The 262,947-nt window shown below is 42.7% G+C and overlaps 4 protein-coding genes, 1 long non-coding RNA gene and 1 pseudogene across 15 annotated transcripts; 4 read left to right on the forward strand and 2 right to left on the reverse strand.

The window, feature by feature from the left end:
• Positions 1-32,223: 32,223 nt before the first annotated feature.
• Positions 32,224-52,514, forward strand: EPCIP (exosomal polycystin 1 interacting protein). 3 transcript variants are annotated; one of them, XM_069577921.2, is made up of 2 exons: positions 32,224-32,790; positions 51,604-52,514. In XM_069577921.2, exon 2 carries the CDS (start codon positions 51,663-51,665, stop codon positions 52,317-52,319), a length of 657 nt encoding a protein of 218 aa, XP_069434022.1. In that variant the 5' UTR covers positions 32,224-32,790; positions 51,604-51,662; the 3' UTR covers positions 52,320-52,514. The 3 variants fall into 3 exon arrangements, with proteins under 3 accessions (XP_069434022.1, XP_069434015.1, XP_069434029.1); XM_069577914.2 differs by lacking the exon at positions 32,224-32,790 and adding an exon at positions 51,201-51,509; XM_069577928.2 differs by lacking the exon at positions 32,224-32,790 and adding an exon at positions 51,208-51,250.
• Positions 52,515-68,672: 16,158 nt separating this feature from the next.
• Positions 68,673-100,399, forward strand: PAXBP1 (PAX3 and PAX7 binding protein 1). The gene is made up of 18 exons (XM_069548996.1): positions 68,673-69,440; positions 70,970-71,098; positions 75,472-75,648; positions 77,289-77,510; positions 78,378-78,481; positions 79,037-79,254; positions 79,768-79,957; positions 83,532-83,655; positions 87,018-87,117; positions 87,204-87,319; positions 89,475-89,674; positions 90,766-90,910; positions 91,559-91,680; positions 92,431-92,507; positions 92,880-92,946; positions 96,950-97,096; positions 98,730-98,884; positions 100,152-100,399. Exons 1-18 carry the CDS (start codon positions 69,077-69,079, stop codon positions 100,267-100,269), a joined length of 2,775 nt encoding a protein of 924 aa, XP_069405097.1. The 5' UTR covers positions 68,673-69,076; the 3' UTR covers positions 100,270-100,399.
• Positions 76,759-110,491, reverse strand: LOC138418226 (uncharacterized). Its single transcript, XR_011248457.1, has 4 exons — positions 110,063-110,491; positions 106,573-106,693; positions 79,417-79,510; positions 76,759-78,509 (listed from the first exon to the last, which is right to left on the reverse strand). It is a non-coding gene; the product is annotated as an uncharacterized lncRNA (long non-coding RNA).
• A 16-nt stretch (positions 110,492-110,507) lies between these two features.
• SYNJ1 (synaptojanin 1) lies at positions 110,508-205,023 on the forward strand. Of its 8 annotated transcripts, none has more exons than XM_069548921.1 (30): positions 110,508-110,590; positions 111,647-111,792; positions 138,164-138,250; positions 140,110-140,377; positions 143,831-144,056; positions 144,773-144,856; positions 150,099-150,160; positions 151,745-151,841; positions 153,349-153,518; positions 154,259-154,340; positions 157,098-157,250; positions 159,625-159,790; positions 165,831-166,022; positions 168,346-168,430; positions 171,469-171,609; positions 172,660-172,852; positions 173,086-173,244; positions 174,401-174,557; positions 175,138-175,255; positions 175,355-175,570; positions 179,043-179,121; positions 181,317-181,479; positions 185,225-185,434; positions 186,596-186,739; positions 187,304-187,342; positions 190,449-190,487; positions 190,622-190,692; positions 193,509-193,617; positions 193,898-194,115; positions 202,086-205,023. In XM_069548921.1, the coding sequence occupies exons 1-30, from the start codon at positions 110,508-110,510 to the stop codon at positions 202,884-202,886; spliced, it is 4,758 nt and encodes a 1,585-aa protein (XP_069405022.1). In that variant the 3' UTR covers positions 202,887-205,023. The 8 variants fall into 8 exon arrangements, with proteins under 8 accessions (XP_069405022.1, XP_069405024.1, XP_069405025.1 ...); XM_070289307.1 differs by having other exon boundaries at positions 110,569-110,705; XM_069548923.1 differs by lacking the exon at positions 190,449-190,487.
• On the reverse strand, positions 126,101-126,445 carry LOC138429213 (large ribosomal subunit protein eL34-like; annotated as a pseudogene).
• A 7,258-nt stretch (positions 205,024-212,281) lies between the features above and the next one.
• CFAP298 (cilia and flagella associated protein 298) lies at positions 212,282-225,382 on the forward strand. Of its 2 annotated transcripts, none has more exons than XM_069549319.1 (8): positions 212,282-212,396; positions 212,479-213,392; positions 216,514-216,681; positions 218,388-218,455; positions 221,595-221,753; positions 223,037-223,168; positions 224,683-224,778; positions 225,074-225,382. In XM_069549319.1, exons 2-8 carry the CDS (start codon positions 213,254-213,256, stop codon positions 225,182-225,184), a joined length of 873 nt encoding a protein of 290 aa, XP_069405420.1. In that variant the 5' UTR covers positions 212,282-212,396; positions 212,479-213,253; the 3' UTR covers positions 225,185-225,382. The 2 variants fall into 2 exon arrangements, with proteins under 2 accessions (XP_069405420.1, XP_069405429.1); XM_069549328.1 differs by having other exon boundaries at positions 212,292-212,396; positions 212,500-213,392.
• Positions 225,383-262,947: the final 37,565 nt, after the last annotated feature.

Here is a 262,947-nt window from a genome sequence, read left to right on the forward strand (position 1 = left end):
TCCATCAGCACAAGAAAATCACCAAGTACCAGCCACAGGCAGAAGGCGAGACTGGAGCCATGTCAGGAGGTGACTTTCATACCATGTGTCTTTCCCCTGCCCCAGAGTCCCTGTGGCATTTTTAAAATGCTGGTCCTTGATACCTTCTATTCAGTTCGGTTCAGTTCAGTTGCTCAGTTGTGTCTGACTCTTTGCGACCCCATGGACTGCAGCACACCAGGCCTCCCTGTCCATCACCAACTCCCAGAGCTTGCTCAAACTCATGTCCATCGAGTCAATGATGCCATCGAACCATCTCATCCTCTGTCATCCCCTTCTCCTCCCACTTTCAATCTTTTCCAGCATCAGGGTCTTTTCCAGTGAGTCAGTTCTTCACATCAGGTGGCCAAAGCATTGGAGTTTCAGCTTCAGCATCATTCCTTCCAATGAATATTCATGACTGATTTCCTTTAGGATTAACTGATTGGATCTCTTTGCAGTACACGGGACTCTCAAGAGTCTTCTCCAATACCACAGTTCAAAAGCATCAATTTTTTGCTGCTCAACTTTCTTTCCAGTCCAGCTGTCACATGGATATATATATAAAGGGATGTACCCAGTTGGTGCTAGTGGTGAGGAACCGACCTGCTAATACAGGAGAAATAAGAGACAAGGCTCGATTCCTGGATCAGGAAGGCATGGCAACCCACTCAACTATTCTTGCCTGGAGAATCCCATGGACAGAGGAGCTTGGAGGGCTGCGTTTATAGGGTCACAAAAAGTTGGACATGACTGAAGCAACTTAGCATGTATGCACACAAAGGGATATAAAACTATAGGTGAGATGGATCCAGCCCTGGCCTACCTTTTTCCAGCAGTGTGATCTCTATACCTTAACGACTCTGGAAGTGAGTTTCTTCATCTATGACTTGAGGATAACAGCATTCTATCTCCCAGTGCCACTGAAAAATCAAAAGAGACGATGTGTATAAAAGTTGCTTCTATGCTGCAGAGCCCATACAAGTGGTAGTTATTATTAGCTTGTTTCCAAATGTTGAATCTTGACAATAAAGACTACAGCAAACATTTTTAAACACATAATGTTCAACTTCTTTTGAATTCCTTGCCTAAGAGGGATTCTAAGAAGTCTGATTACTGGATCAAAAAGTATGAACAGTTTGATTCACATTGTTAGATCTTAGATCTGAATGGCTGCCTGATTTTCAAAAGCTTTGAACCAATTTCCATTGTAACTGGCTGCACGTGGAAGTAGCGTTTTTGCCAAGGCCTCATGGACACAGCAAATTTTTATTTTAAAACACATTGGTTAATTGTATAAGTTGTTATTTCCAATTTGGACTACTGGTGAAATCTGAACATTTTTCATGCCTTCCTTTATGAAAGATAATTCCTCGTGTGTGTGACTACTTATCTATTTATACATGACCAAATTTCCCCTGGTATTGAGAGAGAGATGATAGCATGTAGAGAAACCAACTTGAGCTTTAAAATATCACTTACGTATAGGCATATTTGCAGGATTCTGTGGTCAGTGAACTCTCAAAAGCCAAGGACCCAAGTTGCAAAGCTTTTCTTGAAATGCAGCCCTGCACGATGGTTTACCCACATCTGACGCCTGACGCTGAATCTTTGGTCTTTTCTGTAGCGTGTTGCCTACAGAATCTGACGGTGTTGCCTCCATGAATCCCAGGAGATCAGGAAATGGAGAGACCGTGTAGCCTGGAGTAGGCTTTCGGGGAAGTCTTGAGAGAGAAGGCAAAATTGCCCCGCCGCGGATCAGTGAGAGCAGAACACGGACATGAGGAGCTGGTCCATTGAAAGCACTTGGTGCCTGGCCTCGGTGCTCAGCTGTCCTGTCCACGGGGAACTTTCGCTCCATCCAGGAGATGCGTGTTCACAGAGTCAGGACTTGGAAGGAAACAGCGAACCACAAAACACAGAGGTAACTATAAGAGAGCTCAAATGCTAGGACTGTAATTATAATATGTGTGCGAATATAATGGCATGATTTGAGTAAGGTGTTATAATACTTGAGTATTACTATGTTAGAATAATATTTGAGTATGGCTTTATAATATGTGAATATTGGCCCTATAGAATATTCTTTGAGTATGTATTAATCTTATAGCATGTGAGCATTAGTGCATGTGTGCATACTAAGTCGCTTCAGTCGTGTTTGACTCTGTGACCCTTTGGCCCGCCAGGCTCCTCCATCTGTGGGATTCTCCAGGCAAGAATATTGGAGTGGGTAGCCATGCCCTCTTCCAGGGGATCCTGACTCAGGCCTGACTCAAACCCAGGTCTCTTCCTCTCCTGCAGTGGTAGATTCTTTACCACTAGCCACATCCAGAGAGCCCAACTGAACCCTATGGACTCATTTTACAGATGAAAACACTGAGGTTCAGAGAAGTCATGTGAATTGCCCGAGGTCACAGGAGCCAAGTTAAACCCACCTGAAGCCCGGAAGTGTACATCCGATGGTATTTATATTGTGTCTCCTGAGTATGTGGCAAGCTTCTGTTTACTTACATTATCTCATGCAATTCCTCCAACCTCTCCAGATGAGCAGTCAGTCCTCCTTAGCCCTGGCTCGTAGGATGGCACTTACGCTCAGGGAGATAAAATCGCCCAGGCTGTTGATGGCAGAGCGGGATGAGCTAAAGTCGGTCTGACTCCAAAGGCTGTGCTCATTCTATGACACAGCCAGTCTCCCCAGGAGATGATGGATCTACATTGTGGCTGTGGGGGAAAGTCAGAAAGCTGCTGGACCTATCTGAGGCAGGGGTGCTATGACTCTGCAGAAAAGCTGAGTGGGCCGGGAGCCACAGAGACCCACAGCATTTACCTAGGGCTCAACCAAGCAGCAGTTTGGTTCTGAAATGTGTGCTCCCATCTTCACGGCATATCAATGAGAAAGAGACCAAAACCCCAGGACTTATCACGTCATTTGGGGCAGGCCATGAACACGAACCATAACCAAAAAAATTCTTTGCCATTAGAGGTAATCAGTAAAAACACATTGTTTGCTTGCTCAAGGTAGCAAATCTCTTTCTTTTCCTAAACCTTGAGACACACACAAACAATGCACTATAATTATCAGTTTGTTGATAAACAGGTTTATTAATGCAAGTTTCTCTTTCTTTGGTTTTTGCCTTGTACCTTGTGAAATCCTGGTGAAGATAAGTAACCATTAGCCAAGTAAGGTTTTCAAGTAAGAATGAAAATGCTTTACTCACTTTATTTAAATAGAGAACGTTTATCTTCCAGGTAAACAGTTTCCAAAAAGTGAAAATGTTTCTCTTACTTTCTTTAAATAGAGAAAATCTATTCTTCAGGTTTAGGGTTCTCCCTTTTTAAATGTATGGTTTATCGGACTCACAGACGTAAAGAAGGAATTTATCGTTACTGGGGGGGAGACGGTGGAGTGTTGGGGGAAGGATAGGTAGGGAGTTTGGGATGAACTGTACACACTGCTCTATTTAAAATGGACAACCAGCAAGGACCTACTGTATAGCACAGGGAACTCTGCTCACTATTCTGTAACAACCTAAAAGAAAAAAGAATAGATACGTGTATATGCATAACTGAATCACTTTGCTGTACACCTGAAACTATTACAATGTTTTCGATCAACTCTACCCCAATATAAAATAGAAAATTAAAAAATAAGATAAAATAAAATATGTGCTTTATTAAGAAGGATTTAGTGCTATTCTCACACAGTTTCATATTAATTTGCATCCCATCTTTTTCAGGAAATATAACAACGTTGTGTGCACATGTGCTCAGTGGCTCAGCCATACCCAGCTCTTTTCAACCCCATGGACTGTAGCTCGTCAGGGTCTTTCTGTCATGAGGTTTTTCAGACAAGAATACTGAGTGGGTTGCCATGTCCTCCTCAAGGGGATCTTCCTAACCTCCTCAATAAAGTTTGAAGGGCAGGCTTTTCAATTTTCAACATGTAATAATGGCCCCCAACCTATTTCTGGCTAAGAAAGAGTCAGTGGGAAAATAACTGGATCGAACACATGTCTCCTGCATTGCAGGCAGATTCTTTACCTGCTGAGCCATCAGTATGATTGTATTAATCATCTGAATTAAATATAATATACTTTGTTATAAACTTTCATTTCATTCCTTAACATCCAGTATAAACATTAGGCCATGTTTGAGTAATGATCATTGCAAATTATTCTAGGTAAACATTTAATATTTTAAAAACTCAGAATCTTTTCATAAAGTTTCTCTGTTAAAAAATTACAATTAAATTGATAGTCCTCCCATATTGAAACAGATGATAATAAAATGTAATTTATAGTGACTAAAGGAAATCAAAGTCATAGTAAATTAGCATCATATTATAGCAAATTAATTTGAAATCTATTTACATTGTGTTTTCATTTTATTTACAGTTTGATGGCTTAAAAATTTGTGCTATTTCTGTACACATGAAATTAACACAATATGGTAAATAAACTATACTTCAATAAAAATTATTTTTTTTAATTATGCCATTTCTCCATGTCTATTATTACTTGAATCTTATGCAAAAAAAATATATATATATGTATAAATATTGATCTTCCCTATAGCTCAAAGGGTAAAGAATCTGCTTGCAATTCAGGAGACCCAGGTTCAATCCCTGGGTTGGGAAGATCCCATAGGGAAGGCAATGGCAACCCTCTCCAGTATTCTTGCCTATAGAGTCCCACAAACAGAGGAAACTGGCAGGCTACTGTCCGTGGGGTCGCAAAGGGTCTGACACGATGGAGTGACTATACCATAACCATATGCAAAAAATATGTCTGTTAAAACCAGAGATGATTTCGAAATCAACTGAAACACAAATTTGTTGCATTAATAGACCAGTTACAAAATGCAATCTGACCTTGGACTGTGGATGATTAGTGTGTGTTGACTGTGGTAAAAAACAGTTGACAGAATTAAGCTTGCCCTGGGAAAGCATGTCATGGCACGATGTCGAAACAGATTTCTTGCGTTTTCAACTGGAAGAGGGAGAGAATTTGCATGAATAGCACAGGATAGGACTGTGGTCTCTAGAGCTGCAAAATGCAGGTCTTTGTAACCTTCATTTAGCACCCTTGCAAATCCTTTGAATGAGCATGGAAATATTTTAAATTTTTTAAACAACTGATTTCTGGAGTTCCAAAATATTTTTCCCATATTTCAACAGCCATAAAATTACAAACAGAATAATAACATATTCTGCAAGGATGTGTGGTTTTGTATGAACACATTTAAAAAAAATTTACAGTTGTATTTAACTGGCTGGGCTCAGTTTATGGTGTGAGTGTGTGGCTGACGGCTACAGTTCCTAAGGAAAAATGGATGTGAGTGTTTATTTGTGATTGTTTGCTGCCTGTAACGACATTGACAGCATTAGCACATAAGGCTGGTGACAAAAATAAAATACTAGAGAGCTACACAACTCTCCTGGGGGAAATCAGAGCCCAAGAAAGGGCAGTCTCCCTATACCACGCCCCAGCACTGCCAGGCTCGTTAGGACACCGAGGTCTGAAGCCTAGCACCATCTGCCAAGGGGCACTTGGCTTTGCCCACTTTCCTACTTCAGCTTCAGAGCTGGGAACAGAAGGGCTGAAAGATCATGTGCAACAGGCAAGCATCGGTGAGTGCCCCATTTATGCACGTAGCCTCCTCTTTTCTCTTTCTTTGTGCCCTTTCTTAGGCTCAGCTCTTGGTTAAAGATCTGATAACCACGTTGACATCCTCCTGTCAATTTAAGTAGTCTGGTAGCTTCTTCTATTTAAATCTGAGGGACTTCCCTGGTGATCCAGCGATTAAGACTCCAAGCTCCCCATGCGGGGGGCTCTAGTCCGATCCCTGGTCAGGGAACTAGATCCTGCATGCCACAACTGAAGATCCCCATGCTCCAGTGAAGATTCTGCCTGCTGCAACTAAGACCCGGCATGGCCAAATACGTAAATAAAAATAAATACCTATATTAAATCTGAAACCTTACCTCTGAGATGTATGGAGAGAGTTAGAAGTTATAGTTCTCTCACAAAAGCAGAACACTGATGGGCCACAGGCCCAGGTAACCAGGCCTGCTGAGTCCCAGGTCTCAAAGCTGCAGGGGCCTCCAGGGGCCACCTGGTTGGGCCTTTGCCTTTCAGCCTCAAGGCAGCAAGGTCAGGGGCCTGGTGGCTGTCTGTCAGCTCAGTGAGGACACAGCACTAGGGCGGCCCCAGGCCCTTGGCCCCACCCGGCCACCTGGTGGAGTCAGTGCCTCCCTGTACTGAGCTAAACAAAGACCGCTTGGCGAGGGCTCCATGACGTTTAGAACTGCAGCCCGAGAGGAGACGGTGAAACAGCAGGCCGTCATCACACAGGCCTGGCCCCCGTGGACGAAAGGAAGAGCATGCATTAAATGGCCTTTTGAGCTCCTTCTGAGCTCTCCAATTCTGAGAATCATAACAGCTAGGGCAAAGACTGCTTTTTAAATAAATTTTTATTGGACTGTAGTCAATTTGGAGTGTTGTGCCCATCTCTGCTATATAGCAAAGTGATTCAGTTACACACATACAGACATTCTTCTTAATATTCGTTTCCATTACAGTTTATCACAGGATATTGAGTGCCGTTCCCTGTGCTATGCAGTAGGACTTTGTTGTTTATCCATTCTAAACGTAATAGTCTCCATCTTGCTGTTGTTCAGTCGCGCTGTTCCCCATGCACTGCAGTATTCCAGGCCTCCCTGTCCTTCACCATCTCCCAGAGTTTGCTCAAACTGACATCCATTGAGTTGGTGATGCCATCCAGCTGCTGATGTTAGCAGTTTAGCTGATTGCTGTTTAGCTCTGTCGTCCCCTTCTCCTCCTGCCTTCAAAGTTTCCTAGCATCAGAGTCTTTTCCAATGAGTCGGCTCTTTGTATCAGGTGGCCAAAGTGTTAGAGCTAAACAATAGAAGATTATGAGAGCACAGGGATTAATTTATACCCCAGTGATAGACACCAGGAATGCAGCAGGGAAGAAGCAAACCAATGCCATCAACGAGCTTACCTACTAACAGGGGCTGGAAATGCCCCAGGGGCCACAGGTGACAGCACGTCTATTCTCACACCTTCCCAATCCAGCTCATGAGAGTCTATTTTGAAGTTAGAAATTGGTCACATAAACTATTATTGTTGTTGAGGCGCTCAATCGTCTCCAATTCTTTGCAACCCCATTGTAGTCTCCTCCTCTGTCCATGGAATTTCCCAGGCAAGAATACTAGAGAGGGTTGCCATTTCCTTCTAGAGAGGATCTTCCCAACCCAAGGATCAAAGCCAAGTCTCTTGCACTGGCAGACAGATTTATCACTAAGCCACCAGGAAGCCCCAAATAAACCATACGTCTTTCAAATATAACTCTCTTGCAGTAATTTAGAAAAAGACTGAGGTAGCCCTTTGTGTACTCGCTCCAACCGGTCCATTCTGAAGGAGATCAGCCCTGGGATTTCTTTGGAAGGAACGATGCGAAAGCTGAAACTCCAGTACTTTGGCCACCTCATGTGAAGAGTTGACTCATTGGAAAAGACTTTGATCCTGGGAGAGATTGGAGGCAGGAGAAGAAGGGGATGACCGAGGATGAGATGGCTGGATGGCATCACTGACTCAATGGACGCGAGTCTGAGTGAACTCTGGGAGTTGGTGATGGACAGGGAGGCCTGGTGTGCTGCGATTCATGGGGTCACAAAGAGTCGGACACGACTGAGTGACTGAAATGAACTGAACTGAACTGAACTGAAGAAATGGACTTAAGAAATGCTAAGAATCCAAGACACAGTAAAGCAGTTATTGTTGTTCAGTCACTCAGTCATGTCTGACTCTTTGTGACCTCATGGACAGCAGCGCACCAGGCCTCCCTGTCCTTCACCATCTCCCAGAGTTCGTTCAAATTCGTGCATGGAGTCAGTGAGGCCATCCAACCCCTGTCGTCCCCTTCTCCTCCTGTCCTTAATCTTTCACAGTATCAGGGTCCTTTCTAATGAGTCAGCTCTTCTCACCAGGTGGCCAAAGTATTGGAGCTTCAGCATCAGTCCTTCTAATGAATATTCAGCCTTGATTTTCTTTAGGATGGACTGGTTGGATCTCCTTGCAGTCCAAGGGACTCTCAAGAGTCTTCTCCAACACCACAGTTCAAAAGCATCAATTCTTCGGCGCTCAGCTTTCTTTATGGTTCAACTCTCACATTCATACATGACCACTGGAAAAACCATAGCTTTGACTAGATGGAACTTTGTAAAGCAATTACCCTCCAATTAAAAAAGAAAAGAAAATCCTTGGACACAACAGCTAGTGTGCTTCCATTATGCACTGTGGCATACACACAAAGATGCACACAGGCCCACATGAATTTGGGTGTTAGAATAACTCTGGAGATTATACAAGAAACAGGAAACACGGATTGACTCTGAAGACAGGAACTGAAAAGCCCAGAGTAAGAAGAGGAGAAAACTTTTCTTTTAATTGGAGTATATCTGACTTACAATGTTGTGTTAGCTTCAGATGTACAGCAAAATGATTCAGTTAAACGTATAGATTTATTCTTTTCCATTATAGATTGAGATACTGGATATAGTTCAGTAGGACCTTTGCGTTTATCTATTTTATACTTGTATCTGCCATTCCCAAACCACTAATTCACCCCTTCCCTCCCTTCCCCTTTGGTAACCCATGGACAGAGGAGCCTGGTGGGCGACAGTCCATGGGGTTGCAAAAGAGTCACATGACCTAGTAACGATGTAAGCCTTATCTTCTTTACCCGGTCCTCTACTGATGGACATTTGACTTCCGTGTCCAGGCTATTGTGGATAGTGCTGCCGTGAACACTGGAGGCTGTGTATCTCTCTGAATTATGGTTTTCTCCAGATACGCGCCCAGGAGTGGGGCTGGTGGGTCATAACTTTATTTTAAGCTTTTTAAGGAACCTTCATACTGTTCTCCATAAAGTGGCTGTTCCAATTTGCATTCCCACCAAGACTGTAGAAGGAGTACTTAGTTTCATTGTGTTTCCTTTCTTTACTGTTTGCATTTTTATCTCACATGTTACTTTTTCAGTGAAAAAAGCTAATAAAAAGTAAATACCCACACTTGGAAGGAATAAACTCAGTTTCCTATTTCCTCTCATCCTGTATTCGAACCAAAGTCAGCACAGGTTTAGTCACTCAGTAGTGTTCGACTCTGTGCGACCTCATGGACTGTAGGCACCAGGACTCTCTGTCCATGGGATTTTTTCAAGGCAAGAATGCTGGAGTGGGTTGCCATTTCCTTCTCCAGGGGATCTTTCCTGACCCAGGGACCAAGCCCATACTCCCTGCATTGCAGGCAGATTCTTTACTGGACCACTGGGGAAGCCCAGGTGGATTAAAATTGTTAATTTTTAAAGAATTAACTGTATGCTGCAATCATCAGTGAAATAATTGACTCAGGCAAGAATTATCAATGTATTAAAAAAGCCAGTGTGCCAGAGTTTGTTGGGGGGAACAAGAGAGTCACACAGACTCAAAGCTTCATCCCACAGATTACTTTTTAATTGTGGAAGAAAATTTAACTTGATCTGTGGGTAAGGAACGATATTTTCCAGCATAAAATCAAAAGAAGAAATCCACCCCCTGAAATACACACAAATTAAACAGGTCCAATTGCACACAAATTGAAATTTTCTTTCCCTCAAGAAAATTTCACTGTAAGCCTGGTTAAGAAGTAAATTGCAAATTTCGGAAGATGAGTATGGAAATGAGTTAGTCTATGTATTACACGGGCTTTCCTGGTGGTGTTAGTGGTTTAAAAAATTAAAGAAAACCCTGCCTGCCAGTGCAGGAGATATAAGAGACCTGGGTTCAGTCCCTGGGCTGGGAAGATACCCCGGAGGACGAAATGGCAACTCACTCCAGCATTCTTGCCTGGAGAATCCCAGGGACGGGGGAGCCTGGTGGGCTGCCATCTATGGGGCCGCACAGAGTCGGACACGACTGAAGCGACTCAGCAGCAGCAGCAGCAGCCAGTGCAGGAGATGTAAGAGACCCGGGTTCAGTCCCCGGGTCGGGAAGATCCCCCGGAGGAGGAAATGGCAACCCCCTCCAGTATTCTTGCCTGGAGAATCCTGTGGACAGAGGAGCCTGGAGAGCTACAGTCCATGGGGTTGCACAGAGTCAGACACGACTGAGGCGACTTAGCATGCATGCAATTGTCATATAAAAAGCTGACATAAAGTGATTTTTAAAAAGTAAAACCACAATAAGAAAATGGACAAAGGAAAAAGATATTTCACAGAATGGATGATAATATGAAAAATAGTCTTACCCCATCATCCACCAAAGTAATGCCAAGTAAGACAAAATTGTACTTTTTAAATTAGCCAAAATTCAAAATACGAGAGTACTTAAAGTAACAGGCACTGAAACTGGAGGAAATATAAATTAGTTGAAATGTTCTAAAAAGAATTTAGCCAGTGTACATCAAGAATTAAAAAACAACTCAATAATTCTACTTCTATGACACTAATCTAGATAAATAAGCCAAATGCAAGCAAGGCTTTATATCTAGAATATTCATCACATCATTGTTTATAATAGCAAACAGTCAGAAGGCCCTCAAACATCGGGAAATAGTTAATTACAATACTTCTGAGACTTCCATACAATAGACTATTTTCCAGCCAATAAAATCAGGGTTCTTTTGGTGAAATAGTAAGTCAGATAGGATCCCTATTTGGATTTTTTTAAGAAAACTATTAAAAAAGAATGAGATTAACAGTGACCATCTCTGTGCTGTGAGACTATACATGATTTTTATGTTCTTATTTATATTCCCTTTGAGTTTGCTAAACATTTTACCGTGATTTTATAATAGGAGAAAACTGTATGTAATAGGTCAGAGCAGCATCTAAGCTAATGTTTACTGGACATTTCTTTTTTGGTGTTTATTTACTTGGTTGCTCCGGGTCTTAGATCCAGCACGTGGGAACTTTGATCCTCCCTGTGGCATGTGGGATCTAGTTCCCTGACCAGAGGTTGAACCCAGGCCCCCTGCACTGGGAGCTCCGAGTCTTAGCCACTGGACCACCAGGGAGTCCTTACTGCGTGTCTCTTACGTGCCAGACACATTACCTGCACTATCTCATTTATAGATAATTCTGTGTTGGAAGGACGCGCATTACTCCCACTTTGCAGATGAAAAGACCAAGTTCAATGTTAGCTCCAGAAACCACATCAGGCAGTCTCTCCCCAAAGTCCACATGTTTGAGGAATTTTAGCTGATGAAGGGAAATAAGCCTGATAATTAATAATTATGACAATTTTTTGTAATTACCAGAGAAAAATATTGACATCAAAATGTTAACAGTTGCTGTGTCTGTGGATGGAATTTAGGATGATTACAATATTTTAATTTTTTATATTTTTTAAAATAATCATAAAGTGAAGCGAAAGTTGCTCAGTCGTGTCTGGTTCTTTGTGACCCCATGGACTATACAGCCCATGGAATTCTCCAGGCCAGAATACTGCAGTGGGTAGCCTTTCCCTTCTCCAGGGGATCTTCCCAACCCAGGGATCAAACCCAGGGCTCCCGCATGGCAGACAGATTCTTCACCAGCTAGGCCACAAGGGGAGCCCCAAAATAATCATAGATTACTCTAATAATAAAGGAAAATGATAAAAAATATATGTATAATGGAGTAATATTATGGGTTAATTTGGAAAACTCAGTTCAGTTCAGTTGCTCAGTTGTGTCCGACTCTTTGCGACCCCATGGACTGCAGCATGCCCGCTTCCCTGTCCATCACCATCTCCCAGAGTTTACTCAGACTCATGTCCATTGAGTCTGTGATGCCATCCAAACATCGCATCCTCTGCCACCCCCCCTTCTGTTTGCCTTCAATCTTTCCCAGCATCAAGGTCTTTTCAAATGAGTCAGCTCTTCGCATCAGGTGACAAAAGTATTGGAGTTTCAGCTTCAGCATCAGTCCTTCCAGTGAATATTCAGGACTGATTTCCTTTCAGATGGACTGGCTGGATTTCCTTGCAGTCCAAGGGACTCTCAAGAGTCAACTAATAGCCATGTAATAAGACACCTTAAGTAGAAAATACATTTTAAGTTCCAAAAATGTGAAAACACAGCCCTCTACAGAGAGGTGGCCGGTTGCTCCATTTTTGATGATTCAGTATGCTTATACAGCATTGGCGGTTCAATGGTAGAATTCTCACCTCCCAGTAAACTTACCCTGGGTTTCCCTGGTGGCTCAGATAGTAAAGAATCTGCCTGTAATGCAGGAGACCTAGGTAATAGTACTTCCTCAGGGCCTATCGAGTACTTCTTTGTATCTACCAAAGTGCTAGCACAATTTTTAAAATATAGAATTATCTTCATAAATGTCTATTGATGGAAAGTGGCAGTGCTAAGAGAAATGTTATGGGGATTTTTTTTTTTTTAATTAGGAGGCACAAGGACATACAATAAGCATCTTGTAAGGTGAGTTATCCCTACCTGAGTCATATTAAAACCTAAAGCTGCACTGTCTATTATTCAGGTTCTTTCCAAGACAACTGGAGGAGGAAAGCCTATGGATATAGAATATCAGAAAGAAGGCAAGCAAGATTCATTCTCAAATCCAAAGTTAGCTCCAAAGATACTTCCTCAGAAAGGCATTTGCTTTCTGCTGTCTTCACTGAAGTGTTTGCTATAATTAACTATACCCTGTCTTCTCTTTCACCCACTCTCTTCCCTCCCCTAATTCTAACTCAGCCACAAGTCTCAGGGGACCATCAGTATCGTTCCTTCCTCATTAAATGGAAGACGCTTTTGAGCTGTGGGGTTGGAGAAGACTCTTGAGAGTCCCTTGGTCTGCAAGGAGATCCAACCAGTCAATCCTAAAGGAGATCAGTCCTGGGTGTTCATTGGAAGGACTGATGTTGAAGCTGAAACTCCAATACTTTGGCCACCTCATGCGAAGAGCTGCCTCATTGGAAAAGACCCTGATGCTGGGAAAGATTGGGGGCAGGAGGAGAAGGGGACGACAGAGGATGAGATGGTTGGATGGCACCACTGATTCAACGGACATGGGTTTGGGTGAACTCCGGGAGTTGGTGATGGACAGGGAGGCCTGGCATGCTGTAGTCCACAGAGTCGCAAAGAGTCAGACACGACTGAGCAATTGAACTGAACTGAACCACTTCTAATTTGGCTTCTTCAGTCAGGAAAGCTGCTAAGAGAGCTTGGGCACCTCCTAGGGGAAGTCAGCCAGCTTGTCAGAAAGCCTGTCCATCCGGTTTGGTTTGCAAAGAAAGACTGCCATCTAACGACAGAAAAAGCAATGTTCCCATTCATTTTCTTGAGCTCACAGTGGATAAAATATTGATAGCACCATCTCACTTCTACGTTGAACCACATTTAAATTTTCTCAGGAAAGCATTTGATCGTCTTTCTACCCTAAAACGTGTACTTCAGTGAATTGAAAAAAACACATAATTGGGCACTTCTTTCCTATGCAAATCACCAGAAGCCTGAGCTAGAAAGGAAAGGGGATGAGGAGAAAATAAAGGCAACTTCAGTTCGTGACCAGTGTGCTGACTTCCTCTTCGTTGCTGATGCTTTCCCCTGTTTGTGTCCATATTATGACTCCTTTGTCAAAAGCTTCACCTAATCCAGTCCCGCGGACCCAGATTATGTTCATATAGCAACACTTTCTGATGCCGCTAAGAAATGACTTTCAAAATAGAGACACACTGGAATTCACGGTCAGTCCAGTGCTTAGGACTCCACATGTCCACTACAGAGGGCATGGGTTCCATCCCTGGGGACGGAACTAAGGTTCCACATGTGACATGGCTCGGCCGAAAAAAAAAGAGAGAGACAAACTTGTTTTGGTCTGTGCGCAGGTTGGAAAAGAATTTTCAGACACAAGGCAGAATGAGAGAATAGAGTTTATTAGAGAGGAGACACTGTTAGAACAAGGGGCCAACTCAAGGCAGAGCCGACGCCTCCGTGGGCTAGTGGTCAATTTTTATAGCCTCTAGACAGTAAAAATCCCTGCTGGAAAAGTGGCATCAGCTGATTGGTTAGTATGCTATAGGGTGGGTATTTTTTACCTGATATGAGGTCAGGGAGCTAGCTGGTTTAGGTCAGGGGGCTTATGGCAACAGTTGCTAGGGACTCGGTCTGTTCTAAAGATGACATCGGGATAGGGCTCCTCGGCCTGTGTACAAGGCTTTACACCTGTGACCTTGGTATGCGTGCATGCAAGTCGCTTTAGCCGTGTCCAACTCTTGGTGACCCCAAGCACTGGCCCGCCAGGCCCCCCTGTCCATGGGATTCTCCAAGCAAGAATACTGGAGTGGGTTGCCATGCCCTCATCCAGGGGATCTTCCCCACCCAGGAATCAAACCCACACCTCCAACCTGCTTCTCTTACATCTACCTGCATTGACAGTGGGTTCTTCACAATTAATGCCCCCAGGGAAGCCCTTGGTGTTGGGCTCCACAAAACTTATGATCTAAAACTCAGAGTAAAAGCTTACAATTTATGTCATCCAAACTGGGGATGATGAGCATTATCAGGTGTGCCCTGCAGACCTCAGCAAAGCAGACTCTAGAATACGTATAGTAAAAATAGATGATATGGTTGGGATAAAAATAAATAAAGCCATTATGGAGTACAATGATAAAAACAAATTAAATATACCAATAATAATATTAGTGGTTCAAATCATCACACACAAACAGTTTAGGTTAAGATTTTAGCTATATTCTATGAACAAAAGATAAATCCAAAATGTATAAATATGAGAAGAGTTCTGATGAAAAAGGAATGAGGGATAAAGGTATACTAGACCAAAAAAATCTAACGGCAGATTAGGGAAGGGCTCCCTGGTGGCTCGGTCAATAAAGAATCCATCTGCTTGCTTCCTGGGTCAGGAAGATGCCCTGGAGGAGGGCGTGGCAACCCACTGCAGTGTTCTTGCCTGGAGAATCCCAGGGACAGAGGAGCCCGGCGGGCGGGCTACAGTCCATGGGGTCGTAAGACTCAGACACAGCTGAGTGACTAATCTACTGCCACTGGGGCCGGCCCCCTCACTTCCAATCTCAGCTTTCTCGCGGTGAGAACCTGGGCAAGTTACTCTCTCTTCTTTAGTTTCCACATCTGAAAAATAAGGATACTAGTAGCCTCCACCGTATAGACATGTTGAAAGGATTCCATGAGTAATATGCTTACAAGTGTTGAAAACTGCTTGACACTTAAGTGCTATATAGGTTTCTGTTCTTGTTGTTCGTTGTTGTTGTAGAAGTAGCTACACAGAGTTACAAGGGACAATGCATGCTCAGATTGACAAAGTTCAGCAATTATAGTAACTAAGGGAAAACGTGTGTGTGTGTGTGTGCACACACACAAGCTTGATAGTCAATAGTGGAGGGTAGCAAAGAAGAAGAAAAAGCAATTAAAAAAATGGAGAAGGACAAATTAAGAGTTCATGATCCACTCCTATCGAAAGCCAACACCAGCATATATAAATGAGTCGAACTACTCTACTAACCATTTTACGTCATCATTTTGTCTGTGCGTACCCGAGCAACTTACCCTCCAACAGCCCCCACCAAGAATAAGCTCCAGGGGGTATGTTTTTTACTTCTCTCTGCTTATACATTCCAAAATGTGAGGCGCATCAGAAAGACCAAGTGAATGTGAGCACCCCCTTTAACATGCAGTTTGTTAAGGTAAGGGGGGCGTGTGTGTGCTCAGTACGTCCAACTCTTTGCAGCCCCATGGGCTGTAGCCCACCAGGCCCTTCTGGCCATGGGATTTGCCAGGCAAGAACACTGAAGTGGGTTGCCACTGCCTTCTCCGGGGGATTTCCCCAACCCAAGTTTCGAACACACATCTCCTGCACTGCAGGCGGATTCTTTACCATTGAGCCATCAGAGAAGCCCAGTAATTTCACTACATGCCGTAAACCATAGAAAAACTGCCGTGTACAGAATAATGACTCACCCACCCAAACAAATGTCATTATGCAGATATAATGCTTTGTGGTTTTGCCACGATAAAGGTGCGTTTTTTCAGCAGTAATTTTACTACTTTACCATGCACTTTATCAGAATTTATAGTCATCCTAATTTTGTCAGCCGATTGAACACAGTTGTACTATTTCTCGCTTTTGCAAGTGGTATTTAAAATACTGAAAAATTGATTTTTAGAAAAATTCTGTGAACCATAACCCTACATTGCATTTCTAACTGACCAAATAGCAGCACTGATTTGCAACCTAAATCTAGAGGCTTCCATGAGTTTATTAAAAAAAACATTATTTTGGGGCAAGTCACACAGATGATAGTTCTATGATCTGAAATATCCAGGGTTTGGAAATACTCCCCAGTACACCTTGTGGGTTTATGATAGACACCCAGATCACCATCTGAGGGCTACACGTGAGGAGAAACATGAGAATTAGCACAGAGTTGAATACTGCAGCAGGCCTTTTGATCCATCGTCTTGAGTAGCTGGCATCCTTTCCCCTCCCATCAACGCAAGAAGCTGGGGACTTCCCTGGTAGTCCAGTGCTGAGGACTCCACTTTACCTCTGTAGCAGGCACAGGTTTGATCTCTGATTGGGAAGCTAAGATCCCACAAGTCATGTGGTGTGACAGAAAAAGACAAGAAACTCATTTTCCTGTCCAGTTTCATCATATCAGTGTCTGGTTTATAACAAAATTAATCTTTTATTGCTTAATAACATCTCTGTACCGTGTGCTAAATCACTTCAGTCGTGTCTCACTCTTTGCGACCCCATGGACAGTAGCCTGCCAGGCTCCTCTGTCCATGGGGATTCTCCAGGCAAGAATACTGGAGTGGGTTGCCATGCCCTCCTCCAGGGGATCTTCCTAACGCAGGGATCTAACCCATATCTCTTAATGTCTCCTGGTTTGACATGCAGGTTTTTTACCACTAGAGCCACCTGGGAGGCCAATAGCATCTCTAACAGACATTAACTTTTTGCCCATAGTTTGAAACTTCTAAAAGGCACGAGGTCAAATGAGTGTGAGAACTCTCTAAAAGAGGGTTCCTTAAGGTGTTGCTGATAAACCTTTGACTGCAGAGTTTAAGGTCTGATTCCGCCAGACTCCAGTCTCACCACTAGGTGGCGTACTTGGTTGGAAATCCATTGCGGGATGTATGGAGAAGGTTACAAACTGAGCTACAAACGCTGGAAGCAGAAACAAGAGGTGATGCTCGTGGTCCCAACTGTTCAAAAAAGAGCAGGAAGTGGGTAGTTAATGACCGAGGCACCAGACTATGTGGGATGTGGGATGTGAGTGAAGATGGCACCGCCAAGCTGGCACAGCCCTCCACTTTGAGCGCACAAGCACTCTCTCTTGGGTTGTTGTTCAGTCGCTCAGTCGAGCCTGACCCTGCGACCCCGTGGACTGCAGCACAGCAGCCTTCCCTGCCCTTCACCATCTCCTGGAGCTTGTTCAAACTCATGTCCATTGAGTTGGTGATGCCATCCAGCCATCTCCTCCTCTGCCATCCCCTTCTCCTCCTGCCCTCAATCTTTCCCAGCATCAGGGTCTTTTCCAATGAGTCAGTTCTTCACATCAGGTGGCCAGAGTATTGGAGTTTCAGCCTCACCATCAGTCGTTTCAATGAATATTCAGGACTGATCTCCTTTAGGACTGACTGGTTGGATCTCCTTGCAGTCCAAGGGACTCTCAAGAGTCTTCATCAACACCATGGTTCAAAAGCATCAATTCTTCAGTGCTTGGCTTTTTTATAGTCCAACTCTCACTTCCATACATGACTTCTGGAAAAAGCATAGCTTTGACTAGACGGATCTTCGTTGGCAAAGTATTGTCTCTGCTTTTGAATATGCTGCCTAGGTTTGTCATAGTTTTTCTTCTAAGAAAAAGGAGCCCAGTCTCTGATCCATCTAGCTATTCCTGGATTCCAGCCACTTGCCTTTCAGCAGGCAGCCAGCAAATCCCCAGCATAATTGAAGGCACAGGCCTAGTGGGGATTCAGGAAGTAGGCCCAGCAAGTTCCCTCATCTGAGACATACGAACCTCCCCATTACATCATACTGGTTGGTTTAAACACCTGGGCCAACTGGTCTTCTAGGTTTTCTGAGAGTCCCCTCCCTCATAGACATAGATTTCACTCCCTGGGCTTTCTGTACATTAATAAACAGACTAATGCTATGCAGCCCTTTCTCCTTTTTTACCCTGCCCCTTATTAGCTGTATCCTACTCCGGGCAATCAAATGCCCACCAGGTTCATACTTCAGTCTTCTGAGGCTATAGGAACATCACCAGTCCCCCCCAGAATGGAATTTCTGGTGCCTCAGAATTAGACAAGATCCTGAACCCTGATGCCCTTATGAATGCCCAGCCATCCATTCCTGTGGCATCTCTAAAGTATCTCTATATTCACAGCACAAACACACCGTAAAGGGTGTCCTTCCACTATCACATTCCAGTTTTGAATCTGCTTCCAGTAAGAGGTGACTCTGGCTTGAATGAATGAGTCTGTTATTGGTCCCAACAAAGATGGAACCATTGTGCGTGGAGGCTGCCGACTGTTAGTGAAGGGAATGCTGTTCCCTGGCTATATTGCCTTGAAGAAAGGGAAATCCCACACTAAGCCAAATCATGAGTACAACCAGAATTTAAAATATTACAATACAAGCAGGTCTTAAGAGAATGGATGTTGACAAATAATTCTTGTGGACAATTCACTGAAAGACAGTTCCATGTCTTTTTAAAATTTGTTCAGTAGTTCAAGAAGAATTTTATGCAAGTATGATGGGAAAGACTATTACCTTACTGTAGCTGCTAGACAAGGTCAAGATATATCAAGAGCATGTTCCCTTGCTGTTACAGTTTGAATAAACATCAGTGCAGCTGCTTGGGGGTTTCCCAGGTGGCACAGTGGTAACGAGTCCACCTGCAAATGCAGGGGACACAGGAGACTCAGGTTCAGTCTCTAGGTGGGGAAGATCCCCTGGAAGAGGAAATGGTAACCTCTATTAATGGTGATATATATACTGGTTACTGGAAATGGTAAGCAGTATTAATGGTGATACTCCAGTATTCTTGCCTGGGAAAACTCACATACAGAGGAGCTTGGCAGGCTACAGTCCATAGGGTCACAAAGAGTCAGACACGGCTTAGTGACTACACAGCAGCAGCAGCTCCTTGGAGACCCATTTAGACACAATTATTAATAGGGGTTCTCTGTGGGAGAAAAGCATCTTGGTTTAGGCAATGGGTATTATAAAGCAGTGAAATTAACGCAGCAGGTCAGTGCTCCGCAACAGCAAACAAGTTGGAGAAGCAAAGGATTTCTGCTTTGGAAAGCTAAGGAATATTGAATTGATTTGCCGGGAGAACAAGGAGTATTAGGAGTGTAGCATCTTTGTGCCAAGGATAAAGCTTTATGATTCCTAGTGAAGGAAGGGGCCTCCACGAGGAAGACCAGCAGAGTATTAACAGCCGGATCAGCAAAACAGCAACATCTGAATTCTTCTTTCCAAATCATGTGCTTAACTATAAAGTACTCTCCTTTCTTATTCTTAGAGGACTTGCTTGTTTCTTTCCATGAGCAGAAAGCACCTCTTAGAGTACCCTTTGCGGAAGTATTATTTCTTTTCTAGTTAGTTTGAGTTGGGATCATTTTTCCTAATATCAATTTGCTGCTGCTGCTGCTAAGTCTCTTCAGTTGTGCCCGACTCTGTGCGACCCCATAGACAGCAGCCCACCAGGCTCCCCCGTCCCTGGGATTCTCCAGGCAAGAACACTGGAGTGGGTTGCCATTTCCTTCTCCAATGCATGAAAGTGAAAAGTGCAAGTGAAGTTGCTCAGTTGTATCTGACTCAGTGACCCCATGGACTGTAGCCCACCAGGCTCCTCCATCCATGGGATTTTCCAGGCAAGAGTACTGGAGTGGGGTGCCATCGCCTTCTCCGAATATCAACTTACTACCCTCCAAAACATGTAATCTTATCCCATGTATTAGCATCTAGTGGGTTCACTCAGAAATGAAGAGGTTGATCTTGGGAGATCTCCTTTGGGTTCCTGGTAAAGGGTGATTTCTGGGGAGGATGTTTAATGAGGTGGAGACTTCATGGAGAAATGTGAAGACTGAATTGAGGTAAGCTATTGTGAAATCTGGCTACAGAACATTTTAATGACTTTCACCACAATTAATGAATGAAAAAAAAGAAATCCATTAGAAAAAAATCAGTTCTGACTTCATTTGATCTCTCTGCCCTTTTGAACACCGTATAATACCCCTATCTCATTTCAGAAAGGACTGAGGGGGTTCTCTGGTGGCTCAGCGGTAAAGAACTCACCTGCCAGTGCAGGAGACACGGCTTTGATCCCTGATCTGGGAAGATCCCACAGGCTGCGGAGCAACTATTTAATAGGCCCGTGCACCACAAGTATTGAGCCGATACTCTGGAGCCCAGGAGCCATGGCTGCTGAGCTCACATGCCGCAATTACTGACGCCTCGGTGCCCTAGAACCTGTGCTCTGCAACAAGGGAAGCCACTGCCACGAGGAGCGCATGCACCGCAATGAAAAGCAGCCCTGCTCACTGTGATTAGGGGAAAGCACACTCCGCACCAGGACGTAGCACGGCCCAAAATAAATAAATACATTTTTTAAAAAAAGAAAGGACTGAGGATAAGATTACATGTTTTGGAGGGTAGTGAGTTGATATTAGTATTTTCTGACTTTTTCAATTGCTTTTTCAAGCAGTTTTATAGACATATAGTTCATATACTATACAATCTGCCCTCTGTTCCCTTGTGTCTAACTGTTTGAGATTCCATGAACTGTAGCCCGCCAGCCTTCTCTGTCCATGGAATTTTCCAGGCAAGAATACTGGAGTGGGTTGCCATTTCCCACTCCAGAAGACTTCCCGACCCAGGGATCAAACTTGTGTCTCCTGTGGCTCCTGCATTGGCAGGTGGAAATACACTCGTTTAAAGGGCAAAATTTGGTGGTTTAGTATTAATATATTCACTGAATTGTGATTCCATCACCATTGTCAACTTTAGAAACTTTTCATCACCTCACAAAGAGACCCACATCCATTAGCAATCACTCCCTATTTAACCCCAAGCCTCTGCTCAGTCAGTAAAGAATCTTGCCTGCAATGCAAGAGACCTGGATTCAATTCCTGGGTTGGGAAGATTCCCTGGAGAAGGGAATGGCAGCCCACTCCAGTACTCTTGCCTGAAGAATCCCATGGACAGAGGAACCTGCCGGGCTACAGTCCATGGGGTCACAAGAGTTGGGCATGACTTAGAGACTAAATCACCACCCACTAGGTGTAGGCAGTGACAAATCCTTCTGTCTCCAAAGATTTGTTTACTCTAGACATTTTATATAAATAGAATTATAGCATATATAATTCTTTCAGACTAGCTTATTTCACTTAGGTAATGTTTTTAAGGTTTATCCATGTTGCAGCATATATCAGTACTTCATTCCTTTTTTATTGCCAAATAATATTCTGGTATAAATATACCACACTTTATTTATCTATTAATATAATGGCACCCTACTCCAGTACTCTTGCCTGGGAAATCCCATGGATGGAGGAGCCTGGTAGGCTACAGTCCTTGGGGTCGCTAGGAGTCGGACCCGACTGAGTGATGTCGCTTTCACTTTTCACTTTCATGCGTTGGAGAAGGAAATGGCAACCCTCCCCAGTGTTCTTACCTGGAGAGTCCCAGGGGCGGGGGAGCCTGGTGGGCTGCCGTCTATGGGGTCACACAGAGTCGGACACGACTGAAGTGACTTAGCAGCATTTGTTAGTTGAAGTGCAAAGAAAATGTAAGTTGTCTTCAGTTTTAGGGTATTATGCATAATGCTGTTATGAATCTTTGTGTATAGGATTTTGTGTGAATGTATGTTTTAATTTTTCTTGGATATATACCTAACAGTGAAATTGTTGGGTCATATGGCAACTCTGTATTTAATCCTTCAGGGAATTTTTAGACTGTTTTCCAATGCGGCTGCACCATCAATGACTTCACATCTGAAAGCTTTCTCAGTGTTCCAGAGAGTTAACCAAACTTCAATTACTTTTAGTCTTATTTTTCTATGATTTTACATTTCACTTTCACTAATCTCATAGGAGCTTCACTCAATACATTTGACATTTTCCTCCAGATTCCTTGCCAGTGATTCCAGAAACATTGCTGAGTAATCTTTAATATCCTCCTTGATATGTATTCCCATCTTTTATATATCATATTTTTATATTTAATAAACAATCATTCTACCTTGTTTATCCTCTTATACATTTCCTGAGGTTCTCACGGTAAGTATCCTGGGGTGCTTTGCCGTTCCCTCCTCCAGGGGATCGTGTTTTGTCAGAACTCTCCACTGTAACCCATGCTAGGGGCTTCCCAGGTGGTGCTGGTGGTAAAGAATTTGCCTGCCAGTGGAGGAGACACAAGAGATCCAGGTTCAGTTCCTGGGTCAGCAAGATCCCCTGGGGAAGGAAATGACTACCCACTCCAGTAGTCTTGCCTGGAAAATTCCATATAACTAATGCTAGGCTTCAGCATTATATGAACCAAGAAATTCCAGATGTCCCAGCTAGGTTTAGAAAAAGCAGAGGAACCAGAGATCAAATTGCTAACATTTGCAGGGTCATAGAGAAAACCAGGGAATTCCAGACAAACATCTACCTCTGTTTTACTGACTACGCCAAAGCCTTTGACTGTGTGGATCATCATAAACTGTGGAAAGCTCTTAAAGAGGTTGGACTATCAGACCATTCTACCTGTCTCCTGAGAAACCTGTATGCAGATCAAGAAGCAACAGTTAGAACCCTGAAGGCAGTGGCACCCCACCCCAGTCCTCTTGCCTGGGAAACCCCATGGGCAGAGGAGCCTGGTGGGCTGCAGTCCATGGGGTCGCACAGAGTCGGACACGACTGAAGTGATTCAGCAGCAGCAGCAGCAGCATAGAACAACTGGTGGATTCAAGATCGAGAAAGGAGTACGACAGGGCTATCTGCTGGCACCCTGTTTGTTTAATTTATATGCTGAGCACATCATGAGAAATGCTGGGCTGGATAAGTTATAAGCTGGGACCAAGATAGGCAGGGAAACATCAACAACCTCAGACAGAAGGATGATACCATTTTAATGGCAGAAAGTGAAGAGGAACTAAAGAGTTTCTTCATGAGTGTGAAGGAGGAGAGTGAAAGAGCCAGCTTAAAACTGGCTGAGATCTTGACATCCAGCCCCATTACTTCAAGGAAAATAGAGGGGGGAAAAGTGGAAGCAGTGACTGATTTCCTCTTGTTGGACTCTGAAATCACTGCGGATGGAAACTGAAGCCATGAAATCAGATGTTTGCTTCTTGGCAGGAAAGCTATGACAGACCTAGACAGTGTGTTGAAAAGCAGAGACATTATTCTGCCAACAAAGGTCCGTCTAGTCAAGGCTATGGTCTTCCCAGTGGCCATGTACGGTTGTGAGAGTCGGACCTTCAAGAAGGCTGAGCGCTGAAGAACTGATGCCTTCAAACTGTGGTGCTGGAGAAGACTCTTGAGAGTCCCTTGGATAGCAAGGAGAGCCAACCGTCAATCTTAAGAAAAATCAACCCTGAATACTCATAGGAAGGACTCATGCTGAAGCTGAAACTCCGGTATTTTGGTCATCTGATGCGAACAGCTGACTCACTGGAAAAGTCCCTGATGCCGAAGAGACGGAAAAAAGGGCAGGAGGAGAAGAGGGCGCATGCGTTTCCCAGGAGACAGGCAAGGCGGCATTCCCTGCTCTTCAAGAGAAGGGCTTCCAATGTCCTTAGGAACTTTCCACAGTTTATTGTGATCCACACAGTCAAAGGCTTTAGTGTAGTCAATGAAGCAGAAGTAGATGTTTTTCTGGAAAGCCTTTGCTTTCTCTATGATCCAGCAGATGTTGGCAATTTGATCTCTGGCTCCTTTGCCTTTTCTAAACCCAGCTTGTACATCTGGAAGTTCTCAGTTCAAATACTGCTGAAGCCTAGCTTGAAGGATTTTGAGCATAACCTTAAAGACTGTAAACTTTGTTTTAATGGCTCATATAACTAATCTCTCCTTATCATTCTTCATTTTTGAAATATTCTTTATTATCTCAGTTAACTTCAGAAAACTTTTATTTATTCCTTTGGAAAAAAGCCCAGTGGTGTTTTATCACTATTGCGTTAGCTCTATAAGTTAATTGAAATTATCATTTTTAGAATACTTAATTCTTCTACCTGGAAGAATGGAATGAACCATGGAATTTCTGCTGGAGAAATTTCAAAACAAGACTTGAGTAATGCGCAACTGTTTCTTCCATGAATTAAAGGAGAAGGAAGGATCAAAATTATTTCTGAGATTCTGGGTCTGGTGACTGCTGCTCCTGCTGCTAAGTCGCTTCAGTTGTGTCCAACTCTGTGCGACCCCATAGACGGCAGCCCACCATGCTCCCCCTTCCCTGGGATTCTCCAGGCAAGAACATTGGAGTGGGTTGCCATTTCCTTCTCCAATGCATGAAAGTGAAAAGTGAAAGTGAAGTCGCTCAGTCGTGTCCGACCCTCAGTGACCCCATGGACTGCAGCCCACCAGGCTCTTTCATCCGTGGGATTTTCCAGGTAGAAGTACTGGAGAGGGGTGCCATTGCCTTCTCTGGTCAAGAGGGGCTTAATATAAGCTGACAGAGTATTGGTAAAGGCTATGAAAAAGAAGGGGCAATGTTTTTCAATGTTATTTTGGAGGACAGAAAAACAGTCAATGCCTCAAAATTACGAGGAGATAGATTCAGCCATTCATACTAAACTATTTTACAGAGTAGAGCTCTCAGAAATGGAAGCAACAACAACAACAACTGCTGTGTAAGGAGGTAAACCCTTCATTTCTGGAGGCATTCAAGTGAGGGTGGATTATCAAGAGGACAGCCCTCCTATTTCTAATAGTCTATGCTGATGATTTGTTCTCCAAATGACCTTAGTATAGTTGAAACAAGGGACCGGGCTTCATGAAGAAGAAATGTAAAAGAAGATCAAGGATGGACTTTGGGTGGTACTCAAAGGAAGGAGAAAGAGAAGCTGAAAGAAGAGAAAGATATAATTCGAATGATGGACTAAACACCAGAGAAAAATCACAGACCCATGACGATCGTGGAGGCCCAAAGACAGGTTGGTTTGTAGTCAGGTGCAGCAGGGAGGGTAAGTAAGAGTGAAGCTTAGAAAGAGTCACTAGATCCGAAAATAAAGCCCCAGGAGGACCTGGAGGGTGACAGTCCAGTAGGTCTATTTGACGATGGAGTCATAGTTGAGTGATGCCATGAGTGAGTGAGTCAGGCGAAGGTTTCTTCATTTCAAGTCGAAGACAGTTGTGTTGAATGTGTTGAATGTGTTGTGCACATTCAAATTTCCAAGTCCAGCCAGTAGAGATTTAGAGAGAGAAAGTACAATAGATCCTGGCATTTGTAGTTTTGGTAGTCGTGGTTCATACCATTTGTCAGCTACCCCATGATGGAAGGCAGGTAGTAATTTTTCAGTGTTGCCAGGGCACGCACGGGAATCATATCTGCTGTGAAACTTCTGGGCAGGCATGAGTCACTTATTTGGAGAGCAAGCCTGGCCAGCTGTCCAACATCTGTATCACATCATGGCTTTGTTATTCTCTGCTAATCTCTGAACAGTATGACTGTCATCAAGTGGTAGGAACTCTCCTTCATAGCTCCAGGCAAGCCTCACGGGTAATGTTGCTATTAAGTTGAAGTACGATGACAAATTACTTTAGTCCAGTTGACCCTTGAACAGTGGGGTTTAGAGGCACCAACACTCCTTGAAGCAGAAAACCTTAATATAATTTAAGTGGACCCTTGGTATCTGCAGCTCCCCCATATCTGCGATTCCATAGACTGCATCAGCCATGGGTCATGTAGGGCTATATTATTTACTAACGTAAAAAAAATCCATGTGTGGTGGGCCCATGCTGTTCAAACCATGTTGTTTAAGGGCCAACTGTACTTTATGAGACCAAAGTGTCTGAAAACATCACTGTAAGGTTTTGGATATTCTTTCCATTTTTTGAAGGTAATCATAAGTGTGATTTTTGAAGCTCTCAGGGCACATTTCTTAAAATTATTAAGATTCTGATTATTGGAAGAGGGGAGACATCATTATAGAAGAAAGTTCTCTTGAGAAATGAGATGGCTAAAGAAACAAGAATTTGAGCGTAGAGAAAGAAGAATTTGGAAAGAATAATAAAGGATGTGTCTCAGACTGATTTCCCCAGAGAGCAGATATCAGAAAAATAGTGTCTCGATGTACTTTATTGGGGATTATAATCTGAAGAAGGAGGGGTAAAAGAGTGAAGCCGTGAAAAGCTGCACACGGTGCCTTACTGGGTTGCTCGATCCCATGGACCTCTTGAGAATCTGTATAATGTGCATCTTGGGATGGCCAGTCTAGAGTGAGAAGGGAGGAAGCATTTATTCATCAGCTGGCATCTGCCACTAATCAAAAACCACTCCAGGAGGCCTGAACACCCCAGCACTCTGGGGTGTACTTGTGAGGATCCTGAGGGGTGCCTGCAGGGCCCCAAGCCGTAGTGAAAAGAGGTAAGTTCTAGGATGGGAGGCAGGGGGGGCTGGCAGATTGTCTCCACGTGCTACCAGGTGGACCCCTGGGAGAAGTGGGCGCCACAGTGGTGGCTGGAACAAAAGGCAAGTGGAGGCTGGAAGAAAAGTCTGACGTGGTGCGTGGGAGGTGCCTGATTCAAGATGTTCATGGTGTAAGAAGAGGTGTGCTGGTATGAGCAGAATGATAAGAAAACTCAGACCAGGTCCTGGCTCCTCGCAAGGGAAAAATCCACCGGGTGCCCTTATAGGAATGAGGATGCTGTGTTAGGAATGAGTGTTCAATATAAGCAGAGAGGAGCTGTCAAAATGACTGGGAAGAGCAGACTGAAAGAACGGTGGGGTAGAAGGTTCCTCTGATGCCAAGTATTACGGACTTGTGATTCTTTGCATTTTCTCAAGAGTTCCGTCACTCTAGAAGCAGGATCTGCTGGTGATCCAGGGGTGGGCCGGTATGGGGCGTCCTGCAGAGTTTGGGTGGGAGGGTCATCAGAGTGGTGGGGAAGGCAGCACAGAAGCAGCTGATCAGAGAACGAAGGGTGAATATGACAAAGTAAATCCGAGGTACCCCACGTAGAGGGGTGTCTGTGAGGGCCATGAGCAGAGCAGGAGCAAGGGAGGAAAGAATAACGGGGAAGCATCTTGGGACTTCCCTGGTGGTCCAGAGGTTAAGACTCTGCACTTTCTGGGCTGAGGGCCCTGGTTCTATTCCTGGTCTGGGAACTAAGATCCCACAAGCCGTGTGACAGCACCAAAACAAAAAATGAATTCAGGGAAAGGAAGCACCTTGAAGGTGAAACAGAGCCCTATCCTGATGACAAAGTCTAGAGGACGCTCAGTGCTACGAGGTGAGGACATGAGGGTCTGTGTCCTGCAGGAACCTGAGGAATATGGTTGCTGACGTCGCCATAGAAGGAGCTGAGAAGGAAAGCAGGAGACTGCCATGGTTCCTGAAGTTGCCTGGGACAGAGTAAAGGGTATTAGATGATACTGATAATGATTTGGAGGTGGTTAAGACGGTGGATACTGAAGCTGGAGCTCCAGTCCTTTGCTGCCTGAAGTGAACCGTCAACTCGTTGGAAAAGACCTGGTGCTGGGGAAGACTGAAGGCAGAAGAAAAGAGCAACAGAGGATGAGGTGGTTGGATGGCATCACCGAGTCAATAGACATGAACTTGGGCAAACTCTGAGAGATGGCAAGGGACAGGGAGGCCTGGCATGCTGCAGTCCATGGGGTCGCAGAGAGTCGGACACGACTGGGCAACTGGACAGCGGCAATAAGACAGTGGCACTAGAGACTTCAGATGGGAGTGCACAGAGAAAGCCTGTTGGAGACAGTGCGTTTTGAGATTTCATCATAAGAGTTTAAGGAGCCAGTGTATTAATGAGCAATCAAGGCAGTTGCTGAAGTTTGAAAACAAAGCAAGATTTGCTTCACTGCAGACTTATATGAGCTCTGTTCTTCAGGATGTGCTGGAGAGATCAGTGGAGATTTCCACTTTTACTTAACACACTGGGTATTATTTGAATGTGCCAGCAGAAGCCTGCATAGCTCTTGCAATGAAAAAGAATGAAAGGGACAAAATTAGTCAAGGCCAAAAATAGAATTCAAACCCACAGAAAACAAACACTTGTCCACCACCCTTGACTCCAAAGCTGAGCAGAACAGGCAGTGGAATGGTTTCATTATGCTTCCCAACATTCATCTTCGTGAAATCAACTTAAACCATGTGACCCCATTAACACAAAGAGCAAAGGGAAGTATTTCAGAAAGATGGAGAGATATATAACCTAAGGTAAATGTTTAACATGCCACACACAGAGATCCAGCCACAGGTTATTGGCAGTCGGGGTTTTTTGGGGGTTTTTTTGCCCTTCAGGTTTCCAGGGAGGAGTACACCCCACCCCATCTGTGCCTTCATCCCAATTGCCCACTCAACAAGAGGTCCCAGAAGGCATCTGTGTCATACACAGAGAAGGTGACGACAAGTAATGGTCATAATAGCTACCATGATTGAATGCCTCCTTTGTGCATGGTTTAGGTCAATACTCTATGCAGTTTATCCTAGTTAGTCATTAAAATAACTGTGAGTGGGTGATGTTAACTCTGTTTTGAAGACTGGGAGGTACAGGGCTGCTGAGGGATTCAGCAGTGTCCTTGGGACATGAGGTTCCTTCATGCTTCTGCTCTGCCCTCTTTAGTGATAGGATTCACACACACACACACACACGCACACACACACACCGCCCCCCCCCCAGTCTGTGTCTGTGTTGAAGTAGGAAGAAGCAGCAGAAGAGGCAGTAACAGCAAACTTCCATTTATTTTGTATTGCCCAGAACTAGTGAACCATTCCAGGGATCATGCCGATCCCAGACAACAGAGTCCACTTTAGCTGGTTTAAACAGCAAGGAGTTCCTTACGTTATACAGAAAGTCTTAAACCTTTGGGGAGGGCTGAAAAGACTTCAGCCGGAATCGGGAAGCCATCACAGAGCTGGGCCATCAAGCGAGTTGCTGCCTCTTCCGTGGCTGAATTAAACAGACAGTGGCTGAATTAAGAGGCCGCCGCCTCCGACAGGAAGCCAGTGCCAGTCATGAGCTCAAGGCATCCATGACAACCAGGAAGCAAGTCGATCAGAAAACACCCTCCCAGCACTCGCTCCCAGACTGGGCCAGTTCTGCCGTGACCCAGGCCAGCACCAGAGATGCCCAGAACTCTTCTCTTGCTCCCCGCTGAATTCAAATCCCAAACAAATGCTCATGGGCCTCTCTTCATGTGACTCAGTTCTGGATCAAGAAAAAATAATCAATAAAACTGAATTCATGCATGGAATTCTAGGTGCTATGGTAGTTGAGGACTCTGCAAGTTGAGTGTTTTGGTTTTCCAATCTCTGTAGCTGAGGCAAGCAAGAGAGAAAAGTGTAGGAACGGAGGCTGAATGGGACAGGCCATTGTATTGTAAGCTGTTACAGAAAAACTCAAATGAACTTTTTGGCCAACCCAGTATTAGCCACAATTGTTCTGAAAGTTGGGAAAGCTGGTATAGGGACAGTCATCCTTCGTTTATTCCATTCGAGGCATCCTTGCCACATCTATCATCTCATTTAATCCTATCCCAAGCTTTCACTTGATAGGCAAGGAAGCTGAGGCTCATAAAGTTTAAATAATAATGTTCAATATCTTTCATAACCTATAATGGAATATAATCAGCAAACAATAACTGAATCACCATGTTATACACCTGAAACTAACACAATGTTGCAAATCAACATACTGCAATAGATAAAAGCATTTAAAGTGATAATGTTCCAGAAGGCAGCAGAATCGAGATTTTGAACTAAAGTTCACGTTCCACTGTCCTCATGTGGTAGAGTTTACATGGCTGCTTTATTGAAACTAAACACCAACCATAATGGATTTTCGTTATTCTTAATTCCTTTGTTCTAATTACGAATCCCTGGCTTTCAAAGAGCTGTAGAGACGGGTTGCTCTCTGGTCCCCAAATCTTGCTTCAGCAATTTTCTTCTTTGGTTTTGTTATGTTTTTTGTTTTTATTTTTAACAGGTAAGAAGTGGATTTACTTAGAGAGAAACACACGCCACAGAGTGTGGGCCATCTCAGGAGAGAGCAGCCTCAAAAGATAACATTGCTAGTTAATTTCATTGAGGATTGTTCCAGCTGTTTCAGAGAAGGGGCGAGGATTTCCGGGAACTGGGCCACAGCCCGCCTTTTGGTCTTCCGATACTCGGCCTCGGAACTGTCATGGTATCCAGCAGTTCTCTTAATTCCTGGAGTAGCTTGATCCTGTGGACCGCCTGAGAAGCTCAATGGCATGCGTATCCAGACCGTAGGAGGTGAGAAAGGAGGAAACATTATCCATCGGAATCCAAGAATCATCCCATGAGACACTGTCCTTTCCAGAACATTGCTCTACTCGTATCCAGCCACCCTTTCAGCCCCACGTCAAGCACTTCTCCACAGACATTTCTCCAGTCTTCCTGCCAAAATGTAGTCCTATTTTTTCCAACTCTCCCACGTATTTTCTTTGTGCCCACCCCTCAAACATTTCCCACAATCAACATATGTAACTACCCTTTTCGTATTGCAACTTCTTTGAAGACAAGAATGATGACAGTTATCTCTATTGTTCTTTTAAGCTTCTGGCACAGTGCAGGAGTGTGGAACAAGCTCACTGGATAAATGATAAAGAAATGAATAAACTTCCCCAGGGAGGTGCTCTCTTCTTTAGCATATTGGCTAATCTGTATACGGGGAATGATAGATTCAATTGCTCCAGTCTTCTAATGTTTTTAAGTAGCAAAACTTTTCTCCATCACCACCATCCATCTGGTTTCTCCCATAATGAGCCCTCATTAGTTAATGAAACAGAATATTTTACATGTTTATTTGTTTTTAACATTTTTTTAATGAACTTAAGACAGAGCTTGCTCCTTGGAAGAAAAATTATGACCAACCTAGACAGCTTATTAAAAAGCAGAGACATTACTTTGCCAACAAAGGTCTGTCTAGCCAAAGCTATGGTTTTTCCAGTAGTCATGTATAGATGTGAGAGTTGGACTATAAAGAAAGCTGAGCGCCAAAGAATGAGTGCTTTTGAACCGTGGAGTCAGAGAAGACTCTTGAGAGTCCCTTGGACTGCAAGGAGATCCAACCAGTCCATCCTAAAGGAGATCAGTCCTGAATATTCATTAGAACTGATGCTAAAGCTGAAGCTCCAATACTTTGGCCACCTGATGCAAAGAACTGACTCATTGGAAAAGACCCTGATGCTGGGAAAGATTGAAGGCGGGAAGAGAAGGGGACAACAGAGGATGAGATGGCTGGATGGCATCACCAACTCAATGGACATGAATTTGAGTAAACTCCAGGAGTTGGTGATGGACAGGGAGGCTGGTGTGCTGCAGTCCATGGGGTCACAAAGAGTCGGACATGACTGAGCAACCGAACTGAAGATAGAGCGGGACTATATCTTTGTTTTGGTTTTTTTTGTTGTTGAAGTTGGGTTGATTTACAATGTTGTGTTAGTTTCTGGTGTATAGCAAAATGATATACACAGATACGTGTATATATATTCTTTCTCATATTCTTTTCCATTAAAGGTTATTATAAGATATAGAGTATAGCTCCCTGTGTTACACAGCAGGACCTTGTTGTTCATCTGTTTTACATACAATAGTTTATACCTGCTAATTACAAACTTCTAATTTATTCCTCCCCCTCCCCTTCCCCATGTAGTGACCATAAGTTTATATGATGCTATTTTGGGGAGGGGGCATGCAGCACGAAGTGTGGAATCTTAGTTCCCCCACCAGGGATCGAACCCACACCCCCATGCGTGGGAAGCTCAGAGTCTTAACCAGTGGACCACCAGGGAAGTCCCTGGTAACCATAAGTTTGTTTTCTATGTGTGTGAGTCTGGTCCTGTTCTGTAAATAAGTTCATTTGTATCATATTTTAGCGCTAGCTTTGGCAGCATATATACTAAAATTGCATCATATTTAGATTCCACAGATAAGTGATTTCATATGATCTTTGTCTCTGTCTGACTTACTTCACACAGTGTAATAATCTCTCGTCAGGACTACGTCTTTGGAGCGAAAATGAGTTCATTTTCTCTTTGGAACAACTACACTGGGGCAATTCTTATACGAGTTCGGGTATTCGCCGTAAGTAACAATTCACTGGGCCAAAAAGAGTGGAACAAAGCATGATCATGATAGTGAAAGCATCAAGGAGTCTTCCACGCTCTACGTTTAATCCACTCAATTTCCTGCTAAAGTAGAATTCCTCACATCACCGTCAGCCCTTCAAGTCAGCATAGAGCAGCAGTCTCCTTTGACTCTTCTGGAAACTTCCCACTTTGGAACTCCCGAAGAGTGGCCAGCAGCGAACAAGACGGGGTCTCTTCTGCTGTGTGGGTCATGAAACTGGAAAGCCGGCAGCGTGCTTCTGGTCGCCATGGAGATGACCAGGGCCACTGGCCTTCTGAAAACGGAAAAAAACAGCAAGTGCAAGAACAGGCATTCCGTCCTTCCTGCCGGCAGATTAAACCAGCTGTCAAGCCTGAGTGAAGGATCAGCCCGGGAGTGAAGGAGACAACCTCTTAGTGGAACTCTGAGATGTAAGTCATTTTCCTGTTCTTTTTTGCAAAGCCTATCAGGCTTAACAGTTTTTAACAGCTTCAGATTTCTGCTGCATGGCAGGAAAGTTCTGTAATGTTTGAAGAGCCACCATCAGCACCACCTTCTTCTGCAGCGTTTGCGTTTCCTGAATAAAACACACACTTATGAGTCACTTTCACCGTGAAACTCTCCTTTAAGCTTCCGGGCATGTGAATTGCTTTCTACTGAGATTCTCTTTCCTTTCAAAGGAAATGTTTTCAGAACATCAAACAAAGAATGAAGTGGTCTTCTCATTATTCCCTAAATAGATAGACTCACTTAGGTTAATATTATGTAACAGATATCTCCGTGGAATCTGGGCTTCTTGCTTCTATTTTTAAGATCTGGCGAAAAGTGAAAAAAAAAAAAAGAACAAGAAAAATTCCAGCTATATTTCCTGTTGGTCTTTAACGCTAAATAAGAACTCAGTGAAAGAGTTATGTGTTATATCGCTTTTCCTTATTGTGATCACAAGCAAAACTGGGAACTCTCAAAACATTGGTTTTTATAATTTCTTTGCTCTGTTTTTAGCTAATAATGTTATATTTATCTAATGGTGTTATATTTACTGTTTATTTACACACTATTCATTAAAAAACATAGGAAGACAAGAAGAAATCAAATTTAGATGAGCATTAACATTTAGATCAGTTAACTTTTTAAAAAATTGGCCCCTGTATTCAAAAGTGAAACAAACAAGATAAATATTATAGCAAAAGGCAACAAGCTTACAGGGATGTCTTAGTCAAAACCAGTAATCCTTACGCAGTTCTACAGATATTTCGTTGTTTCATAAATATGTTTTAGGGGAGTTTCTTAGCAGTACGTGTGCTGGTGCATATTGAGGAAAGGAAATGTTTCAAAAGAACTGGGCATAATATTCATAAAAACCTGTCCTTAAAAACTACCAAAACTATCGGACCTCTTTTGCTTGAAATTTTTTTTTATGAAAGAGTGATCTCTGGGAAGTTTTTTTACTTTTATTTTTATACCAAGTAATTCAATGTAATACATTATTTAAAATAATGTTTGAAAAGGAAAAAAGACTTCACATCATATTTTTGACAGAAATTGGGCATTTTCTGAAAAGAACAGATCCGACAAAGCCTCTATGGAAATGAATACTTCTCAAACAGCTGGTTTGGATCTCTCAATTTTCTTTTTCACCTCAGTATTTCAATTACTTAAACCTAGTATACTATCTCAGAGAAGGCAATGGCACCCCACTCCAGTACTCTTGCCTGGAAAATCCCATGGATGGAGGAGCCTGGTAGGCTGCAGTCCATGGGGTCGCTAAGAATCGGGCACGACTGAGCGACTTCACTTTCACTTTTCACTTCCATGCATTGGGGAAGGAAATGGCAACCCACTCCAGTGTTCTTGCCTGGAGAATCCCAGGGACGGGGGAGCCTGGTGGGCTGCCGTCTCTGGGGTCGCACAGAGTTGGACACGACTGAAGCTACTTAACAGCAGCAGCAGTATACTATCTACCTTTAAAATTCAGGGTCCGTGGAATTTCCTGGTGGTTCAGTGGCCCTCTCACTGCCAGGGGCCTGGGTTGAACCCCTGGTTGGGGAACTAAGATCCCACAAGCTGTGTGGTGTGGACAGAAGAAGCAAGTCAGGTGCAGTGGGTCATGTCTCTGTGTCCGTGGTCAGAAGAGACCATCACCATTTCCCGTGGCTGTGTGATCAGGGGCCAGATGTGCTGAGCTGGAGCACCAGTGGTCAGACTAGCTAAGGGTATACCCAGTCATTTGGGCTTCCCAGGTGGCACTATTGGTAAAGGACCCACCTGTCAGATGTAAGAGACATGGGTTTGATCCCTGGGTCAGGGAAGATCTCCTGGAGGAGGACATGGCCACCCATTCGAGTATTCCTCCCTGGAGGATCCCAGGGACAAAGGACCCTGGCGGGCCATGGTCCATAGCATCGCAGAGAGTCAGACACGACAGAAGCAACTTACCACGCATACAGGCACATCAAGCCAATTACAGGAAAGGCTTGAGGGGTTTGCAACCATTGGCTAATTAACTCTCACAGGAATCTGTGTCAAGTAGAAAGCTGTATATTTTAGTGAAGACTGCCTATTGGCTCATTCTCGAGAAGCCTTTGTCCCATGTTCCGTGACCATGTTAAAAGAAGTAGCATTCAACCAATGTTGTCCTTAAAGATCTAATTTACAAGTGTCTTCTTAAAAAACAAAAACAAAAACAAGTGTTCTGATGCTTGTGCAAAATGGAACTCCCTTCTTTCCTTTTGTTTCCCATTCATTTAGCTTGAGGTTTCTACACATACTTGAGCTTAAAGGCCACAGAATCTAGTAATGGAATCCGAGGTACAGGATATCATGTGAGTAGGAACTCAACCCTAGGATGGGAAATAGGACTGTCATTTCCATCATGACTCCCTAGAGTATATGTGGCTGTCTGGGTTTAAATCTTAGCTGTTTCCTTCTGGCTCTGTGACTGTGACCATGCTGTGAAACCTCTCTGTGTTTCTGATAATGAAAATAGGGTCATAATATCTACTTTTAAGATTATTGCAAGGATTAAATGATATAAGACATGCAATAATACTTCAAACAGTACCTGGCACCAAAAGACACACTTATTAAATATTATTATTAATATTAAGGAAGCATGTAGTTCCTAATTTCAGTCATTTTCAACAGACATGTAACTCCCACATTTCTTATTTGAAAGTACATTGCCTCTTATCAATGACTGTTTTCTATATTTAGCTAGTTTAACCCCGGGAACACAGGGCTGAGGGGCAGTAAAGGTCTGTGTGTGCATGTCAGTCACTCAGTCAAGTCCAACTCTTTGTGACCGCATGGACTGTAGCCCACCAGGCTCCTCTGTCCATGGGATTTTCCAAGCAAGATACTGGGGTGGGTTGCTATTTCCTTCTCCAGGGGATCTTCCTAACCCAGGGATCAGACCCGTGTCTCCTGCATCCCCTGCACTGGCAGGGAGATTCTTTACCACTGCACCACCCAGGAAGCCCAACATTTTGTGTAGTAAAATTTTAATGCAATAACGTCTCTTCTTCATCTAGCAGTCTGAACTTTCTTAGGAGTCAAGTAGTGTACATTTGACAAGTTAAGTTTGAGGTGTCTGTTAGATATTCAGGTAGAGCTGTTAGATATTCAGGTAGAGCTATCAAGTGAGATGCTGGATACATGAGCGTGAAGTTCAAGGGAGGATTTGGGAGCTGGGTAATTATCAGCATATAGATAATACTGAAATGCAGGGGTCAGCATGCAATCTCCAAGGGAGTGGATATACACAGAGAAGAGAGCCAGTTGCTGAGCAAGGGGTATGCAACAGCATCATGGAAGGAGAGAAGATGCTAGCCCGACACTGAGAAGGAATGACCACTGAGGTGGCAAGGAAACAGGGGCATGCAATGGAAAGGGAGAACAGAAGGGTCTTTGCTCAGGAAGGAGGGAGTGGGCAACCATATCAAATGCTAGTGAGCAGTCAGGCACAATGGGACAAGGAAATTAACCATTGGCTTTGACACATTGGACTTCCCTGGTGGCTCAGATGGTAAAGTGTCTGTCTACAATGCAAGAGACCCGGGTTCAATCCCTGGCTTGGGAAGATCCCCTGGAGAAGGAAATGACAATCCACTCCAGTATATTGCCTGGAAAATCCCATGGACAGAGGAGCCTGGAAGGCTACAGTCCATGGGGTCGCAAAGAGTCGGACACGACTGAGTGACTTCACTTCACTTCACTCCACTTTGACACATTGGGGAATGGGAGTCACTGGGAACCTGATGACAATCGTTCCAGTGGGGCCACCCTAAGGACAGCCTGATTAGAGTGGCTTAAAAATCTGACATAAGCAAGCACTGACTTTCTGTGTGACTATAGATTTGCTTATACAAGCTTGGTTTTTCCTTTATGGTTAACTGAGGTAGACCAATAAGAGGTTGGAGGCAGGCAAGAACTGTCATCCATGAATCTAGTCTACCAAAGATTCATGAAAGATGTGAAGACAGTTTAAGAGATGAGGGTGGTTTCGTGTGTGTGTGTGTATGTGTGTGCACCTGCACTCAGCTGTGTCCAACTCTTTGCCACCCCGTGTACTGTGCCCCGTCAGGCTCTTCTGTCCATGGGATTTCCCAGACAGGAATCCTGGAGTGGGCAGCCATTTCCTTCTCCAGGGGATCTTTCCAACCCAGGGACAGAACCCGTATCTCCTGCACCTCCTGCATTGGCAGGCAGATACTTTACCACTGGGCCCCCTGGGAATCCTGATGGTTTCTTAGCAGATGAGAAATAGAAAACACCTCTGACACGGGGCAATATAAGCAGTATGAGGTAGCGTCTCTCACACACACACACACACACACACACACACACACACACCCCTATGCACACATGTCAGGACTTGTTCTAACAGTTTTCCCTGATGCCTCTTCTTTCCAGTTGTGACTTATTTCCCATTAAAGGACCACTTCTCATTTGCGTCTCTGAAATGCCTGGTCTCCCAGGTCAGTAAGGAAGCCAGGATCTTCTCCAAGGCCAGGAGCTCTATAGGAGTCCTTTGTAGTGATGCTTAGTCACCACTTAATGGATGTTCTATTTGACCCAAATTTTGTTGTCCAGTTTATCCACTGGAGCCCTGCTCTTGTCACAAAAACAATCTTCTGTGAGTCATCAATGAGATCAGGAGGCATTCTTTTCACATAAAAGTCTCATTTTAGAATTGTTTTAGACGTACAGGGAAATTGTGATGCTAGCACAGAGAGTTCCCATGTACCCAACAACCAGTCTCCCCTTTTATTAGCATCTTACATTGCTACAGTATACATTTGTCACCATTAATGAACCAATATTGATGCATTATTATTATTAACTAATATCCATACTTTATTCAGATTTTTTTAGATACCCAATGTCCTTTTTCTGTTCCAGGATCTCACATTACCTTTAGTTGTAGACATATAAAAACTCTTAAAAATCTTCCAAGAAAGCAACAAATTTCAAATTGCCTTTGGTTCCAATATTTGTAACTAAAACCACTAAAGGAAAAATTTAACCCTTAACTTTTCTGAAATCTAATCATTGAATGCAGATGAAAGGAAAAAGCTTAAGGCTTACATTTTAAGGAAATAGTTTAAGATACTTTATGGGACTGTAATAATGTACAGCTGTTAACTGGAAGACCTGAATCCCTTTTTATTGTTCGGGAAGCAGGTAATTAAAGTATGAAAGGTCTACTAGCATTTTTTGTTTCTCATCTCCTAGCAAAGGGATTACTCTGGCTTATTTTCCTTGGCAACCTCCCGCTCATATAATACAGGCCCAGTAATTTGAGCAAAGCTCTTCCCATATTAGTTTTATAAGACTGGATGCTTAAATGTTAGATTTTTGGGAAGTTTGCAGCAGGGTTTTATAATCCTTCAACCAAAAGCAATTCAGGCGATAGTTTCTGATGCCCACAAATATCTATGAGATCAATATGTACTCAACGCTGATTCTACTCATGTTTCCCTTTAGTCTGTGGAGTGAGGTGGAAGGATAGCCATCTGGGGCTCTGATTTGGGGCTCATGGTCCCCATCTTGAGTGACTGTGTTTCGTCCTGTGTCTCCATCAGATTCACAGATTCAACTGCAAACTTAGAGGATGCTCACTGGTAAAGTCACAAGAGGTTGGGGTTGCCTGTTGGGACTTACGCCAGATGTCATTCGATGGCCTTCAAGGAGATTCAGAGGCAAGACATGGGATATTGAGCTCAAATACACCCACTCTTTGACTAACACACAAAAGTCCATCATGCTTCCTCTCTCATGGCTGGGCTGTGCGCTGAAATTCACGCTGAAATGGATTTTGCTCGCTGATTTGATCACGTGCTACACTCCACAATTCTAGGAGGCAAAAGTAAGAGAGGAAGCAAAGGAGGGATACATGCACTCTGACTTAGCTAACGCAGGGATGCGCCTGAATAACACAAGTGTTTATGGAGGGCCTCCACATGTCAGGCACCAGGGACTGGGAAACCCAGGTCAGCCAGAAGACCAGGGCTTTGTCACAGCAGAGATCCAACTTACACAACATACCAACAGCCGTGGGTCCAGCATCCAATGGGCAAACTGTGCGTGATATCAACATTCAGTTAAGCTCAGTGCTTTCAAACCATAAAATGCCTGTTAGCTCTTAATTATCTCAGACTAGAAGCTTTTGAGACCATTAGTTCATTTCTATCATTAAACACATTTATCTGAAAGCAGCAATCCAAGTGATACTTGAAGAGGTCCTGGCTTCCCCAACCGTTGGGCACATATAAAGCTAAATTAACACTAACTGCTTATAATTGATTGTGTTTGTGTTCCCACCCTCCTGATACAGGTCCTTGCCTCCTTCCATACCACTATGTCTACACAACAAAGTCTCCTCTAATCATTTCTTGGGGTCCCCAGGATTGCCTTACCTGTGTTCCCAAGGGGTCCTTTCATGTGCCTCTGTCACCGTTGGATGTTAACTGTCCCATGCTGCTGCTCAGGGGCTTCCTGTTGATTCACTTCCCAGAGAGCAGAGTTCAGGAGCATCCCAGTGTGTCCTCCAGGAGGGGCCAAATGATGCTGCCTGCCCCTCACTGTGCCAGACCTGGGCTACCCTCAGTGCAGAAGTGGGGAGAATGCCTCTGTCCCCCACCTCTAAGCCCCACATCTCAGAGCTCTTGAGAGCTGTTTAGGCAACCTCTGCCTACAGCTCCTCTGAACTCAGCCCACAGCTTTAATTAGTCTGGGTTGAGAAGACTGAGCGCTGAAAAATTGATACTTTTAAACTGTGGTGCTGGAGAAGACTCTTGAAAGTCCCTTGGACTGAAAGAAGATCAAACCAGTCAATCCTAAAGGAAATCAACCTTGAATATACATTAGAAGGACTGATACTGAAGCTGAAGCTCCAATACTTTGGCCACCTGATGCGAAGAGCCGACTCATTCAAAAAGATCTTGATGCTGGGAAATATTAAAGGCAAAAGGAGAAGAGGGCAGTAGAAGATGAGATGGTTAGATAGTATCACTGACTCAATGGACACAAATGTGAGCCAACTCAGGGAGACAGTGAAAGACAGAGGACCCTGGCATGCTGCAGTCCATGGGGTCTCGAAGAGTCAGACACAACTTAGCGAATGAACAACAACACAATGAAAAAGGAGACAAGTGCTGACGCTTCCCTCCACCCATCCCTCCTCCAGACCCCACACATCATCATTATTCTGAGCCTGTTCTCCATTCAGATTTTCAATGCAAGCAGTGTGTTAAATGAACCATTACTTTAGAGGTTTGCAGAGGTGGCTTTTGGAATGCTCTAATATCCCAAATATATATATTCCTATTATTACTATTAATTTAATTCTGACATTACAAAAGTCATAGTTTATGAATAGTACTAAAGTACTCTGTTGGAGTGGAGAAGGCGATGGCACCCCACTCCAGTACTCTTGCCTGGAAAATCCCATGGATGGAGGAGCCTGGTAGGCTGCAGTCCATGGGGTCGCGAAGAGTCAGACACGACTGAGCGACTTCCCTTTCACTTTTCACTTTCATGCATTGGAGAAGGAAATGGCAACCCACTCCAGCGTTCTTGCCTGGAGAATCCCAGGGACAGGGGAGCCTGGCGGGCTGCCGTCTATGGGGTCACACAGAGTCGGATATGACTGAAGTGACTTAGCAGCACTCTGTTGGAGAAGACTCCTGAGAGTCCGTTGGACTGCAAGGAGATCCAACCAGTCCATTCTAAAGGAGATCAGCCCTGGGTGCTTTGGAAGGAATGATGCTAAAGCTGAAACTCCAGTACTTTGGCCACCTCATGCGAAGAGTTGACTCATTGAAAAAGACTCTGATGCTGGGCGGGATTGGGACAGGAGGAAAAGGGGACAACAGAGGATTAGATGGCTGGATGGCATCACGGACTCGATGGACACGAGTCTGAGGGAACTCTGGGAGTTGGTGATGGACAGGGAGGCTTGGCGTGCTGCAATTCATGGGGTCGCAAAGAGTCAGACACGACTGAGCGACTGAACTGAACTGAACTGAAAGTACTCTGTGTATTAATATTACAGTTCTTATGATTAGTTGTGATAGTGAATAGCACTAATAGATATATATTAATATTACAACATGCATCTTGCATTACTCTTATTTTAACCCTGTGTGGTTAAACCCTGTGTGGTTTCATTCCCATGCTATTTTAAGAGAAATGATTAAGAAAAGACTCTTTAGATCCGAAATATTCAGTGAGTTTAATAATCACGAAAATAGTTTAAATTGCATCTCCTGAAAACCTGAATTGCACGCTTGAAGCTGATTCTGCCTGAATTCCAACTTGGGGAAACACAAACTTGTTCTTTTTCTTTCTCTGGATGAGGAAAGCCATCAGATGACAGCAAATAGTTGAGGTCCTACTGTATAACTCTAAAGAGAAACCGGTCGCCTCAGAGTCATAGTGAGCCCACTTTCCTGGCCCTCATGATGAGCTTTGTAAACCTCCATAGAAGGGAAGTGATTTTCGTCAACAGGCACAGGGTGGTGACTTCAGGATCACCTAGGAGGGCGTGTGAAAACCGAGCGGCTCGTCCCACGGACAGGGTGTATGCCACGGTGGAATGTGAAGAAGAAAGAAACGGCAACACTCATCCCAGTAAGAAAACACTGGGGAGAAACCCAGATTACCTTCAACATCGTAAGCGTTGAGATATTAAACACTAAGCATATCATTCCTCTTTCCGACAGCAGCTACATAGTGTTTATATAGTGTTTATCTCTAACCTGCTTCCTGCAGTGCACTTGTGGACCAGAGTCAAAGAAAAGGAAAATGCTGAAAATCCTTTCTTTCTTTCTTTCTTTTTTTTTTTTTTCCAAAAAAATCCTTCTCAAGGTTCTTCACCTAAAGCTTTCATCCAGCATCTCGGTGAGAATCTCATCCATATAACAGAGAGTAGCCAATATTTCCCCTCTGGCCTCCATGGGCAGAGTGATATCACAGCCACGAACAAGCAGGAAGTGGGCCTGAGATCAGATGGCCACTGGGTTCTAGACAAGAGTCTCACCCCACACTTCTCCCATGCTTCTATCTATCCTTTGCTCTCCCTCTAACAAGGAGCAAGGTAGGGATAAGGCTTAAAGTGCAATCGCCTTGGGCAAGAATGTGTTTATTTAAATCTATATTAAGGCTTACCTGGAGTGCTGCAGTCCATGGGGTTGCAAAGAGTCAGACACAGCTTAGGGACTGAACAACAACAAAAATCATTTTTGACCCTTATATGAGAGTCAGGTTTTAGCACCGGGCACCTGAGTTTGAGTAAACTCCGGGAGTTGGTGATAGATAGGGAGGCCTGGCGTACTGCAGTCCATGGGATCGCAAAGAGTCCGATACGACTGAATGACTGAACTGAACCTGGAAAGAGTGGATGGAAAGGAATTAAGATGAAGGTACAGCAAGGGAACATCAGGGCGGGAGCCTCGACCTCCTCCCCGCCTCCTCAGTTCCACCCTCTTGGTTCTCTCTACCCCCTCAAAGACTCCAGATATTGAAATAAATTTATCTGGAGAGCCTGGAGTTAGAAGGAGTCAGCAAATGGAGAAAGATAAACCATCAGAGAAAATGCAAGTGAAAAGTGTTTTTTCACTTAGAACTCTTTGTCACCTGGTCTCTGCTCTTGTAATTTAGACTCCACCTGGCACCTCCATGAGCTTCCATAAGCACAGATCTACCCAGGTCGCCCCTGATTACAAACCCTCAACTCCTCACTTTTGTCGCTTGCAAGGACCTCCAAAGAGGGTGTGTATATACACAAGCCAGTGAGGTGGAAGTGTTAATCACTCAATCATATCCGACTCTTTGTGACCCGGTGGACTATAGCCCACTAGTGGGCTCTATCTGTGGAATTCTCCAGGCAAGAATACCCACTCCAAGGAGTGGGTAGTAATGTCGTTCTCCAGGGGATCTTCCTGACTCAGGGATCAAACTCAGGTCTCCTGCATTTCAGGCAGATTCTTTACTGGCTGGGCCACCAGGGAAGCCATTTTCATGATTCATCTCAAACATTTTAAAGTCCATTCTTTTTGTGTATTGTTTACAATGTAAATAATGTAAGTGTGGTATTTCTAAAACCTTTATAAATTAAAAATTATATCTGTTGGAAAGGGTTCTTATTTAAGGAGTGAAGATCAGAAGAGTTTGGAGACCAGACCCCTTAGCTTGGTTGGCACAGTCCCAGCCTTGTTCCTAGCCTTGTGACCCAAAGACACACTAAGTATTCTAGACTGAGATTTTGCTGAAATTGCTTTTCTGTCTTCAGCATATCAGCTTTCCTTATTCCAGCCTCTCTCTTCTCAGTCCAGACAGCACGTTCTTTGGGAGTCTTTCGCATTCCTGCCCAACACTCCAGCTGTGTCTTTAATTAGCACCTACCAGTCACTTCACTTTACAGTTAGTTCCGCAGCTGTTTGTTCCCATAGAGCATGCAATGTCCCTTGGGCAACCTGTCAGGCCGCTGTGGTAAGTGAGGCCATCTTTCCACTGTCTGTGCCAGCAAGCAGTGGGCACCCTTTTGATAAAATAATCCAGAGTGTGGGTACATCTCTCCCTTTATGGGACACACCCAAGATTCCAAATTGTCTCCTTTTCTGGAACTTTTATCATTTTCACCACCTCCAAATATTAGAGGAGTTTTGCAGGGACACCCTCTAGGGATGGCATTTAGGGGAGACATCCTTGCCTAGCTCCTCAAGTCCTGCATCCAAGTGGTTTTTTTTTTTTTTTTTTTTTGGACATCCAGACACTGGATTTCTTCTGCCTTTCTACCCCGTGCTGCCATTCAGATTTGTATTTCAGACCGTCTGCTTCTTACTGGGGCATCTCATCAGTGTCTGGTTCTCTTACTTCTCTAGTTTCTTCCATTGAGTCTTTTCCTTAAATTGCCTTTCTGCTAAACAAAAAAAATCACTCCTAATTTCAAATTAAACTTACTTCTGAATTAAAATTTGAGATCTCTCTTCAGTTTTAATTGCTGCAGGGATTTGGAGAACGTTACTCTGTATTCCCACAGTCGTTTTTCTTGTCTTCTGTGTTAAGACTATAGAATTCAAAACATCGTTATTCATGACATTTCAAATCTGTTTTCAGGAAAATGGTCCAAATGCTATCCTCCCACTGACACACTATCTCCTTACTAGTAATATCTTCTTATAAACAAAACTAGTCCAGTTTGAAACATTCCCTTTGGAGCCAAGTATAAACATTATCTAAATTTTGGGTGTAATCCTAGATTGGGAAGGAATCTGTGTGGAATTTGTTTTGATGTCTGTATCTGCTCAATTCAGGAGTCTTTGCTTTTGTGCAGCTAGCTGTTCACATTAATTGCACTCAGGATTTCTCCAACTGCAATATAAAAATGATATTTGCACTAAGTCTGAATAGGACCTCTGATTTCTGGACATGTTCAGTGATTCCATGATCAAAGAGTCAATGATCATACATGGTTTTCAGCCTCTTGCCTGAAAGGTTTAGGAGGATTGACACTACTTGAGCTTCTGTTGTGGTTGCATAAAGTCATTCTTTGTGTCTTACAACCTAGGTCTGGTCAGTAACTTTTAGTGCCCACCAATATCCATGCTCTCCTCTTCCTTCCTGGCACACTGCTGGGCATCATTTCCAAGCTGCTTGCAGTCAGGTGGCTCAGTTCTGGCCCATGAAATGAGGGCAGAAAATGCTGTGGAGGACCTGATGTCTCTAGAAGTTAGCATTAAAAAAAATAAAGCCTGAGTCCCTGAATGACTGTGTGGAGCCGAGTAAATCCACCATATGCCTTTAACAGCACTAGACTGTAGTGTAAGGAAGCAATTAAACCTTATCCTGGTTTCACTATGCATTTGTTCATTTGTGGGCAGATTCTAGCATGGCATAAAAAGACGGGCACAGATAGATCCCATGCCCTCTGCCCCTTCCTATGTCCCTGCCCCTAGGGTTGTGGAGGGGGTTCATATTAGGTCGCAGCAGGCAAATCTCAGTGATGGAGTGAGCACAAGAAAAGCTGGGACACTGAGAAAATGATATGTCAGAGCAAGCCAGAGGATTCCAGCCCCACAGGACCCTCACTGGCCTTGTTTCCTTCTGCTGTCTAGTCACAGCTATGGTTTTTCCAGTAGTCGTATATGGATGTGAGGGTGGACCATAAAGAAAGCTGAACACCCAGGAATTGATGCTTTTGAACTATGGTGTGGAGAAGACTCTTGAGAGTCCGTTGGACTGCAAGGAGATCCAACCAGTCCATCCTAAAGGAAATCAGTCCTGAATATTCTTTAGAAGGACTGATGCTGAAGTTCCAATACTTTGGCCACCTGATGCAAAGAACTGACTCATTGGAAAAGACCCTGATGTTGGGAAAGATTGAAGGTGGGAGGAGAAGGGGACGACAGAGGATGAGATGGTTGGATGGCATCACCGACTAGATGGACATGAGTTTGAGCAAGCTCTGGGAGATGGTGAAGGACAGGGAAGCCTGGTGTGCTGCAGTCCATGGGGTCACAAAGAGTCGGACATGACTGAGCAGCTGAACTGAACTGAACTGACTGCTACTCTTGCCGTCTTCATAAACTGTCCATCTCTCTATCCTGCTTTTTGATTATAAAAATTCTGATCACCCTATGATAATTACATAGATAATGTTCCTTTTATCTTTCCCATTCAAGAAATATTCCTCTAATTGCATATCACCTCCCCTGTGAACTTAGCCACTCCCAGGGAGTCCTGGTGCAGACTGAATATCCCGTACAAGTGGTGGTCATGATTATTATCGCGTGACACTGCGACTACTGGTTCAGTGTGTCCTTGGCTAGAGTGTAACTCCTTGGCAGAGCTCCTATTGGCTTTATTTTCTCCACTTCTAGCACAGTCCAGGCACAAAGCAAGTGCTCAACAAATGTTTACTGAGTGAATGAAAAAAGCCTAGTTTATCAAATGTCAGTGCACCAAGACTCCTTCAACTGCTCAGTATAGAATCCCAATTCAGACTGGCTTGAATAGGGGGAAAGTGTGGTTCACATCTTTTTAAAAAATCAGGAAAGAATGTCACTACGCCGTGTGCCACAACTGCTGCGTCACTGCCCTGGAGCCCTTGAGCTGCAACTACTGAGTCCACGCACCTGGAGCCTGCGCTCCTCAACGAGAGAAGCCTTTGGAACGAGAAGCCCGTGTGCCACAGCTAGAGAGCAGACCCCACCCTCTGCAACCAGAGAAAGCCGCTGTGCAGCAATGAAGACCTAGCGCAACCAAAAATAAAATAAATCATTTTTTTTTTTAAAGAAAGAATGTCGGGCATAGCTTGATCTGGGTGCTGAAAAACAAAAAAGATTGTTAGGAATATCTTTCCACTTCTTATCTCTGTTTTTCTCTGGGCTGGCTTCACTCTGAAGCTCACCCCTTCTGGACACTTGGCACTTACTTGCCAACAGATCCATGGTTCCCTTCTACAAGTTCAGCAGCCTCCAGAGAAAACCATCCTTCCCACAGCGCCACCCCAACAATGGGTAGAGGCAGACCAAGCGGCTGGGGTAGGGACCTGTCTGCAGGTCCAGTGGCTGAGACTCTGCACTTCCGATGCAGGGGGACCAGGTTTGATTCCTGGTCAGGGAACTAGATCCCACAGGCAGCAACTAAGACCTGGCGCAGCCAAATAAATAAATATTAAAGGGGGGTGGGGTGGGGTGGGGCAATGTGACACACTTGCACCCATTCTGCTTACGCCAGTCTGGAATTTACCTCCAAATGAACAGTGGGAAAGAGTCTGCCTGCAATGCCAGAGACAAGGGTTCAATCCCTGGGTTGGGAAGATCCCCTGGAGAAGGAAATGGCAACCCACCCCAGTATTCTTGCCGGGAGAATCCCAAAGACAGAGGAGCCTGGCGGGCCACAGTCCATGGGGGTCACAAACAGTCGGACAAGACTGAGCAACTGAGCACGCACAAATAGATATTAATAAGTCATGAAAGTCAGGTGCTCACAATCCAGTCAAGAAACCTAAAGAAAGAAACTCACGGTAAGACTGAAGGAGAACAATGTCCACATAGCATCTTTGAGAAAACCACGTAAACCCGTTACCAGGGACACTTGGCCCACTCTGTGCCCCTTCATGAGGCCCCATGCATCTGGCCTCCTTGGTCTGGCCTTCAGTCTCCCTGACATCCAGAAGGCAGGGCTCCCGCTGAGGTCCGGCCAGGTCTTTGACTGCTGGGAAGTTGCTCACAAATCCCTTTGGGGATCTCCAGCCCAACTTGTTCCGGGAAATTCATGTTCTTTTCCTGTCTTCAGTTCAGTTCAGTCACTCAGTCGTGTCTGACTCTGCGACCCCATGGACTGCAGCACGCCAGGCCTCCCTATCCATCACCAACTCTTGGAGTTCACCCAAACCATGTCCATTGAGTCAGTGATGCCATCCAGCCATCTCATCCTCTGTTGTCCCCTTCTCCTCCTGCCCTCAATCCCTCCCAGCATCAGGGACTTTTCAAATGAGTCAGTTCTTCACATCAGGTGGCCAAAGTGTCTTACCCCTGTCTTTTTCCACCTGTGCCTCTGATCAGTATCAACACTTAAGAGAATGATATCAATACTTTGTTGCCAGGTTTCAGCTGATGGATAGATGCCCCTCCCTTCCTTTCCCTCCAAGGCTGGGAGCAAAGCAGGCCAGTGGTACTGGCGTCAGCATTCCTAGTCCAGGGATGACGAGGTTTCTGGGACATGAAGTCCTAGAAACCTTCAGTGGAATCTGGGACAAATAATCATCTAAAATTGTCTTGTAATTAATAAATTATGCACTGTTCCTTACTAAATGGGGTACTTACCATCACATTGCAACACAATTTAAAACCGTTAAACCTCTCGTTCAGGGAGAATCATGGCTCTACACATTTCTCAAACTCTTTCTTTTGCTACAAAATCAACTAATGAATAAATCCTTTAAGAAAACCCTGTGAAATATAGATACTACTAGACGATGTAAACAGGCAGAAAGCAGGTCTAAGAACTTGCAGTAAAACACACTCCGATATGCATGCTGGGTACGGTGCATGCAAACAAGAAGAGCCTGAATATCCACCAAGCTAAAGTGGCAGAAGGGACACAGTTAACAAGAATATGTTGAATCTATGTGTTAAACGTATTACTCAGCCATAAGAAAGAATGAAATAATGCCATTTGCAGCAACATGGATGGACCTAGAGACTGGTGTGGGGCTTCCCTGGTAGCTCAGCTGGTAAAGAATCCCCCTGCAATTCAGGAGACCCTGGTTTGATTCCTGGGTTAGGAAGATCTGCAGGAGAAGGGATAGGCTACCCACTCCAGTATTCTTGGGCGTCCCTGGTGGCTCAGCAGTAAAGAATCCACCTGCCATGTGGGAGACCTGGGTTGGGACGATTCCCTGGAGAAGGGAAGGACTACCCATTCCAGTATTCTGGCCTGGAGAATTCCATGGACTATAGTCCACGGGGTAGCAAAGAGTCGGACATGACTGAGTGACTTTCACTTTCAGAGACTGGTGTACTGAGTGAAGTGAATTAGAGAAAGACAAATATATGATATCACTTATATGTGGAATCTAAAAAAAAAGGTATAAATGAACTCATTTACAAAGCAGAAATAGAGTCACAGATGTACAAAACAACCTTATGAGTACTAAGGGGTAAGGGAGGGAGGGATAATTTGGGATATTGGGATTGACATTTATACAGTATTATATATAAAACATATAGTTAATAAGGACCTACTGTACAGTACAGAGAACTCTTCTCAATACTCTGTAACGACCTATATGGGAACAGAATCTAAAAAAAGAGTGGATATACTTATGTGCATAACTGAATTACTTTTCTGTACAGCAGAAACTAACCCAACATTGTAAATCAACTAAACTCCAGTAAAAATTAATTTAAAAAAATTTTTTTTGAAAAATCCATTGTGAGAAAGGAGAAAACCACTACTTATACTTTTAAAAAAGGTAAAACTCAAACTCTGTGGCAACTTCAAAATAAACATAAAGCACTATCAAACGTCTTATCCAGTTTCTTGAATGGACTCTTAGCTTGCCTCTCTGCTATGATCCTATGTGTGTATCTTCAGGAGTTCAGTTCAGTTCATTTGCTCAGTAGTGTCCGACTCTTTGCGACCCCATGAACTGCAGCACGCCAGGCCTCCCTGTCCATCACCAACTCCCGGAGTTCACCCAAACCCACATCTATTGAGTCGGTGATGCCATCCAACCATCTCATCCTCTGCCATCCCCTTCTCCTCTTGCCCTCAATCTTTCCCAGCATCAGGGTCTTTTCAAATGAGTCAGCTCTTCGCATCAGGTAGCCAAAGTATTGAAGTTTCAGCTTCAACATCAGTCCTTCCAATGAACACCCAGGACTGATCTCCTTTAGGATGGACTGGTTGGATCTCCTGCTGTCCAAGGGACTCTCAAGAGTCTTCTCCAACTCCACAGTTCAAAAGCATTCATTCTTTTGCACTCAGCTTTCTTTATAGTCCAACTCTCACATCCATACATGACCACTGGAAAAACCATAGCCTTGACTAGACGGACCTTTGTTGGCAAAGTAATGTCTCTGCTTTTTAATATGCTGTCTACTATCTTCCCTGGTAGCTCAGTCGATCCCCAGGTAGGGAAGATCCTGTGGAGAAGGGAATGGCAACCCACTCCAATACTCTTGCCTGGAAAACTCCATGGATGGAGAAGCCTGGTAGGCTACAGTCCACTGGATTGCCAAGAGTTGGACACGACTGAGCAACTTCACTGACTGACTGACTAGGTTGGTCATAACTTTCCTTCCAAGGACTGACATCCTCAGTTCAGCCTTCTTTATCTTCCTCTTTTGCATAGGCGCCCTCAGGGCAGGATCCAGGTTTTGTTTCTTTCTGTATCTTCACTCTCCTAGCCTCTGGTCCTCACACGCAGGCCTGGCCCACCTGGGGCACTGGAAGCAGAATCAAGTCCCATGGAGCTCTTTGCTCATTTTCTCATTCTGCGCTGCATCCCCAGGGCTAGCAAAGTGCCTGCCACCTAGGAAACTCCCCATGAGCAGTTGGATGAATGGACGGATGACATTGTGACTGCTGTGAACCAATGTCTCACCTCCTGTTCAGGTGTACTTGGCTGAGACGATTCGTTATCTCCTTACCCTCACTCCAGCTCCTGCTGATGGCCTTGCGCTGCCCGTGTACCCACCCTAGCATTCTTAGCTCTGTCCCCTCTGGGTTTCGCGCTGACCTGCGCTGCCCTCTTGTAGCCTCATCTCGCTCCCTAAAGGGTGCAGGTCAGCCTAGCTCCTTTCCCGCCGTCACCATCTTCTCTGGACACATGTTTATCCCCCCGGTCACTGACTTTCCATCGGTGTCTGCTTAGCACTCCTCCTGTGGGAGCTGTCACCAGATCCTGTTCAGAGGTCTCATTCCCAGCATCTTGCCGTGCCCACCACCAGATGGATATACCCTGGATTATATTGTTTTCTCTCTTCGGTCATCAGCTAAGTCAGCGGAAATTTACTTATTTTTGAAAAACTGAAATCTGGTGTCCTATTTCACAAGGTGTGTCATTTCAATCACACCATAAAAGAACACCACACACACATCAGTTAAATGCCAGACACCCATAGGGCATTTTCACCCAAATTGGACATCAGGGCTGCTCTTTCAGTTCAGCATGCATTCCTACCTAATTTGATCACTTATCAGTGTTTACATACTGTTTCACATTTTGGAGAAATCAGTTCATAGGACTTCCCTAGGGGTACAGTGGTTAGGAATCACCTGAGAATGCAGGGGGCGCGGGTTCGATCCCTGATCTGGGAAGATCCCACATGCCACTGAGCAACCAAACTCACATGCCACAACTACTGAGCCTGAGAACTCGAGCCTGTGCTTGGCAACAAGTGAAGCCACGGCAACGAGAAGCCTGAGTGCTGGAAGGAGGAGTGTCTGCTGCTAGCCACAAGTGGAGAGAGCCCATGAGGCAGCAAAGACCCCGTGCAACCAACTGAAAAATTAAAAAAAATTAAATCAATTGATACGGTTTGTTTGGGGGAAAGGAGTTGGTAAATCAAGATCCCTGCGGTGAATTGCTGTGCAATGGGTCTTTTCCTTGTCTAGTGACACAGTTAATGTGGACTACAATCCTGGTCTCGGAGACCAGGAAAATATGAACGGTAGTATAAACAGAGTGATAAGAGGGAGGGGAGCGTGTTTGTCTGGTTAGACATTGAGGTTTACCATTAACTGTTTCATCATCGGTATGCATGCTGCGTTAACAGATAGCACGTGGGTAGCTGATTCCAACAAAAAACCGCTTGTCTCCTGAATTCCAGGAAGTCAGATATTGAGGGGGAGGAGGGAATGTGCGTGCTTAAGTGGGTAAGACAGACAGTACCCTCCAATCACTCCAATTCTCCATCCGCAGGCAGTAGGTCTCCTCCCCCGGCATCTACTCTTTGCTTGCTTGTTGGAGTGTTCGTCTCACCACCAGCAGACACCACTGGGAGTTTTCCAGCTCACTTTTTCAGATTTTAGGGGCCTGGTTGCTCCCCTCCCCCAACCTCCACCCCAGGCACTTAGAAAAGAGCATGCCCTACGCTTGGGCTCCTAGCATCGCCTGCCTTTGCTGAAACTGCAAGTGAGAAAGTTTACATGTTATTTCAGGGGTTCCTTTTTTCCCAGAAGTTGCTCGTTTCTAAGTAGAAATGATAACAAAACTTATTTTCTTTCAGGTGATTTTCAGTGAATCGGCTCATGAAGGGGAACCTGGCTGGCCTGCGCTGAGACGAGAATGGCAACTCCTTCTGGGCACAGCTTCTTTCTGATCGGTGCGCTGGGCGTCTTTGCACTCAACTGCTTCACCAGGGCTCAGAGGAACGGCACGCTCATTTTCACCAAGGAAAACACCATTCGGAAGTGCAGCTGCTCAGCAGACATCCGAGACTGTGACTACAGTTTGGCCAACCTGATGTGCAGCTGTAAAACCGTGCTGCCTCTTGCGGTTGAGCAAAGGAGCTATAGTGACCGTCTGACCATCTGGTTCACAGACACGTCTGCGCTGGGGCTCCTGCTGAACTTCACGCTTGTCCGGGACCTGAAGCTTTCCCTGTGCAGTACCAACACTCTCCCCACTGAATACCTGGCTATTTGCGGTCTGAGGAGGCTTCGGGTCAGCACGGAGGCCAAGCATCCCTCCCCTGAACAGAGTTTACTCATCCACGATGGTGGGGAGAGTGAATCCAGAGAGAAGCCCACATTCCAGCGAGGCTGGCAAACCTGTATGTATCTCTCCTTCTTAGATATGGCACTCTTCAACAGGGAGTCCGCCTTAAAATCATACAGTGTTGCGAACTCTGCCAGCATGGCCAACAACTTCCCCTGCTTTTCCCACCTTAAAACCTTCCCAGTTCTAAACAACAAAAGCTACGTTGTCACCTTCATTTACTAACATCGTAGCTGTGCCCGGTCCTCCGGGGACTTCGGCATCTGCTGGATGATCTCAACAAGGGATCTGTGAACAAGGTCATGGGTATTCCTAGCCTCAACTTCACTTCTCCTCCAGCCTCCTTTCACACAGAGCCAGCCCTCTGCTCCACCCATGCCTGGCCCTGGGAAAACAAAATAAAAATAATCAAAAAACCTACTTGATTCAGTCTAGAAGCATATGTTGGGGGCCAGCTAGAGGCTAGGTTTTTGCTACTAAGGGAGGGTAGGGAAATGTCAGATCAGTGCACCCCAAGGACTGCTTAGTGGAGCTCAGCAGAGGGGATGAACCCTAAAGAAAGGCGTCTTCCAGGATTTCCCTGGATACTATAGATAGTATCCATTTTTAAAAATTAAACCAATTTTTAAAAGTGGCAATTATGGTGATGCAGGGGTTGACACTTGCCTTTCAATGCAGGGGATGCCAGTTTGATCCCTGGTCAGGGAACTAAGATCCCACATGCCTCATGGCCAAAAAAACAAAATATGAAACCGAAGCAATGTGTAACAAATTCAATAAAGACTTTCAAAAAATGAAAGAGAACTGAAAGTGTTAGTCACTCATTCTTGTCTCACTTTCCACAACCAGTGGACTGTAGCCCACCAGGCTTCTCTAGCCATGGACTTCTCTAGGCAAGAACATGGGAATATGTAGCCATTTCTTTCTCCAGGGGATCTTCTAGACCCAGGGATCACACTTGGGTCTCCTGGCAGATTCTTTACCATCTGCCATTTGAGCCACCAAGGAAGCCCTTAAAAAAAAAAAAAGTCCACATCAAAAAAAAAAATCTTAAAAAAATAAAAGCATCTTCCTTCAAAACATTGCCTTTTTTCTCCCCCTCTTCATGTTCTTACATAGGCTGGAATTCCCCTACATAGAGAATGACAGACTTCAGTGGTTTTGGGACAAGGAGCCCCTCAAAATGATTAAATCCTCTTAGACTGGTATTTTCCAAACATCTTGTAAAGCACACCTGTGAGTGTGTTCAGTGGCGGGGAGTGGGGGGCGGTGGGGGTGGGGAGGGTTGAAGCCTGGCGGATATGGTGGAACCTTAGGGCTGAATGAGAACATCAGGGTCCGAGAGGGAAGTCACAAAAGCCAAGTGCATTGGGGTTTCTGTTGCTTAGAACGAGGCCTAAATCCGGGGAAAGCTCTCTCCCTCTAGCCCTTCTCTCCCTCTAGCCCTTCTCTCCCTCTCTTGCCTTGCCACCTCCTGCCTTTGGCCCGGCTACGACGCTTCCCCACTATTCCTCCCCTCCTCCTCCTCCTGCTCCAGAAATCAGAGCTTAGATTAATACCACTGGAACTGTGTTTGACTACATTAGGGGCTAGCCTGGGAATGTAATAACCCCTTTATAACACTACTCGCATGGGTAAATACATCCAGATTACTGATGGATGATTAACAGAAGAACTTTTAGGGCTTGGTCCATTTGGAAGTTTAAGACTGGAAAGTGAAGACACTCTGTATGATGGGGTTAACATAAAATGCTTTATATGTGTTCATACAAAGAACTAAGGCAATATTTTTCATCAATTTTCACTGGAGGATAGTTGCTTTACAAAGTTGTATCAGCTTCTGCTCTCAGCAAAGTGAATTACCCCACGCATAAATGTGCCCTCTCTCTTTTGGAGTTCCTCCCTTTTAGGTTACCAGCCAGCACGGAGGAGAGTTCGCTGTGCTGTACTGTGGGTTCTCCTCAGTTATCTATTCTATAGGTAGTATCCATTTTTAAAAATTAAACCAACTCATCATTGGACAAAGAAAATCTTCCCTCACAGCAACCCAACTCAACATTAAAGTGGAATATAAAGAATCTGTGGCAATTATGGTACAAACATCTAAACCCAGAATGCAAAAAGTTGGAATGTATTGAATGCATGATACCATAATGATAAGAAATAGTTCTACCATGAAATAACACACATTTTTCTCTTAGCCTTAACACCAGGTAGCTGAAATAACCTGAAATGTTTCCATTTGCTTAACTGGTGAGAGATCTGGCCATTCAGACTAATTAGCATGCATCTATAATGTCAGTGCTTAAATTAGGCCAGAGCTAAGACCACGATACCAATTTTAATAGAAAGATGTAATGGCCTTATTACTGACATTGTATGTGAGAGGTAAGATTAAAGTGGTAGAAAAAGATAAATAAGGAAACAAAAGAGAAGGAAAGAATGGCAAGAAGGATATAGATGAAAAGATTAATATTAAATATATTTACTGTCATTAGTTACTGAAAATGTAACAAATGGAATTTTAATAATTTTTATTAATAAATTATAAAATGTACTGATACTACAAATTATGAGTATTTTAATGTGCATATCTTCCATTTGGTGACTTGTAATAGCTTCAGAGCTCTTTCACATATGTTTTAAGTAATTCTTACAAGAAATACTTTTTGGGTCCTTCTCTGGTGGCTCAGTGGTAAAGAATCTGCCTGTCAATGTGGGGGACACAGGTTTGATCCCTGATCCAGGAAGATCCCACATGCTGCAGAGCAACTAAGCCTGCATGCCGCAGCTACTGAACCGGAGCTCTAGAGCCCAGGAGTCACAGCTACTGGGCCCACGCGCTGCAACTACTGAAGCCTCTGCTCCCCAACAAGAGAAGCCACCGCAACGAGAAGCCCAAGCACCACATGCAAGAGAGCTCCCCACTTACCACAACTGCACAAAGCAACAAAGACCCAGTGCAACCCAAAACAACATTTTAACAAGTGAACAAGAAAGAAGTAAGTAGTATATAGTGGAGCTACATGTAACCTTGCTCTGCATTTTCCAAGTCTCCTGTAAATGTGTTATGTTTTCATAATTAAAAAAAAACACAAACTCATGTTCCAAATACAAAAAAGAAATGAAAAAATTCTGAACACAATAATAAGTTCATCTTTGATAGGAAGAAGTTCACTTTTTTCAGTTTCCTGAGAGGAGCCAAGAGAAGTACAGATGCAAGTAGGTGTGTAGATGTGGTTCCCTCTGATGATTCTCTACTGTCAGTAAAGAATTAGCTAGTTATTAGCTGGGAATAGAATGAAGGATTTGAGAAGAGGTATATAACATTCCAGTACTCTTGCCTGGAAAACCCCATGGACGGAGGAGCCTGGTAAGCTGCAGTCCATGGGGTCGCTAAGATTTGGGCACGACTGAGCGACTTCACTTTCGCTTTTCACTTTCATGCATTGGAGAAGGAAATGGCAACCCACTCTAGTATTCTTGCCTGGAGAATCCCAGAGACAGAGGAGCCTGGTGGGCTGCCATCTATGGGGTCGGACAAAGTTGGACACAACTGAAGCGACTTAGTAGCAGTAGCATATAATAATCTCATGGTATGGGAAAGCTGGTGGCTCAGACAATAAAGCATCTGCCTGCAATGCAGGAGACCCAGGTTCAATCCTTGGGTCGGGAAGATCTCCTGGAGAAGGAAATGGCAACCCACTCCAATATTCTTGCCTGGAAAATCCCATGGACAGAGGAACCTGGCAGGCTACAGTCTGCTCAAACTCATGTCCATTGAGTTGGTGATGCCATCCAGCCATCTCATCCTTCGTCATCCCCTTCTCCTCCTGCCTTCAATCTTTCCCAGCATCAGGGTCTTTTCCAATGAGTCAGCTCTTCACATCAGGTGGCCAAAGTATTAGAGCTTTAGTGTCCAATATTCCGGTGAATATTCAGGGTTGACTTCCTTTGGGATTGACTGGTTTGATCGCCTTGCTGTCCAAGGGACTTTCAGGAGTCTTTTCCATCACCACAATTTGAAAGTATTATATTCTTCTTAAATCAGTTGTGAAATTTGTATTTTTCTAAAATATACATTTTCTGTAGAATTTCCAATGTATTGTCACTGGGTACCATACAACATTTTCTCACAATTAATTTGGCTCTTCTTCATGTCTAGTTATAGTTAAAATTTGGGGGGATATGTATGTTCCTTAATTAAGTTTGGGGTTTTTTTTGGTAATCCCTATGTTTGGGGTTTTATTTTATTATTTTCTAATTTATTTTTTATTAGTAATCATTTTATCTTTGACTATTTCTACTCTTCACATTCTTTGAATTGTTTCGCTGTTTTTTTTTTCCTTTGTTTTTCTGAGGCTGAATATTTCTCTTTTCACTGGCTTACTTCACCCTGTTAGGCTCCAGTTTCACCCACCTCATTAGAATTGACTCGAGTGCATTCTTTTTTAATAGCTGCGTAATATTCCACTGTGTATATGTACCACAACTTCCTTATTCATTTGTCTGCTGATGGACATCTAGGATGCTTCCATGTCCTGGCTATTATAAACAGTGCTGCGATGAACATTGGGGAACATGTGTCTCTTTCAATTCTGGTTTCCTCAGTGTGTATGCCCAGCAGTGGGATTGCTGGGTCATATGGCAGTTCTATTTCCAGTTTTTTAAGGACTCTCCACACTGTTCTCCATAGTGGCTGTACTAGTTTGCATTCTCACCAACAGTGTAAGAGGGTTCCCTTTTCTCCACACCTTCTCCAGCATTTACTGCTTGTAGACTTTTGGATCACAGCCATTCTGACTGATGTGAAATGGTACCTCATTGTGGTTTTGATTTGCATTTCTCTGATAATGAGAGAGGTTGAGCATCTCTTCATGTGTTTGTTAGCCATCTGTATGTCTTCTTTGGAGAAATGTCTGGTTTAGTTCTTTGGCCCATTTTTTGATTGGGTTGTTTATTTTTCTGGAATTGAGCTGCAGGAGTTGCTTGTATATTTTTGAGATTAATTCTTTGTCAGTTGCTTCGTTTGCTATTATTTTCTCCCATTCTGAAGGCTGTCTTTTCACCTTACTTATAGTTTCCTTTGTTGTGCAAAAGCTTTTAAGTTTAATTAGGTCCCATTTGTTTATTTTTGTTTTTATTTCCAATACTCTGGGAGGTGGGTCATAGAGGATCCTGCTGTGATCTATGTTGGAGAGTGTTTTGGCTATGTTTTCCTCTAGGAGTTTTATAGTTTTTGGTCTTACATTTAGATCTTAATCCATTTTGAGTTTATTTTTGTGTATGGTGTTAGAAAGTGTTCTGGTTTCATTCTTTTACAAGTGGTTGACCAGTTTTCCCAGCACCACTTGTTAAAGAGATTGTCTTTTCTCCATTGTATATTCTTGCCTCCTTTGTCAAAGATAAGGTGTCCATAGGTGCGTGGGTTTATCTCTGGGCTAAAGTTATACATTATTCCATGAGTACTCCTTTAGCTATGCACCATATATTTTTATGAGGAAATGACACTTTTATTAATTTCTAGAGATCTTAGATAATGTATGTCTTATTTCCCCCTTGATTTAGAGATTTAGATGACTGCTCATTAATTCCCAAATAGTTAAAACTTTTTTTTTTTGTATTGGAGGGGTCATTCAGCTTCCTGGATCTGGCTCTTCATTTAACTTTTTTCTCTGGTTGGAGAATGTTCCCTGTAAAAATCTCTGTTTTGAAGAATTTGTTCAGTTGTTTGTTTACCCAGGTTAATGATTGATATTTATAGCTGTTTCACAGATGCCATGGGTAATTAAATAGTCTCTGTTTGGAGAGAACATAATTTTATTAATCTATATATTTGAGCTCACTGATTATATTATTAAAATCCTATATAAACTTAAACGCATTATTTGACTACTTCATCTGCCTGATCCAGATGGAGACCCACATACAAATAATAATAAAAAAATAATGTATTTAGTGTCCATTTAATGTCTGCAGTTAATTTAAGAGGAAATCTGGAAAGTTAACTAACCAGGGACAGATACAGAGAAGGCCACAGTCTGGCTCAGCTATGGCTAGGGTTTTTCTGAATGAGTACAACAAACCATTCAATCCTAAAGGAAATCAACTCTGAATATTCATTGGGAGTACTGATGCTAAAGCTAAAACTCCAATACTTTGGCCACCTGATGGAAAGAGTCAACTCATAGGAAAAGACCCTGATGCTGGGAAAGATTGAAGGCAGGAAGAGAAGGGGACGACAGAGGATGAGATGGTTGGATTGCATCACCAGCTCAATGAGTTTGAGCAGACTCCAGGAGATGATGAAGGACAAGGAATCCTGGCCTGCTGCAGTCCATGGGGTGGCAAAGAGTTGGACAGGACTAAACAACAACAACAAAGCAGGAGTGGGGAAGGAAGCTGAGCTGTTGGAAGGGCGTGACTATAATCTTATCCCCATGAAATCCAGTCTGGATGAGGCAGGAAACAGGCAGGGGGAAGAGAATGGGCAATGAAAAGTGATGGCTTCTGGACTGGAGGTAGAATAGACAGACTAGAAGATGGAATGAAGTTTTACTGAGGAAGATGCCAAGTAACTCCCTAGTAACTTGGAGAAGATGCAAGTTGCAAACTCCAAGATGCAATCATTATGAAAGGATTAGAGGGAGGAGGTTAGAGAACTAACTCCAAGTAGAAGCTGCACTGGAATGTTGAAAACATGAAGAATGAAAGAGTGAATGTTCATCAAATAATTCTGGAAAGAAATGCTCTAAAAATTAAGTGTTAAGATGAATGACAATTATTATTTCCTTCTTTGTATTGTTCTGCATTTTCTAAATTTCTAAAATATAGTAATGCAGGTAGCGCTTTTATAATTAGATAAGGGACTTCCCTGGTGGCTCAGATGGTAAAGAATTCACCTGCAATGCAGGATACCTGGGTTCATTCTGTGGGTTGAGAAGATCCCCTGGAGAAGGGAATGGCTATCCACTCCAGTATTCTTGCCTGGAGAATCCCATGGACAGATGAGCCTGGTGGGCTACAGTCCACGGGGAAGCAAAGCGTCGGACAAGACTAAGCAACTAATACTTTCAAAGGTTGTTTTTTAAAGTCCACTTCATTTTTTCAAAAATTTGGAGCTTGGGGACTTCTCTGGTGGTCTAGTGATTGAGAATCTGCCTGCCAGTGCAGGAGAGACAGGTCTGAACCCTAGTCTAGGAAGATCCTGCATGCCTGAACACTTCAGAGCCTGTGATCCACAATATGAGAAGCCACCACAATGAGACGCCCATGAACTGCAGCTAGAGTGTAGACCCCACTCACTGCAACTAGAGAAAGTCCACAAGCAGCAATGAAGACCCAGCACAACCAAAAATTAACAAGCAAATAGAATATTTTAAAAGATCTGAAAAATTCGAAGCTTGATTTGATGCCTCCCTCTGTACTCATATTATAATGTTACTGTGTGTTTGCTGCCCTGGAGTAAAATTAAATAGTACAGAAAAAAGACGCATTCCTTCATCTTTATTCCCAAAAGAGATACTTGTAACTCTGTTGCCTTTGATAAGGTATCTGCTTTTGCCTTTTTCCCCAAGAAGGAAAGACAGCAATGTCTGAACGATTTTGAACTAATAGAGGTGAATTCTCTTAGAAAGGATGCATAGCTATTTTTGCTTCTGTATTGGTTGTATAGTCCTTAGATGTATTTATAAAGTGTTTATTGTGAATGTAATATAAATATCACATGGTATTATGATTATGAATTGTACTTGTTGACATAGTAACACCAGAAGATATGAAACACGAAATCATACAAAATGGTGTTATTATTCAGTCACTAAGTTGTGGCCGACTCTCTGTGAGCCCGTGGACTGCAGCACGCCAGGGTTCCCTGTCCTTCACTATCTCCCAGAGTTTGCTCAAACTCATGTCCATTGTGTCGATGATGTGATCCAACCACCTCCTTTGTTCTCCCTTCTCTGTCTGCCCTCAAGTTTTCCCAGCAGCAGGGTCTTTTCCAATGAGTCGGCTTTTTGCATCAGGTGGCCAAAGTATTGGAGAAGGGCAATTGGAGAAAGGCAAACCACTTCAGTATTCTTGCCTTGAGAACCCCATGAACAGTATGAAACGGCAAGAATACCACTGGAGTGGGTTGCCATTTCCTTCTGCAAAGTGTCTTCCCAACCCAGAGACAGAACCTGCCTCTCCTGCATTGCCAGTGGATTCTTCACCCCTGGGCCACCTGGGAAGGACTGTGAAGCTAGCAGCGAAAACAACAACAACAACAACAACAACAACAACAACAACCCAAATCTCCTCTCCCAGGAAGCTTACATTTTACTTTATGTTAATGCAAAACAGTCTTCGATAAATCAAGGACAAGAAATTTAGTGAAATAATTAAATGTTTTCTCCAGCTTTTTGCCCCCCAGAATAGAATTCTTGAGTTATTTAGGAAGAAAGGAAAAATTTGTAGACCAGGAATTCCTAGACTATTAGATTTTGCATGCCACGTAAAATTTTTAGATATAATAAACAATTTGGGGGGACTTATAGCTTTCACTACTTTTCAGTTTGTCAAATAAGGGTATGAAAACAAACAAAATATACTATCATCATTATTTCATTTAAGGAAAGAGATTTTAGTATCTTAATATGGAGGAGGAAGATCACCTCAGAACAAAGCACCATTTTCTTCCCCCTGATAAGAGACATCTGGCTACTATACATGCGCAGACTATTCGTGTGCTTCTCATTTGGCAACTGACTAGAGAAAACTTCACGGGCTCACAGAGCTACCTTTGGTAATCATCGTCTCAGACTACAGAGTCTAATACTGAGTTGGTAAACAAAACAAACAAAAGTGGTTTGCCTATTTTGTCTGAAATCATGGGTCAGTTATTCCATGCAAACTCACAATTTAGTAGAAAAAAAACTAATTGGAATTATTGCTTGGCAAGGTAACTTTAAAAAGCACTGGGTATGGCACATATACACAGTGGAATATTACTCAGCTATAAAAAGGAATGCATTTGAGTCCAAATGAGGTGGATGAACCTAGAGCCTACTACACAGAGGGAAGTAAGTCAGAAAGAGAAAGACAGATATCATGTATTAATGCATATACATGGAATCTAGAAAGATAGTACTGATGATCCTACTGGCAGGGTAGCAAAGGAGATGCAGACATTTTGTGACACAGAAGGGGAAGGAGAGGGTTGGACGATATGAGAAAATAGCATGGAAACATGCATTACCACATATAAAAAAGATAGCCAGTGGGCATTCGAGGCATGACACAAGGAACCCAAAGCCAGTGCTGCGTGACAACCTGGAGGAGAGGGATGGGAAGGGTGGGGGGTTTCAAGAGGGAGGGGACATAGGTATATCTAATGTTGACTCATGTTGATGAATGGCAAAAACCGTCACAGTAGTGTAATTACCCTCTAATTAAGAAAAAAAAAATCTCGGGGGACCTCCCTGGCAGTCCAATGAAGATTTTGCCTTCTGATGAGGGGGTGTGGGTTCGATCCCTGGTCTAGGAGCTAAGATCACACAGGGCTCACAGCTAAAAAAAATGAAAGGTAAAACAGAAGCAATATTATTAAAAAAAATTCAAGAAAGACTCTAAAAATGGTCCATGTGATCAAAAAATACAACAAAATTTATTTTCTTAAAAAAACACTTAACTGATTCAAACAAAATGATGGATGGAAGCATTCTATGAAAGCAGTCTTTGTCTAAAAACACTCCAACATTAAATAGTGATGATATGCTGTAAACAGTTTAATACTCAGTGCACAGAGCAGTTTATAAAATAATTAGTTTCAAAAAAAATAAAATAATTAGTTTCAGATCGTATACTGGCTGACAGACGATGAAAGCAGCTCTTCTGTTTCAGGAATTTAATTTCCACAAGGCTTGTAACCTCTAGAAGGGCCTTTGGCTTGTGTTAGCAGCAAGATAACTTCTGAATCTTTAACTTTGCCCTTCAATTATCTGAATAGGTAGATTATAAAAGTTATAAATACATCCTGGCTTTTCATTTGTTAGCTTGCTTTAAAACACCCAGTGTTCTCCTCTCTATCCATATTTAATCATCACTTTCATACTGGAAGACCTTTTTGAAGTTTCGGGCCAAGATATTAACACAGTCTGCTCTGAACCTTATCTTTCTTACCTCTGTCCTAATCATGTTACTGCAAATCCGTCTCTTGGCGCTGGCACTGGTGTCTACAGGCTGACCAGGCACAATTTGAAGCTTTTGTGATGAGAACTGGAGTTCAGTTTCACCAACGAAACACTCTGCTGGAATCAGAACTTAATGCTGAACAGCCAGAATATAAGAACTTAGAGTAATGCGAGTAGAATGGAAGCCAGATGTTATTAACTTTCTCTACTAACTGGAAGAAAATGTTACAGAGGACACTCTCAGCCTAGATCATCTTTCTAGCTTTCAAAAGTGAGTCATGGGTGGGCAGATTTCAAATGCAGTCAGAGAAAACCAGTGAAAAGAGCCAGTTGTGTATGAAATCTTGAGCTTGGGATCTTTTGCTTCAACCTGCAACTTAAATCTCAAGTGAAATTTTGACAGAATGGTGTAGGCAAACAGACACTGTGGTAGGAGTACAAACTGGCATGGTTGGGAGTGGGCGGAATGAATGAATGGGGTTAAAAAGTATATAAGTCATGGGAATGCAGTGATAAAATATAACTTGACTTGGTAAATAACACTATATTACAAAAAATATTATATTACATATTTGAAAGTTGCTAAGAGAATGGATCTTAAAAGTTCTCATGGCAAGACAAAAACTTTGTAGCTATGCATGGTGATGAAAGCTAACTACACTCTTGTGATCATTTTGCAATGTAAGTAAATATTGTATAATTCTGTTGTGCATGTGAAACCAATATAATATTATATGTCAGGTGACTTCATTTGTATTTCCCTGGTGGCTCAGTGGTAAAGAATCTGCCTGTAATTAGGAGATGTGGATTTGATATTTGGATCAGGAAGGTCCTCTGGAGAAGGAAATGGCAACCCACTCCAGTATTCTTGCCTGAAATCCCATGGACAGAGGAGTTTGGCAGGCTCTATAGCCCATGGGGTCACAAAAGAGTTGGACATGACTTAGCAGCTGAACAATAATTCCATCAAAAAAATTTTTTTTAACTGGTATGCTGCTATAGAGAGCAGCTTAGAATTGGCAAAATTACAAGTGCACACCTGTGGATCTAGTAATTTCAATACCAATTCATCCTACTTGTGACCATTTTTCAAAGCTTTTCATCACAGTATTGATTATCATAGCAAGACCGGAAAAAACATTAATACCAATTCTTATGAAACTACTTAAATATTAATAAATTATGGTACATTTGGGGCTTCCCTGGTAGCTCAGAGGTTAAAGAGTCTGCCTGCAATGTGGGAGACCCGGGTTCAATCCCTGGGTTGGGAAGATCCCCTGGAGAAGGAAATAGCAACCCACTCCAGTATTCTTGCCTGGAGAATCCCATGGACGGAGGAGCCTGGTGGGCTACAGTCCACGGGGGTCACAAAGAGTCGGACACGACTGAGTGACTTCACTTTCACTTTCATGGTACATTTGAACAATGGGTCACTATGCAGATTGGTAGAAGGGACAACACTTTATGAACAGATATGAACTGATGTTCAATGCATGTTAAACTAAAAAAGTAATTTACACATTGTATTAGAAAAAGGTAATTCATAAAACACACATCTTCATTTTTATGTGCAAACAATATCTCTTGTTGTTCCGTCACTAAGACGTGTCCGACTGTTTGTGACTCCATGAACTGAAGCATGTCAAGCTTCCCTGTCCTTCACTTTCTCCGATAGTTTCCTCAAACTCATGGCCATTGAGTCAGTAATGCCATCCAACCATCTCACCCTCTGCCACCCCCTTCTCCTGTCCTTAATCTTTCCCAGCATCAGGGTCTTTTCCAATGAGTAGGCTCTTCAAAGCAGGTGGACAAAGTATTAGAGCTTCAGCTTCAGCATCAGTCCTTCCAATGAATATTCAGGGTTGATTCCCTTTAGGAGTGACTGGTTTGTTCTCCTTGCAGACCAAGGGACTCTCAAGAAGACGAGTCTTCTCCAGCACAATTCAAAAGCATCAATTCTTCAACACTCAACCTTCTTTATGGTCCAACTCTCACATCTGTACACGACTGTTGGAAAAACCATAGGTTTGACTATCCAGACCTTTGTTGACAAAGTGATGCCTCTGTTTGTAATACGCTGTCTAGATTGGTCATAGCTTTTCTTCCAACGAGCAAGTGTCTTAACTTCATGGCTGCAGTCACCATCTGCAGTGATTTTAGAGCCCAAGAAAATAAAGTCTGTCAGTGTTTCCACTTTCCCCCCATCTATTTGCCATGAAGTGATGGGACTAGATGCCATGGTCTTCATTTTTTGAATATTGAGTTTTAAGCCAGCCTTTTCACTCTCCTCTTTCACTTTCATCAAGAGGCTCTTTAGATCCTCTTTGCTTTCTGCCATAAGGGTGGTGTCATCTGCGTATCTGAGGTTATTTATATATCTCCTGGCCATCTTGATTCCAACTTGCAAGTCATCCAGCCCAGCATTTTGTATGATGTACTCTGCATATAAGTTAAATAAGCAGGATGACAATATACAGCCTTGATGTACTCCTTTCCTAATTTTGAACCAGTTCATTGTTCTATGTCTAGTTCCAACTGTTGCTTCTTGTCCTACATATAGGTTTCTCAGGAGACAAATGAAATTGTCTGTTATTCCCATCTCTTTAAGAATTTTCCACAGTTTGTTGTGATACACATAGTCAAAGGTTTTAGTGTAGTCAATGAAATGGAAGTAGATGGGTTTTTTTTGGGCGGGGGAGGGGGGGAACTCTCTTACTTTTTCTTTGACCCAACAGATACTGGCAATTTGATCTCTGCCTTGTCTAAATTCAGCTTTTACATCTGGAAGTTCTTGGTTCATATACTGCTGGATTTTGAGCACTGCTTTGCTAGCATGTGAAATGAGTGCAACTGCACAGTAATCTGAGCATTCTCTGGCATTGCCTTTCTTTGGGATTGAATAAAAACTGACTTTTTCAGTCCTGTGGCCACTGCTGAATTTTCCAAATTTCCTGGCGTATTGAGTGCAGCACTTTCACAGCATATTTTAGGATTTGAAATAGCTCAGCTGGAATTCCATCACCTCCACTACCTTTGTTCTAAGTGATGCTTCCTAAGGCCCCCTTGACTTCACACTCCAGGATGTCTGGCTCTAGGCATGTGACAACACCATCGTGGTTATCTGGGTCATTAAGACATTTTTGTACAGTTCTGTGTATTCTCTCCACCTCTTCTTAATCTCTTCTGTTTCTGCTAGATCCTTGCCGTTTCTGTCCTTTATTGAGCCATTTTTGGTCCATTTTTGCAGGAAATGTTCCCTTGGAATCTCCAGTTTTCTTGAAGAGATCTCTAGTCTTTCCCATTCTATTATTTTCCTCTGTTTCTTTGCATTGTTCACTTAAGGCTATCTTATCTCTCCTTGCTATTCTCCGGAACTCTGCATTTAGTTGGGTATACTTTTCCTTTCTCCTTTGCCTTTCACTTCTTCTTTTCTCCTGCTATTTGTAAGGCTTCTTTAGACAACCACTTGCCTTATGGCATTTTTCTTTGGGATGGTTTTGGTCACCACCTCCTGTATAATGTTACGAACCTCCATCCATAATTCTTTAGGCACTCTATAAGATTTAATCCTCTGAATCTATTCATTACCTTTACTGTATAATCATAAGGGTTTTGATTTAGGTCATACCTGAATGGTCTAGTGGCTTTCCCTACTTTCCTCAGTTTAAGTCTGAATTTGCAATAAGGAGCTCATGATCTGAGCCATAGTCAGCTCCCAGTCTTGTTTTTGCAGACAGTATAGAGCTTCTCCATCTTTGGCTACAAAGAATATAATTAATCTGCTTTTGGTATTGACCATCTGATGATGCCCATGTGCAGAGTTGTTGCTTGTGTTGGAAAAGGGTGTTTGCTATGATCAGTGTGTTCTCTTGGCCTTTGCCCTGCTCCATTTTGTACTCCAAGGCCAAGCTTGCCTGTTACTCCAGGTATCTCTTGACTTCCTACTTTTGCATTCCAACCCGCTATGATGAAAAGGATCTCTTTTTGGTGTTAGTTATAGAAGGTCTTATAGGTCTTCACAGAAAGAATCAACTTCAGCTTCTTCAGCCTCAGTGGTTGGGGTACAGGCTTGGATTACTGTGATACTGAATGGTTTGCCTTGCAAACGAACTGAGATCATTCTGTTGTTTCTGAAATTGCATTCAAGTACTACATTTTGGACTCTTTTATTGACTATGAGGGCTATTCCATTTCTTCTAAGGGATTTTTGCCCACAGTAATAAATATAATGGTGTGAATTAAATTCCTGTGATCCCACCAGAGACTGAGATAGATCTCCCTATCAGTGTTGAAGATCTCCTTCAGAGGCATGGGTTGGCAGTAGCCTGCCTCAGGGACAGGGTCACCGGCAGCAGCAATTCTGGGAGGTATGTGTTGGCATAAGTCCTTTTTGAAGGTTGCCAGCAGTTCTACCATAGAGCCTGTAGACTCCAGTATTGAGTTGCATCAGTGCATAACTAACACAGCATAGATCCAAATACCAGCAGACAATTGGATTAGCGCTTTACTGAGCATGGCCCTGCCCACCAGAGCAATACCCACATTTTCCCACAACCAGTCCCTCCCACCAGGAAGCAAGAACTATAATCCCACAGCCTCCAGAAAACCAGGATCACACAAAGCTAACCAAAATCATCATATAGATAACAGTCTTGTGGTTCTCAAGGATGCTATCAGCCATACCATGCTGTTAGCCACTTGAGGGCCACCCAAGACTTGACAGCTCATGGTAGAGAGTTCTGAGAAAACGTAGTCCACTGGAGAAGGGCATGGCAAACCACTTCAGTATTCCTGCCTCGAAAACCCCATGAACAGTATGAAAAAACAAAAAAAATACGACACTGAAGGATGAGCTCCCCAGGTCAGTAGGTGTCCAATAGGCTACTGTGGAAGAGGGGAGAAATAACTCCAAAAAGAATGAAGAGGCTGGGCCAAAGTGGAAATATAGCCAAGTTGTGGATGTGTCTGGTGGTGAAAGTAAGGTCTGATACTGTAAAGAACAATATTGCATCAGTTCAGTTCAGTTCAGTCACTCAGTCATGTCCGACCCTTTACGACCCCATGAATCGCAGCACACCAGGCCTCCATGTCCATCACCAACTCCCAGAGTTCACTCAGACACACGTCCATCGAGTCAGTGATGCCATCCAGCCATCTCATCCTCCGGCGTCCCCTTCTCCTCCTGCCCCCAATCCCTCCCAGCATCAGAGTCTTTTCCAATGAGTCAACTCTTCGCATGAGGTGGCCAAAGTACAGGAGTTTCAGCTTCAGCATCATTCGTTCCAAAGAAATCCCAGGGCTGGTCTCCTTCAGAATGGACTGGTTGGATCAAGGGACTCTCAGGAGTCTTCTCCAACACCACAGTTCAAAAGCATCAATTCCTTGGTGCTCAGCCTTCTTCACAGTCCAATTCTCACATCCATACATGACTACTGGAAAAACCATAGACTTAACTAGACGACCTTAGTCAGCAAAGTAACGTCTCTGCTGTTGAATGTGCTAGGAAGCTATAATGTTAGGTTCGTGAATCAAGGTAAATTGGATTTAGTCAAGCAGGAGAGGGTAAGAGTAAACACCAACATTTTAGGAATTAGTGAACTAAAATGGATGGGAATGGGTGCATTTAACTGAGAAGTTCTCTGGAGGATCAGAAAACTTTTAACATTGCCAGCGAACTGGAAGGTGCCTAGAAATGGATGGGAATACCTCTTGTAACCTTTTGAATTTTGAAACAAGGAAATTCACATATAGGCACATAGGCGAAGAAGGCCTTACATTCGGTGACACAATGAGAAAGTCTGTGAGCTCAACTTCAGAGTCAAATGTGCCCTTGCCAGTTTAAAGGGTTACGTCTGTGACATACGTCTCAAATGTGTCTCGCTACGTCGATTTTTTTCCTACACTTGTTTCTGAAATCAGCCAAGTTGAGGAACCGCTAACAAACTTGGCCTTCTTCTGAAAAGACCAAGGACACTTTTGCTTTCATTGTAATAAAGGGAAAGGTGCTATTAAAAAAAAAAAAAAAGGCCAAATAACATTTTACCCTATATGACATTCCGTCTTTTTCAAAGTACTCTTAAATCATGAAAGGTGTAGAAATACGGAGTACCAACAAGGTTAGGCATACTAATGTATCACGGCTCAGTAATCTGGCCTAGAGAATTCCATGCACTGTATAGTCCAAGGTGTCGCAGAGTCGGACACGACTGAGCGATCTTCATTTCACTTCATTCAGTTCAGTCTCAAGAAAAAATATCGCATCCTTGGGATTCCACTTCCAGCTCCTCCCTACTTCCTCCCGCTCCACCTTGGGTCTCCTCCTTCCTTCGCCACTACTTCTCCGCCCTTTCCCCGTCTCCTCCTTCACTATCCGCTCCTCCCAGGGCCTGTCGGGAGGTTTCCTCGCGTGACTACGTCAGTGAGGGAGACGCACTGCAGCACCCGGGGCTGACTCTGTCCTCTCGTCTCTATGATCCTCTTTGTGACCGGCCGGACGGCGCCGGACTCCCAGAGTTCCGTGCCAATAGTCCTCCGGGCCGACAGGGGGACGCCGCGGGTGGGTCGGCGGGAACAAAACAAAACAAAACTGACGTTCTCGCGAGAGGCGCTGAGTTCTCTCCAATCAGTGATCGCGTGAGCGCCTGCGCGCTCCCCGCGGTGCGCGGTAGCTGGGAAAGGGAAGCGAGGAGCCGGGCTGGACTCCCGGGGAGATCGCGCGTGCGCTGTCTCGAGCTCGGCGCTGCCGGGGCGGCGGAGTTGGGAGCCGGCTGGTGTGTGTGTGTGTGAGAGCGCTGTACGGGACGTGGGGCAATGTTCCGAAAGGCCCGGCGGGTGAACGTGCGCAAGCGGAATGACTCGGAGGAGGAGGAGCGAGAGCGCGATGAGGAGCAGGAGCCCCCGCCGTTGCTGCCGCCGCCGCCTGGCACCGGCGAGGAGCCTGGCCCCGGCCCGGGCCCCGGCGGCGGCGGAGGCGACAGGGCCCCTGCGGGCGAGTCCCTGCTAGGCCCGGGGCCGCCGCCGCCGCCGCCGGCCGCGCTGACCTCGGGGACGGAGGCCGGGGGCTGCCTCCCCGGCGGCGCGGAGCCCGGCAACGGGCTGAAGCCGCGCAAGAGGCCGCGCGAGAACAAAGAGGTGCCCCGGGCCAGCCTGCTCAGCTTCCAGGACGAGGACGAAGGTAAACCGCCGCGCCTTGGGGGGCCTCCCGGACCCCAGGATCTCTACCCTAGCTAGACCTCCACCGCGGGTTCCTGCGTTCCCTGGACGCTCCCAGCCTCAGCATCCCCGCCCCGGGAACCGAGTCGCTTCTTCCCGCCGCGACCGGCTGCACGTTTCCCCCCGCCTCCGGCCTTCTGCGCAGGCGGGGGGTGGGGGTGGGGGCTGGGGACGTGTTCCCGCGCCGCCGCGGGCCTTCTCTTAACTACCGCCTCCTCCTCGCCGGCCTCCCGAGCATCCCCTGTTCCGAGGGGCTGGGGACCTAAGACCAGTCATTATGAGTTTTTTTCACCTGGAAATTCATTGCCTCCTGTCCTGCCTCGTTCCTAGCCGCTGTGTTTTAGGGAGAACCAGACTGCTCTAGTTTCTAGACGGCTCCCTGGACTGCTCTGGGCACGTTCTCCGGGCCTTCGTAGGTCACTGTGCCCACGCCTCTTGGCATGCTCGTCCTGGTCAGATATCCTTGAGTAGGAAGGGGCCAGACATCCTTGACCAGGAAGGCTGAGTGTGTCAAGAGGAGTGCTAGGTCTGGAAAGAGAAGCCCGGAGTTGAAGCTCTGGTTCTGAGTCACTTTGGGTCAGCCCTTGGCGATCGCCGATCCTGTTTCCGATCCTGTTTCCCTGTAAAAGCAAATAGGGGTACAAATGTACGACCTTAACTCGCATTAACATTTGGACCGTGAAAAGAGACGGTGTAATGGCAATTCAAAGCGGTTTATCCAATCTGGTGTGAGGGGCCAGGCTACAGTGGATTTAGATGTCTGATCGTAGAAGAGCCTTCTATCATTTTACTTCCCCAGTTGTTGAGTGTATGTTTGTATAATCCAGTTAAGTCTATGTTATGAAAAAAGAAGTTTAGGCTTTTGGAAGTCTGACTTGCATCTTGATGCGCAGTGCTTTCTTGTTTCCAGTAATAGGCCGTTTCTGAAGTTTGCCAGGAGTACAGTCACATTTTTGTTTTCGCTGATGTAGGGACAGCTTGGTAAAGTGTTTGCATTCGACTTTTACAGTTTTCAAATCAAAGATGATGTTTACGCCATCGAAATTTATTTTTGACAAGTTGATTAGCTCTCAGCTTGGTCTTGAAATAACTGTGTCCATGTGTGATGGGTATAGAGTTAACTCAGTCTTGACAGCTCTGTAAACTAGCACCTTTTGATTTTGGATATTTTATTTAATATACCTTAAGAATTTGATAATTAAGTGCTTTTTTGAAGATCTCTTTTCCTCTCCTGAAATAAATTATTTAAGAAAGACAGTAGAACACAGAACTTTGTGTAGTTACATGTGTTATGCCTTTAAAAAGTCTCAGATTGGCATTTTATTCCATATTATGAGGTTGATTCAATTTTTGGAAGCCTATTACGGATTTTAAGTAATTTCAAATTATGTAATGATTTGGAATGTTTGAGTATATTTAGAAGAATTCAAAAGTTAAAATGGAAAATATTCTCTGAAAATAGTTGCTACAGATTTTGTTTATTTTTTAAAGAAACTGAAGAAGTTTTCAAAGTGAAGAAATCCAGTTACAGCAAAAAGATAGTAAAATTGCTTAAGAAAGAATATAAAGAAGATCTTGAAAAATCTAAGATTAAGACAGAACTCAACTCATCTGCCGACAGTAAGTACTAATTTGATTCTTTTGAAGTGACAAAATGAAACTCTGACAGGGATTGAATAGATTTGATGTATATATAGTGAACTTGTTTGCTTGATTCTGTCAGTGTCAAGGGCTCAAGTTCAGAATGATGCAGTTTTATTTAATTCCAACATGACTGCATTGTGAATGCGTTATTTAAAAAGACAGAACCATTGCCACTGGCGTGTTTCTGCTGCAGTGACTAAATTCTTCCAGTTTTCTGACTAGTGCTGCGAGTGCTGTTGAGCAGAGAGGTTTCCCACTTAAACCTGAAACACAGTTTGTTTCTTTTTGAAGGAGTACTGTGCAAATTCCTGTACTTGTATTCTGTACTGGTATTTTGTAGAGACAAGTTTTGGGTTCCTTTGGTTTTATTTACACAGTCATTTTAATTCGTCGAGAGCTTTTAGGAACCCCCTAAGTCTAAGGTTGATAATGTTCCCATTTAGCAGCCTTATCAGATACATGAATGCACACTCCTGGGTGTGTGGCACCTGTCTACATTGTACAAAACATCTCTTATGTCCTCTCACAACCTAAGTTAAACTTTTAAGCATTTATTTGTCCTTAGGAAAGTGATTTCATGATAATACGCTGTGGTCTAGTTATTCTCATGCAAATGTTTTAGGGAGATCTTTTTATTTTGTGAAATTAAAGATAGAATTATTATTGCCCAGTTCTCCACTATAGGCTTGATGTGGGAACGTATGTCATTGTATCTCAAGTTTGCAGTCTAATTTTGGAGACATCACTTCAGTGTATAACTGGATCCCGAATTTGGCAAAATGTCTAGTGAGTGACTTGAAGCTTAACTACACTTTTCTTTTTAGAGATGGGTGAAGGAATGCTTCATAGATAAAGTGGAATTTGAAGCTGGTTTTTGATCTTTTAAATTGCAAAGAAAATAGGGGAGGTGTGGGGCTATTATCAGAGACTTGCTGTTTTGGAAAAGAGCAAGTACATGTGACAGGCTGAATAGATGATTTGTGGGGGATGCAGAGGTTTAAGGTGAAAGGTACGTTGCTGACAGATTGTGAAGGATGTTTAGTATCTAGTATGGGGTTTAGAGTTGCCATTTCAGGGGCCTGCCAGGATGGTGACATGATAAATGACTTTTGAAATCTTAACCTGGTGTTAGCATGCAGCATGGATTGGCACAAGGAAATATTAGAGGCCTAAAGAAGTTTAAATGCAAGGGCCAGCTTTAATCCAATAATAGTGGGTTTAAAAAGGTCTTAGTTGAGCAAGACTGAGGCTTTTCCTGACTCAGTGGGAAATTCTAGGTGAATTTAAAATGTTTGCTGTGGTTGTGGGGGAAGAAATAGAAAAAGATTATTTGAGAAGTATTCCAAGGGAAGAATTGATAGACATAATGTATGTTTCAGCTATTAGATCTAAAAGAAATAGATTTGAGCTTTTGTGCCAGGTGACTGAGAGGATAATTGTGTGTGATATACAGAAATAGGGAATGCAGGTGGGAGGAGGAGTATTTTTAGGGGAACGGATTAGTTTGGAGTCTAGGAAGCTGCTTCAGTTTTTCCAAATCTCTTAAGAACCAACTGTGTATGATGAAGTTGAAGAAAGCTCAGGAAAAGTGAGAACTGAGAAAAGGCCATTTACTGCTGGGTTTAAAAATTGAAGCAGGTGCAAAGTTTATGTGGCCAACTTGTTTTCATATTAACTGATTTCCTACTTAGCAGATAACTCAATTAATGTCCTCCCCAAAGGTAGAGCCTCTGTGTTATAGGTCGCTGTTCCTGTTTCACTAATCAGCTCACAGTCCCAAACTTTTCCTACCCCAGCCCTCCTTAGATAGGCAGAGGTGCATTAACTGGAAAACAAGGGTAGAAACAACTTAGAAAACCTACCTTTGGGATATTCCAAATTGATGAGTTCACCTTTGAACTTGAATTTAGTAGAAATAGCCAGTGAATAGTTGGAGATGAAGATTTTGTTTTGGTGTTGATTGAGGTGATAATTGAAGCCAGGGGTAAATGGAATCGAGGCTGCAGCATAAAGGGAATATTCCTGAGGACCAAAGACCTCACCTGTAATAAGCATACACATGGAGAGGACAGTTTACTCAGGAGATACAAAGAGTCATAAAGTCCAAAGGAGAACAGATAGGAAAGTTTCAAGATGATGAGTGTCAGTTGTATGAAATAGTATCAGGAAGGGCAGGAAAAGGAAGGGCTGTTGGTGTGGTGGCTGGGTTTTGGGGGGCGGGCGGAGGGGGGCATCTGGCAAAAGAGACTAATTTAACTTGCCAAGCTCTGCCTGTTTAGAGGAAGGAACATGTTTTGCTCAATTGCTCAGTGATACTGTATCAGTTAGCTGTGGCTACAGCCTCTGGTTTAGTTGGTAAGCTTGGAATGGGAGATATCAAAGGCTGTTTGCCAAGGTCGAGTCTGGCAAACTGGTGAGGAAGTGGAAGGTAGCAGGTCCACACGGCTGCTTTGGAACATTTGGCAGAGAGAGCAGATGACAATAGCTAGAGAAATAGTTGGGATCATGTCGAAGTTCTTTTGCTAAAGAGAAGCCTGTGTCTCTTTGTAGACAGAATAGAGGAGATGGAGAACGTGCCCACAGTCAGAGTAGAATATGTGTGGCGTCAGGTTTCCTAAAGTAGCGAAGACACTGAGGCTCAAGAGGAGCCTCTTTTTATAAAGCTGTCTGGAAGGATAATACAAGACTAACAAAAATTCATCTGTCACCATGTTCTGGACTTTGTATTTGCTCTGTCACAAGCAAATAACTTGTGAACTTATTGCAACACTGAGTCTTTTAAAGTCTGCAGAAATCATCTGGGCATATTGGATCAAGTAAACCTTTTCGCAGTTCTGTTTTGTCTGTTAAAAGCCATTGATTTAATGTTAATTGAGAGCAAAAGCAAACGGGTAGTTCTTGACTCCCAGTATCTTTATGCATCTGATAAAGTGAGTTTTAAAATCTCAGCCTCAGAATGCACTTCAGAGGGAGTCTGTGGCAATGAGGTAGAGTGGTGAATTAAAAAAATTTAAGAGATCTGAAGCAGAGTGACCTAAGTCTTCTAAGTAAACTTGTGCGGTAGGGGGTGAGGGGGGTAGGATCTTATCCCCAGGATTCTTCTTTAGGGGAGTAGGAGATGTAGGAGATGGTTTGAGAACTTTTGAAGCAGTTTTGGGGAGGGGCACATGCTAGGGAAACAACAGAAGGGTATCTTTCATATTTAGAATGAACTTTTTGTTTCACTCTTTCATTATATTCTTGGTGCCTCGTGTGTACGTTGCCAGGTTCAGTGATTGAGGGTGGAAAATGCCTGTTTTTCTGCGTTTTGCCTGGGATGGAAGGTGTAATAGGACTATTTAGTTATAAGTGAAATAAACCATTTGGTATAAACCAATGTGACAGTGGTGCCACCTGGAAGCCTGTGGCAGGAAAGGAGTCTTGAAGCTGGCCTCCGGAATGGCCTGCAGAAGAGAGAGCTCTCTTCCCTGCCCTTGTGATGGAGTGTAGCGACGCCACAGCTCCCTTCCTGGTTTGCATGCGGTGGTTTTTAGTGCTAACTAGTTTCTAACTTGTCTCTGTCCCAGTTTCAGGTTGCCAGAAAAATCAGGTTTAGTCACAAACCCACTGTTCCAAACATTCAGTCATGGCAACAGCATCAGGGGTTTACACAGTGTAACTGTGACTTTTGGGTCTCCACCCTTCAGATGATGGTTATAACCTAAGATGATATCCCATAAAGTGTTCATTACAGAGAAGTTTCTATCTTGTTCTTGATAGAAAGCTGCCTCAAATGGGCTTCCCTGGTGATTCAGACGTTAAAGAATCTGCAATGCAGGAGACCCAGGTTTGATCCCTGGATCCGGAAGATCCCCTGGAGAAGGAAATGGCAACCCACTCCAGTATTCTTGCCTGGAGAATCTCATGGACAGAGGAGCCTCGGGAGCTGTAGTCCATGGGGGTCTCACAGAGTTGGACATGACTGAGAGACTAACACAAATGGATTTAGAGTTTAATGAAATACTGACGTGTAAAGTGAAATAATGCTTCCAAGAGGTGAGAACAGTTACCTATGAGAGTTTAGAGGGAGAAGTTAGTTTTGGTGAAGTGGTAAAATGTCAATAAAATTAACTAAAGGTAGGGATTGGGCAGGGCCCCATGCATCCCGCTGTCTCCTGTATTGTTTCTGCCTTCTGCTTGTCTGCTGTGATCATTTCACATGTCAGTAGTTTGAGTATCTTTATAAACAATTAGAATAGTTGATGCTTTAATGAATTGAACCCATAATTGCATTAAAAGTGCCTCCTTAATTTATGGATTTTGTTTTAGATATGTTGTATTATTTATTTATTTATTTTTCAAAAATGTAGACGAACCACCTTTGGACAAAGCAGGTCATGTTAAGGACGCCAGTCTAGAAGATGGAGTTATCATCAGTGAACACGGGGAAGATGAAATGGATATGGAAAGTGAAAAGGAGGAAGAAAAGCCAAAGGCTGGTGGAGCCTTTTCAAATGCTTTATCTTCTTTAAATGTTCTCCGTCCAGGTACGTACTTGCAGATGTTCCTCAGGACTGAAGTGACCCCTCAGGAATGAGCCCTCTGTAATGATGGTCGTTAAGGAAGGAGTTAGCTAAGTGGTGTTTCTTACGACATCTGTTCCTTTTGCAAATACAGAATGAGGGAGAATTAGAAACTTCCCAAGTTCATTCTCAAAACAAACGAGGGGTTCAGGTAAATGGATAAATAGTACAAAAGTCCTTTTTTTTAAAAAATGTATTTCAGACTAAGATTTTAATTTTTTCAAGAACTGCTACCAAAAGCAAAATTGCTGCTAGCTTTATAGTCAGGGTTTTTTTTTTTTTTAACATTTTAATGGAAATAGTTCTCAGATCTATTCACTGGTTAATCAGCTTTTGAATAAATACTTAGTCACCAGATTTATTTATAAAGAGTAACCATTTAACTCATTATAAAATTTAAAAATGCTTACTCTGTGGGAACTCCTTAGAGCTTTCACTGCTATGGTTTGATCACTGGTCTGGAAACTTCCACAAGCCATGTAAAACAGCCAAGAAAATGATAATAATTTTTTTTTTAAGTCAAAATGTTTGCTCTGGGTTTGTAAAGTTGTGAAAAATTACATGCATAGATCTAATAGCATTCTGATTGGTACAGTCTTTATGGGAAGCTGTTTGACATTATCAATCAGGAGATTTCAGATGTTCTTACTCTTTGACCTGTAATTCCATAGCTATAAATATATCCCACAGAAATAATGTTTTTATTGTAGCATTAACTGCAATGAAAAACATTTAGAAAAAATGTCTAGTAAGAGAGGAATAGCTTAGTAAGTTAAGTTACGGTGCGTTTACATGATGAGATATTCTGTGAGTGAGTGAAGTCGCCCAGTTGTGTCTGACTCATTGCGACCCCATGGACTGTAGCCTGCAAGGCTCCTCTGTCCTTTTCCAGGCAAGAATACTGGAGTGGGTTGCCATTTTCCTATCCCATAGCTACTTATATAACAAATTCAAAAAATAGCAAGGCATTAATTTTTACTGTAGGTGAAAGTGTTAATTAATTTGATTATGTAGTAGATTATGCTTTATCTATTGAATGTTGTAAACCACTAAAAATTGTTTATGCAAAACAACAACAGGGAAAAGCTTACATTTTAATATGAAGAAAAATCAGATACAGGATTATATATTCAATGTGTTTTCACGTGAACTGAAAACTATTTGCAGGTGAAATACACTCTAAATCTAATAGTGTGTTTTAGGGTTGTAAGGTGTAGATCCCTTTTTTGTTTTGTTCTCCAGTTCAGTAATAAATATGACTTTATTACTTTTGTTTATTTCTTAAAAGTGAAATATAAAAACCATTAAAATAAAACTGTTTTCATGAATTTTCCCCTCCCTGCCTTCTTGTGTATATTGCCATTGTATATATTGTCTTGTTTCCTTAGCTTCTTTCAGTTTCTGTTTAAACTAAGTTAAAAAAATGAACCAGTCATACAGCAGGCAGAGTTTGGAGAGAGGGGCGGGGATGCCAGCAAGGGATGTTAGAACATCATTTATGCATGGCTGTCTTGGAGAGATTCTTTTATCTTTCATAGTTTCAAGAAAATAGAACCTTTCTTCCTAATGTGGCATGGGTTCTAATCCTTACTGTTTGTTTCCAGGAGAAATTCCAGATGCAGCTTTTATACATGCGGCAAGGAAAAAACGTCAGATGGCCCGGGAATTGGGAGATTTCACTCCTCATGATAGTGAGCCTGGGAAAGGCCGTCTTGTTAGAGAAGATGAGAACGATGCCAGCGATGATGAAGATGATGATGAGAAACGCCGAATAGTTTTTTCTGTGAAAGAAAAGTCACAGAGACAGAAAATTGCAGAGGAAATAGGTAACTTTATTTAGTGCAGTAGTAAGCCTGTTGTTATTAAATTTTATTTGATACTACAATCAAGTAAAATGTATCTATATTTATTTAAACTATGTTTAATGTTGAAGATTCCCTCATAGCTCAGTTGGTAAAGAACTCGCCTGCAATGCAGGAGACCCTGGTTTGATTCCTGGGTCAGGAAGATCCCCTGGAGAAGGGATAGGCTGGCTACCCACTCCAGTATTCTTGGGCTTCCCTGGTGGCTCAGCTGGTAAAGGATCCGTCTGCAATGCAGGAGACCTGGGTTCAGTCCCTGGGTTGGGACGATCCCTTGAAGAAGGGAAAGGCCACCCACTCCAGTATTCTGGCCTGGAGAATTCCATGGTTCATGGGGTTGCAAAGTGTTGGAGACGACTGAGTGACTTTCACTTCACTTTCAATGCTGGAGAACTGTTCTTGCTTGGATATTAGGTGTCTTACTGGAATTTTGGGGGAAATGTAGCATGATTTTGATAGCTAATGTTTATTGAGGACTGTGTGACAGGTATTGTGCTAAGCACCCAACATGTTATAAATACATTTAATTGGTTCTTCGTTCTGAGGAGGCATTAGGTTTCATTCTTCTCTTTGTTGAATTGATGTCAAACTAACAGAGTTTAGGAAGCCTATCTAAGGTTTTAACTGTTGATACTGCCTCTTGCTTAAGGGATAACTGTGCATTAAGACAAGTAAAGCAGAAGGGTCAAATACGAGAGATCATAACAGACACTTTAATTTTAGTAAGTTTGAGTTCACGCCAATATTCTTGCTTGATTTTGTGAAATATCAGGGTAGCATCTCTTCCCTTGCTGTTTTTTGGACTTATTTTCTCCCTGCTTACGGCCATAGGTATCGAGGGGAGTGACGATGACGCTCTAGTAACTGGGGAGCAGGATGAAGAGCTCAGCCGATGGGAGCAGGAGCAGATAAGGAAAGGAATCAATATCCCGCAGGTGAGAGCTAAACAGCTAAGCTTCAAACCTGAAAAAGTGAATAAAGATTTCTAGCTTATTTTGTTGAAGTCAAAAACACATTGCCAAAAAAGGAAAAACTGTCTACTGTATAGATTAAATGTTTCTTTCTTGTACAACTTTTTTTTTCTGACTTTAAAAATTATTTTGTAGAAGATGGATTTCTCAGTAGTGCAAAAATCTTACTGTAGATGAAAAACATCTTCCAAAGTATTTAAAACAACTTGTTCTATAGAAGTAAGTAGTTCAGTGGAAATGTCACACAAAGTTTCTTTTTGTTAGTGTTTTGACACAATTTAATGTCCCTCCTAACTCAAAACCTGCTCATTATTGTTTTCCTGAAAGTTATTGGAAATGAATCCAGTAATCCCATAAGAGAAATTTCATCTAGCCCTACTTTTGATTTTGAGAAGCTCTGCAGTTACTTACTTTAATTACATACTGTTTAAAAAAATGGATTTATTATTTCCTGTTAGTTTTTTATTCTTTTTGTAGTTTCAGCTACTGGTTTTAATATATATCCCATTTCTCATCTAGGTTCAAGCAAGTCAGCCCACGGAAGTGAACATGTACTACCAGAACACCTACCAGACAATGCCTTATGGTTCATCCTATGGCATTCCATATAGTTATTCAGCCTATGGATCATCTGATGCCAAATCTCAAAAAACAGATAATACAGTCCCTTTCAAAACTCCCAGTAATGAGATGACTCCCGTTACTATTGATTTGGTAAAGAAACAGCTTAAAGACAGGTAGGGCAGATCAACTTCTTAAAGACCTGTCTTCTAGCTTTCCGTTCCCTCAGGCAACATGTAGTCTGGGGTAGCAGATACAGAATATCAGCAAAGAAGATTGACTGGCCTATCTTCAGAATCTAACCAGAAGATGACTTCATACTTTGTTCTGCTACCTACTTGGATTCCTTCTGTGGAAGCCTCGAAGTTTCTTTTTTTAAATACCACTCCATGATCTGGTTGAAGACAGTTCTTAGTTTTCTCCTCTTGGACTCTGAAAAAAATGTAGTCAAGATATGGGGGGAAGGCAAAACAGTGAGATTTTGGTTAGCCCACCGAATAACTTTATATAAGAAGTCTGTAGACTGCCATTTTCTTGAGCAAAGCAGGAGTACAGATGAAAAGATCTACTCCAAGCATTTTTATATTCTAATAGTGGAACGAAATGCATTATTAGAAATATTGCAAGTGTCCCGACAGCATAGACTTGCAGATGTAAATGTGTTATGTTTATCCTCTTCTGTTCTTAAGGTTGGACTCCATGAAAGAACTGCACAAAGCAAACCGACAGCAGCACGAGAAACACCTGCAGAGCCGAGCGGACTCCACCAGGGCCATTGAGAGACTAGAAGGGTCTTCTGGGGGTATTGGTGAACGGTATAGATTTTTGCAAGAAATGCGAGGGTATGTCCAAGACTTGCTTGAGTGTTTCAGTGAAAAGGTAAGAATGCAAAAATATTAATCTCTTTGAATAAGGCAAAACTTAGGGAGGTCTAGATTTTTATATTTCTCAGAGAATATCCACTGACTTTAGCTTTAGAAGTGATGAAAAGTCATGCTTCATTTTCTCTACTTCATTAGCAGCATTCTGTCTTAGGGGCAGTTTAGTGCCTTTGTTGAAAACAAAAAAGATAATTCAAAGCACATTTAAAGACTTTGGCAGATCCTGTCCTCGGTTATTAGAATATGAGACTCATGATGAAATTTTCTTTCTTACGGTTCAGATCTAAACTTACCTTTAAACTGTTTCTATAAGTAATTCCAAATACATATAGCATAAAGTTGCAAAATTTTATTAGTTTTTCTTTTTTATTCTAGATAAAGTTTATTGCCACTGCTAGTAATAGTTTTCATCTGAATAAGCCTGCGCTTTATCCATTTCAGAAACCATTCATTGACCATAATTTGTTTTAAGGTCTCATTTCCAAGTTTTTTTCTTTTTGGTATGATAGTCAGTTGGCAGTTATTTGCATTCTGTTGTACCATTTGTTTGCATTTTTGTTAGCTGCACACAGAATTCTCTTTCAAGCAACTTTTAATTGATTTTTCTTTAAGACAAATCTGTTGTTTGATGCACTGGTTAAAAAAGGCATTTGTGGACTTCACAGCCTTGCCTTTCAAAAGAATTAAAATTATACTACTTTTGAGTATCCTGTCTCTAAACTTTCATGGGATACAGGATTAGAAGGCACCTTCTCTCTTATCCTTGGTCATATGAATTAGCATAGGATTTGTAGGCATATAGTATATTTAAATGAGTATTTTAACTTTTTATTACCTCTTGATCAGTATCTTAAGGCCAAAGACTGGCTAAAGAACAGTGCCAAACTCTGTCTTCCTAATGAGCTTTAGTGATTCCAGCCAGTCTGGTCAGATCCATGAAGTCTTCTCTGGAGGATTTGTGTTCTTGTCCTGATCATCTGATATCTGGAGAAGCAGCTACATTCTGAGCTGTAATTGCTCTTATGGCAGGTCTGTGGCTTAGGGTGATAAGTACCAGGGTGAGAAGGAAATATAAGTTCGATTCTGTGCCGAGGAGCTTGAGTTAAGAGGGGAAGTGGACAGAAATGTCAGAGCTGGTGGTGTGTCCTACTAACAAAGCCCTTGTGAACCCAGGGGGCATGGTGGTGGGAGCTGGCCCAGGAAGCTTTTGTGACTAGAGAAGGGATCTTTGTCTTAAACCATACTTCGTAAGTGAAATTTGTCCCTGTGGAGTTTTTCTTGGAAATATCTCGGTCTTTGCTTTGCAACTTACTTGAGTAAACTTACACACTGTGATTGCAGACTGAGCCCTACGATCACCTAGATTGTACCACTCTTGAGTTAGAGACTAGTAGAATATCTAGTTCATATTGTTTTCAGTTGCTTATTATCTTGAAAACATGTAGCAGTATGCTTTCTCTCTCCTGGTTACTCTTTTTCTAGGGAAGTATACCTCAGACTGTGCTGAGGGTTTTACAGAGTCACTTAGGTAAATGTTTTTGAAACAGATCGTAAACCATATCTGTTATATAGTGGCTACATTTTAATTAAAAGAGAAGTAGGTAATTCCCTTTTGAAGATAACTTTTATTTTGTTTTGACATTTCCATATCCATTTGATTTTATGGAGCCTGCTGCTAAGTTAATAATGTCATAAATTGTCATTCTGGAAATACTGAGGAATAATTGGATAGATTTGAATGCTCATTTCAGTTATAAAAATACTGTGTCAGGGTAAGACCATAAAAAGATAAGCTTTCTTTTGTTTTTTTCTCTTTCATTATAAAGGTTTAAGTGATTTCGAGCTTAGATTTCTATTTTTGCAGATTATTTTAACTTTCCATTGTTTTGTTTTCCTGGAGTCATCTTCCTTCTTGTGTTCTTTGCCTTAAATTTGGTCTTGAAATAATGGTAGTCAGTAGCAGTTTTGAGTTTGGAGAGGGTAAAGAAATTGTCATGGTGCACTCTTGTAATAAATCATAAATCAGTATTGTTAAGAAACATGAAAGAGAGGTGAAAATGTGCTTTAGGACTTTTATTCTCAGAATTTTCTCAGGGCTTTGTTAAAAGGCATTGTAATTACCTGAACAAAAATTACATTATCAGAATTTTAACTGTAAATTGAATAATTAAGTTTCTGTCTGATGCAGCCTCAGGCAGTAAGAAGAGTGTTAATAACCTCCAGGACTAAAGGAGTGCATTGTAGGCCCATAGGTTCATTTGTCCTTAGTCCTGTACGGTTTGCAAAAAATGAGGGGGTGGGTGAGTGAGTCACAATAATATGACAATAATTGCTTGAAAAATGGATTATGGTTAATCTTCGAGTTAGAGTCTGTGGGCTCAGCTGATATCAAAGTCTGGGGATGCTGTTTCCTGTGGTGTAGCATATGAAAGAATGAAATAACTGCATCAGTTTGACATTTCTGTGAACATTTGTTGCTTTTGCAATGGAATCATTCAAGTGTATGAAATTGCTTTTATTCCACCTGCTTCTTTTTATTTTCCATTTGCAGTCTGTTCAGTTCAGGAAGCTGCTATAACACTTGGTGCCAGTGTTGCCCAACTCTAAATAGTGTGTTTTTTTATTCGCACTAACCATCAGGAAACTAGAATTTCTGGTTTCCTCAGGTATGTCTAGTGGTTGTTAGTGTTTTGTGAAAGTTTCATAGCATTTGATTATATAGCATAAGGTATTTATAAAAAGAGGATGTTTTCTGGTTTTTCCTTTTAAGTTAGGTCTCATTCCATAAGCTTTTTGTATTCTGTATGAACCAGTTGAATGCTTAGCTGTGGCTGTTAACCTGGAAAAACCTGTTGATTTTGTAAAGCAACAATTCATGCAAGCAATTTTATTTATTTAAAAATATGGAAAAAATTAAATATTTGATGGGAAGAGAAGAACTTTCTCAGTTGCAAATAGATTGATTTTTAAGACAGGTTAATGATAGCTAGAAATTTTATTCACTTTATTAATATAAATGAATGCAGTTCACATTTTAAATGTGTAGTAAAGCCAAAAAGTAGTATCACATTACTGTAAAGTACTTGGTCTTTGTGAATGATAGAGCAATTTAAATGTCAAAAATTGGGCAATTAGCAAACTCTTTACCTACTCAGAGCCATTTTTTTGGTCTTACACAGCAATATTAGTTTATTTTAAGCTGCAAAAATTGCAAGGTAGATCATGCTGCTAGAACACTAAAAATGGACTTTCACGTACTTTAAAAGAAAAGCACTAAAATTTCTGACATTTCTTTACTCACTCTCTTTACTGTTGTTAAAGTGTTTAAGTTCCCTAACTAAACTTTTGCTCCAACAACTAGGCACTGGACATTATAGTTCCATATACGGAATAAAAGAAGAAGTGTTACTTCCCAGACGTCGTGAAACTGAATTACTGTTTGTATTTCATTGGGAATTCATGATTATTCTGTCCAGAGGGTACTCCATCAGAAATCCGGAAATAATATGGAACCCGCAAGTAAATAAGCATCTGAGGAGTTTGGTGTTACGGAGTGTGTTGTATTTTTACAGGTGCCACTGATTAATGAACTTGAATCAGCAATACATCAGCTGTACAAACAGCGAGCTTCCCGCCTTGTCCAAAGACGACAAGATGATATTAAAGATGAATCTTCGGAGTTTTCAAGCCATTCAAGTCAGTCCATCTTGAAGGTTTTTATTATTCATTAAACAACCTTGTTTACTTAGTGCATCCTAATTGAAACGTAGACATCTCAGGGCATTTTTTTTTTGTTTTTTTTTGTTTTTTAAAGAAACGCGTTTCCTTGCTCTTGTGTCAGGTAGATCTAAAATTATTAATAGCATGTGCTTGGATTGTGTTTAAGAAAATACAGCTTCACAAAGGAGTGTAAATCATGTACTAATATTCTGTCTTCTTTGGGCATATTTTTTCATTCTTCAAAGTATAGTAAGGACATCATCAGTATTTTATCTTAAAACCAGTATCCACTTGTCCTTAAGTGATTTTTTCCCCCCATTTTAACATCTATACAAATGCTAACACAAATGCTGTTGTTGATCATAACCAAGGTTTTGAGTTAGGGGCTGGAAAATTTTGGATGGTAAGAGGGTTTTGTTACTTAACAAATGATACGATTCCAAGATTAGGGGAGTTTTGAGCTTCATCCCTTGCATAAAGCAAAATTTTTTGTATTAGAATTTTTTTTTTTTCTAGTTTGCCTTATATAACTAGGTTTTTTGTTTTTTGGGTTTTTAAGTAAGTCAACTGATGCCAACAACTTCTTGAAATTTTAGTGTAAAAATCTGGAAATTTAAAATTTATATTCCTTTCATTATGATGTGGGTTATGGAAGAGCAAAATGAATTAGAAACCTCTTAATAAGAGTTTAGCTGAAACTCTTTAGCCAGACAAATTAAAAAACATTTTAATTCCACTTTTTCATTGCCCTCTATATTCTTGAGTACTGTAATAGGAATTTTCCTATGTTGGATTTCTCCTGGCTTTTTTTGTCATCTCTTTGGTCCCTGTGTCAGCAGTTCTTAAATGGATATATACATCAGAATTACCCACGATGTTAATTTAAAATGCAGATTTCTTGGTCCTGTCTCCAGAAATTCTTGCCAGGTCTTGGATGGTGTCCAGTAATCTGCATGTTAAACAGCCCCTCCAGGTGTTCCAAGTGCAAAGTGCCCTGTCCTTATTCTTTCTGAAAACAATGCTTTGTCATACAGTGTGTCCTCTAAATTAGAGAGACATTGAATCCCTGGAAAGCATTCTCCTGTGTGCCGAATGGGTTCTGGAGCATCATAAAGAGATGGTGACATGGCCCTCAGATGAGTCAGACTCAGAGTGAGCCATGTGAATGGCTTTGACCTTCTGTTTTTGCCATATACATTTAAATTTGGATTAGTGCCATTTGGGGCACCTAAATAACTAATGCATGCCTCTCAAATCACTTTTGATCCAGACAGAACCAGATTTCTGGGGCAGATTGCAGGTAATCATTATATCTATGATGGGAAGTAATTTCCTTTTAAGTTAAATGGTTGTGTGAGCTTTGCATTTCATCAAATACCTTTTCCTAGCTATAATCTGTTCTTTATAATTTGGAGGTATTTACTTACATGGAATTCAGAGTAAGGGTTGAATGATGGGTGTTAATTATCAATGGATTGACAGGTGGAAAGAAATGAAAGGTAATGAGAAAGTGAAAAGTATTGTCCTAAAGGGAGTATTCATTATTGCCAAAGATTTGAGGAAGATTGCATGGGATACTGAAGTATCGATTTCTTTTTCTGATATCTTTTTTTTTAGAGAAACAAAAATACAGCCTGAAATTCTTCTGTTTAGATTTGCAAGTGCTTTACCACAGTTACTGCATATAGTTCTTACAGAAAGAAGGAAGCTATCAGTTGAGTTGACTGCTCTCTCTCCTTCAATATATATTTTAAAAAGTCTCTAAATATAAACATTTTAAGTATTATGCTAAGTTAACATTATAATTTTCTTTAGAATACTTCTTTAATGATGGCTGCCTCCTAAAGAGACAGGAATCATTTCTATAGTTTGGGACTTTTAAGCTAACTTATCTGTGATATGTAGTGAAGTCCCAGTTGAGGCAGAGCTGGGGCATCTTGTTTACCAAGCGGTGAAAGAGTCAGCTTCTAAAAGCAGCAGGATCCGGGGTAGGCAGCATGCACTGAAGTAGCCACCAGCACTTTTCTGGGTTTATTTTCCCTGTTGCTGTGCCAGATCTTTGATAGCAGGAAAAACCTTCAGTTGATGCCTTTCATTTTGCACATGATTCCGCCCCCCACGCCCCCACACACCTCCTGGGGTTTTTGCTTCCCATTACTATCCTGCGTATTACAGGATGTCTCCATAGTGTCAAACTTGAATGTAGAAATAAAGCATCACAGAGAGATGTTTCCTCCATTTCTGCTTCTACCCTAGGCAAGAGAGTCTCCAGGATTCTTCTCTGGACAAAGAGAGTGGGTCCAGAGAAAAGACCATGAGACACTATTATCTGGGGGCCCCAACAAAAGGTTGACTTTTACCCAGTGATCTGATGGAGACGCCTCTTAGACAGCTCCCACCTGCATCCACGAAATTTCCAGTCTCATTCCTGCGTAGTTAATGATCATCGGAGAGCAACACAAGCAGTAGGACCAAAGAGACTGAGGACACAAATGCAGGTGGCAGGAGAAACTTTAACACATAATTGCTGTCCTCGGGAGATGGCAGAAGAGGTCCTACATGTAGCACAAGTAGAAGATGCTATAAAAAAGAAAGATTCTAAGAAAAATAGCCATACCTTGGAAACTAGAAAATGGTAATTGATGTATAAATAGGAATGTTGAAAGCTAAGTTAGAAAATTTGTCCTAGAAATTAAAGAGAGAGAGAGATGGAAAATGGAAAAAAAAGAAATGAGGGAATTGTGCTTTGAAAGCAGTGGTTGAGAAGGCACAACTTGGTCCTATTCAGATAAGATTTTTAGTCTATATTGTTGATTCTGCCCTTGTTCTTAAAATAGTAATAAAGAATAAATTTCTACAAAGAAAAATTAGAACAACATAGAATAAATCATTAAATTCCTACAACAAAGGTGTTTTTTCATACTTCCTGCTTAGACCTCTTTGCTGTCATTTCATACCATTCAACAATATGATGTTTAAGTTCATTCCTAAAAAAGAAACGTATTGTTTTTCTCTTTACACAAATAACTTAGGTTTTTAACCTTGTCATCATGACAGCATAAACTAGTTTTGTTACTTAGACATAAGAACAGGGAATCAGCCAGTTTGTGTTGGGGTAGTGTTGTCAGACTCTCTATTTCTCTGCTCCTTTTTGTGGAAACATGGATTAATGTTGAGATTTGCTCTAAGTTAGCACACTACTATCTGGTTTATCAGTTATTGCAGAATCCCACTGTTGAGATTAGAAAGCAGTCTGTCATTATGGCTTATTCTGTGCAAACTCTTTCCTCAAGATTGTTGGAGGAAGGCTTTTAATTTTAACCGTTGTTGTTTTCCAGATAAAGCTCTGATGGCACCAAATCTTGACTCCTTTGGACGAGATCGGGCACTGTATCAAGAGCATGCCAAACGTCGGATTGCAGAACGGGAGGCCAGGAGGTAATCTCCAGATGCTTGCTATTGGTCGGTTTGTGAAGGGAGGAGTCTCCTTTATCTGGTTTGGGAACTCACTGCTTGTTATTTAGGACTCGTCGTAGACAAGCCAGAGAGCAGACTGGTAAGATGGCAGATCACCTTGAAGGCCTTTCCAGTGATGATGAAGAAACTTCTACAGATATCACAAATTTCAATCTGGAAAAAGGTTAGACTTTTATTTGGAAATGAGATTCATTGTCATGGTGCTTTCTGCTTGGCTGTAGTTGTTACCATGAAATAATTTGAGGTTTTGTGCCCTCTGCTTTAGAACCTGGCACTTGTTGCTTGCTTGCACCTCTTTTTATTACTGAATAGCATGATGAGTTCTCACAATTAGTGGTAACACTTTGTTATGGGGTTTACTTAGTTACCTGCATTATAAATAATATTACTCTTCAGAATCGTAGAATTTTAAAAGTGACAGGAGAATGTTTAAGATCCCAAGGGCCGCCCTATTGCAGCCTGTCTGGTCTGGAAAGGTAAAGGTTGGCAGTAGGGAGCCCTTCTCAGCCCTAAAGGGAGTTCCTGTTTGCAGAGTCCTGAATCAGTCAACCACAGGGAATAGTTAGCACTGTTACATGAAGGCATTTCCAGAGGGAACCCCAAGTAGAAGTCTTTATTTCCCACCATTGGCTGCAGTTCTCTGTCATTTATTAACTTTGGAACATAGTTGGAGAAGCTTATTTTGTTTCTCCTGCTTTTTTATAGTGAACATTTCTAAACATGTAGGAAATTAGAAAGAATAGCATAGTGATCACCATCTACCTGTCACCCAAATCCAGCAGTTCTTAACCATCAGTTGGCCAAGTTTGCTTCGGATATGTGTGTGTTTCGCTGAACTATTTGAAATTAACTTACAGACATCATGGCACTTGCCTCGAAAAACTTTAACACATTTAATGTCTTCCCCCTGAAAAAGGATGCTTTTCTACCTTATTATGTAACACTATTACCACCCTTGAGAAAAATTAACTGAAATTTCTTAGTATCATATCTGTATTCAGTACTTCCCAAATTCTCGGGACTGTTTTTGTGCGTTACTCTGTGTTTTCCAAACCTGGATCCACACAGGACTCCTGCATAGCACTTGGTCATTGTACCTTTTTAATCTAGAATGAATCAGTATCACAAGTACCTTATAATACACACACCCCTATACTATCTGTTCAAGGCATTTGCTTTCTGAAGGCCATTTGTCTTATAAAATATCCTACATTCTAAATTTGTCTGTTTCCTCGTGGTATTAACTTGTTACTCCAGTCACTGTATTTCTTGTTAACTGGAATTTAAGTCTGGAGTCTTAATTAGATTCAGGTTAAACCTTTTTGGCGAGAATACTTCATACAAGATGCTCTTTTTTATTATATAATAGTAGATGGCAAATGTTAGGTTGCCTTCTATCAGTGGTGTTTAGGTGGATCTTAAGAAGTAGATTGTTGTGACTAGATCTCTTCATTATAAAGAGTCCACTGTTCAGAGTCATATAGAGCATCAAATAACTTCACTCAAAGAGCCTAGCATCCGTTGTGGATTCTTGTCTGTGTTAGTTATTGCAGTCACCAAGCAACTTTGGAAGAACAGATATGATTGGTCATTGATGATCATGCACATCTGTTATTTAAATGGTGATTTGTGGGCTGAAGAGCTGGATACAGAGTTTGTACTTTATGCAGTTACTCACACTTACTGTTCCATGGTAACTGAAATTTGAACTGAGTTTTGGGGAACGCGTGTTATTTAGACTATGGTAGCAGATAATGGCAGTGGCACCCCACTCCAGTACTCTTGCCTGGAAAATCCCATGGCTGGAGGAGCCTGGTAGGCTGCAGTCCATGGGGTCGCTAACGACTGAGCGACTTCACTTTCACTTTTCACTTGCATGCATTGGAGAAGGAAATGGCAGCCCACTCCAGTATTCTTGCCTGGAGAATCCCAGGGACGGCGGAGCCTGGTGGGCTGCCATCTATGGGGTCGCACAGAGTCGGGCACGACTGAAGCAACTTAGCAGCAGCAGCAGATAATGGTACATATTAGAAATATGCAGAATGGCGACTGCCTGCACTGTAGTTTGTGTGGTAGATATTTGGAGGCTAAATTTATCTGTTTCCTTTTCTTTAAGTTGCAGTTGATAATTCATTTCAGTTGCCCAGTCTTGTCCAACTCTTTGCGACCCCAGGGACTATTCCTTTATTAATGAGCCTATCTTATTACTTACTCAGGCTACAGAGAAAATGCTGAAAATAATTGAACTGCATTTTTCCTACCGCATACTAAGTTAACATTCTCTGTGCGGGTTTCTTTGTTGTTTTTGTTGGTTTTAGATCGCATTTCAAAAGAGTCCAGCAAAGTTTTTGAAGATGTCCTTGAAAGTTTCTATTCAATCGATTGTATTAAATCCCAGTTTGAAGCCTGGCGTTCAAAATACTACACATCCTATAAGCATGCCTACATCGGCCTTTGTTTGCCAAAGCTGCTCAACCCCCTTATAAGGCTGCAGCTTCTCACTTGGACTCCGCTTGAGGTGAGTGGCTTCTCCCCCACTGTTGGAAAGCAGGATACCATGATGCTTGGGGAAGAGATGAAGCTTGAATAAAGTATTTTTCCCAGGAGTTAGGTCATGCTCAGGGCTGTAAGTGATACAGAGTATCACTGGGTGTAATCTTACCAATCTTTCCTTTTATGTTCTGTCCCTTTTTAAGAGAACCATATATTGCTTCTCAATTTGTATACAGTATCTTTCTCAACTAAAATTACAAGTATTGACAGGGAGATAGGAACATGAATGAATAAGAACTTGATCCTTTTATCCCAGAAAACTAGAATGTCATGGGAAAGCTCAGTGAGGAAGATGGAAGTGGGGCCCTGAAGTAAGTTAATGGTGATGGAAATCAGGAGGATGAGGTAAACTGGTAGATTTAAGAGGTGCAATCAATAGAAACTGTTTGCATGTTACCTGAGGGAGGTAACTGTTTAGGCAATTGTCGAATTGTCTATGTACATCTAGTGGTCCTGTTTTAGATAACAGTTTTGTAAGTTACCGACGTACGGGTGGAGCCGTGGGCAGGAATGAGATGGGCTGGGTTGAGTATGTAAACTGTACCAAAAAGAAGGCTGAGATGGAAGCCCTGGAAACAACAGGAGAAAAATGTGAGCTCTGGCGACTTTTCAGCTCCCAGCTCCTGCTTGCCCAGCCCCCGTGGCGTTGCGTGCTGTGCTGTGTGTCCCGTGAGCAGAGGCTCACGGGCGCGGTGGTGCGGCCCTGCCAGCTCTCGTCCTCACAGCTCCTCCCTCTGTCCCACAGCCGCCAGCTGTCTCAGCCTCCCTGAGCTCCCTTTCTGGCTCCTGGCGCAGCAGGACTGCTCTGCTTGGTACTTCCCTACCCTGCTCTGCTCTCCTGACCAGGAGTCACCTCCTTTGACTCCCTTCTTTCAGGAGCCATAGTCCTATGCTGCCTCTGGTGGTCCGTTGTCTAAGAATAGATGTTTCCTATATTTTGTCGCATATTTAGTTTATGGCTGAAGGCTGAATCCAGTTCCGGTTACTCTCTTCATGGCTAGAAGCAGAACTAGCCACTGTTTTAAATGCTTGGGTAACCTTTTAAATATTTTCTAGGCAAAATGTCGTGACTTTGAGAACATGCTGTGGTTTGAATCTTTGCTGTTTTACGGTTGTGAAGAGCGAGAGCAAGAAAAGGACGATGTTGATGTTGCACTGTTGCCTACCATTGTGGAAAAGGTGATTCTTCCTAAACTAACAGGTAGAGATTACGGAATTGAACATTCAGACACATTGGGTTTTTCATATCTATTGTTAGGAGTTTTTAATCAGAGCATATGTTCTCATAGAAATTACATTATTAATAATGAAGTTACAGTCAGACCCAGAGATGGCTAAAGGGTACCTGTCTCTTACCTTGGGACTTTGAAGACCACCTTGGGGAGGGCCTGGAATTGGGGGCAGTAGGGAGATTTTAGACTCTTGAGGACTGCCTGAAGCAAAACTGAATACATAGTTTTGGGAACGATATGCATTTTTCCAGGGAGCAGTTTCATTTCTTTCATCAGTTTCTCACAAAAGTTTAGAAATCATTGACCTAGGGAACTATTTAAAATATGAACAAAGTTTAGGTTCAGTTTGAGATTCTTGACACTGGGACAGAATCTCCTGGGATATAAACATCTTATTTTCACCAAGAAGCAGAAAATAATAGGAATCTGTGTCTCCTCTTCACCTTTGCCTAATCTTCAACATTTCCTGTGGTTAATTGGACAAAGACAACTGAAGCTTATGCTCTAGAAGAGTCACGATTGGCATGTCTAAACTGAGGACTGTTTGACATCAGATTTAAGTCAGCTGCAGTTTACGTCTATATCTCAGTACTTTCTACCTGTTTTTTTCTTAATAGTGATTGCTGAAAATATGTGGGACCCCTTTTCTACAACACAGACTTCAAGAATGGTTGGAATTACTCTAAAATTAATAAATGGATATCCTTCAGTGGTGAATGCAGAAAATAAAAATACACAGGTAATTTAGTTATTACTTATGAAAAGTTTTAAAATTTTTATATATATTCTCTCCCTTTGAAAACGAACAAGTTGAGAAAACGAGTGGGTTATAGTCAGAAAATCTGATTCTCCCACTTGAGGTATCTGGTCCTTTATATAGAAAACCTGAGATAGTGGTTTTTAGTTTTAAAATAAAAGAGTCTAGATAGCTTCTTATCTATACTGTTTTCATCCTTCTCACCACCCCATCCCCATTCACAATCAGACATCCCTTGAAGAACTTTTTTTTTTGTGGGGGAAAGAAAAGCAGAAAAGTACTGTGATGTGTACCAATTGATAATTTAAATCCCAAAACATGTAATAGCATGTAAAACAATCAGGTGTTGTTATTATATAATTAGTTTCCAAAATTTAAATTGCTGCTGCCCCCACTGAACTTTCTTACAAGCAATATAGACATAGGAAAGTACTCTTGATCATTGTTTTACTTTCACTGACCTCATTTTGAGAAGAACCAGAGTTACAGGTCTGATTTTAAACCTTTCTATAGTAGATTAAGGGGCTGGAAGATTTCTAAATGACTTTATTACTTGGTAATTGATGAGGTGTGAACCAAGAAGAAAGACCTTCGGTGAGAAAGTAAATTTGAGCTTTTCACTCAAAATTGAATACTCAGTTAATTAGGTGCTTTGGAATGTGGCTTATTTTTATTTCCTAAACTTTTATCATAACCCTTATTACAATGCATGATCTATTTTTAACTCTTCAGATATACCTAAAAGCACTTCTATTGAGAATGAGGAGAACTTTAGATGATGATGTATTCATGCCCTTGTATCCCAAAAAGTAAGTCATTCCTAAAAATGTTAAAGATTATAATATTCTCTATTGTTTTTCAGAGAAAGCTTCTTAAATTTTGGGAAAACTAAGGATAGCTTGTAATATAAACTTTACCTATGTAGTCTAAACCTGTAGCCCAAATTGAGGAGCTCATTGTGGAAACCACTTCCCTTAAGCAGAATAAAACAAATAGTGCTCCATTATCTCAGAATACATTGCCATTACCTTTTAAAATTACTGTCTTCTGGAATACAATTGAAAATCAGAAAAATTCATTGCTTCCTTTGTTCACCTCTTACTTAACAAAAATCTTCTAGAAATAAGATGGAACTTAACACACAGCTTTTGATCATGATGTGTTTCTGTTTTTTTCCTTAGTGTCTTGGAAAATAAAAATTCTGGGCCTTACTTGTTTTTTCAACGACAGTTTTGGTCTTCAGTTAAGGTAAGTGTCTCCAGGCTATCTGAAAGCTTTGGATTATGTTTGACTTTCATACAGTATATTTTGAAAAGTATTTTAATATTTGGTTAAATAACTTCATAGGTTTGATGTTTCCAGAGGAGGAAATGAATTCTGAGTCCCAGTAAGGTCCAGACTACCCAAAAAAATGCCTTACTAAACCACAGTTGATTTATTCAGCAAATAGAGTACCAGGTACTCTTCTAAGTTGGGGGAATATAGCACTGAATAAGATAGAAGTAGAGCCATCATGTTGTTCATAACCCAGCACAATTGACGATAGCAAATAAGTAACCTCAGGTAGGAGGAATTTTGAAAAAAGAAATTCAGAGTTGTATTGGAGCATATGACAAGGGGCATAGAAGATTCCCTTCCATCCTGAGGTGAGGGAGAGAAAGATATACTAGAATTGAGAGAAGTCCAAGATGGCTAGAGTTAGGGAAGAGATAAGCAATCCAGATGATACAGAAGCTATAATTTACGTGGAAACATTATAGGAGACTCCTCAACAAGATTATAACCCAAATCCCCCAGTTCCTAAGCCCTTTTTATTGTCTTACAGTTTTCTTTGTAAGAATGTCTTAGGAATGGAATTATATGCTAGTTAGCCTTTTGAATCTGGCTGCATTCATGTAACACAATGCATTCGTAATTTAGTGTTATTTTATGTTCATTCTTGTTTTCAGATGGTGAATATAGCATTTAAAAATTTTTTATTGAAATATAGTTGACTTGATAGCGTTGTGCTGTATAGTAGAGTGATTCAGTTATACATATACATATCTTTTCTCAGATTCTTCTGGATATACCATTTTTGGTGTGGTTTTTTATCCATCAGATAGTTTACAGTTTGGAGTAATTATGAATAAACTTGTTAGCATACAGGTTTTTCCAGGTATATACGTTTATTTCTGTTCGATAAATATCTAGATTATTAGGTAAATATCTGAAAGCTGTTTTCTAAACCAGCAGTATTAGTGTTCTAGTTTTTTCTCACACACCTCGGTATCTTTCGAGTTTTTATTTTTTTTAAGCCATTCTCCAAGTGTATGTTCAGGTCTTGTAATGGTTTGCGTTTCCCTAATGACTGAAGATGCTGAGCATGTTTTCATGTGCTTGCTTATTTGGGTTATACTTCATGTGGCTCAGATGGTAAAGAAACTGCCTGCAGTGCAGATCTGGGTTTGATCCCTGGGTCAGGAAGATCCTCTAGGAGAAGGGCATGGCAACTCATTCTAGTATTCTTGCCTGGAGAACCCCAAGGACAGAGGAACCTGGTGGGCGACAGTCCATGGGGTTGTAAAGAGTTGGACACAACTGAGCAACTAACACTCATATGTTCTTTAGTGAAGTATTTCTGCAAATCTTTGGCCCATTTTTTTAAATTGGGTTTTCTTATTATTGAGCTTTGAGTTTTGTATTCTTGATACAAATACTTCACATACATGATTTGCAAACTTTTTCCCCTGAGTCTGTAGCTTGTCTTCATTCTCTCAGAAGTCCTTCATTCTGATGAAATCCAATTACTACTTTACCCTGTTATGGATTCTTCTTTACGTGTCACATCTGAAAAATCTTTGTGTAACACAAGGCCACTAAGTTTTTTCTCTAGCCTTTCTTCTAGATATTTCATGGCTAAGTTCTACATTTAAGTTTGTGATCGATTTTGAGTTAATTTTTATATAGGGCATGAGGCCTGGTTGTTTAGGTTCATTTGCCCCAGCACACTTTGTTGAAAAGACTATCTTTTATTAAATTCATTTGCTTTTGTACCTTTGTTGAAAATATATGGGTCGTGGAAGGGTTTTTAAGTAGGGAGGTGACTTGCAAAATACTGTCATTTTTTAGGTATTGCAGTTGCTGTGTGGAGATAATGGTTTGAAGTAGGTAAAGATGGTAATAATGAAAGTGGGAATTAGTACTTACCACATATTTACTGTGTTCCAAGCACTGTACCATACCCTTTATACAGATTATATTCTCTTGAATCCTCACAATAGCCCTGTGAGCTTAACTCCACTGATGGGACAGTAGAACTCAGAATCACCTACCCAGGCTTACTCCTTTGTTAACTGGTAGAGATGGGAGTCTCCTTCAGGCCAGTCTGACTCTTCACCAGTTCTTCTCAACTGCAGTCCTGGGAACAGACTAATTCCTAAGTGCCCTAAGGCCTCTATCGTGTATATACCTGGAATGGTACTAGTTCGTCCCATCCTTGGGAAAATTAAAGAGTTATGCAGATCGTTTTTTGTAGGATTGAGTTCTGTCACAGACCCTGCTTGAGAAGAACTGTCCCAGAGCCATAAAGAGATGACGGCAGCCTTCGTTAAGGGCATGGCAGCGGGGACCGAGAGAAGGGATAGCAGGGGTGGGGGCGGGGCTTGAGGGAGAGGCTGGGAGTGACATCGCCTGTGGCCTGCTTGATTGGGTGGATAATGTTGTATTTCCTAGAATGAGAGATACTGAGAACATCTAAGTATTTATGGTAGAATGGGCGGGGACTTCCATTTTTGTATGGGTATTGAGCTTAAGTAGCTTCCAGTGTCCTGGTTCATGAGGTCTGGTAAACATGCAAGTCTTACAAGTTAGTCTCTCAGTGGCGTCTGACTCTGTGACCCTATGGACTGTAGCCTGCCAGGCTCCTCTGTCCATGGGATTTTTCAGGCAAGAATACATTTCCTTCTCCAGGGGATTTTCTTAATCCAGGGATTGAACCCAAGTCTCCCGCATTACAGGTGGATTCTTTGGCAGTGAGCCACCAGGGAAGCATACAATGTGGTAGTCAGAAAGAAAATTTTCATCTTTTGGCATGTTCATAGGATTATGACATTTTTCGTGATTTTCAAGGGAGGACATTTATCTAAGAGTAATCACTTCTCTGCCAGTACTTTGTTATGATGGAAACTGTTCTTACCTGCATTGTCTACTACAGTAACTACTAACTCTGTGTGGCTATTTAAAATTTAGTAAATCTCAGTCATTCTAGGAAATATTCAGGCCCTTCAAAACTGCTGCTTAGTGCTTGGGCAAGACATGGTCCACAGTATTTCATAAAGTGTTTTAGTGTGTAAGTAATTTACTTTGTATGGACTTAATTTAATCGCTTTACATTGCCTCTCAGTACTTTTTTTCCCTTCTCAAAAAAACAAACTTCTAGTAACAGAGATCTGATTTGTGGTTGCCACAGATGGGGTTCAGTTCAGTTCATTCAGACGAGTCCGACTCTTTGCGACCCCATGGACTGCAGCACACCAGGCCTCCCTGTCCATCACCAACTCCTGGAGTTTAACTCAAACTCATGTCCATTGAGTCGGTGATGCCATCCAACCATCTCATCTCTGTTGTCCCCTTCTCCTTCTGCCGTCAGTCTTTCCCAGTATCAGGGTCTTTTCCAATGAGTCAGCTCTTCGGATCAGGTGGTCTAAGTATTAGAGCTTCAGTATCAGTTTCTCCACTGAATATTCAGGACTGATCTCCTTTAGGATGGACTGGTTGGATCTCCTTGCAGTCCAAGGGACTCTCAAGAGTCTTCTCCAACATCACAGTTCAAAAGCATCAATTCTTCGGTGCTCAGCTTTCTTTATAGTCCAACTCTCACATCCATACATGACTACTGGAAGAACAATAGCCTTGACTACATAGACATTTGTTGGCAAAGTAATGTCTCTGCTTTTTAATATGCTGTCTGAATGGGGAGATGGGGTAAAGTAATCAAAAGGTACAAACATCCAGTTGTAAGGTAGGTTCTGAGGATGTAAAGTACAACATGATGACTGTAATTAACTGTAGTATACTGTATATTTGAAAATTGCTAAGAGAATAGAAAAAAGATGTGTAACTGAAGGGAGTGATGTTAACTAAACTCGTGGTAATCATCTCACAATATATATTTTAATTATTATATGTTTAAATCGTTAAACTTAGGCAATGTTACATGTCAATTATATCTCACTGGAACTGGGAAAAATAATTTTTCTCTTCTTTCTAGCTCTTAGGGAATTTTCTTCAATGGTACGGCATTTTCTCAAACAAAACTCTTCAGGAATTATCAATAGACGGTTTATTAAATAGATACATTCTCATGGCTTTTCAGAATTCAGAATATGGAGATGACAGCATCAAAAAAGCCCAAAATGTGAGTTAAATGACACATATTGTAGTTTTTAAAGCATATACGTTAAGATGAATTGTTTGAAGAGATTTGAGAAACTTATGAAAACCCCTTTGATTATTGAATTTGGTGTAATGTTGATAGTCAGCTTGCCTCCCAGGTAGTCCCAAATCCCCTTAGCATTTTTTATATAAAAATTTGTGCTGTTAAATGTGTATATTTATCCTTCTATCCATCTATCTATATCAATATTTTTTTTTGTAGGTACTATAAAAGTTTAACTTGGAGATAGTTTTTTAACAGTTGAAAGAATGCTATTCTAAGTGTTACTAAAGAAATGATTTCTTTTCTCATTTAAGAAGTAATTCTAGTTAATTTTTTTTTACTTTATATACACGAGTTTACTTCATATGCATGTGTTATATACACAATTTTGATAGTTTTTTTTTAAATTTTTAAACAATAATACAATTAAATTCTGCAAGTACAGTATAGCTTTTTGACCTGTACCATGTCAGAGTAATTCTCTGACATAACTCCCTCACCGTCAAATATTTTTGTGTCTTGTTTCCTGTAAACATAGATTTTGTTGTACATTATAGTATAAACATCAACATTAGGAAATTACATTTATATATTGTCACCTAATTCTTAGGGCTCTTTTCAAGTTTTATCAGCTGTCTCAATAATATCCAAAGAAATTGGCAAAAGAAATTTCCAGATCATCCTTTGCATTCAATTGTCATTTGAAGGTTTCCTTGACCTTCATACCTTGATACCCCTGAGAAAGATAGGCCAGTTTTTTATAGAATGTCCTTCAGTTTGGGTTTTTCTGATATTCTCTCATGGCTATATTCACATTTTACATCTTTGGCAAGAATTGTCCTAGACTTAATTAGTATGGACTCCTTCAGGTTGACCTCTGTGACCTTGTTTCTAATTTGGAGGAGCATTTCCTTGTTTCCTGGCACGATGTTCCAGGCTCACCTGGTACTTGCTTGGCCCAGTTCAAATCCGTCGTTTCTGCAAGCATCCCCAGGTTTTTCGGTGGGGCGCCTTGTCTGCCCACTGGCTGCTTTCTCGCAAGTAGGAACGGGCTTCCCCTTGCTCAGGTTTCGGTTCCCCATGCCGAGTTGCCGCCATGCTGTGCCGGCCCTGCTTAGGTGCCTGCCCTAGGCTGCCCCTCTGGCATGATGCTCTCTCTACCATGTTCTGGGCCGGCGTGGCTCCCGCTGTTGGCATAGGTGCCTGCTGACTGAACCATTCTGCGGGGGAGGGGCTGTAATTTGGTATTTATGCTATACATATCATTACATCAGAAACTGCTGACAAAAGGTCAGTTCAATTCATGTAGGGCTTGGAAGACTGGAAAGTGAGGCAGTTGGTTATCAACTTTATGTCCCCAATGTACTTATATTTTGGAGAAATTATCTTTTACTTTGGGTGTCTGTCAAAGTTTAATATTAGAGTATATCCAAGTATATTTGTATAGCTTATGTAGAAAATCTGTTTTAAAAGAATATCCCTTCTAAGTAATTAAGTTAATAATACATAGCTCAATAGCATATCTTCTAGTTAAATACATTATACCTGTCTAGACTCAGCTTTTAGGCACTTTATTTTTGTTTTAACTGTTCTACATCTTTCTTCTCCATAGGTAATTAATTGTTTCCCCAAGCAGTGGTTCGTGAATCTGAAAGGAGAAAGAACTATTTCTCAGTTAGAAAACTTCTGTCGATACCTTGTACACTTAGCAGATACAATTTACAGAAACAGTATTGGGTGCTCTGATGTGGAAAAAAGAAATGCAAGGTAATTATTTATAATTACTGAATGAAACAGTGATCTAGAGTCTTAGTTGTTGGGTCTAGTATTATTAAAATGCTTTTGGTAGCGACATGTTTATATTTTACTTTAAATTGTACTTTAACTTCATATTGATAAACCTACCAAAAATGTGCATTGTATTTTTTTACTTTTGCAACTCTTACCTAATCTTTTTCCAGTATGTTATTTATTCATGAAAATATTAAGGGATGACTTCTACTTCTAGTAAGCACCAGCTGTAAGGGGAATGAATGAATCATTATTTTCTCTGCCTTCTCCCTTGAAAAATTGAGGAGACTGTAGACTCTTAGAATGTCATGCATCTTGGTCTTTCAAGGTTCATTTTACAGATATAAACCCAGGGAAAAAATAGCCACTGAAACCCCAAGTATATTAAAGGTTATATCCCAATTTGGGGATGTTTGTGTTCTATGTTAAGTTTTATATCATTTTGGTGTTGGTTGTAGTGTTTTGGGGAGTTTAAATATAAACAAACAGTATTCACTTTTCTACAGAAAAGAATTTAGCAGCTATTTAAACACCTGCTGTGTGTAGTGCACATAAAGTAGGCTCCACGTGGGTCACAACATCTTACAAATTATAATTCTTCCCAGGAAGGTGCTTACTACAGTTCTGTAGAGAAGAGACAACTGACAGTGTCACACTGATTCAAACTAATGTTAAACGTACTTCCTGGACCAGCAGCAGCAGCATCACCTGGGAGCTTTGTTAGAGACGCAGATTCTCAGGCCTCACCCCAGACTTGCTAAACAGAATTCCAAGGGAGGGACCTGGTGGTCTCTGTTTCAGCACTCCTCTAGCTAATTCTGATATATGCTAAAATTTGAGGATTGCTGAGAATGACTTGTAGCTGGGTGATAAAGGAAGCCAGATTATACTTTATTATTGGATTTTAGAGGAATGGAAGTTATGCTGGATCTTGATGGACTGGTGATGAATACTCACAAATGCAATTTGTGTTCCTGGTGTATTCTGGAAGAGCTAGGACTTGGGTTTGGGAAGGACTGGGTGGCTGGGCTCTGAAGTAGTTAGGCAATAGATTTCTTCCTTTCCTTTCTAGATATTAATGAAAATCGTGGATCTGAACGAGATGTGGGTTTTTTGTTTTGTTTTTTTTTAATGAGTCCTTTTTCTGGCTAGTCATCTAAACAGGAAAATTTTTTTTTTAATATGGATAATTTTTTTCACATGCTATAACTTGCTTATTTCAGTTTCCTTTTTTCTTTTTTAGAGAAAACATAAAACAGATAGTAAAACTCCTTGCAAGTGTTCGAGCTCTGGATCATGCTATGTCTGTTGCAAGTGACCACAATGTGAAAGAATTTAAGTCTTTGATCGAAGGAAAATAGATCTATGAGACTAAAAAAAGCCTATTTGCTCTAATACCATTCCCAGTGTAAAAATTTTGTATATATGTAAAGTTTCTTAAACTGTAAAATATTGACTCATTTTAATACAAAGAATGTTATTAATATTCAATACTGTGTCCTTAAATGCAATTTCTTCAGAATGAAAGGAATTCAGATTATTTCTAGGAAGTCTATGAATGGTTTCCTTACTGCCTGCCATACTTTGTTTACAGAAGTATTTTATATGGTCAATTAAATTAACCCTCTCAGTTAACTGTTCTCTGTAAAGGATGTGTGCAGTGTATACTGTATAGTTATGCATATATATATTTATACCACCATGGAGTTACTTTCACACTGGAAATCTGTGGTGTTTTTCTACAGAGTAAGCCTTTTAACAGCAGAAAAATTATTCAGTAGCAAATTGTCTTAGGGAAATTACTACACTGTTGCAACAAAAGGGCTGGCAAGTGACTAAATATTCATCACTTTTGGTTAGCAGTTGCTGTCACTGAAGCTGTGCTGCCTTAAAATTGAGAGTTGAGTGTGGACTTAGTCATTGGTGAATGGTGAACTTTTCTTCCTTGAGTTAGCATTATAGTCAACTGTTCGTTTAATGTGAGCTCTAAATAATATATGCAACATAGGTTTCTGAAAAGAACACAGACATTTCATTTTTGGAAATAATAGACCCACAACCTAACTGCATGGTTTGGGCTGACTGTCCTGTTTCATTATGATTTTACTCCTTGACCAGGTTAAATACATGCATTTGTATTTTAGTAGTCTAGCATTATATTTAAAATCCCACATATGTGAGTTATATATGCAATAAAGAACACATTTTGCTGATTCGCCACACCCAGGCAGTTTAATACCCATGGTCTTCTATAATATTTATGTACTGTGCTTAGTTGCTCAGTCGTGTCTGACTCTTTGAGACCCTGTGGACTGTAGCCTACCAGGCTCCTATGTCCTTGGGGATTCTCTAGGCAAAAATACTGGAGTGAATTGCCGTGCCCTCCTCCAGGGGATCTTCCCAACCCAGGGATCGAACCCAGGTGTCCCACACTGCAGGGGGATTCTTTACCGACTGAACCATCAGGGAAGCCCTATAATATTTATACCATGTTGTAAATGATTCTGTGATTTTCAGAAGAACTTTATGGAAATTAACTACTGTTTGATAGTTACATATGTAATTAGCCTTTAGCCAAGCATTAAATTAATTTTTAAATAGAACCATTGTTGTATTTGGCTGGCAACTAATTTTACTTAGAGCATTTCAAATGACTGATATAGTGAGATAATTATCATGAGTATCCTTGGTCAAGTCAAATACTATTTAGAACAGTGTCATGCACTCTTTATTGCTCTTGTCAGTTTTATCTTTATTGTAGGAACACTGCTTATCCCTACAGATTCATTCTTGATGAATTTTGTTACAACTCAGTGGCCTACTAAATAGAATTAAAATAGAAGGCTTATTCTCAACTTCAGCGTACTAAAATATATAGACGTGTGTGTGTATATATATATATATATATATATATATATATATATATGACATGCACATCATTTGTGCCTTAAATTTGTTTTTTGAAACCTACTGGACTGATTACTTTTCCTATATCTGCTTTTAAGGACTGGAAGTTAAACTCAGATTCTTCATCCTATAAAATCCATCAGGCTCTTATACTTTCAGGAGTGAGTTTGGTGTAAGGTGAATTTAGCATAGAACTGTGTGTTGAACAAGTAGTTCTTATATCTCAACCTGAAGTTTTTTATTCCTGAAATAGGTGAAGGACATTCTTTCTTAGGAAGGAAATTGTCAAATGTTTAAATTCAGAGGGTGACATTTTAATAAAGCTTGAGGTTTTTGTCTTTTCAGTTTTTCTTTTGGCACAGTCTTTAAAAATACTTGCAAAATAGATGAGGAGGGTTTTTGAAAAGGGAAGTTATTGAGACGCTATAAGCCACAGCCATAAATACCGATAACTACTGTTGTGTACCAGATGATGCTGGTGAGCCACATCCTTATTGATGTCATGGTGCAAACACCTGCAGCTGTGCCGGAGGGCTTTCTCAGCCTGTGCTACAGGCTAGAGGGTCCAACACCTCTGGGAGCAACCCTTGGCCAAAGAAAGGAGGGGGAGGGTAAGTCCCCCAGTGTGTTAGTTCAGGTCCTCTGGGGAGCAGTCCCTGAGATGGCATTGGATATACAAGAGATTTGGGGGGTGGAAATGATGATGGGAGTGAAGGAGAGGGAGTGGGAGGAGGCTGAGAGAGCTTTAGAGCCAAGAGATTGTGAGTAAGTGTGACCTCTGAGGGTGATCAGGAAGGAATTACGGAAGGTGTCAGACATCAGTGGAATTCTAAGGAAGTTTCAGCAAGGCTGACAGAGTCCTCAGTACAAAGTCATGGTCCTGAGGAGTTCTGTGTTTCCAGGAGCTGGCCTGCCTTTGTATCCCCACCAGCTCAGTAATGGGTAGAGGACAGTTCTTGAGCATGGCCACTCTTTGGAGATCTAAAGGAGCACGGTTTCACGTTGACCACACCAGCTTCCTAGTTTCAGGAAAACAGGTATGTTCCGTGTCTTCTGTCACAGGCTGCAGTTGACTTGAACCAGAGTTGTCTGCAGTGAAGACCTCATCACCCAGAACTGGCCCAGAATTTTCAGGAATCTTAAGTGACTTCCTCATGAGACTATACTAAAATACAGAGTTTCCTGGTTGTTTTAAAGATAGGTTTGTGGGGTATGATTTATTATTAATGTTTTACCCTTTATAAACACGTATAGTTCAGGGCATTTGAACAAATACCTAATTTTGTTTTAAATGAGAATTTCCCTTGAAATTATGACATCCTCCTAAAAATAGTCACATGTTTTAGAGCTGCAAGATACAATATGAAAATGTCAGTTGCTACATTGTATCTTTTTATGGTTACAATGACTCTTCTCATTTCTAACTGTAATACCCATGTAGTAGAGGGAGTGTTGCCATTCCTTGATTATGACAAAGAACACTTTGTTGTTTCAGGTAAACAACTGTCTATGGGCATTGGGTTCATAGTTTCTAAGAGACTCCAGATTGCTCAGCAAAGGCAGACAGGCTAAAAATTGTTACATGAAATCAGTATTGATAGGCAATGTTGATTGGTCACTGGCCTGCTTCTGGACCTCTGAGCCCGTTATTTGTACTGGCTTCCTCCCAACCCCATCACCCCTAACTCTCACAGAGGCTCAGAGGTTAGACTCATCCAGTACGAGGAAAATGCCTAGCACAGCATTTCTCAGAATGTATACTGCGGTGCAACAGTTCAGGGGCTGTTACTTTAAATGATCTTTAGGAAAATGAGACTGAAATATATGACACCATAAAACTCCTAGAAGGGAATGTAGACATTCTCTACCACAATTCATACCAGTGATTTCTTAGGTCAGTCTCCCAAGGTAATAGAAATAAAAGCAAAGGAGTATGTCAAGGCTGTATACTGTCACCCTGCTTATTTAACTGATATGCAGAGTACATCATGAGAAACGCTGGGCTGGAAGCAGCACAAGCTGGAATCAAGATTGCCGGGAGAAATATCAATAACCTCAGATATGCAGATGACACCACCCTTATGGCAGAAAGTGAAGAGGAACTAAAAAGCCTCTTGATGAAAGTGAAAGAGGAGAGTGAAAAAGTTGGCTTAAAGCTCAACATTCAGAAAACGAAGATCATGGCATCTGGTCCCATCACTTCATGGGAAATAGATGGGGAAACAGTGTCAGACTTTATTTTTCTGGGTTACAAAATCACTGCAGATGGTGACTGCAGCCATGAAATTAAAAGACGCTTACTCCTTGGAAGAAAAGTTATGGCCAACCTAGATAGCATATTGAAAAGCAGAGACATTACTTTGCCAACAAAGGTCCGTCTAGTCAAGGCTATGGTTTTTCCAGTGGTCATGTATGGATGTAAGAGTTGGACTGTGAAGAAGGCTGAGCGTCGAAGAATTGATGCTTTTGAACTGTGGTGTTGGAGAAGACTCTTGAGAGTCCCTTGGACTGCAAGGAGATCCAACCAGTCCATTCTGAAGGAAATCAGCCCTGGGATTTCTTTGGAAGGAATGGTGCTAAAGCTGAAACTCCAGTACTTTGGCCACCTCATGCGAAGAGTTGACTCATTGGAAAAGACTCTGATGCTGGGAGGGATTGGGGGCAGGAGGAGAAGGGGACCACAGAGGATGAGATGGCTGGATGGCATCACTGACTCAATGGACGTGAGTCTGAGTGAACTCCGGGATTTGGTGATGGACGGGGAGGCCTGGTGTGCTGCGATTCATGGAGTCACAAAGTCGGACACGACTGAGTGAGTGAACTGAACTGAATCAAATTTACAAGTTTTTATACAGCAAAGGAAACCATAAAAAGACACCTACAAATTGGGATATTTGCAAATGACATGACTGACAAGGGCTTAATTTCCAAAATATGTAAACAAAAACCCAATCAAAAAATGGGCAGGAGGCCTAAATAGACATTCCTCCAAAAAAGACAGATGGCCAACAGGCACATGAATAAGATGCTTAATGTCACTATTAGAGAAAGGCAAATAAAAACTACAGTGAGGTACCAATTCACACTGGTCAGAATGGCCATCATTTTAAAAATCTACACATAACATGCTGGAGAAGGTGTGGAGGAAAGGGAACCCTTGTACACTGTTGGTGGGAATGAAAATTGGTCTAGCACTATGGAGAACAGTATGGAGTTTCCTTAAAAAACTAAAAAAGAGTTGCCATTTGATCCAGCAATCCCATTCCTGGGCATATAGGGACAAAACTGAAATTCAAAAAGATATGCATCCCAATATTCATAGCAATGAAGTAAGTCAAAGTCCCTTGGACTGCAAGGAGATCAAACTAGTCAATCCTAAAGGAAATCAACCCTGAATATTCATTGGAAGAACTGATGCTGAAGCTGAAGTTCGAATACTTTCGTCACCTGATGTGAAGAGCAGACTCATTGGAAAAGACCCTGATGCTGGGAAAAATTGGAGGCAAATGGAGAAGGGGGCAACAGAGGATGAGATGGATGGCATTACTGACTGAGTGGACATAAGTTTGAGCATACTGGCCATGTGATATCACTTATATGTGGAATCTGAAATATGGCACAAATGAACTTAGCTATGAAACAGAAACAGACTCAGAGAGAACAGACTTGCGGTCCCATGGTTTGGTGGGGTTGGGTTGAGAGTTTAGGATTAACAGTTGTAAAAATCCATTCTTTAGAATGGATAAAGAACAAGGTCCTGCTATATATACTGGCTTCCCAGGTGGCACTAGTGGTAAAGATCCTGCCTGCCAATGTAGGAGACTTAAAGAGATGCGGATTCAATCCCTGGGTCAGGAAGATCCCCTGCAGTAGGGGATGGCAATCCACTCCAGTACTCTTGCCTGGAGAATCCATCCCATGGACTAGCTCAGCCTGGTGAGCTATATAAGTCCATGGGGTTGCCAAGAGTTGGACATGACTGAAGCAACAACACACAGAATGGATAAAGAAAAGGTCCTATTATATAGCACAGGAAACTATTAATATATTCAATATGATATGTAAACCATATTGGAAAAAATATGAAAATATTGGGGAAAATATGAAAAAATGTACATATAACTTTGCTGTACAGCAGAAATTAACACAACATTGTAAACTGACTTAATAAATTTTAAAAAGATATTTAGGAAAATGTACCTTTTACCCCATGCTTGACAATTCAAAATACATGATAAAGGATAAAAGATTTGACAAATCCTGTAGAAACCATTTTAAGCTACTTCACAAAAGCAGTTTGACCATGAAAGCTTACCTTTTACATGTACCTTTAGATGCTGAAATTCCACAGTGCCTGCTGTGTAGCCAGCAAGAGCCAGACTGAACAATGAACATCCTACCACTCTGATCTTGGGAAGGCCAAGTCCTGTTATGGCTCTGGTCCTTTGATTTCCACAAGAATCCTTGTATATCATTAACACAAACCACTGAGCTCCCTTGACTGGGTCTCTTTTTTCCAAATGAAAACAAGTGTCACATACAAGTTCCCTGTATGCTCCAGTGGCAATTTCCTTAACTCTGGTATGTGTGAACAGTTTTTCAGTCTTTGATGTTTTTGATTTTATTCTCAATGATTCTGCTCTCAAACTTACATGTTTTCAACTGACAAAATTTCTGTCTATTTAAAATCTTATCCTTCACTGATTACTATGAACTTGTTCAAAGCAAATAGCTAACTAATGCTATTTATAACTTACCATTGTGTTGCTCTTCAAGACCATTGTTTTCTCTTTAACAAGGAGTCATCCATGCCTTTATAATGGATCTTTGCAGATCTTGATATGAAGATCTGTATCTGTCTCCATAACCTGAAAGGAGCTATTAAAGATAACAGAATCAGGCTGTTAACATTCCCCAAATTTACCAAATGCTTTCTAGCACTTTTGGTAAGGAAATCCAGGAAAAGTAGGCTACTATTAATATACGTGAATATGTCAAAACTCATAGCCTTGTAACATATGGTATATTTTTTATGTTATTGAGATAATCAATGATTTCTAAAGAAACAACAAATGTATGTTTCAACCTGATACAGGGAATTGTCCATAGGAGACTAATTTGGTCAAAACCCAACATTTAAAAATCATGTTGGGTTTTTTTTTTTTTTTTTGGCGTGTGGGATCTTAGTTTCCTGACCAGGGATGGGACCCATGCCCCCTGCACTGGAAATGCAGATTCTTAACCACTGGACCACCAGGGAAATCCCTAAAAATCATAGTGTTTGCCTTCAATTAATTGAAGCTATGGGAGCTGTTATCTTAAAACATCTATCAGGTTGTTTTACTGAGCTCAGTTTCTCTCCTGATGGAAAGTTACATTGTCTTTTATTAGTTGTCTGTGGCTGCTGTAACAAATTACCACAAACTGTGTAGATTAAAACAGCAGAAATTCATTTCCTCACAGTTCAGGAGTCCAGAGATTTGAAATGAAGATATTTGCAGAACCGTGCTCCCTTCTAAGACTCCAGGGAAGAACCCTCCCTGCCTTCTAGTGGCCACTGACATCCCTTGGCTAGTGACCACACTGCTGCAGTCGCTACCTCTGTCTTCATGCTGTCTGTGTGTGTAAGCGTGTGCGTGTATGTGTGTGAAGTCTCCCTCTGCTGTCTTATGAGAGCATTTGTGATTGCACTTAGGGAATACCCAGATGATCCAAAGTAACTTCAAAATCCTTGACACAAACATCTCTACAGAGACTTGTTTTCCCCAGAAATTAATATTCACATGTTCTAGGGGTTCAGTTCAGTTCAGTCGCTCAGTTGTGTCCAACTCTTTGCGACCCCATGAATCGCAGCACGACAGGCCTCCCTCCATCACCAACTCCAGGAGTTCACTCAGACTCACGTTCATCCAGTCAGTGATGCCATCCAGCCATCTCATCCTTGGTCATCCCCTTCTGCCCCCAATCCCTCCCAGCATCAAAGTCTTTTCCAATGAGTCAACTCTTCGCATGAAGTGGCCAAAGTACTGGAGTTTCAGCTTTAGCACCATTCCTTCCAAAGAAATCCCAGGACTGATTTCCTTCAGAATGGACTGGTTGGATCTCCTTGCAGTCCAAGGGACTCTCAAGAGTCTTCTCCAACACCACTGTTCAAAAGCATCAATTCTTTGGTGCTCAGCCTTCTTCACAGTCCAACTCTCACATCCATACATGACCACTGGAAAAACCATAGCCATAACTAGATGGACCTTAGTCGGCAAAGTAATGTCTCTGATGTGGATATCTTTAGGAGGTAGTATTTTTCATCCAACCACAGGCCTCGCTGTTCATTTTCAAGGGTCAAGATTGTGTCAGCCCATCTCCATAGGCCCTTAGGACTTCACTGAGAAATTTGTGTATGCCATTTAACCTGTATTTTAAAGTCAGCCCATTCCAAACTTCAAATTTGGTGACAATTTGGCCAGCTATTTTCAAGTGTCGTAATATAGAAGTACAAATAAAAGAGACAAGATAAACAAGGAGTGACAGTTTTTAAAAATCACTAATAAAATGGCGCTTATGTTTTTAAAGAATCTGCCTGCAATGTAGGCAGACCTGGGTTCAATCCCTGGGTTGGGAAGATCTCTTGGAGAATGGCTACCCACTTCAGTATTCTTGTCTGGAGAATTCAATGGACAGACCATGGAGTTGCAAAGAGTCAGACAGGACCGAGTGACTAACACAAGTATGTTTTTAAACCCTGAGCATGTGCTTATTTCATGACTACAATGATCTGTTTTGAAAAGATTTGGTAAAGCTGTGGCCTTCTGACAACTCTTGAAAAAGAGTCCAGTCTAATTCAAAGAAAAAAGCAGCAATTCAGACCCAGAACCAAGAAATGTTGACCTAAATTTCCTTAGTTGAAATCCAAAGGAACCAGGAATAAGCAGATCATTGAAAAGAGCCTAGCACTGATATGGAGTGGGCAAGTTTGGTGGTCCCAACCCTACTTCAAAGTAATTTTTTTGTTTGTTCTTTTAATTATTTTTTTAAAATTTATCATCACACTGAGTAACTTTTAACAAGTTAACTTTTCTGGGTCTCAGCTGTCATAAAAAAAAAAGAACAACTTGCCAGCATCATACTCAATTACATCAACACATCTCCTGAAGCCATAACCTTCCATAAGTTTTTCTGGTGCCTATCTATCTGCTATTCCTTTGGGGCTATACAAGTAATATACCTAGAAAGGCAAAAAAGAAAAAAGTCCATTCTCACTCCCATTTCATTTTTCTCTGTCCAGTGCAACCTCCAATCCAAATGGATTCTTCTGGTTACTTCCCTGGTGGTTCAATGGTTAAAACTGGCTGTGGTTTTAACAGCCACATTCAGTTCACTCCCTGATCTCAGGGAACTAAGATCCTGCATGCCACAGGGTGTGGTCATAAAAGAAATAGATTCTTCTGGAGAGGAAAAAGAAAATAAAGCAACCATAGACCAGTAGAGTGTCTTAATGAGTTTAGCTCTGAGGCTACTGTTAGAAAGCACTACAAAGAGCAAAAAGAGTTTTTCTAAGGAGATGGTACTAAACGAGAGAAATCCCCTCCCGTCCTCAGACTAAACCTGTGTCTTTGCATATTTCCTTCCATAAAAGAAGTGGTTTCTTTGCTAATGAATTGTAGCTACTTTGGTATACTGAAATACGGATGGTTTCAGATTCTCTAAAATGGATGAAAAACTGTTAAGTCACATGACAGGGCCTGGAGGGGAAAATGATCTCGTACAATACACTAAATTTAAATTCTGCTTTTGTTGTTAATAAAAGCAAGAAGGGAAAGAGGCAAAGCAAGAGGAAATGATTTCCTGAGGTGGAGTTCTTTTGAGTTTATTCCAATTCCTTTTCACCTTGTGGGTTTTGACTTCATTCCCAAGTTCAGGTCTATTAAGTGGAAATGGACTGAGAAGTCCATGGGACAAACTGATATTATCCAGGAAGCATGCTTTGTTGGAAAATGAGGATAGGGTGAAATGATAAGATGCCCTGAGCTGTGAAATTACACGGTTGGCGAGAGCTATTCGCCATCCGGTGACGACCCAGAGCTACTGCCTGGGCCTCAGTACGGCCGTGTGGAAGTCTCGAGATCCTGGCCTGTGATTTCAGACAGCACACAACTCTTTTACGGTGCTCCTGAGAGCTCCAGAACACACAAGAAAACTGCAGCGAACAGAGATGTTCCAAAGCGGGCAACCAGCGCTTCTGCTACCTACCCAGACGCCGTGAGACACCATGGACAGCTCTTCAGGCGCTGCCCGCTTGTCTGGCGTGCTGCCGTCCCCAGGCCTAACCCCGAGCCTGTTAGGCCGGTGCGGGTGGCGGGGGGTAGTCCTGACGCCTTCTGGGGCAAGCCCCCGAAGTTTTCCTCAGAGTCCCTCCCTGGCACCCTAGGGGAGGGTCGGTAAGCTCTGAGGAGACCACGCGAGGGGAGGCGGGGGAGGCCGCATCTTCGCTCTCCCGGCATCCTCAGCGGTGGGACCTGCAGCCGCCGCCTGGGGAAACACGCCGCCCGCAGCGAAGGTCGCCGCGCGCGGAGGCGGCGGGCAGCTCATGGATAACCGACCCACGGCGCAGTCAGGGAGTGGGGCGGGACCTCCCACGACGCCCCGCCCCTTCCCCGCTAAGGGGGCGGGCCTTCCGCCCCTCGGCCGCGGCGCAATGCGGAAGAGATGGACGCGCCAGAGCGGAAGTGACGGTTGCGGCGGCGGCGACCGCGGAAGGAGGAGGAGCCGGAGAAAGAGGTGAGACAGCCGGCCTGTCGGGGGGCGGGGAGCGGCCGCGGCCAGACCCACCGGCTGCGAGGCTCGCGGGCCCGCTTCCTGGAGCAGTCTCCTCCTCCGCAGCCCGGCGGCAGCGGTGAGCGGCCACCGCCGGCAGCCCGGGTATGGGAGGGCAGGCGGGGTGGGTGGGGGATCGCCGGTTTTATGCGGGGCGCCGCGCCGGGCGGAGGGGGTACTGAGGTGACAGCGGCTGTCAGCGTGCCTGCCCGCGGGAAAGGCAGCGAGTCCGTCTGGGAGCCGGGTCGTCTCTTCTGGCGTATAATGGAGGAATGGGGCTTCTCAGGCGCCTGCGTCCCCTCCTGAGAAGGAGCCGCTTTCCGGGCTGTCGACGGCCCGAGGAGCCCTGGTCCAGTCCCGAGTCTTGACTCTTCTCCCCACCCCGGTGGCCATTGATATTTACCTGCCCCCGAACCCGTCAGCCGGCGGTGCCCAGGGCTTGGGCGGCTTGTTTTCACTGCCGCTCCCCGCCCCGGGAGCTCCTGTGGTGTCGGATAATCCTTTCTCTTCTCTCACCCCTAAGGAGGTTTGAATCAACCCTGTTCACCTTTCTTCCCACCTTCGTCTCCTCCCCCGCGCCCCCCAGCCCAGGGGGTCGGTTTGAAGTTTCCGAGTCGTTTTCCCTTTCAAACGGCAGTGACAAATCCCGAAGCAGAAAGCGGATAAACCACTCCCGAGCGAAAATAGACTCAATTTTTTTTCCTTTTTGGTAAACAGAAAGGGGAAACTCATCTTAACCAAACCGTTCTTGGAACTTGGAGTGATAAGAGAACCCTGTCTTGCCTTGCTATGAGACCGCTTTCCCTCTTGCTTTTCGGTAAAAAATTAAGTGACGACTTATCTTTTGGAATAAACCATTCTGTCCCCTAGCTCTCTCCGCACTCCCTCCGCTTTTTTTTTTTTCACCCCCCCCCCCCCCGCCTCCCCATCAAAACCTGGCAGGGAGGGACTTCGTGATGGCTTGCAGTCCTTGCTGCAGAAGGAAACGTTAGCTTCATTTGCTTTGCTTGGTTTTCACAGGGCTGCCTCCGAAGAAAGGAGAATGGCGTTCAGCAAAGGATTTCGAATCTATCACAAATTGGATCCCCCACCTTTCAGCCTCATAGTGGAAACCAGGCATAAGGAAGAATGTCTCATGTTCGAGTCTGGGGCTGTAGCGGTGCTCTGTAAGTCTTCTCTCGCAACCCAGCTCATCAGGATCTGTTTGCTTGCAGTAATTCAGATTCAACCTTTTTTTTTTCTTTTTTTCAAAAGAAGATTCTGATAACCCCCTCATTGTATTTCACCTCACAGGTCATGCTTTTATTTCCTTTTAAGCAGACCATATTGTTTTTCAAAGTTTTCCTTGCGTGCTGAAGGTTTTTGATGAGAGTGGGGAGAGATGCCAGTTTGGGTACAAATTTTTGCTTTCTTGGGTTCTGCTGCTGCTTCTAAAAGTAAATCTTCCTTTCCAAAAAAATACGGTTGCAATGTAGAGCATATCATGTAAACCTGTAAAACAGCTTGCCTGACATTTTTGCGTAATGAACAGAATTTCTTATAGCTCAGGTATAGTCATGGACTATAAGAATATTTGTTTATTATTTTTGGAATATCTTATGATGAGGCTTTTATATTTTCATTAAGAAAATTTTAAACCTTTAAAATTTCATGTAAGGTAGGTAGGTGCTTGATTTCATATTGGTTTAGAAATTATTTTGATAGTTTATTTTAAAGGACTACTGCAGCACAGGAAAAATAGTAGATTAGTAAGGTTTGGGTTATTTTGTGGGCAGATGGATGAGATTAAAAATATTAATTTGAATATTACATTTCTTAGTGTAAGATTTTGACAGGTAACTTCAGTTTGGGATTATTTCAGATGTGATTATTGTTACAGGCTTTCTTGTGATAACTACTTGTCCTATATTATGTTTTTGCTATGTAGGATCAGTTTGAGTACTGGTCATATTTTTAAAAGTTAAAAATAACATTTGAAAGGCATACTTACAACTATAAACCCATGAGCATTAGAGTTTCTCCAGATTTGGTAGGGAAAGGCTGAAGACCGTAATATCTACATACAGAATATTAACATACAGAATATTATGATCAGTTAAACCTGATCTTAATACTCAAAAATAGTAAAATTTTACCCTGATTGTGGAAATAGTGACATAATGGAAAATCTTAAGCAAAGAACAATGTATAAGAAATACGTATTTTTTGGTAAATACAATAACATGGTTTGAGTGAACAGGAAGAGGTTATATGTTTTCTAAGAAACAATTAGTAGCATGTGTTATAAGCAGTCAGGACTTAGTTCGTTTACATTGTTATTTATACTTAAATCAACCAAACTGTCCCTTGCTACAGTGTTAATTTGCAAAGTATGTTTCTTTGTACTACAGATCTCATACTGATGAATTCTATCTAGATCAAAGACTGTATATGGGGAAAAGGTTTGTCTTAGCATATGAAACACTGTTCAGCTGCTTGTGTTTTGGTGGTTTCCTAGTTTGTCTAAATTCTAAATGTTTCTTTAATGGTGATTGTTAGTAATACTAGGAAGTCAAATTTCTGGCTGCAAAGTATTTATTACCTATAGATCAGGAAGCCTAAGGATAATCTTAATTCCAAACCTCCAGAGGTCCTCTTTTATGCCAAATAATGGTTAAAAAAAAAAAAAAGTAACTCCCCAGCTATCCATTTTGGCATTGCTGCCACTGTGCTCAGTTGTGAATGACTCTTTGTGACCCCTTGGACTAGAGCCCCCCAGGCTCTTCAGTCCTTGTAATTCTCCAGGCAGAAATACTGGAGTGGGTTGCTGTTTCCTACTCCAGGGGATCTTCCCCACCCAGGAATCAAACCTGCATGTTTTGTGTCTCCTGCATTGGCAGGCTTATTCTTTACCACTGTGTCATCCAGGAAGCCCATTTTTGAAGTTAGTGTTCATGTTAAGAAATTATTAAGAACATTGTCTCTACTACTTATTAACTCTCTTTATTTTCATTAGCTTTAGACTGTATAAGTAATTGTTTTCAGGAGAAGAAAACTTTGAATGTTGCCTCTCTCTATAGAGCTCACATAAATGGATATTTAATCTTCTGAGTATGTCATTAGCTTTTCTATTGTAAAAGTTAATATTTAAAATATTAATATTTAAGAGCTAATAGACCTTTTTATAAATCATTTGACTTGTAAAATTAATTTGACATTCTAGTCTGAATGCTACCAAGATGTGTACTGTGCTGTAGAATGTTCATTTTTAAAAGCCTTCACTTTTTTTTTGAATACAAAAAAAATGTACTCAGGGAATTGTGCTGGGAAAATACTGAGATGTTCTATTTATCTTCATCTATCTCAGTCCTTTGATTCAGTGCATCTTGCATGTTAATCTACCAGAAGAATCTTCTAAAATCGTTTTTTATATTTAACCAAAGTGTTACCCCATTTTTCAGTAAAAGTTCAAACTCCTCAGCCTGTCAGTTGAGGCCTTCCATCATTTGGGCCCACCCCATGATTCACTGTTGACCTCCTTTAAGGGAGACTGATGTTACCTTAGCACCCTCCCAAAGTATTTTTCTTTTTCCAACCCTCATCCTTTCTTCCTGGAATGCTGGAATGCTTTTTTCTATCTTTCCAGTCAAAGCCAGTCAGTTCCAGCTTCAGGAATCTTCTTCCTTCCAGAAGAATCTGGCCCACCCACCCCCTCCTCCTTATTCTTGTCTCTTCCTTCCATGAATTTTGTGGACTTTATCACAAGGTGAATGCTTTTTTTGTGCTGCCTTCATTGTTCTCTGTATGCTTGTATCCAGTGGTGGAAGTGATCCTAGCAGGACTCAGCCTTCTAGTACCCAAAGTTTGTGACTTCTATAGGCTCCAGTTGTCCAGCTCTAAAGTTTAAACAATTAGACATCTTAGGCCATACATGTCATTAAAGATTGGCAGTCACTTACTTTTCTTGGCATAGGCCAGAAGTGCCATGAGACACTCACCATGAAATGTTGTCTTTCCAATTACTGGCATATGTTAAAAAATAGGGTGCAAGTGAAAATCAGTTCCTGGATCCTTTTAGGGCCTGGGTATCCACTAATCAGTCCAGTCCTGTCTTAATGTTGATAAAGATGTTAAATCAGTCCTGATACTATGATTTAGTCAGTGAACCAGTGTCTTTCAGCTCTGGATGCACATTATAATTTCCAAATAGTGATGCCTGGGCTCCAGCCCCCCAGAGATTCTGATATAGTTAGATTGCGATGACTGTTTCTGAGCATGGTTTATGTAGGCTTTCTTATGATAGATTACGGCATAACTTTTCTGGCTTGCAGATTTTATCCAAAAATAACCATGTTTCCAGAATTTTAGTGCTGTTGTTGTCTACTGTGGGGTCAATATGGCAACTCCCTCCAGTATTCTTGCCTGGAAAATCCCATGGACAGAGGAGCCTGGTGGGCTACAGCCCATAGGGTCGCAAAGAGTTGGACACGACTGAGCACACACGTACATGGCGTCAGTAATGAATTTTCTGAAACCCTTAGCCTGAACCAAGTGCTGGTGTTTCCGTAGCACTTTGGGCCTGCGGGAGCATCACAGAATGGGAAGCTGTTTCTGTGTCTCAGGGCTGCTCTCCTCGAGGGAAAGGCCCGTATCTCATTAGAATGTTGTATCCCTAGTGTTTAGTTCAGTGTCTTACCTGTAATGCAGAAAAAATGATTATGAAATAAATGGCATGGGGGAAGACTTGCCTAAACTAAATTATAGTATTCTATGTTGAAAGTGTTGTACCTTTTCGTATAAAATTGATTCTGTATATTTTAAAGAACTGCTGGTTGACCAGTTGCTGATTTAAAACACATATATTAACACGTTATTTGGATTTGTTACTGAAAAATTCTGTTGGAAGTTTTAAATATTAGCATTAACTATTAACCACATCACTAAGGTTTTTATGAAATGCCAGTTAAAATCTGTGATGAATGTTGTTTATAACTTCATAAGTATGATTAACAGTTTGTTTTAAAATTACTTTTCTTTAGGTAGAAAAAAATTTGGTTCTTTCTTTCTTTGCATGTATTTAACAACCTTCTGAAACATTCTTAGATAATAGTTAATATGCTTTTTAGTAGCATGCTCATTTTTAGTGTTAGTCATTTTTGAAAATTACTAGTTCAGAAAAATGTTCAGTTGAACTGAAAATTTGGTGTCTGTGGAGCAGTGACCCAGGGTAGTGACTGTGACTAGTATACTGTACTGAAACAGCATAAGCAGCAAGTGTGATGGTCAACAAGTTATAACACTACATATTTCTTCCTGGAACTGATGTCGTAAGAGATAAAAGAAGACACTATCAGTTTTGTGTAGAGTTCAGTTTTTCTCCTCTCTATACAGTTGGGCACATGAAAAGACCATCACGAGGGAAGGACAAGTAGCCAGTCAGACAGACAGATGCATAAAACGCACAGGCTATCTCATTGTTTTTCAGCCCATCTCATGTTTCTGTAAAGGGAAATAATTTGCTTTATAATTGTATCCTAAATAGAAGATGGAGTAAAGAGAAGGTCAGCCCAGGGGAAATGGAGGATGATGCTCAAAATAGAATTTATGAATCACCTGTTTAAAAGATGGGGATGTAAACTGTTGATATAAATTCCTAACTCTTAAAAGGAGAGCTTCTGTTCTTTTTGGTATCACATGCTGGTGTTGTAGGAAGGATTAATTGCTTTTATCTGCCTAGTGGCAAGATTATTTTCAGGCCGTAACTCTGGACCTAGTTTTACTCCAGGCTGTTAGTCTGTTTTTTGTCTACCTCATTTTTTTTTCTCTCTTTTGTCTTATCATGGAAACATGAGCCATAAAACTTTGGGACAGTATTCTCTGCCACAGAACATGAAGTGAAACTGCATGCTGTGAAGGAGTCATAATTGCCATTTACTGAAAGTTACTCTGCTTGTCCAAAATTAAGCCAGAGGTGCCTAAACTCTCTTGTCTCATGGCATCTTGGGGTTTCATTAAGTTTTTAACAGCACCCTTAAGTCACTGTTACATTCATTAAGTAGTTAGGTCCAAATAATAAACATTTACATCCCAACAACTTTAGTAGCTGTTTGGAAAAAATGATGCCAAGAAATTGAAAATAATTTACTTTGTTCATAAATAACCACAGTTATTTACTTAAAGTTTGAGGGTGCCTGCTGAGCACTCAACACCTTTTCAGACCTTGGCACCAGATTGAACTGAACAGCACCACCCTCATTGCGTGTTCCACATTAACTTTGAAGTGGAAGTGTTTTTTTTAAAAATTTTTTTTTTTTTACCACTGAAAACCCAGCTGCCCAAAGATATGATGTCATAAAAGAATGTACTGCAATCAAATGTTAAAAACTCTAAACCACCCCAGTGTAATAGTTTGGGCAGTTCTCAGCACGTAGTGAGTATCACCATGTTTCCTTCCATTTAAAATATCCTTCATCTCTCCTGTGAGTTTGCTGAAGTGTCCTGGACCTTCTCAGCATAGAGTTTAGACTGTGGCACTAGACTTGCTTTATTTCATTAAATTTTGTGGGTTGTACTTTTGTCCCTGTTTCGAAAAAGTGGAAACTGAGGCTTGGAGAGATTAAATACCTGATCCAATGACATAGTCTTAGCATTTGCTTTTTCACTGTAATTATTATTTGGGCTGCTGTTAGGGTGGTGGTTATTGTTTGGGGGGGTTGAGGAATGAATAGCAAAAAGACAAGAATGCCTGTAGAATTTTAAAGTTGAGTGAAATGGGCAGCATTTTCTAATGAGGGAGGTGTTAAACTTGCTGTGTTTTGCCTACAGATTATTACTATATAAGGGAAAAAACATGGTTTGATTTAGCATTAGGTCATTAAAAACCAGGTTTCTTTGCCAGACCAAGTTAAATGTCAGCTTTTAGAATTTTGGATGACAAGTGTGGTAGGTGGTGATGACAAGCAGTATGCATAGTTTTTTCTTTTTTTTTTAATTGCCACATGCTACCAGTCACCATGATTGCCCTTTAGATAAGTTACAGTGTTTTATCTTTTTTTAAGAAAAAATTTCAAGCTGAAAGAAGTGACTTTTTTATAGTTGACTTTTGCTGCACAGAAAAATGAATGTTAGACTTATTAGATATGACTTTATGTTAGGGTTGCAAAATTTCACTTTTTTTGTAAATAATTTTTGGAATGTTCGTGACCCAGAGAGATGTTATGGGGAGGGAGGTGGGAGGGGGGTTCATGTTTGGGAATGCATGTATACCCGTGGTGGATTCATGTCAATGTATGGCAAAACCAATACAGTATTGTGAAATAAAATAAAGTAAAAATAAAAATAAAAATTAAAAAATTTAAAAAAAAAAGAAAGTAAATAGCAATTTTTAAATATCAATGCTTAAAAAAAGAAAATTACCCTTAATCCTCCATCCTGGGCAGCAGGGTTGTTCAGTGGCTTAGTCGTGTCTGACTCTGCGACCCCATGGACTGCAGCACGCCAGGCCTCCCTGTCCTTCACCAACTCCCGGAGTTTGCTCAAACTCATGTCCATCAAGTCGGTGATGCCATCCAACCGTTTCATCCTCTGTTGTCCCCTTCTCTTCCTGCCTTCAGTCTTTCCCATCATCAGGGTCTTTTCCAATGAGTCAGTTCTTCTCATCAGGTGGCCAAAGTATTGAAGCTTCAGCTTCAGTATCAGTCCTTCCAATGAACCTTCAAGACTGATTTCCTTTACCATCGACTGCTTTGGTCTCCTTGCTGTCCAAGGGACTCTCAAGAGTCTTCTTCAATACCACAGTTCAGAAGCATCAATTCCTCGGCGCTCAGCTTTGTTTATAGTCCAACTCTCACATCCATACATGACTACTGGAAAAACCATAGCTTTGACTAGACTCTGTTGGCAAAGTAATGTCTCTGCTTTTTAAAGTGCTGTCTAGGTTTGTCATAGCTTTTCTTCCAAGGAGCAAGCATCTTAATTTCATGGCTGCAGTCACCATCAGCAGTGATTTTGGAGCCCAAGAAAATCAAGTCTGTCACTATTTCCATTGTTTCCCCATCTATTTGCCATGAAGTGATGGGACCAGATGCTATGATCTTAGTTTTGTAAATGTTGAGTTTTAAGCCAGCTTTTTCACTATCTTTTTACCTTTATCAAGAAGCCCTTTAGTTCCTCTTTGCTTTCTGCCATAAGGGTTGTATCATCTGCATATCTGAGATTATTGATATTTCTCCCTGCAATCTGAATTCCAGCTGTGCTTCATTCAGCGTGGCTCTTCACATGATGTATTCTGCATCTAAGTTAAATAAGCAGGGTGACTATGTACAATCTTGATATACTCCTTTCCCAACTTGGAACCAGTCCGTTGTTCCATGTCCAGTTCTAACTGTTACTTCTTGACCTCCATACAGATTTCTCAGGAGGCAGATGAGGTGGTCTGGTTTTCCCATCTCTTTAAGAATTTTCCACAGTTTGTTGTGATCCACACAGTCAACGACTTTAGCAGTCAATAAAGCAGAAGTAGCTGTTTTTCTGGAATTCTCTTGCCTTTCCTATGGTCCAGTGGATGTTGGCAGTTTGATCTCTGGTTCCTCTGCCTTTTCTAAATCCAACTTGCACATCTGGAAGTTCTCAGTTCACGTACTGATGAAGCCTAGGTTACCCTGTTATTATAACATAGGGCTCATAGTAGTTCCTGGGCTTCCCAGGTGGCTCAGTGGTAAAGAACCCACCTCCCAGTATAGGAGACACAGGTTTGATTGCTGGGTCAGGAAGATCTCTTGAAGAAGGAAGTGGCAGCCCACTCCAGTATTCTTGCATGGGAAATCCCATGGGCTTAGGAGCCTGGAGGGCGATAGTACATGGGTTTGCAAAGAGTCAGATAACACTGAGCAACTAAACAACTATAGTAGGTCCTAAGTGCTTTCATTTTTTGCCAATTAAGTTTGCTATAAGAAAATTAAGGGTGAAGGGAAAATTTCTGTCTCATTGAATAGTAAAACCTAATTATGTGACCTTTTAAAAGAATATGTATTTATTTATTTATTTGACTGTACCAGGTCTTAGTTGCAGCATGTGGAATCTAGTTTCCCGACCAGGGATTGATTCTGGGTCCCCTGCATTGGGAGCTCAGTTTTAGCCACTGGACCACCAGAGAAATCCTATGTCTCAGATTTTCTAAATTGTCCTTAAAATATAGCTTAATGGCGTAACAGGATCTGGATTTGTCCTCCCACTTTAAATAATAACAGCAAAACACAAAAAATGTGAAACAGTTGGCAGCCATTGAACCATAGGCAGCACAAGACACTGATCCCTGAGAGAAGAAACAAATGAGGTGAGCCTTGTTTGTGGGTTGCTGCCTTGAGAGTTTCCAGGCTACAATAGCATCAGGAGGAACCCAGACAAAGCCTGGCAGTCTCCCTGAATTGAGACAGAGTAGGGACTTTGGGGAAACAGGGGCATCTAGAGTTCTCAGGACTGAGTACCAGCATAAAGATATCTGCACAGAGCTCCTGAGATGCATGGTGGGTTGGTTCCATGTGGTCCCTCAGTTGAGTTATGTTTGGTGCCAGTATGAAAGAAAGCTACCAAGACTGGGAAAGAACCACCCAAAAGGAGCCAGCAAAAAAATTCCTGGAGCTCACCCAGGTCTGGGAATAGGTCATGGTCCAAACAGCCAGAATGGAGAAAGCTGTTTGGTTTGAGCACCGCAAGAGGGGTATATATTGCTTCATTAGTGGGGCCAAGTAGCTCTCGACCACATTCTGCTCTGATCCTGCCCAGTAGGCTTCAAAGCAACACCCAAAGGGATCAAACTGTTTGCAGATAATTTCCAAATAGCTCAACTGTATCACAGAACACAGTTTAGCACTGTTCACAGGAACACAAAATGTATATACATATATCCAGCCTTCAACCCTGTAAATTTCACAATGTCTGGCATTCAATTAAAAATTACCCTGCATGCAAAGAAGCAAGAAAAATATGCCACATAACAAGGAGAAAAGTCAATCTGTAGAAACAGATGCTCAAATTAATAAGAACATTAAAACAGTTATTATAAATATACTCCATATGTTCAGGAACACAGGAAAGAATGAGCATGTTAAGGAGAGGTATAAAAAATGTGAAAGACCCAAATCAGACTTCCAGAAATGAAAACACAGTGTCTGAAATGAAAAAAATACACTGATAGGGATTAATAGATTAGACTCTGCAGAATAAATGAGTGACAGATTTGAAGATGCAGTAATAGACAACTCAAAATGAAACATGGGAAAAAAGACTTAATAGATAAACAGAACATCAGAGGGCTGTGGGATAGTCTCAAGTGGCCCGATATATACACATGGGCTTCCCTGATGGCTCAGCTGGTTAAGAACCTGCCTCCCAATGCAGGAGACACATGAGGTACAGGTTTGATCCCTGGGTTGGGAACATCCCCTGGAGGAGGGATTGGCAACCCACTCCAGTATTCTTGCCTGGAGAATCACATGAACAGAGGAGCATGGCGGGCTGCAGTTCCTGGGGTCGCAAAGAATCGGATATGAATGAAGGGACTGAGCACACACGCATGTATACATAGTTGGAATCCTAGAAAGGAGGGGTGGAGCCGGGAAATATTTGAAGAAATTGTGGCTGATAATTTTCCAAAGTTGATGAAAACTATAAATCCACAGATCCTAGAAGCTAAATGAACCATAAGCAGAAGAAACATAAAGAGAAAGAACTACACATGGTCAAATTGCTTAAAACCAGTGACAGAAAAATCGTAAAAATAATCCAAGAAAGAAAAAAGACATGTGTATAAGAATGAAGATACGAATCATGATAGATGTTTCTTTAGAAGCAATTCAACCTGGGACTACCTGGTGGTCCAGTGGTTAAGACTCCACGCTTCCAGTGCCGGGGATGTGGATTCGACCCCTGGATGAGCAGCTAAGATCCCACATGCTGTGCAGCATGACTCAAAAAAAGAAAAAAGAAACGGTCCAACCTGGAGGAGAATGAGCTAGATCTTTAATATGCTGAAATGGAAAAAACAGAACAATAATGAAAAAAAACAAAACCCCAAACCTGTCCATCTAGAATTCTGTACTCCATCACAAAGAAAGGTAATATAAAGACTTTTTAGATGTTCAAAAGCTGAAACAAAGTGAGCTAATTATATGAATAGCGGTTTAGATTAGTATTGCTTTTCTTTATATCTAGTGCCAGTATTTTCAGAAATTCTGAGGTTATAAAGACTGAGTCAGTTTTGTTACTTGTGTATATATGTGTGTGTGTGTTATTTGCTTAGTTGTGTCTGATTCTTTGTGATCCCATGTACTGTAGTCCTCCAGGCTCCTCTCTCTCTGGAATTTTCTAGGCAAGAATACTGGAGTGGGTTGCCATTTCCTTCAAGGGGGTATCTTCCGGACCCAGGGATCAAACACACGTGTCCTGAATTGCAGGCAGATTATTTGCCACCTGAGCCTCCAGGGAAGCCCATTTTGTTACTTAGTTATGTTTAAACTCTAAACTTGAAAGATGCAGAAAGAGTGGAATGGATTTGTGCAGTTGGTGTTAGCCTTGTGAGTAGAGTGTCAGGAGGAGGTTTATCTTTAAAAATTCTGTATCATGTTTTAATGGGGACAGAGTTGCTTGAGGTTTTTAATAGTTGTTAATGAGAATTTGTATTTAATCTTTTTCCACTAAAATAGGTTTTGCCTGTTTGCCTATAATGTAAGCCACTGTTATCTCTCTGTGGTGTTATACAGTATGAGCAGAGCATTCATGTTGGCATATATTTTGTAGCCACTGAACTAATAGAATTACTGTGAGTGCATTTGGAGAGATGCATTAACTCTCCCTCGTCAACTGGACGCTATTTAATTACTCCCACATTTCAGGTTGAAAGAATGTATGTGTCCTTTACACTCCTAGATGATTCTGAGATAACTTAAGTCAGTTAAAAGTGAAAAGAGGGACTTCCCTAGTAGTCCAGTGGTTAAGAGTTTGTCTGCCAGTGCAGGGGATGAGGGTTTGATTCTTGGTCGGGTAACTAAAATCCCACGTTCAGTAGGGCAAGTAAGCCTGTGCACCAAGACTGGAGAGCCAGCGCACTCTAGAGCCCAGCCCATGCACCGTAACAAGAGCAGCCTGGCGCACTGCAGGCCGTGGGGCACAGAGCCGGATATGACCAAGCCACTGAACTGCACTGAAGACCGTAGGATGGGGTTTCCAGGTGGCTCAGTGGTAAAGAATCCACCTGCCAAGCAGCAGACGCAGGTTCGATCCCTAGGTCTCGAAGATCCCCTGAGAAGGAAATGGCAGCCCATTCCAGCATTCTTGCCTGCAATATCCTGTGGACAGAGGAGCCTGATGAGCTGCAGTCCATGGGGTCACCAAAGAGTTGTGGACACAACTTAGCAACTAAACAGCAACAGACCATAGGATTACTGTAGTCTGTTGACTACCTTACTGAAATGTAGATAAACAAAGTCTTTTAATATCCTGTGGTTCATATTCTAAGCATAGGCAGGATGAATCATTAAGTAAATTGCTAGCTGCTGGTACATTAGTGCTTGTTAGTGGTCTGTCTTGGTCAACGCTAGGGAAATGACGTTGGAGAATGGCGTAGAAATGTAGTTACCAGATGTGTAGATGTTACAACACTGTGTGGGATTGATAGAGAGCTGGGTAGAATAATTACTGATTGTGGATGGCACACTTGAGATCCAACCTTTTTAGACTGAGAAAATGGGTTAGAACCTAAAACATGAAAAATGCACTTCCCCCTTGTGTAATTTTGTGTCCATTCCTGAACCATGTGCTCTGTCTGTAGGGCCAGCAGGGCTGCTTGGGTCGGACAGATGATCGGCAACAGAAGACAGAACTGTCTGTAGTTGTCTGAGTTCCCATAAAGCCCCCACCAGCAGGGTGCTACGTAGTAAGGAAGGGTTGATGCAGGTACTGGATTGATGGCCACCTTGGATTGATGGCCACCTTGACTGCTGCGTTCCTTCAGACCTTCTCTTCCTTCAGTCTTCTTTACTCGGGAAGGTGCCCTTCATCCACCTGGCTGTTTAAACCAGAATTTAAGAATCACCTTCTACCCCTCCTTCACTCTAGTTTTACACATTCACTCTATTACCAAATCCAGTCAACTCAACCTCCTAATTTCATCGAGAATCCATGCAGTTTACCATTTCAGCTGGTTTTACACCAGTAATGCCACTGCATTCTTTTTCATGGACTATTATAATTGCCTCCTTAACCGGTCTCCCTGCTTCCACTCTCCCCACCCAACTCTTCAGCATTTTAAAATGTGCAGTTTACTTTTAAAGTCTGTTTATTTTGGCTGCACTGGGTCTTTGTTGCTGTACCTGGGTTTCCTCTAGTTATAGCAAGCAGGGCCTGTTGTGTTGCGGGGCATGGGCTCTAGGCGTGCAGACCCAGTGGTCATGGCGCATGGGTTTAGTCGCCCCATGGCGCTTGGAATCTTCCTAGCACAGGGAACTCTTGAGCCCTGCATTGGCAGGTGGATTCTTAACCACTGGACCACCAGGGAAGTCTTAAATACACAATGTAGATCTTATTATTCGCCTGCTTAATACCCTTCAGTGGTTGGCCACTGAACTTGAAATCCAAAGTCTTTAAAATGACCTGCAGTGAAATGGAGCCCCTGCCTCCCTCTTCACTCTTATACTGTGCTGTCTCTTGGTTTCTGCCTTCCAGCCACATTGGCCCTTTTTTAAGTTCTGAATGTCTCAAATTCTTTCTGGTCTCAGGGTCTTCACATATGCTGTTGCTTCTGCTCAAGATTTTATTTTTAAAAATAAACTTGTTCACACATGTGGAAAAGTACATAAGCCATAAATGTTCGACTTGCTGACTTATTACAGAGTGAACATATTAATGTTACCATTACCAGATTGAGAACTAGAACATTATTGCTGGCTCTCCTTTCCAATTATTATCTCCATCATGATATGCAGAGATCATAACTGCACGATTTCTTGCATCATAGATTAGTTCTGTCTGGTTTCCAACTTAACATAAATGAAATCATTCAGCAAGTATTCTCCTGCACCCAGCTTCTTTCATTCAGTGTTAAATATGGGAGATCCTGCTTTGGTAGCGTGTAGCAGTAGTTTATTCATTTTCATTGCTATGTAGTATTCCATTGTATGAATGTTCTGGTGTTCTGCTGACATTGGCTTTATTTTCAATTTTTTCTATTACAGATGACTCTAGTATGAACATCCTTCTACATGTCTTTCGGTGCACATACTTTAATATTTCTGTTGGATATTCTTAGGAATGAAATTTCTGGTCTTAAGGTATATGGATATTCCTGGAACACTCTTACCTCTGCTCTTCATGTGTCTAACTTCCTGTTTATTCTTCAGATACCAACTAAAAGGTCACTTCCACAGGTAGGCAGGCAGGCAGGCAGGTCTGCCTCCAACAAACAATTTTAAATTAGGTTCTCATGTTGCAGTCTATTGGAACTTCATCATGGTACTTAATATAGTTTTGCACTTGTGTGATTATATAATGCCTGCTTCCCAATGGAAGGTATTAGGGCACTGACTTTTTTTATTCCTGGAATAGGTATTCAGTACAGACTTATTGCACCAATGAGTGAAAGGTTATTTTGAAATATTACTAAGATTGGGATGTATAATTTATATAGAACACCCTAATTTGGACAGTGGGTTATCTTTCAGCTGAAAGTTTAGTTATTTAACAGTACAAAGAAAACCTTTTTTTTTTTTTTTTCAAATAATTTTTTTCTTTATGTATGATAAAATGGAAGGAGGCTTTCCTGCCAGCTGCTTACATGACCTTAGATGAATCACTTAACCTCTAGTCTTTTTCTTCTGGAAATGAGTAGCTTCGCCTGCAGACCTCGAGGATCCTCTGACTTGAGGCTCTCTGCCTGCATGCAAATAAGCCAACCACAAACTGTGGTGCATGCAACCTCAGGCAAATTGTGATTCTAGGCAGGGTATGCCTATTTGTCATCTTGTTTTCATATTCTTACCGGCTTTCTTCAGCTTGGTCTTCTGAATCAGCTAAGGAAGGACATCTGTTCCCACCTGGAAAGCTTGAGCCACAGCAGAATGTTGACTTTGGATGGCAGGATCTTCACTGAGTAGTGTAATTATTTAGCTTGAGGGCTTCCCTGGTGGCTCAGAGGTTAAAGTGTCTGCCTCTAATGCGGGAGACCTGGATTCGATCCCCTGGTCGGGAAGATCCCCTGGAGAAGGAAATGGCAACCCACTCCAGTATTCTTGCCTGGAGAATCCCATGGACGGAGGAGCCTGGTGGGCTACAACAGTCCATGGGGTTGCAAAGAGTCGGACACGACTGAGCGACTTAACTTTTCACGTTGTAATTCATCAGAAGTTAGAGGAATCTACATTTAAATGTAATCTTCAGAAATACCATGTAAGTTTTTAAAGAAATGACAATTTTTTTATTACTCAAAAATGCTTCATTTTTTATTTAACTTTCTGACTCTGCTTGTGCTTTCAACACTTCCACAACAATCTGCTCCTCAGTAAGGAAAGTGTGCTTGATCCTGTCACGGACACGTTTAGCACACATGGAACCACCATAGGCTTGGCTGACATGTTTCTTCGTTTTAGACAACCTCATGAGAACTTTAGGTCTCACAGCACGAACACGTCTAAGTCAGCCTGGGCACACACCACATGCAGATTTTGGTGCTTTCCCAACCTTCTTGGTATAAAGGTAAACAATTGTGTTACCAGGGGTTCGGGACAGCCTGGTTTTGTTAGAGGCGATATTGTAGGACAGCCTACGATGGTATGTCAGATGCTGCGCCATCCTGAATGCCTCTACATGCCATCCCCGCAAGAGGAAAAAGGAACTCCTTGCAGGTTCAAGAAATGACATTTTAAATTGTCTGATGATCGTAGATAACATGACCTAATTTTGCCTCTTTGTTCAGATGGTGGAGTTAGCAAGGCGGGTGTGACTACCATGTCACAATTGTCCTGTTTATTAAGCCTCTATTTATACTCATAGCTCACGAAAGTCAAGAAATAGGTATATGATTGTTTTCATCTGAATTTCTGTACCTGATCTTTTTTTAAAGTTTATTTAATTTCAATTGAAAGATCATTGCTTTATAATATTGTGTTGGTTTCTACCAAACATCAGCCTGAATCGGCCGTAGGTTTACCCGTGTCCCCTCCCACTTGAGCATCGCTCCCACCTCCCTCCCCCTGCCACCCTTCTAGGTTGTTACTGAGCTCCAGTTTCAGTTCCCTGCGTCATACAGCAAATTCCCATTGGCCCTCTATTTTGCATATGGTAACATATGTTCCATGTTACTCTCTCCATACATCTCAACCTCTCCTTCCTCCCTACAGCCGTGTCCATCAGTCTGTCCTCAGTGTCTGTGTCTGCATTGCTGCTCTGCAAATAGGTTCATCAGTACTATCTTTCTGGATCCCATATATATGTGTTGGTATACAATATTTGTTTTTCTGCATACCTGTGTTTCATTATTTGCCATAAATTCTCATTTGAAAAGAGAGGTATAACACCAACAATGCTGAGTAATGCCAGTCATGTCATATGACATAGTACCATAAAAGTAAGCCAGTCGAACAGAAAAGGTGTTGAATATTGTGATAGAAAATAATTGGGAGGTTAAATTTTGATAGAGAACAATTGAAGTATTTATACACTGAGTGTTTTCTGTAGTCTATAAAGAAATCAGAGAGTCTATAAAGCTGTATGTAGGTTTATAGCTTCTATTTTCATTACTTTCCTGTAGCTTAAATAGGAAATGTAGATTAGGCCTACCTTCAGACATTAATTTGTTCAATTCAAAAACTGTGAAACACCCTCAGAGTGAAGATACTGACTACAGTTGTAGGACATCACTAGCTCATGGCTTTGGTAGTTTTAAATACTTCCTAACTACTCCTCCGATGGTAGGTGAAGGCAAGCTTATGGTCTTCCAACTATGACTTTGACAGGGGGCTCCCCTGGTGGCTCAGTGGTGAAGAATTCGCCTGCCAATGCAGGGGACACAAGTTCCATCCATGTGCCACAACTGCGAGGCCACAACCACTGAGTCTCCTGGGAAGCCCCATCAGCATGGAAAGGACTGTTCTTGTATGAGAAATAAGCAAAAGATTTATGACAGAATATTAGCAATATATTTCATCCTTAAATATTTTTTGGAGAGTACGTGTTTATAGCACATATTTAATTTGCTTTAAATTCTTTTCTGTGACCTGATTCCTGTTTGTATATTCCGTAGGAATAGACTCCTAGGGCCTTCAGATAATCAACCCTAATGATACGAGATTATATTTAAAAATGTAACTAAAGTTATAAATTTACAGTGAAGGTAGCTCTGTGTTCTCTGAAAATGCACATTTGTATTTAGAATGAAGACTAAGATTTAAAGCATGAATGAAAGATTGTTTCAAACATGAGAAGAAAAGTTTTGCCTTAAAAAAAATTTTTTTTAATTTATTTATGGCCACATGGCTTGTGGAATCTTAGTTCCCCAACGCCGGATTGAACCTGTGCCCCGCTGCATTGGAAACACAGAGGCTTAACCACTGAACCACCAGGGAAGTCCCAAGTTTTTCCTTTTAAAATAAGGAAAGTAAGAATGGAGTTACATACCGTTGACGCCTGAGGTGTCATAGCAGTAACTTCAGAAACAGGGCTCTGACTTACCTTCCTTGCTTAATGTGTGAGCTGAAGAGGTGGGGCCTTCTTAACTTCAGCTGAACTGCTCAAGATCCTGATTGGCTCACAAGGACTTGGAAAACAATGGGCTTCTTGGCCATTCATTCATACCTACTTGTAGTTAGAAACCAGTCACTTGTAAAAAGGAAGGCTTGACTTTCCTAGCATTTCATTTGTTTAATAGCAACAACATGAAGAGGAAAGGGGAGAAAAAAACACCTCTCTTACAAAAAGCAGTCTGTTTGCCTCATGGAAAGCACAGTGGAGAACCTTGTTATCACCAAGACAGCACTTCCTGGAGAATAAGCAGCCTGAACGTCTGCACCAACTGGCTTCCTGGACTTTGAGCTCTGCTCCTCCTCTCAGTTTCCTCTGAGCTCTCTGCCCCCTCTGCCACTGAATGTGCTCCACAGCATAGATCCTGGTTTGCAGTCATCTGACGGTGCCCATCTTTCCCACCTCTGCTTCACCCCTCACCACAGACATCACATTCGGAAATTTCCACACTTTACTGTGAGGAATTGTTAAACTTCAATGATGAAGGTTTTCAAATGCTATCAGTGGTAAGATGTAATGTTTATCTTCTTTGCATATTATTTTAAAATTAGCAAACCATTCCCTTTTACGCCCAAACCCCTTTTTTTTTTTTTCTTGCGAGTTAAGTTTTATTTGTTTCAAAATGAGGACTGCAGCCCAGGGAACAGTGCCTCAGATAGTTCAGAGGAAATGTTCCTCTCAATTTTTTTTTTTTCTTCTGTTAGATGAAAATCTAGTCAACAGTTGCAGTGTTCAGAGGCTCTGGGTTAGGTGGTTATCGTGTTGAGATATAAATCAGTAAGACCTAGTTTCTGTTGCTATTAGTAGACAAGAGATTTCCTTCCAGCCAGAGTACGCAGGGAAAACTTTAGGAAGAAAGCAGCATTTTTGCTTAGGTACTGAAAGGTAACGGGTTTCCCTGGTGGCTCAGTGGTAAAGACTCTGCCTGTCAGTGCGGGAGACCAGTTTTGAGCCCCGATCTGGGGAGATCCCACATGCTGAGGAGCAGCTAAGCCTGTGCGCCATGACTGCTGAGCCTGTGCTTTGGAGCCCGCGGGTCGTAGCTACTGAGCCAGTGCGCCTAGAGCCTGGGCTCCGCAGCAAGAGAAGTCACCTCTATAGCAGCCTGCGCACCGCAACTGCAGGGTGGCCCCACTCGCCCCAACTAGAGGAAAGCCTTTGCAGCAATGAAGACCCAGCACAGCCAGATAGACCAGTGACTAACAAGTATTCAGGATAGAAAGAATGCTGTGAACAAGGAAAAGGTTGCGGGGGGAGAACACGGAGCCTGTAGGAGGCGAGCACATACTGGTTTTGGCTGAAGCTGGGATGCGAGGGTAGAGTGTTAAGCAGACAAGAAAGATGGGGATGGACTGAGTAAAGTCGTGACAAACGCTGCGTTTTATCTAAAGGTTATACACATTATTTTAAAGTGTTATGGCTTTCCTATTTTAAGTGATCTCTTTTATAGTAGAGATTCTCAAATTGTTTTCTAGAAATTAAATAATCAGAGAAATGGAACAATAATTTAGTCAGGTCCCTCCTAATTATATATTTCTCAGTATTTCATAGAGTTTCATAAAATGTGGGAAACTTTTTTTTCCCCCTCAGTTAAAAAATACATATATGAGAAGGAAATAAAATTGTATTATAAGTAATTATCTTAATGCCATTTAGAGATACAGACTTCTTAATTTAGGAATATGCACGTGTATTTCTAACAGCTGTTTTTGCTGGCTACATTAAAATTAAAAAAACATTAAATAATGTTACATGTATGGAAAAGTTGAAGTTCAGCACAAAAGAACTTTTTTTTTTGAACTATTTGAGACTACTAAGTTGCTAACATGAGGTAAACAGGGTTTATCTGTTACCCCTAAATGCTTTATTGTAATATTTCCTAGAAAGGCATTCTCCTGCATAACTACCAGATAACCGTCAAAAAATGAACATTGGTACCTGCTGTCTAATCCTCAGACTCTATTTTAGTTCATTAGTTGTCTGAACAATATCTTTCATAGCAAAAAGATCCAGTTGGATTGTGTATATTATATTTAGTTACCATGTCTCTTTAGTATCCTTAGATGTGGAGAAGTTTCCCAGTCTTTGACATTTATGACCGTAACATGTTATGGCTTTTGAAGATGAGGGCCAGTTGTTTGGTAGAAATGTCCCTCACTCAGAATTTGTCTGATGGTTCTTCCTGTTCAGAGTCATGTGGTGTTGGCAGGAATATTACAGAGCAGTGTGCTTTTCATTGTATCCTGTCAGCTGACACAGTGTTGACTTGTCCCATTTACTGTTGGTGTTCACTTTGATAACTTGTGTTGATGTGGTATCTGCCAGGCGTTGCTGGCCAGCTCTTTTTTCCTTTATAATTAATAAGTGTTTGAAGGTGAGGTATTTTGAGACTGTGTATGATCCCATTGCTCTTCGAACTTTAAGTTTATGGGTTTATTCAGGGATTTATAATCTGTTACTCTTAAAACTTGTCTTGATGCTCAAAGTGTCCCAAATTTTGCCAGTAGAAGAAGCCGCTTTAGGCTGGCTTCTGTATTTTTGTGACGTGCCTTCATTGTTCTTTGAACACTCCTGTACTTTCTGGCACAAAGATTTGTTCTAGCCTCGTCTTGTCCCTGCCGTTCTCCTGGAATCAGGCATTTCTCCATAGAGTCCTAGTTCCTTTTAGTGGAGAATGTATTAGAAAGCAAGATCTGAGTGCTGACTGTGTTGTCTGTTATTGAGTATTGCTGATCACAGGTCCTGTCAATTGATAGTGAAGGAAAATGTGTAAGCATGTATGTATATGCAAGGGTCTCCCCCTGCCTCAGTGGTGAATAATCCGCTTGCAGGGCAGGAGACACAGGAAGTGAGGATTCGATCCCTGGAAGATCCCCTGGAGGGGGAAATGTCAACCCACTCCAGTATTCTTAGCAGAAAATCCTGTGGACAGCGGAGCCTGGTGGGCTATAGTTCACAGGTCGCAAAGAGTCAGACACGACTGAGCACAAGTGGGTCTGTGTGTGTGAAAGTATCATTGTGCCCACCCATTTCTGTCTTTGTCTGTCTCTCTAGAAAACTGAGCCCACAGTGATGACTCCAGCTCCAGTCAGCACCACAGTGTCCTTTCTGGCTTTCTCTCTGTGTTTGTACTGCCCTTCTCTGACAGTGAGAAACCTGCTCCGTGATTCTTGGCTGTCCCCCTGTGTGTAACCAACCACTCTCCTGTTGCCACCACAGCCTCCTCCACCCCATGGGTGGCTTCTTTGCCCCACCGGGGCTCCAGCACCCTGCTTGGAGCCTCCGTCCTACGCACTGTGCCCTCTCTACTCTCTCAAGCTTCAGCATCCTGTCGCAGGCCATTCCCACCATCCCTGGGTGGACACTACGCTCCTCACTCCACTCAGACTTCATCACCTCCTGCCCACTGCCTCTCCCCTCAAATGGAATCTTTCTTTCCCCACCTGTGGCTTCAACTCCATGAGCAGGGACACCTTCTTACTCTCTCTGGACTCACAGCCTGTGAAGGACCTCCTTCCATTCTACCCCACACCTTTGAAGCATAAATGAAACAACAGGTAATCATCTACTGTCCTTTTGAGTAAAGATATTTAAGAAGGAAACACTAGGTTTTCTTTTATAAATTTGGAAGGATCTAGAGGTAAATGTTCATATGGTTCTGAAATCGCCTTCACCAGTTCACTGAACATAAATTATTGAACTCCTCCTGGGTGCCAGGCACTGAGCTAGCCCACCGGGCACAGGCCAGTGGACTAGACAAAGCCCCTTCCCTCATGAAGCTGCCTTCTCTGACTGTTGGAGTATAGCAGGGTAGTAAATTAGTAACCTCCCCAAGCCTGTTCCCTCCTGTCAAATATTTGTCACTCTAAAAAGTAATTTAAAATTTCATTTAATATTTTGAGAAGAAACCAAAAAATTCCTGACAGGGAAAATGACATCTCATGTATTGTTTGAATCGTTTTTCTTTCCTCTAGCATTATTTTAGTTAAGAATATACACTTTAATTTAAATTGTGTATGTTTGTGTGTGTGTCCTGTTCCCTGAACAGTACGACATTTGTTCACATGTTTGAATCGGGTGACAGTCTAATAGATGGGTCTTCACTGGGCCTGAAAAACAGGGTAGATTCATGTATTTGGAGCACAGTTATTGAAAAGGTAATTATTATGCATTATTAGAAGAGAGAAGATTTTGTTACATGGTAATTTAAGTTATAGAATGACTTTGTCTTTTCTAAGGGAAGGTGTATGCTTAGTTGTTTGGGCATGTCTGACTCTTTGTGATCCCATGAACTGTAGCCCACCAGGTTCCTGTGTCCATGGGACTTTCCAGGCAAAAGTACTGAAGTGGGTGGCCATTTCCGTCTCCAGACGGAAAGTGATGACTTAACACTAAAAATATATTTTCTTTTTAACCCTATTACTGGTATTTGAACCTAAATGGTTGGTGATAAAACTGATAGATATATCTGGTAATTTCTATATTACTCGACTAATGGTAGTGTTTGAAATGCATATAACGTGTAAACTCTAGAATAGTATTTGCCCTGGAAACCATGCCTTCTATCATCAAAGAAATAACAGGCCTCTCTAAGGTTTGCTTTTGTACATTTTGTAATTGTAACAAGGCAAGATGTGGGAGAAGGGGTTCCTGTATTACTTTAAAATTAAAAATTGTGTTGTGATATTTTCTAACTCTGTTCCTTGTCATTGAATGTTAGGAGTAACTTCTATAAATATATAGTGTAACAAATAATAATGATAGGACTCTAGGAATGAAGACTGAAATTCACATCCCCATAACTTTAATGGCTTGGTGAAATCGTCCTCACTCCCTCACTTCATACAGGTGGTTTGATAAAGATAAAGGCCCACCACAGTAAAGAGCATACTAAAGAACTGTGACATCATCAGTTAATTGAGTGATTGACTCAGTCTTTTTTTCATATTTATTTATTTGGCTGCAGCATTCCAGATCTTTAGTTGCCGCACATGAACTTTTGGTTGCCCCACATGGGATCTAGTTCTCTGACCAGGAATCGATCCCCGGCCCCCTGCATTGGGAGCTTAGGAGTCTTAGCCACTGGAACACCATTCAGTCTTAGCCTCTGCTGCCAAGCAGAGCACAGCTCATTCAACAGCACAAGTAGGGTAACCAGGAAGAAGTCTAAGAGTCGATGGTCTGAAAAGAGGTGAGGCAGGCAGGGAAGATGAGCTGTCTGGAGAACCTTGGAGACGAGCTTCGAGACAAAGCAAAGAGCTTTAATGCAGAATACATGGCAAACCACTTCAGTATTCTTGCCTTGAGAACCCCATGAACAGTAGGAAAAGGCAAAATGATAGGATACTGAAAGAGGAACTCCCCACGTCAGTAGGTACCCAACACGCTACTGGAGATCAGTGGAGAAATAACTCCAGAAAGAATGAAGGGATGGAGCCAAAGCAAAAACAATACCCAGCTGTGGATGTGACTGGTGATAGAAGCAAGGTCTGATGCTGTAAAGAGCAATATTGCATAGGAACCTGGAATGTCAGGTCCATGAATCAAGGCAAATTAGAAGTGGTCAAACAAGAGATAGCAAGAGTGAATGTCGACATTCTAGGAATCAGCGAACTAAAAGGGACTGGAATGGGTGAATTTAACTCAGATGACCATTATATCTACTACTGCGGGCGGGAATCCCTCAGAAGAAATGGAGTAGCCATCATGGTCAACAAAAGAGTCTGAAATGCAGTACTTGGATGCAGTCTCAAAAACGACAGAATGATCTCTGTTCATTTCCAAGGCAAACCATTCAATATCACAGGAATCCAAGTGTATGCCCCAACCAGTAATGCTGAAGAAGCTGAAGTTGAATGGTTTTATGAAGACCTACAAGACCTTTTAGAACTAACACCCCAAAAAGATGTTCTTTTCATTATAGGGAACTGGAATGCAAAAGTACAAAGTCAGGAAATACCTGGAGTAACAGGCAAATTTGGCCTTGGAATGTGGAATGAAGCAGGGCAAAGACTAATAGAGTTTTGCCAAGAAAATGCACTGGTCATAGCAAACACCCTCTTCCAACAACACAAGAGAAGACTACACATGGACATCACCAGATGGTCAACACCAAAATCACATTGATTATATTCTCTGCAGCCAAAGATGGAGAAGCTCTATACAGTCAGCAAAAACAAGACCAGGAGCTGACTGTGGCTCAGATCATGAACTCCTTATTACCAAATTCAGACTTAAATTGAAGAAAGTAGGGAAAACCACTAAACCATACAGGTATGACCTAAATCAAATCCCTTATGATTATACAGTGGAAGTGAGAAATAGATTTAAGGGTCTAGATCTGATAGATAGAGTGCCTGATGAACTATGGAATGAGGTTCGTGACATTGTACAGGAGACAGGGATCAAGACCATCCCCATGGAAAAGAAACGCAAAAAAGCAAAATGGCTGTCTGGGGAGGCCTTACAAATAGCTGTGAAAAGAAGAGAGGCAAAAAGCAAAGGAGAAAAGGAAAGATATAAGCATCTGAATGCAGAGTTCCAAAGAATAGCAAGAAGAGATAAGAAAGCCTTCTTCAGCGATCAATGCAAAGAAATAGAGGCAAACAACAGAATGGGAAAGACTAGAGATCTCTTCAAGAAAATTAGAGATACCATCATGCAAAGATGGGCTCAATAAAGGACAGAAATGGTATGGATCTAACAGAAGCAGAAGATGTTAAGAAGAGGTGGCAAAAATACACAGAAGAACTGTACAGAAAAGATCTTCATGACCCAGATAATCACAGCGGTGTGATCACTCTAGAGCCAGACATCCCAGAATATGAAGTCAAGTGGGCCTTAGAAAGTATCACTACAAACAAAGCCAGTGGAGGTGATGGAATTCCAGTTGAGCTATTTCAAATCCTGAAAGATGATGCTGTGAAAGTGCTGCACTCAATATGCCAGCAAATGTGGAAAGCTCAGCAGTGGCCACAGGACTGGAAAAGGTCAGTTTTCATTCCAGTCCCAAAGAAAGGCAATGTCAAACTACCGTACAATTGCACTCATCTCACATGCTAGTAAAGTAATGCTCAAAATTCTCCAAGCCAGGCTTCAGCAATACGTGAACCGTGAACTTTCAGATGTTCAAGCTGGTTTTAGAAAAAGCAGAGGAACCAGAGATCAAATTGCCAACATCCACTGGATCATGGAAAAAGCAAGAGAGTTCCATAAAAACATCTATTTCTGCTTTGTTGACTATGCCAAAGCCTTTGACTGTGTGGATCACAATAAATTGTGGAAAATTCTGAAAGAGATGGGAATACCAGACCACCTGACCTGCCTCTTGAGAAATCTGTATGCAGGTCAGGAAGCAACAGTTAGAACTGGACATGGAACAACAGACTGGTTCCAAATAGGAAAAGGAGTATGTCAAGGCTGTATATTGTCACCCTGCTTATTTAACTTCTATGCAGAGTACATCATGAGAAACGCTGGACTGGAAGAAGCACAAGCTGGAATCAAGATTGCCGGGAGAAATATCAATAACCTCAGATATGCAGATGACACCACCCTTATGGCAGAAAGTGAAGAGGAACTAAAAAGCCTCTTGATGAAAGTGAAAGAGGAGAGTGAAAAAGTTGGCTTAAAGCTCAACATTCAGAAAACGAAGATCATGGCATCTGGTCCCATTACTTCATGGCAAATACATGGGGAAACAGTGTCAGACCTTTATTTTGGGGGGCTCCAAAATCACTGCAGATGGTGACCGCAGCCATGAAATTAAAAGATGCTTACTCCTTGAAAGAAAAGTTATGACCAACCTAGATAGCATATTCAAAAACCAATTAAGGTCCGTCTGGTCAAGGCTATGGTTTTTCCAGTGGTCATGTATGGATGTGAGAGTTGGACTGTGAAGAAGGCTGAGCGCCAAAGAATTATGCTTTTAAACTGTGGTGTTGGAGAAGACTCTTGAGAGTCCCTTGGACTGCAAGGAGATCCAACCAGTCCATTCTGAAGGAGATCAGCCCTGGGATTTCTTTGGAAGGAATGATGCTAAAGCTGAAACTCCAGTACTTTGGCCACCTCATGTGAAGAGTTGACTCATTGGAGAAGACCCTGATGCTGGGAGGAATTGGGGGCAGGAGGAGAAGGGGACCACAGAGGATGAGATGGCTGGATGGCATCACTGGCTCGATGGACGTGAGTCTGAGTGAACTCCGGGAGTTGGCGATGAACAGGGAGGCCTGGCGTGCTGCGATTCATGGGGTCGCAAAGAGTCAGACATGACTGAGCGACTGAACTGCACTGAACTATGGGATGTTAGGCAAAGCAGTAGACTGAGACTATGGCTGTTTTGTTGGCAGTAGAGATCAACAGAGAAGACTGTAAGAATCTGCTTACAAGCATTTGTAAGGTGGAACACATACATATTGTTAAAACATATTCAATACTGCGATACTGTATCAGAATATAATATTAGAATACTTATATTAATACTGTATTTTATGTGCAAATCTTGAAGAAATGAGAGAAGGAAAAAGGACAAGAGATAAAAGGTAAATAAGGAGTGAGCCAGTCATCTGAGAGGTGAACTGGGAGCTGTGGGGTAGGCTGTGGATTAGGGAAGGCAGTGAAGAAGGAAAGTTCTGGAAAGGAAAGGATGGAACGAGAAAGAGGCTCCTGTCTTTCCAGATTTGTAGGCCTTAGAAGATCATATTTGTAATAAGTGTGTTTGCTAAGAACTCAGAAGATTTTCCTTTAAAGCTTCAGGATTTGTTTTTGTTTTTTCTCAAAAGAATGACCATCACAGCCTGTCTTAGGGCAATTGTTCTGTAGGTTGTATTGGTTAGTGGATGACATTAACGTCATAGCAGAAGAAATAAATCCAGACGAAGGCCAGACGGACGATTTCCCTGCCCCTGTGCTTGACTCTTGTGGTCAAGCATTGCCATTCACTTTCATAATGTAAGCGTTAGTAGTCTTACATGTGTCAAGCTCCGTCCTAAGTGTCAGCGATTAAAGAATGAGATAGACTTCGAGGTCCACCTTCAGGGAACAGGTTGGCTAATGAGAAAGACAAATGATGAATGTATTTTAAATGTTTTGGCAACATGAAGAGGGAGCTCTGTGAAAGACTTGTGCTTAGAGAAATAAAGGTTTTCAGAAAGTGACTTTGTGTCTGTGTTTTTCTAAGGTGAGTTCAGTTTTGGCCAGAGGCAAAAGTTGGGTCACGCCTTGCAGGCAGAAAGCCAGATCACTGTGCAAAGGCACAGAGACGTGGAAGCCATGTCTGGGCAACAGTGAGCGTCTGATGTGACTGGGGCATAAGGTGCTGGGCTGGGGAGGGAGGGGAATAATGAGGACGGAAGCAGAAGGGCTGTTGAGGCTAAATTCTGGAAGAGTCCTTGTTAAGAAGTTGGGTGTTGTCCTGTAGGGATATCAGGACACAGTGTGTTCCTCGTATTAAGATTAGCTAAACAGATCAAGGGGACAGTGGAGAAAATTCAAAAGCGACCTCGAGAAAATAGGAATATTATTAAAGATACTTCAGGATCATTAGGCGAGGATGGATTCATGAATAGATGGTGCTGGAATAACGTTACTTCTTTGGGAAAAACTATTAAAGTTACAGGTTCGAAAAAAGATTTTATGCAGTACATTTATGTTAAGAATATCAGACTTAGATTCAGACTTTAGATTTTGGTAGACTCTGGCTTTATAGCTAAAGCGAATCTGATGTTTCAGGTCCTTTTTCTTATACTAAAGCTTTTTTTTTTTTTTTCATAGCATCAGCAGAAAAAGAGGCAATCAAGGGTACATACTCCAAAGTTCTAGATGCCTATGGACTTTTAGGTGTTTTACGATTAAATCTTGGTAAGTATTCAGTACAATTCAATCTATTTTTTCATTTCTGTTTTTGTAATTTTGAAGATTGATAGAGATGATTTCATAGACTCTGTATTTGATCTGTGAGTATAGAAGCCTCTTAACCTTGAGGTGATTGTTCCCTGAAAAGCCATGCTACATGCTTATGCTCTCCTGATTTTAAATTCCAGAGGCAGCGTCCTGTCTGAACACTTGAAGAGATCAGTAACATTGTTAGAAGAGAAAAATAAGCGCATTGCCCTTTCTTTTTTTGCTTCAGTGCACTTAAGGAAAGATGTCTTAGAACACACACTGTTTCCCCTGGTTTGTGGTGGAAAACACATCTGTTTTATACTCAGAACATCTCAGCTTGAGCCTATCTGCCATTCAGTGTCACCATGGGCTGCAAAGTAACATTTGTGATCACCAGTTCTACAACAGTGTGACTCAGAGTGTGGCCCACGGACAGGTTACACTCCATGAGCTGTTTTGTTAGCGGTCTGGATGAGAAAAGAAGCTGGCACCGTCATGCAAATCAACACATGGCTTCCTTCATTGATAAAGTCTTACTGTGGAGGAAAAAAAGAAGTCAGCTAAACCAAATAGTGAACTTAGTGACGCAGTTTTCTGTTCTGGAGCAAGCACCTGTTCTCACTGAACTGGTAACTGAACTAGTTCATGGGTCGTACTTTGAGGAGCGCTGGTCTTGTCCAATGGAGATGCGCCATTTGTTATGACTGTCACACGTAAAGCACTGTGTGTGCGTGCGTGCTCAGTCACTCAGTCATGTTGACTCTTTGTGACGACGTGGACTGTAGCCCACCAGGCTCTAATGTCCATAGGATTTCAGGCAAGAATACTGGAGTGGCTTGCCATTTCCTCCTCCAGGGGATCTTCCCGACTCAGGGATCAAACCCAATTCTCTTGCATCTCCTGCATTGGCAGGCAGATTCTTTACCACTGTGCCACCTGGGAGCGCTTAACTAGTATTGTCCTGGATCATCCTCACGGTCCAGTGAGATTTGTTTTAATCTCATTTTCTTTTTTTATTTATTTTTTGGCCACCCCTCGTGGCAGGTGGGATCTTAGTTCCCTGACCAAGGATCGAAACTTGGATCCCTGCATTGGAAGCAGAGTCTTAACCCCTGGACCACCAGGGAAGTCCCTTAATCTTATTTTCTAAAGGGAGGATATCTCACGTTGCATATGTTAACACAGGAAGTTAGTTGATATAATAAGTAGTGGAGAAGCCAAGATGCAGGGCAATTCTGCCTATGTCAAGCCCCCACATGCTCAAAGTTTACCACTGCTGAATTTCACCTTCAACCTCACTGCACAGGATTTTTGTCAAAATTAGATGAAAAAAATCGCTATGAAAGTTTTTGTCAGCCAAATCACTTTATAAATTGTTACCAAAGACGTTTTCTTCACATAGCAGCAACAGCAGCAGCAGTTCACATTTAAATGCCATTTTTTCAACCTTACTGTTTATGAAGAACTCTCAATTCATTGTCTTGTCTGAACTTCTTACAATCATAAAGGAAAGATAGGGAAGATAACACCTACATTTTAAAAATTTGATAAATCTTACACACTTTTAGATTAAGTAGAGGAATAATTTCATAAATGTAAGATTATTCTGTTAATGTTTAAATGTTTCATCATACTAAATGTATTTAAACAAGGATTTTTTTTCCCCAACTTCTGCCAAAATCTAGTTGTGAACTTAAATATGTCTGTGATAAATTTAAAATAACGACACTGTCAGATTTTAAAAGGCAGAGACACGAGAAGAAAGTTGGAAGAAATTTTGAATAGTTTGTAGAATATTGGGACTTCCCATCCCATTAAGTCTTTGGTTTTTGCAGGTGATATTATGTTACATTATCTGGTCCTAGTCACTGGATGTATGTCCGTTGGAAAAATTCAAGAATCTGAAGTTTTCCGAGTTACTTCCACTGAATTTATATCACTGCGAGTTGATTCTTCGGACGAGGATCGCATTTCGGAAGTTCGAAAAGTTTTAAATTCAGGAAACTTTTATTTTGCATGGTCTGCATCCGGAGTCAGTTTGGATCTGAGTCTTAATGCCCACCGTAGCTTGCAAGAACACACAACTGACAATAGATTTTTCTGGTGAGTTTGTATTATGTTTCCCCTTGTGATCATGTGCAGTGCAGCCACTGAGTGAGCTGGAACATGGAAGGCACACCAGTTATTTCTAGAGCTGGCAACGGTGGGCACGGCCAATTGAGAACACCGCTCTTTACTGTTGTGGGATCCTCAGTGGAGCATAGCAGATATCTGCCATCATTTTATTAAAGTAGTCCTGTGATGTGAAATCCATTTACTCTTCCTGATCTAGAAGGACCTTCCATTTCAGACATATATTTAAAATATTTATTTTTAAATCAGGAAGGAATTAATCATAATAGAATTGTGTTACTCATATGTATGGTTCTTAGTTTGAGATCTCATCTCTGGCAACATTTGCCTTTCTAAGCCTGCATTCCCGTATTTTTAATTGGAAGGTTGTAAGTAGATGATTTTGATTCAAGAGCAACCGACTACAAGGAAGTAGTATGCTGGGATCAAGTTTAGTACTGTAATAAAATGAGACTTTAGGTAACTGTGACATATTTCAGGATTATGCAAGAAGGTGCTGTATTGTAAATATCCATTAATGGGGCAGCAGGACCCATGTGACTGTAATTGGTATCACTTTATTGGAACAGACCAGATCTCCAGTATAGTCATTCTCTTGTCCACAGTCAGCATCGCTGTTGAGTTTTTTCCTTAACACAATGGACAAATTGTATTTCAGTTGTTTACCTACATTATAAGGCCAAAATCCAGGACTGTGCTCACAGCTTCCCTCAGTAATGCAGACTCTGGGGGTTCCCCACTGTATACTTTCTCTCTCTCCCACTTTCACTATCTGCCTGAATGGTCCTGGAGAAGGCCCTGGGGGTCAGAGGGCTCAAAGTCAGCAATACTAGGACTGGAAACTACATTTAGAGCAATAACTTGGTAGCTTGTAGCTCCCATAGAAGTGTCTTGGCCCAGAGTGGCATGGGGGAGCCAAGAGCGCAGAGGGAAAAGGGGCTTTGGAGCGCTGTAGCTGGAGACTTGGAGCCTAGCGGAGGGTGAGAGGATGGTGGAGGGGAAGGGAGGGCGTAGGAGAGACAAGTGGCAGTCCCGTCTGCTCATGTCAACCCTGCACTTTTCTGATGGAAGAGACACTGATGTTTCTGAAGAAGGTGATGGTGTTGCAGCCAGTCTTAGGGCAGCTGTCTTTACCTTTCTTCCCTCTGCTCTTTCTAACCCCACATTTCTTAGATTGAGAGAGAAAAGTTTCCCTGCCGTAATCAGAAGTCCAGGCAGGTGCAGATGCATTGGCTAAATGGCCAGCAGTTAAGAATATCACGAAGCTTAATCCGTGGGAATAATTCTTTTATCTTTTCATTCAGTTATGGGTGGAGGTGGGGGCCAATTTAGATAACAGATTGAGGTTTATGGGCTGGAAACAAGGCTGAGCAAAGAGGAGGCTGAAATGCCAAAGGTGAGTTTTGCTCACTTTATAGTCTTTAAAGGTTTGCTAAGGATTAGAGTCTGGAGCTTCACTTTGCATAGAAAAAGGAAAGCTTTTAGAATTCATTATGCAAACCCTTGCAGCTTTGTAGAAATATTTCCCAAGATACAGCCAGATAAGTTCTGTAGCCAGAGACTGGCAAACACCTATCCCAAAAGCCCGTGTAGTTTTACTCCACTGGGGATTTGAGGCTGCTGCCAGTTGAGAGTCGAGTGTAAACTTAAATAGAATTAAAACAGCAAGGTGTTGACTGTGAAGAAAAACGAAAACTGACAGCAGAGGGAGAAATTCTTTCTGAACAAATACACAGCTCCCACTGCTATTTAAATGGGGGACAGTCAGTCTGTCCTGCCTCTGCTATGATCTGGGCCTCAGCTGTGGTGTTTGGACGAACTGGGTCACAGCCAGTTTGAGCTTTGCCAGATCAGATCAAGGTAGATAATAAGTAAAGTGTGGAAGCTGAAGTCATGTTTTTAAATTAGTAATATTCATCGGATTTAACGTTATCCCAGGAGTAAGCCTACTACTTGCTGACTTTCCAGTATGCTTTCTTGAATGGATAAGAGAGGCTGGGGTCATCTCTGGTTTATCAGGATTGCAGGTGGCTGCCACCTGTTTGCTGTCCCCTGCAGCGTAGCCTGAAGTGATGGGGACTGGGGAGACTGCTCCAACAGCATTGATGTAGATTCTTAACAACTCTAAGCCTTCAAGAAAATGCTGTCCATTGTTTTTATACCTCTTTAAGACAAGATAGTGCAAAGCACTTAAGATTTCCTCTTAAACTGGTAGTTTGAAAACCCAGAGAACCAAGCTTCAATATTCTAGCAACTTCCCTTTTGTAAGGTGCCTTTATTATCTGCAAGTCCCAGAGAGGAAGTTTTTCTGCACAACAGCATATTTTACTTGGTGGTGGTTCGGTGAGGAGTTTGGGAGGCCTGTGGTTCCAGCCTCCAGCCTTCCTTTGGAGAAGGAAATGGCAACCCACTCCAGTACTCTTGCCTGGAAAATCCCATGGATGGAGGAGCCTGGTAGGCTTCAGACCATGGAGTTGCGAAGAGTCGGACCAACTGAGCGACTTCACTTTCACCTTTCACTTTCATGCATTGGAGAAAGAAATGGCAACCCACTCCAATGTTTTTGCTTGGAGAATCCCAGGGACGGGGGAGCCTGGTGGGCTGCCATCTATGGGGTCGCACAGAGTCAGACACAACTGAAGCAACTTAGCAGCAGCAGTGGTTCCAGCAGAGCCCCTGAGGCAGGCAGAGGGATGTAAAGATGGCCAGTGTGGCAGGTCCCCAGCCCCCATCCCAACTTTGGCCATGACAACTCCACTTTTAATCTGTTTTCTGATCATCAGGTTTTTCTGTGTGTTCATTTAAACAGAACTCTCTGCCCTGAAAAAGATTGGAAAGTAGGCCCTCTCTGTTACCTAGAATATAGAAGTATTTGGAGCGCTGGGAAAACACTAGACAGGCATTAATGTGGTAACTGCTAGCTCATGTAACTATTTAAATTTAATTAAAATGGAGCCTATAAAAGTCAAGGCTTAAGAAAATCTATATATGAATTACCTGGAGTTGTGTGTGGAAACACTTTTTGAAACAAGTGGTAAATACATTATGAAGAAGGACATAACAAATGGGCCCAAATGCTAAAAACATAGAATATGTGCTGCTTTTGCATGGCCCACCGATCACATGTCCGAGGGTCTCCCTGTCTGGCCCTATCCGCCAGTCCCTGGCACAGTGAGTGTAGGTAGGTTGATTTCCCTTTGGCGCCTCTGAAGTCCCAGGGGCGCTGTCTTAGAATGCACGCCGTGTTGTGCAGGTGCTGCGTGTATGTGCTCATCGCTCAGTGCGCAGTCACATCCAGCTCTTTGCGACCCAGTGGACTGCAGCCCATCAAGTTCCTATGTCCATGGAATTTTCCAGGGAAGAATACTGGAGTGTGTTGGGGAGTGCTTATCATGCTAATGCAGTCCTTTCTTTTTCTGTTAGGAATCAGTCTTTGCACTTGCATCTCAAGCACTACGGTGTGAATTGTGACGACTGGTTATTACGCCTCATGTGTGGGGGAGTAGAAATCAGAACAATTTATGCTGCTCATAAACAGGCAAAGGCTTGCCTCATTTCCAGACTAAGCTGTGAACGAGCTGGGACCAGGTTTAACGTCCGGGGAACAAATGATGATGGTCACGTCGCCAATTTTGTAGAAACAGAACAGGTATATAGTGTTTATCTTGCTTAATTCATGTGTTAGAGGGAAGTCACAAAGAACAGTTGCAAAGCAGATTTTTATTTGATTCAGAACTCATTTTGACATCTGTAATGCCATTTTATGATTACTGTTGGCTACTTGCGAGCCTTAAGAAAGGTTCGTCAAAAACAAGCTTATTTAGGTATGGCTCTTCAAGTAAGTAACAATTTGTTCTAATCAGCATGACGTCATCATTGCCTTAAATTGAAAATCTTCATTTACAAAGCTAGACAATTTAAGAAAAGTGGGTTTTGATGAAATTAAGTCAAACTCAACTCTTAAAGTTAGGCTGAGTACCATCTAAAAAGAGAAGTTACATTATTTTTGGCTATGTAACTATGTAATTGTAAATTCAGGCCTTGCCCTCAATCCAGTTTAAGTCTTCAGATTAGTTTTTAAAAATTAGAAAAAGGTAAAGAAAAACAACTAAATGAATTCAAAAGGATTCCTTTTTTTAAAGTTGTAATGCTAATGCTTATATTTTCACTATTTTCTTGGTTAATGTTTATAGAACTATCACTAGTTGAAAAAAATTCAGCTTATTTATGGCCAATTTTGACTATTTTGTTAGGATAATTTGTTTATGAGAGGTTGGTCAAGAGATATAACTGTTAGTAGATTTGTCTTCTGATGTAGAGGTAACAACTTTGTGGAAGTATTTTACCCAGTACTTTTCTCTATAGGTTGTGTACTTAGATGACACTGTTTCTTCCTTCATACAAATCCGGGGATCTGTCCCATTGTTCTGGGAGCAACCAGGATTGCAGGTATGTGTTTTGATGTTTAGTTTTCTTTCTTTTTCTCTTCAGAACTTTTCATATTTTTTTTAAGCTTTCAGGTTAGCTTATTAGTTCCTTGGATAATTTTGTTACTCAGTCAAATAATGTTACCTGGATTTATAAATAAATTGTATACAAATTCTGGAACTGTCCTAGTTATTCTTTCCTTCAGTGTTCTTTCAAATATCCATAGGAGTTCAGCTCCCGTATTTCACATTAAAATTTCAGTGTTTTCATGGCTTGTTGATTTTCAAAGTGTTTCTGTATTTACTATCTCCATATATAACAATTTAGTGTCTGTAGGCAGAAAAATGTAGTAGTTAAAACAAAGCTTCTGAAACTAAGCCTCTCAATTTGAATCCTTACACTGCTAGGCTGTGTGATCTCAGGCAAGTGATTTAACCCCTTTGCGTCAGTTTTCTTATCTGTAACATGGTAATATTAGTAGTTCCTACTTCTTAGTTGCTTACAACCCTTACCTAGTTCTGACCGGCCAGAACTAGGTAAGGGTTAGCTGAAATGACACCCCACTGCAGTATTCTTGTGGGAGAATCCCAGTCCATGGGGTCGCAGAGAGTTGGACACAGTTGAATGTCTGAGCACGTTTGTTGTTATTAAGAATATATCTAGGAATTCCCTGGCAGTCAGTGGTTAGGACTCCATACTTCATTGCTGAGGGCCCAGGTTAGGGGAACTAAGGGGAACTGAGATTCTGCAAGCCATGCAGTATGGCCAAAAAAAAAAAAAAAGAGGAACATATCTGCTGATGAAATTTTACTTTGCAGTTTGTAATGATTTGGAACTTGTCATCTTGAACATTGTTCTCTATTTTGCTTTCTTATCTTTTTACCCCCAAACTTTCCTTTTGTTTAGTAAATGTCTAATCTTTAAAATGTAAGATTTTTTTTCACATTAGTTCGTAATATTGGATTGCCCATACTAGTGTGATTTTTGCATTTTATTTTTATTCAGACATGTTTAGTCCCTAAAGTATTCATTTTGGGCTTCTGATATATACTGCCTAGTAAATTCTGTGCCTTAATCTATACTATTGAGGAAAAAATGTACAGGAAAAAGAAAATGTTGCCTTCATTTACTTTCATTTAGTTCACAGCTGGGTCTCTCTTACATTCTAGGATGGTTATTGTGGAGAAATTGCACACCACTTGAATCTTTTCAATAAGGGAGCTTATTCAAGACAGACTAAGAATTAACAAGGATTAACACTGGTGTTGCTTTGCTAAAATTCTCAAGTTCTTGTCAACACCAGTTTGAGTCATGTGGGTTTCATTTTTGGCATTTTGGCATAACTTACATAGATACATTTCTTCCTGGGTCTCCCTTAGGAAAGAATACCAACCCTACCCCATTTCTGTTTTTGTGACCAGAGAAGGGTGTTTGGAATATTTGCTCTAAAAAATTTCTAAATCCCTGCTTTGATGGGAGGTAAATGCTTTTGGTTTAGAGATAGGCTAGTGTAAGAGATTCTTCTAGTCTATTTATAGACCCTCTGTTTTACTGCTTTCTGTGTTATTTTCTTAAGAAGTTCAGAATTACAGTGTTTGGTTATTCAGTAATGTTGGGTCCTGAGTAGTTACATGGAGGGATCCTCCTTGGATGGGACTTCCTTCTTTGTTCTGTGGCCTGTGCACACAGATAATCTGGCTGGATAATGTCATTTGATTATGGGCCGACAACTGTAGATTTGAAAATTGTGCCTTTCTTGATAGAGATAGTAATTTTTGAGACCTCAAGACAGTCCAACAGTTCTGCCAAATCATCACTGAGCTGGCCTGTCATCTTGGGTTTGGTTGAGGGTTGGGTCAGTGGTTCCCAGGTATTCAGCTTAGTAGTTTTTAAAGCCAACCTTTCTTTGACCTGAGATGGGTTAGTTTCATGAGTATCTTTTATCATTTTCCCTACCACTCTAAAAGAGCAGTTAACAGAGGAATGAAAATAATAGAGACTGACTTTTTAAAATAAAAATACCAAGGCCCTAAGTTCATGTTTGACTTACAGCAGTTGTTGGGTGTCCTGAGTGTGCTTAGGGCTGGAGTTTATTTTCAGGGCTCCTCCTTCAAGTTAGTCACTTAGTGAGCTGTTTCACTTCAGTGGTCACAGACAGAGAGTCCTTCCTTGGCAGTTGTCCCTTGTTCTACCTCTTTTCCTCCATGATACATTCTTCTCAGGTTCTTGAAATATTTTAAAGGAATCTTTGAGAGTGATTTTGAAATACAGATTCATGGCCTCAACTTCCCATCAGCTGAAGTAGAATTTGTTGGAGTAGGGCCAAGAAATCTGCATTTCAACCAGCTACCTGACCACTCAGATTAGAGAGCTTGCTGGTAGTGGATCCTGCCAAGGTGGCAGTGGATCAGCTGCTTTCGCAGCGTATCCAGACCGCCTGCTCCAGCGGCCAGCCTGAGCCAACCAAGGCAGCCCTGTGATGCGTAATCCCTGTGCTGTCTGAGGTCTTGGACTTTTCATTCCCACTTCTGTCATCTTGGTTAAGATCTTCATAGTTTTTTCTTGCCTGAAAGATTCTTACAGATTTCTAACTGGTCTCCTCTCATCTTTCTGGCAGTTCTTAATGAAAAGTGAAGGGAAAGTGTTAGTTGTTCAGAGGTCATCTGACTCTGCGACCACATGGACTGTAGCCCGCCAGGCTCTGCTGTCCATGGGATTCTCCAGTCAAGAATACTGGAGTGGGTTGCCATGCCCTTCTCCAGGGGCTCTTCCTAACCCAGGGATCGAACCCAGGTCTCCTGCATTGCAGGCAGATTCTTCACCATCTGAGCCACCAGGGAAGCCCCTTTGCACTTTTGCTCTGTTACACTTATCAGATCTAGGTACCCATTTCTTCATGTTCTTGCTTCCTCTGCCTATCAGACTTCATACCTGGCTATTTTCTAATAGGAATCCTCTGCTTTCAGAATGAAGGTTTGATGTTCCTCAGTAGCCAACTCAGATTTCATGGAGTGGATTCTAGTCATTCCTCCACACTGATCTCTTCATGAAATTCTTGAGTTCATCTCCTGTGTGTCATTCTGTACACATTTGGGTAGATAATCTTGTATCCTATGAGAAATTCAGTTTCTATAGTGATGCCTCAGAGAGAGCTTGCAGTCTGTTTGGGGAGACAGTCCTTTTATGGATAAGGCAAATATCAGTATCAATTAGCTTGAGGCGTAATAAGAGTTGTCATAAGATGCTACACAGATAAGAGTGACATTTTAATTACTGGCAACTCATTAATTTTATTTATGATTTCCTTTCTTTGAAGTTATTTAGCATTTATAATGCGTAGTGTTCCTCTGATACTATATTATTGATATTAATTGCTTATATTAGTCTTAAAAGATGGTAAGCTTCCTGAGATTTATGCCCAGCATGGTATGGCACACTGAACTTTTGGTTGAATTCAAGTTCCAGAAACATGTGAACACAAAGCGGTAATATTGCTAGAAGATGATGTCCCGTACCACTCTAGTATTCTTGCCTGGAGAATTCCGTGGGCAGAGGAGCCGGGTGGGCTGCCATCCTTGGGGTCACAAAGAGTTGGATATGACTGAGTGACTAACGCTTTCACTTTCACCACCCATGAAATGGTTTCTAAAAATATCTTTGATGCAACTTAAAAAAAAATTGGGTAAATGGAAAATTTTATTACATTTACGTAACTCTTAAGAAGTTTTTCTTTAACATTAAGTAGCAAAACTTAGTCTCGTCTAACCAACATATTGCTGTAAGAGTTATGAATTGTAGGTAGTTTCATATATGTGTTGGGGAGCAGGTAATAGGGAACAACTACAGCCATTACCAAAAAAAAATATGAGAAAGCTTGTATTTTTTTTTCGCCTTCTTGACATTTAAGAGTACTAGTGCAAGATGAATGTTAATGAACAAACAAAACGCAAAGTCTTGGACTTTTAGAGAGTTAGAGGGCAACTACCTGAGATGACTCCAAAGAAAAAGTATGAACTTCGTCTGACGTTTCTGTCTCCTAAAACGCACAAATGTGTCTTGGAACACACATCTTTCAAAGCTTAAGATTTTAAACAGACTATTGTGTACTAGAAATAAAATGAAATAAAGATGTGACATTTGGCTAATCAGTTTCTTACTAAGAAGGAAAAGCTCTAAAGAGAGTCCACTGATTTCTCAGGACAGTCATTCAGTCATCTCGGCAGGAGAGGGAATGCTGAATGAATGATAATACTGTTAATTCAGTTTGGGACATGGATGAGCATTTAGAGCTTATTTTCTGGTTTTCAGCTGGTCATCAACTGCACGGCTGATTTGGCACTTCTCCTCCACGCCACCTTTAACATCACGTTATTCACAGATGAGCCAGGATGAATTCCAGGGAACCTTGGGCCCACAGTCTCAGGGAAATATTTACAAGTGAAACTCAGGGAAATAATCTGGTCTTACTGTTGTATTTCTTCTTGGCATCTTTTATATCTCTTGATTCTGCCTAGAGCTTTTCCTTCTCTCTCCCACTTTTCCTATATGAGAAAAGAAAAACTGTAGCAACACAAAGTAGGTAGTTATTTTCCATCTTGTTTAATTCTTAAAACCCAAATTTCAAAATATGCTGTTGTTTTAGTTGTGTGCCTGAGAGATTGACTTGGAAAGTCTTTTTCCAGGAATGGTTATTTTTAATCTGTGGGATCTTGGGGTGAGAGTAGAGTGAATAGCGTATTCAGCATAACAGAGAAAAAAATATGTAGACATTGCACTTGTAGGCAGTCTGAGAGAGTAGATGTTTTGGTCAGGAGGCCTTTATTGTCACGGGAATCTTTTTTTTGGAATGAATGATGTTGCTATAAGAGGACAGGTTTCTTCACTTGGCTGGGTTTGTTCTTTTGTGGCACGAATGACAATGTCTGTTGACTTACAAAGGGCACATATTTAGAACTTAAGATAATGTATATGAAAGCACTCTTAAAATTATCTTACATAAATAAAAATTCCTGTTAGTTTACCAGTGTTGCATAATGCTCTGATTTCTAGTTTTTGTTGTTTTTTTTTTAAATGAAGTTGTGTTTTAAAAGATAAAAAGGAGAAACCCCTAGAATTTATTTTTTTAAGAGAATATCACAAATGACAATTACTCAGCTTGCTACTGTGTGCTTAGCAACTGAATTATTACATAGAGTAAACAGTGCTATTTCTTTTGTCTGCATGTTGGCTTCTGGTACAATTAAGTATATTTTTCTTGTCTTAGGTGGGATCCCATCGTGTTCGTATGTCAAGGGGATTTGAAGCCAATGCACCTGCTTTTGACAGGTAAGACTGATAACTTTTCTATATTGCTGTGAGTTTTGATGTTGCTAAGCAGTGAGATTAGTTGTATTTACTGCTTCATTTCAGCTTTTGAGCTCTTAAATAAAATTTCTTCTTGACTCTGATTTAAGTGGAAGACAGTGACACTCTTAGGAATTCTAGGAGTGGTGGCAGTAAGTGTGTGGGTCTTGATGTCTTGGCCTAAAACCTACCTCTGATGGTTGTGTTTTCCAATATGGTGGCTATTAGCCACGTGAAGCTAGCTCTTGGGCATTTGAAATTGACTAGTCCAGATTGAGATATGTTGTAGGTATATAATAGGTACTGGATTTCAGACCTAGTGCAAAAAAAAATGCAAAACGGCAATATTTGTTTTATATATCAATTACATGTACAAATGATATTTTAGTTGTATTGGATTAAATAAAATATATGTAAATTAATTCGACCGTATGGTTTTTACCTTTTTAATTTGCCTTCTGGAAAATTTTAAATTATATCTGTGACTTACGTTGTATTTCCTGTGGATGACATTGCTTTCTAGCCTCTAGACTGATTACAAGCTGGAGAGACTAAAGGATCCTGTGTGGGGCCTATTTATCTTAAGGCTGGAGCTGTTGAGGAGCTCTGAATCCACATGGAGTAGGCAGTGTCCTCACATGTGAGGTGCAGCTCAGTGCCCTCTGCCCTCACTGCCTTGCCAACCTAGCTGCATGGCTCCTGGTTTCCATGTCCACCCAGCATTAGCCTCAGGGTGGAGATGGGGGCCAGATGACTCTGAAAGCCCTAGCATTAGCTCAGCGCGGTTCAGTTGCTCAGTCATGTCCGACTCTGGAACTGCATGGACTGCAGCACGCCAGGCCTCCCTGTCCATCACTACCTCCCGGAGATTATTCAGATTCATGTCCATCTAGTCGGTGATGCCATCCAACCATCTCATCCTCTGTTGTCCCCTTCCCCTCCCCACCTTCAGTCATTTCCCGCATCACAGTCTTTTCCAGTGAGTCAGTTCTTTGCATCAGGTGACCAAAGTATTAGGAGTTTCAGCTTCAACATCAGTCCTTCCAAAGAATATTCAGGACTGATGTCCTTTAGGATGGACTGGTTGGATCTCCTTGCAGTCCAAGGGACTCTCAAGAGACTAATGGAAAAACCAAAGCTTTGACTAGATGGACCTTTGTTGGCAAAGTAATGTCTCTGCTTTTTAATATACTGTCTAGGTTGGTCACTAACTTTTCTTCCAAGGAGTAATCATTTTTTAATTTCATGGCTGTAGTCACCTCTGCAGTGATTTTGGAGCCCCCCAAAATAAAGTCTGTCACTGTTTCCATTGTTTTCCCATCTATTTGCCATGGAGTGATGACAAATAGATGATAAGTTGATAAGTCAGAGAGAAAATTGCATTAACTGACCTTTCACAAATTCAGAGTTTTGATTCCACGTGAAATGGGTTTGTGTATAGTTTTGCCAAACCTATGAGTTTAAAATACTGCCGTGTAGGTCCTGGTTTAAAGTGGGTTCCTGTTTATTGAAAAAAGTTTTTGACTTACAGTTGACATATACTTACTTCCTTTCTACCTTTAACAGGCATTTTAGGACACTTAAGAATTTGTATGGTAAACAAATAATAGTAAATCTGCTTGGATCTAAGGAAGGTGAACATATGCTAAGTAAGGCTTTCCAGGTAAGTGATCATTTTTTCCTTCTGTTCTGGCCCATGGACACCTAGAATGGTATTTAAAAAATAATAGTCAAATTCTTCCAGGAATAAGTTCTTCCTGGAAGAAGATTGAATACTTGTTGGAACCATTAGTTCTTTGAAGGAAGTTAGGCAACAATTTAGGGTAATCTTGCTGAAATTGGGATTATAGAAAGCTTTCAAGGCATTGACCCTGTTTTCTAATCTGCTTATTCATGTAGTGGAGAAGAAGAATACCCTCCTCCTAAAAAATGTTCATCAGTCACTGGCAGAATCATACCAGGCAGTTTCCCCCTTCATCTGTTCATTGTTTTGCCTAGTTCCTACAAACCATAGTCACTGTTTTAAATCTGTGAAATTGTGAATAAAGCATTTGTATACACACAGGACTTCTTGTACCAATGAAAGAAAATTTGAGAATTTCACATAAGAACCTAAAGAAATGTCTAACTTCTAAAGAAAACACATTTTTCATAAATATTTATTGGATCAGTAATGAATTGATATAAATTATAGTGTTATATAAGATCATAACCTTAAACAAAATGGCTAGAAAACATTTTCTCATATTAATGAAGAAAGTTAATGAAGTTAATGAAGTCCAGGATTAATTATTTGGCTATTTTGTTTGAATATCATTAATAAACAAGTTATACTTTAGAGAGTGACTTTTTATTGTAAGCTTTTAAAACATTTGTATATATTGAATGAAGGTATAAAAATGAATTCTTCAAATTTTGATGAGCTTTTCCTTAGAAATCAATTACTTTGCTTTGAGATTCTGTAATAGATATAAATAGTCATTATATTTTTATGGTAAAAAATGAAATGCTGGTTGTTGGAAATAATTTTTCATTTTCTAAACCAAATGAGAATGTTAAGTTCCCTGATAATAATTATGTAAGACCTAACTAATCTCTCTGGAATAGTATAGGAGGTTTTAGGAAAGGATGCTATAAGATATTAGTAAGTAATTTTTCATTTTACTGCCAGTGGCAATGAAAGAAAGCTTTGTGAAATTAATAAGATTTCAAGGACCTGCTTAGATTTTCATTTAAAATAAAAGTTTCATTTGTAACATTGTGTTGATACAGTCATATTTGGTTAACATTTAAATGAATATTTTCATGGTGGCTCGGATGGTAAAGAGTTCACCTGCAGTGCAGGAGACCTGGTTCAATCCCTGGGTCGGAAAGTTCCCCTGGAGAAGGGAATGGTTACCCACTTCAGTATTCTTGCCTGGAGAATTCCGTAGACAGGGGAGCCTGGCGGCTACAGTCCATGGGGCCGCAAAGAGTCAGACACTACTGAGTGGCTAACACTTTCCCTTTTCTTGGCGGTCCAGTGAGTGGTTAAGAATCTGCAGTTTCACTGCAAGGGGCATGGGTTTGATCCCTGATTGAGGATAGGGGATCCTGCCTGCTGGATCTGCGATTTGCAGCCCAAAAATACCCTAAGAAGAATTAAATGAATATTTTCTTTTTATTTTCAGAGTCATCTGAAAGCTTCTGAACATGCTGCTGATATTCAGATGGTGAATTTTGACTATCATCAAATGGTTAAAGGAGGAAAGGCAGAAAAATTACATAGTGTTCTTAAACCTCAAGTCCAGAAGTTTCTGGATTATGGAATTTTTCATTTTGATGGAAGTGAAGTTCAAAGGTTTGACGTCTCTGTTTTTCCTTTCTTTAAATTGGAACTTTTCTGTAGTTATTTAATTTCTTTATTATACTTGAATTTAAGCTTGTTGTTCTTCCTTTCTAATAGTAGCTTACATTACTGGGCATGTGCTTTGCGTGGGTCAGGTAGTGCACTTAGTCTTTACAATAATTAATAACAGCTGTAGGGATGGGTTCTATTGTTATCCGTTCACACTGGAGGAAGTGAGGGCTGAACGCTGTCATCTTCCCCATGTCATGTAAGTAGAAAGTGTTAGAGCTCGAATTCATCTAGCTCCAAATCTCATGCTGCTCTCTCAGAGGCTGTTCCATTTCTCTCGTAAAATTAATGTCATAATATTTCTTGGGCTCAGTAAAGATTATTTAATGCAAATAAAAGACGTTGGTTATTGTTTGTTCTGCTGTAGAACTGCGTGGTTGTAAATCTGAATGTGTGTTTAGCTCCTGACTACTGGCCTCATTAAAAATAAGTTGACTGGAGAGATAGGTGTAATAGCGAGTGGATGGCAAAATGTTAGCGCTTGTAGAATCTGGATGGTGGATATATGGATAATCACTGTACAATTCTTTCATCTTTTTTGTGTGTTTGAGAATTATACTAGAGAATTGAAGCGGGGAGAAAGTAGATGCTACATTTTAATCAGCTTAATTTTTCTCAGTTTGTTTTAGCTTTTGTTATTTTTGTTTTAAACTGCCCATTTAGTTTCACTGAATTTGTTTCAGGTGCCAGAGTGGTACAGTTCGAACAAACTGCTTGGATTGTCTTGACAGAACAAATAGTGTGCAGGCATTCCTTGGTTTAGAGGTAAAAAATATATATATGTGTGTATGTAACTTAATATCAAATTCTTTTATCAGTGCTTTTGTAATATTTATGTTTGTCATGAATTATTTTTCACAAAATGAAGTTATGCTTCATTTTCAGAAATAAAGTTTTACTTCTCTTTTAGTTTTTTTTTCCAAGTAATGTCCTTTTTCATTTAAATGTTTCCTTTATCTGTTCTAAATACTTTCTTTAGATAGCTTCTGTTTCCTTTTATTGTTCGTTAACTTTGCCTCAAAAAAACAGGCCTGCTGTTTATACTGTTTTAGTAATTGTCTCGCTTGCCTGTCTTTTGGATAAGCAAAATATATATATAATATATATATTATTCTCAGCATTGTCATTAAAAAAATAATTTTATTTATCTGTTTTTGGCTGTGCTGTGTTTTCATTGCTGCATGGGCTTTTTTTCTGGTTGTGGCAAGCAGGGGCCACTCTCCTGTTGCGGTGCTGGACTTCTCACAGCAGTGGCCTCTTGTTGTGGAACACGGGTTCCAGCGTGCTCGGGCATCAGCAGTCGCGGCTCCTGGGCTCTAGGGCACAGGCTCAGTAGCTGCGGCCCACCAACTTAGTTGCTCCGCAAGCATGTGGGCTCCTCCCAGACCAGGGATTGAACCCGTGCTTCCTGTGTAGGCAGATGGATTTTCTAGCATTGAGCCACCAGGGAAACCCTTGTATATTGTCTTTTTAAAAGTCCTTTTGGAATTAAGGAGGATCTATTTTCACATGTAGAACCCTATAGGATTATATTTTTAACAATCTAAACCAGTACAGTTTACATAGCAGTTTTTAAAAAATTGCTACCAAAACCAGGATCAGTTGAAATATGTCATTGTTAGAATAAAAGTGAATGAGAGCCAACTTCTCTAACACACTCTGTTTAAAATTTTTTCTTTAGTACTTAACTATCAAACTCAGTCTAATTTAGGCATAATCTCAGCTGTGTGACAAACTGTGTAGCAATGCTTAGATTTCTCAGTCTTGCCTCTTAGGCAACTGTCAGGGTCATAAGACTATGGTGTGTCTTCATTTAGTTCCGTAGGAACTTAGCATAGTTTTCCAATACTGTCAAAACAGGAATAGAAAGTAAAAGGTCCTTATTTCCTCTAGCAAATGATCTTAAATTTGGCTAGAATATTGGTTACTTAGTCACTCTGCAGCTGAGATTCATTCAGTCTCAAAAGGAGAATACCATGTATAGAATTTCCTGCTAGAAAAATGTATTTTTGATTTAACTAGCTTTTACTGCTTTGCCTTTTTTGAAATCTGTTGTTGAGGATTATCGTTATAATTTAGAAAATATGACAGAGGAAAAAAAGTGAAAACAGGCATTTGATTATTGGGATTGAGTTTTATGAGATGTCTTGGGTTTGTGTTGAGTTCTCTTCTTAAGTGGCTAAAGACATTTAGTTAGAGTAAGCTTGTGAAACACGTGAACATCTTCACTGAACGCAGAACAAGTGTTAGTTTTCAGAATCTTAGTGGACTACCCACTGTTTGTTATTAATATTAGGTGTGAGAGTACTTGCTCCCCTAGTAGCTTGACTGGTTACAAAATACACTGCAAGTGTAAGTAAAAGCAAACTGCTTGTAGTGAAGACCAGTTTTGCCCAGTTCTTTGAAGAAAGAGCAGATGATAAACGAGAACCTAGAGGCTTGTTTGCTTTATTCTACATGCCAGCAAAAGAATGGCCCTGGTGTAAGTCTAGGCAATTGGATTAGACCCAGTAGAGAGTTTTTAATATTATTTTAGTTTTTGATCCCTGTGTAATTATGGATAATCTCCATAATATCTTTATCTTATAGATAAGATAAAAGGAAACACAAGTGGGAAGGAGTTAAGTAAAACCACAGGGGCATAGACTATGACTGGATTCCAAATAAGAGAAATAGACTGGGTAAAGATTATACATTGCTTTGATTTTGCCAGACTTTAAGGCTAAGAGTCATTCAGACAAAAGACTTCTAAACACATACACTGTGATGAAGGAACTGTGGTAGCCCCAAGATCCTTGCATTCTTCGAATACTGTGTTCCCCCTAGTTCTCCCTTATATACTTTACTGATACATATTCAGTACATTCAGAGCTGTCATGACTTTGTTCAGAAATATGACTTATTTAAAAATTTTGATATCACTTCAAGAGCAGCTCTGCTTTTCTCATACTCTCCTGACCTTAATTACCCAAACATATAGAACCAAATGCAAAAATTAAAGAAACTTGGTTATTTGTATATATTTGTAAATAAACTAAATATATTTCTCTGCTCCAGTGGGTGCTGTTGCATAATTATTATTTTAGGTGAACAAGATAAACTAGTCTGATTTATAGGAACTTTTTTTTTTCCTTTTTTTGGCCCCACGGCTTGTGGGATCTTAGTTCCCCAACCAGGAATTAAACTCAGGCCCTCGGTAGTGAAAACAGGGAGTCCTAACCACTGAACTTCAGGGAATTCCCTAAAGGTTTGGGACATTTTAAAAAGCTTAAAATCATTTAACCAGAAAAAGTTCTTGTTACTACAAGGATTGAGTTACCTGTAGGTTTCATTGATGTGATAGTTACTTTAGAAATTGGCATGGGGGGAAATAACAAAGCCTATTAAACTTGAATTTTAAGAATCCAGACCGACAGCATCCTGTAGCTATAAATTTTTGGTTTGATTCTGGTAGTTCTTAAAAGGTCACATCGTAATAAATGTATTTATATACTTATAAAAGTTTCTTTTCTGCTGTTTTAGATGCTGACTAAACAGTTGGAAGCTCTTGGTTTAGCTGAAAAGCCTCAGTTGGTGACTCGCTTTCAAGAAGTTTTTCGATCAATGTGGTCTGTGAATGGTGATTCAATCAGTAAGATTTACGCAGGAACTGGAGCCCTTGAAGGAAAGGCTAAGGTAGATCTAGATTATAAAAGATCCTCTCTTTTCTTCTTTAATAAAACTTTAAATGAACTCTTTTAAATTAGTAGTTTTTTTTTAAGGTATCTGTTTTAGAATTCTTTTTCATCATGTTTTTATGTCCTCTTTATTAGCTCCTTCCCTAGTGGATACTAATGATTGAATGGATAGTTATTTCCCTAGGTTTGAGAGGTATATTATATATGTATGACATATTTAGTTGTTCAGTAATCTACTAGGCTTACATATGTATTCTGATTTTTTTTAATGATTTTTCACTTACATATGTGTTTTAATTTTTATACTGTGTATTTTTATTAAAAATATGGGAGTTTTTTAAGCCTTTTCTTTTCTTTTTTTTTTTGGTCATACAGGGCAGCATGTGGATCTTAGTTCTTGGATCAGGGATCAAACCCAGGCCCCTGCAGTGAAAGTGCAGAGTCCTAACGACCAGACTGCTATGGAATTACCCAAAATATGTTTGTTTGCTTTCAAATTAGGGCCGTCTTTGGTGGCCCAGTGGTTAAGATTCCATGCTTCTAGTGCAGGGGGCGTGGGTTCGATCCTTAGTTGGGGAATTAAGATCCCACAGGCTGAGCAGCACAACCATAATTAAAAGAAAAGTTCCTCCCTCCCCAAATAATACTCTTACCAATAAAGAGTCTTACCTTATTTGCCTTTATGTCCCCAGTACTTGGCACAGTACATACAGTTGGATAGATATGTGGCAAGTGCTGGATGGACAAATAAATCAATGGGTAGTTTATGCAACACCACCTATGAACCCAGTGCTATTAGGGCTGAAGTTTTTATTCTTTTTCTTATCTTACCTTGACAAGGAGGCAATCAAAAAATGTGCCTTTGCAAGTGTGAGGTGTGGATGTAATTATACATCTGTATGTCATCATTACTTTTTATTTGTTGATATTATCTACAGACTGCTTCTGCTTTAGTGTTTGTCCCTTACTGAGGGACTTTGGGTACATACCTGAAATATTTTCATTATATCCTTAAATATTGACCTTTTATGGCTTCTGGATTCAGCTGAATTTATTAATGTACTACAGCCCTACAGTTTCTCAAATTACCCCGGGAATAGAAACAGAGACATTTACTACTTGTATAGTTTCTTATTTAGTCTCTTCAGTATAGCAGCTGAATTTCATCATCTCAGAGTCTTCTGTTTTCCACCTCTTCCTCTTCTTCTGTGTCTCATAAAATGCCACGCCTCTGTTCAGAAGTACTGGCCTTAGCTGCAAAGTTCCTTTTGTTCAACTCAGAAATAATTTATATTGACGTTTACAAATATTTACTTCTTAAATGGTCCCTATTTTGAAAAACCTGATGTTGTTAAACTTTCATGTATTCTTTTTTTAAATAAACAACATAATTCTTGCTTTTAAACCGGATTCTCTACAACTATTGCTTAAAATATGCTTTTATGTTCTGCCTCTTTGTTTCTGCAGTTGACTGTGTACAGAGGTTACATATATTTTCAGTGATCTTTTCTAACAAACTAGATATGAAATTTTATGTATTAAATATACTAGTCTGAATTGACCTGAAATCTAACATCTGAACTGCTCTTTCTTTTCCTTTCTCTGGGTTCCTTTTGATTAATTGCCTGATAATGTGAATGGTGAGTCTCTTTTTTAAAATAATGTCATTTACATTTGTTTTATGGAAGGAAATAACATTTTTAAGCCTCAAATCCTTGTTATTTCTTTGAGGAATAAAAATTACATATTGCAAACTAAAGTTTTTTTTTTTAACTGTTTTGGCATACATTTTATATTTTTATATTTACATAGGCAAAATGAGCTAAAATAGAAAACTGTAGTTTCTATGTTACAGGCTAGACTTTCACTCTCATGCTCAGTTTTGTTTCTAACTAATATCAGTTACTTGGCAGCAATCTCAGTTTTATTCTCTGCTGTTGTGTGCTTTGGAGTTTTTCTGAGAGTGCAGAAGTGCAGCGTGTCCTCTATCTCCTCTGCTTCTCCCCACCCGCCCTGTCCACCCCAGGCCTTACAGTCACAATGGGAGAAGTGATCTCCTTGTCTTGAATAAGCACATCTCAGTCGGTTTCCTCTCCAGTAAACAGTTACACACGTTTACTGCTCTAGATGTCATCAGTGGATGCAGCTGTGGCACTGAGCCTCTTCTGTCTCTCTGCAGTGCTGTTATCCAAAAGAGGAAAGGAAGCAGTGACATCTTAATGTGCCATTTTAATGTGACGGTTTGATATTAAGAATGGAACGATGAGGTCCTTCTTACCACAGTGAAGTCGTATACAACTTATCTAAAGTTTCAGAATACCTATTGAGTGAAAACAATGTAGAATGAAAGTCCATGCTTTTTTCCCCAACAGGCTGGAAAGTTAAAAGATGGTGCTCGTTCAGTTAGTAGAACAATTCAGAATAACTTCTTTGACAGCTCCAAGCAAGAAGCAATTGATGTTTTGCTCCTGGGAAATACTCTAAATAGTGATTTAGCTGACAAAGCTCGAGCCCTTTTAACTACTGGAAGTTTGCGTGGTAGGCGTACTTACTTTATATTTTACTTTATGTTGTCTATATTCCTTCTAAAAGTCCAAGAGGTGAATGTAAACTTATTTACATATACACTTTCTGGTTTGAGTTGATTAAAATAGTTTTTTGAAGGAATTTCTATCAGTGTAATTTTCTAAAATTCCATTCTCCAAAGGAGGTTTGATTCTCCTAAAATATTTATAGCATTAGCAGAATTATTAAGCTGTAAACTGAAGCCCATGCATGTTTTCTTTTATAGATTATGATTGAGGGGGGAAATGATTTAAATATTGCTAACTTTATTTAAGGCAAGATTTCATAAAATAGTCAACTAGTACTTTCAGTATTCAGTAACCTACCTAATTATGTAGAAAGCATTGCTTTATTGAAAAAAACAATACCTAATCTGGTTATTTTACTAATCACCACCCCAGACTTGGTCTTACTTTTTAAATGCTGCTGTTTGAATAAGCTTTAAATCATATTAATAATTTTTAAATGTTGCTTATTATTGGACACTGTCATCCCTAGTTTTAATATCTGACATAAAATATATGTCAGGCTTTCAGAATAGCTGTTGATTTTTCACTGTGTTTCTTTAAAACCAAAAGAATTTGAGCTCATGTCAGTGAGCATATTAAGCAGGATCATGGGAAAACTCAGTATACATTGTATAACTTATTAAATTAGATGCCCTTAATTTCATTTTTTTTTCTATTTTAGCTTTCCAGCACTGTGAACATTTTTTTTTTTACTTCTCTTATGCCCCAAAAGAACCCTTTCAGTTTTCCCTGTTTTCAACTAGGAGAAATTATTCCTCAAATAACCTCCTCATGGGTTATCACTTGTTATCATGGATTCTTTCAGAATTCTGCATGGTGCTGAAGGTAGTTAATTACAGTCAGCTCCTCGGGGATCTGTGAGTAGGCTGGGGGACTGAAATCTACTAAAGCTCTGAACACCAGAATCTGATCATAGCTACTGCTTTTAACTTCAGGCTTTCTTCCAGCAGTAGATACTGACTCATTTGCGTCTTAATCACTTCTTTCCACCTGTGCCTGCTTTGATATGGCGGCATTAATCAGCAACCACTGAAAGTAAGCTATTGAAGGAAAGAGAAGTGAGGGACCTGAATAATTCCCAGACTTGATCGTTAATTTTTTAGTTTCCTGCACATTTTACTATGTGAAAAAATGTACCCTTAAAAAACAGTACAATCAGTTCTGCTATACCTCTAAGAATGGGAATTTATTCCAACAGGGATGCTATGTCAGGAAAAATTGTGAGCATAATGCCGATTCTGTAGTAGTTCATGCATGTTTCACTGGTAGTAGTAGTGCCAGCGAAATGCCGAAAGCTGCGTTCAGCGTAACTGAGGTGGATAGAAGTACACAAAACACACATGTGCATGTGCATAGACCTGTCCCTCCCTCTGTCCACCAACTGTGTGATGGGCCAGATCCTCCCATATCCGCTGCCACAACTTAATATCCGGTTTCAGAGAACCCTTCCAGCATTCACAGTTGCTCAGGCCTCTTCCTGCTCATTTCTCTAAGCAAACCTCAAGTCTTTTTGAAGATAGAGTACCATATGTTAGACGTATTTGTCCATTCCTTAACCGTTTAATGTGTGTAGGGTTCTGCTACTGTTTTTATAGCAGGTTCTTGTCTTGGCACATCATTGCTGAAGTGTCTGAATGTTGTGCCCAAACCCAAATATTTTTGCCATGAACCCCGTGCCTGTGGGAATTTGCACCATCTTGCATAGCATGGTCATTCTGTTGGAATGTATATTTTTTTTAACAACTGAACTGATTGTACCTGTCAGCTGGTGAGTCCCAAAAGAATACTCCAAGGTGTGCATTAGGGCAGTATCTGCAATATTTCAGTGTCCTCCAGCCTCTTAGGTTTTCGGGTTCGTATTCTCCCTCAAAAGTATGTGCACTTGCACACTCAGCAGACGTACATATAGGACCGGCCTGGAAAGCAGGCCTAGAACCTTCTGATTGTGAAACTGTACATCACTGTGTCCCCATAGGATTTTTCTTAGATACATACAGTGGGTTTACATCAGTTATTGTAATTTATTTTATCTTTGGTATCCTTCAGTCATCAGGAAAAAAGTCATCAAACTAAATCAAAAGAAAAAAATGAAGCTGTCTGAGGTTTTGTCATAACACTCTAGACTTCAACTGTAACTTACTGTGTTACTAATGATTCTTTGTTTTCTTCTTGATGCATCCGTAGTTTCTGAACAGACATTACAGTCAGGTACAGTATAGAAAATGAACCTGTCAATAAACGCAACTTTTTCTCAATTTTTTTTTTTAAAGTGGATGTTGTATATAAATAGAGCCACAAATAAATGGAAACTTTATTTTGCCCTCTGATTCTGACAGGATAAATTGATGCTTTGTTTTAATCTGAGAAAAGGAATTTTAAGTTTGAGAAAACAGAGTACTTCATTTAGAAGGAGCTATGCCAAGCTCTTTGTCTTCTTGTAGCAAGTGCTTAATTGCAATTAAGTATGGGTCATCTAGTTTTAATTTTACATTTCAGTGAACAAACATTATTAGTGTTATATTTTACCCTTTATTGTTGTTTAGTCACTAAGTCATGTCTGACTCCTTTGCTACCCCATGGACCATAGCCCACCACGTTCTTCTGTCCATGGAATTTCTCAGGCAAGAATATTGGAGTGTGTTGCCATTTCCTCCTCCAGGGGACTTCCCAGCTCAGGGACTGAACCTGCATCTCCTGTGTTGTCAGGAGGATTCTTTACCACTGAGCCACCAGGGAAGTCCTGGAAAAAACCTAGATGTGACTCTTACAGATTAATGTCAAAATACCACCTGTGATATTTACAACTACTCAATAGCGCTTTTCACACACATAACATTTTTAAAAAGACATTGACTCATTTTCTCATATGGTGTGTGAAATATTTTCTGAAACTGGAAGACCTGCACTAAAATGTGATCTGAAACCTTTTAAAAAGCATTAAGATTGCTAGCAAAGTTAGAAGAGCCAAGTGTGTAAGACCTAAAGGTCTTATTTTTCTTGCCATTCCAATTCTTAAAAATCTCATACCTTCATTCTCTGGACAAGGTTTATGATCTTGTGTTTAAACTTGAATCTGTGGCAAAGGGAACTCTTGCCAGAAACTTTGCTGAAAAGGCATCTTTTCTTCCCTTCACTTAAGATTTGGTATCACTTAAGATTTGGTATCACTTAAGATTTGTTTCGCTTAGTTATTTTTCTGAGTGTTTTAAGACACTATAGGTGAGTTTTTTGAGAAGATGGAGGTAGAGAGCACTTGTATTTATTTTTGAATTAACATCATGAAATCCGTTTGCTGAAATGATACGATATTTAGGGATGGACATCTGTTTGAACAGAGACACATTTCTTTCTGCACATTAAGGTGCCAACCAGTTTTTTTAAAAAAGAATAAACTAGGAATTTTAAGACTTTTTATTCCCATTTATAAACTGGCTTTAGTAGCTTACTCAACGTGGCGACATGTTTTTCTTCACACAATTCATTGTATGTCTTGCTGCATATTTTAAGCCGTTAAATAATTATAGAGCTTCTGTTTTCATGTAGAAAGGATTGTAGAAGCTGTTTTCGTAGTAGTAACAATGGCAGTGACTTTGATTAGAAAGACCAGTGTTGATCTGTGGTAATAGAGAAGGATTCTTTATCCAGGTTCAGCCAACTTTCAGGTAACCATATCAACAGGCCAGAAAAACAATCTGCTTTCATTCCCACCAGACACCTCTGTGCAAGTAATGAAATAACAGAGTTAGAAATGTATACATGTGCCCCTAGGACCAATGAGGATGTGCTTGTCACCTGAATCTGCAGTTCTTTTGTGGTATTCACAAGTCAGACTATTTTCATTCTAATCCAAAAATGTGATTTGCCTTTTTCACTCATTCTTTCACAAGCCTGCTTGCTGTACCTTGATATCTTTTCCAAAAATAATATCATAATAAAATAAGATCACTTGGTGAAAGCTGAAGATCATTTTGATTTCCGTCTCCTCTTGGCAGTTAACCACCCTTTTAAGGGCATATTCTCTATCATTATTAATAGATTGAAGTCCTAGAAAGTTTCTATTTAAGTGCCAGGATTTGACTTAATCTAAATGAAGCGTGGTTTAGAAGGCAGAAAGTTAGGTGGAAGCCAAAAAGTAGGTGGAGAAGAGAGATTGAGGATTCAAAATGTATTTCATGTTTATTCATTTAACCATTATTTACTGAACACTCAGTATGTACCAGGCACTCTTATAGTCTGGAGATACTGGAGCAAATAAAATAGACCAAAACTGCTATATAGCACAGGGAACTCGACTTAATGATCTGTGGTGACTCAAATGGGAAGGAAATCCAAAAAAGAGGGGATGTATGTATACATGTAGCCGATTCCCTTCGCTGCAGAGTAGAAACTGACACAGTGTTATAAAGTGACTGTCGGGGCTTCCCGTGTGGTGCAGCAGTAAAGAATCCGCCTGCCAGTGCAGGGGGCACAAGAGATGCGGGTTTGACCCCTAGGTGGGGAAGATCCCCTGGAGGAGGAAGTGGCAATGTGCTCCAGTATTCTGCCTGGAAAATTCCGTGGGCAGAGGAGCCTGGTGGGCTATAGTTGCAGAGAGTCAGACATGACTGAGCACATACACACACACATCCCAATAAATAAATAAAATGAAAGGATGTTCATTCTGTGTGTGTTAGTCACTCAGTCATGTTCTACTCTGTGACCCCATGGACTGTGGCCCGCCAGGCTCCTCTGTCCATGGAATTCTCCAGGCAAGAATACTAGAGTGTGTTGCCATTTCCTACTCCAGGGGATTTTCATGACCTAGGGATTGCACCCGGGTCTCCTGCATTGCAGGCAGATTCTTTACTGTCTGAGCCACAGAACTATCATATTATCAAGCATATCCACTTTTGGATATATATTTGCATACTGAAGTGGATAGCCATTCCGTTTTCCAGGGGATCTTCTTGACCCAGGGATCTAGATCTCCTGCATTGCAGGCAGGTTCTTTTACCATGTGAGCTACCAGGGAAGCTCCATTCATTCTGATTCCCCCCCACACACAAAAAAATCAGATTGACCAACATTTCTGCCCTTGTGGAACTTCCATTTTCAGTGAGGGGTGACAGTTAACAGAATAAATAAATAAAATGCATAGTTTGTACATGGTAATAAACACCATAGAGAAAAGTGAAGCAGGGAAGTGATATGGACTGTAAGAGACAGAATGCACATTTTAATAAGCTGGTCCGACGGAAAAGCCTCGAGGCAGAGTTGATGCCTGCAGGTGGTGAGGGAAGAGTGTTGGAGCAGTGGAAGCATCCAGTGCAGAGGGGGTCCAGGGTCAGAGCAGTGAGCGAACAGGGCTGGGATGGCAGCTGAGGGTAGAAAGGCAAGGCAGGCTGTCTGGGGTCTTGTAAAACATTGGTGAAGACTTGGCGTTGCCTGTGAGCTGGGAGGCTTTTAGTAAGGTCTTCATTCTCCAACATCTCATTATTGTCCGTAATTTGTGTTTGTGTCAGGGAGCTGTTTTTCATCAAGCTCCCTGTCGGTAGCTAGAGTCCTATATGTCATGGTTCTTGAACATCTTTCTTTGGGGAAAAATAACTTATTTTTACTAGCTTCCGAATGAAAGTTTTCTGAAAGTCAGTTGCTATATTCCTTAAAATTTGCAATCTCTGATTTTGTGTATCATAAAATAATGTACTATTTCACTGAAACAGAACTGTTTTGCATGTTTTATGTTGCTGCATTAATTTTGTGATAGTTTTTTTTCACTTGGGCTGTTGTACTTCACGTAGTTGATATTTTAAAAGTGTATTGGTTACTTGCATTGTGCTGGGCTCTGTGTTCAAGGCTTATCTCTTTTGTGCCTGTGCATGTATTTGATGCTTGTTTGTGCTGACGATGGTAATTGTACATTCTAGCCATCATCTCTCAGTTACGAAGATCAATTTTTGTAAATGTTTTCATGCAGCCAAAATCTTGTATTTTGTTTTTATCAGCATCTTCTAAAGTACTAAAGAGCATGTGTGAGAATTTCTACAAGTATTCAAAGCCCAAGAAAATTCGAGTATGTGTGGGCACCTGGAACGTGAATGGCGGGAAGCAGTTTCGCAGCATAGCTTTTAAGAATCAGACCCTTACGGACTGGCTTCTTGATGCCCCCAAGTTAGCTGGCATCCAGGAGTTTCAAGGTTGGCATCTTACAATATGGATTAATTAACCCTGACTCTGATGTATTAACCTAGAAAACAAATGTGACACTTCACAATATGCATTACTTTATAAAAGAAACTTCTATGGCACCCCACTCCCCTACTCTTGCCTGGAGAATCCCATGGATGGAGGAGCCTGGTAGGCTGCAGTCCATGGGGTCGCTAAGAGTCGGACACGACTGAGCAACTTCACTTTCACTTTTCACTTTCATGCATTGGAGAAGGAAATGGCAACCCACTCCAGTGTTCTTGCCTGAAGAATCCCAGGGACGGGGGAGCCTGGTGGGCTGCCGTCTCGGGTCGCACAGAGTCGGACACGACTGAAGCGACTTAGCAGCAGCAGCAGCATATATACATCTGAAGACCAGCATTCTTCTTAGAGATCAAATCTCTTCAAATCTTAGGTCTTTTGTATTCATAGACCTTTCTCTACTACTTCATAGGAACCCATGGTAAAAGTGAGAAATCTTTTTCTTTGTTATTTGATTCTCAGAAAATGTAATCCATACGTGAGTAGATAACTCTTTTGTGTGTGGGTTTGTGTATTTATTTTTTTAAGATGTGATTCTTTTTCCTCCTGTTTTTATTCTTTAAACTGATGCATAGCAAATTTATTTTGTGATTGAGAATTTTTCAAACCTAATGTATTTCATTTTTCAAATATAGTCCTTCATTTGCTAAGATAAGAAATAGGGTAGGTCATGAGTAGGTTTACAAAACTCATTTTGATATTTATTGTCCCTTTATACAGAACAATACTGATTCATCCTTGTAAAAACTCATCACTGAGTTTGGGTGCTCTACCACCAAGCTCTTAATAGCCAGTACCAAGCATTAAGCTGAAGATGCTTGTATTAAGATTTTTAACTAGAATCATGAATTTGAGGACTGTTTGCTTCGACTTGAATTCCTTTTTAAAATGCTGCACATTTACCAAGTGTTATTTATGAAGGGGATATGTATAGGAAATACTGTGAGATACAGATTTTTCTTTTTTAGTTGCCTTTAATCAGTCACACCTTAAACCCTGGGAATTTCCCTAAACTTTTACTAAAATGCTGCTTTTCATTTACATTGAACTGAACTTGAAATTGTAGCTGTAGTATTAATAGTAATAAAAATAATAAAATAACAGCTAACACTACTATTATGAGTACTTGACATCTATTCATTTAATCATTATGACAGACCTGATACATAGTCAGTATTAGTATTTCAGTTTCCTAGATGAGGAAACTGAGACACAGGAAGAGAAGTGACCTGCCCAACATCATGCAGCTAGCAGTGACAGAGCCAGGATTTAGGGATGGACATCTGGCAGTTTGGTTCTGGAGTTGTGCCACACTGCACTTTGTGTGTGAACTTGGGCAAGTTGCTTAGATTTTTCAGAGCCTCAGTTTCCTGTCTGTAAATAACAGGCAGATGTAATCTGTCTCATAAGGTATCTGTAGTAAGAGAGAAGATTCACATGTAAGCCTTGCACATAATAGCAGTCAGTAAACACTTAAAAATTTTTATTCCTCAGTATTTGTTCATAGTATTTATAAGCTCTTTCTCGAGCTGTTTGTCCCATTTCTGAACACTTGGGCCACCCAGGCTGCCCTGGGCTTGCTTATCTAAAGCAGCTCTGTTCTCCTTTGGTCAGCCATGGGAGAGCTAATGGCTCGAAGAGAGGGGTTGGTCTGAAGCCCTGACTTCCCATTTTCCTAGATTGCTTCTACCTAGGAATTTCCAAATTAAAGTGTAAAATTCCCTCTCAGGTGTTTTCTCTAATTTGAGTTGGTTACTCACCCACCTTATTGTTTGTGCTCTTTCTGAAAAATTTCTTGGTGGCTAAAGAAGGAGTGGATTTATGTATACTTAGGGTTGATTTGCATTGTTGTACAGCAGAAACCAATACAACATTGTAAAGCAATTATTCTCCAATTAAAAATAAATAATTAAAAAAATTTTTAATCATCCATTTGGATTCACCTTTTAGCCTTTGAGAAGCGGCGTGTTTCTCTGCTGTCCATGGTTCAAACTTTGGCAAGAGTTCTTTCAAAAATGATTTCTGAAAGGACTTAAGAATCTTCAGGAATAATAGTCTTCAAGAAAAGCAAACTTAGGTCACCTAAATAGAAATTGAAAGTAATTTTGTCCCCCTCATAGTTTTTTGCCTTTAATTTGCTTTTGGTTAAACTTGAAACACAAAAATGGGCTTGTATGAGATCTGATGTTCATCTTAGTTCTGTTGGGGTAGGAAAGTTGCCATTTAACTAAGGCCATCTTTTAAAAGCCTTTCTTGGATGCTTAATTTTAGATAAAAGAAGTAAACCAATGGATATATTTGCAATTGGTTTTGAGGAAATGGTAGAGTTGAATGCTGGAAACATTGTGAATGCAAGGTAAGCCAGCCAGGTAACACCCAGGGAAACTTTCTAGTTGATGAACATGGGGGTCAGGTAACTAAGTCCTTGTTACAAGCATAGATAAAGATAATATATGTGAAGATGCTTTTTAAACTGTAATTCAAATAATAGTTCTCCAACTTTTTGGTTTCAGGTCTTTCTACACTCTTGAAACTGTTGAAAATCTTAAAAAACTTTTATTTATGTGGTTTTATCTCTTGATAAGTTATCACATTAGAAATTAGAGACAAAAATTTTTAAACATTCAGTTCATTTAAAAATAACAATAATAAACTCATTACATGTTAACATAAGTAACACATTTTTTTTTTCTGAAAAGTAGCTATTTTCCAAAACAAAAATTTACTGAGAAGGATGGCATCAATTGATAGTTTGCGAATCTATTGAGTCTGGTTTAAGATGGCTGGGTTCTCACATCTACCTCTGCATTAGTCTGTTGCAATATGTTGTTTTGATTGAAATATATGAAGAAAATCATATGAATATGCAGTTGGAAACCAAAATATTTTAATAACCTTTTTGGTTTTTTTATTCGCTGATAATACTCAGCAAATAGTCATTTTTAACAGTTAGTTACAGTGTGGAATCTGAAACCATAGTGATGAACTTTTTGTGCTCAGTTATACTAAAACATTGGTCTGTCTTTTACCCGTGTATGATTTTGACACGTCATTCATTAGGCATTTGGAACATAGTAGTAGTAAACTAATTATGTGTATCTTTCAGATCTTTCAGAATTATGTAGATCTTTCAGATTTTGATACATGTCATTATATAATATCAAAACATAATATTGGTTAATTTCAACACCAAAGTATTTTAATCTCTTCAGCAAATTCTTCAAGTATTGGGAAGCTTCAAGATCACAGTAGCAAATTCAGGTTTATCAAAATTCCCCCTTCTCCTTCAAAATGTAAATTTTATTACTAGAAATATACACCATAGGTCATGTCCTTTGAAAACACAGGCATGGTTGAAAACATGTTTGCCAGATAATCTAAACCTGAATAACCATAGGATGTCTGTCACTATTTCTTCCAACTAAAAATTGTATTCTATAAAAAAAAAAAAGTGGCATTTCAGCTGTGACCTCAGACTGGAGTGCTTTTTTCTGAAACAACCATCATGTATGTGTTCAGTGTGCAGCAAAAGTGGTTGGTTTGTATTTTTCCATTCATTACACAGAATGTAAAAAGATAGGCTTCTAGGATTGAGCTTTGACAAAACTGGAAATGTTTACTGCTTCATCAGGATGTTCTTAGGTGAAATGGCTGTTTTTGCTTGCTGTTGGAGGTTCTGGGGGTTTCCCTGTTGGCTCAGACAGTAAAGAATCTGCCTGCAATGCAGGAAACCCAGGTTTGATCCCTAGTTTGAGAAGATCCCTTGGAGAAGGGAATGGCAACCCATTCTAGTATTTTTGCCTGGGAATTCCCATGGACAGAGGAGCCTGAAGGGCTGCAGTCCATGGAGTCTCAAAGAGTGGATGCGTCTTGGGCACAAACTTATTACTCTGAAAATGTATAAAGAGAAAGACAAGCATTTTTCCTACCTTCTTTGTATAAACATGTTTCATAATAACTGGATAGTTGATAAAAGCTCTTTACATAAGAATTCCAATTCATTACAAATGCTCATGGAATGCTGAAATTATGAAATGAACATGTTGTAACCTCTGTTGATGGAGAAGGAAATGGCAGCCCACTCCAGTATTCATGCCTGGAGAATCCCATGGACAGAGGAGCCTGGCAGATTATGGTCCATGGATAGCAAAGAGTCAGACACGGCTGAAGCAACTTAGCACGCAACCCCTGTTGAAATAATGGGTCTAGGCAATGATCATCAGTTGATGTTAAAACCTTATAGAAGGATCAGTGGAGGAACTTCTTTACAAAGAGTTAATTGTCACAGTCTGAACAGCCTATTAGATGTAATATCTCAGAGATTACTTGCTTCCTGCTGTGATGCAAGACTGACTATACCATCATGAGGTTATTTTTGCCAAAACAAATCAATAAAATTGAATCACGCTTCTTTAGTTACCAGTTTAAAACAAAGCTGACAGAAGTACAAGGTATCATGAAGACACATCAGGCAAATCCGGACTGTTAAACATCTTTCAGACAAATAACCCAGCTTCTTAAAACGTAAAGAGCATTAAAAAAGAGGATGGGACAAGCTGAGAGTTAAAGACTGAGAGAGACTTGAGGAGGCAACAAGCACATGCAGTGTGTAGACCGTATTGAAACCTTGTTTTAAAGAAACCAACTATGAGAAACTTTTTTTTTGTATATAACAGGGAAATGTAAATATAAGCTCAGTATTATATGATATTGAGGAAGTGTTTATATTTAAGTGTGATAATGGCTTTTTGATTACAGAAAAAATAAAAATCCTGTTGCATTAGTGATGCTTGGTAAAGCATTTTTGGGTGAAATGGGTAATTTTTTCTCAGATTTGTCATAAAATATTCCAAGATTAGAGAAAGGGGTGGGGAGTTATGGAAGAAGAAAGATTGGCAAAATGTGGATAATTGTTGAAGCTAGTTAATGGGTATATGGTGGTTTATTTTATGCTTTTCTTTTTTGTATATGTTTAAAATTTTCCATAATAAGTTTTTAAAGAGATATTATAATCCATAGAAATAAGAAAAAGGGGAAAAATGTTCTTCTCTGTTATCCTAATGAATAAATAAAGAGAAAATAAAGTGTACAAGCTTGAGATTACTCACACAGTGAGCACTTATTTAATAAAGCTCAAATTTTCTCTGTAAGGGAGTCAAAGGATAGACTTTTGATGTGTGATGTTCTTTTGGCTCAGTTTTTGGTTTTCCTTTTTTAAAGGAGACGAAAACACCCAGCCCACATAAAGATTTCACTGTTGGTGTGGATTTCGTGATGTCACTAATTTTATTAAATTTGGGCATATAAAGGTATAATTGATAACTGTCCTACAGAAATAGGCTGCATTACTGTCACTGTCTTTTTGAAGATTCCCTTGTTAATATTTTCTGGTAGCACAACAAATCAGAAGCTCTGGGCTGTGGAACTTCAGAAGACCATCTCCAGAGACAACAAGTATGTGCTGCTGGCCTCTGAGCAGTTGGTGGGCGTCTGTCTGTTTGTTTTTATCAGACCACAGCACGCTCCCTTCATCAGGTGAGTAGACAGATGGCTCTCCTAAGGCTGCCTCCTAACACCAGATAACCAAAAGGCCTGGCATATTTGTGGCTTCAGAGAAACACTGACGCATGGTTCTTGTTTCTGAATATTCTTTTTTTTTTAAATTGAAGTGTAATTGATTTATATGGACTTCCCAGGTGGCTCAGTGGTAAAGAATCCACCTGCCAATGCAGGAGACACAGGAGACAAGAGTTCAGTCAAGGGGTCGGGAAGATCTTCTGGAGAAGGAAATAATAACCCACTCCAGTATTCTTCCATGGGACATTCCATGGACAGAGGAGCCTGGCGGGCTACAGTCCTTGGGGTCGCAAAGAGTCGGACACGACTGAGCATGAACATGCATGATGGGTGATAGTTGATTTAAATTGTGTTAGTTTCAAGTGTATAACAAAGTGACTCAGTTATACATTTGTGTGTGTCTGTGTGTGTATATATATATATATATTCTTATATATGTATATACTTTTTCAGATTCTTTTCCATTATAGGTTATTACAAAAAATTAACTGTAGTTCTCTGTGCTATATAGTAGGTCTTTGTTGGTTATCCATTCTACATGCCCTCTCACTCGCACCTTCCCTTTGGTAACTGTAAGTTTGTTTTCTATGTCTGTGGGTCTGTTTCTGTCTTGTAAATAAGTTCATCTGTATCGCTAAGTAGTATTCCATTGTATTTACATACCACATCTTTATTCACTCATCTGTCAGCGGACACCTAGATTGTTTCCATGTCTTGATACTGTGAATGGTGCTGCAGTGAACATTGGGGTGCCTGTGTTTTTTCAAATTATAGTTTTCTCTGGATATATCCCCAGGAGTGGAATCCCTGGATCATATGGTAACTCTTGTTTAAATATGTTCTTGATTAAAGAATTGCTAATAGTTTCTCTCCACTATTTCACAGGTTTCCCCTACAAAGTGCCCATGATGTATAGTGCTGTAATTATGTAATAGACATTCCTCATTTCTTACACACGCAGAACTATTGAAATTTCTGATCTTTGATTTCGAATTTTTCCTTTTAAAGGGATGTTGCAGTTGATACTGTGAAAACTGGAATGGGAGGCGCAACTGGAAATAAGGGAGCAGTTGCAATACGAATGCTGTTCCACACCACAAGCCTCTGCTTTGTCTGCAGCCACTTCGCTGCAGGACAATCCCAAGTCAAAGAACGAAATGACGATTTTGTAGAAATAGCACGGAAGTTGAGTTTTCCAATGGTAAACTCTTGCTGCTTGTTTTCAAAAAGGAAGCTTTGAACATATTTCAGTTCACCCCATATTCTGTATCAGGTTTTGAAAAGTTGGAATAACTCCTAGAAATGTCAGCAAATAGATATCTCCTTGTGTTATTACTGTGGGGTTAAATAAATCGAACCTGGCGGGGTAAGGCAAAGAAGAAGTTGTAAAACATTTTGTGAATTGATTGTTTGAAATTCCGTCTCTGCTTCCAGGGAAGGCTGCTCTTCTCCCATGACTATGTGTTTTGGTGTGGCGATTTCAACTACCGAATCGATCTCCCTAATGAGGAAGTGAAAGAGCTTATCAGACAGCAAAACTGGGATTCTCTTATCGCAGGAGATCAGCTTATCAATCAGAAAAATGCTGGACAGGTATATATATACCTAAGATACTTGCATTGGGAAGAAGAGGATGTCTGATTATGAAAACATGCTTTCCCTAAAGTTTTTTTTTTTTTTTTAACAACCTCTTGGTGTCTATACTTAATAAGTATGTGCTAAGTCACTTCAGTCATGTCCTTCTCTTTGTAATGCTATGGACTGTAGCCCACCAGGCTCCTCTGTCCATGGGATTCTCCAGGCAAGAATGCTCGAGTGGGTTGTCATGCCCTCCTCCTGGGAATTTTCCAGACCCAGAGATCAAACCTGGGTCTGTTATGTTTCCTGCTTTGGCTAATGGGCGTTCTTTACACTAGCACCACCCAGGGACCTTTACTAAGTATATATAGTTTAACAGATAGAAAATTGCCTTCTCTTTTTAAAAAAAGGAAATGGAAAGGAAAACTTATGATAATTTCCAGGGGGAAAAGTATATCATATCTCTATAAAATTCACTTTCAAGTAGAAGAATATACTTTTTTTCTTTCAGTAGTAGCAAATTTAAGATCTTACTCATCAAGGCTACTGCTGTTTGGCTCTTAAGATCTTATGGTAGTCTACTTTAATTTTTTGTTATTTATTTATGGCCATGCTATGTGACTTCTGGGATCTTAGTTCCCTGACCAGGGATCGAACCTGCACCTTGCCCTGCATTGGAAGCGCAGGCTCTTAACCACTGGACTGCCAGAGAAGTCCCTGGAAGAATTTATTTTAAAAAAATGTTGAGGAAGAGGTGATTGAGGCCACATCGTATATGGTACCTTTCTGGTCATTAGACTTAAAATCTGATGGATACCATGTAACTTTCTTAGGCCTCAGTTCCTCTTGAGAATAAGACATCACACAATGCGATTTCCAAAATCCCATGCAGTTCTAAACGTTTGATCCTGCTCGCAAGTCTGGTGGAATTTCATCATTCAAAAGTTTTTGTACTTTGTTTACTCAGACAGCAAGTGAGTGAGATGATAAAGCCCACGTCCTAGGTCATTTTGCCTTAAGCTCTGTTCCATTCAGTTAGAAGTGTTCCTCAAAGGCACGTAGATTTCATGAGTCTCTAGCACATGATAGACGTTTAGTGCATGACTGCCTGAATGAAAACAGAATGTTTTTGCCTTTTTGAAATAACTTCCTTTATGTGTGTTTATTTTAGATTTTTAGAGGATTTTTAGAAGGAAAAGTGACCTTTGCTCCAACGTATAAATATGACTTGTTTTCTGATGACTACGACACTAGTGAAAAGTGCCGCACCCCTGCATGGACAGACCGTGTCCTCTGGAGAAGACGGAAGTGGCCTTTTGATAGATCAGGTGGACATCTTCATTTAAATAAGTCAATGCAAATTTTACAAGGAAGAGGGGAATGATATAAATACCAAATAAGGCCAAGAGGACTACATTTTTTTCCTCAGCCTAGGTTATCTAGAATAAAGTAAATGCAATTTACATATAAAACTAAAAAAATTCTCAGACCTGCTTATAATAAATGCTTTGATTTTTCAGTCTATTTTCTTTCAGTGAAATAGTGTCATATAAAGAAAAGCAAGGGAAAACATTTTATGCAATTAATAACTGAATACTAAGTAAGATTTCTAACTGGAATAACTCAAGTGGTTTTGCAAATATTTTGAACTGCTACTTGTCTGTTCAATTATTTATAAAACTCTGATCATGAAGTCTCAGAAGTAAAGGCTCATCTTAGTTTTAACTAAGTAAAGCATAATATGATGACCTCACCAAAAAACCCTGACCTGACGGAGTCTAGACTTCATGCCCATTAGCAAGTGTCTGGTGTCCCAGCCTCAGGCAACTGAAGCTAGTGAAATGAAGGAGCTCCGTGTCTGTCATGCTCAGGTGACTTCTCCTGTGTTCTGTTTTATTCTGACTGCAGCTGAAGATTTGGATCTCCTAAATGCTAGTTTTCAAGATGAAAGCAAAATTCTCTATACATGGACTCCTGGCACTTTGCTGCACTACGGAAGGGCCGAGCTGAAGACTTCTGACCATAGGTTTAAGCAATCTCCGTATTTCTAATCGCGCTTGAAGTTTATTTGAAATATGTCATTTCTGTAATGTTCCTAACATGTCTCCCTTCCTTTATACTGAAGGCCTGTCGTTGCCCTGATTGATATTGATATATTTGAAGTTGAAGCTGAAGAGAGGCAAAACATTTATAAAGAAGTAATCGCAGTTCAGGGTCCACCAGATGGTACGGTGTTAGTCTCAATCAAAAGCTCTTTACCAGAAAATAATTTTTTCAACGATGCTTTGATTGATGAGCTTTTACAGCAGTTTACAAATTTCGGTGAAGTTATACTCATAAGGTGAGTAATGTAAAAAAAAAGCAACTCATGATTCACAAATAATATCTTCTGTATTAAAAGTTACCTTACTTAGTATTTGACTAGAATGTGAGTATTTGTGGAAATTCCCTGGTAGCTCAGTCAGTAAAGAATCTGCTTGCAGCCCAGAGACCTGGCTTCAATCCCTGGGTTGGGAAGATCCCCTGGACAAGGAAATGGCAACCCTTTCCAGTATTCTTGCCTGGAAAATCCCATGGACAGAGGAGACAGGCAGGCTAATCCATGGGGTTGCAGTTGTCACACACGACTTAGTAAGTAAACCACCATGAATATTTGTATCTTCTAACTAAAAGAAAATCATGCTATAGAAATATTATTCAAAGAACCCATGGGTTTTGAAACTGGACTCTCTACTTAGAAAATTTAAAGTTACAGAGAAGGCAATGGCACCCCACTCCAGTACTCTTGCCTGGAAAATCCCATGGATGGAGGAGCCTGGTAGGCTGCAGTCCATGGGGTCGCTAGGAGTCGGACCCGATCGAGCGATGTCACTTTCACTTTTCACTTTCATGCATTGGAAAAGGAAATGGCAACACACTCCAGTGTTCCTGCCTGGAGAATCCCAGGGACGGGGGAGCCTGGTGGGCTGCCGTCTATGGGGTGGCACAGAGTCGGACACGACTGAAGTGACTTAGCAGCAGCAGCAGTGAAACTTTAGGTGAACAACTGATGACAAAAATATGTGCACATTTACATATGTTCTCTCAAGATTCCTATACACTATAACATGGAAGCCCTGTGGAAAAGTGAATGTGTGATATTAGTATTTTAGTTTTTTGAGGAGAGATAGGAGTAAAGCAGGAGAAGGCAATGGCACCCCACTCCAGTACTCTTGCCTGGAAAATCCCATGGACGGAGGAGCCCGGTGGGCTGCAGTCCATGGGGTCGCGAAGAGTCGGACACAACTGAGCAACTTCACTTTCATTTTTGACTTTTATGCATTGGAGAAGGAAATGGCAACCCACTCCAGTGTTCTTGGGTAGAGAATCCCAGGGACAGGGAAGCCTGGTGGGCTGCTGTCTCTGAGGTCGCACAGAGTCAGACACGACTGAAGCGACTTAGCAGCAGCAGCAGGAGTAAAGCAGGATGACTTTTCTGCCCTCCGTTTAAGACATCAGATGTTCTCAGCAATTTTAAGTGATTTGATTTCCATCTGGTGGAGGAGCAGTGCTGCCAGGCAAACAGTTAGGAGTTATCCTTCCCTGTCTTGGTTTCCGGCATTGACTTAACCATCTGCCTTTTGCAGAACTAGATGCCTCTTGCATTGTTGAAAAAAATGTTCTCTTCCCAGTGTACAGCAGTTTTGACAAACTGAATAACGTGTGTTTGAATTTCCTAGGGAAGAGGTACTATTAAATTCCTTTCTGTGTTTATTGAGGGATGTTTTATAGCTGTTGAGTGGGCAAGTCTCTATACTGGGTGCTCTGGCAGACAGAGGAGAAATTGAAGATTCAATTCCTATTTGAAATCTAAGAAAGATAAGCGTGTGTATAATGGCTTCCTTAGGTGTTTACCAGAACAGCCCACAGAATGAAAATGGCTTGGTTTCTTGCAGGGTGAGAAGCTTGCCTGAGAAGCCTCCTCTCCTTTCTGAGAGTAAATGGGCAAATAGAGAAGAAATTATATTTAGACTTACCTAAAATTGTTTGACAAAGATCTACCCCACAGGTTTAAAATGAAACAAAAAATCTCTAGAGATCTTAAGACTCCAGCAAGTACATGGTGAAGTTTCCCAATGACAGTAAGCATTACCAAGTACAGAAATCCCAAACCACTGGGAACATCACATGGACTGTGTGAGTGGGCAGCACAGAAGCAGATAAGTGTTCCTGGGAGCAAGTGTAAACTCTTGCTGAGAGTTTACAATACTTTTTCCAATAATAACAAGCATTTTGAGGAAAGCTTTTGGTTGCAATTTAACACTGTCAGGAGAGTGGGTAATTTTCCTTGGTTTTATGTCGTCACAACAAAAATTTGAGGTGATGGACATTAAAGCCCTTGGCACATCACAGCTCTCGGATAGTGTTACAGCTCCCTCGGTTTTATTTAGAAAATAAAGGAAGATACATCCTCGAGGCATGAGGGCATGCCGACCCAAAAGAAGGGACAAGAAAAGAGAGAGCGAGCGCGCTCTCTGGGTAAGAGAGAACCCAGAGTGTACGTAAGGGATGAACGACTGACGCAGGGGTAGGACCTTCCTGCCTTTTTTCTAGTCTCTAAAGAGCACATGGTGTTATTAGGTAGTTAAGAATAGGAAAAAGGAGTCCAGAATGGTGGTGACTAAAAAGGGAAAAGCCCTCGAAAATAGGACAAAAGAAGGTCCGAGGACTGGAGTGAGGACCTCAGGTAGAACAAATAGCGCTCCTGGCTAGCCCCGTTTACGTAGGGCAGGCCCAGGGGGAGAAAGAAAGACATGAAAAGAGCCAAAGGGCCGGGAGTCTCCCGCGTGTGCACGCTCGTCTCTCGCTCACTCGCTCGCTCTTTTCTCGTCCTGTCTTTTGGGTCGGCATGCCTTCATGCCTCGAGGGTGCATCCTCCTTTATTTTCTAAATAAAACTGTGGGAGCTGTAACACTGTGTGAGAGCTGTGATGCACCAAGGGCTTTAACGTCCATCACCTCAAATTTTTGTTGTGTCCAGACAGAACCAAGGAAAATTACCCACTCCCCTGACAGTATTAAACTGCAACCAAAAGCTTTCCCCAAAATGCTTGTTATCATTGGAAAAAGTATTGGTAACAGAACAAGTACTGGTAACAAAATAAGGGTAATGTTATCCTGACATAAAGAAAAACCATGTGGTACCTCCTCACCTAGAATATTCTGATTGTTCCACCCTAAGACCACCAAGGTAGAACAGACAGGGGAGACACTGAAAGTTGAGGACAGGAATCCTGTCCCCTGTCATCTGTAGGCTAGACTGATCATCACCTTCAGCTCTAGAATAAGCCAACTGTTAGGGAATGACTGAAGTCACATATGCAAATTATATATAAATAAGATTTCCTGGAAATGTAGATGGGGCAGGCTACTTATATTAATTGGGGGGAAAGTCTAGAATGCTTCTGTCCTATTGAGTAAAAATAGGAAAAAAGTACAACACACATTTGGAGTTCCACAGATCCATTCCTTCTGACAGATGGTAACACTGTATTGGGTTGACGAAGAATGTCATTTGGATTTCTCCATACCTTCTGAGGGGGGGAACCCAAATGAACTTTTTGGCCAACCCAGTATCTAAAGGAATTTGAATGCTTTTAGGGAAAGAGTGCCCCCTCCAGGTCACCGCTGGCCCTACCGCTCCCAGGCTTGTATTTTTGCTTCCTGGCCTCTGTAAGTCCTTGCTGATCAGTAATCATTGGACGAGTTGTTGGGCTGGTTATATCTGAGGTATTCATTACGTCTTTTTATTGTTTGTTTTTCTCTTCCTTAAAGATTTGTGGAAGATAAAATGTGGGTTACGTTTTTAGAGGGAAGCTCTGCCTTGAGTGTTCTGAACCTGAATGGGAAAGAGGTAAAGTAGCATTTGTTGAATCTAAACCATTCAGTGATTTAGTGTCTGAGGTATTTTTAAGATACATGCAGTAAATTATATAAACATGTTTCAAATATTTAGTTGCATGATGCCTCGGATTACCTAACATCCAACATCCTAATTATTTTTTAACTTTGACAGTCTGAAAAACTAGAAGTAGTATGTCACTTCTGTGTTAAGATTTCAATGGAGAGTTTTTCAATTAACTGGTCGTTTCATACTTCTCTGGCAAGCTGTTTATGACCTTAGCCTGTGTTCCCCTGGGGTATTCATCTTCTGAAGCTCCCTTGATGTTAATTCCTTTTCATTATGTGCTGTACTTGTTCTTCCCAGTTCATCTTGTGACTTTGTTGTTTCACCATGTAGAAATTACTGATTTTTTAATATAATTCTGCCTTTAATATCTTAAGCTTTTCCTTCTCCCATGGTGTCATTAATATTTAAGAGCAGCTCTCAATTTGCCATTCCTTGTCAGCTCGTACTCCTTTTTAGAATCTTTCTTTTGTCTTTCCCCTGGTAATTTTCCTTGTTTAGTTTTTTTCCTCCCTTCTTTTTCAGCTCTGTCTCTCACCCTCAAGTCTGTGTTACACTTTTAGAAAGTACCCACCCTTAGCTCCCTTAAAAGATTTTCAAAATTCTGAAAAAATAATGTTTCTAGAGAACACTTTGAAAGTCAGACATTTCCAAACCTCTCCTCTGTCTTTGTTATTACAGTTGTTTCAGCCCATATCTTCTAGATGCAAGTAGATCGATAGGAACTCTTCCATTTCAGGGGAGAATCTGGGAAAAGTACAGTGTAAGCAGAGCAAACCTAAAGGATAACCTTCTTGAGTATTTTTTTCCAGCATCTAATTTCTTCCTTTTCATTTGGTTCTGATTTCTGCCAAGAGAATATTCTTGATGAAGTACATCTTAAGTGGCCATGATAGTGACTGAGGCTTAAGAAGACTTGTTAGTATTCTTTGGTGAATGCATAACAAAGGTTGTTGACTTAAAAAAATAAATGGTCCATGAAGCCTATTGCCTAGTTCTGACTTCAAACCTCAGCATGGATGCTAAATTCCTATTAAACACAACTGTGCGGTTCAGGCCAGCAGCTGTCAGCCTTTCCAGACTGTGCCATGAAAGAATTCTGATGTCAGTAGCATTTAAGTAAAGTATTTTTAATGTGACAGAACAGTGTAACTTGATTATAATACATTGATTGTTTTAGACTATACTTTTGTCTAAAAGCTTCTCAACTTTTTAGGAATAGCAGTGTGCCAGTTTCACAGATACCAGGCTTGGTGTTTTCAGAATGGTTAATTTTTGTTGAAGATTTAAAATGATCTTAGATTCTCTTAAGTATGCTTGTGACATTTGAAATGCTGAAAAGTCTAAATGAACAAGAAAGTATTTTAAGAATTTCTGTCATTTCTTTGATTGTCTCATGTGGAAACAATCTGTGGATCAAAATCAAAAGAAGTATAAATTTATGTAGCAGAGTTGTCAGTGAATTTAGATCTGGCATCGGAGAAGGTAATGGCAGCCCACTCCAGTACTCTTGCCTGGAGAATCCCATGGACGGAGGAGCCTGGTGGGCTGTCGTCTATGGGGTCACACAGAGTCGGACACGACTGAAGTGACTCAGCAGCGGCGGCAGCCGGGAAAGATATTTACTGCAGCAAAGAAAACTTAAATTTGTGTGCATCCTAGAAAAGAAGACCTGAGATTAGCAGCAGTAGGCTGTTTTGTTTTGGCCACACTGTGTGGCCAAATCTCAGTTCTGAGGTCGAGGATTCAACCTGGACCATGGCAGTGCTGGCATCACCAACTCAAGGGTCATGAGTTTGAGCAAACTCCAAGAGATAGTGAAGGACAGAGAAGCCTGGCATGCTGCAGTCCATATGGTCGCAAAGAGATGCACATGACTTAGCAACTGAACAACAGCAATGACAGAAAGCCTGGAGTCCTAACCACTAGGCCACCAGGAAACTCCCTAACAGGTTTTTAAAGGGAGGATTGGGGACATTTGAAACTAGGTGACAATACAGTATCTGTGAAATGATTGTGTTGAATGAATCTAGCTGAGTTAAGCCTATACTGTTGTTATAATTTAAACGGACACTTTATTCCAAGATATTTAATTTTCATGCCAATGAATTTTTAATTTTGTATCTCTTTTACTCAACCAGTTACTGGGTAGGACTATAACAATTACTTTAAAAAGTCCAGATTGGATCAAAACTTTGGAAGAAGAAATGAGCTTAGAGAAAATCAACATCCCCTTGCCATCATCAACCAGCTCCACCCTCCTAGGTGAAGACGCGGAGGTCACGGCCGACTTCGATATGGAAGGTCTGCTCATGGAACACATTGACTTCTATCCTTCTAGACAGATTTCCTTCCCATCAGCAAAGTCTCAGTCTCCAAATTTATCCTTCTCTTTCTTCTTGTAACACCCAGAGAAGTAGTAATCAGATTTGGTTTATATCGTATTGTGTGTTTTTTGCTTGTTACTCAGACTTCAGATGTGTGTGCCCTTCTACCATACAAAGGTCAAGACCTTTACAATAGTTGGTTTACGTCCTTGTGTGATAAAAGCACAAAGTGATGTTTTTGGTGTGTGGTTTGGTCCCACTGATTGTAGTTGAAAGAGAAGAGTAGGAGCTCTGTGCAGAAATGAGCTCAAAATATTTACAACCAAAGAGGATATATTTCAAAGTCATTTTAAAAAAATTCTTAAAGTGGCTGGGAACACATTTGAAACTGAACCCACTCATGTAGATGTAATCATCTCAAGTTTAAGAGTTGGGCCAGGTTATCTTAATATAATAATTTCCTTAAATGTGATTAAGAAATGTGTTTGCTTTTTAATGCTGTATCTGCTGTATTATTTTAACGTATTTTCCACTAAAATGCATACCTTAGTTTATAAAAGGGCAATATATCATATTGTGATGTCCTGTACCTCTAGGTAACACATTTAAGAGTTGAACACCTTAGAAGATCAGCTTGTTTTCACGTTTCTCTATTCATTTGTTTGCTTAGTCCGCACGTTTATGCAGCACCTTTTATATGCCAGTTACATGCTAAGTGCTGGAAATTCAACAGGTGGCATCCTTGCCGTCCCTAAAGTCACAGCTCAGTGGGTGTTACATACAAGTAAGCGGACAGCGCCATCAACACACTCGTGAAAGGTGCTGCTGTAGTTCTTGGGGCAGTCGCCTAACTTAGAGTTGGACAGTTAGGAGAATATACCCAGAGAAGTTGAAATTGAAAATCTGAAGACTGAGATTCAGATTAAAGAGGATAGACAGACATGAACCAGGAAGAAGGAACGTGCAGAGACCTAAGGGGACAAAAGGATCTAAGTAGACGATGCAGATATGCTTGTGCAAGAGGAAGGGAAGAAAGAGCAGGAAGAGGACTGGGTGTGGATGGAAGGTGAATTTCTTTTCTGTTTGGTTTGAAGTATTTATTTATTTGGCTGCACTGGGTCTTAGTTGGAGCATGCAGGATCTGTAGCATGCAGACTCTTGGTCGTGACATGTGGGATCTGGTTCCCTGACCAGGGATCGAATCTGGGCCCCCTGCGTTGGGAGCACGGAATCTTAGCCACTGGACCAGCAGGAAATCCTGAGTTTGGTTTTGAATGTGTTGAAGTTGAGGCATCTGTTGGGTGCATCGGCTCCAGAAGTAGGCTGTGGGCATGTGGGCCTGGCACTCAGCAGAGAGCCTGGAGCTTTGATGATAGGTAAGGCCCTGCATTTGGATTTGCTTGGCCAGAAACCTGATACAGAGATGGGAGAGGACCTCCTGGGATGGAACCGAAACGCAGACTTTGAAGGACAGGCAGAAGAAGGCGGCCCATAAAAGAAAAAGCAGAAGAAACGACTAGAAATGTCAGAGAGCCAGGAGAATATAGCGCTTAAAGACCAAATGAAGAAAAGATGATAAGGAGAAGTGATCTATAGCATCCTCTGTCGCAGGGTGAGGAGTGAGCGCCACATCTTGCCCTTTGGGCTTGGAACCAGGGGAGGAAGCTGTTGGTGACATTCAGGAGAGTGATTTCAGTGGAGTGAAGAAGCCAGATGGTGGTAAATCGGGGTGTGGATGGAAGACGAGGAAGTGCAGAAAGTGCCTGTGGACAACTCTCGACAGAAATGTGCCTGAGGCGGGAGAAAGAGAGATGAAGGCAGTTGCTCCCTGAAGTGTTGTTTTGAAGTGGAGACACTTGAGGAGCTTAATCCTGATGGAAAGGGCTGATGCTGCTGGGGAGGGGCAGGGCAACCAGTGGTGGGCAGAACCCCACCCTTTCCACCCGTAGATATGGTTAGGCTACAGCTGGGGGACAGGTTGTTGAAGAGAGGGGTTCCCACCTTAGGACTTCCCTTTTCTCTGTGAAGTTTAAGGAGGCGGGCAGCACACGGCTTTAGGAGGGTTGAGAAGGTTCAAGACAAAGCTCCTGGGAAGCAGTCAGATGGGGAGCCAGCCAGGAAACTGTGGGTTGGCCAGGAGGCCATGGGAGCCCAGATGAGGCTGAAACCACAGAGTTAACACAGCTGCAGTCCTCAGGACCACACGGTTGTCTGTCTGCAGCACCCAGCAGCCTGTCTGCAGTCATGGAGAGATTAGACTGCAGAATTGACGCAGGGGCGATGGAAGAATAGTGCAGGAGGGGACTGGCCGCAGCAAGGAACCAGAGGATGTGAAGACAGCTGCAAGGAGACCTGCAAAATCCAGTAGGGGCTCAAAGAAGAGGGATCGAAGGCCTGGGTCCTGGTGAAGTCAGAAGTGGGGAAAGAGTAGCCAAGGGAAAGACTGAGAGGCTGGAAGGCGGTCAGATGGAAGTGTTTGAGTTTATTGCTTCAGAGGCACTGCGGTTCCAAGGGGCATGAGTGTGGAGTAGAGGAGCACGCCAGCAGGGTGAAGCGTCAGGTTGGTGGGTTATCCACAGAGGCTTCGGTGTCACCCAGAAAGATGGCAGGGCCCAGCTTACCGTCTCGCTCTCTCCTTGGTCCTCAGTGAATGGGTTCTAGTGACCAAAAGGGTGGAGGTGGGAGATTATGGCGGCAAACGGGTTGAGGGTGTTACACAAATTCTGGAAGGCACAGCCTCCAGAAATAAAGAGGCCTTTTCAGGGTTGGAAGATTAAAGTTTTGGAATTGGAGTCAGGTGGCATGGGGCTCCCTGACGCCACTTCCCGACCCTGTGGAAAACGGAGGTGAGGAGACCTCGGGGAGAACCAACTCCCGCCTGTTAAATTAAAGCAGAGGGTTACACGCCCAGGGCACCAAGTAGTGAGGAGTCTTCCAGGGGAAGGGTGTAGTGTATGACTGTGTCTGCCGTGAGGGGCGGTTCCATAGACTAGCAGGCAGGTTTGAAGGGAGGGCAGTGAGCGTCCGACTCAGCCAGCACTGAGAGTGCTGCTCAGAGCGCCTTGACAGCTGTGGAGTCAACCCAGCCCCAGATGTTAGCCGCCACTGGGCCTCCTGTTGCTCTGAGATGAGACTTTAAAAAAAATTATTATTATTAAATGTGTTTATTTTTAATGGAAAGATAATTGCTTGATAGTATTGTGCTGGTTTCTGCCAGTATCGGCATTAAGTAGCCATAGGTATTACTGTGTCCCCTGTGACTGTCTTTTTTTAAGTAATCTAATTAGTTAGTGGCTGTGCTGGGTCTTGGTTGCTACGGACAGGCTTTCTCTAGCTGTGGTGAGCAGGGGCTACTCTCTCTGTGGTTCACAGGCTTCAGTATTTGTGGCATGGGCAATCTTCCCAGACCAGGGATTGAACCCATGTCCATCTGCATTGGCAGACAGATTCTTCACCACGGGACCACCCGGGAAGCCCAGGGGGCTATCTTTAATTACTTTTTCTACTGTACGAGAGCATTTGCACTAATTCTAGTTGTATACATATAACCTCTTTATATATACCCACATGCTTAACTTATACATGTTTGCAGTATCATCATGTTAAGGTGTTTATTTTATATATTTAACCCCTTAAGCCTAGACTGGGGCGGGGGGCAGGCGGGGAGAAATCTCTGAGAAAGTTAACGTGCTGGTAAGGTGGCCAACCTTGCGTTTTCTCAGGTGATGTGGATGACTATAGTGCTGAGGTAGAGGAGATCCTTCCTCAGCATCTCCAGCCATCTTCCAGTTCTGGCCTTGGCACGTCCCCCGGTTCTTCACCCCGGACCAGTCCCTGCCAGTCACCTACCATATCGGAGGGGCCTGTGCCTTCCCTCCCAGTGAGACCAAGTCGAGCTCCGTCCAGAACACCCGGGCCCCCCGCTTCACAAAGTATGTGTTTTATTTCAAGTTTTGTATGACTTCCCAGGCTGATATGTTTGATTTTAGATGGTTAAACCTCTGATGCCTTCAGATCTCCTTTGGAGAGCTATTTTTGCTTAACTTTCACATCCATAGGCTAAAATTTAGCATGTTTTCTGTGCCTGCAAAAGAAGAAACTTTGTAGATGGTTCCGCCCTAAGTGAAGAGGAAGCTTGTTGCTATCACTAGATGAGAACTTCACTTCATCCTTTTTCTATGTGGCAGCTTTGTCCATGGCTTATCACTGATGATTTTTAAGCATTATGGTCAGAACCCATAACTCTTTGGGCTTAACTATCTGTACATTACCTGCTTTATAATAGGAAGCAGAAAGAGACAAAACAAGTATTTTGAATTCAACTTGATAGTCATGACTCCTCCAAAGTCAGAAGATTTTTCTCTGTAAGTTGTTACACCACACAGTTCAGTCACTGTTCCACACTAACCAGTATCCTTGAAAAATACCTTTTATTTCAGCAGTTTCTTGAGCTCCCCCATGCTACTCTTAGGGGACCATTGTTAAATAGTCACTGAGTCATATCTGACTATTTTGCGACCCCATGGATTGTAGCCTGCCAAGCTCCTCTGTCCATGGGATTTCCCAGGCAAGAATATGGGAGTGGGTTGCCATTTCCTTCTCCAGGAAATCTTCCTGATTCAGGGATCAAACTTGCATCTCCTGCATTGGCGGGTGGATTCTTTACCACTGAGCCACGAGGGAAGCCCTCTGAGGATGGGCTTCCTTCAGTAAATTCAGGATAAGTCAAGACATAGAAAGAAGAGGCTCCCTTTGCTTTTTCTTCTCCTGGCCAGCAGATTGGATTGCAAATGACCTAACTCACACGATACTTCATGCCATCTTGTTAGGGCCACTCAGTAAATCCCCTTTCAGTACCCGGGGCCTGGATAAGAAGTCCAGAGAGTAACCTGATTGCTCCCATAGTACCACAGGGTAAGGTAATAGTGTAAGGTAATAGCACAGCTGCTTGTGTTATTGATACTAAAAATGTGTGTCATTCCTCTATAGTACAAATTATTTTGCTAAATAATTTATCATACACCTATCAAAAGTACCTGTGTGCTCATCCCTTGGAACCTGATCCTTTTACCTAAGGTACTTTTTTCTGGTAGGTTCTCCTGTTGACACTCTGCCAGCAACACAGCTGCAGCAGAAAGATTCTTCCCAGACCCTGGAACCCAAGCGGCCTCCCCCTCCCCGCCCGGTTGCTCCTCCTGCACGTCCAGCTCCCCCACAACGACCGCCTCCGCCTTCAGGTGACAAATCCTTGTATTTCCATCTCTGCTGGATTTCACCTCTCTGCTGAAAAATGTTTTGCATGTTTTTGAAACGCTCGCTTTTAGATTTTATCAGTTTTCTGTCACTGGTGCTGCTTCCTTAGTTGGCTTTTCTCTAAAAAAACGGCATAGGCGTGACAGAACAGCTAGATTCCTGTAACATGTTTTCAGAGCTGGCCTCTTACAAGCATGCAGGAAACATTTGTTTTGTTTTTGCTAATTTGATGTGGTTGTACTGATTTCTGTAAAATGCATGATTATTTAAAAATGAAAAAAATTTTTTAATGCATGATTAGAACTGAAGAACATACATCTTTATGTTTACAGTTTTATATATTTGTTTAAATGTTCTTTTAAAATAAGTATAGTGTTGTTTCTATTAGAAATATTTGCATTACATAATAGCTTTTTTATAGCACCAAGATATGAATATGTACTCTACATGATATTTGACATCTTGGAAACTATAGTAAATCTTTGACATTTCAGTTCTTTATTTAATGTCATTTCCTTTCTGCTGCATATTCTCTTATGAACTATAAGGAGCTAGGAGTCCTGCACCTGCTAGAAAAGAGTTTGGAGGTAACCATTTATATTTGTTATAATGTATGGATCTTGGTTCATTAATTGTTTTGGAGTTTGAGCCCTGTAACTCAATGACACTTTAGGTTGCTCTGATGAAAGCCAAAATGAATGACATTTATATGCCAACTTAAAAATAACTCCAAACTTTCATTATATTTCTGATAAAAGATTAGAGCTTGATTTTATTAGTGAATATTATTAGAATTAACAAGACCTTCTATTTCCCAGATAAACAGAGTTGAATTACTTAAGGCCTGATATACTTTTTATTAATAAATATAGTCAATTCGGTTATAAAGATTGAGTCAAACATGATGAAGATAGGTGGTTTCCCAAGGATTTGATTATATTGAATTATATTAGAACTCTAGTCGTCTTGCCAGTGGCCTATGAATTAGCAAAATGTCCTAGGAATGCAATTTAAAGTTATCATAATCATCTGAAATATAGCTTTCATTTTGCATGGCTTTATCATAACTTGTCATAACATTCATGCTTCATTTTTAAAGTAGAAGAACAAGTCTCTGTTATATATTTCGATAAAGAAATTCTTCTCAACACATGGGTCACTTTTTGTAGTTTACTTGTTTTACGTGAAGACTCTCACGAAGCTCATCTAGAGGCTTTCTTTAATCCAGTTCTCAAGAAAGGCTGAGGCAGAATGTCTCCATCCTGCAGAGGAGCTGTTGCTCACCCAGTGTTAGTGTCCTTAGGGCTCGCTGCACAGGCGGCTGGTCTCTCCCTGCTCCAGCTGCCAGAGCACAGTGCCGACCGACTCACATGCTGTCAGAGTGACTGCGCTGTGTGCAGGCTTTAATGACTTTGGGTAATAAGGGTAACAAAGTTCTTTGAGCACCATTCTGTAAGATACTACTGAAGGATAACTTTTCCACTAACTTAAAGAAGACATTGATTTTTTTCCCATTTCCAACTTGTGCTTTGATTTATAGCTTGATGGAAGATTTTATTTACCTTCCCCTTTAATTAGGAAACCAATCTGTAGAAAAATAAAAATTTTAAAGAAATTTGTGAAAAGCTATACATATTAGCAACTCAGCGACTTACTTAGAAATCTGATGTAGTTTTTAAATTGCTTCTCTTCATAATTCTTTTGTAGGCAGTCTTTGCAGCATATTTTTTTAACCCTATAAACCAATAACTGCTTGAAGGCAATAACCTGAAAGTAATTATAGTACTTTCAGAGTTTTTTTTTTAATAATGCATTGAAAATTACTTTCTGAGGGACTAACACAGTCTCATAGAGATTTAAAATGAAATTGGAACTTTCAGATTTTTTTTTTTCCTTTATGACTGGCAGTGGAGCTTTTGTTAGTGGTTTAATTCTGAATATAAAGAATGAGATGATTAAAAAGCAAAGACTTTCATTACACATATTTTCACATTCCCTACTGCTAGTGAAAAAGTGAAAGTGTTAGTCACTCAGTGCTATCTGACTCTTTGGAAACCCATGGTCCATAGCCCACCAGGCTTCTCTGTCCATGGGATTCTCCAGGCAAGAATGCTGGAGTGGGTTGCCATTTCTTTCTCCAGGGAATCCTCCCATGATGTCAGATATAAAAAGAAAACTATTTTCTCCTTTCAATTCTAACTGAAGAAAGGGCCAGGATCAGGTTTGGGCCAGACATCTAGAGGCACTTTGGTTTATACAGATATCTTTGAAGAAATTTGAAGCAGTGAAAGAACTTTTTTGCAAAAGGACATTTAACTCAGAAACTGTTTTGTGTGCCTGCCTTTCCTTCTGTTCTATGGGCCCTGAACAATACACAGCTTCTGTTCTCTCTCTAAAAAGGTGTTGGAGCCCCTCCCAGTCCGGGGGTAGCTAGGCGAGAGATGGAAGGTAACAAGATGTTTTCATCCTAGAAATGGATCTCTCATTTTATTCCTAAATGTCAGCCCCTCTGATGTTTAAAGACATACCAAATCTTTTCTTGGTCCAACTGTAAACTCCCCCTCCCACTCCTTATGTATATCTTGTAACTTTGTATTTTTTCTCTCTTCATTCTGTGTTGTGTAGTTTCTGATGGTTGTCCGTTTACCTTCTCTGCAATTCTTAATGTTGTTCTGAGCTGTTCTGTATATACATATTTCATATACACTTAAGATGTGAAATTAATGTGCAGTATTATTGTAAGAAGAATGCCTTCAAAAATCTTTTCAGAATAAGTCAAATGTTTAGAAATGTACTATACTAACTCTGAAGTTTTAAAAATGAATAATTAAACCTTGTTAATTCAGTCTAAGGATATAGTATTTTTTAATCAACTTCAGATAACATAAATATGCTAAGTAAATTTGCTTAAAAGGCTATTAAAACTGGAAGCCATTCATTAAGATTACAGTTATTAAAAGTCTGATGGGTTTCATATAACAATTACACTTGAATTTCCTTTCAAAAAGAAGAAATATGAGATGCTGACCTTAATAGTGTCTCCTATTCCTTTGGCCCCAAAAGTAGTTTATTTCATTTCAGTCTTCTCCTACATTTTGAATGAGTTTGAGCAGTATTTCAACGCTGTCTTGCATAAGGCAGATATTGTAATAAGTAGTGCCCGCCTTCTACTTTAATGATAGGGTTTTTCTGTAGAAATCCAAAAGATCTCGTTGTAAGAGTCCCTGTCCGTGCTGACGTCTACAGCATGAAGCCCTGAAACAGTGCTGTTTGATGTCTTGTGTGATTCGGAAAGTGCGTGTCTGTTGGTCCTGGAGCCGTGAGTCCACCAAGCTCTGGGAAGCAGTGGGGCCACATCTTGTGACCGTTCCCCCAAACTGACCATGTGTTTTCAGGATTCACAGGAAAGAGCTCTGTTGGGAAAGTTACCTTCCAAATGAGGTATCAGACCAACTGCCAACTTGTCCTATCAATGTCACTCTCAGTAGTCTAAATTTTTCTCTTTGGGGGTATTTTCTAAAGGGCTGATAATACCCTCCAGCATTTCGAAAGCAGAATAGTTTGTTTTGGTTTTCTTTTTCCACCTCGTGCCCCCATTTCTGCTGGTAATGAAACAGAACAGCTAGCTAGTATTATATAATGTGGCTTGATTGTTTACTTATGGGTAATTTTTTTTTCCTTCCTGCTTCAAAGCACCCAAAAGCCCAGGAACGACACGGAGAGATAATCTAGGTAAACATTCGAATTCAGCTACTTAACCTTAAAGCTGGACCATGAATAGACAGTGTGGATATAAGTGCATGGTTTCTTGTTTCTTTCTTTAAAAACAAACACCTGAGCTACATGGTGTGATGCCTTTGTTCCAGGACGCAGTCAGCTTCCACCTCAAGCCGGACTGCCAGGCCCGGGACTTGCTGGACACAGTGCAGCCAGACCGGTAGGCAGCGCCTCGCTTGCGAGCCAGGAGGTCTAGGTCCTGGGTCCCAACTTGCTACTAATCAGATGTGTTACCCTGAAGAAATCACGGGCCCATTAGGACTCCAGTTTCCTCAATTCTAAACTGGGGGAATTAGACCTGATGCTCTTCAAGGCACCTTTGTGTGTGTGTGTGTGTTTTACTCTCTGAGTTGTATGTGTGTGTGTGTGTGTACTTGCTGAGTTGTGTCCCACTCTTTGCAACCCCATGGACTGTAGCCCATCAGGCTCCTATGTCTATGAAATTTCCCTGGTAAGATTACTAGAGTGGGTTGCCATTTCCTTCTCCAGAGGATTTCCCCAACCCAGGGATCAAACCCGCTTCTCCTGCATTGAGAGGCAGATTCTTTACCACTGAGCCACCAGGGCAGCCCCACCTTCAACTCGAATGTTATGCTAACATCCTCTTCAGAAGGAAAAGCTTCCTTCATTATTTGAATAAAAGTGGTACAGTTAAGTGATTACAGTCACTAAATAAATATCTTAGAATCTTGAAATATATGGGGAAGTGATGTACTAGGGCAACTTTTTATGACATTATCTGAGTAATTAATAAGGTAAAGTCATTCTTCAATCAGAAAGGTTATTTCCTTTTTATTTATTTTTGCCACACCTCGATGCATGTGGGATCTTAGTTCCCCAAACAGGGATTGAACCCGTACTCCCTGCAGTGGAAGTACAAGTCTTAACCGCTGGACCGCCAGGGAAATCCGGAAGGATTTTAAAATTAGATTTCAGGAAGCCCATTGATGATAATCTGTCAGCTAAAACCAGTTCTAAAGGTTTAACTGCAGGAGAGCAGATGGCATTGCAGGGTTTCACCCTGCGTTGTAAGTCTGTGGTTTTCTGCATGTTTATCTGTGTTTTGTTATACACAGAATTATTCTATTATTCACCCGCATGAAAATTCTCTCTGGGATAGAACAAGTAGTTCAAAGAAAAAAAAAAAGAGAAACCAGTGTCAGTCTGGTGGAGCCTGGGCTTATTAGGAGGCCACTAGCTGAATCCTGGGAACTGTGACTATACCTGGAAATGAAGAAACTTCTGCTAATGAAACTACTTCGAGTCTAAGAAATTCTCATAAGATTTCTAAGACAGAGGTATTTTGTTTTTTGTCCTGTAGCCAACCTGAAGTCCTTTTCTATATATAATAATATGCTCCAAAGTAAAGTGTCTGTGGAATATACCTAAAATAGCCATTATCCACTCCCCTGTTTGTTTTTGTAAAAAAGGAGAAATTGTTATTCACCGACTGTACCACTTCCCACAAAGTACTTTGCTTACTGAATATTATAAGAATAGGGAAGGAAAGTCAGGATTTTGTGCGATTACATTTGTAACTTTTGCTTATGCATGGAGTCTAGAAAAATGGTACTGATGAACCTGTTGGCAGGGCAGCAGTGGAGACACAGAGAGAGCAGACTTGTGGACACAGCGTGGGCAGGAGAGGGTGGGACTGATTAAGAGAATACTATGGAAACGTATATATTACCATATGTAAAATAGATAGCAGGTGGGAATGGGGAGCTCAACCCTGTGCTGTGTGACAACTTAGAAGCCTGGGAGGGGGTGGGAGATGGGAGGGGGGTTCAAGAGGGAGGGGACATGTGTGTACCTGTGGGGGATTCAGGAGGGAGGGGGCATATACCTCCATGTGGCTGAGTCATATTGATGTATGGCAGAGGCCAACAAATATTGTAAAGCAATTATCCTCCAATTTATAAAAAAATAAGGAAAAGGTACTGAGTGCTTAAAGCCTTCAGCAAACATGTAAAGGTAGAAAAGAACGTTATTTCCCCAGTATATCTTCCAGCCTTTGTATTTCAGCACACTGAGTTAGCCATTCCAAAGTTTTTAACGTCTGTGTTTAATAAAGAAAAACAGCCTCAGTGTAGTTTTTGGTAAGCCTCATAGTTCCACAGTGTATGTCCTGCTCCATCTCCTGACCTGTAAAATCGTCCCACTAAGGCAGTATGATATAGGATAAAGAACACGGGCCCTGAGTTCGGCTCCTGGCTTTATTTTCTAAGTCTATGGCTTTGGGACAGTTGTATACATTTCTTCATTTAAATTAGAGATGATAAAATAATACCTTACCCCCCAGAGCCATTTGGACATTGAAATGTAAATTCATACCCAGTGCTTAGTTAACACCGTGCCTGGCACATAGTAAACAGTGAAAAATAAAAAGGAAGATTTTTGAAGCTTAAGGAACAAAATTGGGTCATTTGTAGAGACGTGGATGGACCTAGAAAGTATCATACAGAGTGAAGTCAGAAAGAGAGAAACAGTATTGTGTATTAACCCATATATGTGGAATTTAGATAAATACTATAGATGATCTTATTTGCAAACCACTAATAGAGACACAGACATAGAGAACAAATGTGTGGATACCAAAGGGCAGGGGAGGAACTGGGAGATTCAGGTTGACACATATATATATAATTGATAGCACAGAGAGTTCTACTTAACTCACTGTGATGACCTGAATGGGAGGGAAATCCAAAAGGGAGGGGATATATATATATATATATGTATGCCTGATTCATTTTGCTGAAGAGACCAACACAACATTGTAAGGTAACTATGCACCAATAAAAGTTAATCCGTAATAAAAAAAAACAATGAAACTTATGATTATGTGGCAATAAATAGAGCCATTGGGATGACAAGAGGCTGAGGAAACGATACAAGATGCATAAACAATATTCTCACCAAATCTTGTCCGTTGCAGATAAGGTAAATGTCTCAGTGGTTTTCGTTTCCCATCTTTAGATTATTCCGCCCCGTGCTGGAGTCATCAGCGCCCCCCAGAGCCACGCACGGGCATCTGCTGGGAGACTGACTCCTGAAAGCCAAAGCAAGCCCTCCGAAGTACTGAAAGGTAGACCCGTAATGGAAACGGCAGTGCCATTCTGTATCCTCCCCTTCTGCTTCTTGTCTCTTCTCGTTCTGCAGTCTCTCACTTTATACAACTTACTCAAATTGAAGTAGCCTTCTTTCTTTCTCTCTCTCTTTTTTTTTTTTCCTGTCTTTCTGTATGCCATAATAAAGGAGGCTACTGGGGGCCGGGACAGGGACAGGAATCTCCTACCATTCCCCGAAAGGAAGGATAAACTCGGTTTTCCAGAGAATGCCTAACATCTGGAAATGACTTTCTTTAGGCTCAGCTCTTCTTCCCGAACCCCTGAAGCCTCAGGCTGCCCTTCCTGTGCCGCCTTCTTTTGCACCACCTGTTCAGAAGATGCAGGAGCCTCTCATCCCGGTGGCCGCACCTCTGCCCCAGGCTGCCCCGCAGCCCAGCCTGGAAACGCCCCCACAGCCACCCCCTCGGAGCAGGTCATCCCACAGCTTGCCTTCTGAGTCTCCGGCACAGCCGCAGGTAAGGCCTTCCAGTGGGGAGAAAGATCATCTGGGGAGCGGGGTGGGTGTGTGTGTGTGAAGGCCTTTGCCTACATTTTGTTTTGTTTTTCATTTTTTTTTTTGTTTTGTTTACTGAGGCATATTTGATGCCTTTGCTGTAGTCTTTGAACATACTTATTTTAATTATTAGCTTTAGAAAAACAGCTAAGATTTGATTTTAAAAATTTCGTCGTTTGCTGGTAATAACATGTTTAGATGTGACTTCAACCAGTGAGTGTCATTTGGCATCTCAGACTTGTCACACAACAGATGCATGTTTGGCTGTTTCAGGGTTGGGGTTTTTTTGTCCAACCTGTTGTCTGGATCAAGGGTTCACAGAGAGTGACCCTAGATTAGGGCTCTTTCCCTAAAGGCTCTTTTCTCTAAAACTTCCAAGTGGCTCCCAGGCTGTTTTACCTTGTTTAAAGTGGAGGTGATTTTTTTTGTTTTTTTCCGTGTGTAATTTTCTTTGGATACTTAATTAGAATGGACAGTAATAATTTAGTTTCTTTTTGTTCCCAGCTATTAGATTAGTTTTGGCCTTTACCTGCTGGACAGAAGGGCAGTCAGGTCAATCCCTGGCCATTGGCAGTAAATTTCCAATAATCCTATTTCTCTTGATGCTGCAGTTAGCTCTTTTCTGTGATGGAGCCGGCACTGGGCTTCCTTGGGGATCTCTAAGTTTCAGACACTACTGGATCCATTTAGATGTTTCAGGCATGCAGCAGCAAGCTTATTCACCAAAGTATAAGCCATCAAAATAATGTTCTCATGAATACCACATAGAAAATAGTGCCCTTGCCTTGGTGGGTGGAAATCATGGGATCACAGGGACTTTTGTTACCCAGAGTGATCTCACACTGGAAAGCCTTCTGGTGTGTATACACAAAGTTGTTTCAACACAAGAATATTCATGCGAGTTCAATTGTTTTACTTGGAGGTTGTTTTACTTAGTTTCTATTATATACGTCTCAGTAAAATCATTAAGGTTTGTCTTTAGTATAAGTTTATCTTTAGTATAAGGTTTATCTTTATATTTCTGTTGTCTAGCCTCACATTGAATTTTATCCAAAAGTTTTAACTTGAAAATGCCATCAAGGCCAAAGAACTGAAGTTTTAAGTCTGCTTTTATTTTGGAATAGTCTAAAATACAGAAATATTACACTGGTGATGTCCCTTAAGCATGTTTAGAATAACAGTTTGCATTTATTTTGCCAACTATTATTTGCATTTATTTTGCACTCACATATTGCAGATATGGGAGTATGTCCAGCTAATTGGCAGAAGTTAGCAGTTTCTTATGCTTCTTCACAGTGAAAAACAGATTATAAAGTAAATATGAATCTTGAAACAATATAAATACTTAGCAATTAGCACTTACTTATTAGACTGTTGGTCACATTTTTAAAAAAGCTAAGATGGATATATAATTGAGAATGATGTTCTCTTAAGCTAATCAACACCAAAAAGTGTTATGTAATTGAGGACGCTGAAGATACATAGTAATTATAGAAGCCCTTCGAACAATAAATGTCCATTATTTTCTCTTTGCCAGTCTACTTTTAGTGCATGATGATTTTTTCTTTTCCTTTTCTTATAAGGTATAGTATTGTATTTATTTATTTATTTTTAGTGTAATTGGAGGGCAAGAAACTTTCAAAGAAGCCATCTTAAAGCTTTGTATTACTACAGTTTTAGGACAGAAAGTGATCATGCTTTTCACAGAAAAGGTGAACGCTAATTCCTAAAACTCTATAAAATGTTTTCAGTATTGAAAGTAGGTGCGGTACTCTGAACAACTTCAGAAAGAACACACTGTCAAGGAAGATTGCAGTTCTCAGTACAAAGTCATCTTATGACACAAATAGTATAGGATGAATATTCCGTGACTGCCGTGTATCATTTTCTTAGGTCGTTTTCCCCTGTTTTGCTTTCTGATTTTCATTGGAATGGGTGTGGTAATTTGCTGACAAAGCACAGCAAGCCTGTGCTTTGTGTATGGTTTAGTAGGTTGTATTCTTGACTCTTATATTCTGTTCATCAGAACTGTGAAAGGTGTTTGTTATAAGCCTTTTTTTTTGCCTCAGTCATTGATGTCAAATCCCTCTACACATTATATACACAAGACACACTTTTCTGGGGAATGGAGGTCTTGTTCATGTGTAGACTGCCTTTGTGAAAGATCACAGAGAGCTTAGTTTCCTCCTGGGAGCTTACAGTCAGAAAGACAGGGAGGCATTTTACCTTTTGTGCCTTTTTAATTTTGAACCATAAAAACAATGCCTATTCAAAAAATAATGAACATCTAAAGTCTTAAAAATTCTTCTGTAATGGCTATAACTTGAAAAGGGTGAGTTAGTAAAATAACTCACATTTTGATATTTTGGTAATAATATGAAACAGTCTTAGAATTGAACACTTACTAATTTTTACAAGTCTTTATTAATTCTGCCAAAAATATACAAGGTATTTAAAACATAGAATCACACATGACCCAGCTTTACTTGTTATTACTATTTAAGTTATTTGATTCTATAATTCTATATAGAAAAGATTCTTCTAATTCAAATGATTATATATGTTATATACCCTTTAGAAAATGTAAAAATGCCCCACTTATCTGACTTTCAACGTCTTAGTCATCTGATTATCAGCTGAAAACCAGAAGTCAGGAATCCAATGGGAAGTAATAGCATCACAGCTATACTATTTTGGAGTGATAGCTGATAGTGAGGGAAGAGACCAAGTAGAAAATCTCAGGACTTCCCTGGCAGTGCAGTTGTTAAGACCCCATGCTCCCAATGCAGAGGGCATGGGTTCGATCCCTGGTCAGGGAACTAAGATCCTGCATGCCGCACAGCACAGCCAAAAAAGAAAAAAAAAAAACTCAGCTTTCTGGATCAATTTAATACCATCCCCCTGCATCTTAGTATGAACCCATTCCCAGTTTTTATCCGACTCTTCCAAAACTAATGCATCAGGATCATCAGTTCAGTTCAGTCGCTCAGTCGTGTCTGACTCTTTGCAACCCCATGAATCGCAGCACGCCAGGCCTCCCTGTCCATCACCAACTCCCGGAGTTCACTCAGACTCACGTCCATCAAGTCGGTGATGCCATCTAGCCATCTCATCCTCGGTCATCCCCTTCTCCTCCTGCCCCCAATCCCTCCCAGCATCAGAGTCTTTTCCAATGAGTCAACTCTTTGCATGAGGTGGCCAAAGTACTGGAGTTTCAGCTTCAGCATCATTCCTTCCAAAGAAATCCCAGGGCTGATCTTCAGAATGGACTGGTTGGATCTCCTTGCAGTCCAAGGGACTCTCAAGAGTCTTCTCCAACACCACAGTTCAAAGCATCAATTCTTTGGTGCTCAGCCTTCTTCACAGTCTAACTCTCACATTCATACATGACCACAGGAAAAACCATAGCCTTGATTAGACAGACCTTAGTCGGCAAAGTAATGTCTCTGCTTTTGAATATGCTGTCTAGGTTGGTCATAACTTTTCTTCCAAGGAGTAAGCATCTTTTAATTTCATGGCTGCAGTGACCATCTACAGTGATTTTGGAGCCCCCCCAAAAATAAAACTATTTCCACTGTTTCCCCATCTATTTGCCATGAAGTGATGGGACCAGATGCCATGATCTTCGTTTTCTGAATGTTGAGCTTTAAGCCAACTTTTTCACTCTCCTCTTTCACTTTCATCAAGAGGCTTTTTAGTTCCTCTTCACTTTCTGCCATAAGGGTGGTGTCATCTGCATATCTGAGGTTATTGATATTTCTCCTGGAAATCTTCCAGCTCGTGTTTCTTCCACTCCAGCATTTCTCATGATGTACTCTGCATAGAAGTTAAATAAGCAGGGTGACAATATACAGCCTTGACATACTCCTTTTCCTATTTGAAACCAGTTTGTTGTTCAATGTCCAGTTCTAACTTGCTTCCTGACCTGCATTCAGATTTCTCAAGAGGCAGGTCAGGTGGTCTGGTATTCCCATCTCTTTCAGAATTTTCCACAATTTCTTGTGATCCACACAGTCAAAGGCTTTGGCATAATCAGGAAAGGTTAAATTCAGGAGTCTCATGTTTTGTAGTAACACATTTTATATAATATAAATATATAATAAATATATTATTTATAAATTTTAGAATGGTGTCTCTCAAAACTGTCTAAGTGAGTTTTGGTATTTTAAAATAAGGTAAGCTTTAAATATTGGGGAAGATTCGTTCAAACTGTTTCTTAAGAATACTGTAGTTTTTTAAAGTACTGCTACTATATTATAGAAAGATTGTGATTTCATCTTTAGTATCACCCTTCAGGAAATTTGGATGATAGATTAATAGAACAAGCCTGGATCCTGACCATGTTGAAATAAATAACCAGATTTCACTTTTCTGCAAAGTAGTGCCATTTTGTACAACTTCTCTAACCATGATGAACCCATAGGCTGTCTTAAGGCTGTGCCCTAACCTCGGGCTGCCGTAACAAAATACCATGAACTGGGTGACTCAGGCAGTAGAAATTTTTCTTCTCAAGTTCTGGAGGCTGGAAGCTGGAGATCAGAATGCCAGCATGGTTGGGTTCTGCTGGGGCCTCTTCTGTGCCCACATGGCCTTTCCTTGGTGCTTGCACAAGGGGAAAAAGAGCAAGCCCTCTGGTGTGTCTCCTCCAAAGGGTGCTAGTTCCATCAAGAGGGCCCACTCTCGCAACCTCATCTAACCCCAGTCACCTCCTAGAGACCATGTCTCCAAATACCATCACATAAGGAGATTGGGGTTCAGCATATGAATCTGAGGGGACACAAACATTTCATCCATAGCCTGCTGAAAATACTTCAGTGCTCTAATAATGTATTTGGAATATTATTTTTGGAATTACTACTTTGAACTAGTTAGTAATCAACCTCAGATAAAATTAAATCCTGAGCCCTGTTACAGCAGTACATTTTATTGTCTCTTGATCTTATACTGTGACCTGCAGATCTCACTGCTCTTGGATTTTGTATGTAATAAAAACTGAAAGTGTTTTGAAGACTGAATTGTTAGGGTTGCTGGTTGGTCTCAGATTGTCCTTCTAACTCTTTCCCTTGATGTCTGTGTTTCGTTTCTCAAAGCAGGAGCAACCATCAGGGTAACAGGTATCGGATTATTTCTCAATCTTATATGTGCTTCTCATCTGTCTTAGCATATTAGATGTATGAACCTTTTGCTTCATACATCTAAATTTTCACCCATTTTTAAAAACCACCTGTCCACATTAATAAATTCTGTTATCATACCATAAAACCTGCTTTTTTTCTTAGTATTTTGAATTCTTAGGAACCATTTTAGTTATTCTTGCTAATGCTTTCCCATTTATTTTGCCTTTTTTTTTTTTTTACAAAAATTAACAAGACTAAAAAGTATAACTTTACGAAGGTAAGCTTTAGATATATGAAAGTGTATTTGGCAAAACCAAATTGGTTCTTGGTTTTAACAATGGCATAATTATGTAAGTACAAAATTCAATTTTTTTCCTAGATTTCTTTTGGGAAACTTAAAAAAATAACTACTAGCATGTAGATTATAACTAGTAGCACTAGTAGATTTTTTTTTTTGTTAAAGAAAAATTGATGATTTACAAAGATGAAAGTTAACATTATAGCAGGATTATTTAAGGGCCTTTCCAACACCCTTCTCTGTAAAAAATACCATCATCATTAATGTCAAGTCATCATAAATGCTGCTTAGATACATAGAAATTCATTCTAATGCAATGAATGATGATGTGGCTCTCATAATTTCAAATCTCATTGGGCAAAATGACCATGTTTCTATTAAATTATTTTGAAAGAAAAATTTGTTAATATATGAAAATAAAGATATTTAAATGTGCAACATTTATTTGGCAAAGGCCTGTTATTCTAAGCTGTACAAAGCATCAACCTCCTACCTATAATGTCTGTGTCATGGACTTTGTCTACCATGGGAGAATCAGGGCCCAGACCCACTCAAGTACTTTTCTTTTGTCATATGAATCGTAAATAACCCAGTCATTACTGGTAATGTATAGCTAATTGTAATTTTACTATAGTGTCTATAGTAAATTTGTCTCTCAGGTACTATAATACACTTAGAATACAGTTTAGAATCTATGACATGTCTGCTCTTTAATTTTGTACAAATTTATTGTCATATTAAGTTTGAAGAAAAATAAAACTTGTTTACTTAAAGTATACTATAGATTAGAGAGTGATTCATGTAAGGAGTTATCCATACCATTTCCTTTTGCAAATGAGCACCCTTCCTTATTCTTTGTTTTTTTTTTTTTGCCACTCCATGTGGCTTGTGGGGTCTCTGTTATGTGACCAGGGGTTGAACCCAGGCCCTGGCAGTGAAAGCAGAGAGCCCTAACCACTGGGTTGGAAGGGAATTAGCCTTACCTGTTCTTAAGCACCAGGTTACTGTTTAAGAAGATACAGTTATGTTTTATTGGAGTTTCCCAGGCAGCTCAATGATAAAGAATCTGTCTGCTAAAGAAGAAGACACAGGTTCGATCCCTGGGTCAGGAAAATTCCCTGGAGAAGGAAATGACAACCCACTCCAGTTTTCTTACCTGGTAAATCCCATGGACAGAGGAGTCTAGTGGGCTATCGTCTATAGTCATCTTGTGGGGTTGCAGAGTCAGATATGACTTAGCGACTAAAACAAGAACAGCAAAACAATGTTTTATTGAGACTGCTGCTCTGTTTTTCAACATATCTTATGAATGTTTAGTTACTTGCTGTAAAAATGACCTAAATTCATTTTGGGTCATGCTCCATTTTGTACATTGCAAGTCTTTAGCTAAGTAAAATTCTCCCTCTCCTGTGCTTTTCTTACCTTTAATTTGGCATAAATATCCAAGTCATCCACCTAGTTTTAATAATTATATATAGAGTGGTTTTTTTTTTTTTTTAAATTAAAATGGAGTTCCCTCCAAAAAAATAAAATGGAGTTCCCAATAAAGCTAGCTACTTTTCTCATACAGCCAGGCTTCAGTTCAGTGTTTCCCTTAGGAAAGTAGCCTGTGCCCGGTACCACAGCTGGGCCCCACTCCAGCTGGCTTCTTTGTGAAGTGGGCACACAGGGCGGATTTTTCATGACTGTGAAGTAGGTCTGACCCCTCCTCCTGCCAGTAACCATTCACAGCCAGCTCTGCGACGCATAGCTTTATTTTGGTTGAAGAATTACTATCCCAAATAGAAATGGAATTCCTCCCCGTACCACGCCATCCAATTTTAAAGAATCATTGCAGTTAGTTATTAATAAACCTATCTAAAGATGAAGAAGGTCAATTAAAAAATATTTTCACATTCAGAATTTATTCTACAAAGGACAGCTGACATTAAAAGGCAAAGAATGCTTTGAAAATTTTATTCTACAAGTGGAAAAGGAAATGATGCATTATCTTCAGCTTATGAATACAGATATACTAATAAAATTAATTTTTATCCATAAAGTTGAATTTCCATAGTAACATTAACTCTCAATGAAAATTTATTTCAAAAAACAGTGAAACCACATCATCATCACAGATGGGTGTTGGAAGTTTATTCATAGCAATTTAGCATAAACTTTGAATTGAATGTGAGTTTCTTAAGTTCATTTGATTATCTGATACAACTGGGCATGAACCAAACTCATGTGCTAATTCAGGGCAGTTCTCCATTTTACATATCAATACTTGCATGGATGAAATAAGCTGTATTTATAAAAGAACTTATTTAGCACAGTTTAAAAAAAAATATATTTCATGGTACTTGTTTAACCACCAGAGTAACAGACTACACAAAGCTCCTTTTTTTATTTTTTGAGTATGTATACTTGACCCCCTCAGAATGAAGAATACTCGAGACAGGAAGCAGAAGGGGCATTCAAAGTAACTGTATTGCTTTTTGTTTGTTCTGATTATTCAATGGGCTCTCTCTTTCCCAGGTGAAAACAAACGGAGTCTCCGCCGTCAGATTGGACTCGCCATTAAAGAGTGACCCATTTGAAGACTTGTCATTGAACCTGCTTGCTGTATCAAAGGCTCAGCCATCTGTTCACACCCCAAACCCAAGGGGGTTGACGCCGTTGCCTTCTGCAACCCCAAGTAACACGAACACTCTGAGTTCTGTAAGCTGCATGCCGACAATGCCTCCAATTCCAGCCCGGAGTAAATCCCAGGAAAACACGCGATGTTCCCCAAACCCATTCATCCCAAGCTCGAGCAGCACAAATCCTTTCACCAACAGGACCGCCACCCTCGGAAACCCCTTTCGAGCTGAGTCTCAAGAATCAGAGGCCACTTCATGGTTCTCCAAAGAAGAGCCTGTTGCTCCAAGTCCATTCTCTTCGCTGAGGGCTCTGGGTCAGAACAGTAGCAAGCCTTCATCCTCCCTGGATGGGTTTAATGACAGTTTTGATCCGCAGGGCCCGCCTGCACTAACAGTCAGCAACCCCAAAGGATGGGTAACCTTCGAGGAAGAAGAGGACTTTGGTGTGACAGGGAAGTCAGGGTCCACTCGTCCAGACGTTTTCCTGGGTAAGCAGCTGAGCTCGTCTCCTGGCTCCAAGGTGACGCTTGGTGATGACTGGGGTAGAAGTACCAATGTGTCTCTCTGTGTGTTGCCAGCAAGAAGACCACCCCCGCCGCCTGTCCCTCTGCTCCCACCTGGCACCACCCCTCCCACAGACCCTTTCACAGCCCTGGCCTCTAAGGCATCACCCACGCTAGACTTGACAGAAAGATAACGTCACACAGTAGAGAACAGTTGTCCCTTTAGTTTTGGCAGGGTAGAGCCAGAAGATTTGGGCATTCGTTATTCATGATGTGCAATAAGTAATTGTTAAGTGCACTGATGTTGTCATGAAATACCACTATTTAATGTGTACAGAGTTGGAATATGTGTATATCAGAATTAAGGAAAAATCTGTCTCATTATTAACTGGAATTTTGGTGTTTCTGTTTGGATAAATAAGAGAGAGTAGAAGCCATAAAAAGTGCTTGAAGCTATTTTAGAAAACAGTCCTCATTCAGAAATTCTTCGTCAGTCTCCTTGAAAGCATCTCACAAAGCCCAAACAACTTCTAGCCAACATTGGTGCCAGCCCTTTCCTACTTGTCAACAATTGGTATTTATAAGTATTTACCAAAGAGCTGTCAAAGGTATACTGGAACAGAATTTAGAAAGACATTGCTTTAAAAAAAAAAGTGTATACACACACAAACACACAAATGTATATACACTTACATACTGGTAATATGCATCACTTAAATTCTAGGGTATAAGTCAGACCAGATTTTTACCTAAAAGTTGTAACAGAGTTCTCTTCTCCATATAATCAAATGGATGGCTGAAAATGAAATTTGGACATTTCCATTATCTTTCTTTCCAAATCTAGAGTAATCTCACGACGAAACCAGAATTTGCCCCCGTTGCACACCCACCCCTTCTGACACATACACCACACACCCCCTTGTCACTGTGGTCCCACACCTCTGCCTGCTTTTCTGGGGGAGGAGCTTCTTGCAGCCGGAAGCAGCATATTGTGTGGACCGACCCTCCTTCCTTTCAAAAAAGCGCGCTGGCCACAGATGGCAGGAAGGCATGTGCCACCAAATTCAGTGAGAAGTAAATGGGAGTTCAAGGTCCACGGAGGTGTCTGAGGATGGCCCTCCCTGCTTCTCTAGCTGGTGAGCCGGGCGGCCCCCACCCCGGGGGGTGCTGAACTGAATCTACCGTGTGTTCCCTCTCCCCATCTGTGATGCTGCTTTTCATTCTTAGAGGCTACACCTCAAATTAGCTGTGGATTTTGTCTCCTGCACTGCCAGTATGCAGCTGATCCTGCTTTTGATTAATTTTATGAAGACGTTCATAATTTATATAGAATGTAGTGTTTTGATATCATTGAGGAATCCCAGTCAGAAAATTCCTGGAGCGGTAGTTGTTTTGTTGTCAGTTTGAAATCACCTTTACCCATTATATTAGCGTTCCTTTTATACAAAGAGTTGTAAATGTCACCTGAATTCCATTGTCCACATTTAACCTTTAAACATGTGCACTGGGGGAATATCAGAAAATGGAGTTCAGGGCTAAGAATATGTAAGATGTAAAAAAGCACAGCAAGCTGCATTGCACTTAACCACATAAAGCAAATCTATTAGGAAAAAGCACTTTTCTAAATGCTCAAATGTTATCAGAATACTATATTTATAAAAGTAATTCTCTCTCTGTTAACAGCCAGGACTATTAGAAATAACTCGTGAGTTTTATATTGTGCTTTTTGGGGAGGTCTAATCATTTCAGCAGTAGTGTATTTTAAACAGCAGTATTACTATAAGCAATGTGCTTCAAAATGTGAATTAACTTGTTGAAACTGTGGCTTTAACATCTGTGTGATTAGTGTATATGGCATTTGCTCTCCGTTAGGAAAATAACTCATTATAAACTTGAGTGCAACTGCAGTTCTGTGAGCAATGTTTCCTATTGAATAGAAACAACTGTCTAAAATACACATATCAAGCAGCAGCTCAGCCTTTTTCAGGAAATTCTGTCGATACTTGGCAAGTTGCTGGAAAAGTGCACAAAGTTATGACAGACAGTTAAAGGCACACTGCAAATTAGCCATTATTCTGCATATTATTAAAATATTGACCAGTTCTGTTAAAAGCAGAGCAGAAACTAAACACTAAGGATCTCTTTGTGAATTCTTTGTTCTCTATAGTAGATTGCTGTTTATATGTAAGAATTTTATTGCTTATGTGGCACACAGTATTTATAACTATATACTTTATAGGAGTACGGTATTAAAGTCAGTGGCATATAAACACTGAACATATCCTGTGAAATGTGCTGTCATATGAAATAAATATACCTGTCTTTACCATACTGACTGCTTTGCTCAAAAGGGAAGAATTTTTCCAACTATTTTCCTTTAACTTTACATAGATGAGTTTGGCAACATTTGAGGATTAATTCTTACTGTGTGATTGTTGTTGTTCAGTCGCTCAGTCATGTCCAGCTCTTGGCGGCCCTATGCATTGCAGCACACCAGGCTTTCCTGTCCTTCACCATCTCCTAGAGCTTGCTCAAACTCGTGTCCATTGAGTCGGTGATGCCATCCAACCATCTCAGCCTCTGTCTCTGTGTGATACTTCTGCTGAAAGTAGGAAGCTATTCTCAAATTACTAATCGTCATTAAGAAGTCATGTGCTTATTCTGTAAGAGAGGCCCTTATTCAAAATCTTGCTGGCTTGAAAATAACACAGGAGGCATGAATGATGATTTTCTGACCCACAGCAAGAGAAACAGCTGGGAGGTGGGGGTGGGGCAGGTGAGGGGAGCAGAGGGGAAGCAGGCTAATGAATAGCCAGACAAAAGAAGAGACCGCCTTAAAAGACCCAAAGTAAGAGACTGAGGCTGGTGTCCCTGTGAATATTGCCTTTTTTTCAGATTGCTATTTAAAACAATGACCTTGATTCTTAAATAATTCAATTACATTCATTAATCTCTGATTAAGAAGTTACAGATACAGAATAATAGGCTTTGTGAAAACTTTTTAAGGTAACTGTAGATTTGTATGGGCTTCCGTGGTAGCTCAGACAGTAAAGAACCCACCTACCAATGCAGGAGACAACAGGTTTGATTCCTGGGTTGGGAAGATCCCCTGGAGAAGGAAATGGCTACCCACTCCAGTATTCTTGCCTGGAAGTCCCCTGGACAGAGGAGCCTGGCTGGCTATACAGTGCATGGGGTCACAAAGAGTCAGGCACAGTATAGCAACTAAACAACAACCTGCAGTTGTTAACAAATAATACAGAAAGATCCCAGGTATCCTTTATCCAGTGGTAACATTTTGCAAAACTACAGTGCAGTACCAGAGCCAGGACTTTAACAGTGTTATGAAAGATGATTCCATCTCCCTGAAGATCCTGTGTGTTGCCTTTTCCCCACTTCTCTCCCATCCCGTGCCCTTCTCCTGTGTCCTTAACTTCTGGCAACCACTAGTCTATTCTCCATAATAGATTCTGTTCTCCATATTCACTATAATTTTGCCACTTCAAGAGTGTTACATAAATGGAATCGTGTGTGTAACCTTTGGGGATTGACTTTTTTACTCAGCATAGTTCTCTGGAGATTAATCTGGATTGTGTATATCAGTAGTTTGTCCCTTTTTATTTTGATATAGTATCCCATGGTATGGATGTATCACAGTTGGTTTAACCATTTATTCATCCACTGAAGGACATTTGGGGTGTTCCCAGTTTGGGACTATTATAAATGAAGCTCCTCTGAACACTCGTCTCAGGTTAAATGATCAGGGGTACATGCTGGGTCATAGAGTGGTTGCATGCTTGGATTTTTAAAAAGCTGCCAAATTTTCTTCTAGAATGACTGAACCATTTTACATTCCCATCAGGAACCTATGAGTGACCCAATTTTTCTTACCTTTGCCTGAATTTCATCGTGGCCTTGTTTTTACCCTAAGAACTAATGATGCTGAACATGTTTTTATGTGCTTATTTGCCATCTGATGCCTTTTTTGGTGTGTGAAATGTGTCTTTTGCCCATTTTCTAAATAGATTGTTTTTTAACTGTCATGTTTTGAGGGCTCTTTGTATATTCTAGAGACTCCACCTCTGTTGAATATGTGCTTTGTAAATATATTTCTCTGTCTATCGCTTATCTTTCAGCCTCTCCACATGATTTATAGCCAGATCCTAAGCCCTGCAGGTCCACAATTACCAGCATGAGTGACTGACACAGGAAAACCAAACTCATGTATAAAGCAAAATGCCACTTTATTAATGTTAGGAAAAAAGTCTGACCACATCAAGATATCAAACGGGGAAAAATGGGAACTCACACATTGTTGGTGAGAGGGCAAATTGGCACATCAGTTCTAGAGAACAATTAAATAACATCCAGTAGGACTTCCCTGACGGTCCAGTCATTAAGAACCCACCTGCCAATGCAAGGGGGACATGGATTCGATCCCTGGTCTAGGAAGATTCCACACGTTGCTGAGCAACGAAGCCCACGCACCTCAATGCTATGCTACGGGAGAAGCCATCACCATGAGAAGACAGTGCACCACAACTAGAGGACGCTTTTGAAGAGGACAAAGACCCGGCACAGCCAAAGAATGATTCATTTAAAAATATATAAATCATGTCCAGTATAAGGCTCATATATTCTATCACAACATATTTGACTTAGAAATTCTAGGACAAGTGGAGTAGGAATGCACATTGTTTGTAATGGTGAAAACTAGAAAGAAACTAACCATCAAGGGAATGGAGTGACCTATTTCTGGTGGAATGTAGTAGTGAAAATAAGTGAATGAAATTTTAGTAAATTTCATTATGGAGCCATAAAGCAAGGTACAAAATAATACAGTATGACATTAGTTATATCAAATTTAAAACATACCAAACAGTGTTCTCTATTTGTTAGGGATACATATGTGTGTTATGTATGTATGCTCAGTCCCTCAGATTTTTACGACTCTGCGACCCTATGGACTGTACCCCACCAGGCCATGGGATTTTCCAGGGAAGAGGACTGGAGTGGGTTGCCATTTCTTTCTCTAGAGAATCTTCCTGACCCAGGATCGAATCCACATCTCCTGGGTCTCCTGCATTACAGCCGGATTCTTTACCTGCTGAGCCATGGGGGAAGTCCCACATACATGTGTTAATGGTATTAAAACAGTTTTTTTTTCAGTACAGTAAAAATTTTCCTTTTCTCTCTGGTTTCCTGATATTTAGCAGTCAACATGAATGCCCCATTAATTACCTGTACTGGAGTGTTTATCACTACTAATGGATTGCTTCAGCAGATACAAATGCTTATAAGATGCCCTTTACCCTAGAAAGGAAACAGTACCTAAAACATTTAGAGATAATAAGCCAAAGTACATAGGAACACACAGATGTCATATTTGTCTTCAAACTCAGAACCCACTTGGGTGACAATACAATAGGCTTTGGCATGATTTATGATCACTTAACTTTGATGCTGGGAGAGATTGGGGGCAGGAGAGGAAGGGGACGACAGAGGATGAGATGGCTGGATGGCATCACTGACTCGATGGACGCAGGTCTGAGTGAACTCCGGGAGATGGTGATGAACAGGGAGGCCTGGCGTGCTGCAATTCATGGGGTCGCAAAGAGTCGGACACGACTGAGCGACTGAACTGAACTGAACTAAAACTACAACGAGGAAAGTGAAGTCACTCAGTCATGTCTGACTCTTTGTGACCCCGTGGGCTATAGCCCTCCAGGCTCCTCTGTCCATGGGATTCTCCAGACAAGAGTACTGGAGTGGGTTGCCATTTCCTTCTCCAGGGTATCTTCCCAACCCAGGGATCGAACCCAGGTCTCCTGCATTGCAGGAGATGCTTTATCCCCTGAGCCACCAGGGAAGCCGTGAGGAAGAGCTACACACAAAATTTGTATGACACGGCCTGTGTGAGAAAAAAAGGACCTTAAGAAAACACAGAAAGGAATGCAGTGTAAGAATACAAAGGCAAATAGCAATGCTGACAAAGATTAAAGATGGTGCAGGTGTTTGACCTGTGACAACGTACTTAATGGGCTTCCTTGGTGGCCCAGTGGTAAAAAGACTCTGCCTGCCAAGTCAGAGACCCAAGTTCAATTCCTGGGGTGGGAAGATTCCTTGGAGAAGGGAATGACAACCCACTCCAGTGTTCTTGCCTGGAGAATCCCGTGGACAGAGGAGGCTCTCAGGGTACAGTCCAAGGGGTTATGGACACAACTTAGCGCCTAAACAATAACAATGTAAAGTTAGTAAGTACATACCTAAACATAACTGGATGACCAGTACAAACATGGGTTTTCTATTCTTTTCATTCCTTTTACATTTATTAAAAATTATACCCTGAGATCCTGTCTGTAATACATGTGTGTGGATATATGGTTCTCACTACCTAGAAGGCTATATATAAAGCAAGTTTTAAGCAGGAGTGGCCTGATGGATACTTAGTTGGATTCAGGAGAAAATCAGAGGAGGATCTTACAGCCAGCAGTCAGGACGTAGGTGAACCCAGTAGACCCCTTTCTCCTTGTGGGTAAAAGACATTTCCCAGTCTGACCAGTACTGCATGTTCCAGGGTCTCGGTGATCCCTGCCCCAACAGTTCAGTTCAGTTCAGTCGCTCAGTCGTGTCCGACTCTTTGCGACCCCATGAATTGCAGCATGCCAGGCCTCCCTGTCCATCACCAAATCCCGGAGTTCACTCAGACTCATGTCCATCGAGTCGGTGATGCCATCTAGCCATCTCATCCTCGGTCATCCCCTTCTCCTCCTGCCCCCAATCCCTCCCAGCATCAGAGTCTTTTCCAATGAGTCAACTCTTCGCATGAGGTGGCCAAAGTACTGGAGTTTCAGCTTTAGCATCGTTCCTTCCAAAGAAATCCCAGGGCTGATCTCCTTCAGAATGGACTGGTTGGATCTCCTTGCAGTCCAAGGGACTCTCAAGAGTCTTCTCCAACACCACAGTTCAAAAGCATCAATTCTTCGGCGCTTAGCCTTCTTCACAGTCCAACTCTCATCCATACATGACCACAGGAAAAACCATAGCCTTGACTAGACGGACCTTAGTCGGCAAAGTAATGTCTCTGCTTTTGAATATACTAGCTAGGTTGGTCATAACTTTTCTCCCAAGGAGTAAGCGTCTTTTAATTTCATGGCTGCAGTCACCATCTGCAGTGATTTTGGAGCCCAAAAAAATAAAGTCTGACACTGTTTCCCCATCTATTTCCCATGAAGTGATGGGACCAGATGCCATGATCTTTGTTTTCTGAATGTTGAGCCGACTTTTTCGCTCTCCTCTTTCACTTTCATCAAGAGGCTTTTTAGTTCCTCTTCACTTTCTGCCATAAGGGTGGTGTCATCTGCATATGTGAGGTTATTGATATTTCTCCCATTAGTCTTGATTCCAGCTTGTGTTTCTTCCACTCCAGCGTTTCTCATGATGTACTCTGCATAGAAGTTAAATAAGCAGGGTGACAATATACAGCCTTGACGTACTCCTTTTCCCATTTGGAACCAGTCTGTTGTTCCATGTCCAGTTCTAACTGTTGCTTCCTGACCTGCATACAGATTTCTCAAGAGGCAGGTCAGGTGGTCTGGTATTCCCAACTCTTTCAGAATTTTCCACAGTTTATTGTGATCCACACAGTCAAAGGCTTTGGCATAGTCAATAAAGCAGAAATAGATGTTTTTCTGGAACTCTCTTGCTTTTTCCATGATCCAGTGGATGTTGGAAATTTGATCTCTGGTTCCTCTGCCTTTTCTAAAACCAGCTTGAACATCAGGGAGTTCACGGTTCACGTATTGCTAAAGCCTGGCTTGGAGAATTTTCAGCATTACTTTACTAGCATGTGAGATGAGTGCAATTGTGCAGTAGTTTGAGCATTCTTTGGCATTGCCTTTCTTTGGAATTGGAATGAAAACTGACCTTTTCCAGTCCTGTGGCCACTGCTGTTTTCCAAATTTTCTGGCATATTGAGTGCAGCACTTTCACAGCATCTTTCAGGATTTGAAACAGCTCAACTGGAATTCCATCACCTCCACTAGCTTTGTTCATAGTGATGCTTTCTAAGGCCCACTTGACTTCACTTTCCAAGATGTCTGGCTCTAGATTAGTGACCACATCATCATGATTATCTGGGTCGTGAAGATCTTTTTTGTACAGTTCTTCTGTGTATTCTTGCCACCTCTTCTTAATATCTTCTTGAACGGTTTTATGAAGACCTACAAGACCTTTTAGAACTAACACCCAAAAAAGATGTCCTTTTCATTATAGGAGACTGGAATGCAAAAGTAGGAAATCAAGAAACACCTGGAGTAACAGGCAAATTTGGCCTTGGAATGCGGAATGAAGCAGGGCAAAGACTAATAGAGTTTTGCCAAGAAAGTGCACTGGTCATAGCAAACACCCTCTTCCAACAACACAAGAGAAGACTCTACACATGGACATCACCAGATGGTCAACACCAAAATCAGATTGATTATATTCTATGCAGCCAAAGATGGAGATGCTCTATACAGTCAACAAAAACAAGACCAGGAGCTGACTGTGGCTCAGATCATGAACTCCTTATTACCAAATTCAGACTTAAATTGAAGAAAGTAGGGAAAACCACTAGACCATTCAGGTATGACCTAAATCAAATCCCTTATGATTATACAGTGGAAGTGAGAAATAGATTAAGGGCCTAGCTCTGATAGAGTGCCTGATGAACTATGGACGGAGGTTCATGACATTGTACAGGAGACAGGGATCAAGACTATCCCCATGGAAAAGAAATGCAAAAAAGCAAAATGGCTGTCTGGGGAGGCCTTACAAATAGCTGTGGAAAGAAGAGAGGCGAAAAGCAAAGGAGAAAAGGAAAGATATAAGCATCTGAATGCAGAGTTCCAAAGAATAGCAAGAAGAGATAAGAAAGCCTTCAGCGATCAATGCAAAGAAATAGAGGAAAACAACAGAATGGGAAAGACTATCGAGATCTCTTCAAGAAAATTAGAGATACCAAGGGAACATTTCATGTAAAGATGGGCTCGATTAAGGACAGAAATGGTATGGACCTAACAGAAGCCCCGACAGTACTAGAGACGAAAACACACCTATCTCCCCTCTGGGCGCCGTCCCCCTTCTATCCAGTATCATTCTAGCGGTCTTCACATGAGGCTCTGGGTTGCCTCGACGCATTCCCAGGCCTACAGTCTCCCACTTTCTTCCTCTGCCCGGGAACTTCAGGGATACAGATTCAATGCAGGGAGTCAAAGTGTCAGGTATGCGGAGTGGCAGGTGCTTGTAAAATTCAAATCAATTCGTATTCGGCAAGGCCCTTCCAAAGAGACAACCAGGGGTGGGGAGCCTCGATAACTTTGCGAGGGCCTCGTGAAAAAGGACTCAGTGCAAACGTTACCCAACCCTTTAAGACATTCCCTGACCATCCTATCTAAAAAGTGAATCACCCTGTTTAATTTTTACTTTTTAAAATCTGCCTTATCCGTTTATGTTTCCTTTCTTTTTGTCACTTACACCGAATACAAGCTCCATGAGAGCCGTGACCCTGGACCTGCCGCCCTGTTTGGGAATAAACAGCGCCGCCCACGACTGCCTTTAGTATTTTGCTGGACAGTGAATGACAACACTTTGGGGAGCGTCGTTCCGGCGTCAGCCGCGTCAAATACACTAGACTTGGGGATCCGAATCACCCGCACGAAAAAGTACGGGCACATTCCCACATTCCTCAGTCCTGAAGACCAAAGAACCAGCAGCCGACGGTCTCTCTTCAGCGATACGTCACAGCCTCTCTCCTCTGCGTTCCAGACCGGAAGCAGCCGGAGGCGTTCCCGGAAGTCGAGGCTGCGGAAGGCGGAAAGGCTGGCGAGGTCTGGAGCGCCGGTGGGAACACTGCTGTGGGAGCTCGGCGCCTCTGGGTGCCCGCCATCCCCTCCCATTCCCGGTCGAGCAACCTCCCTGCCCCTCCCCTCCCAACTCCGTGGATGGAATCTCGGGCCCCCGGGGAGCCGACCGGGCGGCCAGAACTCCCCTCAGCCGGCTGGTTTGAGGGTTGCCACGGCCACAGCCACTTCCGGGAGCGGGGTCTCGGCGAAGTCGGCTCGGCCGGTGCGGGGTCCGGTCCGGGAGCCCCTCCCTGACTCTGCTCGGCTGCACCTACTGTGCCGGTAGTGGAGGGAGGCCCGGCTCCCCGCGCACCGTAGCTTCCCCACCCTCAGGGTCTGCACTTGAGCGGTGGGCCACAACCCCCGCCCTCACACCGCGTTTCTCTGTTCCTCGCGTTTCTTTGTTGCTCCTGGCAACAGCCACTTCCGGGAGGGGGGTGTTGTTCCCCTCCCCCCGCCCAGACAGTGTTTCTCTGTTGCTCCTGGCAACAGCCACTTCCGGGAGCGGAGCCGTTTTTCCCCCCGTTCCCCGACCCTGTCCCAGCACCGTGAGTGCTCGAACCCAGGGTTCCGGCCTCCTGGCAACCGTTAGTCGGTAATCTTCGCTGTCCGCCCGCGGAGGCGGGTGACCGCAGGCTGCTTGTCCCGGGCCTTCCGGCGAGGCTCCCGCGGCCACCATGGTTCTGCTGCACGTGAAGCGGGGCGACGAGAGCCAGTTCCTGCTGCAGGCGCCGGGGAGCTCGGAGCTGGAGGAGCTCACGGCGCAGGTGGCCCGGGTCTACAACGCGCGGCTCAAGGTTCAGCGCCTCTGCTCAGGTGCGGCGCGGGGCCTGGGAGGGGAGGAGAGAACCGGGCCCGCGGGGACGGGGCGAAGTTGGGCGGGACCCGCCAGGCCTCCTCGGGCCGGCTAGGGGCGACCGAGGGTCAGGCCGGTGAAGACTTTGCGAAGACGCGCAGCTGTCGGGCTTGACATGGGGACCGCGGGTTTCCTCAGAGATGCTTCCAGGAGCGGCTGCACCGCGTGGGAAATCAGTCCTGAATATTCATTGGAAGGACTGATGCTGAAGCTGAATCTCCAGTACTACCTGATGCAAAGAACTGACTTACTGGAAAAGACCCTGATGCTGGGAAAGATTGAAGGCGGGAGGAGAAGGGGATGACAGAGGATGAGATGGTTGGATGGCATCACCGACTCTGTGGAGATGAGTTTGCGTAAACTCCGGGAGTTGGTGATGGACAGGGAAGCCTGGCGTGCTGCAGTCCATGGGGTCGCAAAGAGTCGGACACGACTAAGCGACTGAACTGACTGCACCGCGTGGATGAGTGCTCGGAGCAGACAGGACGGGCCGCTCCAGGGCCTGGGGAGTCGGGACTGGGGCTCTGTAAGCAAAACAAACCGACCTAAGTCCCGTAACCGAGGAGGAGGGGAGGGGGGACGGGAGGTGGCACGGGAGAGAGCCTAGAGCCTGGGCCCCAGAGCAGGTGTAGGGGATCTCCACAAGTGTGAGAGGTGGGACGATCCCCGGGCCGATTTTTAAGAGTGAGTGTTCTCTTTTGAGATTTTGGAGATAGAGCAGTCTCCGGGGGGTTTGGTGGGGGTGGGAGAGCCACACAGCTTTGGGATGGTTTTCAAGGGCGAGAGACTGTAAGAGAGGCTCGGCGTTCTTGCCTCCTTCCGTGTTTCCTGCTCTAGGAAGCAGCCTGATCCTCATGTTACAGTGTTTTGGTCACTGGCCCCCGCCCCACCCCCACCCGCGGAGCGGCGACGGCCAATGCAACTTTCCAGCGCGCCAGAGATGTTCCCTGGCGGAGCAGTATGAGTCGTGTCCGACTGTTTGCGACTTTGTGGTCTGTCCACGGGATTCTCCAGGCAAGAATGCACTGGAGTGGGTGGCCGGTATCACAGGTGGCTGTTGAACACCGCCAAGACACTGCATTCTTTATTTCAATTCATTTAAATGTAAATTCTAGCGGTAATGTGCCTGCCAATGCAGAAGACATAAAAGCCACAGGGTTCAATCCCTGAGCTGGGCAGAGCCCTGGAGGAGGACATGGCAACCTACTCCAGTAATCTTGCCTGGAGAATCCCATGGACAGAGGATGCCTGACGTCCATGGGGTCGCAAAGAGTCGGACACGACTGAAAGGAGTTAGCACTCAGAGCCTCTTGAAGCTCCTAACTGTCGCCTTGGGCAGCACAGTGCTTGACTGTGTTAGTCCAGGTGTGATCCATGATGTCATTGTTTCTGTAACAGGTGATTTTTGTACCATAGAGTACTCCTTAAGGATCATAAACTATCCGTTCCTTAAGAACTCATTTATGGGTCATACCTATAGTTTCTTAGTAAAATTTACGACTCCAGGCCAAGCTCAATTAAGTGTTATTTTAAAATCAAAGCATCTGGGGGGAAGGGGGCCTCAGCTTCTTTTTCTGTGAAATTATCAGTTGAAAAGTGGTGTTGATTGTTCAGAGTCTCATTAGTGAACAGGAAACCCATTCATTTAATCTGTGCTACCTGCTCAGTCGTGTCTTGACTCTTTGCATCCCCATGGACTGTAGCCCGCCAGGTTCCTCTGCCTATGGAAGTTTCCAGGCAAGAGTACTGGAGTGGGGTGCCCTTTCTTCCAGGGGAATCTTCCCAACCCAGGGATCCAACCTGCATCTGGCAGGCGGATTCTTTTCCTAGTAGCTCAGATGGTAAAGCATCCACCTGCAATGCAGGAGACCTGGCTTCAGTCCCTGGGTCAGGAAGATCCCCTGGAAAAGGAAATGGCAACCCACTCCAGTATCCTTGCCTGAAGAATCCCACGGACAGAGGAGCCTGGCGGGCTACAGTCCATGGGGTCACCAAGAGTCTGACACGACTAAGAGACTAGCGCACAGCATCACTTGTCTATAGTCCTTATTATGGACCTACGTTCAGGTGGCTGTACCCAAAGACAAGGACAAATGAGGCCAGTTCCTTGTTCCCCACTTCCCTCGTCCCCAGATACTTACAGTCGGGTTGGGAGAGAGAAACAATAAGTATCCCATAAATGGCCCATTAAGTTGGACCATTTGTTCCATCAGTTCAGTTCAGTCGCTCAGTTGTGTCTGACTCTTTGCAACCCCATGGACTGCAGCACGCCAGGCTTCCCTGTCCATCACCAGCTCCCAGAGCTGGCGCAAATTCATGTCCATCGAGTTGGTAATTTGTTCTGTAGTATTTGTTCCATAGTATTGTGTTATTACAGGCCACCTGGTGTCTTCTCAAAGTGCTACGAAGACCCCACATACCTGTTTCATATGAAAGAAGGGAGCGAGAGAAGGAAGAAAGGCAATTTTGCAAGGTTAAAACGTGGACTCATTTTGGGGTGAATACATGTGGAACAGGAAAAATAGAAAGCATGCATCTGAACAGTGAACATGATACTAGAAAATCGAGGTGTTTTCCGGTCTCTGCCACCGCGGAAGGGCTGCAGTAGTAGCAGCGTGACCTGAGAAAGCCTCAGGTGATTCCGCCGCGAATTGGGGAAGATGGGGATGGTGATAACTGTCTTGGCCTACTTCACAAGGAGAAATTGAGATAATCTATGTGAACGTACTTGCAAAACCATAATGCCCTATGTGGGTATGTATTCAACCTGTCAGTGAACTTGAATTTATGCCTCCTGAGTGCCAGGAGGCATAACATAGCACAGAGGATTGGAGCACAGAAACTGTAGCCTGTGACCGGTGGGCGAGCCCCCAGACGCTCTGCTTCTGTTGATCTAGGATGTATCGGTGAGCATTTGTCAGAGGTCAGGGACAGGTATGCCATAGCAAGTGACATCTCAGTGTCTGTTAAATAAAATAGCCAACGGGCCCCTGACCTCTAGGAAGCTTCCATTCCAGTGAAGTGTAAGGTGTTATAATAATGACTGTGATGCATATTGTCTAACTTCCTTTTGTTTTTAAGAAATGGAAGAATTAGCAGAACATGGTGTATTTCTGCCTCCTAATATGCAAGGACTGACTGATGAACAGATTGAAGAATTGAAATTAAAGGATGAATGGGGTGAAAAATGTATCCCTAGTGGAGGCTCAGTATTTAAAAAAGATGACATTGGACGGAGGAATGGACAAGGTAATCCAGCATTTTTCTTCTCTGCGCATGCCTGAATGTAACAGTCAGTGTGAAAACAGTCTTCAAGTTAAAAAACTGACCTCAGTATTTCTATTCAAACTTAAAAAATACTGTACCATATAACTCCTTGTTGTTGTTCAGTTGCTAAGTTGTGTCGAACTCTTTTATGACCCCATGGACTGTAGCCCGCTAGGCTCCTCTTGTCCATGGGGTTTTCCAGGCAAGAATACTGGAGTGGGTTGCCATTTCCTTTTCCAGGGGATCTTCCGGACCCAGGGATTGAATCCTGGGTTTCCTGCATTGCAGGCAGATTCGTTAGCGTCTGAGTTACCAGGGAAGCCCTATTAACTCCTTGTAGCAAAACGCTCAGAGAAGGCAATGGCGCCCCACTCCAGTGCTCTTGCCTGGAAAACCCCATAGACGGAGGAGCCTGGTGGGCTTTAGTCCATGGGCTCGTGAAGAGTCGGACACGACTGAGCGACTTCCCTTTCACTTTTCACTTTCATGCATTGGAGAAGGAAATGGCAACCCACTCCAGTGTTCTTGCCTGGAGAATCCCAGGGACGGGGGAGCCTGGTGGGCTGCCGTCTATGGGGTCGCACAGAGTCGGACACGACTGAAGCGACTTAGCAGCAGCAGCAAAACACTAATCCAGGATGAATTAGATGGAAAAAAAGGCCTCTGTCTTCTTGTTCTTACTAAGTTTCAGCTAGCTTTTAAATGTAGTAGATGAACCATAAGAAATTACCAACTTTATAGGCAACAAATGATTGAAAATTGGCATATTCATATCATTCAGTTTAATAGTCTAAGGGGATAATCGTTGAAAATGTATTGCAGGGTATGTTTTGTTACAGTTTGTACATCAGAGTTTATTTAGCGATTCTGTGTGGAAAGAGGAAATGAATGTCAGCCCAGCAGTCTCCACTTGAATTGACGACAGGCCTCTCTTGTGCAAAGCAATTTAGGACAGGCAGAATGCTAAAGAAATTAATCTCCTTTTAGTATATGGTTGTTCGTGTGGGATTGGAGGGGAAAAGGGGTGATAACCTATTTTGATACCATATCCCTTTCAACCTGCATAAAAAGCTCCCTTGAAAGGATTATAATTGATCAGTTAACAAACACTTAAGTACCTATTATACCCTTAAAACACTCTTAAAAGCAAAAGAAAGAAAGTGTCCATGCGAAAGAAAGCCTTTGCATGCTCGGAAAAAAAAAATTAATATTGAGGATAAGAGGAATTTCCATTAATGGTATTTATTTTGCACTTTAGCCTAGAAAATAATAATAGTTGGTTGTCTTCCACATCTTTTCAGACCTAAATCCATTCTCAATTTGGAGAGATTTTTTTTGCTTTTTAGCTAGAATTGCATCAAAGAACTAAATCATAGTACTTATAAAAACAATTAACAGAACATTACCAGTTCTCTATTCATCTTTAAATCAAGATTGTGTTAATCACTTTGTTTTAGTACAGTTTTGTATTTCTAGTATTTTCAATGACTAAGTACCAGTGTTATTTATTAAGAATACCAAGTTTGAGAACTTAACTAACTTCTGACAGCCAGCTTTCCTATGCCCTTTGCCTGGATTCCATTCTTGTACTTTCTCTCATCTCACTTCCTCCCTGACTCAGACAGAAGGGGTTAAGAAGAATCCTAAAGATGGCTGTTTCTCTCTCCCTTTCCTTTTTTTATTTTTAGCTCCAAATGAAAAAATGAAGCAAGTTATAAAGAAGACTATAGAAGAAGCCAAAGCCATAATATCTAAGGTTAGCTTCTTAAATGATGTTCTAAACCTTGTCTTTTGAAATACAAATTCCAAAAGCCAGCCAGCTCTTTTTCATTCTTTTTTTCTTTCTCTTTCTGTCTGTCTCTTTCCTCCTCTCCCACCGCACCCCACCCCGCTTCCTTCCAGAGGCAAAGGAAACAAACATGTTTAGAGTGGGCCTTAGCTTGTTTTTTCTTTCCCTTTCTTTCCCACAATCCTCTCAGTTTCTTCAGGGCAGATAACAATGGTTACTGGCTTGTGTAAAGGTGGCTCAGGTATGGATTGGTGTGCATATGATTTCGCTTCCTTAGCCTTTTTTCCTTTTTAGTTGAGCTATTCTTGATTCACAATGTTGTGTTACTTTCAGGTATACCACATAGTGGTTTTTTCCTTCCGATTATACTGAATATAAGTCCACGTGCTATTCAGTAAATCCTTGCTGCTTATCTATTTTACGGGGCATAGTTTGTGTCCGTTAAGAACCAAAGAAAGGCAAGTAGGGCAGATGCGAACCTTATGGCCGCTCACTGGATCTGCAGAACCTGATTGACACAACAGGTGTACATTATGAGTTAGCGCTTTGTAATCATCTGAAGTACTTACACACAAAATGCTTCATTGAAGGAGAAACGTAAGTCAGACTGTTGACAGGCATAGGCTGTGAGTCTGGAGGACGGTAATTTAAGGGTTTTTTGGGAATTGAGTGGCTTTTGTTTACGACGATCCTTGCCCCCACCCTCCCTCCACCATGGGTCTTCTTCCTGGAAAACTGCTGCTTCTCCTGTCCCTCCCAGTGCTCTGGGTATCATTGTGATTCCTAAGCCAGCGAATCCTTTAAGTGATTCAGGGGAGCATGCTTTTCTGCCTGTCAATATAGGAAAGGCTTCGGTTCAACCCAGGGTTTACAAAATGCATTTGGCTGCAGAGACCTTTTTTTTTAAAGGATGAATGTGAAAGTCGCTCAGTTGTTTCCAAATCTTTGGGACCCCATGGGCTGTAGCCCGCCAGGCTCCTCTATCCATGGGATTCTCCAGGCAAGAATGTTGAAATGGGTTGCCATTTCATTCTCCAGGAGATCTTTCCAACCCAGGGATCGAACCTGGGTCTCCCGCATTGCAGGCAGACTGTTTACCGTCTGGGCCACCAGGGAAGCCCAGAAGGATAGATAATAACTAGTAACATGTAGTCAAGTTGGCCCATCCATCCCAGAACAGGTTAGGAGAGCAGTGGCATGGGCCCTACCCCGCCCGCTCCACTCCCCAACGCCTCCTCCTGGGGAAATCCTTCCTGTGCGTTTATGTCACTTCTTCCCGCTGCCTGTGTGTATTTTTATGTTGTCATTTCATAGTTTAGAGACGGCTTTCACAGGTCTTCCAGTCGCTTTTCTGCAGCAGTTTGCCCAAAGTGGCAGAGCCCATGCGGCCAGGGCTCGATTCTCACCCAGGGCCCTTCATGTAGCCCCAACATGTAGCTGGCTGGGCTCCCACCTCCCCAGACCTGCCACGTCGGGGGCAGCTAGCCCCATGGGTCAGAACACGCGGCAGACAGGTGGGCACTCAGATCCCAGTAGCCCCACCGTACAGCCCCTGGGCCCCAAGCCTCCGCCTCCATCGCTCAGGTTCCTCCGGGGGAGTGTGGAAGGTGGTGGGACATCCAAGCTGGGGCCCCTTGAGGGCAGCGACATCTGTGCACTCATCCCCCTGGGACCCACCCTCCGCCAAAAGCGGGAGCCCAGGACTGCGGGGAATCTGCCATCCTTGACTTTTTCTGTCCCCCGCCATGGTGCCTGGTCAGGACCACCACCCTTGGTATCAGTGGAGCTTTTGTAGAAAGTGACCCCCTGGCGCCCCTATCTGGGCATATTGAGGGGGGTGGCGTTCTCTGGTCCGGACCCCCGGGGCTAGTGGACCCTCACACCACCTGTGGGCGCGGGCCCCTCCCGGGGAGGCCCGATACATGTGATGGGGGTTTCTGACTTGGAAACAATTTCATAAGCTGCCCTGGGAGTAGGTAAGGCAAGAGAGGCCCCCAGAACCTCAGGCCCGATCCTCCCAGGTTTCTGAGAACCTGGCCACTGTTTTCTTCCCCCCACAGACATGGCCACCTTGGGGCCCCCAGTGGCCCTCGAGCGGCAAATCCAGAAGCCTCTCCCATCTGACTCCTGAATCACATCTGACTTTGCACCACATCCACGGGTCTCCTCTCGCAGCTTCTGGTTGCTGTTTTCTCTTCGTCTTGCTGCTTAAATCCAGTGTTTCACCAAGTGTGTTAGCCTCAGCTCGCTTCTCTTTCTGTCCTTTCTTCCTTGGCGTTTTATCTTCTCTGCCAAATACCAGCTTCCACTCTCTGCAGATAATTCTCCAGTCTCTGTCCTCTACCCCAGAACCCTTATTTACTTGCAATCTGGGTTTCTTTCACCTGGAAGTCCAGCCAGCCCTTCAAACTCAAGTTTTCTAGGCCTGAACTCCTGGATTCCTCTGCCGTGTGTTCTGTGTCGGAGCTGGCCCTTCCTGCAGACTTTTCATTTCTGTTAACACAACCACCAGTGTATCAGGGTCCCCTTTGTCACTGCCCCTCTGTCACCTGAATGCCTTGTCTGGTCCACGCGCTCCCACAATGCCTCTTGAATCCCAGCTGCTCTCCTCGTTTCCACAGTTACCACTTTGTTTACGGTCCCCCTGATTGTCTTTGTGTTCAGATGTCAGCTGGTGGGGGGGGGGGCCTGCAGTTCAGTGCGGCTCTAACACTGACTTACCCAGCGCTCGCGCAGACACCACGAGCTAAAGCATGAGGTCCCCGACCAGACTTACCTGGCGGTCCCGTAGTTAAGACTCCACGCTTCCACTGCAGGGGGCATAGGTTCGCTCCCTGGTCGGGAAGCTAAGATCCCAGGATTCTTGCCCTCGGAGTGTTCTCTGTGCTTCACCCCCTCGATGCCACTCATATTCTGCGTTATCACCGAGGCTGTGGTGGCCATGGCTCAGCCCCACAAATAGATCAGAGCCATGTGAGTAGCAGCACCACCTGATTCTGTCTGCTGCTCCGGCAGCAGCTGGCGTGAGTCTTGTACCAGAACCTGATTGACGTCTGTTGAGCTGATTGGCTGCATCATAGATAACAGTGCCCACAATTACTTCCAGAAACAAGTGGAAGCCAACGTCTGCATGACCATGGAGATGGTGAACGATGCCTTGGACCAGCTTCGAGGTGCCGTGATGATAGTTTATCCCATGGGGTTGCCGCCGTACGATCCCATCCGGATGGAATTTGAAAATAAAGAAGATTTGTCAGGGACTCAGGTATGTGGGTGGCTCTTGGGGTCTCTATAATGTGAGTTCATGCCTACCCCCGCCCCAGGGCAGAAGCCGCTCATGTTTGACCTCATATTTGTCCTGTGCTTCATACACAGCTTTCCATCTTGCTAGGCTCGGCCTCAGAGCAGAGTTGTGAATTCAGGGGAGGGCCCCAGAGGTTTGCTCCTGGTTCAGGGCTTGGCACACACACGAGCGGCAGAGGACGGAGGAGCTGAAACTTTTCCCGTTTTCTTTGGGAATTGGGAGGCACTGGGAAGCCAGTAACCTCATTTGTGCCTGATTCAGCCAGATGTCTTGGTCCCATTGATGGAATTTTGTGTTCTGGCCTTCTCTCTTGCTCCTGAATATTTTCCTAGCTTTATGCTCCACTTTCGCTTGTTTTTCTCATTTATTCCTTACCCTGTGGGGCAGTATCTTTTCCTCTGAGCCATCTTAAATAGGCAGGAGATGAAGAAGCAAACTGACAGCCCCGTTATGCCCACATGGATCCTCCTCAGCTTATGATGGGTTATGTCCCAACAAGCTTAACATAAGTTGAAAATAATTAATTGAAAATGCATTTAGTGCCCTCAATATCATAGCTTAGCCTCTCACCTGCATGAAATGTGCTCCAGAATACTTACATTAGCCAATAGTTAGAAAAAAATCATCCAACACAGAGCCTATTTTATAATGTGATTTACTAAATACTGTACCGAAAATGAAAAGCTGAACTGTTGTCTGGTAAAGAATGGTTGTCAGTGTATCGGTTGATTACCCTGATGATCATAAGCTCACCGCCACGGCCCAGCATCCCAAGAAAATATCACACTGTTATCACTAGACTGAGAAGAGATGAAAGTCAAAATTTGAAGTATGTTTTCTACTGAATGTGTATCCCTTTCACACCATCATGTGGTCAATAAGTCACAGATGAAATCGTCGTGAGTCGGGGACTTTTATATGTAAGCACCCAGCAGGATCCCCGTTTTCCTTCCTGGCCGTAGTCTAAAAATCCGTCTCAGAGGGGCCTTACATCACGCATGGATGAGGGTGCCAGTGAGACAGGATACCCACACCCCCCAGAGCAGGAAGTTACCCGAGTCAGGGTGTGAGTGGGGACTGACAGGGAAGGTGCCCAGGTGAGCGAGGGCGGTGAGTGGGCAGGGAAGCCGGTGCTCCCCGGGTCGGGAGGGCAGGGCACCGGAAGCCTGTCCCTCTCCGGGAGGGCCACTGACCATGCCGATGCCCCGGAACCCTTAAAGCCCGTTCTCACCCGTGGCCCTCAGGCAGGGCTCAACGTCATCAAAGAATCAGAGGCACAGCTGTGGTGGGCAGCCAAGGAGCTGAGACGTACCAAGAAGCTTTCAGACTATGTGGGGAAGAACGAAAAAACCAAAATCATCGTCAAGATTCAGCAGGTAAGCGCTTTGACTTTAATGTGTCACTGTTGGTTTTTTTTAACTTACTTTCACACTGATAAAAATTTATAGTACATCTGAAAGATTTAACACTCCCGAAGCAGGTACTCTAATCCTATTTGGTCCAAGCTTAAAACTGTCCTCTTTATGGAGCAACGGAAACTGGAAGGAAAGGGGGATCAGTTGACAGTACCTGGCGTTTGTTTGTTTTTTCCAGTATGAACAATGTATTATTTCCTTCTGGCAGGGCAGTATCTTCACTGCTGTGCCAGGGCTTTCTCCAGCTGGGCTGAGCAGGCCCTCCTCACTGTGCTGCGTGCGCTTCTCATTGCAGCGCAGGGCTCTAGGCGCTCAGGCTCCGTATTTGCGGTACATGAGCTCAGTTGCTCGTCAGTGTGTGGAATCTTCTGAGACAAGGCTTCGACCTGTGCCCCCTGCCCTGGCAGGTGGATCCTTAACCCCTGGACGACCAGGGGAGTCCTGGAGTTCCTTTTAACTAGGGGGAAAGGAGAGTGTACCAAGATGATTTCAGCTTTAAAAAATAGGGCTTACAAGTAACTCAAAACGCTTCTGGAGATGAAAAATGCAGCCCTGCGTGCTGGTCTCAAGGTTTTCAGAGTGCTGACGGCCTGTGAACGCGGTGGAGGGCTGGAGACCTGTAAAGACCTGGTGTAGAGCTGTGTGCCTGCAGACTGCTGTGTGCGTGCCCTCTCCTAAACCGTTTCTCTAAAGTTTGGGGGAAACAGGGTGGCCTCCACGATGATCGCTACCCCTTCCCCACTAGACCTGCGGTGGCTGGCTTGGGAATGGCTGTAACCAACACGCACTCCCCGGCCTCCACTGTGAGGGCCCAGAGCAAGAGTGAGACTCCCTTGACGATTCGCTTTGGATAATGAGAGATGCATGACCTGTTTCAGATCAGTTCAGTTCAGTCAGTCAGTCGTGTCCGACTCCTTGTGACCCCATGGACTGCAGCACACCAGGCCTCTCTGTCCATCACCAGCTCCTGGAATGTACTTAAGCTCATGTCCATTGAGTCGGTGATGGCATCCAACCATCTCATCCTCTGTCATCCCCTTCTCCCACCTTCAATCTTTCCCAGTATCAGGGTCTTTTCAAGTGAGTCAGCTCTTTGCATCAGGTGCCCAAAGTATTGGAGTTTCAGCTTCAGCATGACCTTGTTTAGCCGTCCACAAAGAACAGTTTGGGCTTTGGGCTTCCCAGTTGCACAGTGGTAAACAATCTGCCTGCCAGTGCAGGAGACCCAACAGACAGGGGATTCCATCCCTGGGTCGGGAAGATCCCTGGAGTAGGAAATGGCAACCCACTCCAGTATTCTTGCTTGGAGAGAATCCCATGGACAGAGGAGTCCAGGGGGTCACAAAGAGTCGGACCCACTGGAGCACAAAACAACAACTGAAGCAGCAAAGGCAGTTGTAAGACGTGAGCTGTACCCTCCCGGGTCATCCGTAGAAGGCCTTCACCCACAGTGCGCTGTCCCCTCGTCTTTTCAGAGGGGCCAGGGAGCTCCAGCTCGAGAGCCCATCATTAGCAGCGAGGAGCAGAAACAGCTGATGCTGTACTATCACAGAAGACAAGAGGAGCTCAAGGTACTGCGGGATGGGCTTCAACAGGGCAGACACTGGGGTGTTCACCCCTCTCCCCCGTGCCTCACCCAGGCCTTGGGGCAGCTGGGGGCCGTGGGTCCTGCAGGATGTGGCGGGGGGGGAGGGCTTTGGAGCTGCAGCCTCACCAACGCTGTGGGGCCTCTGCCCGGTGTCCCCCTGCATTAGAGTCTGGAGGTGTCCTGCTTCTCCAGGGAGGCGGGGAGTGGGGAGGTTGGTCGTGGATTCTGTAGAACACTTTCCTGGAATGCCCTCCTGAGCGAAACCCATGTATTTCCAGAAGCTGGAAGAAAACGATGATGACTCCTGTTTAAATTCTCCGTGGGCGGATAACACTGCTTTGAAAAGACATTTTCATGGCGTAAAAGACATAAAGTGGAGACCCAGATGAAGTTTGCCCATTGACAAAGCTTTCCAAAATATTAGCTCACCTTTCTTTAGGTAAAATAATAATAACCATAGCTTAAAACAAGACAGCTGCCACCCTTTGTGAACGTTGTTGAAATCTCTAGTTTTCCTTTCAGTTTGAATTTTTAAAGTAAAAGTGAGTTATTCAAGGTTTTGGAACATAATAAACACATCCTCAAAAGAATCTGGCTAAATTATTTTTATAATCTGTCTACTATTTGAGGCTTTTTATCTACTATTTGAGATACTGGAGGTATAGTTTCATTTTTCCTCCCTGATTGTTTGATTTTACATTCTCAGGATGTTGAAGGTACCTTTTCCTCCACAGCGAGTCAGGGGTCCCCTGTGGTACTTGGCCGTCAGTGGCCACTAGAGGCCGCCCGATGCTGAGTCTTGTTTCAGAGACGGCCGTGATGGGCCAGAGGGTCTAACCATAGTCTCCCAGCTTCAAAGGTGAAGTTCTGCCCCAGGTTATCAGCCATGATAACCTGGCTGGCCTTGTCTTCCAGGAGTGAAGGCCACACCTGTGAGGGAAGTTGGGTGGCCAGAGCAGGCTAGCCTTGAAATGGGACAGATCCCTGTGTCGTTTCTGGGCTTTTCCCGAAACCAAATGCAGACCCTGATGACGGACGGTTGTCCCGTGGGCTCAGCCTGCAGCTCCCAGCATGCTGAGCTTGGCCCTGAGACTGCCAGAGGTGAGCTGTGTTGGCTTGGTGGCCATCTGAGCCCTGGCTCATTCACCATCCCACCTGGCTTTCTGGTTCACCTTTTTGAGTTTTAAATTCTCCCAACTCATCTCTGCAAGTGTGGACGCTTCGGCAGCTCAAGGACATCTCTCCGGCTGTGCCGCCAGGGGCGGCCCACGCATCTGGTCCTGCTTCATTTGGCCCATAGAGGACTCCTCCCAGCGGGAGGAAAGGCATCATGCTTACTCCGAGGAGGAGCGAAGTGACACAGATGCCCCCTGGCCTGGTCTCCCTTGTGCCCACTGCTGTGCTGGCGCCCAGGGCAGGAGCTGGGACCCTCGGTTCCCAGGCCTGGTCCCATAGTGTTAGGCAGGGACTGGCCAGGTCTGCCCCTGCTCTTCTCCACACGCCAGCAAGGCTCGCTCAGACTCTTGTGGGTTGCCATTTCCTGCTCCCAGAGCTGACTACCTATTCGCATTTCTGCTGTTCTTGAGACTGCATCTTCTAAAGTGGCTTGTAACTTGACTGTATGCCTTGACTGTACCTTACTCTTGATTAAGTGTCAAATTTTGTAAAATCAAGTTTGCATCGGTTTTCTTGTTGACTTCCATTCTTTTAATTTTTATTGGCGTATGCTTAACAATGTTAGTTTCAGGCGTGACGTTCATTATGATCTTAAATGTCTCCATGGAGAGCTTGTGTCCTTAGGTGATATAAAGTTTGCAGTAAGATCCTGTGACTTCACTTGAGGAGCACCCGCTCTTGTCAGTGTCTAGTTGATGTGCAGGCATGACAGCCACACTCAACTTGCAAATAAACGTTAAGCCACAAGATCACAGTAGCTCTTCTTAAGAATCACTGTTTCCACGTCATTGTGAATTCTGGGCTCCCCTGGTGGCCCAGTGGTAAAGAATCAGCCGCCAGTGCAGGAGACGTGTTTCAGCCCTGATCCCGGAGGCCCCGCGTGCTGCAGGAACACTGGACCCTGGGGGCCACAGCCATTTTGCCTGTTGCTCTGGAGCCCAGGAGCGGCATCTGCTGGGCTCATTGCCCAACTGCTGGAAGCTATGCTCCCTAGAGCCCACGGACCTCAAGTGGAGAAAAGCCAGAGCAGCTTCGGAGACCCAGCACAGCCATAAATAAATAAAATTATTTAAAAAAAATCACACCACACTCCTTCTATTGGATACTGACATGAAACGAACAATAACCTCTCCGCCTCATAACCCCCTGAGCTCTATCCATCCTGAAGTATGGAAGTGAAACTTACTCAGTCACGTCCAACTCTGCGACTCCACGGACTGTAGCCCACCAGGCTCCCCTGTCCATGGAATTCTCCAGGCCAGAATACTGGAGTGGGTAACTTTTCCCTCCTCCAGGGGATCTTCCCAACCCAGGGATCAAACCCAGGTCTGCCGCATTGCAGGAAGATTCTTTACCAGCTGAGCCACAAGGGAAGCTCGAGAATACCGGGGTAGGTAGCCTATCCCTTCTCCAGCGGATCTTCCCTACCCAAGCATTGAAGAGGGGTCTCCTGCATTGCAGGTGGATTCTTTACCAACTGAACTACCAGGAAAGCCCCCACGCCACCCCCACCCTGAGGTCTGTCCACCCTGAAGTAGTCTCCCCTTTAAAGCACTGCAGCCGCCCCTTCATGGTTGTCTGTCTACAAGGAAATGAGGTGGGCCATCCCGGCTCGCTCTGGGCTTCTGTGGGTTGATTCCCTTCATGTCAACCCCTGAGGAAGCTGCTGGTGACTTCAGATGGGTCATTTTTGGTCATGTTGCTAGTAAAAGTAGAGGGGCTTCCCTAATAGCTCGGGGATAGGCTACCCACTCCAGTGTTCTGGCCTGGAGAATCCCATGGACTTTATAGTTCATGGGGTCACAAAGAGTCAGACACAACTGAGCGACTTTCACTTTCACTTCAAGGGTAAAGAGTAAGGTGCCACGCCCAGGACATTCTAAGAAATCAACTTAGCAGAAGTCATCTTGCCAAACGGCAGGCTATGAACCAGCTTAAGCATTAGGCCTTGATGTGACTTTTTAATTTTTAAATCCCATACATCTATGGATCAATATCAAGGAAACGCAGTATCAGCTGTCTGTTGGGGGGGCCAGACTGGGTCTGTGATCTCATGCTACGTAACTTGTCTTCTCACACGGTTGTTTCAAGGAGACCAGGAATGCTCATAATAAAATTTGACATCACCCCATGCCCCTTCAACTAGCAAACTGAAACCCCAGGCAATATTTCTGTTATAGAATTACCTTGTTCCTTGCCAACTGCTCTGTGAAGAAAGTGCCATCAAGCTTGGAATCAGCTGCCACAATCTTAGGGCACAGTGTTTTGTTGTTGGGCAGTCACTAAGTCTTGCCTAAGTCTTTGCAACCCCATGGACTGTAGCACACCAGGCTTTCCTGTCCTCCACTATCTTCTGGAGTTTGCTCAAACTCATGGCCATCGAGTCAGTGATGCCATCCAACCATCTCATCCTCTGTCGTTCCCTTCTCCTCCCACCTTCGATCTTCCCCAGCATCAGGGTCTTTTCCAGTTAATCGGTTCTTCGCATCAGGTGGCCAAAGTATTGGAGTTTCAGCTTCAGCATCAGTCTTTCCAATGAATATTCAGGGTTGATTTCCTTTAGGATGGACTGGCTGGATCTCCTTGCAGTCCAAGGGACTCTCAAGAATCTTCTCCAACACCACAGTTCAAAAGCATCAATTCTTCAGCACTCAGCTTTCTTTATGTTCTGACTCTCACATCCATAATGATGATTGGAATAGTCTATACCTAGATGCTAAACAACGTGCTGGTGAACTTCGGGAAGGGAAGATCCATAGAACACACATCTGTGAAGGGTCCCAAACAGGGGTGCCTTCACCAGAACAGGCAGACGGCAGCCATCGATTATTTTAGTGTCTGAGGCCAACAGTGATGGGACCATGGGTCCTAAGTTTGCTTTGGTTTACCAGCCACTGAAAAGGGGGAGAGAGAATTGAGCCCTTTTTTTGGAGGGAGGGCCATGAGGCATTCAGGGTCTTAGTTGCCCAAACAAGGATTGAACCCACACCCCCTGCAGTGGAAGCTCTGAGTGGAGTCTTAAAAACCACTGGACCGCCAGGGAAGCCCAAGTGAGCCCATCCTTGAGATGCTTTAAACAAATAGACACTTGGCTCGACTCTGAAACCACTGCCCCGAGTGATTAAAAACGAGTCTGGGGTTGCCTCCCAGCTGGAGGAGGGACTCCAGCCTGCTGGGAGGCCCAGCACACACTGGGCACAGGACTCTGCCCATAGGATTCTGGGCCACGCTCTTGTGGCAGAGGTTAGCAGATGAAAAATTCCCACAGGCTGAATCTCAGTCTATCATTCCTTTGACTAGATTAAATTCTGGGTTCAGAATAAGGAAACAAGCGCCACAGCTGTCTCGCTATTCCAGTCATAGGGCAGGATTCCAAGACGCCGTGAGTCAGCATCATCACCAAATGCAGAATGCAAAGCGCCAAAACCTTATTTGCGGTTTTGTCACTGAAACCCCTGATCCTACAACTGGCCTTGCTGAGAGGCCGCATAACCACAGCTGTGTCCCTGCCTTGGCCCTGACCCCTCCCCTCTTTACACTGTGCTGGACCAGGGCTCTGAGAAACTGTGTGTTTCAGTAGTAAATTAGCAAAATAAAAAATGCACTCCTGCTGGGAATTCCCTGGAGGCCCAGTGGTTAGGGCTCTGTGCTTTCACTGCCAAGAGCCCAGGTTCGATCCCCGGTCAGGGAACTAGGATCCTGCAAGCTGTGCAAGTCAAAGCTATGGTTTTTCCAGTGGTCATGTAAGGATGTGAGAGCTGGGCCATAAAGAAGGCTAAACACTGAAGAATTGATGCTTTCAAACTGTGGTGTTGGAGTAGACACTTGAGAGTCATTTAAAGGACAGCAAGAAGATCAAACCACTCAATCCTAAAAGAAATCAATTCTGGATATTCATTGGAAGGACTGATGCTGAAGCTGAAACTCCAATACTTTGACCACCTGATGTAAAGAATTGACTCACTGGGAAAGACCCTGACACTGGGAAAGATTGAGGGCAGGAGGGGAAGGGGACGACAGAGGATGAGATGGTTGGATAGCATCACTGACTCAATGGACATGAGTTTGAGCAAACTCCAGGAGACAGTGGAGGACAAGGGAGCCTGGTGTGCTAGAGTCCCTGGAGTCGCAGAGCTGAACATGACTTAGTGACTCAACAGCAACAAAGCCACACCAAAAAGTTCCTACTGTTAGAATCTTATATTGAAACTGAGTCAGTTGATTGTAAAATAAAAGAGAGGGAGGTAAAACTGCTAAGCAAGGTAAAACTGTATAAATCCGACCCCCAAAACTGAGAGCTGCTCTAAGTTTAACTGTTAGACCCTCACAAACTGAACTCAGCTCACCTGAACAGATGTCCGCATTTTCTTGCAACTATTTCCAGGTCTGAAAATGCTTGGCATTTCTAGAGGTAACTTACTATTGATCGGAGGAGTGTTCAGGTGGCGTGGCTGTTGATTTTCCCTTGGAAGGTAAATCTGATTTTAAGTCATTGAATATGGGATTTTATTAGCTTTACACTAAAGGAACTGCAAGGAGATCCAATCAGTCCATCCTAAAGATCAGTCCTGGGTGTTCATTGGAAGGACTGATGTTGAAGCTGAAACCCCAATACCTGGTGCAAAAAGCTGACTCATTTGAAAAGATCTGATGCTGGGAAAGATTGAGGGCAGGAGGAGAAGGGGACGACAGAGGGTGAGATGTTGGATGGCATCACTGACTCCATGGACATGAGTCTGAGTAAACTCCAGGAGTTGGCAATGGACAGGGAAGCCTGGCGTGCTGCAGTCCATGAGGTTGCAAAGAATTGAATATGACTGAACAACTGAACTCACCTGAACTGAAAGGAAGTAAAAAATTGACAAACATGTCAAAAAAATAAGTGGCACAAGTTGACCGCTGAAAAAGTGAAAGTCATTCAGTCGTGTCCAACTCTTCGCAACCACACGGACTCTAACACACCAGGCTCCTCTGTCCATGGGATTCTCCAGGCAAGAACACTGGAGTAGGTTACCATTTCCTTCTCCAGGCAACCTTCCCATCCCAGGGATTGAACCTGCGTTTACCTGCATTGCAGGTGGATTCTTTACCATCTGAGCCACCAAGGTACAGAACTCATTGTGTGTAATAGATTGTCTACATTTTTTAAAGAAAACATTTTAGGGACAGGCATTTATAATGGACTGTCCATCAGCACAGTAGAAATGAGGGCAGCAGGTTCTGTCTGTTCTTTGAGGCCTCCCTCCAGTTCTGTGTTTCTCAAATAGAAAATCTCCCCAAACCTTCTTAGAACGTTTTTCAAATAGGAGAGGATGTCTCCAGGAAGCGTCCTGCTGTGTGTGTGGAGCTGAGGTGTGTAGAGGCCCACGCTACCCCCACCCCAGGGATGTACCTTCTAGAAGGAGGGTGGCACCCTTCCCCATGAGAAGGTCTGGAGACCGAGACACCAACTTTGACCGGCAGTGTCAGATGGGCTGCAAGTAATGTTCCCACAAAGCTTTCCTCACTCCAATGAAGCTGGTCCTGTCTTCCCAAGGCCAGCTCACCCACCTGCCGTCTCTGCACCATCCTCTCTGAGGCCAAGTGGCCACTTCCGGTCACCTGTGAAAACTGACCGACCTGGCCTGGTGAGGGCAAGCCCTACATCAAGGCCTGGGGAACCCAGAGCATCTTCCAGTCAGAACCCAATTATCAGGCTAACTTTATTTATTTTTTGTTAGTTTTCCCATATAATTTTTCTAAGCTGACATGTTGTATTTTCATTTTTACTCACTTCAAGAAATTGTCTTTTTTTTTTCTTCTAGCTGTGCGGTGCAGGACCTTGGTCCCCTGTTGAGGGATCAAACCCATGCCCTCTGCAGTGGATTCTTAACCGCTGGACCACCAGGGAAGTCCCTGTCTTTACTTTAAATGCCTATACAAGGGGACTTTTAACTGTGATTAATATGTGCTGTTTTTAAGACATTGGGGTAAAATAGGAAACAAGTAAAGAAGGAAATTAAAAATAATTCTAATACTACCACCTGGGGAGAGGATGTTAACTTTTTTTTATTTACCAGAAAAATGGAAATTTATCATGAAAGTGCAGAAAATAAAAATCATGATGAACCCCCAAGTACACACCATTCAATCTCAAAAGTGGTCAGTGTTTTGCTGATCATGTTCCCTCTGTCCTCCCAGGGTACCCATTCTGAGATCTGTCAAAAAAACTCCAAGACATCATTTTACTTTATCTGTAACTTTCCCTGCATCTAACAGATTTGCACATAGAGGATTCATGAAGAAAATTTTAAATTTCCTGAAGTATGAAAATGCAGCTAGCACTGTCCGATCACAGTGCAAACAAAACAAAACACAAACCTCCTAGAAATTCACATTAATGTCAAAACCAGCAAAAGGCCCTCCTCCTGTGCTTTCCTGGTGGCTCAGTTGGTAAAGAATCTGCCTGCAGTGCAGGAGACCAGGGTTCGATCCCTGGGTCTGGACGATCCCCTGGAGAAGGAAATGGCAACTCACTCCAGTATCCTTGCCTGGAAAATCTCATGGACAGAAGAGCCCGGTGGGCTGCAGTCCATGGGGTTGCAAAGAGTCAAGCACAACTGGGCAGCTAACACTAACACTATAAGCTACTTGTGAGAGACAAAAGATTTTTCAAAATAAAGTTGCACAACTTCTAGAAAGTAATGGATAATGAAAAAGAACATGACAATTTATGAGTCTGCTGAAGCAGGAACTAGAAAAATATACAGAACTAAATATCAGAAACCATAAAAGTGGAAATAATCAGTTAAACAGCTAAGCAAGGAACTAAAAAAAGACCAAGAGTAAAACAAAGAAACCAGAAGGAAAGAATTAATGAAGTTCAAACTAGAAATTTAATGAGTTGTGTTATTAATACATCAAAAAACAGTTTTAAAAAATCAACAAAATTGGAAAAACATTAGCTGGTATAATTTAAAAGAGGAAAACCACAAATATACAATGTAAGAAATGATAAAAGGAAAATAATTAAAGAGAAGAATTTTTTAAATTCAGCTAACATTTTTTACTAGTTTCAGTTCAGTTCAGTTCAGTTCAGTCCCTCAGTCGTGTCCAAGTCTTTGCGACCTCATGAATTGCAGCACGCCAGGCCTCCCTGTCCATCACCAATTCCCGGAGTTTACCCAAACTCATGTCCATCGAGTTGGTGATGCCATCCAGCCATCTCATCCTCTGTCATCCCCTTCTCCTCCTGCCCCCAATCCCTCCCAGCATCAGGGTCTTTTCCAAGGAGTCAACTCTTTGCATGAGGTGGCCAAAGTTTCAGCCTCAGCATCAGTCCTTCCAATGAACACCCAGGACTGATAACTGATCTCCTTTAGGATGGACTGGTTGGATCTCCTTGCAGTCCAAGGGACTCTCAAGAGTCTTCTTCAACACCACAATTCAAAAGCATCAATTCTTTGGTGCTCAGCTTTCTTCATAGTCCAACTCTCACATCCATACATGACCACTGGAATAACCATAGCCTTGACTAGATGGACCTTTATTGCCAAAGTAATATCTCTGCTTTTTAATATGATATCTAGGTTGGTTATAACTTTTCTTCCAAGGAGTAAGCGTCTTTTAATTTCATGGCTGCAATCACCATCTGCAGTGATTTTGGAGCCCCCCCAAATAAAGTCTGACACTGTTTCCACTGTTTCCCCATCTCTTTCCCATGAAGTCATGGGACCAGATGCCATGATCTTAGCTTTCTGAATGTTGAGCTTTAAGCCAACTTTTTCACTCTCCTCTTTCACTTTCATCAAGAAATTTTTTAGTTCTTCACTTTCTGCCATAAGGGTGCTATCATCTGCATGTCTGAGGTTATTGATATTTCTCCTGGCAATCTTGATTCCAGCTTGTGCTTCTTCCAGCCCAGCATTTCTCATGATGTACTCTGCATAGAAGTTAAATAAGCAGGGTGACAATATACAGCCTTGACGTACTCCTTTTCCTATTTGGAACCAGTCTGTTGTTCCATGTCCAGTTCTAACTGTTGCTTCCTGACCTGCATATAGGTTTCTCAAGAGGCAGGTCAGGTGGTCTGGTATTCCCATCTCTTTCAGAATTTTCCACAGTTTATTGTGATCCACACAGTCAAAGGCTTTGGCATAGTCAACAAAGCAGAAATAGATGTTTTTTTGGAACTCTCTTGCTTTTTCCATGATCCAGCAGATGTTGGCAATTTGATCTCTGGTTCCTCTGCCTTTTCTAAAACCAGCTGGAACATCTGGAAGTTCACGGTTCATGTATTGCTGAAGCCTGGCTTGGAGAATTTTGAGCATTACTTTACTAGCATGTGAGATGAGTGCAATTGTGCAGTAGTTTGAGCATTCTTTGGCATTGCCTTTCTTTGGGATTGGAATGAAAACTGACCTTTTCCAGTCCTGTGGCCTACTAGTTTAGGCAAATAAATTTGAAAACCTAGATGAAATGGATACATTTTTAGGAAAATAAAATGTACCCAAATAGAGAGAGAATATGTATACAGACAACTTCGATAGAAGAAAGACAGAAAATTCTAAATTTACAGGCACAGACTAATCAGGCGACTCTATGAAGCCTTTAAAGACCAATTACTTGCAGATTTGCATAAATTTGCAGCAAATTGAAAAAGAACGTAAGCTTCTAAGTTACTTTTATGAAGCTAATATAATATTACTAATCGCAACTGACAGAGAGTCCTATATCACTAATAAATATTAATCCAAGTTTAAAAAATAAAAATATAAGGAAATTGAATAAAAAATGCATCAAGTATGACATTTCATGTCCCAGTAGGATTTATTCCAGAAGGGCAAGGATGGTTTAATAGTAAGAAATCTATCGTATTAACAGAGCTAAGAGGAAAAATCACAGGATCATATCCATAGATGCCTACACGGCATTTGACAAAATTCAAGTCCCATGTGCCTCTGGCTGTAAACCAGAAGCCACACTATACAGATGATGTTCATCCTTCCACACTTCATCCTGCTTTCAGATACTCTTCCAAAACGTGACAGGGATAGAATTCCAGGGTGGTGCTCTGGACGCCCCCTCTCCCGGGGGAGGCCGAGTATGGAGGATGAGGTAGAGGAGCTAACGTGAGACAAGGAAGCAGGGTAAACCTGAAACATGCAAGTGGCTGAGGGGAAAGGAAGACCTGGAGTCCAAGATCAAGGTGCCGGCAGGTTTGGTGTCTTCTGAGGCCTCTGTGGCTTGCCTTGCACCCGGCCACCTTCTCTCTGGGTCCTTAAGGTTGTTCTGCTGTCTACACACACTTCCTATCCCTATAAGGTGTCTTATAAGGAAGGTGTCTCTTCCTCTCCCTATAAGGATGAAGAGCCGACTCACTGGAAAAGACCCCGATGGTGGGAAAGTTTGAAGGCAGGAAGAGAAGGGTTGAACGGCATCACCAGCCAGATTGACATGAGTTTAAGCAAACTCCAGGAGATGGTGAAGGACAGGGAAGCGGGGCGTGCTGCAGTCCATGGGGTCGCAAAGAGCTCAGTGCTACTGAATAACAACAAAGACACCAATCTTATTGGATTAGGGCCCCACCCTTATGACTTAGGGCTTCCCTGTGGCTCAGATGATAAAGAATCTGCCCACAGTGCAGGAGACCCAGGTTCGATCCCTAGATCGGGAAGACCCCCTGGAGAAGGCAATGGCAACCCACTCCAGTATTCTTGCTAGAAAACCCCATGGACAGAGGAGCTCGGTGGGCTACAATCCACGGAATTGCAGAGTTGGACAGAGCTACTGACACTTCTCCACTTACAACTGGTGTAAGCCGTAAGCCCTGGAAACTAGGCTTTCTCTGTCTTGTAATGTAAGTGCCTGACTTAAGCTTTGATTGAATAAACACACTGCCAGCCACAGGACTAGATAAAGAGCCAAAGCCATCTTCCCCCACTGAGGCTCTTTTGTTTTAGAGATCTTTCTAAAGAGCTTGTTTTTTCTCTCCAAGTTCCCACTCTTAGGTTTTGAACTCTCAGCAATAGTGAGCCCATGAAACCCTAGGCCCCTACCCTTGACCCCAGTAAAAGCAGAACCCCGGACCTGTGTTCACACTCTTTCTGCCCACAACCTCACTGTCTGTCCCCAGGGGAAACCATATAATTTCTGGGTCCTGCAAATAATAGTTTTTTGTTTTTGGTTTTTTTTTTTCCAGTTTCCTGATGGTTATTGCTGCAGTGTGTCTTGTAATCATAACCACAACGGCTGGTCCAGCCACAACAATGGTTATTAGCAGCTGAGACCAGCACACAACAATGACCTCATTTAACCTTGTCTCCAAATGCAGTCACATTCTAAGATGCTCAAGGTTCAGGCTTCACCACATGAATTTTGGGAAGACACAGTTCAGTCCATAGAGGCTGTCATTTAAGAGCTGCCAGGCCTTGGATAATTTTATTAACATTATAAGCTTCAGTTTCCTTCATAAAAGGAAATAAAAATATTGTCTATTTCATCCATTAGGATGATGCATGAGACATGGGTTCAATCCCTGAGGGGGAGAGACCCCCTGGAGAAGGAAATGGCCACCCACTCCAATATTCTTGCCTAGGAAATTCCATGGGCAGAGGAGTCTGGTGGGCTTCAGTCCATGGGGTCTCGAAGATTCAGAATGGCTGAGCACACACACATATGCACCAAAGACATCGTCACAGTAATTTCATCAAAATAGAGGTACCATTTTTCTCATATAACAGGAGGTTGGAGGCAGACAGTTTGGGATTGGTGCAGCTGAGGACCCAGGCTCCTTCTGCCTTCTTACTCCATCATCCCGGGCTGGAAGCTTTCTGCTTTTATGCCTGGAAGTTGGCTCTCATGTCTCTAAGCGGCCGACTTATATATCGGGCAGGAGGACAGAGGAAGGGCAAAAGGCAGGAGGCTACAATGTGGGTGCCACTTGTGCCTGCTCCCTCCTGAAAAAGTCCCCAGGATCTGTTTCCTTTGTATCACGTTTGCTAGAACTGGTGGTTGCATCCATGTTACTACCTATTAAGCAGTACAGAGTAGTCAGTATTTCAGCCAGGTGCGTTACTACCTTGAATACAATTGGAGTTCCACTGGTAAGGAAGAAAGGGAGGATGGATATTAAATACTTAACCAATCTTATCTGCCATGTCTAACCTCAAGGTTGTTGAAGGATTACTTGAGATGATATGTTTGACAGAAGACATAAGTAAATAGTGGTGATGGTATAAAAACTAAGCCGTTAATTCAAGACACAAGGTCCTAAAACATCAAATCCGTAAAATGAAGGATTGCATTATTGCGCGACCAATGAAAGGAAGAGGACATTACTGGGCAGCCAAAAGTGAGAGAAAGTGAAGTTGCCCAGTCGTGTCCTACTCTTTGTGGCCCCATGGACTGTAGCCCACCAGGCTCCTCCATCCATGGAATTTTCCAGGCAAGAGTACTGTACTGGAATGGGTTGCCATTTCCTTTTCCAGGTGATCTTCCTGACCCAGGGATTAAACCCGAGTCTCCCGCATTGCAGGCAGATGCTTTACTGTCTGAGCCACCAGGGAACCAGTCGATGGAATTCTGCAGGCCAGAATACTGGAGTGGGTAGCCTTTCCTTTCTCCAGGGGATCTTCCCAACCCAGGGATCAAACCTGGGTCTCCCGCATTGCAGGTGGATTCTTTACCAGGTGAACCACAAGGGAACCAGTCCATGGAATTCTTCAGGCCAGAATACTGGAATGGGTAGCCTTTCCTGTCTCCAGGGGATCTTCCCAACCCAGGGGTCGAACCCAAGTCTCCCACATTGCAGATGGATTCTCTACCAGCTGAGCCACCAGAGAAGCCCCTGGGCAGCCAAATGGCTGAGCAATTCAGGGCCCAAGGGCTCGATCCATGCCCATCCTGGTCAAAATTGAGATGTGAGGCATCCATGTGGTCTCCGATGCTTTGACCGTGGGCTTTTGCTGGCCCTGGAGGGACTTCCTGGGTTTTCTGATTCCTAGAGACAGCAAACAGTTCTTCTGGGAGCAGAGCTGTTGGGTACAAAGCAACAAATCCCAAGTCCACCCCAATCACTCCCTTTGCTGAGCTCTCAAAGGGCTCTCACACTCAGGGCCGCTTATCCCCCTGCCCTAGTATGGGTGCCAGACAGCCCTGGCCTCCGGATTTGGCTGGAGTTATTTGCAGTAGCCAGTCCCAAGCCTGCTTGCCCGGCTTCGCCCATTCCTTCTAGTTAGACCACAGTAGAGGCTGTTTCTCACTTTTCCCGCACACTCCTTCCATCTCCTGATAGACCCTGGTGCTTCCCCGTGTGGCTCTGCGTGGGGCCGTGTGCTCCCCTCTCCTCTTGGGAACTGTGAGTAACACACTGCGTCTTTTCAGGGGTCGTTGTCTCCTCATCCGCTGGCTTTGCTGGCCCCAAGTAATAATAAAACCTATGTTTTAACACAAGAGGATTACATTCAGGCAAGAACAGGCAGTTTAGAGAACAGCTCATGCCTGGGAAGGACTCATGCATTGGAAGGACTGATGCTGAAGCTGAAACTCCAATACTTTGGCCACCTGATGCGAAGAGACGGCTCATTGGGAAAGACTCTGATGCTGGGCAAGATTGAAGGTGGGAGGAGAAGGGGATGACACAAGATGAGATGGTTGGATGGCATCACTGACTCAATGGACATGTTTGAGCAAACTCCGGGAGATAGTGAAGGACAGGGAAGCCTGGCGTGCTGCAGTTTGTGGGGTCGCAAACAGACAACTTAGTGACCTAACAACAATGTGCCTAGGGGTGTGGCTGAGATCCTTGCATGCAACTTGGCTTCAGGTGGGCTACCTGACCCTGCCAGGGTCTGATGGTGCCACTTCTTTTTCCATTGAGACAGGATGCATGGGGGGGTCACCACATGGGTGCCCGCCCCTGCCTCCAGGGGTGGCACTTCTTGGCAGCTACCACCCCACATTGCTAGCCGACCCCTGCCTCATTGCCCAGCCCTACCCACCTCACTGCACCCCAGTCACGAGGCTGAGTTGGGTACAGTGGCCAGACCTTCGGCTTCCCAGAGCGCAGGCTCTAGCTGAACCCATATTTGGGGAACAGAGTAGCGAGAAAAGCTGCTAAGTTTAGAAACTCAAAGAAAAGTTCTGCAGCCTGTGAACCCAGATGTGTTCAGTAAGAGGAAGTTTATATAAAGCTGTGGGAAATGTGGCACTTCCTTGGATACAAACAGCCCAGTTACGCATGAGCCCGAGACCTTGCTGTCTTGAGAGTGAGTTTCAATAGCTGGAGACAAGCCGCCTCCCAGCAAGAACGTGGGTGGCCGGGGGAGGTCAGGAAGACCGGCTGGTTCTCCGCGGCTCCAGTCCTGGGCGTGGGGGAACCAGGCTCTCCCTGGACCGATGGAGCTGGTCTGCCGGTGGGGAGGTCATCCCACAGACGGCCCAGGGTGATAAACGGAACCGCGGGTCACACGTGGGGCAGAACCTCCCAAAGTCACACCTCCACCTCCTCCCTGGAGCTAATTATTCGTCACCTCCAAGTGCGTGGCCAGCCGCCCCGAGGGTCGTGATGTTTTCCAGTCTGGCTGGGGGAACGGGCACCTCTAGTCCTCGTAGAGCTCTGGATGTGGTTCCTTCTAGGCCTTTCGCATGGTTTTCTGGTCCTGGCTTCGGGTGTGACGAGCTCTCAACCACATTCTCAAGGGCACTTCTGCTCACCTCCGGGTTCTCCCTCCCTGTGCCCGCGTCTTGTCCCCAACACCCTGGGCCTGCAGCTGTGGTCCCCTTGGTCTCCCTAGCCCCTCATCTGTATCTTCAATTCAGGTGGCCCACTGCAGCCCCCACTCCCAGGTTGCCCCTTTCCTATGCTGCCCACAAGGCAGGGGAGTTAGGGGAGCACTGCCCCTCCTTGCCTGACATCCAATGTCTTGGATGTCATTTCACATACGTTTAAAAGAATTTGATGTTTCAAGTGGCAGGGTGGAGGAAGGACACACGTCGGTGGGGCTGCAGTATGAGGGACTCCTCACACTTGGGAAATAACCGTTATGGTTTTCTGGGTGGCCAGGAAACATGATGCCAGCCCCTAGTCACCATCTTCTTTACTGGGGCTTCCGTTCACAGAGGCTCAGGTTGTGCACCGCACACATGCTCCTGGCTGTGTGGGAGCTGAGACTCAGCGTGGAGCTGCATCTCCTTAGAGAAAGCAACTTTTCTTATTTTCCACAAACACTGTCCTGTGACTGAGCCATGTGTCAGGGACTCCATCCGTCTAGAGGAAGGACACTTTTTGTCATTGTCACAGGGGCAGCATCTGGGCCAGTGGGGACCCTTAACTGGTCCCACCTGAGACTCCTTCTACGTGGGTGGCTTACTTAGTTTGGGGAAGCTGGATTGTGCATGGACACTTCTTTTTTAAAATTTTTATTTATTTGCTTGTTTTTGGCTATGCTGGGTCTTCATTGCAGTGGCTTCTCTTGTTGCTCAGCATGGGTTCTAGGGCACTTGAGCTTTAGGGGTTGAGGCACACGCACTCAGGAGGTGTGGTTCCCAGGCTCTAGAGTAGCAGCTCAATAGCTGTGGCACACGGGCATGTGGCATGTGGAATCTTCCCCAACCAAGGCTTGAACCCATGTCTCCTGTGTGGGCAGGCGGATTTTATGCCACACTCAGCCACCAGGGAAGCCCTATGCATGACTGCTTCTAATAACTGGTCTGAATTCATGAGCAATGGGCCAAGTCCTGAATTTGACTCTCTGACATTGTCAAGGATCCTGCAGTGATTAGCTGGATGTCAGAATAAATAGAGACTGACAGGGACCCCGTAGTGCTGGCCCTCATCCCTGGCATGATGAAATAGAGTGGACTCCCACTTGAATTGTCTGGGAGACAAATTTAATGTCTTATTTTTACCATTTAAATACCAATGCCCTGTGTGTCCCACCTCCAGGCTGCTTCGGGGGAAGCATACGTCACCCTTACAGCAACCAGCTCTGAGTACTTTGCTTACATATGATTTTCTAGCTTAGCTTGTCCTCAGAGCCCAGCACCAGGCACACGTATGTGTCCCAGTTCTTGCTGAACCCATGACCTTCATCTTCTTCCTTATAATGTGTGTTAGTCATTCAGTCCGTTCCGACTCTTTCTGACCCCATGGACTGTAGCCCACCAGGCTCCTCTGTCCATGGGATTCGGAGGCAAGAATACTGGAGGGGGTTGCCATCTCCTTCTCCAGGGAATCTTCCCAACCCAGGGACTGAACCTGGGTTTCCCTGCACTGCAGGCAGATTCTTAACCACCTTAGCCACCAGGGAAAGAGTCTTTCTTATAATACAGAACAGTAACTATAACAATTGTGTGGTAGTTTGAGCATTCCTTGGCATTGCCTTTCTTTAGGATTGGAATGAAAACTGACCTTTTCCAGTCCTGTGGCCACTGCTGAGTTTTCCAAATTTGCTGGCATATTGAGTGCAGCACTTTTACAGCATCATCTTTCAGGATTTGAAATAGCTCAACTGGAATTCCATCATCTCCACTACCTTTGTTCGTAGTGATGCTTTCTAAGGCCCACTTGACTTCACATTCCAGGATATCTGGCTGTAGGTGAGTGATCATACCATCGTGATTATCTGAGTCATGAAGATCTTTTTTGTACAGTTCTTCCATGTATTCTTGCCATCTCTTCTTAATATCTTCTGCTTCTGTTAGGTCCATACCATTTCTATCCTTTATCGAGCCCATCTTTGCATGAAATGTCCCCTTGGTATCTCTAATTTTCTTGAAGAGATCTCTAGTCTTTCCCATTCTGTTCTTTTCCTCTATTTCTTCACATTGATCGCTGGGGAAGGCTTTCTTATCTCTCCTTGCTGTTCTGTGGAACTCTGCATTCAGATGCTTATATCTTTCCTTTTCTCCTTTGCATTTCGCTTCTCTTTTCCACAGCTATTTGTAAGGCCTCCTCAGACAGCCATTTTGCTTTTTTGCACTTCTTTTCCATGGGGATGGTCTTGATCCCTATCTCCTATACAATGTCATGAACCTTCGTCCATAGTTCAGGCGCTCTATCAGATCTAATCCCTTAAATCTATTTCTCACTTCCACTGTATAATGATAAGGGATTTGATTTAGGTCATACCTGATTGGTCTAGTGGTTTTCCCTACTTCAATTTCAGTCTGAATTTGGCAATAAGGAGTTCATGATCTGAGCCAGTCAGCTCCCGATCTTGTTTTTGTTGACTGTATAGAGCTTCTCCATCTTTGGCTGCAAAGAATATAATCAACCTGATTTCAGTGTTGATCATCTGGTGATGTCCATGTGTAGAGTCTTCTCTTGTGTTGTTGGAAGAGGGTGTTTGCTATGACCAATGCATTCTCCTGGCAAAACTTTATTAGCCTTTGCCCTGCTTCACTCCATATTCCAAGGCCAAATTTGCCTGTTACTCCAGGTGTTTCTTGACTTCCTACTTTTGCATTCCAGTCCCCTATAATGAAAAGGACATCTTTTTTGGGTGTTAGTTCTAAAAGGTCTTGTAGGTCTTCATAGAACCGTTCAAATTCAGCTTCTTCAGAGTTACTGGTTGGGGCATAGACTTGGATAACTGTGATACTGAATGGTTTGCCTTGGAAACCAACAGAGATCATTCTGTCGTTTTTGAGATTGCATCCAAGTACTGCATTTCAGACTCTTTTGTTGACCATGATGGCTACTCCATTTCTTCTGAGGGATTCCTGTCCGCAGTAGTAGATATAATGGTCATTTGAGTTAAATTCATCCATACCGGTCCATTTTAGTTGACTGACTCCTAGAATGTCAATGTTTATTCTTGCCATCTCCTGTTTGACCACTTCCAATTTGCCTTGATTCATGGACCTGACATTCCAGGTTCCTATGCAATATTGCTCTTTACAGCATCAGACCTTACTTCTATCACCAGTCACATCCACAGCTGGGTATTGTTTTTGCTTTGGCTCCATCCCTTCATTCTTTCTGGAGTTATTTCTCCACTGATCTCCAGTAGCATATTGGGCACCTACAGATCTAGGGAGTTCCTCTTTCAGTATCCTATCATTTTGCCTTTTCCTACAGTTCATGGGGTTCTCAAGGCAAGAATATTGAAGTGGTTTGCCAATCCCTTCTCCAGTGGACCACATTCTGTCAGATCTCTCCACCATGACCTGTCCGTCTTGGGTGGCCCCACACAGCATGGCTTAGTTTCATTGAATTAGACAAGGCTGTGGTCCATGTGATCAGATTGGCTAGTTTCCTGTGATTATGGTTTCAGTGTGTCTGCCCTCTGATGCCCTCTCGCAACACCTACTGTCTTCCTTGGGTTTCTCTTACCTTGGACATGGGGCATCTCTGCACGCCTGCTCCAGCAAAGTGCAGCCGCTGCTCCTTACCTTGGATGAGGTCGCCCCTCCTGACCTTGAACGTGGAGTAGCTCCTCTTAGCCCTCCTGCGCCCTCGCAGCCATCGCTCCTTGGACATGGAATTGCTCCTCTTGACCGCATCCCTAACTTCGGACGTGGGGTAGCTCCTCTTGGCCGCCGCCCCTGACCTCGGAAGACAATGCTGTGAAAGTGCTGCACTCAATATGTCAGCAAATTTGGAAAACTCAGCGGTGGCCACAGGACTGGAAAAGGTCAGTTTTCATTCCAATCCCAAAAAAGGCAATGCCAAAGAATGCTCAAACTACTGCACAACTGCACTCATCTCACACGCTAGTAAAGTAATGCTCAAAAGTCTCCAAGCCAGTCTTCAACAATATGTGAACCATGAACTTCCAGATGTTCAAGCTGGTTTTAGAAAAGGCAGAAGAACCAGAGAGCAAATTGCCAACATCCACTGGATCATCAAAAAAGCAAGAGAGTTCCAGAAAAACATCTATTTCTGCTTTGTTGACTATGCCAAAGCATTTGACTATGTGGATCACAATAAACTGTGGAAAATTCTGAGAGAGATGGGAATACCAGACCACCTGACCTGCCTCTTGAGAAACCTATATGCAGGTCAGGAAGCAACAGTTAGAACTGGACATGGAACAATAGACTAGTTCCAAATAGGAAAAGGAGTACGTCAAGGCTGTATATTGTCACCCTGCTTATTTAACTTATCTGCAGAGTACATCATGAGAAATGCTGGGCTGGAAGAAGCACAAGCTGGAATCAAGATTGCCAGGAGAAATATCAATAACCTCAGATATGCAGATGACAGCACCCTTATGGCAGAAAGTGAAGGAGAACTAAAAAATTTCTTGATGAAAGTGAAAGAGGAGAGTGAAAAAGTTGGCTTAAAGCTCAACATTCAGAAAGCTAAGATCATGGCATCTGGTCCCATCACTTCATGGGAAATAGATGGGGAAACAGTGTTAGACTTTATTTTTTTGGGCTCCAAAATCACTGCAGATGGCAACTGCAGCCATGAAATTAAAAGATGCTTACTCCCTGGAAGGAAAGCTATGACCAACCTAGATAGCATATCAAAAAGCAGAGACATTACTTTGCCATCTAGTCAAGGCTATGGTTTTTCCAGTGGTCGTGTATGGATGTGAGAGTTGGACTGTGAAGAAAGCTGAGCACTGAAGAATTGATGCTTTTGAATTGTGATGTTGGAGAAGACTCTTGAGAGTCCCTTGGACTGCAAGGAGATCCAACCAGTCCATCCTAAAGGAGATCAGTCCTGGGTGTTCATTGGAAGGACTGATGCTGAGGCTAAAACTCCAATACTTTGGCCATCTCATGCAAAGGAAAAGACTCATTGGAAAAGACCCTGATGCTGGGAGGGATTGGGGGCAGGAGGAGAAGGGGACGACAGAGGATGAGATGGCTGGATGGCATCACCGACTCAACAGACATGAGTTTGGGTAAACTCCGGGATTTGGTGATGAACAGGGAGGCCTGGCATGCTGTGACTGATGGGGTCGTAAAGAGTCGGACACGACTGAGCGACTGAACTGAACTGAACTGAAGTATAACAAAGTCTGCTGTGTGCCTCCAAATAGCAATTCTTTCCTTTTCTCCTAGCAAAAGAGCACTATTTTTTTTTAACTGGATACACTGCTGCCAAGTAAAACACTACATCCCCTAGTATTTTCTACATCCAAGGGTAGCCAGATAATAAAGCTTTGGACAAAGAAATTAAAGTGAAGGGGTGGAGATATCTCTGTGTCTTTAAAAGTGACTTCTTCCTCTTCTCTTTTCTGTCACCCAGAATGCAGAGGTAATGGCTGGAGCTCTAGCAATCAGATGACCTTGGAAAGGAAAGCCACATGTGTTCAAGCAATGAGATAGAAGGAGCCTGGGTCTGTAACATCATGGACCACCATACCATGCAGGAATGAATATTTGTGTTCTTCTGTATACATTAAGTCACTATTTTCAGGACAAAGTTACTTGCAGGTGAACGCAGTCTAATTGGTATAGCAGCACAACCCATGTCATCTTCCTCTCACGGCCTGATGGCCTCATTCCTGCAATGCTTAGCAATGTAAACAAGAGAAATCAGAGTAGGTATTGATGAGGTTGCCTCCGGCTCTGGAAAATTGAGATCCACTGAGCCAATGCATTGTGCTGGAGTGTTGAAAGATGGAAGGGCACGCGCCTGACAAAGGAAAACAGAGGAGCACTTCAAAGAGTCTTCCCTGAGTTCCATGCTCAAAAGAAGCCCCGAGCCAGATGCTGCAGCAAGGCATTGTCAGATAGGCAAATGTGGGTATGTCTTATTGCTCCTGAATCAACGTCTACTCTGGCAACTTCTCTTTTTCCTCCACTGAGTGTTTTCTGCCAAATGGTTTTTTGTTGTTGTTGTTGTTGTTGTATGTTTGTTTCAGCCACACTTCACAGCTTGCAGGATCCTAGTTCCTCAGCCAGGGTTTGAACCTGGGCCCCCTGAAGTGGAAATGTGGCGTCCTAACTGCTGGATTGCCAGGGAATTCCCTTGGCAGTTTTGAAATGGTAAGTCGCCACAGCAAGCGGCATTTGGCCATTTAACTGAGAGAGAAGGGACAGTGAGACCTGATCACGGAGTGGGTCACTATAGAGGGTGGACGGGGAGTAAGTTTGGAATAGAAAGAAAAATATTTTTACTCCAGAGCTAGAGTGATTGAGCAGCACCCCTGATCTATAGAGATTTCAGATTAGGCTTTTCTGGCACTTGCTTGTGATGGTAGCAGGCAGAGGAGCCTGGGTGAAGACCATGGGCTTCATGTTCAAATCCTGACACCACCACTTGCTGGCTCTCAAATCCAAACAAGCTGCTTTACCTTTGTCTGCCTCAAGGTTCTCATCTTAAAATGGGAGTGATAATATACCTAATTCCATAGGGCTGTCATGAAGATGAAAATAAATACTCCCTTTAAAAACACTTAACATGGCACAGAGAAAGAGTTTCAGAATCTCAGTTATTTGTTCACAGTTTCAGGAAGTGATTTCAGGACAGTCAAACCTGCCAGAACCAAACGATAACTGAGTTCTCCTGGACAGAGGGATGGACCTGGCATATCATAGCCTCAATCTCAGAACACAGGCTCCCCAGGAAAGATGTTTTTCAGGTTAGGGTCCAGCTGGGGTCTCTCTTGTAGTGCCTGCTACAGGTCAAATTTTAATAGAAAATCGTCAGGAAAAAAATACTAGGACTAAAACTACACTATGACCCAGCAATCCCACTACTGGGCATATACCCTGAAGAAACCATAATTGAAAAAGACACAGGTATCACAATATTCATTGCAGCACTATTTACACTAGCTAGGACATGAAAGCAAGCTAGATATCCATCAACAGATGAATGGATAAAGAAGTTATGGTAAATATATACGATGGAATATTACTCAGCCATAAAAGGGAACACATTTGAAACAGTTCTAATGGGAAAGCAAAGAAGAACTAAAGAGCCCCTTGATGAAAGTGAAAGGGGAGAGTGAAAAGGTTGGCTTAAAACTCAACATTCAGAAAACTAAGATCATGGCATCTGGTCCCACCATTTCATGGTAAATAGATGGGGAAACAGTGAAAACAGAGAGAGACTTTATTTTGGGGGGCTCCAAAATCACTGCAGATGGTGATTGCAGCCATGAAATTAAAAGATGCTTGCTCCTTGGAAGAAAAGCTATGACCAACCTAGACAGCATATTAAAAAGCAGAGACATTACTTTGCCAACAAAGGTCATCTAGTCAAGGTTATGGTTTTTCCAGTGGTCATGTATGGATGTGAGAGTTGGACTGTGAAGAAGGCTGAGCACTGAAGAATCGATGCTTTTGAACTATGGTGTTGGAGAAGACTCTTGAGAGTCCCTTGGACTGCAAGGAGATCCAACCAGTCCATCCTAAAGGAGATCAGTCCTGGGTGTTCATTGGAAGGACTGATACTGAAGCTGAAACTCCAATCCTTTGGCCACCTGATGGGAAGAACTGACTCCTTGGAAAAGATCCTGATGCTGGGAAAGATTGAGGGCAGGAGGAGAAGGGAACGACAGAGGATGAGATGTTTTGGATGGCATCACCGACTCCACGGACATTCGTTTGAGTGAACTCCGGAGTTGGTGATGGACGGGGAGGCCTAGCGTGCTGCAGTCCATGGGGTTGCAAAAAGTCGGACACGACTGATCGACTGAACTGAGTTGAATGGGGAGGATGAACCTAGAGCCTATTATACAGAGTGAAGTAAGTCAGAAAGAGAAAAACAAATATGGCATATCGATGCATATGTGTGGACTCTGGAAAGATGGTACAGAGGCTCCTGTTTGCAGGGCAGCGGTGGAGATGCAGACGTAGAGGATAGACCTGTGGCCACGGCGGGGGCAGCAGAGGGAGGCACGGTTCGGAAGGGTCTCATGGAAACGTATAGATTACCATGTGTAAAACAGACAGCCGGTGGGAATTTGCTGTATGGCGCAGGCAGCTCAAACCCAGGGCTCTGTGACAGCCTAGAGGGGTAGGAAGTGGGAGGGAGGCTCAAAGAGAGGGGACATATGTATACCGGTGGCTGGTTCATGTTACTGCATGGCAGAAACCAACACAATATTGTAAGGTAATTATCATCCAATTAAAAAAAAAAAAAGGCAGTTGTCAAATGAGGAACTTCACTAGAATGTAGAGTGTCCAGGGCCCCATAATCTGCTAGGGGACCATCCTGGGTGGGCCCATCATGTCTTTTATTTCCATTTTTGATGGTCCCAAGGAGCCGCAGAGTAAGTAGCCTTCTCTCATGCTGACCTGACATCCATTAGGCTCTTGAGAGCCCGTGGAACATTTGCAAAATCCCTCGTACACTCAGCCTCCCCTTCAATGTCTCCTTCCTTGTGAAAGTGAAGTCGCTCAGTCGTGTCCGGCTCTTTGCAACTCCATGGACCGTAGCCTACCAGGCTCCTCCGTCCACGGAATTTTCCAGGCAAGAGTACCGGAGTGGGTTGCCATTTCCTTCTCCAGGGGATCTTCCCGACCCAGGGATTGATCCCAGGTCTCCCGCATTGCAGGCAGACGCTTCACCACGTGAGCCACCAGGAAGGCTGTCTCCTTCCTTGCATCGCATCGAAAGTCTGAGTCAGGATACACAAATTCTGTAATGTGCAGAATAAAATATAAAGAATAATATGTTCATCAGAGTAATCAAGATTAAAAGCTATAACTAGGATTTACAGAGTTCCTTAAAGAAAAACGGTGAGATTAAAGGAGTGGATTAAAGGAGTATTTGTGGATTCTTTCACATAAGCGCAAATCAAAAGAGAAAGAAAACAGAATAAAAGAGAAAGAAAGCCTGGCTTTCCCGTGAGCACGCTCTCTGCGCGGCTGTGAAGTGGGGGCCAGTTTCTCCCCACACCCCGATTTCCAGATGGCTACAGGTCGATGTTCCCCCAGGTCGTTCTCGATCATAACCCTCCTTTCCCCCTCAGAGCCCTGCCTCTGACACCTCATCACCCCTCGGGGTCTTCAGATGGCTCTGTTAGCCCCCCTCGGCAGCACCCCCATCTGAGCACCCCACCATCTGAGCACCCCCCACCACAGACCTCAGGGCATGTGAAACCACCCCAGCAGGTCCAGCCAGCACCCACGCTCTCTCTCCCTGGGGCCCATTCATTTGGCAAAATCCCCAACCGTCGTTAAAACCAACATTACCGCAGCATGGTGGAGAGAACCCCAGAATCACGGTAACGGGGGGCGCCCCGGGTCCTTAGACTCTCCCCCTCCGCAGCTGCATCATGCCTCCTCTCAGCAGCTCCCTGCCCTCCGCCCCGTCGTGTCTTACCCCCCAGTTCACAAGAAAACAGACAACCCCCGCCCCCACTGCAGTGGAGAGGCTCCCCTGAGGCCACCCTGGGCTTTGTTCCCCACCCAAGACACCACTCTGGCGGGAACCCCCACCTCCTCCACAGCCTCATACTCCCCACAGTATCACCCATCCCACTGATCTCTCACTATGGAATAGTCCCTATCTTCCAGGAGACTTCCCTGTAGCTCAAACATAAAGAATCTGCCTGCAAGGCAGGAGACCAGGGGTTCGATCTCTGGGTTGGGAAGTTCCCCTGGAGAAGGGAATGGCAATCCACCCCAGTATTCCTGCCTGGGGAATCCCATGGACCGAGGAGGCTGGTGGGCTACAGTCTATGGGGCCGACCTATCTTCAATCCTCTCTTTCCACGTAATGAATTTGGCATCGAAGCATCTCTTCTCTTTAGGGCTTCCCAGGTTGGCCCTAGTGGTAAAGAACCCACCTGCCAACGCAAGAGACACAGGGGATCTGATGTTTGCATTTAAAAAATAGTATCACAGCATATTAGTTAGAGTAACGTGACAGAAGGCAACCTTCCAGAGGCTGGGTGCAATAGAAACATATTGCTCACTTGTGTAAGAGTCCTGCGGATGTTTCTGGTTGGTGGACAGTATTTCTCTGGTGGTGGTTCAGTGACTCAGCGATGGGTTCCTCCCATCTAGTGGGCTCTACTGGGTTTCCCAGGACCTTGAAGGGACTTCTGGCTGGTGGAGATGAAAAGAGAAAGTGGAGAACACACAGTGTCTCCTCACTTTCCCTGCAGGTGGGCACCTCACTTCCGCTCACATTCCGACAGTCAGAGGTAGACTTATAATTTCACGTGTCAATGAAATGTGTGTGCAGGAGGCCAGGTGGGAGTTGGGAAGCACCCTCTGTGCAGGGACAGGCATCAGTTGAAATGAGAGCCATGCTGATGCAGGGTGTTTTGGTAAATATTTGTGTGTGTTAGTCAGTCATGTCTGACTCTTTGCAACCCCATGGACTGTAGCCTGCCAGGCTCCTCCGTCCGTGGGATTCTCTGGGCAAGAATACTGGAGTGGGTTGCCATTTCCTTCTCCAGGGATCTTCCCTACCCAGCGATCAAACCTGGATCTCCTGCATTGCAGCCAGATTCTTTACTGTCTAAGTCACAAGGGAGTCCCTGGTAAATATATACCAGATTCTAAAGTATACATATCCTTTGACCTCATAATTCCACTTCTGGTGACTTTTTCCTACAGATATATTCACAAATGTGTATAGCTGTATGTTTTAAGGATGTACTTAGTATGTTTGTATCTTGTGGCTGCTGTCACAGATGACCACAGTGAAAGTGAAGTGAAAGGTCGCTCACTCGTGTCAAACTCTTTGTGACCCCATGAACTGTAGTCCGCCAGGCTCCTCTGTCCATGCAATTCTCCAGGCAAGAATACCAGAGTGGGGTAGTCACAGAATTGGTGGCTTAAACAGCAAAAATTTATTATCTCCCATTTTGGAAACCAGAAGTTCAAACTTTGTGTCCTGGAGCCCAAAATCAAAGTGTCAGCAGGTTTGTGCTTGCCGAGGGCTGGTGGAGAGAGTCCTCCCTTGCGTAGGGTCCTCCTTTGCAGTCCGGTGGTGAGGAGTCTGTGCTTCCAACGCAGGGGGTGTAGGTTCGATCCCTGGTCAGGGAACTAGGAGACCACATGACACGTGGTGTCACCGAAAAGAGGAGAAAAGATAGGGCGACCGTGTGTGCCAGTTTGCCTGAGATGGCCCCTACTAAAGGGGGTCCCGCCGCGCCGCTTACAAGTTCCGGTGGCTGCCGGCATCCCGATTTCTTCCTCCGTCTTCACATCACCATCGCTCTGTGTGTGCCTCCTTCTCTTCTTCCTAAAAAATCACATTAAAAAGTCCTCTGTTGGGAATTCCCTGGCAGTCCAGTGGTTAAGACCCTGCTCTCTCACTGCCAAGGGCCCAGGTTCCATCCCTGGTCTGGGAACTAAGATTCCACAAACCACGCTGCTCTGTCCAAAAAATCAAAAATTAACCTCGCATCCTTCTCTAGCTGTTGCCTCCCTTCCCCACTTCCCTTTCTAACAAAGCCTGTTAAAAGCACTGCCCACACCTGCCGTTCCCTCCCATTTCCTCTTGAACCTACTCCAGGTGGGCTGTAGTGCACACAGCCTCCCTGAAGTGGCTGCTGTCAGACCACCACACCGTTGGAAACAGTCTCGGCAGATATAACAAAGTTCAGGACAAGATCATCCTGGGTTATGCAGGAGGGACCCAAATCCAGTGACAAATGTCCTGAGGAGAGACACACAGAAAAAGAGACATGGAGAGGAGGGAGGCCATGCGGAGATGAAGGCAGGGACTAGGGGGACGCAGCCACCAGCCAAGGACCACAGGGAGTCCCCGGAGACCGGGGGCGCAGCCAGGAGCCTCTCCTGCAGTCTGCAGAGGGCACAGCCCTCCCGACACCTGGGTGTCTGACTTCTAGACTAAATCCTGTTGTTTGAAGCCGCTGAGTTTGTGGAACTTGTCACAGCAGTTACAGGAAATGGACGCACTCTCCGAGGGCAAAGTCCTTCCCGGGCGCCTACAGGGCTGTCGGTGACCAGCCCCTGCCCTCTCCAGTCCGATGCCCCCGCCCTGACCTCCTGCTCTTCAGTCGGGCTGGCACGTTTGCTTCCCCAGGGCCTTTGCACTCACCCTGCCTCTCCCTGGAGCCCTCCTGCTCCCTCAGCTTCGTGGCTTGTTCACTTGCTTCTGGTTTCTTCTCACATGCTGCCTTATTAGAGGGGACTTCTCTGACCATTCTTATAAATAGCAGCCCATGTTCTCTCCTCCCCCTTTAATCTCTTTCATTTGTCCCCACAGCATTTATCACAAGCTGTCCTGTGGTGGGTTACTTGGAATGTAAGTTCCAGGTGGGCAGGCTGTTTTCTGCTTTGTTCGCTCCCTAGAACAGCACTCAGCACAGGGTAAACCCTCATATTTTTTCAAAAGTCCTTATCTGATCAAGGACTAACCTACGAAATATATAAAAAGCTCTTAAAACTCAGCAATGAGAAAACAAGTTTATTTTGCCAAATAAAAGTAGGGGAAAATATCTGAACAGACACCTCACTAAAGAAGAGATGGCAAATTCAAGAAATATTTATTGAATGAATAAATGAAAGGAATTTCGTAAACTAGGACATTTGCTTATTTCTCCAGAGATTGTCTGGGTCCTTTTTTTAAAATTAGCCTTTGTGCATTTGTGTGTGTGTCGAGGGGGTGGGGGGAGTTTGTAAGTCGCTCAGTTAGGTCTATTTGTGACCCCATGGACTGTAGCCCACCAGGCTCCTCTGTCCATGGGATTCTTGAGGCAAGAATACTAGAGTGGGTTGCCATTCCCTCCTCCAGGAGATCTTCCTGACCCAAGAATTGAACCCAGGTCTCCTGCACAGCAGTCAGCTTCTTTACCAGCCAAGCCACATGGGAAGCCCAAAGTAGTCTTTATTTACCTGTATGTTTTCCTTTTTAAGTAGATTTTATTTTTTAGAACCATATTAGATTCACAACAAAATGGAATGGAAAATATAGAGAGGCCTCCTAACTGCCTGTTCCCCTACCTGCCATGCAAGGCCTTTCCCAGTTCTGAGACCCCACACCAGAGCGGCACATTAGTTACAGCAGCTACTGACATGTTATCACTACCAAAGTCCATAGTTTACATTAAGGTTCACTCTCTGTGTTGTATATTCTACAGGTTTGGGCAAATGGATAATGATGTATATCTATTAGGGTGGGGGTGGGGGTTACCTGCCAGAGCCAGAATATCTGGAGAATCCTCAGGTAACAAGGGCTCCATTTCCCAGGCACTCTGACATCAGGGCCCTCTGTAATCACTTAGCGCTCCCAACCTCATTTAGCTCCTGCCACCACACTCCGTGGTTGTATGACTACGATCTCCACTTTCCAGAGGAGGCACAGAGGGGTCAAGCAAGCCACCCAGGGTCACACAGCAACTGAGTGCCCAAGATGGGATTTGATCCCAGGTCAGCAGAAACCAGCACCCACCCTACAGACTTTGTCACCAGCAGGCTGCTATTCAAACTTACACACGCAGACCTGCAAAGTGGAAACAACCCCTGACACCCTGGCCACGTGGCAACATATTGTTAAGGACTGAACACACACACGCACACAGACTCACAGGCATGCAAGCACACAGACTCACAGACACGCAGGCACACAGACTCACAGACACGCACGCACACAGTCTCACAGACACGCAGGCACACAGTCTCACAGACACGCAGGCACACAGACTCACAGACATGCACGCACACAGAGTCAGAGACACACACGCACACAGACTCACAGACAGGCAGGCACACAGACTCACAGTCACGCAGGCACACAGACTCACAGTCACGCAGGCACACAGACTCACAGACACGCAGGCACACAGACTCACAGGCCAACACGCACACAGACTCACAGACACGCAGGCACACAGACTCACAGATGGGCACACGCAGAGACTCACAGACTCACAGACATGCACGCACACAGACTCACACACACGCACGCACACAGACTCACAGACACGCACGCACACTGACTCACAGACACGCACACACACAGAGTCACAGACACGCACGCACACAGACTCACAGACACGCAGGCACACACACTCACAGATGGGCACACGCAGAGACTCACAGACTCACAGACATGCACGCACAGAGACTCACACACACGCACGCACACTGACTCACAGACACGCACGCACACTGACTCAGACACGCAGGCACACACACTCACAGATGGGCACACGCAGAGACTCACAGACTCACAGACATGCACGCACAGAGACTCACACACACACACGCACACTGACTCACAGACACGCACGCACACTGACTCACAGACACGCACGCACACAGACTCACAGACATGCACGCACACAGACTCACAGACACGCACGCACACTGACTCTCAGACACGCAGGCACACTGACTCACAGACACGCACGCACACTGACTCACAGACACGCACGCACACTGACTCACACGCACGCACATGCATGCATACATATAGATGCACACACATCGTTCTCTTTGTCCTTCAACAGCTTACGATTCTGACGGGAGGAATAACTGAGCAGTGAAGACCTGAGAGGTTGAAAGCCGAGTTTTCGCAGCTCTAGGGCCGGGTAGCCTTTGTGTGTATGTGTTGGGGGGGGTGGTGTCAGGGACACAGTGCTCTGTCCCCGAGTTGATGGGGCTGGAATTTGAAGGTGCTGATGGATCCTCCCAGCCCCATCTACACACCTTGCGTGAGATCCAGACACACTTTCAGGCTGGAATCAAGATGAGTGGCTGAAGCTAAAATACATGATGCTTGCTTGTGAAAGGACTTTAAACAGACCTCCTGAGTAGGAAGAGTCACAACAAGATGAGAAGGCAGCGGCACCCAGGTGAGGTCACTGGACTGTACCCTCCCAGAAGCCAAGCTGGCCAGCCAGCCAGAGCAGCCTCGCAGGTCCCCAAACCCCGCCTCCCTAAGCACTGCATTCTCCGTCCTTGCTTTCTGGGGTCACATTCCTGGGAGCATGGAATATGCCAACCTGACGTGTCATGGTTCAGCCATCCAAGCTTAGAAAGGGGCATTATTTTTAGACTGAAAAGGTGTATTTTATATTCATACACTTGACTTTCAAGACCCTGAATGAATTTTGCTGAAATAAATATTCTCCTTTGGGTCCAGTCCAAGTATGTGAAGTTTTTAGTCCCAATGGCCTTTTCTTTTTCTTTCTTGCTTTGAAAAGGAATATTAAAAGTGGCTGAAAAGAGGGATTTAGAAATGAAAGGCAATTTTCAACATGTCTTATAAAATGAAAAGGAGCAAACGCTATAATATTTCTTTAGGACAAGGACTGAAGTAAAACGAGATTTAGAACCCAGTGGTCGTTCCTTGCAATGTGAAATGTCTATCTTTTCAGGACTCAGGATTCGGCACGGCCTGGTCAGAAGGAAGGTGGGAATTAGGGGGACCGCCCATGTGTGTCCACCCATGGAGGATTGGCCAGGACAGCAATCCTGGCTTTAGCACTGAGACTCCTCAATTGTAGAAAATCCCTTGGTCTCCAGCAAAGCAGGATGAGGGGTCACCCTCGCTGAAATCACTATGAGAGGAACTCACAAAACTCCACTGACCAAAGTATCTCACCAGCTCCGTAGGTAGGGCTGTAGGCTGCCTACTCTGGGTCGGTGTGGGCTTTCAGACAGGCTTATAGGAGAGTGTGGGGTTTTTGGAGGCATGGAGTGGAGCTGTCTTCACCTGCTCGGCTCCCTGCCCTCAGCCTGTCCCCGAGGACTGCCCCTGGTCATCAGCCAAGGCCATATACAGCATGCCACCCTCCCCATCTCCAGGGCTGTCCGCGTTGCCTAAGAAGATAGATTCCAAATCCCTACCTGAAAGCCACTGAGTTCTCAGGGAGCGGGGCGCCCAGGGATCTGCATTCTTATCTCAAGCTCCCCTGGGTTGCTTTCTCTTTTTTCAGCTGTGCCATGGGGCAAGTGGGATCTCAGTTCCCTGATCAGGGATCAAACCCTGGCCTTGGCAGTGAGCGCAAAGAGTCCTAACCGCTGGACCGCCAGGGAATTCCCTCTCTTGGGTTTCTGATGGGCAGGCAGCTAGAGGCCCGGCCTGGCCTCCACCTGGGCTTCCCGAGCCCCGTCATCTCCCTGCTCGTATCCTGCAGCCCAGATTCCCCCACATTTGGTCTTTTTGTTTGGCTCTACACAGAATCCCTCTTCTTTGCCCCAACCCACCTGCTCTGGGCTCTCTTCCAGCCTCTCCGCCCTGTTCTCTGCCCCAGCGTCTTGTCAACCATCCTGACTTCCTACAGGGCTGGGACCCTAACAGCAGATCATGTACTTTCAGGCTGTTTGGGGGGCCATAGGTGGCACACAGCATGGACTCAGGAGCCCGGTGGTCCACACTTAAGTATGTGAGGGCCCTCCCAGGGAGGGATTGAGGGAAGGTGGGATGAGACAGGTGGGTCAGGACCCAGCCAGCCCCTCTACCCCACACCGCCACATTGGCACCAGACCCTGAAGTCTGGGGATTCCAAGTTTAAACCTGGTCTTCAGGGTTATTATAAAGGTATGTTTATCAGGGTAGGCAAGAGCGTGTCTTTTACATAATTTTTCATTTTGGGCCTGATGTCTATAAGATTTTAACACTTGGCTGTGTGATATGTAACACTCATTTCTTCTCTCCGAACTTACAAATGTGACAGGCAGACCTATAGTTTTTTGGTCTTTTTTTTTTTTTTTTTGCCTTGCAACAAGCTTGAAGGATCTTAGTTCTCTAAGCAAGGATCCAACCCAGACCCCCAGCAATGGAAGCATGGAGTCCTTACCTACTGGATCACCAGGGAATTCCCAGACCTATAGATGTCTATGCATACACAGAAGAAAAATAGCATTTTATGTGGAATCCTTTTCTTTTACGTAATGATATAATCTACGCATTATTCTCCAATTTGCCCTTTTCACTGAATAACATGACTTTAATAATTCTTCATGTTGGTGCATACAGGTCTACCTCATTGAAAAACAACCAGTCAATCCTAAAGGAAGTAAACTGAATATTCATTGGAAGGACCGATGCTGAAGCTGAAGCTCCAATACTCTGGCCACTTGGTGCGAAGAGCTAACTCATTGGAAGAGACCTTGATGCTGGGAAAGATTGAAGGTGAGAGGAGAAGAGGGTGGCAGAGGATCAGATGGTTGGATGGCACCACCAACTCAATGGACCTAAGTTTGAGCAAACTCCAGGAGAAGGTGAAGGACAGGGAAGCCTGGCATGTTGTAGTCCACGGGGTTCAAAGAGTCGAACACAACTGAGTCACTGAACAACAACAATGTGCCTTTAGTCCAATTTTTTTAGGACGATTGAAATTCTTCCCAAGACATCTTCCTTAAAAAAAGAAGTTTTCCACGTGCCTGAGCTAAGTGATGTAGGCGAGTCTGATTGAACAGAAACCTTCGCGGCAGCCAGCATGGCCAGCCTGTGGATACGCCCCTCTGCTGACAGCACACGCCTCACCCTCCCAGGGTCCAGAGGCTTTACAATCAGAGGTCATGTTCTAAGGAAGGAAGTTCAGGCTCTCAGAACTGGGAGGCAGCTCACTGGGTTTGCAAATTCTTCATCGATTTGTAACACATTCTCTTGCTGGTTCATTGTCAGTGGGTCAGGAGCATTCTGCTTTCTTCTCCTTAAGGGAATTTGTGTCGTGATTCGACACTTGCCTCTAATTGCTGCTCCCTCCCTTCCTTGGAAACTAATGGAGCATTTTCCAGGTCAGGTTGCTGTTTAGTCATCTGAACACGAGTCCCCTTCCTCTTGCCGTAATCTTTCCCAGGCTGGATTTTGTCTTTGAAACAATAGGAAATGACAAGGTCTATTTTTCTTTTCTTGAAAGAACTCGATCCATGGAGTCATGAGTTGGAACAGAGAAAGTCCGGGGAATTAATATGCACCCCCGAACGGAAGTGACCAGCTTTCCTGTCTTTGTTCTGCCGAGTCCTGGAGTCTGAGCTCATGATACCCTAGGCAGTTTGCTTACAAGCAGGAAGGCTGCATTTTCACCTCCAGATAAATCCCCATCTGGGTTTTCTGTTGGACCCATTGGAAAGAAATGCAATTAGGCCCTGAGCAGTCTTCAAGCAAAGACTGGAAACCTTCCAAAGAAAGGCTGTGCCAGATACCAACCTTTGGTCCTCGACATACATTTGCATCATTGGAGTTCAGTGTGTCTTAAAGCATCCTCGAGAATCAGGCCCGGGAAGAGCTTTCTATTAAAAGCTGTTTCATTTTTCTAACAGAAAATTCAGTTGTAATTTGGTAATTTCTAAGACACTTGAGACTAACTGGGGGCTTCCCTGGTGCTCAATGGTAAAGAATCCACCTGTCAGTGCGGGAAACGCGGATTCGATCCCTGATCGGGGAACATCCTACATGCCGAAAAGCCGCTAAGCCCAAGTGCTACAACTATTGAGCCTGAGCCCATGAGTCGTAGAGCTTATCGTCCAGAACAAGAGACGCCACCCCGACAGGAAGCCCACGCACCACAGCTGGAGGATCGCTCCCACTCGCTGCAACTAGAGAAAAGTCCTCGAAGCAAAGAAGACCCAGCTCAGCCAGTAAACAGATAATCAAATAAAGAAAGAAAATTATGTTAAAAAACGCTAGCTGGATAGTGATCAGCAACCCTAAAATGAGGAGAAATTTCTATTCCAAGGGCTTGAGGCCTACGTGGTTGGAGGCCAGCCCCAGCTGATTACAGGCTGTGAGTGGGTTGAAAGCCTGATCTCAGGGCTTCCCTGGTGGTTCCGTGGTAAAGAATCCTCCTGCCGGTGCAGGAGGCACGGGTTCGATTCCTGGGTTGGGAAGATCCCCCTGGGGAAGGAAATGGCATCCCACTCCAGTACTCTTGCCTGGGAGATCCCATGGACAGAGGAGCCTGGCGAGCTACAGTCCATGGAGTCGCAAAAGAGTCAGACACGACTTAGTGACTAAACAGCAAACCTGCTCTCAACACTGACATTTGCCTCTGGGGGATGGAAGGCTGCTGGCCCCAGTGGGTGATGCCATCTCTACAGCCAGTCCTGTGGTCTGGAGTCCAGCGCCTGGGGTTCTGTACCCTGTTAGCCTGAGGCCTCACTGCTCCCCTTTCCCAAACACACGCCACCTGTTCCCACCTCCTGGCCCATTGCCGCGGCTTCCCCTGCCCCCACTCAGGTCCTGTATGACCACCTTTGACAATCCTGCTCATTCCTGAGGGCCCCGTTGAGCACCACCTCCCATCAGCCCCTCCAGCCCATCAGGTAGAACCACTCTCTCTGGGTTCCCAGGGCCATCTTATGACCATTAACATCACTGCTCCATTTACAATGATGGTCATTAACATCACTGACCATTTAACATCATTCTTACATTCAGGGTTGTGAAGATGAAATCCCCAAAGGATAAAGAGAAGGCCTTTGCAGACTCTGCTCCCAGATTCAGCCAAGAGATGGAAGATCCTGAAAGTGAAGAGGAAGAAGAAGGAGGGAGAGGCCTGATGGGTCAGCCACTGTTGCCCGGCGGGGTAGGGAGACAGGGCCTCAAGGTGAGGAAGGCTTGGCCTGAGATCTCTCTCTGGACCCTTCCTGGGGGCAGGGGGTGCCGCTAGCCGTTGGGTCAGAAAGAATGCGGGGGCTGGCTCATCTCGGAAGCTGCGTGTTTCTCAGGAGGCGAAAGAAGGGGGAATGGACAGCAGCTGCTGCAGGACAGGTGGCCAGGGCAAAAGGCCCCTGTGGGCTGCTCCCCCCGCTTTGGGGCAGGGAAGGCAGACCTGACAGCTGGGGCTGCGGTTCTGCAGGGGTCAGGACCCACAAAGACTGGATGGCACCAAGGCCCACCATCAGGACACAGCCCACAGGGCTTGGGGACTAGGGACGTGTGGGGGTGTCCCCAGAAAGGTGAGCCCAGTGGGAGTAGGTGGCAACTTTGTCCCACATTTCTGTGCCCAGATTTATTTTTATCTATTTATTGAGTCAGCAAACATTTTATTTATATATATATATTTTAAACTTTTTATTTTGTATTGGGATATAGCCGATGAACAATGTCATGATAGTTTCAGGGGAACAGTGAAGAGACTCAGCCACGCGTACACATTCTGCACCTGGGATGTTGACCCGATGACACCCTTGGTTGGTGATGAAATATCCGCTCCGTCTCATTGCAGTGAGCTGGGACTGGCTCTCCCTGTCTGACTGAACACTCTGGCTCAGCATCGCCCAGCAGAGCTCCCTGCACCATCCAAGACAGGAGCCACTGGCCACATGGCCACTGAATCATTAGCGTGACCGAGGAGCTGACTTTTAAATGCTACTAACTGCTTTCGGTTTAAGATTAGCGAGGCACATGTGGCTGCTGGCTCTGTGTCGGACGATTGGCATCGTGTTTAGACACCGGCTCATTCATTCTCAAGGGAGCCCAGCGCTGCCCTGCAGGGAGGTGCCTGCTGACTTGAAATTCCTACAAAGAATGTGATGGCCTTGGATAATTATTAGCTGGCTTCCTGCATTTTCCCTTATCTGGCTGATATTATCGTGCCTCTTTCTTGCCTTATTTCCAGCTATAGACCAGTATGGCTTCCAGTCGACAGGGCATTTAGCTGGAGTGTTTATTTAGGATTTAATCTCTGAGGCTACGGGCCAGTCATGGGATGGAGTTTGGCCAACTCTGCACTGGTGGTCAGGCTTACAATGGGCTTCTTAAAACCAAGCTGACCACAGTTCCGGGTTTATGACTATCCTGCCAACACTGGGCCCGACCTTTCAGGTCCAAGTGTGGGAGACTGCACAATGGGCTTGGCTGAAGAATCCAAAGAAGGTCAGGCCTTGACGCTTTCCTGGGAGCTCTGCGGACAGCCATTCCTCCTCCAAACTCCCCTCTGTGGCAGGGCTGGAGGCTGCCTTGTCTTCTTCGGCAGCTTGTTCTTATTTTGCCCTTGAGTTCTGTCCGATCCTCTGAGGACAGTGTAACTGATGAAGTTTTGGCCATGCTGGATGCTGAAACTCAGGAGGAAGAAATAATTGATGATGAAAGCATTCATTTATGGTGGTTCTTCTTTTTTAAATTCAGTTTTTAAAAAATTATTTACTTTTGGCTGTGCTGGGGCTTCCTTGGTTCATGGGCTTTTCTCCAGTTGCAGCAAGTGAGGGCTACCCTCCAGCTGCAGCTCACGGGCTTCTCATTGCAGTGGCTTCGCTTATTGCAGAGCATGGGTCTAGGTGTTCGAGCTTCAGTAGTTGCATTTTGAGGGCTCAACAGCTGTGGCACACCAACTTGACTGCTCCTCAGCATGAGAAATTTTCCTGGGACAGGGATCAAACCCGTGTCCCCTGTGTCGGCAAGTGGACTCCTATTCACTGTCCCACCAGGGAAGTCCAGTTTCCCAAGATTTCTGAACAAGTGGCTTATTATTGAAGCTCTTAGGAGAAATACTTGTAAGAAAATTGCTGTGGTCTCAATGTTTGTTTCCCCCCGCAAATTCACGTGCAGATCCTAAGCCCCAGAGGTAAGGCCTCCAGGAGATTTTGCTTTTGTTTTTATTTTTGTTTTGCCACACCACATGGCAAGTGGGATTTTAGTTCCCTGACAAAGAATCGAACCCATGCCCTCTGCATTGGAAGCTTGGAATCTCAACCACTGGACCACCAGGGAAATTCCTCTAGAGCTTTCTAGATCAAAAATGTGGAGCCCTCATGAATGAGATTAGTGCCCTTATAGTAGAGACCCTACAAAGTTCCCTGTGTCCCTTTCATCATCTGAGAACACAGCAGGAAGTCTGCAACCCAGAAGAGGGCCCTCCCCACACCACGCTGACACCTCGAGCATGGACTTCCAGCCCCCAGACTGTGAGGAAGAAATTTCTAATTTTTATAGGCTACCTAGTCTGTGGCATCCTGTCCCATCACTTCATGGGAAATAGATAGGGAAACAGTGGAAACAGTGTCAGACTTTATATTTTGGGGCTCCAAAATCACTGCAGATGGTGACTGCAGCCATGAAATTAAAAGATGCTTACTCCTTGGAAGAAAAGTTATGACCAAGCTAGATAGTATATTCAAAAGCAGAGACATTACTTTGCTGACTAAGGTCCATCTAGTCAAGGCTATTGTTTTTCCTGTGGTCATGTATGGATGTGAGAGTTGGACTGTAAAGAAGGCTGAGCGCTGAAGAATTGATGCTTTTGAACTGTGGTGTTGGAGAAGACTCTTGAGAGTCCCTTGGACTGCAAGGAGATCCAACCAGTCCATTCTGAAGGAGATCAGCCCTGGGATTTCTTTGGAAGGAATGATGCTAAAGCTGAAACTCCAGTACTTTGGCCACCTCATGCAAAGAGTTGACTCACTGGAAAAGACTCTGATGCTGGAAGGGATTGGGGGCAGGAGGAGAAGGGGACGACAGAGGATGAGATGGCTGGATGGCATCACTGACTCGATGGACGTGAGTCTGAGTGAACTCTGGGAGATAGTGATGGACAGGGAGGCCTGGCATGCTGCGATTCATGGGGTTGCAAAGAGTCGGACATGACTGAGCAACTGAACTGAACTGAACTGAGTCTGTGGGATTTTGTTACAGCAGCCCAAGCAGGCTAAGACAGAAATGCACTGCTCACTCAGTCATGTCACTTTGCAACCCCATGGACTGTAGCCTTTGTCCATGGGATTTTTCAGGCAAGAATACTGCAGTGGGTTGCCATTTCCTCCTCCAGGGGATGTTCCCAACCCAGGGATCGAACCAGGGTCTCCTGCATTGCAGGCAGACTCTTTACCGTCTGAGCCCCCGGGGAAGCCCTAAACAGAATTGGTGAGGGGCAATTCTCTGCGAAAGAGGACAGCTATGGTCCCCTTGCAGTGGCCCTCGCAGCAGCTGGGGTGGTACCAGGCCTGGTGCAGGGTTCTGGGTGGGCACAGCATCACGCATGGCCCAATTGTGGGGTTTGCAGTGGGACCGCTCACAGGGCCTCCCGGGAACCACTTGGTCCCTGGCTGTGTGTGGCTTTCCTGGTGGCTCAGAGGGTAGAGCGTGTGCCTGCAATATGGGAGACCTGGGTTCGGTCCCTGGGTTGGGAAGATCCCCTGGAGAAAGAAGTGGCAATCCATTCCAGTACTCTTGCCTGGAAAACGCCATGGACCGAGGAGACTGGTAGGC

The sequence above is a fragment of the Ovis canadensis genome, chromosome 1 (genome assembly GCF_042477335.2).
Source record: "Ovis canadensis isolate MfBH-ARS-UI-01 breed Bighorn chromosome 1, ARS-UI_OviCan_v2, whole genome shotgun sequence".
NCBI lineage: Eukaryota > Metazoa > Chordata > Mammalia > Artiodactyla > Bovidae > Ovis > Ovis canadensis.

Excerpts from the sequence above, each read along its gene's own strand:
- EPCIP (XM_069577921.2), top strand. The coding sequence starts at position 51,663 with ATGGCAACTCCTTCTGGGCACAGCTTCTTTCTGATCGGTGCGCTGGGC.
- PAXBP1 (XM_069548996.1), top strand. The coding sequence starts at position 69,077 with ATGTTCCGAAAGGCCCGGCGGGTGAACGTGCGCAAGCGGAATGACTCG. Across the intron at positions 89,675-90,765 it reads TCACTTGGACTCCGCTTGAG|GCAAAATGTCGTGACTTTGA; the intron begins GTGAGTGGCTTC and ends AATATTTTCTAG. Across the intron at positions 97,097-98,729 it reads GCATCAAAAAAGCCCAAAAT|GTAATTAATTGTTTCCCCAA; the intron begins GTGAGTTAAATG and ends TCTTCTCCATAG.
- SYNJ1 (XM_069548921.1), top strand. The coding sequence starts at position 110,508 with ATGCGGAAGAGATGGACGCGCCAGAGCGGAAGTGACGGTTGCGGCGGC. Across the intron at positions 175,256-175,354 it reads CTGAAGACTTCTGACCATAG|GCCTGTCGTTGCCCTGATTG; the intron begins GTTTAAGCAATC and ends TTTATACTGAAG. Across the intron at positions 186,740-187,303 it reads ACGACCGCCTCCGCCTTCAG|GAGCTAGGAGTCCTGCACCT; the intron begins GTGACAAATCCT and ends ATGAACTATAAG.
- CFAP298 (XM_069549319.1), top strand. The coding sequence starts at position 213,254 with ATGGTTCTGCTGCACGTGAAGCGGGGCGACGAGAGCCAGTTCCTGCTG. Across the intron at positions 216,682-218,387 it reads TGGACGGAGGAATGGACAAG|CTCCAAATGAAAAAATGAAG; the intron begins GTAATCCAGCAT and ends TTTTATTTTTAG. Across the intron at positions 224,779-225,073 it reads GAAGACAAGAGGAGCTCAAG|AAGCTGGAAGAAAACGATGA; the intron begins GTACTGCGGGAT and ends ATGTATTTCCAG.